Source organism: Battus philenor, unplaced genomic scaffold (genome assembly GCF_028537555.1).
Source record: "Battus philenor isolate CCGP_79_NKW_IND1 unplaced genomic scaffold, ilBatPhil1.0.hap1 SCAF_3, whole genome shotgun sequence".
Classification (NCBI taxonomy): Eukaryota; Metazoa; Arthropoda; class Insecta; order Lepidoptera; family Papilionidae; genus Battus; species Battus philenor.
In genome coordinates, this window is record NW_027181693.1 from 14,047,468 (window position 1) to 14,273,755 (window position 226,288).

Here is a 226,288-nt window from a genome sequence, read left to right on the forward strand (position 1 = left end):
TCGTCACTACGAAATCTAACTAACAACCCGGGAACGAACGAAAGTAAGCGAAATAGCTTATCGGATAGGCAAGTTCAAGTTGCAGTAAGCTGCTTGCTACACAGCGCGCATAACAGATGGCCACTAGCACCTTCATCCACAAAGTATCGTGTATTTTATTATGTATATGACCTTGTTAAAATCGTTGAAAAATATTAGAATCAAGGCGAATCTATCTGGAAATCTACATCAGGAAATCTTTATGTTAATGGAAATCCTGCACCTGAAATAATTATCAGGATGTAACGTTTTATTATTCCATGACATTATTATCTTTGGACATTATTTTTAGACTTTGTGATTTTTATTATTTAATTTAATAATTTATTTTGAATATTAATATTTCAGTCTAAAATATACAAATAAGGTAGAATTTGTCATCAGATATAGTGTCCGATGTTTTCATATGTCATTCGCATACTTTAAATTTAAATATATAATTTTCACTCACTTGCTCTCAAATTGCTTTAATCAATGACTTTACTGTTAACATACTAAATAGTTTTGCTAATTATGCAAAATGACTTAATCACAAATAACTTTCACTGTTTACTTGTACCACAAATCTTTGATTTTGTTCATTTAGTTAAAGGCTTACAAAGTTTTGTCTAAAATTAAATAAAGATGCTGACATAAAAATCTAAAGTTTATTCTAAATATTTGATCCAATTTTTCTAGATGTAAATTGCATATAAAGGAGTTTGAGTTATAAAATCATGCCCAGGAAAATACTTAAATATTAATATGGAAAAGCTTGATGTTAGACCAGTGTCAGTGAATCTTAACTTTGACCATTTCACTCCACAATCGTCATACACAGAATAAATTGAATATACACAATATACATGTAAGGTTCGGCACCTAAGAAACTTATTTTGTTGGAAATATTGTCATTTTATGAACACAGTCAGTTTAAACTATATACATATAAAACTGTCGGAATATAGTGTGATAAAGAGAGCGTACTTCAAGATATTAATTCTTTACCCATTTGTCCGATGTACTAAATCAAATGCCGAGTATTATACATAAATTTGATTGACAAAATCGAGTAATACATATGGCAGATTATTCTATTTTATGAATGAATTTATAACATAGGTGATATCTTTTATACGAAATTGAAAATGTTTTCTTTTTGTCTCGTACCAAAGCCAAAATATTGAACTTGGTATCAGACGGTCGTGTGGCGATCACGCGAGCACTACACCAATGGCATTGAACCTCATTGTTATATCTCCTTCATTAACGCCCCTTGGTTTATTAATTGTGTACCTAATAAATATTCATGCAGGAATCAGTTTATCTTCATTTTCCGACTGCAGAGAAATCGCTAGTATAACGCCCAGGCGTGGGCCCGTGGGCGTGATTCATGGCGAATGTTATCCGTTGCAAGGAATTAATGTATCAGGAAGGGGGAAACTACATTAAGATAAGTTACAAAAAGCAACACTGCGCTCTATTCCTGTGGCTCTCTCATTGGAAATATAAATTACGTAAGTCGTTTCACGTGTCCATGCATCCGTACTGTGCTATTAGTGCTATTACCGTAACGGCTTTATGACTTTGTGGTCACAGCCTGGCGCCACTGCAGAAGCCTCTAAATCAAACGTAAATCGGATATACATACGTTTTTAACTTGAACGCAGTTTAACTTTGATGTTCGGTTTGTTGAGGTAATCATTTTTTTGTTATTATTAACATCTATGTTCCATAGACATAAGCGTCCTTGCCTTTGTTTTTACATTCACGTTAAATATTTACGCTTACGTTTTTGCATGTTACAGTGTTTAAGTAAAAAAAGTACGTAACTTAATCTATTTCATCGACGCCATAACAATTTCCAGTTTTTAAGATTACATTTCGTGCGACCACTTCCTCGTCCCCACTCTTATATATTCTTGTACGATTTTGAATGTATTTCAAATAGGATCTTCTTATATACATGCATTTTATTTAAATAATTAATCCTAATTAGTTATTTAACTAATTGTACAGATATTTAAATTGAAACTTTAATTGATTAAATTAAAATTAATATTTAAAAGTCATTTTAGATTTTAACGCTACATTTTGAAGTTTTATTATTTCAAATCAAATAAATTATTGATACTTTTTTTTCATCGAATGAGAAATAATTGCGAAGTGAAAACTAAAGAATATTTTTTTTAGCAATTGATGAATTATGAATAATAAACCGTTTTTTTTTTCTCTTAAATTATTACACAATTATAGCACATATTTAAATAGAACAAAGGTTTATACACTACCGCTTGGCGATAAAAATAATAAACCAAGATGAAAATGTCCCCAACAATGTTAATACTTACAAAGGGTAAGATTCTACATTGATTTCTTCTTAAGAATAGATTGGCGAGTTATAGTGGCAATAAATAGGCCACATAACGCGTAGAAAAGTTGACCGTTGAAGCCTTAGGGTTCTGGAATGAAGACCTCGGTCCGGCAAAGTGCAGTGTACGACGTCCCCCACAAGTTTAACGAATGACCGTGATCGTCAGAAAATGCTAGATTCAGGCCACTTCGAACGTGTTTATTGTAATTGGCCGCTGGGATGTTGAAGTTCTGGAGTGGCGATATTGGAAGCGCACTGTAGGATGTCCTCGCACAAGCTGGACGACCTCCTCGTGGTTCAGAGGCTTTTCAGCAGCAGATTTTGTGTATAGACGGACCGAAATAGAAAAATTATAATAGTGATTACAATTAAAATATATCTAAAATTGTTTTATATTGTTAAGAACGAAAAACATTTATAATATTTAGTTTATTTGACCTTATGTCATTAAAAGGATTCCACGTATATGTTCTTTATGTTGGTAAGTACAGAGAAAAGGATAATTTAAAAATGTAAAACAAATATAACATGTATAAAAAATCAGTGAATGTCATTTTGTTTAAATAACCAAAATATAAAAAAAACTAAATAAAATCAGAAACTAAATATTAATCAATTTCCTTAACAATCAGAGTGTAAATAGTACTGATTAATATAATCGTAGACTGTTACATTTAGATAAAATACATGTTTATTATATCTATATAATATAAAAATAAAAATTTCCTTCTAAGTCCTGATTCATCACGATATCGTTAAAGCTATAAAGCTTAAGGGATTTGTAATTTAATTAGAATGTTTATTTTGCTAAGGAGAAATCAGCTAAGGACGAATTTTAGGAAATTATATCCACAAGGATCAATAACAGCTCTCATAGGTATACAACTTAGGCCTAAAAATTTACCAGAAATATATTAAATTACAGAAACATGCGGAAACACGGGGCTGCATATGCTTACCTTATCGATAATCAAGTCATTTTATGATCATATTTATTCATTTATTGCTTATTATCCGCACAGAATTTTTATAGCGACCATTTGTGTACTTTATGTGAATAATGCCTGTAAGAACTCAATTTATAAGAAACTAGAAACAGATGGCACTAAATATAGGGGATATTGGCACCCTTTATTTTAAAGCTACGTGGGTTCCAAAAATCTACCCACCACAAAGGAAAACACACAACTAAGTAATAAGGATTTTTTGGTTACTTTCACATACTTTATACAGTCGCAGAACAATTAATTCTCAAGCTTTATTATCACATAAATCTTTAAGTATGTATTGGTGTGATATCAATCCGATTTTGTGTTATAATTCCAATAGAGTTTTGAGCAGAGTACTAGAATGAAAACTAAAAAAATTAGATTCTTATTATACCTCAGACGATCTGCGAATCCTGATTGTATAGACGAATGAGGATTTGGCGAAAGAAGCGCGTATCGTCAACCTGAGAAGGCATCGTTATCACATCGTCAATATTCGTCAAATTAACATTAATGCAAGGCGGCGGGGTCGACGACCCGGTTCGGGCGTGGGAGCGGCTCGCGAGCAGTTTTTGCAACCCGCTCCCGTGGACAGGTAGCCGCCGCCGAATCTTGTACCGCCGGACCCCTCTGCTCATTTCGCTCATGTTTACGCCTTGCCTTCGTGTACGCTTCGACGATGACGGAGCGAATTTAACGATATTCCACAGTCGTTTATCGATTTACACTTTTCATCGTTATTTAAATCGATAACATAATGGAGGTAATAAATTATTGATAATTTTAAATTACTTTATTCGCATCCCTTTAAACGTATTTACGATACAATAATATTATATTTAAGGTTACAATCATATTTTTTTGATTTCCCGTAGTTTTCCCTATAATGTTTATCTGATCAAATTTGAAGACAGAAGCCTGCTGTTTCTTAAGCCACATTTTCCCCCATCGCGAACTCTCTTTGAAATGATAATAAAATTTGATTAAGAAATTCTCCTGAAAATTCGATAAGAGCAATTAATCTAGCCGATATTCTGCTCTTTCTGCTACTATACTCGAATAGCAAAGCTAAATTCGATTCCACTGTCAGCCTATGCCGTGACTCTATCTCTCGTATTGCTTCATGAAGGTCCTTATAAGTAAAGTTAGAACTCGGTTCTAGAAATCTGATGAAATGAACAATGTAACGAAATTGAACTACGGTTTCCGAAGATGCTCTCGATCAAAGTTACTGCAAAGAACAGCTTTAAATCTTTTGATGACTCGTCTTATAGAAAAGGTAAAACTTTAACATACCAGAATAGCTTAGTTTGACTAAGTTAATAGTTTTCCATTTGGTAGTAGTATCGACACTATATAATTTACACAAATAGTACGTCTTCCGGGAATAAAACCCGCAAACTTTAGTCCCTTGCCTTATCTTATTTGCTATAATACTGACGAAATTCTTAATAATTATTAATTGGAACACAGAGTACATAACTTTTGAATCTTCTGGCAATATACATTTAAATTACCGAAAGCTTCTAATGGGTAATGTAAAAATATTCGAACACGTGGCAACACGTTCATTAAAATTTATACCAAGGACACTAAGTCATTACCTATTCATAATTATAAAATTAAAATGACAAATTAGTTTAGAAAAAAAGGTATGTGTGTAATTAAATTCATATCTATTCATTTATCCATATTATACACTTAGGTTTAGTTTTACTTTATTATCGTTATTATAATGATTACTTATGTGCCATATTTGATTGAAACTAAAAACAGATTGAGTACCCATGTAATGAATCAATATATCTTTATTCAAGTAGGCATAAACATGCGCTTTTGAATCGTCGTTTATTTAAACATTATAAGCAGTAAGCTACCACCGTCTTGGAACACTGACCTGTTGAGAAGAGAGGGCCTGAAAATCAACAGATACTCTATTGAAATTTAACAATTTTTAATATTAACATTACAATATCAATCTTGTAAAAGAGTCAACAAATAAGGTTCCACACATTTCGACCAGCTAAAATCACTTGAATGCCATAAATAGATTTATTTTGTAATATATCTTTAATTTTACATTTAAAACAATATATCTTGTGGAACATTATTATATCTGCGTACATCTAGAATAATGAAGGATTTGTTAACTTTTTAGTTCAACTTAAAGGCAGGAAGGTTCCTGACTCGCTGTGTTCTGAGAAGAGCTCACACAAAAATCAAACAGTTTTCTTTTGTGAACACACAATACTTAATACAAGAAGCATAACAAGTTTTATTATCGCTTAAAATCGTCTATACAATAATAGGATTATTATAAATGTTTTTCTTTAATAATATTTCTAGACGTTGGAATATTTTGTAAAATCGTCCACAGCTGGTCACAAAAGAGATTACAAAATTTCTATTCTCTGCAGAAAAGTGTAAGTGTAACATTATTTCTAATGCCTACCTTATATACTTCACTGTTATTCTTATATTTATTAATATTCCTATGCACACAGACGATATTATAATATATATTTCGACGATGAATTATACTAATGAATCATTAAGAGACTTAATAAAATCGCTACCTCTCATATTATAAGTTATATTTCAAGGATGTATTTCATACCACGATTAATTACACGTAATATATTGGTATGAATAATATTTAACAAAATCAAATGATACCCGTCTCATATATGTAATTAAGTTTATCTTCGTGTAGTATCTAAAATGACGTTGTCGCATTAATAATGTAAATGCCGTATGAATGTTATAATGTCTTTGATTTTCAAGGTCAGCAGATAACGAATTTAATTTAATATATATAGCCATTATTACAGAGTGTCTAGTTACAGGTGAATGTATGGCTCAATTGTTATCAAAAAGCCCATGTACGAAGAAATCATTCTGAAATTTGTTATATTAATTTATATTTGCTATAATTATTAATTATATATACATATTTAAATTTGTTATATTAATTTATATTATACGGACAATAACTTCTAATAACACAAAGTCTGCAGGGCAAGATCAGCATCAATAATTAATAGTATGCTAGTAACCTGAATTTCAATCGATGGCCGTTGGAGTTGAAAGGTTCACGAGTGGAGGTGATAAGCCGGTAGACTTGGTGACATAACATCGTGGAAAGTTGCTGCATGCGAGCAGCGCAAGCCCGATCATCGTGGTGATCTCTAGAGGAAGCTGAAAAGAAGAAGAAGAAGAATCCGAATTATTTAAACGATTCCTCTTACTATATTATCAATAACTTACAAAAGTTAGGGTGTACTACACATTAATATAGCAGAGGTAAGTTTAGGATTGAGACTTACAATAATAGATCACGAATTCGATTCCTGTGCGATTCGTTCTTTGTGCAATATATATATAGAATTGCCAATGCTGAGAAGTATGTTTCCAGAGGATGGGCATCCTCTGCGTATCAAAATACAACTCTACGAACGTCAACTCGGCTGCCCAGGGGAGCGATTATATTATAGCCCCCAATATAGATATGTTTGGGGGAGGCCTATGCCATGCAGTGGGCGTCTATAGGCTGATACGACGATACATTACAGGCACTATACATTTTACCCCGTATAATATATATTTTTTTAAATAAACAATTTTCACAGTAATCAAAAGCAACGGTATATAACATGAAACGAATTCTTGTCAATTTATTTTGTCGTTGTATAATTTTTGTTAAGTGTATTTTAACTTTTTTAACGCTTTTCGCATATTGAAGAATTAAAAAAATATATCGTTATGTATGAAAAAATAAAGAATGAATGTTCTCTATAATCTTTGGTATAGCTGTTGTAATATAATTGGTATAGTTATAAAATATTGTCGTCATCATTCTGACTCAGACAAAGGCTTTCCTTAGAGATTTCCAATAGGAATAGGTGGAAGCAATCAGCATCCAGCCTCAACCAACGACCTAAACAATGTCGTCTGTATCCATCTTGTATCTGGACTTACAGGCCATTTGCTCTAGACGCTATGTGGCCTGAACACTGCCAATTCAACTCACCAACTAATTCAATTGCCATTATAATATTACAATTGATTTATTTTGCATGAAAACATAAATCAAAATGGAATTTTTAATTTACGTATACTTCTCTACAATATTTGCATAATCTCCTGCTCGTTACGTTTTACTCAATGCTGTTAAATACGATCTATTGTTATGTTATAATGTTCACTACAATGAACACTATAGTGTTCTTATCTAAGGCATCGAGGAGCAAAATTTAAATGAGAACGTTGAACTTCCCATGAGGAGGTTTCTTTATGTGTGGTATACACGATGCCCACCCGATTTCTTCCACAGCAAAACATTAGAGGGGTATCTAGGCCCTCACGGCTATGGAGCCGGTACATACACTGTGCATAGAGGTATATATACGAAATACTTAACCGTAGATAGATATTCGACGTCGCGGGTTCTTTTTTATAAAGTGTTTATATTATAATCAATTATTTATAAATGTACAAATTCCATAAATTTAGTGAAAAGAAGTTTTACCAAAAATAAAAAGAACACGATTGAATTTTAAGTAAAAGGACGCGCTAAAGAATCTTTTTTTTTTCTTTTTCTTTTTGTACATTGAAAGAACATGGCGGTAAATTTATGCGGAAACTTTATGAAAGCTTTAATTAGTTGTTAATTCAATTTGTCGGTCGGACGAAAACACATTTTTCATTCATCCAACGTTTTCAAAGTTAAGTATCAATCAAATTACGCACTCCTTTCCGGGGACCTCGGGGTATCACGAGTTGATCTTTACATTAAACAGAGAAAGCGTCTGTAAGTAATTGCTGAGATGAAGGCTTCGTTTTAAGACCTCACCAGATGTGTTTAATGGTCGCATTCATAAAATGTTGCAAGTAACGGGTGTTTTATTGCTTCATTTGTAAATGAAATACATGCTGTTAATCAGAAATAGGGTTTCACGTGGGATCGTGGCAAAAAACCCGTAACATCGGTAAAATAGAGCTCGCACGAGCAGGGCTTTTGCCTTATGATATATACTATCTAAAACAACAGTAAGGCTACTGTTTTGTTGCAATTTTTAGGTTTTGAAAACAGCTGTTGCCTGGTATTTAAAGATTAGACAGGTACGTAAGACGAGAACTTCGTCTCGGGCCGTTACGTGACATGCTATATTACCGGATTGGGAGATCTCTTAGATCACATAGAGTGGCGAGATGAATAGTCTCATGAGAGGATACCCCTGCTTGCTGTCACCCGTGATTGCTAAACTCTATCTTGATCGATTACTATTACCTAAGGAACATTAATAACACTTTGGATAGAGTTGGAGCTGGGAGAAGAAGCGGATCAAACTCCAGCAACGCTTCTATCTAGGATGATCAGTTGTTGTCTTCCCCGAACTCACAAAATAACGTTTATGTGATTTTAAATAATATTTATTAATTTGCAATGTAGGACATAATCTTATTTAAACTTTTTAATGTACTTCACCCATAGCTTGGGTATACAAAGATATAATATTATGATTTATGCGTAGTTAACGTAATGCCTCTTTGAAGTTGCTAAAGAAAAATGACAACATTTGTTGTAAAACTTCGTAAACTTCTTGGTTAACTGAATTAATGTGACAGACTGTGCCTTAATACCATCGTTAAAGATAATTTTATGCTCCAGTGATTTACATGCGACATTTTGTTATCCTAATATAAACAGTATATAAGGTGGATAGTTGATATGCATTGATTTGTAACGAAATTGGCCCGTGTTGTCATTTCCCTCTCAATTTCAGAATCAATTTTCAGCGCTCTCTCGCGCTTCCATATTAATCAGGCAGAACGTAATTCGCTTATACGATATACTCGTGTAACATGACTACGATATAGCATCGCGATAGATTAAATGCGCCATTTTACATTAATTTTACTCATAACTACAAATTTTTTAAATAAATAACTAGGATATTGATAAAATATCGTCATAATGATTAATATCAGCAAATAGATGCCCACTGCAGGGTATACACCTCTCCCAAACATCGCCACGATGACCAGTCTTGCGTTGCCTGCATCCAGGCACTTCCCTCAGGTAAAATATAAAATATTACTTCATTTTAATTTAATAATAAAATTTTCTAGGAAAATAAACAGCTTTTTGATATCTTATTATATTATAACCTTTTGATATATATGGCTTATTTTTAGTAACCTATGGAAAAGCATATATTTTTTCATTTTTGATTATAGTGCGCACAAATGCTAGTCACTGCTGGTATGTGAGCGGCAATACAGTGGAGATAGACAAACGTAAAAAGACTCAAGTTCACGCAGAGAGCAATGGAGAGGGCTATGTTCAGAATTTCGCTGCGAGATCGAAACTGTGGAGATCAGCAGAAGAACCAAGATTATCGTCGTTGCTCGAAGAATTACGAAGTAGAAGTGAGTGGGACAGAATTGCTCGGAGTGGGATACATCGCTTGTGTATCTGAAACCCGTCGGGGCTGAAAATTTCATAGTTAAGGTCACGGGAAGTCGCTAGATGCGAATAGCGCAACACCGGTCATCGTGGCGTTATTTGGAGGAGGTCTGTACCTTTCATTGGGCGTCCATTGACTGAAAAGAAGACAAACGTAAAATCGTCTGTTCGTAAATATGTCGTGTGCGTCTTGTCAATTGCGCTCTCATCCGCCTCAGTGCAAGTACTTTCGCATACACTACGATAAAATCATAGCAGTCAAAATGACTTAATTTGATTAAGTGCACGTGTTGAAATTAGTTAACGCGGACCAAGTGTTATATATATAAAAATTTTTCGTTCGATCTCTGAATTAAATCACCAATGATCTTGCTTTAGTAGTGTTTCATATTTTCGCTAAATATACAGTTTTGTATAGATTTTACGTGACTGACTGACTATGATAAGACACTATTTATTTAACGCATATTCATATTCTTTTAATTTAATTAAACATGTAAAATTTATACCCTTTTATATTATTGCCTAAATAAGTATAGTATAAATTATTTATTCCATTTATAAATTAATTACATAATTTTAAAATTATCTTAGTTTATTTTTAAGGCACATCCACAACGTCAATCTACAGCAAATCTTGAAACTAGGGCGTGCACACTTACTTACACTAGTGTTACACAAGTCCAAAATATTTTTATTTAAATTAGTTCCAAGAAAATATTTATTCTAATTGAGTATATATTTAGGTTTTTAATTTTACATGTAAACTTAATAATTAAACTTAAAGGCAGTGTAAAAAAATATTCTCAAAATAAATAATACAAAATCTAGAAGTTATTTTTTTTCTAAATGACGTGGTCTGGCTATGAAAAATATTTAGGTCAAGCATTTAGCAGGAATATATACATCAATTAAACATATACAATCATATATTATGTTATTTTTTCCACTTAAGATCTTATTAAACATAATAACGTTCTTTAATTCCGATTTGAAGTTTAATCCAAAGAAAATCACTTTACACGGTAAATTATTAAAGAAGTCAGATTTGTGTAAATTACTTAGAACCCTATGTTTATTTGAGGATCCAGCCAGGAATATCCCAGGATGTGTTATAATTGCTTTTAAATACCAATAAATTGTTAAAAGTTTTAAATAATCAACAATAATTTTTGGCAAATTGTTAAAGGAAAAATTGTAGTATTTTAAAGTGAATGTAAATACACGAGTACAAAATCGCCATTGTCGGTAGAAATCTAAATCAGCAAGATGGCGACGCGGTTCCCGCCACCGGTCGCGGCGACGTCCACACTTTCGCGCCAAACCAGTTATTTACCGCCAACACTCCCGGCCCGCGGTTTAGATGTGTTAGATCGAGCTTAGCAATTGAGCGTTTACGTCGACGCTTCGAGAATATTAGCTCTTTATTATAATTTCTCCGGCATACACGATCGATATCCCGTCGGGCCCAAACGGTTGCTAACGAGAGGCAATGATGGGTTCAGATATGTTCTTATCTTCAGATAAATCTTATATTTTTTGTATCTTTTTCTTACTGCATTAAATTTTATGATTGATTCACATCTTATGTATCAAATAAATGAAATAAATTTTACATATTAAATAAATGAAACAGACTAGAAACAGATGAAATCGTTCCATTCATTTAATAGTTCCGTTCACCACAAACGGATGTAATAAGTTGTGTAGTGAAACGTTTATATGTTAACATACTTATTATAAATTTTAGTACCTTTTTATGTGTTGAATATTTGTTAAAACAGTAAAGTTTTTTTAATTAAATATAGTCATATTAATCCACCTCCTTCCTCCTTCACTATGTCAATTATTTTTAAAAGCTTTTAAGATATAAATGTATAGCTCATTTGCTGTCAATATGGTATCGTAGACCTTATCCAAAAGTCAATAGTTTCATTAATACTAAATTACGTAATGATAGCATTTTTTATCTCTTATTAGTCCGCCTTTGACCACCAACTCGCCTATTGCAAAGCATCGATGTTGTCAAAGATAAATCGTACAGGCTTACGAAGTACCTGTTAACTCTGAGCTTAAAGAGACCCGGGTTATATTTCTTAGGAAACTAGAGCTGTGCCGATGAAAAACATAGCATCGAAACGCTTAGTACGCCTCCAAAGAAACTCGACAGTGTAAGGGTGGTGTTGGATGGAATAATTATTGTTTACTATCTGACTGTCTGAAACTGACTATAAATCAAATCAAATCAAAATTTACTTTATACGAATAGGCCGTTACAAGCACTTTTGAATCCTCAATCAACCTGAAATGTCGACATTGTTATCTATGAAGGAAATTACCACCGGCTCAGAAGGCAGATCTGCAGAGAAGGTCGGCGATAAAGTCAACAGTAGTTCTTTACGAATGTAGTTTTATAAATAGTGCTTGAAAATAATTAGTATCTTGAGTGAACATCAAAAACATTTATTTCCACGTAACTAAATACACTTTTTTCAGTTATTTTTTATATCTGTTTTAAATACTGTACTACTAAAAGCTATTGGTTTGTCACATTACAATAGAAAAAATATTATATATGTATTTAAAAGTCATTTCTTTTAGCAGAGTAATTAAAAATAAGTGTATAAACTTTAAGGCAAACGAGCTATATACATTCACAATTTTGAAGGTTTTATATCTAAAATCGATCAGCCTGTATAACATAGAAGTAACGCACTGTCACCTATGACGTAAGTTTCTGTTACATATCATATCAATAGTGAAAGATGCCCCAGTTACAATCAGTAATTGTATGAAGTTACCGGGGCACGCGGAACTCAGTTACGATAATTTGATACACTCTGATAGTATTATATAAAGACGCGATTCTTGACAGCTTAGCCCTTATATTACGTTTAGTTTATGTTAGGTTAGATCATTCATATAAAGCATATCCCATTTTTTTACTTAATATTGTACAGTTAGAAATATGTTTCAGTTTTATTTAATTTGTGTGCTTATACTTATCAAAACGTATGTCTTCTTCTCTTCTTTTTAACTGATAGACGCCCACAGCAATGCTAAGGCTATTCGCAAAGGTCGCCACGATGACCAAGTTCTCGCCATCTTCACTGTGTCGCCAGTCCAACTAGAGAGGAAACTACTTACGCTGCATCTACATGATACTTGAGAACTTTTCGGCCTCAACACCCTTCGGCTGTACTAGCGATGTGCCCCGCCCACTCTCACTTGAAACGAGCAATTCTTCGAGTCACGTCCGTGACTTTAACGTATGTCTACTTTATTGTATTACCTGTAATATTTCCATATCTTCTTGAAGATAAGAATCGAGAAATATCTGAATCTGGTAACTGCCTATCTGAATATAATAGGCAATCTATTTGACTTTAGTACAACGTATTAGTGTTCGTGCAATGTATACGTCAACCAGCTGCTGCTTTTCCTTAATCTATGTCTACACACTTATATGTCAGCTTTGGCAATTCTTTATAATTAGTTCACAAAGTACGAATTATAAATATTGTATCTCTGAAATCGAAACCGCGACCTACGATCGCAAATCTTAGTCCTCTATCGCTGGGCTACCACTGTTCATTACTTTCATACAATTGAATATTTAATGAGACAATTTTTCTCCTTTTTTATTTATATACTATTCATATATATACTAAATATACTTATATGCCACTACTATAGTACTATTTTTAAAGTTACATGTACAAAAAAGAGTATTAAATGTAATCAAATTTTAGAGAGGTATTTTACAATTTTCCGGATAGTGTAATTTATCAAGAACAACTTTAAAGTAATTTATGAAATAATCCTGTTTTATTGCCTGGATCTACATAAATAAAAAAATTGTTATAGCCTTACCAAAAAAAAAAAGCGTTTGATTTAAATTACTCTCAAAATTATGACTTTGAGGTTCGATCTGAAAAAATTGAAGATATTTACTATTTATTTTATAGATAAAAAATCATACATTTTATTATTAGCAGTGTTTGTTTGAACATCTTTAACTGTAAACCGACTTTATGTCAAATCTTGTTATTGTCCAACAGTCAACAAGTTTAGAATTAATAAAGTTTTCATTATTGTAAGTCTAAAAATCTTGAATAAATAAATAAATTAGAATAGATACGTTGTTTTCCAAAGCCTCTATTTTAAATTAGCTTCACTCCGTCCGCTTTTTATGTTGTAAAATATTAATAGAAATTATGCGCAATTGTAGATGGAACTTCGTATAATCCGTTTTTGACCGACTATTGTACGAAAGGGGCATAATGTGTCATATTAAAAAAGTAAAATAGCTTAGCGACAACACATTGTCAGGATGACAAATTGTTTTACATTTAATTGCGCTAACCACGCGTCTCTCTCAGCTTTGTGGTTACAGAGATATCATATCAGTACGTATGTAATATGCTGGTGAAAATTTCTTATCACACTATCGACCGGTAGACGACCACTGCAAGAAATAACCACATCTCCAAAGATCACCACAATGATTGGTCTTCCGCCAATCTTGAGCTGCCCGCATCAAGCGACACCTCCACCTTGACTACAAATGTCTTTTATACGAGTATACACGTATAGATATTACCTTCTGGTAACCTAGGTAACCAGAAATTCAAAATAATTTTTTAATCTAAAACATTTAATTTTCAACATATAACGAAATAAAAAAATCTTTAATGAACAATGAATTCTTCACCCGAATTCAAGTGTTAATTACTACAAATTCGTTAATAAATTTTTATATGATTTATATATTTATTTATAATTCTCAACGCAATGTGCAGTGAATCCGTGCGTCCGCAACGCGTAAAGCTCCGTGTCCAATTACGTCAAATAATAACAGAGCTTACACACCACTTTTGTACCGACAACCGGAAGGGAACAAGGCAATTTGGCGGCGGACTTTATGGGCACTAGCCGAGCGTAGGTCCAACCAATTCCATTTTGTAATATCCTCCACTCTGAAATTAATATACCACGAAGGAATTTTAAAGAAATATTATTAAATACAAGAAGATAACCTCGCAGTCGTATAGTATAATCGGAGCAGTTTTGATTATCACAGAGGTACGGTACTTCTTAGTCTTCCCGATCATTCTATAATTGATTGTTCTTTGCAAGAATAAAACAATTTCTAAAGTGGAAGTAATTTTAGTACCTGGCAATAGCAACCGACTAAGTGCAGATTCGGCTTTAATTCGGAAGGTGAAATATGTATTCAATGACAGCCTATGCTAATGTACTCTCTTGCAGAAGCTACGCCAGATCACACGACAAAGCGCCCGCCTAATAGCTGCGCGATCTCCCAATTCGGTACTAATGCATGTAATCTAACGAGGTTTTTGAGTGAGTTCTTTGAGCTTAATTATGTGAGGCATGGAAAGCCTTTTCCGAGCTCTGACTCAAGCCTATAGAATGTAGATCAGTCAACAATGTAGATCAAAATTAAAAAAAACACAGTCTCCCACACTCTATTCGAGACATTTCGCATTTGTAGATTTAAAGGCGAATCCAGACAATCCCTCTATCGCAACGCAGAGCGACCTCTGGATCTTAAGCCATTTACTCTACCATAGATAATAAGACTTTCCATAGCGTCTTTCTTCTGCATAAATTGATCAAAGAATTTTAAAATTGAGAGATAAATATTGAGGGATAAATATTCCCGAGATAAAATGTCTCCAATAAAAAAATTAACGCATATTTTAAAATGATATTGTTTTATATAGGGCGGGCAAGGTACCGCAGGCGTATAAAGCTCATGAAGATCACTTTTCATTAGACGAGCCACGTGCTATTTGTATATACATAAAATCAACTTTACTGAAGATATTCACGATTTATGTAAAATATTATAAAATGTATGAAAACTTATGGGATATTATTTAAAAAAATATTACTTAACTGAATAAACGTAGCTTGAAGGATTGATCGTCTGAAGTAGCAGTGTGCGTGACATAGGGTCTCAAGTGGCGACCACGAGCGTGTAGACGCGGCGTTGATATTCACCCCACTGGGTGGACCAGCATCTTAGTTAAGGTCGCGGAAGTCAGTAAATGCAGGTAGTGCAGTACCGGTCATCGTGGCGATCGTTGGGTGAGGCATATACCTTGCAGCAGACGTCCACATCAAAGTTACATCACCAAGTAACACCGTAAAACATGGACCCCTCCGTTCCGTGAATTCGTTTCCGATGAAGCTGTAAAAGCCGCAAGGCTAACAGCAAAAACTTCACATGAGACAATAAAAAAAAACAATACATCATAAATTAGCAAACTAGCACCATTATAAATTTTAATCAAAATATAGTTTTTGATAATTTCTTGTTAGAATGCTGCTTACTTACCGATATCAACTGCATGTTTACATACCATAGGCTTTTATTACGTTTATATCGATTACAATTGAGTGTTTTTTTTTTTAAATTTCAATATATGAAAAGAAAATTTAAGCTTATTTCCTCAAAAATTTCTAAGTTATTACTATTTAAGTAAATAGTTTATTTAACTAAAGTTATAAATCTATTGTCTCCATTTTATGTATAAAAAATTTCATTTGCGATATATATTTATGATAACGTCTTCAACCCAAATTGGTTACATGCCTGTCTGCCGGCGCAAGCCAATTCCAATGAACAATTAAACTCAATGCAATTCTCCACAATTAGCCCGCCGGACTTTGTATTAGCATTCCATAAATTTTAAATTATGCAAAAGTTTTTACAGCAGTTTCGTAATTTAACTTGTCCGACCAGCGAGGATTATGAAAAAAAAATTACGATGTGACTACATTTTTGAACTTTGCCTTGTGGTCACGTTGAGCAAATATTAATTAAATAAATTTTAATAACTTATTTAAAAAATTTTTAAAGGTTTATACTGTTCCAGTCCAACTAAAAATACTGAGAAAAATAAATATCATTTCAGCCGTCCACACCTGGACTTAGGCCTCTGATTAGAAGTGGCCTGCAATCAGCGTGTTACTTTAAATTTAAAATATTTAACATAAATAATAACATATAAATATGTACGTGTATTGTTAAAAAAATCTCTTTAAAGTATTTTAAATAAATTATTGCTAATTTTATGTTTAATCGAACACTTTATTATTTACGTTACATATTTGTGTTTTTAATTAAGAAAAAAAATTAAATATCATTTCGTAATTTTAATTTCGTAAGATGCAACTTGTGTTGGTTGGCTTATAAAGCTCATTTAAGAATTAAAAACAAATGAGGTTACATATTTTTCTTAAAACAAATAACGATTTATCTTTACGTAAATGTCGTAGGAAATTTTAGCGATATGACGAAAAATTATGAATCGTCATTATAAGCTTTCAATTCCCAAAAAACATCACTAGAAACGGCTTTTATTATTATTAAAATTTAAATATATAAATAAGTAATTCATAACTTTTTACTAGTTTTTATTATGTAAGGATTTCATTTAAATCATTGCTATAAAGGTTTTAAAACGGGGTTCTATGAAAAAAAAAGTTTCATGAAAGAAATTACGTCACAGGTAGACGTCTTGTCATGCAACATTTCCCTGTAATTTCTCTAACGTAAGTCAAAGTAATCAATCATTATGGACTATCGCTTCTTTCCTTTTACCTTGATTACATGGCTACAACATAAAGGACATTGGCTTTTATCATAATCACAGTGATTACGCTTTCACCGATTGACTTAGTTATTTTAAGCAGTTGTGGTATACGAGTATGTGCCAGAGTATTATTTTCTAATTTTAGATAAATGATATTATGATAATTATGTATATACTGAGATGGGCAGCGGGATCAGATTCAGGAATATCAGGAACATTTTCCTGTCCAAAATACAGCAATGTCTGAAAACAAAAGTTTTTGATCAAATTGTTTTGAGTGATGACACAGGGATTCTAATCTAAATGTGGTCGCTTACAGAACCTCCATAAAGCTGTGAGTAAAATTTGGAAATTAAATCCAAAAATAAAAATTATTGAAATATTAACATTGTATCTCCCTATGAGACAACAGCCAAGTTTCATTTGATTACAGGATATCCCCAAGTTTTTTGTTAAAGAAATATTTTTTAAATTATATTTTTTGAAGGTTATTTATATTTTTACAGGCAGTATTTTTTATGCTATCTCTTTCTAAAATTACTTCATCACGTAATGCTAAATGTGTTTTATACAAAGGAAATTTTTCAACGAAAACCATGATAATGGTATGTGTATAAACTTAAATTTAAAATTGTAATGATCTGTTGAAGAAAAGGCTATTTTTCATAATTACAACTTGAATGCATTAGTGAAAATGCAATGTTGAATGCTTACCACATAATTTTTAATTTTTAAGTAACATTAGTATAGCATTTTACTAAATTATCCAGCAAGGATTCAACATAACTTAAAATTTATTTGATTGTTGACTATGTTAACGTTTTTCTGTTTTTATAGCCTCATTTTAATTTAGACTCGTGGATCTAAAATGTCGGAACAAAGGCTAAAACTGTTCGAGTCTAGAATGTTATAATTTTTTGAATAAGCTGTTAATATCATATTATATAACATTGATTGCAAAAAACAGCACGGTAAACGGTCAATAAATAATTTGAAAATAACAGAAGGAATAAATAAAAAAATTGTTGTCAAACATAAGTAAGAAAAGGACCAATATTTAGCCACTTCCGTACATGCAGTGGTAGTCGTGCAATAAAGTGCACCGCCCGCCAGCACAAAGAGTCTATATTAGTCCTTTTCTTACTTATACTCTGTGTTTGGCACTAATTGGTGTAACATAACTCCTGAAGATGCCCCTTGGAGGGGTGAAACACATGTTGAGTAATTTGGCGGTGGCGGTTGTGTGATTCACATTGTTTGCCGCATATGCATTTATCAGCGGGCTGGCGGGCGGTGCACTTTATTGCACGACTACCACTGCATGTGCGGAAGTGGCTAAATATAGGTTCTTATCTTACTTAGGATGGACTTCCGCGAGGTAACGCCTAATTTCATTAAATGTTGTCAAACACATATATTATTATAACTTGTCTTTGCTTTTAGATATTAAATCCTTACTCGTATAAAACAAATAACAACTAAATGAAGTTTAACTTGCGAAACTTTGTTTTCTTCCTGATTTATTTGGTCAACGCTATCGATCGTACGAAGCGTTCCTTCGAAGAATAGGCTCAGCTGTACACCCTTCGTCCAACCGTAAATCAGACAAGGAAAAGGTTACTGATTGCGATTTAGAAAGATTAATGTTTGACTTTGAGCTTGCAGGATGTTTGCTATGTTGAATATTTTATAACATTTTTCGAGCTGCTTAAATTATAAGAAAAAAATTGTGTATGATCAATACAAAGTTCTAATATTCGGAAAATATAAAGAGTTCAATGAGTAGAGATTCGTCTCACATTGAAACAGTAATCGAGAATAGTTTTCGTTGTAAGTAGATGATAAATAAGACAGAAAAAAGTTACTGACTGTAGTCATATAAAGCCCCAAGACCCATATCAAAAGGGATCGAAAAGTATAATATAAACGGGGTCCGACTACTTATGGACTCCCAATTCCCTTGAACCAAACAAAAGATCAATTCTACTTGAAATATAGATGACATATAAGCAAGAAGTTTGACTCGTAATAAAAAGTCCTATATGCAATCTAGAAGTAAAGTTTATTTCATATTTTATTCATATAAATATGTGTTAAAAAATATAGTGTTTTCATATATAATAACGATAGTCGAATAATTTGTGTTAAAAAATATTAGATTCAAAAATTATTTCAAATCCCAGTTCGTTAGTAATAAATTTTTAATGACTTTTTTATGCTTTGCTACAATATTTCATTAGATTAACGAAACTAGGTATTAGAAATAAAAAATGTGAATACAAGTTACAAAAAATCATCGTCTCTCACAAAGTGTGATAAGATGATCTATGTCGTCGTGGTCGCCACACGAGAGCCTTTTGAAAATGGCTAACAGCGCGCATCAACATTCGAATATAGCCTAGAACCTTTTGGCCGCAACAGCCGCCTGTTGCATTAGCGATGTGGTCCACTAACTTAGAACTAAGTTAGTGACCTTAATTTCTAAGTTTCTCCTTATCTATGATTCTCGCAGCGAAGCTCCGAGCATAGTCCTCTCCATTGTTCTCTTGGAAACTTGAGTTTTCTTATATGACCCATTGTAAGCGTCCACGTGTCAGATCCGCACTTCAATACAACACTAGTTAAAAACCTGTGTCTTCCGACAGATTTTAAAGGCGATTTCAAAATTTATTACATTTTTATTATACTTATTAATTTATATTACTACTATAATATTTTTTATTTTTATTATTGGGAAAATTTTGTATATCAATAATGATACTTGATATAAACAACTTATCAAATAATGAATGAATTTTAACGGTCACATAAAAGTCCCTAAAGCGCATACACGCTTATTATCGTTTTATGTATTTATGGAATGACCTGGAAACGGTAGCCGGATTAAGTAATGAAATCTTTATATTATACATAAAACCTGATATGATATTTTAATCGTTTTCTATAAAAATGTTCCACTTCTCACCGCGCGTCGTTTTATAATTAATTGACACTACCTAGTTTTTTATTTCAATCATTATATTTATATGCCGGTGATATCGCGTTGTAATTATTTTAATTGTAATTGAAAACGGATTAGCTAGTTGAGCTGCTGAAGTCTCAAGGTTCTTAAAAGGAAACCTGCAAGTGCAGCTTAAAGTTGCACCCACGAGGTGGACAAACAACCTTATTTAAGTTGCAGTCGGATTTGGGATGTAAACTAGTTCCTACTCGTCTTATGGGAAATCTATACAGAAGGCTTATGTTTAACGGTCGACTCCCTACGACTGAAATGAGGAATGATGATATTTCCATTTTTGGCTACTACCAACTTCATCATAATCATCATATTAACCAACAGTTACCGTCTGCAAGGCATAACCCTACTTATTAACTGCTGAATTATTGATTAAGAGAAATAGATGACCCTGTTTGAAGTCATCCATTTTCCTCACACGAGTGACGTGCGGACCCAAGTTGTGTTGACTTTTAACTACAAATGTATGTTACTCTATCAATTCATGAAACTTAGCAGTTAAGTAAAATAACGAGTCATCGTTGTCAATCAAGTTATCTTCGCACGTTGACCAATTAAATTAGGAAGCAGTATTCAATTTAACAAAACAAATAAACAATAGAGAGTACAGAAGCGTCTCTCATCGGTATAATGCCTGAGATCTAAGATCTAATCTAGTAGACACTATACCGATGATAGAGACGAGAGATTTAATCTTAACTAATTTGCATTAATTATAATGCATACTTCAGTACTTAACAGCGTTATCCTTTGTACTAACAGTGTTTGCCAAAAGTATATATAATATATTAAATGTAAAAACGTAACAATTTACTTACAAAATAATTATGATACCCTAACTAGGTACCAGTGTTCTGAAAAAGAAATACAAAGTGGGCTAATAAAGTTAAGAATCTTTTAGTAATTCGTCTGTAGTCGATCCACATCCCCGCCAGCTACCCGTCATGCACACTTGTTACAATATTAACACACGGAATATTCATATTCTTTCACATATTTTAGTAGATGCGGGAATAATGGACTACGTTAGACAGGGTCGTACTGGGGAAAACGCATATTTAAAATAACGAGAAATATAATCATGAATATTTACAAAAAAAAATGTCTTAGCGGATTTAAATTTATTTAATATTAACTGATAAAAAATAAATTATTTTTAGACTATGACATAATAATTCTTAATCTTAAATACTTTTGAACAAAAATTATATTATTCTAGAACGATTATAGTAAACAAAAATGTGTTTTATAAAGTTTTAATTAATAAACCGAATAACTATATGCGACTATTACGGGCCTAATGCTTGAACTGTCACTCTTTTCAAAATCATATAACTTAAACACGTTCTTACTACTGTTTTTGAATACAAATGTTATCTTTGTGTTAATACACACTTGTGTCTATGTGCTGCATATTTTCAAAGTTAAATGTTTAAATTTAGTTATGCTTAGAATAAAATTATTTGAATTTGAGTATAATCATAATATACAAATAGATAAGACAAAGATGTACAAGCTTTGAAAGTGTATATAGCTAATTTGTTGTTAATTAATGTACAAAATAGCCTATTCAAAAATCAACAGTTTCATAAATAATAGCTGATAGACGACAATTGTAAGTCATAGGTCTTTCTTTAAGATCGCCGAAATGGCCGGTCTTGCACTGCTCGCATTCAGCAAATTCTCGCAACCTTAACTACACCGTCGATCCAGGGGAGGCCTACCCATGCCGCGTCTACTGTGGTCACCACCCCAAAACTTTTAGGCCCCCATGGCCATCGGCTGTACAGCCGATGTGACCCGCTCATTGTCACTTGAAACGATTCTTCGAACCCCTTTTTTTTATTCTGCGAATCTCTTGATTGCTGATAGGATTTCCCAGTGAAACTCCGATAGCCCTCTCCCTCCCATTGTAAGCGACCACGTGCATATAATGCATTTTTAATACTCAACTCACTACATATTAAAATTCATTATTGTTTACTATACCATACAGTCTTAATACTGCCTGTAACTGTACTGATGTAACATATTTTATAATGAAAGTTTTATAGGAGCGTATTTGTGTATGTGCTATACGCATTTGCAGACGAATGTAGAATAGATCCCAGCATTATTGAATATTTAATGTACTATAATTAAAATGGATTATATTATAGCTACATATAGTTATATTCCTATAGGATATACATCACTGAAGTCTCTAAATTAATGACCAAATAAAAAATGTTGCTATGTTTGTAGTACGAAGCATCTCATATCTCCAGGTAATGGTATTGTGTTACATATCTCAGCGTATCAATAACTATCGGGTCAACGCCCTTCTCTCCATTCACTTCATTTATTAAGTACATACTTCGTACACTTCATTACATAAAAGTACACCGAGGTGTAATATATTAAGTTTTTTTCCTTTTAAATTTATACTGTAGTTTTATCGTTTTCTTTTCATTATGATCATTATTTTAGCCATAGTCCACTGGTGAAATTTTTGAAAGTTTTCTATCCATCTTGTGGGTTGACGTCCTGCTCTGCGCTTGCCCATACGTGGTCTCCACTCCAAAAACTTAAGACCTCATCTCCCAACTATTCCGCACGCTATATGACCAGTTTAATACCTTCTTCAACTTGTCAATCCATTGGTCTATATCAGTTACTTTCACTGGTCTTCGAATCTCTTCATTTCTTAGGGCTTTCATCTAAAAATTGATGTAAGGCCTTTCGTTATAAAAGATCTATTGCATATGATTACTGAATATGTGGTTGATCAATAAAATAAAGCAGACAGTATTCCAGTATTTTTACAAATAAACGATCTACAATTAAGGTCATATGGCAGCTCTAGTCTAATGTCATTTCAACTGTCCTCTATTAGCGTTGCCAGGTTCCACTTCAGTTACGTCATGCAGTCTGAATTACGAAGGCTTTGGAAGTAGGTGTCGCGGCTTAAGAATTGTCAGAGCGTAGGCGACAATGGTCGATCACAGAACGTACGTCATATAAATAAGCGTACCCGTTGCTTTGTCCGCTCCCGAAATGTATATTATTTATTTATTAAAATTACATACGTCAAAGTAGATGCATTATTCAAATAATTTATTTGAAACTTATAGCACATAAGCAATATGTGTGTAGAAATAACGGATTTAATGCCACAGAGCGTTCTTCCTATCTATTGTTGTGCAGAAAAACGTATTGTTGGTATGAGATACTTGCCGAAGGATGTTCAGATTCTTTGTGTGATTTCAGTACTGCTTGACACCGGTTAATTCCGCAGGCGAACCAAGTTCTCTTGCGAAAAATTAAAAAAAATTGAGTAAAAGTACAACGGAAATAGTGATGGAAGAAGGCAAAAAGAGGGAGAGAAAATGTGACGATTGGAAGAAGAGGATGAAACAAAAAAAAATTACGGAAAAAATATTAAATTGAAAAACGGGGCATCTTTAGGATTAGAGAGAGTAGAGAGAGTTACAACGATTAATGTCAAGACTCCGTGTTTGGCACTAATCGGTGTAACAGCGGGCTGGTGGGCGGTGCACTTTATTCACGACTACGACTGCATGTGCGGAGGTATCTATATATTGGTCATTTTATTACTTATAACAGAGATCATTAATCAAAAAGTCCTTCTCCAAGGGTACGGAGGACGCAGACCAAAAATTTTAATGGGTAGAAATTTTCCCCAAAGGGACCGGGTATCTTGTGCGTTTCGATACGCTATAGATTTCCCCCAAAATATAAAAATAGTTTCACTAGTAAATTTTGTGCTAATGGGTCATATTAAAATTAATGCTTAAAAAGTTTAAAAAAAATGTGGCCTTTAAAAGAAGGCACGTGGTTACGTATCGAGCAATATAGAGAGCTATGTTAAGAGTTTTCGCTGCGGGATTGAAACGTAAATGAGAGGATCCACAAGAGAACTAAGTTCACTGACGCAGCTTCAAGAATTGCTCGTCTGAAATAGCATCGCTCGTTCCACAGTAGCGACCACAAGCCAATAGACGTTGCGTGAGTAGTACCCCCCACTACCTACGTAACAGTCGTGCGACAGAGATAACACTCTACGAAGCCGAAATTAGCCGATTGTCTCTTTCCAAAGGTCGATGTGCAAAATTTATCGTATCTGTAATTATTGTACCTGATGATATGCAGTACATAATGGCATAACACGAACCTAAATTAACCGACTCTAGTGATCCCTAAATATTATTTTAATTTGAAATTGCACGTCAACATTTTATTACAGTGTACAGTGTTGCATGTAATATACAGGCTGATTGGTTATAAGTGGTAAAGTGTTTAAATCTGTGAATTTATAGCTCATTTGCTGTCATTTTAGCTATACCACAGCTTATCAAAACATTAACAGATACACAAATAATCAATGACGTAAGTAAAAAAAAAGCGTTTGCTAAATATTAATTACAAAATATTAAAATTAATTCGACTTTACAATCTTTCCCTGCAGACTTTGTACTGCTACAAATTATTCGCTTGTCGTACTCCAGTAGAAAAAATAAATTAATGAACCATATTTTAGAGAGATCAATTTATACAGAATGACTGGGAATCGGTGTAAAATCTTTTTGGTGACAAATGAGAAAAACATTCTACCTTTTAATGCTCTTACACATATAACCAAATACCCTGTATTCAAAGAACTCCACAATCCTTACATTGTAGCTGAAACGAGACTCCACCGTTTAATATCGTTTAATGGGTAAAATTAACGTTTACCTGTAAATTTTATGCGACGGCTGCGGTCAAAAGGCGCATTATCGCGTTACTATATGTTTATATTTTTCACAAACTCGTTTGAAACAAAGATGTTGCGATATTTAATAATTTTCCTCCACAATGTTGGCAGCGGTTTCGCGTGCAGTTTGATACTGGATCGGTAATATTAAGCAGTGGTAGCTCAGTGGTATGGGACTTGTATGTCTCGAGTTAGATTCCCGGGATACAATTTTAAACAATTCAAACTTTGTACATAAATTACATGGGATTGCCAATGCTCATAAACATGGGCGGCAGCGTTCTCTGCATACCATAATACTACACTACTATTGCCAACACTCCTGTCAAGTGTGACGATTATAGTATATCTAGATATCTTTGTGAAAGGCCTATGCCTCGCAGTGGGTGTCTATGTACTACAGCTACGACGACGACGACAACACCCTATCCAAAAATGGATAGTTTCCGAAATAATAAATAAAATAATTATATGGTCACTTTATACAGAGGGGATAGGAAAAAGGTTTAAAAGCTATAAAGTTTTTTGTTGACAAATGATCTATCAAGTACCCCTTTACCCATCAAACAGTGTACTATATTATTATAATGTTATTTTAGAAAAAAGGCTTATGTTCTACTTTTACTCGGTTGACTAACATGTACGTTAACTTTGTTATTTTGTAATCACTTAATAAATATTTAATATATTTTTGATATAACCCGGCAAAATATAATTCCAGCGTAGAACTTAACAGACGGTGGTGACTTTACCAAGCTTTTTCTACACTTTTCCATTTGCCGGGAAATAAACTTTCCCTTATCCATTAACGAAGCATTTAATTTGAAGTAATTGATGCTTAAATACGATGTTATATATAATTATAACATATATATATAAGAATACATGTTTTAATTTTTCAACCTTCACTAAGATATGAATAAATGAATATTTATTTAGTTATGCCCATTTACGTTGACATATATATGTATAAATTTCATTTTAGTGCGACAGGCCGATAACTTCTGGCTGTACAAAATCTGCAGGGATAGTTAATATACATACGGACGTTAAAATAAGCCATGAAACCATCGCCGCAATAATGAATGGCGGACACAGTAGGCTAGCATTTCTAAAGTTTTGCGAAACCATTGTCAAACGAGTAACCTAAATGGATAAATCAAATTGATATTGGGCAATTAAATGATAATAAAATTGTATATAAAAACAAAAAATCTGTGATAAATTAGAAAATAAGTATACTGTGTTCGTAAAAACGAATGTAATTTTTTTTGTGACAACTAAGAAATGAAGAAAAAGGATGAGGCGATGAACGAATAGAAATCAGAATGGAATAGACAGATAGATTGAATTGTGGTATGAAAGAATAGAATGATAGACTGTGTAAAGGATGACAGCTGAGTATGAAAATAAAATTGAGTGAAAAATTAGTAAAGATAAAAAACAGCCCTGTCCTAAACCAGATAGGTGTGGAAGCAGAGGTCCCCAATGACGGGGGCCATCAAATGAAAAAAATATGTAATACATAATATACACGCGAGAAGGTTGTGCATGTATGTGCTTCTTAAAATCAACCAAAATGCAATGACGACGTTAACGTTACTGACATCGTCCGAATTCAAATCCTCGTTCGAATTTAAATTCGCGGGGGAGAATTTTTTTAAAAAAGTATTCTTGTTGTAGTGGCCTGCAATATGAAGTGTTCTTATGTTAAAGCTACAAACAGATTAACTAGAAAAAAATTCAATACCTTTTATTGATTTTAATGTTAAGTGTTATTATATTTCTCATCTATATAAATAATTTGTTCCATTCGAAGACAAATGGAAAAAAAATCGGCGCAAATTTTTTTCTTTATTTCGTAAACAAACGTAGACCGGAATTCACAGCACGATATCGACATAAGTGAGGTTCGATTATTCGACGTTCCGATATATGGAGTGTCGGGTTTTTCTGACCTTTATAAGGAACTTTTCCAACGTAGCTTTTTCAGTTTTCCGGTAAGGCGAGCCGGTTTCAATTCTTACTTACGCCATTAAGCCGTCGAGTTTTAAGTATGTACATTAATTATTGACTTGGACTTATTCAGACATATTAACTAAAAAGGTGGATTATGAATTTTTAATGTTATATCTTTTGGCTTGATCGCTTTGAAATGTTTTATTCAACGGCTCAACATGAAGCGGTATAATATATTTTATTAATTATTTATAAGACTCGATCGGAACCAAACTTGTATTGCGAATGCATGTACGATTTTGTAAGACTATCCAGTAAAAGTATAATACAAATAAATTAAAAGTGTAATATTTAAGTAACTATGCAGAATAAGTAAATGTTCTCCTAAATTACTGAAACATTTTTTGGAAATTTGCATTTCTAAAATGTTTAAAAGATCGCAATACGTTTACCTTAGTTTTTGATATTTTATTTGTTAATAAAAATTATTAGTTTAAAAAAATCATATTGAATCATTAAAGTCATTCTCAAATAAAGGCATATATCTCTACACATATATACACAGACACTTACGATACATATATATATATATTTATATATATATATATATATATATATACATAGTATGTGTTTTTCTATGTGTATATTTTTTTACATATATACATACCGGGTTTACCGAATTGATTTGCAGTAAGTTCTTATAGAAAGAAAATAACTTTGCATATGTGACAGTTCGTTTTTTTTAATTCGCCCATATGAACTGTAAAAAATTTGTTCTTTAGAGTTAATTGATAATACATCGTTTACCCAGCCAGCTAGTATAATATAAAACAGTAGTTACATATTTAAATATTTTGTATTCCATGCAGACTGAAGCTGCGTATGTTGATTAATAAGATCATTGTGATAGACGTATTCATTTTTTATTTATTAATAATTTATTATGTCCCTTATTACAAAGCGCAAGGACTGAGTTTTGATTAGCATTTCTAGGCGCAGCCTTATGAGAAATAATTGAGAATAATACGCTCTTTTGTTACGTCGGACAACCGTGAAATGTATTTTCGATTCTCTAAGGTCACGACAAATTCTTTACTAGATTAAGTAGCTTACATGAAAGGTGTTATATGTTCTCGATATGCGAAAAAAGGGCCTTGGGTCTTAACTCAATTTTATTCACAATTCTGAAAAATTGGGCTTTTCTGGCATTCTTGTCATGAGTACAAGTGATAAACATTTATTTGTAAATGGTTCTAAGTGAATAATATTTTGTCTAAATTAATATAAGTCAAAAACATTAATTTTATCCAAAACAAACATTGTTATAAAAACAAAAAAAAAATTATTATATTAACAATCATCATTGCATCATTTATTTTTATGTCCCCAAGATGGGGCAGAGGGCATACACAGTACGTCGCCATCACTTCACTTCTGTGATCGTCCGCCGCCAGGTTCGTTATGGGCGGCTACGTTTTCGCTTTCCTTGAGGATTCTATTCTAGGGCTTGCCTAGGTATGTGATCAGGGTTCCTTCGGAGCGTGTGGCCTATCCAATTCCACTTGCGGCGTTTTATCTGCTGCTCGATCGGCATCTCACCGCAGCGTTTCCAGATATCTACGTTGGAGACTTTCTCAGGCCAGTATATATCGAGAATACGTTGAAGACAGTTGTTAACGAAGACTTAGAGGACTTGGAGGAGGAGGACATATATTAACAATACAAAGAAATTATAGACTACACCTACAAACACACAAACAAAGCTTCAGTTCAATTTCAGTTTTAAGTAAATATCGCCTCTCTGACACAAAAGTCCATGAGATCCTTTGTCAATATTTTCACTAAGTTCGAGGATACTGTTTACCGCTAACAGTGTATATACTATAGCAGCGTTTCTTAAACTGTATTAAGGAGATCACTCCGAGGTTCCGCGAAATTTAGGTGCTTTCTTGTAACATTCGAGGCAGTGACTTAAAAAAAAATTTAACGGCACAGATAAATTCGACCTAATAATCAGGATATTAGGAGCAAATGCGAAGTCGCTAATTGTAACGGCGCTGCCGGAACAATTTTTGGTATTAAAAAACCGCTGCCTTTGGTGTGATCACGGAAAATCGGTTAATCTCTGACTCAATTCTTTATTGATCATTACACTGCGAATATCCGGGCATTAGTCACTTGCCGATGTGTCTTGATACCGAACCTTACACAAGGATTCAACTTTCAAAAAAGCTCAATAATATTTATATATATATATATATGGTAATTTAAATTTATTTAAGATCTTTTGTGTTAATTTTGAATTCCTTTTTTAAATAAATAAAAATATGTTTTTGAAATAATTGCCATTTTTATGGCATATAATCTATTCACAGGATGTTACATTGAAAGCATAGTATTATAACCATAATAACCATATACCATAACCAAAACTGGGGTTTAACAATGAAAGTGATTATTAAAAAGAGTTCCACTAATAAAAAAGATTTAGAAACGCTGTGTAATGGTATCCGTTTAACGAGAAAAAAAACATTTACGTTTATATAAAGCTTTTTTTTTACATGAATAATTGATGATAGAGAATCTACGTGTTCTGCTTTCCTTTTTGATCGTAGATAAAGATAAGTTCGCTCCGACCCACTAAACCTTCATCGTCGCCCTCTACTAGTAGTATGAAGGACCCTGGTACTTATTTGCCTGGCGTTTTTAGCAGGTGTCAGAGTATGCTTTGTTCATGCTACCCCTCAAAATCCACATCACGATGGTTCAAAATCACGTCGATCTATGGTCCGCCCCTGAGTCGCATCCACCCTGTGATCGAATACACCCGTAACTTTAAAGACGGTTTTTAAATAGATTTCCAAAAAGATTGCTTCAAATGGTCAATGTAAACACTGCTTTCTAAATCCAATCCATGGGATATAGATGTAGTAGATATACATCTGTGTATATACAAATAAAATATGTAATTTATGTGAAAAGTCGGCGTGCACAGATACGGCTTAGGAAGTTTTTAGTCTCCGCATCCTCATTACCCGCGCCCTTTAAGTTTTTGAGTTCCGCAATAAGTTCAATGATATATGTATTTCCAACAAAGAAGAAAAGTCATTCGTGGGACGTTAAGAAGTTTGTTTTATCAACTTTACCGGATGTTCGTTTTTGTGATATTGTTTACGCGATCGTGATAAATTAAAATACATTTAAGTATTCATTATTTACTGAAACGTTTGCAGGGTTTACATGGGGTAATTGGTGATAGCTGTAAGTTAGGAGATGATGAGATGATGAAAAGCTTTAAGACATTTACACCTTTAACCACTGTGTTTCTTTTCTCACCTAAATTCACTAAAACCTGTACAAGGCTTATGATAAAACTCATAGGAAAGCTTATGATTAACCAGAGAGCAATGGAGAGGGCTAAGCTTGGAACTTCACGTGGAGATTGGTGACGTAGTCAATGTCGTGGAAAGTCGCTTGATACAGGCAGCATAAGACCGGTCATCTTTGAGGGAGGCCTATGGCTTGCTGTTGGTGTCTATCTACGGACATGATGACGATGATCTACAAGGTGTCAAGACCTTTACGTACAGGTTAATTTTTTTATGAATATTTTAATGTTATATGCCAAGAGTTCATTATAACAATAGCAAAAATTTAAGATAAATCAAGACGAATTATTTAAAATAGATCGAGTATTACCACACATAATGGTGAGAAGTCGGTGAAAACAACAAAAGAATGCAATCAATATTCACATAGTCTTTAAATAAACCATCATTGTTCTAAGTTGAATTAATAAGTTAGCTTAACTGAGCTGTAAAGACTGCGCTATGTGTGATTTTGTCACTTGGGTATCAAAAAAATTAGATAATAGATATTACTGTAAACAAAAGACATAAAATTTTTCTCGGTAAATTTCTTTATTGCTACTAAATTTTAGTTCGGTTTATAAAACCTAGTAAAATTTACCATTAGATGCACATTTATTCGAATGATTTGACCACCAACCAGATGAACATTCACAGAGTTTAGAGAATTTTGATAATGAAATTATTTATCCCGTTGCAACTGAAACTTTAAACAGTTGCAACTGTAAACAAGAATGAACATGTTAAATATAGTCACAATTTTAACGAAGTATCAGAACGTCATGTGCAAGTTTGGCCAAATAAATGCATGCAGTAGCACATAGCATCTACATCGCATTCTACATTGCAGCATATCCTGATTAAATAAGTAACCCGTTTGTGTAAGAATATGAAATTTTTAATAGGAATTAAGTAGTTTTATATGTAAACACAATGTGTTAGACAGTTGGTGGTAGAGGTCGGAGGCGACTGCTTGCAGGACGCCAGCGGCGGAAACAATAACAAACTCGCAAATGTTGCCACGTTATAAATATTACACATGATCTGAGGAGATTTTTAGAGGCAGCAGAAAATAATTGACTAAAGATATTATCCGATAATTTTAATATAAATAACATTAAGCAACACCTTACTTATCTAAGAAATTGCTTCTTACGAAAGTTTACTAAGAGAAACAAAAGGGAATAAAATTAAATAAATAGAATGATAACTATTGACATTTATATATAGTATATTTATATACCGTAAATTTGTTTTCGATTCGTTAGAATAGATAAGTATGTATTTTATGTATATTATCATACGTATTATAGATTGAAAAAATATAGCGATATTTGTGTTAATATGACAAGTTAAAAATTAGTGTTTACTACAAATTAAAATTTATTTTAAGAACCAAATTAGTTGTATTTTTATCATCATCATCTCATCCAAAAACGCCCACAGTTGGGCCTAGGCTGTGTGCATGTATATTCTTTTAAATCAATACATTGTACATTTATAAGAAAAAAATCATATTAATTTACGTTAATGGGTCATTTTAAGGTGTGTGCGGCGAGGCGGTAACTAGCAACACTAAGCGGGTCGCGCGCAGAGTCACGAACAAGTGTTTGCCCAGCACCTGCGCCGGGGTACGCAAACAACGGCGCAACTAAAAGCCGTCTCCGGTTTTTTTTCGCCGCCGCCGTCGCTCCATATCGTCGAGGCGCTCCGCACGTAACACTTTGTGTGTGGTCCGTCTTGCTGTTCAAATTACTAACCTCTCCGCACTCCCTTGTTACTCACCAGTTTTAAATAAAATTAAGTTATTGCCTCTACGCTTCCCGTACAAACTTGACAAAGATATTTTTAAAAGATTTTTGAACTCCGGGTAAATTCCACATAATTCGTAATTTGTATTTTACTGCCTACTTTTCATACAACCAATACTTTATCGAAGTTAACTAGTTGTCTGCGGGCTATTGTGAAGAAGCTGGTCCATGGTGGAGGGTGAACTTAACTTAAGTTGGAAAAAACTCCAAACACCACATTTCAAAAGCCCCAACTTTGTTTCTGATCCGCTTCGCGAATTGATCACGTTCCGGAGTAATATAGGAATATAAATATAACATAACGCCGTTTTGACAGAATTCATTAAAAGCATGATGTCTGAAACTTAGATATAATTAACATTATTTCGGCGTTAAAAAACACACTTAACGAAACTCAGATTCCGAGAATCTTCTTATATTCAACTGACAGTGTAACAATTGTCTCCAGAGATCAACGAGTTAACCTTTGTCGTGTGCCACAGGTGTATTGTCATACATATAATCAACTGGCTTGTACATCCATTCAGTGTAAATATTTATTTTTAAGTATCATGTGTTAACAAAATACAATGTGTCTACACTACATTGTAAATTTGCTACAGTTTTTAAATCTTCATTGGTTTAAGATAATTTCGCAATTTTTTAACATAAATACCTTATTGTATTATAATTAACATTAATTGATGCCAAAAAATTGCTACAATTACAATAGGGTTGAGCTTTCCGGCGCAGAGGTCTGAGACTTGCGATTGTAGGTCGCGGATTCAATTCCCGAGATACAAAGTTATATAATTCACACTTGTGCATTAATTATATTTACTGATTACCATTTTACGGATTACTGCTCACAGACTTGTTTCTAGAGGATGGGCAGCAACGTCCTCTGCGTAATACCACACTGATCGCCAACATTGGCAGGCGCCAAATGTGTCGATTATGGTATATCCCTTCCATCTTTGGAGCAGGCTTATGCCTTATAATGGGCATCTATTGGTGGAAATGACGACAAAAGCATTAATTTGTCAACTAAACTGCTAACTCTTTGGCATGCGTTTTATTACGTGACATATTTTTATGTCTGTTCTGAGTTATAGCACTTGATATAAAAATATGATAGCATATATTTACGTTTATTTTACCTTAAAGTTTTTCATAACATTATCAATGTATGTTTCGATGCATTTCATGCAAACGTAATCGGTCTTTCTTATGACAAATAAAATTTAAACCATCTTAAATATCCGCTTTTGTATAAAAATGTTGAGAGGAATCTAATACACGGAACGCTTGCAGCGTTCATATTGGCAATCCTTAAACTTAGTGAATTAAATGTATCTATGAAAACAAAAAGTATATATATTGATGTCTATATTCTCCATTTAAAAAATAGTAGATAAATAGCCAGAAATTAAATTTCGTAATCAATTAACTTTAAGCTAACATTCCAATTTAAAAAAAAATATATTTAGAGATCGATTAATACTGGCCTATGCAATTTTTACGATAATTAAAAAAAATACTGAAGTATGAATTGCAAAACGCGTGAAGTTCTTAACGAAATTTCGAATAGGAAAAGTTTTTGGTTATATTTTCTGTACAATTTTCTATTTTTTTTTTGTAGGAAGAACTCTCTACGAAATAATAGCAAACTTATAAAGAACCATGAAGAAAATCGGCAATCTTTCTTATGTAAAAGCATGACCTAGGGACATAGGTTCATAAATATTAATATTTTTATACATAAATAAATATAAATTTTGTGTATTTCAGATATAAATATTTTGAAATCACAAAAGAGGTTAAAAAAGTGAGCGCCAGTTTCTTATGTCTCTATTTTCATTAAACTCGGCGAGTGATATTCTGTTTCTCTGTTTTCACGGATCGTGTATCATCTATTAAATTACATTATTAATATTGAACATTGCTAGAAATGCCAATTTTCTTAGGAACATAATTCCAAACAATTATAAGGCTTCATGCAAACTTCAAGAACGTTCAAGTTTCGGAATAGTTCCGAGTAATTGAAGCTTGTGCGGAATTGTCGGAAATAACTGAATACTCCTGCATTCTGTGGCTTTATACACAGGATGATTGATATTAGGTCTTACAGCTTTGAAAGGCTGTATGAGTAGGTTTTATTCTATCAATTAATATATGATATACCCTAACAAAAATGAATGGTTGTAGAAATAATAAATAAGGTCTTGATAATGTAATAAGAAAAAGAGTTTTCAAAATTCGGATGGTTAAATTACAAAATTGATTATCTATCCCTGCATACTTTGTACTCTCAAAAATTGGTTACATTCCAATAGAAGAAATAAATTAATGAAACATTATGGAGATATGGAAAAGCTTTAAAACTTCATCCTATACATTACAAAATCGTAAATCGTAAGTCTTATAAATGTCTTGAATTACCCGTCAAGCACATGTTTAACTTTAATTACAAATTGCGCCAAGTTACTTTTTTTAACTAGGCAAACATCATTCCACATACAGCCCTCGCAGACGTATCAGGCCGTGGCATACGTCAGATTCTACAAACGCTATGCAATAGTAAATACCGCACTCGATCCATTCAGCCTGTTACGTGATTGGACTCGAAATGGAAAAAGGTAAAAAGATTTCCCAACTGTTTATTTATTCTCTATGTATTACACTATGGTATATATGTCATAATAACAATTATTCATACGGACTTTGACAACCGTATGCTTGTGCATAAAATGAATTTATTTAAACTGTCGTCATAGGTCTCTTTCAGAGAAATACAGGTTGATTGGTAATAGGTATAAAAGTTTTAAAGGGATATGAATATGTAGTGTATTTGTCAATGAATGTATTATAATACACACTAGTAAAATAATTAGGGGATGATAATATAGTAAGAAAAAACGTTTGTAAAACTCGAACTAATACGAATTCTAATTATTTATTTATTTTATTGATATTAAGTATAAACATAAGCATTTCGTCGTTCGTAGGATAATTAATTTCTATCGATTTGGTCTATATTTTTTCGGAACTCTTCCTTGTTCCTTATTAGTTCGACTGAACTTTTGCGAGTGCGAGTTGCGTGCACGCATATCGGAGGAAGCTCGCGACGGCAAGGAGAGAAAGAGGGAACGGGGAGGTCGAGGGGGGGTGTCACTGTGCAAATGCACTCGTAAACCCGGCGCGGGGTCAACGCACCCCTCTACCGAGCCACGTCTGCGCACCCTCGTATTACTTGACTATGATATGTTTGTTCATTTTACACTAGATTAGCCCGCGGCGCTGCGTGCGTGCAGTTGGGATTATTGATTTTCATTCATAGCTACGTCTTGCTTTATTGATGATCGCATTTTACTTTCTTTGTTTTATATTCAATCTTTTCACAAAGGCATCTTAAAGAGGTTTCAAATCTTAACACTTACAATCACATTTGACTAGATTCGGTATACGGATTATGCTACATTAAAAGGTCCCGGTGTTCACAGCAAGGCACTGAATTGGAGGAGGATATATTAACTGGTTTCCGGAAGGCTGATGAGCCAAGTTGGATTCGACGAATAAGTTCACTTGCAAAGTTACACCTAGTATGACTGTTTACCCATGGACTTTACATTGGACTAGAAACTGCTATTTGAAGCTTTGCGTAAAGAAGAGTGTTTTATGCTGTATACATTCCACTCTCAACGCCTCTCGTACTCCAGGATTATAACGAGGGACTTCCTAGATATCACACTGAAAACGTTAAAAAAATCTCGATTTAGGAGCATGTCTTCATATTGTTTCATAAACTTAAAAACCAGGTCAAACAAACCATTTCTATCGAGGAAGTACCTGTAACGAACTATAGAATATGAAATGAAAATTGTTTTAAGGGCGTGAAACTTAAATATTCAATTAATAATAATAACCTCCAGAATACTGAATGTCGTAAAGCATACGGGAGAACGAAGTACCAAATACGATAGTACGTTTGGTGTGCCAGAAGAAATTTGTCAATACCAATAATTGATTTTTAAGACTTCTAACAATTTTTAAATGACTGGAAAAGATATTAAAAACTTTGAGACGTTTAAATGCCCCGACGAAACCATTTAAGCCTTTTTAAAACAAGACTAAAGATCACTATATAAAAACAAAAATCATTTAAACTGATTTGTTTACACTAGAAGAAAAATATTGCCTCACTTTCTAGATGCTCGTCGTAAAAAGCCATAAAACCATTTATTAATTTAGTGAGATATAAACCTAATATTGCTTACATAAATGAACAAGTGGCAGAAGTGGCTAAATATTGGTCCTTTTCTTACTTAGGATGGATATATAAATATATATATATATATATATATATATATATATATATATATATATATATATATAATAGTTCAAAGACGACTTTCGTACACATAACGCGATAAAATCTATACATTTATATTTTTTATTAAATCAATTGTTTCATTATTACCATGTCGCCAGACACCTACTGCCAGGTATAGGCCTCTGGCAAAGATCGCTTCATTGACCGATCTTTCGCCGCCCGTATTCAGCGACTTCCCCAAACCTTAAATTGAATTGGGCAGTCTACCTACGCCGCGTCTACCAGCTCACGAACGTCACTCGAGGAACTTTCGGCTCTTATGGTTGTCGGTTATTTATTTATTTTATATATCATTTGTCCCACCTTGTAAAATAATTTTCGAGCAGTAAGGGAAAACTTAAAACTACAAATAACCTGAAAATCAGCAATGCCATTTGAATTACGCTATAAATTCCTGCTTGATGAACTTGGCTGTATTAATTTTAAACAAAGCTTACAATAAAAAAAACCTTTTTTATTCAATCCAGCACAGTATATACGTCAATTTGTTCATTAATTCTTGTCAAAGCACACCTCATTATCCCTGTAATTACACAAGGAACAGGTCTCTGTGTTTATATACCGCTAATGTGGCAAACAAGGGTGCCGCCCGCATTATTAATTAACGGTTTCTCACCTTTTTCACATGATTGTACTTGAAAAAAAATCATCTAAACAAATTCAGTAATATTAATACAAGGTACACGATGTTTATACGAGTTGATTTGTTGTAGATTTAGTAAATTTAAAAGACACATTTAAGGTATAATACTCAAATAATGGTTTTAGAAATACCAAATGACGTAATGATAATTATAGTTAGAAAAAACGTTTCCAAAATTTGTTACTATGTATTTTATATATTTGTTACTATACTATAATACTACAAATTAAGATTAATTGTTGTTTACTCTATGTCCCTGCAAACTTCGTACTGCTAAAAGGTATTGTCTTTTTGCGTTTTTGTAGAAATAACTTAATAAAAGTAATATAATTCAGAGTGATTACTTTATACAAGGTGAAAAACGGTGTATATTTTCGGCCCTTTAAAACCATTTTAAAAAGTGAACCTATAACCAATCAACCTATAGACAAAAACCCTCTCGTAACTAGACTAATTAAAATCTATTTATAGTATGAACTATGTAATTGTACTGAAGACTACCAAGTTGACTTGCTGCGTAGGCAGACTATGATGTATTTCTTAGGTTCGCACTAATATTATTTTATTGAAACTAAATAATTTTATTACGGATAAAATCGTTTTTTTTTTGTTTTTTTTTTTTTCAAGCTCTCGTCGTTTCTAGTGTTTTGCACGGAGAGAATCGGAGAAATAAAACCAAAATAAACTGAGGAGACTATTATTTTCGTACTGTGGTCTGTGAAGTAGTCTCCCTCCGAACGTGCCTAGGTTTCGAAAAGCATCCGTATATCCAGAAGGGATCTGACGGATATAAAAAAGACCCCTTTTGAATAGTCATTAATATTGATTTATTATCTATCTTTTATGATTTTTATACACTACATTTTAGGATTTTTTATATATTTAAGAAAGATTTTAACCTGTGTAGTGACTTATCAGGATGTCTCTGGAACCATAAGGGAAAAATTTGGATTCTACCAGAAAGGGAATTTGAAGAGGTAGTCAATAACTTGAGAAACGGACAGGGGACCTAGTAATATGTTCATTATTAAATTCTTCTTCTAACGGTTATTTGGATCGATAACTATAGTTATATACGCCCTTTCTGTTTTATAATTTTTATTATATCATCGGTGAATTGCTCGTGATTGCAGGGGGCGGAGATCATCACCCGTGTAGTCGACGACTGTTGAGGCTGAAAGGTTCTCAAGTGGAGACTACAAGGCGGTAGATGCGACGTGGGTAGATTCCTCATAAGGTGGGCTGACGAAATAGTGAAGGTCGCGGAAGTTCGCTGAATGCAGCCAGCGCAACAACGGTCATTGTTTCGATTAAAAGGTAACAACTGTAATTAATCTTATATTTCTAAGCTTCTAAGTTTGTACTTTCTTACTGCCTTTTGTTACTGTCTATCTCCAATAAAGTAAATAAGTAAATAAATAAAGATCTATGTGGCAAGCCTATGCCTTGCAAGGAACGTCTATTGCCTGACGTGATGATGATGTTTAATGGAATCAGGCGTTACCTTGCGGAAGTCTATCCTAAGTAAGAAAAGGACCAATATTAAGCCACTTCCGCACATGCAGTGGTAGTCGTGCAATAAAGTGCACCGCCCGCCAGCCCAGTTTCACGTGACACTGTGTTTGGCACTAATCAAGGGGTGAAACACGTGTTGAGTAATTTGGCGGTGGCGGTTGTGTGATTCGCATTGTTTGCCGCATACGCATTTATCAGCGGGCTGGCGGGCGGTGCACTTTGTTGCACGACTACCACTGCATGTGCGGAAGTGGCTAAATATTGGTCCTTTTCTTACTTATGATGATGATGGGTGTACTAGATATATCTTAATTGAACATTAGATAAAATAAAAGGCTATGCTAATGGAGAGAACCACACAAAAATAAAATTCATTGTTTATTTCAGTGTTCGAAGTTGATAATGTCGGGTACCTACGTCGTTTACCACAGACGTGTCGTTTCAGCCTCTCGGGCCGTTTCACAGGTTCGCAGTGCGTTTTGTAACAAAAGTAAATCAAACTAATGCATTCAACAACGAGCCGGGATGAATTGTTCTCGGTCTGAGACGCATTAACGACTGGTAAGTAAAAGTTCAATTTCCCATGAAAGGTATATTGTCGTTTGCCGTTCACTTAGACGCGAGTCTGCTAACCCCAAAGGCTGCTTCACACGTGCGATTGTAATTATATCATAATTATAATTTAACGTGATATAATATGTCCCAGCAAGTTTCTCGATTGATAACTACGATTCGCTAGAAATGGAGTACAAAAAACATAATGAAGCTGAATGCTGGTAACGACAAGATCGTTCGTGATGATCTTTGAAGGTGGGGTTGCTGTATCTTACAGTGGCCGTCTATAGACTGACATGAATGAATGGATAGTGTACACTTTTAGTGATATCGATATTGTGTCTATTACATTCATATTAAAACATCGTAATGTCACTAATCATAAGCGTTGAACTATTGTCTCTAAAAATGTAAAGTAGTAAGCACATGTGTTTGCTATAGATATTGTATGATTGTATAATACTGTATGCCAGTGCTCCGTAACCGGTGTGCCGTGGATTATATACAAGAGTGTTGCGTTTAAAATTAATAAATTTAAATTTGACAATTTTTCATTGTACATATTTCTTATCTGAGACACAGTAGCACGTCACGTTCACTCGTCTCTCGAATTTAGCTTTCGGTGTGCCGCGAAATTCTAGAAAACATTTTAGTGTGCCATAGACGAGAAAAGGTTGTGAAGCACTGCTGTATGCTATATTAATTAATCAATAATATGGCTGTATACACATATTTAATATAATCTAATTACTAAACATATAGTTAAATAGGAGTATATGATATTAAAAGGTCGCGTTCACAACCTTCGTAGACAAGTAACTTAAATTCAAATTCAAAATTTAAAATACCTTTATTCTAGTAGGCATTTACATGCGATTTTAAAACGTAGATTGTTTTAAAATTATAAGCAATAAGCTACTACCGTTTTAGAACGCAGATCTGTTAAGAACAGGCGGCTAGAAATTCAATAGTTTCTCTTCTAAATGAAACTTAACATTTTCGATGTGCACATTATAATATAAACCATGTAAATGAGTCAATAAACAAAGTTCCACGCGTTTCGATCGACTAAAAACTCTTGAATGTTATGATAATATTTACTTAATAATAAACTATTAATTTTAGATTCATAATTATTAAACGGGAAGTCTGTGATATCTTGTGGGACTTTCTTAAAGATAAAGATAAATATAAAACACGTTTATTCATTAACATTGGAACTTTTAATACAACTTGTTATTGATCGTCAACTTATTATTTTTGACTCTGCTTCTCAAGGTGTTATAGTTGAGGAGAAGAAGCAGGAATAAATTTCACTGCTTTATATATGCACACCCATGAAGTGGATGGATGTTTCTTGGATTGAATTTTTTCTCATAAGATATACGAGTGGTCATTATTTATGATTCAAAGTTGATTATAATATGAATCATCGTCGACTTTTCCGTCATTGTTATTCCTAAACTTTAATATTATTAATGTTATATCTAATCATAAGAATTGGATTTGGAATCATTAGTGAAAAGAGTAAAAAACATATCTTACTCTTTCTATTTCTTTTATTTTAATTTTAATTGTTTTACGTTTCTTTTCGAAACATACCTTAGTAGCATTTTTAAGTTAATTATATCAACAAGGTTATTGGTTATTGTTGCAAGAGTTTTAAAGGAGTAAATACATAAATCATTTGCTGTAAATGAATAATCTGAAAACAAAAGGTTTCAGAGATAATAAATATACCCTTATAACCTATCAGCCTATATAAACACGATGAATGTGAAGAGAATTTAACAGACGCAGGTCGCCGAGGAGTCAAATAATAGAACGTGTATTGTTTCCCGTGCGGGCGTTCGCCTCGACATGCGTTGGCGCACGGCGTGTGAGAACCCCTCCCCGCAGTACCCCGCGTCACCCCGTGGACCCCCTCCACTCGACTAACGTCGCAGTCCTTTAATACCTAGGTCTGTAGTTAATTAGTGTTCTCTACGCAAACATTAGTCTACCTAAACAGCATTCACCCACAAATATAAGATTTGCCGTTACGTGGTAAATACATAACATTATTTTTATTTCACAATAATTTAACGCCGAAATTTATTTTTCTAAATATACAGAATGATTGTTAATAGGTGTAAAAGTATTGATTCGACAATTTTTACTAAATAACAACGAAAAAGGAATAATTTGGATTTTGAATAAATAAGTTTTGGTTTTATTTCCTTTTTTCTTTCTAAAAGGTTAATTATTACGTTTCCAATTTAATTAACGTTAATGAAATAAATTGCATTATTCTATTACTATCTTTTATCACTTTTCTGTGGATGTACAACAAGCCTAGCAAAAGATTAATGCCCTTTTATAAATGTATATCGCCTACATACGTTGTAGTGTTCAATAAGTGTAAACAGTTCCAAGTTCGTAGTTTATATAATAAATAAAACTATGTATTATGTAAGTTAACTAAACAATTACATAAGAAATAAACATGGATTCCAGGGAAATGTATAAGAATAAATAAATTTGAAATGTCTTCGGTATATAAACAATTTATTTTTAAATTTTTGTCTATCTATCTGTTTTGTTCTGGCTAATGGCTGGACTAATTTTGACGGGACTTACATTGATCTGATATAATAAGGAATAACTAAGGCTTCTTTTATTTTAGATAAATTCTTAAACGAAAAATAAATATTTTTTTTTTTGCTAAATTCCATTTGGACGAAATCGCGCGCATTGCTAGTACAAAATAAAAAAGATTGACACGTGAATATCTTTTTATTATAAAGCTAATATTATTTTAAATTAAAAAGATTTTACTAACAATATTGTTTTAATTATGTACGAATGACGGCCACCAAAGAGGTCAAAATATTTCATGCATAAGGTTTTTACAATTTGAATGTATACAGATGTAATTGTCAGAAAAACAGACAAAGAATACTAATTAACGAATCGGGTGAAGGAGAAATTGTACTTTTGCATTTCGTCGTGCGCATAGCAACAGTTCCCCTGAAATTGCAATTATTCTAAATGACGGAAGCAATTTTACAGAAATCGTTTTCTATTAGTACGAGGGACTGGTAATTGTTTTAGTATTCCAATATAATCCTGAAACATTTATTGAGGAAAATAATGATAATATAAAATTTGGATTCTAGCGAAAGCTTGTACCAATTTTAAGCGATTGAAATGTCAAGTTGATGACGTCATAATATTTATTATAGTAGGCGGTAGATATACACGGGAGATAAATAACCGTCAAGTCGTCTGCTCTTAAAAATCTCGTGTGCGTCACGTCGCTCGCGCCGACTCTGTCTTACTGCTCGAATACCTCAAGGGGTAACTAGAACATCCGCACACAATTAGTTACCAGTTTTATTTTATTTTTTTATATGAAAAGGTACATTATTAATAAATCGAAGTCAACTTTTTTTAAAATGCAGTTGAGGCTATTGACTGTGTTAAGGTTGGCCATAGCATTGGAAATGAGCCTGCCTAGCAGTGGTAAACCAGCTCTACAGCTGGCAGCACTACGATCGTGGGTACAATTCCCTTTTGTACGTTAATTATATAGAATTGGCACTGCTCAGAGAAAAAGTTTTAAGAACAGCAGCAGCTGCCTTTGCGTACCGTAATATCGCACTGCAATCGACAATCCATCCGACAGCCAGGTGTCTTTGGGGGAGGTTTACTCCTTGCAGTGGGCATATATAAGCTGAAACGATAACTTGCCAAAAATATTGTAATAACCGTCCATAAATCACAGAGTATATATCGAGCGATAACTTAATAGAATATTTAATAATTAAAAACGTTTTAAAACATAATGGCTTGACGTTACTCCATTTTTATTGTATAGTTTACAGCATGGAACTGGAAACCGCGGCCCGCCGGTCGAATACTGGTGGCCCGTCGACAGCAAAAATAATACACTCGTACATTCGAAAAATATTGAATTCTATTCTTTTTCAATTTTAATAAATAATTACACATGTTTTACTGTCTTTAATTACCTATACTTCTAGCGGCCGGCCCGCTATCAGTTCACGATTTGCCCGAGTGGCCCCTAGTCTTAATAAGTCTGTGCAATCATGGTTTACAGTATATGTATCTTTCTCTTCTTTTCAGTCAATAGACGCCTGCTGAAAGCCATAGGTCTCCCAGGCCACCGCCAGCCCACGCCAGCCACGATGACAAGTAGTGATTTCCCGCGACCTTAACTATGTTGTCAGTTCACCTAGGGAGGCCTACCCGCGCCACTTCAACCAGCTCGTGGTTGCCGCTCGCGAAGCTTTCGGCTCCAACAGCCATCTGGTGCACGGGCGATGTGCCGCGCCCACTGTAACTTCAAACGAGCAATTCTTCGACCCACGTCTGTTATCCTGGTTCCTATGTGGATCTCCTCATTTCTGTGTCGTTCTCCTGATAACCTTGAGACTATTTATGAGGGCAGTTAGTATATGAATTTTTATATGTAATTTATGTATTTGTTATATCCTCATATTTATGTGCTTGTTAATAATTAGATAATAAATGTAGTGTCTCACAAATATATTTTCTAACACATATATAGATTCGCCTCCTTTTTACTTCAGCACAAACCAAGGTTTTCTAGAAGAGAACACCTAAAGGGCATATAAGTTTGCTATTGCACGAAGTATAAAAAGAGATAAATATATAAATCTTAGTAGCTATATTATGTTCGAAATGTAAGCGCATTTTTACGTATAAGAATGAAGTGACTCAAATAGCCTTATCGTTCCGGAATGACGAGACTATTTTTTTTCTCTCAACACTTCCGCGCGGTGCGGTGTAAGTGCCCCCGATGGATATGGTCGTGTATATTCTAACTGTCAACAGCGGCACGTACAAAAGGTGGATACTGAAGATACGCGCCATGATCGCGGAGACTTGATGTGTGATATTACCTAGACAAGTGGTTCTCAAACTTGCGAGAAGTTTACATATAACAATTATTTGGAAATATTTAGGAATAGACTCTTTAGCACAATCGCCTCGGCTTATAGCCGATAAACTCCCATTGACTGGCGTTAAAATCAGGGAGGAGACAATAGCCTCCCTGATAGGCGGAGAAGATAAACAGTCATTCGTATCCCTCTGCAAAAAAATTGCAAAAAGTGCCATTGAAATGAACAAAAAGCAAACACAGTAAATAAATAGATAAATAGATAAAAAATGATAAAATAGAACCAAAGTGTTACATAAAATTGTGGTAGAAAATAATTACAGGATATAAGTAATAAAAATGTAAAATAAAAATGTAAAAAGAAAAAGAGAAAGAATGATAGATGAACAGAGCAAAAGGGTAAGAAAGCAGAAATGTAGCATGAAAGATAGATAATAGACCGAAAGAGAAAGTAAAGTATGGAAGAAGAGAGAGAAAATAAAAAATTATGTGAAAAATTAAATTGCCAATAAAGTCCCGCCATAAATAGGGGTACGAGAGGCCCCCAACAGCGGGGGTCATAAAAAAAATACTCCCATTGAAAGGCACAGACTTTTCCCAAAAAATCGCAACAATAACCGATCCTCTGATGCCAGCATCTACTTCCCGCGACCTATACAGTGGGTTCACCTAGCAAGGAACCTACCCAAGAGCGATGTACCCGCCAACTGCCAATTCACACGAAGAATCCTTTAAGCTACGCCAGTGATCTTGGTTCTTCTGCGGATCTCTTTATTTCTTCATATAACTGTCTTCCGAAAGCGGTAGCAGAGTATATATACAATTACTTACTTATATAATTAGCATTTCATAAGTGCCAGTAAACTGAGCGTTCTGGAAATCAAGAAATTTGAATTTAGAATCTTTATTCATATCATCATAAAAACGTTACGCAGTTAACATATCTGCTTACTCCAATGATTAATTCAATATTGAAATATGTCATCTTGTGTACTCGGCGGAAATGTTAGAATCAATATTACATTTGAAAATATTTCCTATATTATTTTATAATGTTTGCTATGTGTATTGTATTCGCTGGGAGGAGTTAATATGAAAATGTAAAATCTATGTCATTGATTGCGAGATATAGATGAACTTACATAAAAATCAAACATCTTTTGAGAACTGTTTTCTCGCATTTACGATGTTTCAGTTTATTTATACCACGCCACGACTTTGTTTTAATTAAAAGCTTACTTAAGTAAGAAAAGGACCAATATTTAGCCACTTCCGCACATGCAGTAGTAGTCATGCAACAAAGTGCACCGCCAGCCCGCTGATAAATGCGTATGCGGCAAACAATGCGAATTACACAACTGCTACCGTCAAATCACTCAACACGTGTTTCACCTCTCAACGGGGCATCTTCAGGAACTATGTTACACCGATTAGTGCCAAACACAGAGTCTGTCTGTCATTCTGTGTTTGGCACTAAAAGCTTACTTGTCACAACCAACTAGCCAGAAGTAAAGCGACGATATGATCGAAGATGAAGCAGTTCAAGTTCACGGACCCTTCCGCTCCGTGAACTCAGCTCCAATGAAGCTGTAAAAGCATCCGGGCTAACAGCAACAACATCAACAGAGAATAAGTAGCAAACTGAGCAGGTAACTAAAGTTTTTGGTCCTTGTTTTTGGTTTGGTTTCAATTTAACTTTTATGTAATTTGATTTAGAGCGTTATTGCATTGATTCCTGTCTTACTAATCTAATAGATTCAGGCGTTACCTCGCGGAAGTCTATCCTAACTAAGAAAGGGACTAATGCTACTGCTGCATAGCGGAAGTAGCTATATATTAGTCCCTTTCTTAGTCCTGTCTTACTCATGTAGCTTTGTGTTCTTTTCAGAAAACAATCGTAATTGCAATGGAAAATCCGGCTTTGAGAACGCATTTTTTGTCTATCGAGCAGACGATAATAAAAATATTAATTTGTCAAAATTGTCCCTTGCAAAACTTTTTATAAAATTCCATTGTAAATGCATATTTACTTTTTTTATAGCTGTTGACGCGTATTAAAATATTTTGTCCTTTTCATTAGATAACGGTTTACGGTTCTTGACCAACAAAAAGAGAACAAGGACCAGAAATAATCGTAAACAAATATAAATTATGTATTATATATTTAATGAATAATTTAGTTTTTTACTGGTGATTAACAAATCAATGTTGATAAATAGTTGTGTATTGCTAATGTTTAAGAACCGCTGACAACGTTTTAAAAGGCGTCCGAAAGTTTGTTAGTTAGGCATCGAAAACATTTTTATTCCGTGTTCGACGCCATTACAACTTTAGTGGTCACCGCACGGCACCATGGTAATTACACCCCTTTCTTACTATTTCCTGCCAGTTATTGCTTACTTGAAACCGGTAAAACCTTTCATTTTCCCCCGTAATACTATAATTCAATAGAATTTATATTTACCACGCTTATAATTAGTACTATTTACATCAGTGAATGTGGGTTATCAGCGCTAATTATTCAGCAAATGTAAAATCAGATTACTAATAAACAAAGATAATCTACCAAAAAATATCCAAAGGTAAATTTTATGTTTATCTTAATAAAGTTTCATTTTTTTTTACTTTTTTCCATATTTAGGTACATCATTAAATCTTGATATAACGTTTTGTATGAAATTTTGTATTGTTATTTATAAAATAAATATTAATAAAAAAGATAGCAACGTTCGGGGTAATAATGATATGATATTTTACGATAACCGAAAAATACGCTTAACATTTTATTAAAGAGTAATACAAAATAATCTCCTTGTTGAAAAGGTTGTTTATGAAAATAAACCGCTGAAAGAACGAAAAAAATACAAAATTTTAGAAGGCAAAAACAAGGGCAAATCGGCACCAACTCTGTCACGTATTGAGTCGATAATTTAGGAGTGTAAAATGGCTATAAGGAAAAAGATTTTCGTGGTTTTCTCGCACCCCCTAGCAACACTTGAATTCTCCATTCTCGCGAAATATTTTTGGCAATACGTGATACGGTTATAAATTAACGAACTTGCTTTTACACGAAGCGTCGAGCTACTTCCTATATTCCTTTAATTTCGCTCTTTTGGGCATTTATTAAAATACTATACTAGTTTTTATTACCTCTTGACTAATAATAATTTCTTAATTAAAAATTTATTCATCATACTTTTTATTAAGTTCATTCACGCAAAATACTAAACTAAATAATATTTATTTTCTACTACAATTCTGCATATCCATAACTTTTTCGATAATATAAACACTAAAAGTTTAAATATTACTATAGATTAATTATTTATAACAACATAATTGGTTCTATTCAGAAAATGACAATTTTTGATTTCAGCGCCATCTGTTCATATATTCTTGAACCACATTGAGCATTTAAAAATTACCAGTATTGCTTGAAGCACTCTGTCAAATACACCCATCTGTCGGGCAATACTAATATTTCATTGAGAAACTTTTGATGCAAGATTTGTATTTATTTCTGAACACTGAAATAGTCGAATAGTAAATAAATTTATTATAGATATTTATCAGACTATATACTACATAACCGTGAACAATCTTAAGTAATAAAAAATATTAATGATATATAAATGTCATAACAGTTGTTTGACAATTTACGAACCTTGATTTTTGATTCGTTCATAATTTCTGTCAGTGTCAATCCGCGCGAGTGTGGGTGAACGCTCGTTTGTATCGCGGCGTTTTGTATTCAAAATCGAATTGTTTATTATCGCGATAGTATAAAATAACGCCGCTCGACAATTATGAATGTTGTTTCAAAAGATATATAAACGCAGTTAAAAATATTCGCACCGTGTCTGGCTAGTAATAACGTCTTCTCTATTTATTTAATTATGTTACAATAGTGAAAGATGGACGGGAATCTTGGTCGTTAAAAAACGTGTCGTTTTGACGAATTGCTGAAAGTTATATACCCAAAATAAAATAATATTAAGGGTATAAATAATTACAGTAAGTAATACATCATATTGTATATTTTTAAAAAGTAGCGAAATATTTTGCAAACTCCCTTTCGATCGAAGATTTGTAAGATATTTATTGCATGTTTTAATATTTATTATCTCATGGCGTTTATAACTTATCATACTTATGACATTTTTAAACATATAATAAAAATAAGTTTCCTTTTATGACAAATTGATATTGCCTTGATTAGAATACCTTCTGGTCATGATAATAAATTATGTCATGTTTGTACTAACAGAATTGATAAATAACTGAAATTGTTTTCAAGTTAATCTCGTATAAATTGTTATTACGCTCATGAAATTCCCTTTGCTTAGAAATAATTTGATTTAAATACTGTGTTTTTTTTTAAAATGATAAAGATATAATGCATGAGATGTATAAAAAGTTTTTATTAAGATTTTTTAACCTCTGACAGTATACACTTTGTGCCATATTGACTAAATTACTCCTACTATATATACTCTATACTAAATAAGTCTACTAAATAATTTTATGCCTATTATTAAATAAAATGGTTGTAAGGTCATTAAACATACAACTTGTTAGGTAATTTTAATGTAACTTTTTGTGAAAGTTATCTTTTTATCTGCATTATATTTATTTTGGAAAAAAGTTGTTAATTGAAAGAGTACATGATGATGTTTTAATTATGAAATAAGATTTATATATACATACACATTAATATTTATTTATGTACATGCTATACATATATATACCTAATAAGCTTAACATAATATTTATGTTAATTTCCAATATTTGATGTATATGGTTTAAGTCAAATACAACCACCTGATTGGTTATGAGTTTAGTTTAAAAGATTTGAAGTATAAATATGTAGCTTATGTTCTGCCAATTAATGTGTTGCACACCCAATCTAGAAGTTGATGATTTCTGTAATTATAAATAAAATAATGATAAATTAGTAAGAAAAAACATTTTCAAAGTATGGATTACTACATATTAAAATTAATTATTGTTTACTTTCTGTCCATGGACAAAAGAAAACATTAATTGATGTTGTACAGGAAGATTGGGAAAATGTTTAAAAGCTTTAAAGGTTTTTGCTTATAAATGAACCAAATTATACATATTACATTTGATATTTTGATTACATTTACTTATTGAAAGTTTTTATATCTATAATTAATTATTTTGTCTATGCTACATAATCTTGTATGTAATTTTTATAAATGTTGTATATTATTTTTATAGGTAGGCAAATGCAGATATGGCTAGTGATGAGTCCAGTGTTCGAGTTGCAGTCAGGTTTGTACATGTTATTTTTTGACTAAGAATTTTTTATTACATATTTTTATACCAATTATAAAATAAATTGATTTCCCACTAAAATGCACATAACTACTTTATTTTGCTAGTGTAACAATAGCTAGTCTTTCGGCTAATAGCCACTTTGTGTGTTTGAGTCAATTGCGAGAGCAATAACTTATTATACTTAATAAATAAGCTGGAATATTTTTTTTATTTAATTTTGATTCATAAGGTGGCAAGTTATTAATATGTATTGTATACCAAATTATACAATTATGTTAGATTTAAAACAACAGTCAATGTGGCTTGTTTTGGCTAGTAATATACTACTGTATTGTTAAGTATGAATAAAATTTATTTGGGTTTTATTGAGACATATCAAACGCTATAGTCATGAATTTCGTATTTTTAGAGTTTCACCAAAATATATTGAAATGTTGATGATGTTTATGATTATATCATGCCCTTGACATAATTTGCTTTCGTAATTTTGTAAAGAAGAAAGCAAAAATTTTTGAGTATTCTAAATGTTTTAAATTTAAACCAGCTCAGTTTTTTTTGTATTTGTTTAAACAAAAAATTACATTTGAACGTCCTTCAAACAATCGCTAGTGATTTAAAGACAAACATGGCGGAATATGATAAGTTAAACTTTCGGTGTTATTCAATATTTAGATATGACAAACGTGGGATGCAATCGATATTAGCACATTTGCCATTTGATAAACAGAAAAGTAAATGCCACCGCCCACGTAGTGTTAGAGATTGGAAAATTTTATTCGCATTCGTTTTCCTCTGAAATCTTACAGCTGTCGCAATCAATGCATGCAATTATGTCGCATTGAGCATTATCAGCCGGCCTTAATGTTTGAGCCAAAACAAAAATATTATTAATAGATTCACAGTTAAAAATAACAATTTAGTATGTTTTCACTGTTATATAGTTTTTTGATTGATTACAGCTGTGTTTTGCAACCTTTTTTGCCCACCTAAGCCTTTTTAAACTTCATATGACCCTCATGTAGAGTCTGTTTTCGAATTGCCCTCCCTTAGCAATTAAATTAGCTACCCTATGGGGCGTAGGCCCCACGCTGGGAAACGTTGGATTAGTGTTTGTATTTTATAAAGGTAAAAGTTAACTCTTATGACGAATTTTTTAACCGAATAGCGTGAACATCTACATCAGTGACTCCCAAAGTGGTCTATATCGACTCCTAGGGGTTTATGACAACCTGCATGGGGTCTACGTCAGATGTCTTTCGCTGTTGCCTTTTGTTAGATATTACTAAACCAAATTATTTACTTTTTTAATTCATCATCGTCATCATTTCATCCATTGCATATCCACTGCAGGACATAAGCGTCTACCATAAAATTCCAATTAGAATTTAAAAAGATCATCCGTCCATCTTGTGAGTGGACCTCCCGCGCTGCACCTAACGGTCCGTGGTCTTCACTTCAGAACCTTAAGGCTCCGGCGGCTAGCTGTTCTGCGTGCTATGTGACCTGCTCATTGCCACTTCCACTTGCAAATATGCTGGGCTATCGGTTACTTTCGTTCATCTACGGATCCCATGATTTCTGATTCAATCTCGTAAAAAAGTTCATAGTAGAACCCCTCTCCATGGGCGACTGTGTGCTTGCGGCTCAGAGTTAAAGACCAAGTTTCTGTGCCGTAAGTCATCAAGGGTTTCACTACTTAGAAATAACCAAGTCTATACATAGATATTGTTCATTCGCATTGTGAGAACTGACTTTGACGTTGTAATTAAAGATTTTACCATATGGATGTGATAAACGAAAGCAGTTCGAATATTTTTTTTAAAAAACGAATTTCCTCACGATTTTTTATTATGGCTTCCGTTTTTGGAGATCTGTCGTTCACGCCTATAACAACAAAAGTTAATAACATTTTCAGGTTTAAAATTTTAATTTTTTGTTTCATGTGATCTCTTTCAAACATCTTTATTTATCTTTGAGCATCAATCCTGAGGTGTTTGTATATATATATATATATATATATATATATATATATATATAATTATATATATATATATATACATATATATATATATATATATATATATATATATATATATTTCATGGTACTCGTACATAGCTCCAAACGCTCTTCGCGCAAGTGAGGCGTTTATTTAATATGCTCCAACAGAATTCTTTTGGCTTACGTTCAACTTCACGATTCGAGTTAATTTTTTTAAATAAGGTATTGTTCCGAACAAATAACAATAGAATAATGTTTCTTCACATGCACGGAACAGATAAACGTAAATAAACAAAAGACAGAAGGTTAAAAAATTGTCTATCCAATTTTTATTTATATTGAAAATTGAATTTGAGATATACAAGGAGTGTATACAATATAATTGATACAAGAATAAAAGCCTTAAATGTCTAATTGTGTAGCTATTTTTTGGTTAATTCATGTATAGTAACAACCTATCCAAAAATCAATGTTTTCAGAAATAATAAATAACGTTAAGATAATAGAGTAAGAAATCTTTTCAAATTTCGTATAACCAAATATTAAAACTAATAATTGGTCACTATCTGTCTGTACAGATTTTATACTACCAGTAGTTATTGGCCTGTCGAATATCAATAGGAAAAAAAATAATTAATATAACATATTTCAGTGTGATAATTTTATATAGGTGTCTGGAAATGTGTGGAAAAAGCTTGATATATTTTTACTGACAAATAATTTGAATATTTATAGCTGTAAAATCAAAATTATCAAAATAACTTCGCCAAACACCTAGCTTAATGGCTACGCATAACGAGAATAGCTGGGGTACCTGACTGGAGTATGACAACTATTAATAAGAGTACACTACTAAGGAGAGATTCATCTCTTTAAAGCCTTTACATCTGCAACCAATTACCCTATGTAATATGTTTGGTGAATATAGTATAGGTGATGAAATGATAATCAAAACTATATAAATATAAACGATTTTATTTAATCTGTAATTCATATGTCTAATGTCTGCGATAGTAAAAGGTTGGTTCGACAACGAAATGACGTACATGTAAACGTGTCTTGACCTGTAAGACGCACTGTTCGTTTATTAAATAACCGTTCATCTCGAGTGTTTGCGCTGTCGTTTCTCAAGTGGCTACTCGCGAATATTGATTTAGGAATCTGTTTGCGAAGGCGTAAGGAAACCGGCCTCTTTGGCGCGCTATTTGTGTAATATGGGACTGTTGACGGTTGTTACGTCACTGGCCATCTTTATTTAATCGGACGAAGAGTCAATAAACGTGAAATAAAAAGTGAACGTATTTTTAAAATACGCGCGGACAAAAATACTCTAGCCATGTAACACAAAGACGTCAATGTGTTATCTATATTTAAAAAAAGTTAAAAAATATTTTTTTAAAGTATTATATCTCAGTTTATTTATATTTATATACCCACGTTTCGGCTGCTATACAACGAATAGCAATATTATTCAACTTAAAGCAATGTACGAGGGTTCTAAATGCGCTTTGATCTAAGAGTCCACAATAAATTCAACCCCTGATTGTTCTAGATAAAAGCGTTGCTGGAGTTTGTTCCGTTACTTCTCACAGCAGTAACGCTTTCAGAAGTGGTAGATAATAACAAGTCGAAGTTCGGCTTTGAGACAGATTGCTAAACAGACCAAGTCGAAGTCCTCTTGCAGGGATCCTTGACCGTAATTACTCCATAGAGCACACAGAAAGCACACCGAAGCTGTCTAAGACGACGGCGGTCTCCAAATCCGGTGCAATTATAGTATATAGCGGCCTGAGCAGAGGCTTCCTATGGAGTTTTGCTACCTTAAAGGTATTAGGCTAAACGCATTCAGCGCCCTGCCCCCGCGAATTTACAAATGCCATTTGGGAAGCGGAACAAGTCAGGTATAACAAAATAAACTCGTGCGCGATTTTTGACACTTTATCAATATCCTTAAAACAGTGGCAGAGTAATTCTTTACCAAGCTTTATAATCACTTGTAAAATCCTTCACACTTCGTAAGATTTTTCATGTGTATTTTTTAATAAAATTTTGCAATTTATTACATGATTTTTAGAGACATTATAAGGGCGTGTAATAATACCGTACACGGTTGCTCGTAAGTGATACTGATTTTTAGAAGCTAAAAGAAAGGAAAAACTTTATCTTTTTTCGAATGTTAACCTTATGTACATCGCTATTTCATCCTATATTAGATAAAGCTAATACATTGCGAGATCGAATCAAAAATAATGAAATCGGAGTAGAAAAACTAACATCACCAACGTAGCTCGAAGAATTTCTCCTCTGAAGTGTAGCCAATGGCTGATGGGGCCAAAAGGTTCTCGAAAGCCGACCACGAGTCGGTAGATGCGGCGACGGTAGCCCCCCCTCCCCCTCCTCCTCCTCCTCCTCCTCCTCAAGGTGGACCGACGACGTAGTTACGGTCGCTGGATCCGGCAGTGCAGGACCGGACATCATGACGATGTTTGGGGAAAGCCCATGCCTTGTGAGCGTTCATCGGCTGAAAAAAAGAATACATTACATTACAATCACGAAAGATATTATCAAAAATAAAACTGCTACAACGATAAAAACAAAAGTATGGGAAAATATTTTAAATTTGGAATTGTCTTGCGAACAATAGCCGACTGGTAACTGTATCTTATTGTGAAACTTATAATGATTAATGTAAAAAATATTCGATGAAACGTTATTTTAAGTCATTAACTCGAAATTAGACTAGACAATATAATAAGGCGTAAATAGATCGTTTGTTTCAATCGGTCCATTCACAGTTTATCGTACAGAACTAATGCTGACATTCATTGCTACATCCTCCTAATATAGAGAAACAAATGGTATAACAGAGTGATATTTTGACAAAGTGTGTTATTCATTGGTATTAAAGAGGATCTATAAAATGTCTATTTTATGACATTGACTAATGCTGCTTGTCCCTTTGCATTAACAGCTTAATTAGCACAGAAAGCTGCAAGTTTTTATTCTGGACCTGCTTTATAGTAACGAAGTTAGGGGATTCCGCCAGGAGTCTCGATTCCAGCTAATTAGATAAAAGCTCTATGAAATGAATGCAAAGAACTCGCGAAGCCTTTAAAATTTTGTTTTTAAGGCAATTTGGGAAGGCCAAACCTTGGCTAAATCGGTTTTTCTATTGTCTGAATCCCACAATAGAGTGAGCGAAAATGAAGCGATCAAGTGAGGTGATAAATAGCTAAAAAGTGGAAGGATTAGGTAACTCGGCACGGCAAGACGAGAGTAAGAGTCTAGTGTACTCTTCGAGTGAGTGTCTAAAGAGTCAACGGATATCAGCAGCTGTGCTCTCGGCGAAAGAAAATCCGTTCAGATATAACCAGCTTTACTTCATTACCTTAAGCACGTAACAATATGTTTATATAGACATTCCATCGATATGACGGATTTTTGAAATGAAATTTAGAAAAGTACTGGCTATATGAAACAGATATTGATCGCTATTTTATTTTCTTATGAATGTGGACTGACACTGTAACATACAAAAAGGTAAGTAAAATTTTTTTTGAAAATATTTAACGTAAATGTAAGAACGAAGGCACGGAAGTTTTAGTCTGTGGAATATAGATCTATATATTTAAAAAAAATATTGACTAGTTAATCTGTGTGAAAAGTCCGCGTCCGGGGCAATTAAATCGTTGGTTTAATTCACGCTTAACCGTCTTAAACTTTCAGATTCTTTAAAAAAAAAGCGATTGGAAAATTGGCATATTTATATCATCGTTTCATAAAGATGAAAGTATAAATGATGTAGGTTGAACAACTGGTTCTATTGGAAATCCGTGGGACAGGTCTATGTTCAACAGTGGAGGTCGTGCGGCTGAAATAATGATGATGACAATGATGGAATATAAAAAATCGCTCTGCCTATACCCATTACCTATCAACTTTGTGATGATCATGTACAATAATCACGTACCACTGTTTGATGTCGTACAGACATAGCGGGAGTTTCCCCTCAAAAAATGTCACAACAAGAAATATTTTAGGAAAGCGCGCATACACCAGTGATTATGTATTTAATATTTGTATTAATCCATATGCAAGTCACACGAATCTATCAAGTCATTGATGTGGTAATAGGTGATAATTTTTACCTTCTATTAACCTTTCACTGGCTTTCAAAGCTTTATGACCCCTCTTATGAATAAATTGACATACATTTGGCGTCTAATTTCGTCAATCTGTTTGTATGAAAATAGTAAGTGTTAAAGCAATATTTGCGCACGTGTCACATTTGTAGGTGCGTCGGTGGTGTGAGTAATGTTGGTACAATCGAGTACATCGATGTTTATTGTATCGTATGTCTTGTTTCATTCATATGTACACTTAGGTAAAATATTGTTGCAGATTACCGTAAATTATTATTAGATTATACAATTTAACAAAAAAAAGGTTAAGCTTATCTATATATCTATAAAAATGAATGGTTATAGTTCGCAGACCATTCTGTTTTCGCCAACTCATTACGACGAAACTTTTACAGCACCAAAAGAATCAATAGAAAGAGAGAGAGAAATGAATGTGTGTATGTCTGTACTCGGTGGATTCAAAAACGGTGCATCCAATCGCCGTAAAAATTTGGTAAATTTTTATGTATTACCTGGGATAGGTAAGGTTATTGAAAAAGTTTTTTTTTTTTTTTCAATTTATATGTGAGGTATCAAAACTATAATTTTGTTCAGTTTTTATTAGATGCCTAACCCAACCAACAAGCGTAAACGGGTACGCCCATCTAATAAAAAACACTGCTATAAATATAAACGAAGTAAATTTAGAAGATGAGTAGTATTTATGTCATAGAAATAAATATTACAGATCTGGCCCAGTCGACTACTAGTTTTCTCTGCTATAAAATGATGTTGCAAATTTATACTGTTCCAACGAATCTAACAAATGTAAAATTTTGATAATAAAATGCTTTATTACTTTAAAATATTTCCTGTGTATGTGCGCCTGTGTAGCTTCGATAGTGATAGTGTATCACCTCATATATGAATTACCAATAATTTCCAAACTAATAGTCACATAAAACTAATCGATTTTTTTTACCGGACTCTCACTGCTGCCTAAATGGTATTTGCAGATTCCATGCGAATCTCGGGCCTCTACATACTATTATTTTATCAGATTGGGAGGCCGTATAGCTCATAGCTGGCTTAGGTAAACGCTCCATGGGGTGACTAAGTTCAAGGGCTCCCACGAAGGGGAGGTCTGGGCTGTCATGCTTCAATAATACCCGCTTTCCAACTCAAGGGCACCCAAAAAGGCCGAACCTGGGCCTGGCCGGTTGCTATTGCCTGACCAACCAATCCATCTAGTAGAAGTTTAGTTTCTTTGTGGCACTCGTTCCTGGTATTTAGTTAAGTTTAAAGGTCCTTACATGTAGTTGAGTGGAAGTGTCTAAGCGAAGGAAGATATTCCTGTTCACCCAATCCAGTGAAATAAGCAATCTTACGGCGTTAGATACCGAGGTTGCTTGAGCTTAGTTTCTATAAAAAAAGTTTAAGATAGACGCCTCCTGTGTTCTCCACATAAAGTCCAATGAAGCTATAAAATGCAAAAGGCAGAACATATATCAATGAAGACTCGTTCAAATAAAAATCTATATTAAATTAAAAAAATGGTACGAATACAAAATCTAGGAAGTTCCCAAAGTAGGCAGTGCCTGTGTTTTGGAAAACCATTACATCAATAGAACATATTTTCGTGTGGGTGCGCATGTGCAATTAAAGCAGTGGAAAAGAGATAAATTAGATTACAAACGTACTTGTGAAAAACCGAAATTACAATCGTTATATAGAAATATATAATAGAATTAGATAAATAATAGATAATGAATATAACTTAAATAAATATAAGAATTATAAAATAAAGAACTAAATAAAATTTTTGAATTGTGTTCTAGAGAGAAGGCGAAAGAAGAGAGTAGGTGTATAACATGTGACAAGGTAGAGAAAGCAAAAGAATGAAAGGACAACGGAGGAATGAATGAAAGAGCTTAAAAAAGAGAAAAGAAAAGAGTGAAAATTTTAAAAGAAAATTGTGTAACAATTATCGTAAATAATTTCTCTCCTTACACATGCTCCCTGCACGAAAAAAATTGGTGAAGCAAAAGGTTAAATTATTATATTCATGACTAGGAATAAATTATTTTAAAAATTATTTTCTTCATTAGTGACTAAAAAAGTACTTTTATACTTTTTTACTCGACTGAAAATCAAACCCGAAACACAAAGTCGTTATACGCAGTAGTACACCTAGCGGTGACGTATTAATAGATATATATCATCCGGTTCTCCGAGAATATACATTTTCTTTGTGTTGAATATTTTTGTGTTCTATAGATAACGTCGAGGTTGTTGACCTCGAACTATGATGTTTAATTTACATTTCTTATCAATCTGTTTTATAGTGCAATCATAATATACCCTCATTTACATTTGCCTAATTAGGTACACATACATTTTCTATTTTAAATAGTTTTTAATTGTGATAAGTTCTAGTATTGCCTATCGATTTTCTTATCAAAATGACGCAATAACTGATAACGGCTCACACCGTTGCAATAATTCAGATCTTAGTATTTTATCCTCCTCCTTGTTCTTGTTTTACTGTATGATATATCTAGTCTTTATTCAACATTTAGTGTAATAACAATCTTCTAGTTACCACTTTGATAAATCGTCTCCTAAAAGTTTATTAAAAATTGACTTATAGTTTTGTAAATACAAAAGAAGATTGCATTGTGATATTATATTATGGTACGCACCGGACGCTGCTGCCCATCCTCTGGAAACTTGTTTATGAGCAGTGGTACTCCTATATAATAATCCATAAAATGTGAATTATACATAAGATTGTGTACCGGGAATCGAACTCGACAAGCTTGCATTATTCTAACCACTAATAACTAAGAATGCATTACATACAAACCAATGTTGAGAGTAACTTCTATTTATTCAGTCGGTTACACAGATGACGATCTTGACTAACTGTCTCTTATTTCCTGTGGATTGTTACCACGTTCCACGGTTTCCTCTTCTTCTGACAGTCTTGAAAAAGGCTTCTCTTTATCTGACCTTTTCCAAAAAGAGATTTATAGGCAATTTCTCGTTTAAATATGACGTTGATGAAAACAGAAGACGTCGTGATAACATTAAGTGCTGCGGTGTAGCAGGAAGCTTATTTTTATAAATAATCATTGTTAATTTTCAAAACATTAATGGATAATATGTTCATTTTAAAACACGCGACAGAGTAATAGCTTTTGACAATACGGAGTCTGTCGGGACAGCTAGTAATACACACATAAATATTTCAAAACATTACGACTTCGTTTTTGACCGCAGGATAATGACCTGTCTTGACAGTGTCCACTATTTATTTATTTTTGTGTTATAATCAATGGTTTTAGAAATAATAAATGACGTAATGATAATGTAGTAAGAAAAGGCGTTGTCAAAATGCAGATTGCTGTATATTAAAATTAGATATTGTTTAATGTCTATCCCTGCAGCTTTGTACTACCAGAAGTTATTAGCACATACACCAAAAGTTATGTAATATTTACTTAGCATTAGAACATATGAAGTTAGTTTTGGATGCGAAACTAAAATGCTTTACTTTGACGAGTGTTAACAGGATTGAGAATATACATATATCAACCATTACCTACGGTAGATGTTATTTGGATATATTTTTCGTAAAAGTTACTTGATTTTATAAATTAACTCAAAAAATACACTCAAGTAGGCGTTTGCAACATAATATTCATGTATATTTTAGAAGGATGCGGTGACCACTAATTTTTGTGGATTTAAGATCGCAGATAGCGGATTCGATTCTTCTGAATTTATGATAATTCTGCACACTTATTGCCATGACATCGTAATTAATCGACGGATTTTTTTAATAAGAATATTGTATCGCATCAGACAGATTTTTTTAAAACTTCTTCCATTATTAATACATTAAAATAGCATGAATTTAAATTTGTTATCTATATTAACATACATATAGATTGCAAACAAATTGGACCAATAGGTTTTAATAACAAAATATGTTAAATTGATAGTTATTTAAAAAGATATTTTTATATCTATAATAAGCCAATATGAAATAATTTCATTCAGAACAGTAATAGTTCTCTTTCAAAAATATTATTGTTTTGCACGTGTTCATTGATGAATGTTAAAAAATTACTAATACATTTTTGGTGAAGATGATATTAAATGTGACATTGACGACTCTATAGTTTTTAAGTTATTTCCAAACAGGAATTGGTGAAGTACAACAACTCGCACAAGTTTGCGTGGAACGTTAGTTTAATGTATGCGAATAAATTTGCAGCCAAGCACGTGTCGCGCCTATTACATCGTTTACGGTAGTTGTCTGTTATTGGCTTTATACAGACGTCACTATGGCGAAACTGGTCTTGTCCTGTACAAGTTCAAGTATTCAATGCATTTTTCTTGCGCAACACGCCCATATTTAGTCCTAGTCTTAAATGGACGCTATAATAGTTACCCTAGTATTCTTATCCGCATAGTTCAGGGGTTCCCAAACTTTCATGTGTTTATTTAATTGTTGAAATACAAATTATTCTATATTACGTTTAAAATGCCTGAAATAATAACCTAAAAATTACAATGAGTAATTTTATTATTCAGGGTTATACAACCATCATATGGAAATAAGAATGTAACGGGTAATCGAAGTCTATTTTATACGGGGCGGTTTAAGTATTAGAAAAGCGAAAAGGCACTATAGTAAGAGAATCACCAGAGGGCCAGAATACTCGTATTAATAGTAGTAATGTAAAATTAATAGTAATATCTATGTTATTGCATTGTCATCGAAAGTATAAATAATTTAGAGACCAAATTTTGGAGTCTTGCGGGCCACTGGTTGACAACTACTGGTATAGTTAAACCTCTCCGTAAAGGTGTGTCGCATTTCTATCTGATAACGGATACCTTGCCGTATAAAGCAATGGTTTGATCTTGAATTGGAATACGGTTTTCACATTTAGTTTGTAACAAAGTATAAAAAAAATTATTAAGTTATGACATAAAGAGGTAAGAACGCTTTTATATTGATAGAAAAAAGATATTGTCTATTTGAAATTGAACAATTGTAAAATAATACAAAAACTTTTGTTAGTTGCGTACAATATATATATATATATATATATATATATATATATATATATATATATATATATATATATATATATATATTACTAACAATTTATCTCAAACGGGAATACAATAATAATCTACCTAACTAACCGTACTTTATAGGAACAACAACAATGGTGGTCATTTGCAAAGGAATACTCAAATGAAAATATGTTACCATATTTCATTGTTCTGTATCTAAAAGGCTATGATCCTGTTATATATGTCCAAAGGAATTATATATCTTGTTTATTAATATAATAATGTGTGCAAAAATGATGAATTTGTTTTTAAAATAAAATTCTTTATTTATGCTTCCAAATCAATTACATCCTCTTCAACGCCAACGCTTTTACAAGTTCTCAAAACAGAGGCAATAGTCTTTACGGTAAAGCCTTCAAAACATTCTTCGATTCGGGTTTTACCTCTTCAGTCGTAACGTCAAAACGGCGTTCCTGCAACTTTTGCAGGCGAATACGGTAGTTGCAGAACGATATAAGTAGTGTTTGGTCAAATTAAAATCGCGAAGACCTAATACGGTATGACATCGATCAATCTAGACTTGACGCATTTGAGTCATAAAACATACTTCAAAATATTTTGGGCTGTGCCAAATGGTATTCCAACACCATCTGAGAAGTCTCTAGTTGTCAATGAACGATTTTCAAGCACCAAATCTTTGATGTTTTAGTGGCCATCATCGGTTTTAAATATCCGATCAAGCAAATAACAAATCAAGCGCTTTTACAAATCTTAGAGTCGTGTTGTCGCCTATGAAGCGTTTCACTGAGAGTTTAGTTCAAGGCCTCTGTATAAAAACACCATGATGAAGTCATCGCTAAGGTCGTACTTAGATTTCCGATAAACTTGAATAAAATGTTTAGATATTCTTATTAACGGAATCGTTGATATGAATAATAGTAAAAGTAATCATTACAATTGATTACTTTTACATTAATTCAGAATTTTTTTCATTTCTGTTTCTTCGTTCTCTCTATGGCAAGTGCAATTTAAGTTACTTTAAACTTTTTATTTATTACTGTATTCATAATTGTGTTATACTGTATTTATTATAAGTATATATTATTTAAAAACCAAAGAAATAAATAAATGTAAATATAGAATCCAGGAGAGCCGATGAAAGCGAAGCGATGTATATCTATATATATATATATATATATATATGGAAAATAATGGGGAGAAAAGATAGGTAATGTGAACGAGTGAAGAAAGACGAATGTAAGATGAGAATGAATATAAAAGATTACATGAAAAAATTATTATATAAAAGATCCTTTCTCATACATGATGGGGACGAGAGACCGTCGCAAAAACTGGGCCATATAGGTAAATAAAGTATATATGAAGAAATTTATGTATATATGAATGTTGATGTAAGTTTGTTTGTCTATATGTATATGAAAATTACCCACTACTTATCCCGCTTATATTTTCATACTATGGTTGTCTGGAAAATATTGGCTAGTGTGTTAAGACCGCCCATTGTACTTTTTTTTTACTATTATGCAACTATGTATATATTTTATAGCTTATACAATAAAGAGTATTATATTTATTTAAATTATTTTTATTATTGTGACTATTAGTTAGAAATCCATTGTTACAAGTATAAAAATATACAGATAGCCTAGGATTGAATATGGCACTGTCCACAAAATTTTCACGGATTACTTTATATCATGGATGCACAGATCGCGGCCCGACAACAAAAATAATACTCGTACATTCGAAAAATATTGAATTCTATTCCAGAATAAAACCAAAAAAATTTAATTACCTATATTTCTGGCGGCCGGCCCGCCATCGGTTCATGATTTGCCCGAGTGGCCCCTAGTCTTAATAAGTCTGTGAAACCATGCTTTATATACAAAGATTTGCATTAAGTATTCTCGCGCGTTATGAAAAAATTATAATTTATTTTTAAATATTGTTCCAAAGCGAATACATAAACATTCTTATTTTTAAGGAGTTTAAGCAATTATGCACATTTAGCCATATTTGCAGCACGTTTAATTATAGCAAGGAGTAGGTCGCCTCCTGTCCAATTTTTGACCCTGTGCACAGCATTTGTTTTTTGAATATATTAATTAATTCTGGACAATTCAACTTTACAGCAAGCGTCTTGACTTCAATGTTCATAACTTGTATTTACTTTAATGCTTCATACGGTGTCATAAAAATATGTCGTACGTATTATGTTACGTATATAGGTCCGACATCAGTTATCTACGACACGAAATCCGACCTTAAATGTGTAAAAACATATTCAAAATCATAGTCTTATTGACCACTTGTTCTGGTTTCAAGTAGAGGTTCGCCGTAAAAAAAAATTGTCTTAATACATTTATTTGGATTGAAATCTATTCAACGTGATACGACGCTGTGACGTAACCGCACGTCGCGTTGCATTATTCACGTGTTTATTGTTTACAATTCACGTGTTCATTGGATGTAAACATTTGTCATCGGGCAGTAATGTTGTGACAGCACTGTAAGAAGAGGAAGCGATGGGAACAGTTGATCGAGCTGCAAACGGTTACGTGCGTTCCTTGGGGGTATTTATGGGCCTGGAAATAAGCCCGTGTGATTATATATAATGATTATCAATATATTTCTAATATAAATCATACGTACACAAACAAGCTTAAACAAATGCAAATCAAGCGTACAGGCCAGTGTGACAGTGCAGTAGACTTATCTGGGATTAGATAAGCAGTTAAATATAATATGGTTCATATAAAAATATAAAGAAAAATATAGACATGATAAGTAAAAAGTAAGAGATAAGTATATGGTATAAGATTATATACGTAATTAGATTATATATTTGTTTATATATTTCGATTATAAAAGAAAACAGATTATTTATTATAAAATGTGAAGGTTTTAAAAATGTACGATAGCAGGAAGGAAAGTCAGTTTGCCCAATGCCTTTAATATCTTAGTAAAGGTGGAATGCATATGCACTAATAATGCACTCTCATATGAGTAGGTTGTGCTAAAAGAAACTCCGCCCACACTATTGAAGTTACAAAGGAAATGGCAGAGAAGAAAATCATTACATTGAACCAAAGGGAGAAAAATAGGAAGGATAAAAAAAATTATGCTCACACTTTATTTTACAATACATTCAGTCTTACAAGTAGTAAAGCGTAAGAAGATCTAATAATACCATAACTAAAAAAATATCTCTTTTTCATAAGTTAGAGAACACAAAATTAAAAGAAAAAATCCAAACATCAACTTAAAACAATTGAATGTTTATGTCTTGTTTTGTCTTCCGATTTACGAAAGAGGTTTTAGGCGCAGCAAAATAATCAAGCGTGCTCGAGTATTGAGTCGCAGAAATGAAATGTAAAAAATTAATTTAAATTTTAATGTCCAGCTGTCGTTCCGGAATGGAGATGTTTCTCATACTAATTACATTTAGCTGATGCTTCTACTCGTCAGACATGAGAACAAATGTAACGTGGCCGTGGAAGAAATAAGTTTTTTCGTCCTTTATAAGAGAAAATTTGCAGTAAAATTTCTATAGTCGTATTTTTTGAACCTAGCTAGTATAGAATATATAATGTATTATATTTTAAACTCGCTATGCCCGCGATTTCGTTCGCGTCGAATTTTATATAAAAAAAAATGGTTTCTGAGGTCAAAGATTTTCGACAAACGACGAGGTCAATGCAGCTGTAGACGCATATTTTGACTCTAAGGAAGAATAATTTTTTTTCAACGGTCTAAATGCTTGGAAGGGGAGGTGGCAAAAGTATATTGAACTTGATGGTAATTATGTAGAAAAATAAAAATATAACTGATTTAGTATGTGTTTATTTTCTTAGTTAGGCCGAGTACTTTTCAATCCACCCTCGTAACTAAAAGCTAATTTATGTTTTATCATCTAAGAACATTGCTTAAGCAAGAGACTGCTGTTACCATTCTTATCCCGTTATTTCATATTAATTTTGTTTGAACAAATAAATATGAGTTATGCTTTTTGAACGTTTATTGGTATTGTTCTAATTTTTTTTAACAAGTTATCAGATAAAATATGTATAGATAAATATCTTATCAGAAATAAATATAGATTCACATTTTATGTAAGTAATCTCGTATTTTGAAATATCTATAGTAATAGCGATATATAATTTAAGCTAGTACTTAGCGGAAGGTTTATTACAACAGCTTTAATCCGGGCTTCAAATGTATAAATTCAGTTCTGTTGATAATTATTGCTTATGTCTTTCTTTATTTGTTATTTGGGTTATATGTTTTTGGGGCTTCTTGTTCAACCACTCATGGGTGGACAGGGTAACGATATAATTTTTCATGTAATTTTAATTACTTCCCATGCTCATCTTTCGTATTTTTCAATGTTGATTCAATGATTCAATATCTTTCATTCCTTTCCATACGTCGCCTTACCAGCACAACTTACACCATTTTTCGTTCATTATTTTTATAATTTATCCAAAAATGCGTTTTTTTTTAAATTATTAATTATCATTTTACTATCGATTTCGCATTTAATAATGTGACTATTTGTGTGTAAAGTGATGAATCCTCATTTATCATCAATATTATTCTTCGATGAGGGAAAGTAACCGATATGTCGCAGCTGATTGGCAAGTTGGAGCATCAGTAAGCAAGCCAATTAGCGCACAGAACAGATAGCCTCAGGGAGTTTAATGTTCTGGAGTGAGAACTACAAACCGGCGAGTGGAATCTAGGACTTCCACTCACAAAGTGGACAGGCGACTTTATTAAAGTCGTCGGAAGTTTCTGGATACAAGTCGTTTTCTACCGGTCCCATTGGAAATCTATAACGGAAGCCTGTGTCCAGCGGTGTACATCATACGGCTGAAACGATGATGGTAATTGATTTATCTTTGAATTTACTATTCGATCGTTTTAAGCGAAAGTTTCGTGTAATTGGAGTAAACATCGCTGGTACATTCCTTTTTATCACGTCGACGTCGTCGTTTCAACCCATAGACGTTTACTGTTTAATCGCCACACGTAGCAGACGGATTGGCGATATGGTATGCAGATGACGCTGCCGATTTGGAAAATGCTTGTGAGCAGTGGCAATCATATATAATTATGCACAGTTGTGAATTATGTGAGATTGCGTACCGGGAATTGAACCCATGACCTACGGTCGCAAGTCTCAGTCCTCTACCGCTGGCCTGTCACTGCTCATACCGACATACTTTGCGTGCATTTGAATCTCTTGGAGTGCCAACGAAAGATCGCCTGCCAAAATTGATTTAATATTTTTCTGCACAAACTTTATATCATCATCTTTAATTTTTCTTTTGCTATTATCAATGTTTTGGGATTAATAATTTAACTAAAAATATATATAAAAAGACTTCGTAAAAACACACAGTATGGATTTTTTATTACAAGGAAACTTCGCTAGTCTATTACACAATGCAAAAAAATTGTTTGCGTAACAAAAAATTATGTTTATTTATCGTATACGATTTTAAATTTGCATTTGTGTAGAATACAATTGTGTTATGTTCGATTAATTTCATATTTACCATGTTTAATTCTTCAAATTTTGATATTTGTAACTTAAATTTTAGCAATTTTATAGAAGTCCGTATACCGAATGGCCTACATAGCTAGCACAGCGTAAAGACCGGTAGAAATGCTCTGTCCGACCGGCTCTGCTGTGACTGAGCTGAGTTTTTGTTTTTATTATTGTTGTGTTGTGTTTTTCTTAATTTCTTATTGTTACAATATTAACAAACTTAGGTTTAATTATAAAAAAATTCTAATTCTCGTATCCAATAATACCGTAAGTACAAGTGCGCTTTGTACTTATAGTAAATTTACATTATGATAATAGTGATCATTGTTATCAGATAGATCATTGCAAATTAGTAAAGCCGTGTTCACATTTACCAGTTGAATTGCTTATCTTCAGATTACGGACGCATCTTTTGTCTATTTTAAAAATGATATCTCTAAAATACTTGTCTCAAGAATTGAGGATCAATCAAGTGATTGGGTATTTTCATGTTGAATTATACAGGGTGTTTGACATAATATCACGTCATTGTCCTTTCATCCTTCACCCGGTGCATGCTAAGTTGATAAATTTAATTTTAGATCAATATATATAGGTATATTATATATGTCTATATATTATATAGGTATATATATTTTGATATATATATATGTATATAGATATAGATCTAGCTAATCCCGCAAACGTAATTTTGCAAAAGAAAATTTAATTAACAAACAAAAAATAAGGGTTGATCGTAAAGTGAAAATTTAGAGTTGTATGTATTTTTGTGTGCTGTATCATAAAAAATTAAAAACAAAAAAAGGTCATGAAAAAATTAAAAAAAATTTTAAGGATGGACAACCCTTATCACTTAGGGGTATGGAAAATAGATAGTAGCCGATTCTCAGACCTACTGAATACGCATATAAAATTTGGTAACAATCGGTCAAGCCGTTTCGGAGGAGTTGTGACAAGGAAATTTTATATATTAGATATAATGTATACATAGATAGGTATATATTTATGTATCTATTTACAACTTTATTGTTGGTTCATAAGGGAAAGGTTATTTAAAATTTATTAGTTATCTCATTAAAGATTTGAAGAGCTGGTTAAAAATTTGAAATTAGTGAACTTTAGTGTACACTAGACTCTGTTGTTTCTAATAGCCGAATAGAAATTTGCACTCGCTTCTCGAGACGGCGTTTCGCGATTAACACTATTTAACAATGACTTTCTTCGCATTAGTACTCTAATCTGGAGCGCCAATTACGTTTTCTTTAATAACATACGCTTTAAAAACGTATCCAGAGATTTACTGGCGTTAAAAGTAATATGAAATTATCCTGTTGTCTCTTAATCGAAAGACAGACGTATAAAGACAAATAAGAAATGAGAAACCACGCTATTTCTTTGTTGAATTATATATGACATTAGCTGTCTCAACAGACTTCATATTAAAAGTTATTGCCCTGTCGCAGACAAATGAAAAAATAAAACAAAACGTAATACAGAGCAATCATTTAATTTTTTTATTTAACATGTTTTTAACAAACTGAGCAGCGGTGGTCCTGTAGTCTCTGTTTGAGATTTGCGATTATAGGTCGCAGGTTCGATTTGCGAGATATATTATACAATTTACACTTTGTGAATTAATTATATAGGATCGCCACTGGTCACAAACAAGTTTCCAGGTGGTCACAGCATCTTCTGCGTATTGTGATACAACACTATGATTGCCAACCCGCCTGCCGAACTTGCCGCTTATGGTACATCCTGTCATCCATATCTTTGGGGGAGATCTATGTCTAGCAGCGGGCGTCTATAAGCTAAAATTAAGAAGAAAGTATTAAAAAAAAAATTACAAAAATATTTTCCATTTCGTACACTACAAAATACGTTTAATTTCGTCGTTTCAAGAAGCCTCTAGAACTCCGTGAAATAGAACTGAAAAAAGCATACGTATGGCATAAATATTAAAAACTTTACCTATACATGTGGTTACAATTCTTCGATTGACCTTCGTATACAGATAAACCTAGGTATTTATTCTCTACTTGTAAAAAAGTGTAAATCTTCCGTGCATCGATTTGATAGTCATGCCTTGTCCAAAGATACACGATTAACCTTCCGCAAGGTGGCTTCTTATTGAATATGATTGATTATAGGCGACGTAGTTTTTAATTTTAAATTGACTCTTCCAGTATAACATTGTTAACTCGATTTTATTCTTGCTTGACACTATCTATTATTTTAAAATAAATGAGCGCAATTTTGTTAATTAATCATTCAATAAATAATTATCTGATTCTGTCTGGATTTTAAATGTAGCGTTGCAGGGTGTAGAAGGCGTTTAACCTTAACCTCGATTAAATAACTAAGTTCAAGGGTTCCTCAGAGAATCTTGGCGTGGGCCGTTAGGATTAGGGTCTTTTGATGCAAAGAACGTTACTACGAGATATTTTATGACTAAAGGACTCTAAAAATATTCTTGCTTAGTAACAGTAATGTAAAAATATAAGGAAACCTAATTCTCTCTACTGTTTAATTGAATAGATTATATCCGTACAACACTGGTCTCGCGAAAAAATATTAAAACGCATCCGGTACAACGTTATTACATTGTTTATGCATCGTTAAAAGCTTAAGTAGTAAATATACAGTTTTTAATATAAATTGAACCGTTGGTATGGAGGAACTGAGTTGTGAAGTCAACGTCCGGCCTTGCGAGCAGAAATGGTCACGTCAATTAACGCTGCGGCAGTTTGATCGCGCGTATTGCCTGTAATATAAAGATTTCACTCTTCTTCCTGTCTCACGGCAATCGTTACGCGGAAAGGGCCCGGGGCGGCGTGGCGTGCGGTGTGACGGCGTCAACGAACCGACTCGTTTCTGATTGCCGTGAACCCCGACAAGCCCTTCAGATGCTCGGCTTCCACTTACACCGATGCTACATAATAAAAGAAAAAACTTTCTGTTTCAGGCTCTAAAATATATGAAATTGATTTTATTTTACACTTCTTCTTAGTTCATTTCCTCGTGGCCAAAACTTTCAGTCTTCGTTTCAATTTTTTTCTACGTTTTTCTATTTTTTTTACAACTATAAAGAACTGTGCACGACACTGTTGCACGCTTCACAAACCGCATATTCCATGTACCAACTTTTTTCTAAAATGTATGCAATTATTTTTGCGATTAGTAACCCAGTTTCTACAAGTCGCCGGCTGGTTCAGACATGCCCGGACAGATCATAAATGTTATATATTAAACCTTCAAATTAGCTAAAAATTAATCCATCTACTAATTAGCTAAATTTCACCGAGTCGAAATACAGATATTGTTCTTGTGCGGCAGAAAACAATAGCCTTGTAGTTTTACAGCGACTTCCATACATACGAACGCCACTTCTTTGAAATACAGTAGGAAAACATCGCGATCAAACCGGCATACGCACGGAAACATTAAGAAGTCAGACATCCGACAACCAAGCCGTACTGTGCCAAGGATGGCTCGTACCATTCCCTCTAAAAAAGTTAACCTACACAAGGATATCACTACCATAAAGACTGTTAAATAAAAAAAACTTTTATAGATAAAAACATCTTAATATCATCCTCATCATCATTGCAGTCGTAGGATTTCCACTGCCGGACATAGGCCTTCCAGGGGCGGGTTAGCCTATAGTGCAAGGCGTGCAATGCACACAGGCGCTGCCGTCTCAGAGACAGCAGTCTTGGAATCTATCGCGGTTCGCCGCTTAGTTTCGCAAAAATGTGCTACAGGCATAAAAACAATGAGTGTTATTCTGCCGTCATGAGAAGAAAGGCTGTAACTAATACCAGTCTGTAAGTTATACCTACTTATAAAATAGCTTGTTGAAATATGAAAAAACTTTCTAAATACGACGGCAAACTTAACAGCTATAGCCGCGTGGGGGGAGGGTCAGGTCTAAGGAGCACCAAGGTTTCATTGCACACGGGCGCTACACGAGTTAGAGCCGCTCCTGAGGCCTTCTCCATAGATTTCCAATAAGAACGATAAGAAGCGGCGTGCATCCAGCGTTTTCCGTCACATATCCACTGCATCAAATTTTTCGAGGCGATATAATGAGTTTTTAGTGCTAGAACATTTTAGTGTGTTCTTAGTGTTAGAGCCAATTACTATACAAGTATATAGAACATACTAAGGAAGGCCCATGACCTAACCAAGTCCGTGTGTCCGCCTTGTCTAATTGTACGATGTTTTAAAATATATGAAAGCTAAGAAAAGTCGTCCACTCCAATATATTTTGTAAAAAAAAAAATATCGAATGTATGAACAAAATATTTAAAAACATCTTATCTTTTAACCTGTTAATTGGATAATAAGCTAGTGAAAGTATAAATTAACTTTAAATATATTACAAACCGACCGTATCTCGTCACGGTCTATTCTTACGTAAAAAATAAGAATAATTATTTACCACCAAAAGTTATTAATAATATTTATCGTTTATTACGCAACTGTGTGATAAGCGGCCACCGATAATTTGGCGGGCAACTTGTCGTTGCTGCACTTTAATAGTGATTTATTTGCGGTAATGTACTGAGGTGTTAATCAAAATCAGGTCCGCGCAGTAGTGACATTGCGTAACGCGTGTGGTCTGATATATTGAGTGTATTCTGTTAAAATGATTCAGTTAAATCGTAAATATTTAATGTATTTATTTATTTAACTTCTTATTGCACATGTGACAGAGGTAAAAAATATAAAAACAGACTAAAAAGAAGTTCAAACGGTGGTCTTACCGCAAACGGTCATTTTCTCAATACTTAATGGATTTCTCGGAATGACATGGATATTAAGGGAAATAAAGTAGGTCATCATAAGATAGAAATCTGATTTAAATAAACATTAATATACAGAATAACTCATAAAAGTAACTAGATGTTTTTTCATAATGGTAATAAATATACATATATGTATATACATACTTACATGTATATTCACATATATTAACATATTAATATATATATATATATATATATATAATATTAATGATAACCAAAGAAAAAGGAGTAAAACGTTCACCGACAAGGTCGTCCAAGACAGACAACTTTTAAGGTAGGCTGAAGACGTAGGATGCAGGCTGCTTTCAACTTGTCCTATTGAAATCTACGAAAGAGACCAACGTTCAGCTGTGGGTATACTACAGCTAAAATAACGATGTTGTTGACGAAGCAGGAGTATATATATTTTGTATGTTCATTCAACATGATAGATTTTTAGATTTACGAAACTACACAACTTTTACCCATAATATATACTAAATTTATCATTGTCGATTATATAACAGTAGTTGTAGTCCAGCGGTAGAGGACTGAGACTTGCAGTCGTAGGTTGCGGTAACACTTCTCGGAATACAATAACATATAATTCACATTATGTGTACAAAATTATATAGGATTGCCGCTGTTCAATTTTCCGGAGAATGGGCGGCAGCATTCTCTGCTTATTATACCGCATTGTGATCGCCAACTCGTGCCAAGCGTGGCGATTACGGTATATATAAATCTTTCTATCTCTGTGGTATCTTATTGGTGGTATCTTATTATCTCCCATAAATATCTTTGGGGGAGGCGTCTGCTTTACAGTGAACGTATAGGGGCTGAAACAATGATTAATTTTTGCACATAATTTTCACATTTTAATTATTTCACATAATATAATTATTATAATTATATTATGTGAAACCTTAATTAAAATTACCTTTGTGTATATATAACGATAAATATTTTATAGTTTTCCGAAGCCAAGACAATACACATAGTAAAGTAATATAAAGATTGAAGCGTGTATGTAAATATTTGTTGCTTTATCGTAGGAGTTGAAACTATCGACACTCGTATTACGATCCACACCCACGTGAACTTCGGCAATATACAAAGGTAAAGGGCTTAAACCATTGCAATAGAGTTTAATCTTTTCAAAACTTACAAATTGTGTATGACTTAACTTTCTACGATATTTAATTTAGCTATAATTTGTCTTGTAATGTACAGTTGTGTTCTGTACGTAATACGAGACATACGTATCCGGCAATTGACCTTCTTTTGAGATCTAAATACGTAATAATTTATTAATGACTGATTATTTCCGGAACATATTTTGTATTGCTTTTGATAATAGATAAATAATTATTTTATTAATGAATTATATTAGTTTACTAAATGATAAATTATTATTGTAGATCTTATATTGTGTATTATTATTATTAACGTATTAAAATTCGATTATTGACATTTTAAATTTTATTACAATGACTATTGTGAAGGTAAATTTAATTTTGAACAAACGTAAAATTTGTACGCCGGTCAAAACACATTTCGACTATTTATTCTCTTTTATTAATAAGATATTTGACATGTGTTTTACGAAGTAAATGATTTAATTTGATTTGATTCGAAGAATTAACTTGGCCAATATTCGCTATAATTTTTATCTAGTTTAACGTTATTTAACTATTCGGTAAAATTTATGTATAATTTTTTTAAAAATCGTCAATAAACATTCTATCAACGGTTGAAATCAAAACGTCTATTGTTAAAAGCGTTAATACATATCTTTTTATTTTCCTAAGTAAACTAATATATCACTAGCTGTCATGACATACTCAATACTTCTTTTTTTAAATTCGTTTCGTTATTGGCCAGTTAAAGTACTATAGATAAAAATATTATAAATTAAAGGTATGTATCATATTTAGTAAAATGCTAGCCATCATTAATAGTATGATTATAATTTATTGCTTTATTGTACACAATAGTTTTTCATTTACTTTGGCTTGTTCTGTGATTCGTTAAGAAAAATGAAAGTATATTTTGCACAATTTTACTCGCTATTTTTACATTTTATCTCTTTACGAGCTTTTTTGAGCCGGTGATGATGTACAGATACGAGACATGATCACATATGACGGGCCTCATAAGAAGACTATGTCACCCTCAGTTTCGCCGCGAGATTGAATCGGAAATGAGATCTTCAGAAGAACCAAGATCACCAATGTAGCTCCAAGAATTGATGCCTGTAGTGGGAGATCCGGAGAAGAACCACGATCACCAATGTAGCTCAAAGAATTGATGCCCGAAGTGGCAGTGGCTGAAGAAGAAGTAAAAGAAGAGCTTTTCTGATAAAGATAATATGAAAGACAAAATTAAACGTATTGGTAGAGGCATTCCCAAGGTTTGCGCTTAGCGAGACATTTAACAATTCATTTTTATTTATATAAACAACGATCATTAGTATATTATTTATTATTATTTTATCTATATGCAGCGAACGTTTGTAAGAACGACTCACTGTGCCCACGTCGTTTTGAAGCCAGGGCTGTGGGCGAATAGAAACGCGACTTAGCGACCCACGTGTGCTCCACATAGTTTAAAGCAGCTGCAATGTGTTGCTATAAATATTTCTTGTTATTAGCTTTGTAATATTCCCACAGTTGGGACACAAATTTACCACAGAGAAGGGATATTAATCAAACACAAGCCGAATATTTGTTTCTCTTCGATTATCATTTAGATTTAGAGTGATCACTTGCGTGTTTCTGTATAGGAATTTTATTAATGAAACCGAGTTTCGTAACTTCGACTTTCGTGGTTTCGAACTTTCGTGGACTACTCATAATTCAACCAACGCATTGATAATGATGAAATTCAGTGTCCACTGGACATTTCACTATATGCACAAAGCAGCATTTTTTAGTTAAATAAAAATAAGTTAAATATAAAATAATTTTTTCAACATTGGAACTTTTCAATGAACTCTTATCGATAGCCAACTTTTTTTATAATCTTTAAAAAAAATTACAAAAGCGGACAGCTCAGAAAAACTTTTGATTACCGAAATAGTGGACGGTGAGGCCGCAGCCCCGTCCACTGGTCTGATCATCTCCGATATTTTCGTTACCATTATGGCGGAAGCAATACTCACTGACGTAGACTAGCACAGATGGTGTAGCATAGTGCGCGATAAACTTTATAGAAAGGGTCACGATCCTCAGCAATGAGTGATATGATGCAAGGGGCAGAATTAAATAAAAATATTGTCTTAGATTCTTAATTAGAAAATAAAAATTTAAGTTCCATATACATAATCACTAATTTTTTTTAAAAAAAATTTATATGTTTTTCTGTCTTCGAAATTTACGGATCAATAAATTTATATTACAGCAACATAATGATGTATTATATCGTTGAAACCACAGAACCGGTTAAGAAATACTTGTCGTATTAGCTAGTATAAATAGGTGTTTTGATTGTAAACATTCAACAATATGTACGACTGGTTTAAGTATATTTTGAAACGTATATAGTTAATGGTTGTAATTGAAAAATCTCGTACTAAACATTTTTTAATGGCTCCCGTTATTGCCTCTGGTATATCCGCTGTCTTGGGTACAGACGAACATTATTTTTCGTAATAACTTTTTAATTTAATAGTTTTATTTACAACCTAACATTTTATCCTTCACGTCTTTGTTTCATTCGTCACATAATCTCTTACTCCTTTCCATTCCCTTTATTTTCCTTCCTAATATCGACTATCGACGACAATACCAGTTTTTTATATTTTTATTTTTACATTTACTTTTTTTTTAGTTTTTTGTTCCAGTTTTTAAGCTTACATTGTTATTTTTTTATTTTGTTTTATATTTCATAGTCTTACAATCCGTACCTCATTCTACTCTTACTCAACTAGGATTTATTTCTTTTTATTACGTCTCTTATAACCTTTTTGCAGTACTCTAAGATATAGCGTCTTTCTTCGTCCCCTATACAAATCAAATGTTTGTAGTAACCGCACAAAAATTGTTCATATATTTTTTTATTATATTTATATAACCAGTGTTTTCCAAAGTAAAACCCACTCCCTACGGGGGGCAATTTGAAAATGGCCTCGACACGAGTTTAGTCCTTTCGCTTCGTGCCATATACATGTGATGCTAGATTTCGGTACCGAAATTGACGTTAAAAGCAAATTCTTAAATATTTACGTTACATGATTATTACGTATTATTTCACTTGACGACATTGCTTTGTGAAGAAACAGAAATTAAATACCCAAAGTCAACAAGTATGCAAGAAAATTATAGCACCCGTTTCCATCCTAATGAGAATATAAAGAAACAGGCACCTAATATAAAATCTAAATTCTGTTCAACAAGCATCAAGCGCAAAAATGTCACAAAATTAACCCTTACGTCACCGGAGTTTGCCGGTATCCACCTTATAATGCAGGCTTATGTGTTGATCCCTGTTTTAAGATTTATCACGGCCAAATAAATTTCTAAAAATTATTCTAACTTCTATATTTAATTAATATACCAGTAAAATCTTTAAATATGTAACACGAATAAATAAAAATCGAAATTCAGCTTACCGCCATGCAATGTGCACACTTCGCGGCGCGCTCTCTGGTTCAGTAGGGTCACTATGGCGAAACGGACTGCTGTGAGTAAGGGTTAATATAGAAAAATCTTTATCTAATAATTTTATTAGGAATTTGATTTACGTTTTTTTATATTTTAAATAATTTAATAATTTCTACCTAAAACCTTATAAATTGATAGTTGCTCAATTGATAGTTTCTAAGTAAAGCCTGTATTATTTTTGCGATAAAACGCGTGATAGCGCTAGCTTCGTTACAATACGGTTCACACGAATACCTTTCGTAATCCGATTGCGATAGACATTGCAAAGTATTTCTCTATGTTTAGACTTTCAAAACTTAAGACATATATTGTATATAAGCTTGGTAGATGTATCACAAAGTTATTCTCAAATGAGGTATAATTCCCGAATCTTCTTATTAAAAATGTTCCTGTTTTATACTGGCTGATTAGTTAGATGCAAATTCTATTTGAATATAGTCAATAACTTTTGACAGCATATAATATACACGGACTGATAGTGAACGATAATTCATTTTAATATCCAATAACAGTTTTGTATTTTTTATTACTGAATTATCAGTAAGGTACTTATTATTTCTAAAACCATTGATTTTTGTCTAGAGTGTACCATTCTCATATTATTTGACAACAAATGAACAAACTAATCATCCTGTATATTTAATGGATTCAGGCGTTACATTGCGGAAGTCCATCCTAAATAAGAAAGGACCAATATCTAGCCACCTCCGCACATGCAGTGGTTGTCGTGCATGAAAGTGCACCGCCCGCCAGCCCGCTCGTAAATGCGCATGCGACAGACAATGCAAACTACACAACCGCCACCGTAAATTCACTCAACACGTGTTTCACCCCTCCACGGGGCATCTTCAGGAGTTGTTACACAGATTAGTGCTCGGTGTTTAGCACTAATCTGTGTGGTTGTGTAGTTTGCATTGTCTGTCGCATGCGCATTTACGAGCGGGCTGGCGGGCGGTGCACTTTCATGCACGACAACCACTGCATGTGCGGAGGTGGCTAGATATTGGTCCTTTCTCATCCTGTATATATTACACCTCAAACATATTTTTGGAGGTAATCTCTCATTAACCAATTTATATCATATTTTGAAATCCTTGGAAAACTTATAAATTAAAAATGTAAATTGTTAACGGTTACGAGTCCACTGTGATGTATGAATCAGTTTGATTTTATATTAAAAATGTTATTATAATATTGAAACTTTACATCAATACGTTATTTCGCACGGGAAATCTAAATAAAGGAACCGGTTGCTTGCAATGACATTTACGTGTACAGTAGTCAATACGATGTTGAACGTAAATTGTTGTAAACATTGCATTGTCTATATAAACGTGTTGGTATGAACAAAAGACTGTTGTCAACTTGTTTGGATAATAGTTACTAGGACTCATGCCTGACCAGTGGTGAGCAACCTTTTAAATGAACGGAACAATTTAATTTTTTTAGCGAGTTTCATATAATGTAACACTTGTTAATCATTTACAAAACTTAATTTTTAATATACATTAGAATAAATAAATATACAATTTTTAATGCAAAATAAAAATAAACAAGATAAGAACTAAAAAATAAATATAATTGAAAATTTTGATAAGAAGTTAGACTCCGTTTTTTTATACAGGCGTACATACAATACGTACGCAGCTTTAAAATCGTGCAGTTTTGATCGATGGTTATTATTAATTAATAGTTTCGGTGTACCACCATTTTATTATAATCAATTTTGCAAAAATATATTGATGAGAGAAAGTCGCTAAAATAAAATAAATTTGAGAAATGCTTGGTGAGCCGCGTTATGCTCATCTCTGGTATAGATTGTTCAACGTCATTCCAATGGCTCTATTTAAATTATTTATTATTACAATATAATAAAATTGTCGAGTAAGACGTTAAAGTTAAAAGTACATCCGGCAGGGAGTCACGTTCATTCAGAGATCAATTCATACGCCCAATAACACTTATATAATTAGTTTAATTAGTAATATTGTTACAAAAAAATTAACAACATTTAAGATATTTATTCTTTCATCCATACCCATTGGGTTTATTTAATACAATCCTTTAAACGTTGAAGCCAATTATCTATACAATGTGTTTCTTAGAGAATTCCGTACTGTCTAAAACTGACCACGAAACTGAATTCAAGTATCTAGTTCCGACCACTAAAAATTAGCAATTTGCACGCACCTAATGTAGTCTCTCATATCGGACGCCATCACCTCACAGTCGCACAACGAGCTATGGAAAGGGCAACACTCGGAATTTTTCTGTGAAGTAGAATTAGGCAGTGGGCAGGCCGCACAGATAGCAGAAAAGATGGCTGCTAGGACCTTAAGGTTCTAGAGATATCACGGATCGGCAAGCGTAAAGTACGACTTCCCACAGACGACCTTATTAAGCTTGAAGCGTTTAAACTCAATTGTTAGCCACTACATCCATAATACCTTTATACTAAATTATTTTCGCGCGTTAGAATCTTAGTTAGAACGCCGATTTGAATTCTAACGCAGTTACTGATATATCCACTCTCATTGCGTTTGAGCCGAAATTAAAAATTATTAATAGTCTCTGCAAATATGGACACAGCATCTCAGTCCCACTTGTGATAGCACATTCACTTAGGGTTCAAAGAAAAGATACGTTCTCGTATGGTAACTGGCCTCCACCCGCTAATAGAGTTGTTGTTTTAACCTGTTGATGCCTATAGCAAAGCAGACCTCATTTAAATATATCTATGAGGGAATATACCATAATCGCCACGTTCGGCAGGCGAGTTGAAGATTGCTGTGTGGTATTATGATACGTTGAGGACGCTGCTGGCCATCCTCTGGAAACTTGACTAATAGCGTGTATTCTATCATAGAGCAGATGTACGTGGTCTGTTAGTAGGGCACCTGTAAGGTTCTATCGAAAATCGATGAGGAAGATCTATGTCCAGCGGTGTTATGGCTGTATGATGATGATGTTATATGTTATGGCTGAAATGATGATGAATATTACGCTAAATGGTCCCCTGCCATTCAGTGGCCGCAAACAGCCGCTTTTGTTACTTGTGATTCAGATGAATGAACTGTTTTTCTTCCTTTCTGTTTTAAATATATAAATCGAGGCATATAGCGGACAAGATACAAGTATACAACAGACACTTAGCGTTCGTGAGAGCCTCGGGCATGGGGCTGGAGCTAGCGGAGGAGCATCATTAGACGTGAGATCCGACTTTAAGGATGTCTTTGTCTAAAGTGCGCCGGTGTTAATAAGTCGTGTTGTGTTCATTATATATTTTTAAATACACAGTTTACTGACATGTATCCAGAAGTTTAATTGAATACAGTAAATGAAGCTTTTGTTTTAGATTAAAAAACCTGTTTAAGATATCGATTTTTTTTACTTTATGGCTTTTTAAGGAATAATGTAGAAGGTGAAGGATAGATTTCAGTTGTTGGTACGTTTATCCGTAGACTCAATAAAATTGTTAAATTGTTATTTGAAAATTTGTACGCTTTTAGCACAAACTCTCACGTGATTCTTCAGTAAATTTAGAAATATTATAGAATAACAACTAGTAATAGAATAGTGATTTAAGTGATATTATAGGAATTGTGTATATAAATATTTGCTCAATATATTGTATGAAAGACGTTGAAAAATTACTTGGTGATAGTAAAATAAAAACTACAAAGTTTGCTAAGGGTTAAGCTCAAATCTAAAAAAAATAATAATAGCCATTTAATGTAATACAAAAAGGTTAAGATTTTCCATCATCTTGTGGTAACAAGTTCAGTGGTGGTTTTGTTTTGCTTATTTTATATACTTTTTTTTATAATGTACGAGGTTATCACCTTTTACATGGTACTCTAAAGTAACATTATACCATGTATAACGTTGGCTCTTTTTCTCGTGTTACAAAAATACGTGTTTAATATTTTTGTTAAAAAGGTTATATTATATAAGTATGTTGTATACATGTATGTCTAATTACATAAATATGTTAATAAAAAACCAAATCCAAAATTGCCTACAAATACTTATTCATTGATTGATCTAACTAGCGCGTAATTCAAAATGAAGGGAGACCATGTGTTTCGACCAAAAGGCCTGGCAGGTTAAGTATAACTAACCTATACTTATTGTTGATTTCATTATGTTTGTATATCAAATAGTTTATGCCAAAGTCCATTGGTATAAAAACGTTGCAATAGCGCTGACTTGCGGTCCAATAAAAAGTAGCGTTTTTTTTTAAGTATACCGGTTCGAAGTCTCAGAAGTGATTGCAAATCAAGTGACGCGGGTATCGCGTGCTGTAGCGAGCCAGGCGCGCCGGCTAGCGTGTCCTATTGTTTTGTGACTAAGGTGTACAGGCGTGCAAATTTTACTGGGATAGTCTCATTAATAAAATAATTCAGAAGCTATGAAATGTACGTCTAATTTATACAATACTAAAGCCCTGTTTCACTATAATAATAAATAGATGCCACAATTTTCATCATGCCCATCTAGTTATAATGAAGTAATATTATAGCGTAAATAATGTACTGACAAAGAGGTTACTTTCTATTATTAAGTATATCTTCTTAATTGACGAATCTAATTATTCTACATATAGTTGTTATTGTAACAAATACATTCATCGTCATCGTTATCCTTTAAGCCGTAAGACGTCTATTACTGGACTTAGTGGCCTGCATCCAGCTTTCCAACAACCTTAACAGCAAATTTTTTGTATATAGAAAAAAAATGTGAGGTTGGTCGGGTTGTCAACTTCCCTCATGGTGCAGGTGTACAAGTTATTGTTGTGTTGACTCTGTGTTTGGCACTAATCGGTGTCACATTACTCCTGAGGATGCCCCGTGGAAGGGTGAAACATGTGTTGAATGATTTAACGGTGGTAGTTGGGTAATTCGCATTGTTTGCCGCATCCGCATTTATCAGCTGAATCCATTAAAAAGTTATTGTATGGCTAGAATGTATTGCTGCTCATTTGCTGGTAATTAATATATGGCATATCCTACTCTCCACAAGCAACTCGCCGTATTCAATATTTTTATATACAGAATGATTGGTTATGCTCGTAGGTGTAAAAGCTTTAAAAGTGTGTAGTTCATTTGCTGTTAAATAATATACGGCACTCCCTATCTAATAATCAATGTTTTCAGACATAATATATGTCGTAAGGATAATATAGTAAAAAAAAGCGTTTTCAAAATTCGAATTATTACATTTTTAAAATTAATTATTGTTTACTCCCTGTCCCTGCGGACTTTGTACTGCCAGAAGTTATTGGTTTGTCGCGTTTTATTATTAAAATAAATTAATGTAGTATATTTCAGAGTGATCACTTTAAAGAGGGTTATTAGAAATGCTGCTTTTTCTGTCTGTCTGACAAATGTACTATTTATTCACACCTTTACAGGTTTTTCACCTAAAATCAATCATTCTCGTGATTTTTATTTTTTTTATATAAACGTCATTTGTAACCAATTCACAATATTAAGTATTTTAGAATATGATTTTAACGTATGACGCGATGTCTTAGTACGCACGAACTTTACATTAAATGCAACCCATGTTGAGGTTAGTACAATGGCCTTTGTGGTTGCTATTTTCGCTTGAACAATGAGCATAAGTACGACAAGCTTTTTGCAGCTCTTATGGGGTCATGTTACCACTGTACTTAAGCTAATGCACGGATGATGAAAAGCATGGTTTATCTAGGACAAGGAATAGTTTTTTTGTTACTTTTGAATAGAGTTTCACTTGTAATCTCATTTGTGATACAAAATACATCAGTCGCGCGTTCGTTCTGTAGAAGGTAAAAAAGCTAAAGCACTGTTACCTTCTCTCTAGATTTATGCAATTACAAAAGCGTGCTACATGACTGTGTACAGCTTCATGAAACGACACTCAATTATGAATTAACGACTAGGAAAGAAATAATCGCAAATATTATTTTCGTGTAAAAGCAAGGCGGTATGTGTGTGTCTGTTATATGCTATTGATGAGCACAATGTATAAACCGAAATCAAGTATTAAGGAATCCATTTTTTTAAATTTATCATTATTTGTCGACCTTGTTATGGTCGTCGGGAGACGACTGATTCAATACAGTTTCCTATTGGAAATCTATGAAGAAGGCGTATGCATGTTCAACAGTCGATATCTTACCAGTGGAATGATGAAAATGATGACTTGGCGACTCTGCTAAGATCGAACCTAGACCCTTTGGATTAATATAACAGCTAAGTAAGACCAAGTTCGAGAACGAAATCACTCGCCAAACCCAACTCCTATCGGCAGCGTTCGGAAAGCTCCGAAACATTTTAACGCCCAAAACAACGCAATGTCCACTGCTGACCAATGTGTGTTGCCAGCGATGACATATAGATGCGAGACGTCTTCGGCCTTATAAGAAGGCTTAAAAAGGTCACCCAGAGATCAACGGAGAGAGAGAGTTGATCGATACATAAATGAGGAGATCTACAGGAGAATCAAAGTTACCGACGTTGCTTAAAAATTACTCGTCTGAAATGGCAGTTAGCGAGGCGCATCGCTTATGAAGCAATCGACCCTTGGGGAGGCAGGTTTTCGAGTGGCGATCACCAGCCGGTAGACGAGGGGCGTAGATCCACCTCTAGATGGACCTACGACATAATTAAGGTCGAGAGAAATCGCTGAATATGGACAGCACGAAACTGGTCATAGTGGTGATATTTAGGAGAGACCTGAACCTTACAGTGGCCTTCTATTAACTGACATTACAGTACAATTATTATAATTACTAAGCTGAAAAACATATTTGCATCGTAAGGTTATGTACAAGTTATTTACCAAATGACTTTCTATTATGTTTTCTCCTACGCTATAAAAATAGTTCTAAAAGCACAGGTGTTTAAAAAAAAACTTTATATGTAATGTTCGCAATTCGTCCTATATTCCGAAGCGAACTTGGCCACTCTGATTGCAACTGAGTACATTGGCCCATGCGAGTGTAAACAAAGGCGCATTACGCCGTCGTGTTACCGGCTGTGCGGTTTGCTAAATCCCTAGCCGCATGCGCGAGCGCGCACTGCGAAATAATTGCGTAACGTAAGAAGATTTAACGAAATTAAACTCAAATGTATTATTGTACGCCGTATATATATTTTTTTTCCGCAAGTCTATTTACAAAATCAAAAAGCAATTGATTAATTAAATACTGTCATTATTGTCATTGGACATAGCCTCCTCCATAGGCTTTAACATCTTCAGACGATGTTAAGAAGGTTGTATGTCTAACTGATCAACGAAAGTTTTGCGTTACGCTTGCCGGCCTGTGGTCCCCACAGAACCATAACGCCATCAGCCATCTGTTCTCCGCGCTTCGTGACCAGCCTAATGCAAATTCGCTAGGCTGTGTCGGTATAAGTACCGATAGTACAGGTTCTAAAAACACTCATGCCAATGTTTTATGTGTAATTAATATTAGTTATTTACAATGAGGCTAACTTCAAATGTCAAATAAAAAAATGTAAAACCTTATTACGGGTAATAACTTGACAGTTTCCAGGTGAAATATTTAATTATTTTACCTAGAAGCCCATCGGCTTACCGGTCAGTTCAGCTAACGGAGAAATTGTGTTTAGAAATCCATTAAAATCAATTATTTGTAAAAAAAAAGTCTAGGATAAGCGACTAGTGTTAAGCCACGACAAACTTTGAAACTAAAGTGTCCAACGGGCTATCAAGAAATAATACCATGATTATTAAACAAAAATATTAAATATTGTAAATCAACATTACACGATGGCAGTAGAACACAAAAAATATTGCGTTGAACTTAATATTATTGTAGGCATGTTTGGTCAGCTCTCAGCAGTTACTATATGTCATTAAATACTAATAGTGTATATTATCATAGTGTATTATATTTTGTATCTAAACTGGATTTAGCCTGTGTTATAAATACTATAAAGTCCCTATGGCATACTATATATGTAAAGGAAGAGAACAGCAATTCTTAATTTAAAAATATGCTTAACGGTGCCAGATGTTTATTTTCGCTAATAGCGTTGACGCACGGGCTTGCACCGGATGCGTCAGCGCAGGCGCATCGACCGCTGCGTCGCAGACTGCACGTCGGCCGGCGGCCACGCCCCCCGAGACGCGATCGCGCTTTTAAACTTACTCAGATGTTCATTTAAAACTACCGCGAAAGTCGAAACAGACTTCACAATAAAGATTACTCTGGACATGGCCCGCCCCATAGATTTCGAATAGGACCTATTGGAAGCAGTTTGCATCCAGCGTCTTCCGACGATCTCAAGCTCACCCACCTAATGTACCTTCTATCAATTAAAATAAACCACCCAATGCATCTCATGCATCGTCTTCTAAGTGGTAAAGTATAAAAGGCAGCCACTTTACGAAAATAAATAACTTCAATATAAATGAAAATAAAACCGCATGTGTTGCTAAGTTTAAGAATAGAAAATGCGGTTATAAAATATATAAATAAAAACGCATAATTTTTTTCTTATATTCGACAAGACGGGAGGGAAAAAGAGAAAAAATGTTATAACTGCAAGAAAAATCTTAAAAATAAAGCTTTACTTTCCCCGAACGAACCACAGGGTAAATAAAAAAAAACTTGCTTTTTATCGTGGAAATATTTGTCATCAATCAAAACCAATAATGGACGTATGGAGATGGAATTTAACAAAAAACATCGTGTGCCGTAAATTGTTAACACACTTTAATCTCGCCGTGTGCTAAATAGGAACTTTTAGTATTGTTAATTTCTTTTTATCTCTCCTGCAGAAGAGTACAAACAAATGAATACTAGATAGTCCCGTGGAATAACTGTCGCTTCAAATGCAATTCCTTTTCAAGCAAACATGAATGAAATATGATCATAATAAAGCCAGATTGTATTACTTAAACTGGATTGCGTCACTTAATACTTGAGACCTACTTAGCTGTAATGCTTCGATGCCGATAAGTGAAGGGACAGACCCTTGATTCTCCGCCTGAAAATCTGTGATATCAGTATCATGCTGTGCTTTATCAGTATCACGTGATCATATATTCAACCCAGTTAGTAGCCGAGGTTCGACCAACCCTAAGACATCTCTAGGCACATCATTGAAGGGAGCCGATTGGTTTAAAATCGCGGCATCTGTTCAAAGTACTAAAGTACATATTTGGAAAGTCTATGAGTCAATAAAGGGATTGAGAGGGTAGGAATCCCTCGTAATCTTGTCTTCCTCAAAAGGTTATATATTTTGTGCATAAAATACCTTGTACACAGAATATTTTATATGAAGTGTACAGAAGATTTTGTATATATTCTATGTACTAAAGTATCCCATATCATGTGCCTAAAATACGAAATGTGTATAGAAAATTTAATGTCTAGTAAACAGAAGATTTCATGTCTCATGTACAAAACATCTCGGATCTTATGTACAGATGATTTTAATATTTGTATAAAGAATATTTCGTATCACGTATATATTCCACGTAAGTGACAAAGAATTGAATATCGTACTGTCAGTTCATCACCCCGGTCTTATAAAAATAGAGTATTTAAAAGATAGCCGTGGACCGGACGGCGCGGCAAACCGCGCGTCGTCAGTAATTGCATCTTCCGCTCTGTCTCCCTATGCTTCGAGCCTGCACACGAGTTTCGCTAAAGTTATCTTCTGCGTCGTTTATTATACGAGACAATGTTGACTGTACGAACATACTACACAATATGACGTAATCACAATGGATGTATAACGTACACAGACTAAAAGTTATATTTTTCTTTAGAACATTTCATTGAGGCAAACCTTACTATTACCAATGTAACTCGAAGAATTGCTCTTTTTAAGTGTTGTGGTAGCGGACATCGCTCGAAGAGCTGTCGATTGTAGACGACATCAGATTTGTGAGAAGGATAAAGCAGTAAAAGGTTGTTTGATGATTGTAAATTTCAAATATTAAGTCACGGATTTGTAAGTACGAAGTTTAGCTGTAACGTAATCTTTGATTTTCTACTTTTTTATATAGTTGTAATGGAATAGGTGTTTGTATTCCATCTCGCCTGATGGAAAGTGTACATGAAGACGAAGGTGGTACACGCTCACCCAAAAAAAACCTGTTCACTCTACTCTTAAAGGCTCCAGAGTTCAACTCATCAGGAAAAATAGACCCAGGCAGGTCGTTTTTTCTATTCGTATAAGGAGATTCTAAGATAATTATGAGATCCGCAAAAGAACCGTGGTCACTAACGTTGCTCGGAAAATAAAAAGTAAAGTCAAAAATATAATGGATTAAAAAAAATAGAAACTTTTGTCGTTCAATAAGAATTCTGTTTAAAGTTCCTACGTTAAATTAATGTATTTTACCTTTAACTTTAATAACTCATCTGGTCAAAGTGGCGGGACACATCGCTCGTGCAATCGAGGGTTTGTTGGGACCAAAAGGTTCTCTAGTGGTAGACGCGGTGTGGGTCCCTTACTGGACCGACAATATAGTCAAGGTCTCGGAAGTGGATATGGGCAACGCACCGGTCATTATGGTGATCTCTAGAGGAGGCCTATACTCTATCGGCTGATATGATGATTTCTATTCGTTATCCTAAATAGGATTATATTTGTGAAAACTATTTCGTTTGCAAGCACTTGGCACAGTGTAGAAAATGCCGCAACATTACTTGCAGTTTATCGAGAATTTCTTCATCGCTTTCATAACAGTTCATTTGTTAATAAAATACGTAACGATAATGTATTAGATTAATTTATTGAATTACCTTTGATATTAGTGACCTTTAAAAGGAAAAATTACGTATTATGCCTTTATTATCCTATTTCCACGATGAAAAAGCTTCAAAAATTGCAATTCATTAAATAAATTATGCAAGCTATTCACCGGTTTTGTATTTGGCGTTAGTTTGCGGTTTCATTTTCCGTTTGTAATAATAGTTAAATACGTTTTATGAAATTTCTGTAAACTAATTTCCTTTTATATATTTTGGGTACACATTAATCATAAATTTCATTACAATTTAAGTTGATAGTTATTCGTATTCTTTTTATGAATGAATTATCAAAATAATTTTGATAGATATATTGTCGTGGTACTATCATATTTTAAAGTACCGTGTATTGCAGCAACTATCTAATTACAAATTTTCAAATAGAAAAAAAGAACGGGAGGTTTAAGGAGAGCACCGAGTAAAATTAGTTTGTTGCTTGTTCTCGAACTTCTGTAGACCGTTACAGTGTAGACATTAGACCGTTGAGCCCATGATATCTCATTCTTCTCCATTACCATACTTTCAGTTCTCTTTCTCTTAACATTAGATGACCTGAAGATCGCAACCTGTATCTAATAGGATTAAATAATGATTTATTGATGGCTCAATAAAATGAAGACATTTGTTTACAATAATTGTATATTTATTTTTATAGATCGTAAAAAGCGTGTTTTATTCAAAGCAAAACTACATAAACAACATTGTGGTATATCTTAAAATTAGTACACACATTAATATTACATGTGCACAGAGTTTTAATTTGAATAAGGTACATAAAAACAGCTTTCCTTATTAAATCTTTTAGCAAACAACTAATAATATATCATAAAAACAATAAGACAATATTACATAAAGACAAAGCGTAATACATAGTAAATAAACAATAGGAAAACGCCAATCGCCTCTCCTGTCAATAAATACAGAGTTTAAGCACATAAATCAGCAGTTAATCTAACATTAGACGCGATGCGTTCCAAATGCGTTTAAACCAAGGTACAGGAACACTGAAGTGTAACGCTGACGCACCGCACGCGTTCGTACGAGCTAATAATACGATCAGAAATTAAATTTGCTAATTGGATGCACGGTGCTGACCGTTAATGTTTGATGAACACTAATTACTCTAACAAAATATAACGGAACCAAAAGCCAGTATTGTACATTTCATTGAAAAGTTGAAAAAAAAAATTTGCTCGGTGTTTTCTTCATTCGTATTATAAAAAAAAAATTCATCAACAAATTGTGAATCTTGTAATGAAAGTCTCGACGTCGATAGAGGTAATTAGGCTACACGTTCACTGCCACTTGGGCAGCAGCTTATAACATATAAAAAGATGTCGTCGTCATAGTATCAGTCCATAGACGCCCACTGTAAGATACAGCCTTCCCCTAAGGATATCTATGAAAGGATATGCCATAATCGCTCGCTTGGCAGGTGGGTTGGCAATCGTAGTATGTGGTATTATGTTACGCCGATGACGCTACTGCCCATCCTCTGAAAACTTCATTGTGACTAGTAGCAAACCCATATAATTAATGCACAACGTGTGAACTGTACATAAGACTGTGTTCAGATAATCATACACTCGACCATCGTAAGTCAAAAATCTTCCCGATGGGCTACCACTGCTAAAAAAATGTAACTGGGAAGAAAAAATGTATAGAAAGATTAAATATCGAGCATTTGTATTCATATTAATAGATATTTTTAAATGTATTGACAATCCAATTAAAACAAAGTTTTAAATGATTTTTCTAGCCTGCAAAGAAATAATATCACAAAGAGAATTGTTTAAAAACAAGGAAGTAAGACAAGGACCAATATTTAGCCACTTCCGCACATGCAGTGGTAGTCAAATTACTCAACACGTGTTTCACACCTCCACGAAGCATCTTCAGGAGTTATGTTACACCGATTAGTGCCAAACACAGAGGTCTCCTGTTTAACGGTGGCAGTTGTGTAATTCGCATTGTTTGCCGCATACGCATTTATCAGCGGGCTGGCGGGCGGTGCACTGTGTTGCACAACTACCACTACATGTGCGGAAGTGGCTAAATATTGGTCCTTTTCTTACTTTGGATGGACTTCCAAAAGGTAACGCCTGATTCCATAAAATATTTAAAAACAAGGAGACCTCGTTGCTGACCTCTGCGCTATGCTACGTAAATTGTATGTAATATTTTTATACACCATCAATAATGATCAATAATGTTATTTCCCGTTCAGAATCCGTCCACAAACACCAGCGGAAGTGGTGGAAGGATGCGGCGTGTGCGCGAGGGCAGGCGGCGCGGCCGGGGAGGGCGGCGTCGCGCTGGGCTCGGAGCGCGCCTTCACCTTCGACTATGCGTTCGAGCCCAGCGCCATGCAGGAAACCGTGTACGAGACCTGCGTCAGGAAACTCGTGGAGGCGGCGCTTGATGGCTACAACGCCACTGTACTGGCGTATGGACAGGTTTGTGGATTTTCTAAATATATTCTGTTTCTTCCCAGCATTTGGCAGAACATTCGTAAGGTTAACTTGCCTTGTGTAACTGCACAGCCCTCCTCATAACTTAATACCGAGGCACTTCACACCTTCGACTTGGTTCCCGACGATCTTAACAAGTCCAGTAACAAGTAACAGTTCCACCTTGCGGGTGAAAGTCCTTCGTTTACATTAATATAAATAAAAATATTGGTATTGGTAAGTTAGTGGTGAAGTATTGGTATGATCGCAGATCGCAGACTCGATTCCACGGACACATGTCTTAAATTTGAATTGTTGTACTAAGAGATGATGTTTTCGTTATCTTCCAACGAATTAAGGTCGACACACGTGACATTTAAAAAAAATAATTACGACAAACGTATTAAAATGGGCATGTTTTAGGACAAAATTCTAAGATCACATCATCATACAAAATATTGGATGCGAATAGTGTTTGAGTTATTAACATGGCAACTCCTCCAAAAGGGTGAATAAAATTCACAGAAAGATATGACCTATGGAACAAAATTTGCTAAAGATGTGTTTTTGTTGAACGATTCGCAGCAAATATATTTTAAGACCAGGATACAACAGAAAGATCACAAAGATTATATAAATATTATATTATTTATTCGTATATGTAATTGTTTTTTTGCACTAATAAATATGTAGAGCATAACTTGATTGTTAATGGAGTAAAGCAGTTAATCCAGTTGAGTCCATTAATACAAGTGGTTGAAGGTCCGGACGTTGCAGCGGCGACGGTAACACAATACGATGCGGGCATGTACCGTGACACGGGCTGTACAGGCAGGATGCTTCTGCGGTTATGAGACAATTATATTAGAATTAAACATTGTATGCATTGAAATAAGTAACCATGCGGGCATTTTAAATGAAAATTAAAAAAAAAAACACTTTTATCTATAACCATATTCCGGTCTTAATATCTCGAAGCTATGTTTGCGTTATAAAGTGAACACAGATACCGTTTTCTCTGCAATCTTTTTCAGCACACGTTTATAGTTAAGTGTATATGGTGGGTGGGTTACCATTACTCTTTTAAAGAAAATTGGATTCGAACCCATAAAGCTTAATCTGTTTTCTTTTTTTAATTGATTATGATTTTTAGTTATTTTACATTATATCCTACGAGTTTGCTGAAATCGATGACATATGAACTAAAGGCTCTCTTAGAGAAAAGTTACGTGAATTAATAGTTACAAATTAGTCGATATAACATATATGATCAACCTGTGGATATGAATAGTAATTAAACTATTGGCGCAAAAAAAAAATAATAAACATTAATTTTTCTTAGCACCGCTCAGCGGTTCACTGGCAGAGAACTTCGGCATAAAGTTCGCTGTTATACATAAAATGTTTTAAATAAATAAACAATAGATAAAAAAATTACACAGAGTAAAAAATAGTAAATTCTTTGCAAGGAACTGCATGCAATATTAAAAGAAACTCAATTATTAAAGAGTTTATTAAATATTACATAAGTGTTAGCTATAAATAATCCTTAGATAAATAAAATATCATAATAAGAATAAAAGAAAGAATGCTTTAAAATAAAGGAACGTTTAAACCGGTATTTCTTACTATATTTTACATTATAAAGAAGAACTTGCTACTCTGCAATCATCGAAATCATTATTAGCGAAAGATAAGATCTTAATTGTGTATTAATTAATTGGTCCAGAGAGCGCGGTCACACAAGGAATCGACCTTTGTTTCACTGCGTGTCCAACGACCTTTGACTCAATTCCGCTAAAAATAATCAGCTGACGTGTTCTCTTTACGTCATGTCGCCGACAGTAATAACCGGAGGTCATCATACCTGAATTAGTTATGTACCTACATAAAGCTAACGGGTTTTTCCTTAAAAATAAACTCGTAAACGAATATCTATTTTTAAGAGAAAGAGAAAAGGGAAGAGGACAGAGGTACTTAAAGACTGTCTGATTCTTCTATACTGGTACTACACGTACGTACATTTACCTAAATAATATTGATTGGATATCAGAATAAAAGCTTTAAAGGAATGAATGTATCCGATAAGTTAACAAGAGGCCTTAAAACTTTTAACTCCTATTCCTGATATAATAAGAAACAATAATACAGTAAGAGAAAGTGTTTTCAAAATTTAGTTGACTACATATTAAAATTAATTTATATTTACTATCTCTCCCTGTAGACTTTGTACTTCCAAAAGTTATTGACCTTTCGCATTCTAATAGGAAAAGTAACATGATTTGACATATTTTATAGGTGACTCCAAACAGGTCGATTGGAAAAAGGTTTTTTTACAACTATAATCAAACGCCTGTATAAAGTTCTAATTTTGCTTTATCGTAAAATTTTAAAGAAATAGTGGTAAACAAATTTGTTATATATATAACGCAAAAAAACAACTTTTTATAATAGATCAATTTAGATTGTATTGCGATGTACGAATAAAATAGTTATTGATTTGTTTTAATTCACTGTTAGTGCTCAACTAATGCTGTTAATAAAAATTTCAAGGGACACTTTCATATAAAATAATAATAAAAATATTGACTATTTTATATTTGACGCTTCAGGTTTTCCGCTCCCTAATTTCCCACATAAGTGTATACCACATAATCAATTCCGTTAGCACTTCTATATTCTTATCGTAAGCAATTAAAAATTAACATTTACAATACCTTTGTGCTACTTTTGTGTGTAGAACTTTGTATTCTATTACAAAAATATATATGAAAATAGTTGACTAAGCCTTATCAAATTCTAGATAAGGGTAAAAACCCGTATGAGTTTGTTGAGGGCTTTCTTTAAAATAGCCGTGTGTTTTGGAATCGTGGTTTTAAGTTGAAAGATGTCATAATACGGTAGCACAACTAGTTTTTATCAAATTGGGTTCATCTTTTACTTGATCTTATTAGTACAATGTTACTAAACTTTACTTTACCATAAGACTGTGATCTAAAAGTATAGTGAATTTGTTAATAAAATTCTTTAATTATTCTTCTAAATCTATTTCATCCTTTTTAATATAATCACCGTCCATTAAAACGCACTTTTGCCAACGTTTTTTCTAATCCCCAAAACAGACAGAAAAGTTTTTTTTTCCTGTTTAGCCTTCACTAGCTTTGATTTGATTTTTATTTTCTCAATCTTATCAAAACGACGTTTCCGCAATAAACTTTTGCATCATTCCTCTCAGTTTGTTTGCTGAATAACCAGAGGTCGTACGGATCCAAATCAGGCAATTACTTTTTTACTAAAAAATTAAGAGATTTTGTCACCAATCGAAACTTCGTCAAGTTGTCAACCTTAAGACATAAACATCCTTCAAAATGATATTACATATTTTGACAAACAGACGCTTGACAAATATTATGGATAGTCCTACCAACCTAGGGAAAAAAAGTTGCCTGCCTTACTATTAACCAAGAGTTTAAATGTCAGCTTACTTTTTATCACAGTAGTTTATAATAACAAACAATTTTAAACAATTACGATATTAACTATGTGCGAGATTAAAATAGCTGAAATAAGATTGAATAATTGACAAACGTGTTTCTCTTTTATAGAGAAGGTAATACACATTTGAAAAGTAATTTAAAATAATTTCTTTTTTATTATATTTAGACGTATACACCAAAGAGGTCGAGTTTATTAATTAGTACAGATGTACCGTTTAAACGAGCACAGATGTGGTGTTTATCTGGTTGTGTTACGATATTCTCGTCAAATATCTCGTATTTAATATTTCTCCTATATACAGGGTGTTTTGTTATATTTGTAGGTGTAAAAGCTTTAAAACAGTATATGTGTAGCTCATTTGCTGTCAAATAATATACGGTACACCGTTTCAAATAATCAAATGTTACAGAAATAATAAATTTCGTAATTATAACACGGTAAATTTTTTTTTAAAATTCGAATTACTGCATCTTTAAATGAATTGTTGTTTACTATTTGTCACTACAGACTTAATACTGGCGGAAGTTATTGCCTGTCTCATTCTAATGTATTAAAAATTAATATGACATATTTCAGAGTGATAACTTTATACAGGTCACTGGAAATATGTGTAAAAGCTTTGAAGGTTTTTGTGGATATTTGAGCTATACATTCACGCATAAAACTTTTACACCTATGATTAATCATCCTGTATGTTTGAAACTTTTGTAGTCGTAAACAGAAATGTGTTCACGGTCGTCGCGTCCCAGGTGTGGCGCTTGCAATTAATTCCAACTTTAATGGCACAATGACGGAAGACATCGTGATCCGCGATTATCTCACGCATCCCATCAGCGAAATGCTAATTCAAATCCAGAATTTAATCAATACATGACACTATTAGCATTACATTATTCCCATAAAAGTCAAGGTTTGTCGCGAGCTCTGTTGACACAATTGAAAACAATTATAACATTCTTTGTTGATGAACAACGCCGTGTCGGTAATTAATTCCTGTTTTATAAGTAATCTTCCTTTATTATAAATAAACATAAGATTCGTTTATTCAAAATTAGAACTTTTAACAGAACTCTTATTGGTCGTCAATTTATTATCTATATATTTGTTCAATCCATTTTATTTTTGTCTACTCTGCTTCGTGAGGTGTTATGGTGATGGAGAAGAAGCGGGAAGAAACTCCGCAAAAATTCTTCTTTCGATAAAATTTAATACAGATTTATACATTTAAAGTTTTACAGATGTATCCTAAATAAAATCAAAATAATCAGGTGACATCACCATCAAGGATTCTTATCATTTATATCATTCGTTTATGATATGCTTTTTTCATCATTTTATTTCTTTATATGCGTTTTGAATTTTGTTAGTGGTAGTCAAACAATGTATTATAATAGATATTTTGCAAGTAATGTGCTTACTAGGAAAAAAGTTTTATTTATTTTATTTTTCTATTGGACACTGGACCGGTAAGCGCCAGTTTCTATTTAAAATCTATGGCGGAGGCCTATGTGCTGCAATGAATGAGTGTCCTGCGGAATAGTTATAATTGGGTCATGAGAAATAAATAATTTTTGACAATGCGAAAATTGTCGGGACAAGTGATAGAATTAGCGCGTAAACCTTTTGGTGATATTTTTACTACGATTTACAGCTTCGTTTGTTTATTTTTTAGATTTATTTCTGTGTGTATGTTTCTATGGTCTAGTTTTCAACTTTTTGCTTACATTTATGGCAAGTGGCTAAATAATTAATTTCATACTTTGCATTGTTATGTGTGAAGTTACCAATATTATATCGAGGAATGATTGAATTAATTAAATTTGGATACGTTCTAACAGATTAACTTAATTTATATAATAGACAGTAAAAGTATCGAGACGGATATTTGTAACAAGCTAATTGGCGCCAGTGTGAAATTATTTCGTATTTAAAGACACATTATTGCCTTACAGTTTAGTACAGTTGTTATTGGCATTGAAATGCTAGTCCGCTATTAAGTTCAAGTATCAGTTTTGCTATCGCATTGCATAGTGACAAAAAGTCGTCTCCCGTACAGCTATGCTGCGCATGCGCCGAGTTCAACGACACCACGTTCTTGACCAACTGCAGCGGTTTGATCTACTTTATCGTGTTGTTTTTATACTGAATAGACAATAAGTAAGCGCGTTATGCAGTTTTTGTTACAACAATCATCATCAAAAGATGCAAGGTGTGTTTTTTTTATAATTTCTACTGATCGTTTTATAATTCGTTAGATAAATAATTTATAGTTTTTCAGAATAGTCGCCTTAGTAATCTCCACATTTAAAGCTTCGGTAATAATATCGCTTGAAATAGCCGTCGGGGCCGAAAGATTCTCGAATACCGATCACGAGGCAGTGTTCTACACATTTCAAATATTATATTTACAGAATATACAGGTTAACTGTGAATGATACATATTGATGATCATTCTTTACATTTACCTTCATTATTTTTCACTTTGGATCATCAAATTTTAAAGGAAAAACGATCGATATATTTGGATAAATGCCAAGAGACTCTATCTGGTCAATGTAAAATTTATTTTTTAAATGTCAACTTCCTTAAACGTTACGAAAGACGTTAATTATTTCAAAATTGGAACGATGTCAGTGTGTGTATCTTTTGTCATTCCCTTATCCAAAGCTGTGCTTATCAAATTGTTGTAATATTTGCCGCATCCAAAGAATCTGGTACAGTGCAGCGGAGCAAACGTACTTGCGTAAACAAGTCAGTTTTTAGTTACTTAATACACGCATGCCCGTAGACTTTGTGAGCAAAAGCGGCGGCTGTGCAAACGCCGGTGTCAGCTGTCAACACGTCACGCTTCACGCAACGTTTACAAAACACAGATAATCTTAAACATTTAAAAATTATATTTAATTGTAACTACACACAGTCTACTTTAGTTTAAACTTGATAAATTAATTAACAGTGTAATGTTTATAGTATTTCTAATATAACGTAATTAACTAGTGGCTTCATTGAGTATTTTTTTAGACGTATATTTTCTTATTTTAAACGGTACTAGTATTAGTAGTATGTTATCCAGGGCATTGTTTATTTGGGTTCTATAGAATTTTTAGTCTCTTTTAAGCGCTGCCTGTATCTTCTCTTTCTTACTGCTTAAATTCATACATTTAAACCTTTTACACCTATAACCAAACATCCTATATATATATATGTATATTATTTATATATATATATATATATATATATTAGTTACAGTGCTGCCATCCCTTCACGCGTAGCCTCGAACTTAACGCGCATACGAACTCATTCACCTTACGTATGTCAATTTGTAATAACTGTTTCATTTGCATAACTATACGACCGCTTTCGTACCGCCAACGGTTCATTGCGCCGATTTTTTAATTATTCATTTATGGTGGTCCTCAATCATATACGTTTCATACGGCCGCTTATATGAGCTATATAAACGGCTTAATGTAAGTATCTTAATTAATTAGTACAGTCGCGTGCAAAAGAGTATCAGATTTAACATTTAAAAAAAAAACATGATAGCAGTAAAACTTACCAGGTGACAAACGTAAAGATATACTTTTAGGGTCCAGAATCTGCGAGCTTTTTATTCGATGTGGCAATTAAACCATATTAGTCTTTGTGGTTCGTCATCATTTCACTTTAGGTAGTCCACTGGTGGACATAGGCTTTCATAGCTTTCCATTAGAATTAATTGGAAGCGCTCTGCATCCAGTATCTTCCGGTGACCGTAACACGGTAGTCCGCTTTGTGAATGGGTGTGCTCTCTCGCGCTCTGTCCATCGAATAAAAATTAAATATTAATAAAGAATATTATTAAATTACAATATAATCGATTTTGTCGATCCTAATTATTGGTATGTGATGTCTACTCAAATTAAATTAAAAAAATAAACTTATATTTGTTGATCATAATAAAAAAAATACCCAAAAAAATTAGTTACTATAAACGTCATTCAGAACGGTATATTTTTTTAATTCGTATCTCCATAATAAAAAAATGTTTTCAAAATATTAAAATTTTCAAATGTGTTATATATATAATGAAATTATCTCGAATATTCATGTACTTTATGTTCAGATTACACTCAAATAGTGTAATAGAGAAGTGGTGTTACATAAGCGTGGGACAACTGAGCCCTCTGGCACCTAGCGTCAGGTTACAACTGGGACCGCGTTCACTGGAGACCACACCTGACGCTAATTACGTTATAACAACTTATCACTGCCTTTCAATCGATGTTCGTTGAATAAAATTATTCTCCTATACTAACCTTAAAATACACTCAAACCAGTTTTTGTGCAGTGGAAAAAAAAAGTTTCACTTACAAAATAAATTATAGCTAAAACATATAAGTAAGAAAAGGTATTTAGCCACTTCCGAACAAACAATCGTAGTCGTGCAACAAAGTGCACCGTCCGTCAGTCCGCTGATAAATGCGCATGCGGCAAACAATGCGAATTACACAACTACCACCGTTAAATCACTCAATACGTGTTTTACCCCTCCACGGGGCATCTTCAGGAGTTATTACACCGATTAGTGCCAAACACAGAGTCCTTGGTTGGCTAGTGGCTTGGGAAGTGGCTAAATATTGGTCCTTTTCTTACTCAGGATGGACTTCTGCAAAATCACGCCTGATCCCATAAAACATATAACCTTATACGTTATATTATCCTTCGTAGTCAGACAATACGCTAACTTTTTTAATGTAAACTGGTTCAAACTCACATTTTCGACGCAAACTGATTGGTAGACAGATGAAGAAAACCCAAAAAAGAAAAGTAGTCGTTGGGAATACTTAGTCATGATCCTTATTTGTGATCGTAAGTAGTCTTAAACCACTGGGCTACCGCTAATTATACCTGTCCGCAATTATTTATAACTTTTACGAATGAGGAAGATGTATTAAGCCGTTATAAGCCATCTTCACTTAATTGTATTCTTGTAATAAAACGTTAATTGAATTTTATTTACAAATTAATTATTACACTCCTTTCAGAGTTAAGCAAAAGTGTATGGTAATGTTAATCTTATATGTACGAGTAGATCGTGGTATCCTCTGCCCATAATTTAATTTGATAAGTGCATATCGCGTTTTGTACTATACTAGCTGTGCCTCGCGACTTCATCGTTGTAGAATTTAACAAAAAAAGTATTAAGTTTTGTTTTCGTTTTTATTTTAACTATGTGAGCCGGACAAAAATTTGACAATTTACATAAATACTTATTTCACCTAAAACTCGAAAGGTTATCATTATTTTGGTGTTTTCGTTTCAATTTGAATCCGCATGAACTGTCATGGCCATAAATTCATTGGAATGAAAGTGGCGCTATCTGAGGAAAATTGGTCATACTAACGTAGAAACCTTCGTGGGCTCATGCACAACAAATTTGCTAAAGATTATGACATCATCACATGCAGATTTTACAATTCCATAAAGGACATACAGACAAACATGCATTATTAAATATATTTATATATAAAGATTACAGAAATACAAAATTAATTCTGTATTAGATTTATTTAGCTTGGAACGAAACATTATGTCTTAATACTAGAATATTACAACACCCTTGGTCAACACCATCGTTATTTTAACCTAACGAAGTCCACTACTGGATATAGGTCTTCTCCATTGATATCAAATAGAACAGGATTTTCTACAATGCCTTGCCCTTATGTTGGAATAACTTTTATATACTGTTTCTAGACATTATTATACGATTTCAAATTTTGCCAAACATTCATTATTTGGTGAAAAAAATATAATATTTATAGCTACAATCTAATCTTTATCTTATATTTAATGTTTATATTGCAACACTACATAACTTTGTTAACATCTTTATCGTAATAATTTCATTAACAAATGACCTAAACAAAAATGTTTAATACAATAAAATATGTAAGATTGCATTTGAGTATTGAAAATCTGACATCAGGTCACGGGCATCGCCGGTTCACGGCTCTGATCTGTGCTCAATACGAAATGATATCATCTACACGAAATATATATTTTTCGTTTGCAAAACTAATTTGTCCATGTGACTTTTTTTGTAATCATTTTAATGTTAAAGTTTTCAAATTTAGCAGTGATTTAACATTGAGATAGAAATATAAGTCGTTGTTTCAGCTCTGTGGGATATACCATAGCCGCCACGCTTGGCAGGTGGGTTGGCGGTCGTCCTGTGGTATATGGCGGAGGACGCTGCTGCCCATCCTCTAGAAACTTGTTTGTGAACAGCGGCAATCCTATATAATTAATGCACAGTGTGAAATATATAGGATTGTATCCCGAAAATCGACCTCACGATCTACGATCGCAAGTCAATCGCTTAGCTACCACTTTTCAAAAAACAATGATCACCATCAAATATTAGTAACACTAGATAGGATAACTGATATAGGATATAACAAATTTGTACATAATTGCATTATTTTGAACACTTCATCATCATAACTGCCATAAGACGTCCGCTGTTGGAAATAGGCCTCCCCCGTAGAATTCCAACAGGAGTTAGGTTGTTAGCGGCATTTAGCGTCTTCCTTATCGAGGTCGTTTACCATCTTGTGCGCGGATGTACTGTCTATGGTTTTCATTTCAAAACTTTAAGGCTTCAGCGGCCATCTGTTGTGTGCGTTATGTGGCCCTCCCAATGCCACTTCAATTAGCTAACCTACTACTAGGCTATATAAGAAAAGGACCAACATTTAGCCACTTCTGCACATGCAGTCGTAATCATGCAACAAAGTGCACCTCCTGCCAGCTGCCGCTGATAAATGCGCATGCGAATTACACAACTAAATCACACCGCTAAATCACTCAAAACGTGTTTCACCCCTCCCCAGAGTCCTGTGTTTGGCACTAATCGGTGTAACATAACGATGCCCCGCACGACTACGACTGCATGTGCGGAAGTCTCTAAATATTGGTCCTTTTTTACTTAGGATGGACTTCGCAAAATAACGCCAGATTCCATTAAATTACTGAGCTATATCTGTTTCTTTCGTTAGCTTACAAATCTTTACATCCCTGATTCGATTTCGTAGAGAAATCCCGATGTTCTTACCTTTCACCCGCACTAAAAGTTATGCTACTGCTTTTATTGTGCGAACAGACAAGTAGTCGGACAACCTACCAGTCTCATTATTTCCAGACAACTATAACTTAGGAGTCTCAGGAGTCAATACAAGTGTGAATAGGTTTCAGGGCAAACATGTACTGTTGTAGGTCTCGTCATTGCTTAAGATCAGGCGAGACTGACACAGCTTCGCCTATAAAGGATAGAAAAGTAAAAAATTCCGAGCATGGCACTCTCCGTGTTTTGTGGACCGATTATGAATTCCCGAATATGACACTAAAGTGAGAAAGCAAGCTTCAACGCTGTAAGTCATTCAGTCGTAGACTTTCGACTTAGAATATTGAATTGTTTAATAATATATTTTGAATTAATTATTTTGAATTTTATAATTAAAGTTATAAAATTAAGTTTTACCAATCGAAGTATAAATGTATTATGTAATATGAATACCGCAAAACCGTGTGCATCGTAAAAAAAACTTCAAACTGCGCCTCGTGGGTGGCTCGCCGGAGCCCAAAATGTCCGTTATGCAACGCGCCGCAAGGATAACACGCGTTTTAGTACCCTTTAAATTAATGTACATCGTTATTTATACCGCCAAGGTGATGCCTTTACTTTTGTATCGAACATTATTTGATGTCTGTAATGTATAATATAAGTATGAATATATATATATCCGAATATATAAGATCCATGTTACAAAATTTAAAATTTACTCTGTACGTAATTATATAAAAGTAATAAACCACAAAATAATTGTTGTACAACAGTAGTGTCCTTATTAACAATATATCCTGTATAGATGGTAGGGTATAATCGTTTTTAGCTCGGCTATTTAAAAAAAACAGCGAAACATTGGTCGGATACGAATTAAGATAATGAGATAATCCGCCCAGCAACCTCACTGCCAATTTGCCGGCACTCCGACCTTATTACAGTTAAGCTTGCCAATTGCAATTATTTGAGAGGACAATTCAAATATTATTTTTCGACCGACACTAAAATCTAAAATAATTTTCATCGTTTACAAGTAACATAACATTGTGTTATTTGTTTAAAGTAGCGTCAGCTGTTTATGTTCCCACTTCATAAATCATTCATCTTTCAAGAATCAATACCAAGTAATGTGTAAGAAAGTGAACGTATCAAATGTCGCATTGCCAATGGGACGCCCTCGAGGACAGATGACCTTGATAAGGTTGTCGGAAAACTGTGAGATAGTAACAAAAGGCAGTAAACAAGTAAAAGTACAAACTTAGAAGCTTAGAAATAACTATTCAATCTTTTTTTGAGCAAAGGTTACAAAGACTATGTTGAGACATCATGAATACTAAGTTTATACTCATTGTTTCCTGTAAAACTATGGAATCGAAATATATTTACTATACATTTCCGCAAATAAACATGGGCGGAAACAAGGCTTGTTTAAAAGCGTTTGATGTACGTTCACAGACGCAGATATCGAGCTGTTGACATTCCTTTATAGCGTTGTTGGGATGGCTTCAAGGAAACGCACCTGATCGATACACGCTTCAGTCTAATATCACATCTTATCCGTTCCATTGTTTTATTGTTACGTAATTAGTTTTTTTAGTATTATCATAGGTGAAAAAGAGTTAAATGGGTGAATGTATTTCATCCTATTATAAAAACTTATGGTTTTAGAAGCTATAAATAACGAATTGTTAATATAGTAAACGCGTTTTTTTTATTATGATTACTATATTTAAATAGTTTGTCTGTTCCTGCAGGCTTTGTACTGTTAGAAATTATTACCCTGTCGCATTCCAACAAAGAAAATGTATATTTCAATTTGAGCACACATTCACCAGTCTTTATTTAAGAAGCGACCATAGAAAACACGGTCGGTTTTTTCCGATAAATTTCATAAATTTCGTACTTTACTTGCAGCAATATATTTCCAAGCTGTATTATCACTATTAAAAAAACTAATTCATAACGTAACAGAAATTTTTATATTTTTGTGTTAAAATTACAAGGAAGTATCGTAAAGGCGTTCCAGAGCTTTCAAAAATAGTAACAATTTTTGAGATTTGATGATTTTATTTCGCACGTGAAGTTTCCCTACCGTACCTAGTTTTGCTGGTTTTCCCTGATGTTTTTCTCTATCGTTAAAGAAACTCAACTTTAGATAATTTTGAACATACAACTTAAAGATTACATCGCTCATTTCTAATATTTTTTAAAACTTAATTAAAATTATAATTATATGTGATATTGTGACGTTATTCGAATTGCTTTGAAACCAGAATCTTTATAGTGTACGTGTATCTAATAATGATGGCTTAAATAATAGAACAGTGCAGTACATCATGCCATTGACATAACACGTTAGTCGGATGTAGAAGCGAATTCCAGAGCAGCCCACGCCGTGGCGGCTAGCAGCGCCCCACGAGAACCTCTCAATGGCAGGCCGACTATTAGCATACGGTGTCGCAACACGCCCGAGGCTTGGACGCCGCGCGGGCGGTCGCCCACGTGCCCGACCTGTGTCTTAATTACTTGTTAATATTTCATTAACATTCATTACTTCTCGAATTATTACGCTCAATATCCCAAGGAGAGGACTTTGCTAAGAACTTCTCTACGAGATCCAATCAGGAATGAGGTGATACAAGGACTAACGAAAGTATCGGTTAATTTTGCAGAAGAGTTGGCCGCTTGAGAGTTACTTTTCTCGCAAAACCTCATGGCCCCAGTGGTCGTTAAGACGTCGGATCGGCAAGCGCACCATAGGACGTTCACTCACAAGGTGGGCAGATGACCTTCTAATGGTCAATAAGAAAAGGACCAATATTTTGCCACTTTCGCACATGCAGTGGTAGTCGTGCAATGAAATGCACCGCCCGCCAGCCCGCTGATAAATGCGCATGCGGCAAACAATGCGAATCACACAACCGCCACCACCAAATCACTCAACACGTGTTTCACCCCTCCACGGGCATCTTCAGGAGCTCATTCAACCGCTTACATTGTTGGTTAAACCAAACGTTTTGAGCTGCCATCCGATGTAGTTTGGTTAATTTGATGTATAAACGCGCCTGTTCAGCTTGGCATGCTGATCTTAAGTAATAACGCCTGATTCCATTAAATACTTCTAATGGTCAAAAGATCCTGGATGTAGTTCGCTTCCAACAAGTCCTAGTTGAAAGCCTATGTCCAACTGTGGACATGTTTCAGCTGTAATAATGATTGATACCAATGACAATTTTTACTCGCAGTAATTTTTTGATATTTTTGTCTTGTGGTTAAAATATGTTCCACAACCTTTAAACCTTGAGTATTTAGTTATTTTTCCTATGTTAATAAAATATCGACTAATTATTGCCAGAGTTGTGTCTTGACGAAACTTCTCAAAATAAATGAATGCATAAATAATTGTAGGAAAGGAATTCATTCGATACCTGTAATTCTACCCAAACAGCGGAATGTAGGTCGAAACAATCATGTCTAACGTCGATGTATCGAGTAATTGCAGCAATTGTCTTCCTCGAGTACAGCCGTGAAGGCCTTAGCGAGTCGCCTCGTCTTGTCCGTAGATATTATGACGGTGTAAAGATAGACACGGTTCTTTAATAATTCAGCATAATCGATACAATAATGTGCTTTATGTCCTCACTTATGGCTTTTTATTCATTTTCATTATTTTCTACTTGTCTACTTAAAGAGAAGAATTTTAAAAGAGTTCATTTATAACTTAATTAAGTTCTATAATCAATTCATTATTCATTAAAATAAAATTTCGTGCTTATCTTGGTTTGAGAAGAGCCTATAAAAAGTATTTTTTGAGTATAAGTTGAAGAATGTCTTTAGAGCTTAACTTGATTTTTATTCCTATCAAAAGGGACTCTTCTAGTATGATTCTAATCTATCTGATTTTCTAATCAAATAGATAAATAAATATAGTTAAAATCTAAATAATTCTTAGAGTAACTCAAGGAACAAGACGTCACCTTGTATGTAGTCTTTAGTATTACATATCAATAATTTTTTTTATATGTCTTTTTGATAAATTAACATTTATCGCGGCCCCAACCGAGTAAAATGATTTGTCCGAATTTGCAACTTTTCAGGAGAGACGAAAAACTACTACTAACTAACAACTACTCTAACATCTTAAAAATTAACCTAATTAACATTTATAATTATGCTGATTATATATACATTTATAAAGATTATCTTTGTGTAGTTTGAAAGCTAATATTATGCCGAACAATCTTTGAATATATTTGAAAGAACGCTTGGTGTATAATCTTTTTATTGTTGTTTCTTCTTCACTTTCTTTAATTAGAGAGAAAAAAGTTAACTTGGCCTTTCTACGTCATTTTTAGCCAGAAAATTATAGAAGAAATGTGTATCGGGACTTGTAGATTGCATATATTAAAACGTTGATATTGACATTTTTATTACGGCGATGAAAATAGTATTTTTGTTTTCGTCTGTATCAACTAACATCAGGGTCATCTGGATTAAAGTCACGTGGCGTCGCTTGTTTTCGTAATCATTTCGCATGGACGTCATAAATCCGTAACAATGTGATCTGTACCTAACTTACGTGACCACACTATGATCAATCTTAAATGGATCTCATGTGATTAAAAACCGACCGCATGAATACATAAGCTGTAGACGATTCCGTGTTCGAAGGTCGGCGTGCATTGCTCGCGTACTGACGCCACTTGTCGCCGATATGGTCTATTGTCCATGGCGAGCCGATAGAAAACAATGGCGCCATATTACTATCTTATCTACATGTACTTGTCTACATATCCGTTAGTTCTGATTTAATGGTTTTTGCTTCATCCATATTTTAGACTTGCACCGACTAAAATCACCGCGATTTTTCACAGGAGCGCTCTTCATGAGATTAAAATCGCTGCACTTCGCAATCCACAGGATTTTCCCGTGAGACATTCAATAGGCACCCGAATTTAAAGTAAGATTAGAGTGAATACTACAAGATCAAGTCGTTCATAGCCTTCAGCGAGCGGTTTTTGATTCCACATTCAATCGTAAACCGGCAGTGAAGAATAATAATCCCTAGCAATCACACTGCCGATATTTTCGTTGTTCGTTGCGGAGGGTAGAGAGAGAAGGGTACGAAAATTTTTATGTCTCTTTTTCTTTATGACTCTACCTGCTTTGTAGCCCAACTCCTAGCTTCATCTACAGTGGCCAATTTACTGAACCTTCCTGCCACATCACGTTGGGAATCAGTTCGAGGGAGTTGTCCATCTTTTTCAAGTGACCTATAATTTAAACCTTCTCGGCAACTATTTAAAATTACGTTTACATATGAAGGCTCGCAAATTAATAATCATGTCAGCGATTGTTCCAAAGCATTTTGTCGAATTAACATACCATTTATGTTTTTGTAATTGTTTCTAATGAGAACGCATACATTTTGCTTAAAATCGAATCCTATACTCGTAGATACTTGTAGTTGTCCTGATATATATACAATAACTATTACTGAACTGTATTTGGTTACAGAAAATTACATAATATAATTATATATTATGAATATTATGTAACATTACTACATATGTTACGGCTTACATTAAATTATTTATTTGTCTTCATTACTTAGATGGCTATTTTATATAATAAATTAAAAAGTAATGCATACTACAAACAGTATGTTAATAATAATTGTAATAATATTCATGCCAGGGTTTAAGATATTTTAATAAAAAATATAAATTATAAACCATTTTTTCATTTAAAGAAAATTTTCTTAGGCTTAAGATTTTAAGAACATTGAATACGCAGTTTCATTAGTATGATGATCAAAGCATTTGAGCAGCGTCAAAGAAACGCTGGACGTAAAGAACAACAGAAGGCGAAGTGCTTCCTTTGTGTATGTCAGACGCAAATCCATGTTAATGTTTGTAAAATATCCCTTTCTTCTTTGTTTTGTTGATTACATTACGAGGTATACTCGGATCTTTTATCTAGTTGGGTACATACATTAATATTTAAGTACAGTGGAACACATAAATAATACAAGAATTTACAATTTTATATACGGATATAACAAATATGTTTTTTTTTAAATCATGATATGACTTTACAGGATGTCACAGTTTCGAAAAATAAATTAGACGAGCGATATGTTGCTATAAAGAATTTTTTTATTTTAACAACAAATAAATAACAAAAGCTATACTATTAAAATAAATAATTAACCAAAAAGTTTTGATACTACGCTACGTGACTCTCCCAAACTATACCTGCTCATGTTTGCTTGGTGTTCGGCCTCTCAACTTCCATAAAGTGGAGGTTGTCGGTTGTCGGAGATTTCGGTTCTATCGATGATGAATTCTGAAAGTAAATTTATAATAATAATAAGAATTTGAATGAATTCCAAAATTCAAATAAACGCGAAATTAAAAGACGAGAATTAAATTGCGACCTATTATCATCTCACCGCACGTACAGTAGCGTTGTAATAAAATAAAAAAACACTCCCCAGCTCTAATTTAATACACGTGATATTACGTAAATGCAAAAACACGTAATGTTTATTGACCTCGTCGCTCCCAAAGGCCGTTGTTTGGCCTACAAAAATAAGAAGTTTTGTCGAATACACGCCTTAGTTTTCTCAATGAGCTTTTTGGCTAACAACGGTTTCTGTAGTGCGCAAATATTTTTAAGGAAACTTGAAATTGCTATGAATGAATTTTGGCTAAAAATGTAGATATAAAACCTATTTTAATTTTAATGACTTTATACATAAATAAAACATTTACGAGATAAAAGCGATCATAATAAAATGTGAAAATTGCATGTCCCAGTTTTGCTGTTATAGCTAACGTCATTCCAAATTTAAAAGATTTTTTGTAATTTTTTTTAAATTATGGTTAAAAAAAACCACGCCAAAGATATCAAAAACATTTCCTCCAAATATGATGACGAAATTAATATCGTAACCGAAAAAAAAAACTGTTTTTGGTTAATTTGATATCATCATGAATCGAAAACATAATTTAAATCACTGTACTTATTAATATTTTTCTTAAGATGCAGCCCGGATATAGTACTATACCGGTTAAGCTATTACGTTGAGTAGATTTTAAAATATTTAATGGAATCAAGCGTTACCTTGCGAAAGTTCATCCTAAGTAAGAAAAGGACCAATATTTAGCCACTTCTGCACATGCAGTGGTAGTCGTACACGACTGAATATGGCTAAATATTGGTCCTTTTCTTACTTAGATTTTAAAAATCGTAGAAAGAAATCTACAAAGCTTATGAAAACAATTTTATAGTATAGCGGTCTATTCTATTTCTTCGGAAAGGTTGTTTTTGAACAGGACAATCGTTGTCGGTTCATTGACTTAAATGTGGCTCCTAGAGTACTCCTAGAGAAAAAAATCCAGTGGCGACTGATCTAAGCCCCGGTAAGGCGACGAAATGTCCCCTCAAAGCGATATATAATTTCGATTAAACATTTTGTTTAAGACTGCTGAATACTCGTTGAATTTATGAGATAACACGCCATGCTGTTAGAACCAGATCTGTTGTAGGGTACAAAATCATACTGTCGTGCAAAGAAAATGTTACGTCTCGTTCATTCACACGCCGTATTATACATATGATACTAGAATTTGTTATTACTATGTTTTATCAGTTTAATCATCATTTAAGCATCTAAGTGTAATACGTAATGCACTAATACACGACCAACCTATATTTGGTAAATACGCAGCAGTTTGTTGGTGTAAAGACCTTATTAGCATAACAAGGAATTTAAATTCAGTTCTATATACAGGGTGTCGCATGCCATAAGCGCCTAAACCTTATATGGCTGGGCGGTTTAACTCTGTTGTTTGCCAGTTGCTGCGCCGTTTCCTACATACAAATGCAGCCTGCTTCGCTTGACTCAGCGCTTTGTGTGGGCGAATTTGCCTTGTATCTTTATATCACTTTCATTTGATGATCACATAAATTTTCCACATTTAGCCCATTAACCCAAATAATATGACGTAGTAAATGTGACGTTTTATTTTTTTATATTTTTTCTTTTTAACTTGGTCATTGTTCTCAAAAAATCGGACAATGTATCTACTTTAATAATTATTTTATATTGAATTAATTTTTAATTTAATTATTATGATTATGTTTACTCTTGTAATATCATTTATATATTATATATTGATATAATTACAAATACATTTTATGTAGTGGAAATATAAATGTAATGTCCAACAATAATCGCCAACAAATATTAAGATAAATACGATAAGTATAAATAGTTTACTAAGTTAAAGTTTATATGAAAACATTATATGAAAATTATCCATTTCCGTGGCGTATCCTTAAAAATGTTCCTGATGTCGTCTTCGTTTTAGCCCACCGACACTCACTGCAAGGTTTATTCCTCCCCTAAAGATGTATATATCCTATTATAATACATATGGGAAATATCCTAATCGCCACGTTTGGCAGGCGGGTGTGCGATCGCAATGTGATAATATGGTACGCAGAGGTTGCTGCTAACCATTCTCTAAAAAGTTATTTATGAACAGTGGCAATCCTAAATAATTAACTATTTAGGATTGCCACTGTTTATTATACAATTATAGTTACAATTACAATTATAGTATTATTATTAGTTTGAATTATACAAGATTATATCTGAGGTCCGACCGCGATCACGAGCTATAATCGTAAGTCTCAGCTGCTTACCACTGAGCTACCCTGCTGTGGCACTGCCTGCCTCATCACACCTGATTCATATATATATATATATATATATATATATATATATATATATATATATTTAAAATAACTATATTAATAACTATAAAAATATATTTATATATATGTATGTATGTATGTCACGTTTTATCTTTACTCGACGCGGGATCATTGTGCCTATAATGATATAAAAAACATTTTTTGCTTGCTTGTTACAAATTAAAGAGACTCGGCGTTATTTTTACCATTATATATGTATCTATTTATGTAAATAAATGAAGATGTTAATGAATTTGGTTGAAGTCAAATTATTCACTTTCCAAGTCCATAAGGTTTCACTATCTAAAAAACGTAAGAATCGAATTGATACATTTTTATTTAGTCGATATCATTATACCAGCTGTCCCATAAATCGACAGCAAGCCGAAATCTGCAATAAAAAAAAAACATTATTTGCCATCTTTTGACCTCATATCAACATAGAATTTTTTTATTCCAACACTGTGGGTTAAAGGTGCAGATAAAATAACTTTAAGTACAAGGTTTAACATAAATTACACCATACGATTTACAAACGCATATGTAGATTATATTTTCTTATAAATGTAAAATCTGTCAACGACAAGCAAGCATGATGGGGTACTTCCCATCATTACTAACGAAACAGGGGTGACCGAACCCCTTCGAATATCGCCCGCCCGTACAAATATTGAACGAATTCACCCCAGGCTAATTATTTATATTGTATTGATTTTCTCGGGTTTAAAGATTCGACGGTTTATGGGTTTCATTGGGTTTATAATATTATTAAATTATGTAAATAAAGCAAGATTTTTGGGTAGTTCTATAGGTGTTTCTCTACGTACAACATAAAGGTTTAGTCCATTATTACTAGATTTCGTATGCCTCAAAGTGCCTGAGCCTTATTCGCACCGGTTCAAGAAACATTGCATCGAGTTTACCGGAACGAATCCGAATTGGCGAATCGACGCTCACTTCGATTAGTTACGATATCGCAATAGCGGATCCGTTTTCTTTTTTTTTAATAATTTACTTTTTTTTTCCTCTTTGAAAGTAATTAATATCACTTAAAGTCTTAAGCGGTGATAGCGTAACGTCTGGTGTTTTATTTATGGTTCAAGTAATAGATAATACTAGAAACATCAGACATATCTTCAGTATTTAAACTATTTACATTCTCACTGTTAGTATAATAGTTTCTCGTTAGCTTTTATTTTAATTTTTTTTCTCTTTATATTTTCATCGCTTAAATAATACTGTAAAAATAATTACTGGAACTGTTTTTCCTATACTAGTAATGTCTGAAATTTTTATTTCGTCATATATTATCTTTTACCGTTTTTTCTGGGCAAATAAATATACTAAATACATAGATATAGATAGAAAACCTTTAATTAGCCTTCATCGCTTCCGCCCATAGACATCCACTGCAAGGCAATAGGCCTCCTCCGATAATATTTATAAGGGATATGCCATAATCGCCACACTTGACAGGCTGCCTACCCTCTGGAAACTCGATTTTGAGCTGTGGCAATCATATATAGCTAATGTACAAATTGTGAATTATATAGAGTTGTATCTCGGGAATCGAACCTACGATCGCAAGTCTCAATCCTCACCCTTTAGGCTATTCGATTTATTAACCTTACAATTTGATAAAATATTTGTAGAATTACCATCTTTATTTTAAACCGCAAGACTGTTAAACGTCGGCCTCCCCTATAAATTTGTAATAATACGGAAGTAGTGCATTCAGCGTTACCCCAAGTACTTTACAAATTTCATCTGTTTACCATGTAGGTTGACGACCTACGCTGCACTTGCCAATCCATGGTTTGTCAAGCTCTGGGCCCCAGCGACCATCTGTTATAAACGCTATGTCGACTGCCCACTGCCAGTATCTATATAGAATGAACTGTCAAATATAAATGCCGGTGGATTTTTAATACAATAAAAATATCTTTGTCGCTTTTTCCGCTACTAAAATTCGCGGTAATATTGGTTGAAACTTATGCTCTTTTTTACAATGGTAAGCGATATAATATTACGAGAAAATCATTCTCGCATTTTTCTCATTTTTGAGAGTAAACACGCACATTAAATGTAATCTCCTAGTCCATCCTAAGTAAGAAAAGGACTAATAAAATATATTGCTACTTCGGCCAATGCGTGCCAATGCCAATACAAAAAAAATTGGTGGAAGTAGCTATACATTGGTCCTTTTTTTACTTAGGATGGACTGGAAGATTACATAGCGCCTGAATTCATTAGATACTGTATAGAGCGTCCTAAGCGATCTAAGCTAACTTGACTGCATTCCCCTTCTGGTGGAGTATCTAAGTAGCCCGGAGCTTGTCTAAAAGCCTCAAATCTTCGTTACTCTAAGAAGTCTTTCATACGTACATTCGCTATGCCAATTCTAGCTGGGGAAACTGTAAATGTTATATAACACATAGCATACGTCAATAGCAAACAAATAAATGCAAACACGTGAATTTGTGGTAGATGGATTAAGTATATGTTTTTTTTTTCGAATTCTTAGTTTAGAAACAATGTGATGCTATAATATATAATTTACAAATAATATGCCGCATGCCGAGAACTGAACTTGTAATCCATACTTATAGGTGTCGCTACTTATTTGCTAAACTATCATTGCTAACCAGTTACCCAGTCACCCTATAATTTCACTCACGAAGTTTTATTATTGTGATATTGAACGTACAAAACATAAAACCTTAACAAGGAATCAAGGCCACGGCCGTAATCCTTTACGTTAATTCATTACGTGTATATTTTAAAATACCTCAATTACGTAATAGCAGCGGTCCAAGTAATTGACGACAAGCGTTTTTCTTACATTATTTTATTGATTTTGTTTTTAAAGTTACAAGTAGGAAAACATAAATGGAAATAATTATTATTTTTTAATCTGTTATATGTAAATGATGCTGTAAATTGGACAATACAGAAAATGTATTAATGGAACAACATGTTTCTGAATTTCTATAATACACAAATAATGTAACAGTATATTTTTCTATACCAGATCAGTGTGGTTATAGAATGTATTTTACCATCGTAAGTCGTAAGTTCTATGGCCGCAGGTGGAAATTGTGTACAGCCTTTCCCAAAGTCAACCGTTAAGGCAGTTATCACTTACCGATTATGTAAAGATAAGTGAGGATTTCCCTTGATACGTCCATCCCTAGCCTAAACAGCCTTTGGAGCTATTCATTTTATCTTGCACTGTCTCTACATAGTCGTTTTTATTTCATCGCAAAAGTATTTCCATATTTAAAAATGAAGGATTGCCGAGAAATCCTGGAAAATAGGGAAATCGATTCGGCGCTTAGTTCTATGATACAAATACTCTGTTTGTCGTCGCCTCGCGTCGTTTAACTCCTAGAAGAAACGAAATTCCTCTCGAAAAGTAGACATTTTATTATACTCGGCGGGAAGGATATAATAAGAAAGACGAAAACACAATTAACCTATGATTAACTTGCGTCGATAAAATTCCTTATTACACGGCGAAAAAAAAAATTCGATAGTTTAAAGAAAAAAAAAACGTGTTTTTTATTCATGTACACCTGTCGAACAGTAATTAAACTTGACATTGAATAAATCGCTTATCGCTTCCAAGTCGGTGCCAAAAAAGGCGAGAAAGATTCACACCTCGGTGACGCCATACGCCATACTTATGCGTATACGCGTGCATTTCGTACGCGGAAGTGCCAGAAGCCACACTGAACGTTTTGGAAACAGGTGGTGCTGATATTTCCCGTTTATATATACATATATATATATATTCTTTATATATATATATATATTGTTATACATGCCCGCCTGTCATTTGTTTCACAATACACCGATTCTTTTTTTCCTTAAAACGAATTAAAGTTCTATCCCTATAAAACAACATCGTCGTTTCAACCCATAGACACCCACTGCAAAGTATATAGGGCTCTTTCGAAGATATCTATGAGAGGACATACCATAATCGCCACGCTCACATGCGAGTTGGCGATGACAGTCTAGTCACAGTATGCAGAGGACGCTGATGTCCATCCTCTGGAAACTTGCTTGTGAGCAGTAGCAATCATATATAATTAATTAACAAAGTGTAAATTATATAAGAGTATCACGAGCATCAACTCTACCACTACATATAAAGCATCAGTATATCAAAGCCTTATTTAACTTTTACTTACAAACTTAATCTTAAAAATTAATCACAACGAAGACCTTTATTGACTTACTAATCAATGTCACGATCTTGACGATTGTAAAAAGAAATCTAAAAATATTTTTAATATATCTAAAACAAAACATTCAAAGAAATATCTCTGATTCTGATCAATTATATATTAGGGGACTGGAGAGTAATATCGCTTTCTTAAGTTAAATTCACACGACAACATTTTTACCAAGTTTAACAAATTTTTATTTCTTGTTAACAATATATTCACCTTCGTTCAACAATCAACAACCTTTTCCTATCGAGTATACAAATGCTTAATGCTGGAGCGGTAAAAATCAATCAGTTTTTCTGTATATGTCGACAGAAACGACATTACTTTCCGGTCCCCCTAATATATTAGTAATCAAGGTCACTGTCAATTTACGCATTTGCATTTGCATTCGATATTGTGTTATTAGTTCGCGAAACGAACTAAAACAAATGGTAATAAAATTACGTATTCCGCGTCGGTTTATCTTTGAAACGTTGTCATTGAATTCCAATGTCGCGCACACTGCACGCCTTGCATCTTAACTTTGATATAATCGCGAATTTCATAATCTATGTGACTCATATATCACCTTAAAGCCTTTATAAATAAATGATAATTTAAATAATATTTATGGCGCCATCCGCTTAATACAACGTGTTGAAGTTGATAAAACGAACACACTAATTTCGACCGTATGTGATTCCATAATAAGCGTTATAGCCGTGTTATTATTAAACATTTATTGTTGAAAGTACATTATCAAGTATAGCATTATCTATTGCAATCTTAGCAAAGATAGCGTGTGGGCAGACAGGCTTATAAATGATAACAATGATAACGCTGACCAAAAGCAAATTTTAGAGGACATGTTTACTTTCATGTTCATTTTCGTGTCGGCATTCGTTTTTTAATAGAACAGTAATGAGGTTATCAATTTGTTAAACATCTGTTTAATATATATGTGTTAAAAACGGCGGTGTTTTAATTGACTATTTATTTATTTAGAAATATCGCACCAGAAATGCATTCAATTAATTACAGTTAAGCATAATTAACAATTAAAAATTCTTATGCACCTACTCATTAATTGTAAAACATTCACAATTCAATATTGTAATAAGAGACTAAACAATTTGTGATACACAGAGAAATAAGATAAAGTATAAGATAAAATATTATATCTTGACTTTTTGGAACGAGAAGATTTACTAAAAGTTAAAGTTAAAACCAGATGGCTTGTATGTGCTTATAAAAATAATTCCCGTATAATAAATTTATTCGTTGCCTTTGTTATTTTGATTAAGGTGTACAATTAAATCGTTTCAAATTCAAAATTGTTTTGTTTTGAACAAGGTTGGTTGGGTTAGGTGACCCCTCGCAAATTTTTTGACATAAATAAAATTTATTTATTTTTCTACAATCCTATGATCATGTTATATAAATTAAAATACAATTTTTATAGCAAACATTTAAACGCTAACCTAACAAAAAGTTGGAGACAGTGAAAGTACATCCTAATTGTTGTTTTTTTTCGAAACCATTGCATTTATTTACGTCTATTAACAGCTTTCCCTTTTAACAGTAAAGTACTGTTTCCAGATTGAAGAATGTCAGAACCAATTAAATGTAACATTTTGTCTCTAAATAATGAACATAAAAATTATGTTATTCGTGATTTTGCATTTCAAAAGTAAACTTTTAAAAATAAACAGGGATTGTTTCAGATATGATAGTTGCTTTACATGTTTTAAAGTTGTAAGAGAGAATGTAAATCCGTATAATTAGAATAGAATCTGTGAAGTGTGTAACTTTTCAGAATCGAGCATTGATAACTATCTAATCGTAACATATCGCTGCAGTATTTATGATAGGTAACAAATATCCATGTCTTTTGATAGGAATTATGAATAAAGTTTTGCATGCAATGACAATAATAGTAATGGATATCGAAAGAACCGTTATGCAACAATAAATAGTATACGTAATTAACACGTTTTTCATAATGTAATTAAAATATCTATTTTTAAAAATCTTTTTGCGCCTTTTGCATATTGTGTGACGACTCGGCAATATTCTATTTAGAAATGCTTTTTCTTGCTCTCATCTCTGTGTAAATCCACTTCAGACCTGCCACTCGTGATATCGCCTTACCTTTGCAATTTTATACGCTTTTTAAGTAACCATTCTTTCTTACTTTATATAGGAAAATATAAAATTTTGAAAAAGTTTCTCTTTGCATAAAAATTTACAAGTGATACAAAGTGGCCAGTAATAGTTACAATAAGTTATGGCCTTGGAAGCTTAGCATAATAATATACTTCGTATAGTGACAGTTATGTCATGAATTCATTGAATTCTTGTTTTTTATTTAGACATAGACATATTATTATCTATTAAGAATCATTATTTATGGTCAATTTAGTTCATGATTACAAGGATGCGCAAGGAACCCAATTTGAACAAAACTACAATCTAAAAGAGCTCATCTACAATGTCATCTTTTAACTAAAAGCTACATGCAGATGTTAATTAGCGTCTATACTATAAGTATTTAAGTAAAAAGATTGTAACTACGTGAAGGAGTATACCAAAAATAAATTAGATGAAAAGTGCAAATTGTAAACAAAAAATTGAAAATGAGGAAAAGAATGAAAAAGTGCAGTAGAAATTATGATGGAAGACAGACAAAAAGAATGAAATAAATTGTAATTGATTGAATTAGAGAATTAGACATAGAAAGTAACTGAAAAACTTAATAAATTAGTTAATAAAGCCTCTAACGCACCCAACAGAGGAGTGAACGAGAAGCCCCCATTAACATGGACCTTTAAAAAACTATAAACATTTTAAATATTACATAATACCTGAAAATAAACAGTTGGATGACTTGCAAATAAATAAATAAGGTATAAATGGTAGTACATCATTAGTTATAATTACAACAGAAGCGTTCAAAGCATTCAAAGTAATAAATACACAATTGAATTTAATGCTCTTTTGGCTATAAAAGGAACGCTATTGCAAATTATAGTGTTATTTAGTATTAGTAAATAGCTTCTTTATTTTCTGTGTTTGAAAAGACGTGTCACTACAGTATTATCGAGTGCTAATATGTGCATGGTAAATTAGAAATCTCTGTTTACAATGACCATTTGCATTAAGCCTTTAGGAAGAATTTTCTTTTGTCCACTTAAAAAAATAATACCCGGTCTTTACTCTATCTATAAGGCTTATATAAGTCTTATAATATTAAGATAACAGGTTATGGGTATATACCCAGTTATCTTGTTCATTAATGGATTCATCGTTTCAGCTCATGGACTGGAAGGTAAAGGCTTCTCCCGAAGCTATCTAGAGCGAATATACCATAATCGCCACTTTTAATAGGCAGGTTAGAACGCAGTGTAGTATTATGGTACGTAGAGAATGCTGCTGCCCATTCTCTGAAAACTTGATTATGACCAGTGTGGTTATCCTATATAATTAATGCGCGAAGTGGGAATTATTTAAGATTGTATCCCAGGAATCGAACCCGCGACTTACGATCGCAAGTGTCTGTCCTGTACCGCTACTACTACTCTCTTTACTATTTTATTTACGGGAAATCACTGTACTCGATATGAGTCAAAATAACTTATTGACTTTTAAATAAATATGCATTGTTGCATGTTTGCTATATTGCGTAATCGCCTTCGTACCTAATGTAAGGTGTATATTGATGGCTGCTATGTATTCGCGTTAAAATCAAACACTGGCTTATGAAGCGAAACGGTTTGTGTGTGTTGTGGCGAACGTCCTTGCTTCAGTTTACTTTGTGTGTCGGCAAATCGTGTCTTCAGACATTAATGAACAAACATTACAACTGTTAATGCGCATTCGATATTTATTACGAAAGCTATTTGTAACGATTCCTTTGTTTCTGTGTGAAATATATTTACAGTCCATATCTCTCAAACCGATAGATTTCGACTAATTCCGTGATGGTCCTTCATTTGATCCGTCTATTTCATTTCTACTACATGACATTAAATATCTCTCCGTATCAAGCTCTTTCGTGCGCATAACATGGCCAAAGTATTTGTTTATTCTTTATATTTTATATAGTTTATTATTTATATTTTATTGTTTATTCCGTAATTATAATCTAAATTATAATCCTATATTACTCTATATTAGTGCATTGCAGAGTCTATAATATGGGCAAAATTCTTGTTTTCATTCCGGTCTTTTTGTGAAAAAAACTGTGTAAATATAAATATTTAATATATAATAAAATAATACAGAGTAAGGCTTGTATGGGAACGAAACTGTCTTTTTCGACAAAGTTAATCAAGTCAAATGTCTTTCTCGTATAGTATTTGTAAGCGATCTGCATTGTTTACTTTTATATACATATATATATGTTCATGTATATAGTTATCCTCTTCCTGAGTCCTTAACGAATTAAAATGGTTTTCAATAATATTACATACATGAAGCCTATAGAATCAAAAGCAGCTAAATCTACTTTGGTAGAGTTTTCACAAAACAAAACGTTTACTAGCGTGGATATAGATTGATTTCGATTCTAAGATGAATTTTTGAATAGAATCTGTAACTGATCTAGCTGGTTTAATGACGCTGAGGTTGCAATTTTCAAGCGAAATTTGACTTTTGATTCTATAGTCCTCATATAAGTTATTTTATTTATAGGCAGTTTTATTTTGTAAGCTAAAATAGTAAGAGAAGGACCAATATTTAGCCACTTCCGCACATACAGTAGTAGTCGTGCAACAAAGTGCACCGCCCGCCAGCCCGCTGATTAATGCGTATGCGGCAAACAATGCGAAATACACAACTGCCACCGTAAAATTACTCAACACGTGTTTCACCCCTCCACGGGGCATCTTCAGGAGTAATTTTATACTGATTAGTGCCAAACACAGAGTCAGTGTACGTTTCCATTTTGTCATCACTTTCACAAATATATATTGCATATGTATAACCACAAAGTTCTATGTTGTTCTTTCGTCCGCAGTCATCATGAATACTGCTCACTGGTATGAAATCTCAACTACAATGTTTATGTCGATAGGCTTAAAAATATTAAGAAGTTCCGGAGATTCATTCAATGTCGATTAAAAACTGACTTATAATTATTTAAGTCGCTGCAAGAAACATTACTTACCTACCCTGAACGCTGTAACGCCTGATTCCATTAAATATTTAAGATCATAAAATTGTATTTTAATTTTTTTCCTGCCTATTAATAATAGTTTATATTGAGCTTATAAGTATATATGACATAATAGTGGCAAACAGAAAACCCAGTTTCCTATTTACTTATTTTTTTATTTATTCCTTATGTAAGCTGTGAAATACTTAAACTACAAGAATATTAATATATGTTACATGTACAGATTTTATATTGCGATGTAAGACGCCATGTATTTGTGAAGAGTTTTGGTCTACATCTCGTGTCACAAAAAGTAAGCTGATAATATCATGTGTAAATGTGTTTAACGATGAATCACTATGAATGCTAATTCCGTCTTTTATGATGGACACTAACAAAGAAACCGCTCGCTGTACGACGTTTGATATTAGGGGTCCGTTCGAGAATCGAAACCTATTGAAATTTAAACTAAGTATTATTTTTTTCTCTGTTTTAAAAGCATTATTTGCAAGCAAGACTTTATCATTTTGCTATTGAAAGTAAAATTCTACCGCGACACATTATACATATATTTTCCGCCAAACAATATTGGATTTTATGCGAATATTACTTATAAAATGCAACTTTTTTTTACAAAATTTCTGAAATCGTAAACTAAAAAATAAAATAAACCGCGATGTAAACCCAAGAAATTGTCACGAAATTGAAACGATGAAAATGTAAAAAAAACCCAATTTCTAATGAAAATTAAGCTTGATCCCAAATGCGTCATGATCTGCTAAGAACCCATAACATAATCAGAACGTTTCCATTTTTTAATGGAATCAGGCGTTACCTTGCGGAAGTCCATCCTAAGTAAGAAAAGGACCAATATTTAGCCACTTCTGCACATGCATTTCTTATAAAAGCGAGCAACCAGTTCAACAATATAATGCATCACATGGACTTAAACTATTTTTTGCAGGAGTGTTGCGAGACTCGAAAAGATTATGAGTGACGCTTTCTTCCTTAGAAATGGATACGGTATAATTTTTTCCATTATGCACCTATTATTAAAACTCTTTTATGTTATTATAAATCTTATACATAATATTATATTTGTAAAATATTACATACTATTATTAACGTGTAAATTAGTAAGTTGTAAGTTTTCAATAATAAATATATAAAACAAGAATGTAAAATTATTAAATAGATTTAATGTAACATTTAACCTACGGACCCGTTAGTTTATGAATCGTTTTTTACTGTCATTCAACCATTTCCTACCTAATGCTGACTAGTAAAGGCGATGTGCAAAAACTTGTCGTAGTGGTTCAATCAACATGCCTTTTACTGTAAACAACTAAAAGCAACGTAGTTGGACAAGATCGTTATATTTGTTAGAAATTCAATGATTGAGCAAAACAATTATTTTGATATTAAATTTCAATTTACAATTATATTTTAATGGTCGTAATTGCAAACACAATTTTTATAAAAATTCAATTTTAATAATTTCTTGGTTTTTGATCCTCCAATAAAATTTTATACAATAACCGTAGAGATTCATTTAAATAATTTGATACAAAGGGTGATTGGAGATACATGTATGAGCTTTAAAGGATGTTGTATTGAAGAAACTAGTGTCGCATTCTTAAGTTAGATTCGCACGACTACATTTTTAACAAGTTTTTATTTCTTATTAACAATATATTCTCCTTCGTTATCAACAACCTTTTGCTATCTAGTATACAAATTTTGAATGCCGGAACGTTAAAAATCAATCGGTTTTTCGTCGACAGAAACGACATTACTTTCCGGTCCCCCTAATACACGTACAGGTCCTATTCAAACATTACTAGTTTCAGGAATAATAAACAACGTTGTGATATTATAATAAGAAAAAGTCTTTACAAAATTCAAATTACTGCATATTAAAACAAATTATTGTTTACTATCTGTCACTGCAGCCTTTATACAGCCAGAACTTACTGGACTGTCACATTCTAATAGATAGATAAATAAAAAAATATCTTAGAGTGATCACTTTTAACATGCTGATGGAGAATATATGTAACAACTTTAAATGTTTTAACTGACAAATGAACTATACATTCACCATTATAAAGTGTCTACATTCATAACGAATTACCCTGTATATTAAAGGATTCGTCATTTCAGCCCATAGACGCCCACTGCAGGGCAAAGGCTTTCCCTAAAGATATAGGGGGATATACCATAATCGTCACGCATGGCAGGCAGATTAGAGATCGCAGTGTGGTATTACGGTACGCAGAGATTGTTACAGCCCATTTGGAAACTTTGTTGTGAGCAGTGGCAATCCTATATAATTAATGCACAGAGTGAATAATTATTAGGATTGCATCCCGGTAATCGAACCTACTGCAACCTACGATCGCATTATAAAACTTCACTAATGTAGATCATACACCTTTAACGTAAATGTAGGTAAAAAATTTGTACTTAAATATCGATTATGCTTAATAAAAATTGTGATATTATAATGCTTTACTGTAGTGTATTAAATAATTCAGAAAAAAGTTTTTGTAATTATTATTGAAAAACATCTAACAATGGATGCGTTTTAAATTAAATAAAACTTATTTAATTTTTTACATTTACAAACTCTTTTGATCGTACGTACATATTCTGTTGGGACAGTTCGAATAAAAAAAAATCGATTCGTTTTCAATATAATATATAAACTTTTCTGACTGCTTTTTCCGCAGTCATGTAATCTTTTAGTTAATAAAAAAAATATATCCTTCTCCCAACAACATGAAACAATGGCGTAGCGTTCCAGTCCGTGGCTCGTAATTGAACGGCGCGCTGCCGATCAATAAGCCTCCCCGGCGAGCCCGGTGACGTGCAGGGAAATCCGCATTGTGAGCCACGACACCAGAAAACGGATAAGTAAAAACGCCGCCAATTTGTGGCTGCATTTATGAATATTTTAACAGGGGGTAGATTGCGATTTGCGTCGTGTATATTCGCACTTTGCCTTCACGACTTAATTTAGTTTTAGAGTAATAAAATGCAGTACAAACCAATTTATTAGATATGGTATGTGCTCTCTACGGAGTTGCCAATATAGCTGTGAAGAGAGAATGAATAATAAATGTTTTGTTTATTAATTGTGGGACGAAACTGTTTCCTTCCTTTAGTCACCATTAGTATAAACCTCGTTTAGGCATGAAACACGAGAGCTTTTCAAGTAGCCTCGGCTTAGGTTGATACTCAACCATCATCAGCCGAAGGTACTGCTCAATATAGGCCTCCTACATAGATGTCCTATAAGAATACTGGTTGGAAGCGGCTTACATCCAGCGGCTTCCGATGACATTGTCATCTGTCCACATTGATGATGGACGTCGTACGCTGCGTTCGCCAGTCCGTGGTCTTCACCCCAAAACCTTAAGGCCCAAACGACTATTTGTTCTACGAAAGTAGTTTTTCATATTAAGTAATCTCAATATTTTTATTAAATTAAAGGATTTTTAATTTCGTGCGCACTGTTTCTTACTTCTACATTTACATTCTATATTTTTACTACTATTTTCTATTCTACTACAACCCTTAATCACTTTAAAGGAGTTGGAACTGGCAAAGAGATAGGTCGTTTAGATTAAATCTCATATTTATAATACTAGCTAAACTTAAATATCTTAACTAGAACATTTACTAGTTGAGTTTAAATGCTCTGATCTATTTATGAATATTTTTAAAGAACATATTAATATTTTCAATAGATTCTGAACACGACGGATACTTTCCTCGACCAACCGCACGTTTCTAATTTCTAAATAGGTTACTTTTGAGTTTGGCATATCTGTCCTGTTTTATTTTTCTATAAATTAATACTGGTCTAACTGATCATAGCATAATTGTATGTCCTTTATTAATATGTCTTATTTTATCTTATATATGTAAACTTTAAGTGTTAATGACACTTATTAATGTAGAAAAAATGTTAATGAATTTCAAATCCCGCAAGCGGTGATTATAAGCGTTACAGCGGTTTCCGTAACTTCCTCCGTTGCATGAATCATCATCATCACTGCTTGCACGGTGCGCCGGGCATCAGATAACATTCCTGCCTTTGTTTAGATCGCATCTAGTCTCGCATCACTATGCCGGACTTTCACTTCGCTTATTGTATCGCTATCTGATTGAAAGTAAGGCTTTCGTGAATACTTTGTTTACGTTTTGTATATCGTATCTATACTATATTGTATAGATGGTAATTAAGCGCTTTCACAAAGAAGACTTGGTAAATCTGTATGTTATTCTCGTGTGCTATCGTACTTAAGTGTGCCGGGTCCATACTATTAAACGTATAACAATATATATGAGAAGATTAAGTTCGTTGTCAATGCATTAATTTCTCTTCGGTTTTCGATTTAATACACTTGCAACTGCAATGGTTCATATAAAACTTGATTTTTTTAGCTTTATTAAAATTTATTCGTTAACAATAATGAGATAATATGAATATAGTCCGTGCAGCTGACAGCCGTTGGGGCCATAAAGTTCTCGAGTGGCGATCACGAGCCAGTATATGCGGCGGAGGTGGACCTCATGGCCTCCACTAGGAAGATCGACATCGTGGCGATCTTTGGAAGAGGCCTATGCATTGCAGTGGTCCCGTTACAGCGTGTTTCAGAAGGAGAAATGGATATAAATGTTAACAGAGTGGTATTTACGTGACGGCTAAAGAAGTAGAGATGGACAGAATAAGAAAGCTGAAACGATTTAACGACCGTTTGCCGATATTTTGTTTATGTTATTATTTTTAAGGAATTATTTGTTATTTAGGTTTTTATATAAAAAAAATCAATAAACGCTATTCTAATCTATTTATTTTGTTATTTTAGATTATTGTATTTTCTTTTCTCACCTGTGCGCATATCGACTTACTATCATTCTTACTACATACGAACGGAAACGTTTCATTAACTAAACAATACGTTTAAGTTTTTGTTTAAAATAAAGACAAAGGTTCAAACTCTTTTAGAATCCGGTTCTTTAATTTATTTTATGCCAATTCAAATGAATTCCAGTAGGTGATATTCTTATCGTGATATATTCGCGTGAACGTGCAAACGGCACGAGGAAATTGCGCTGTCAGCAAAGTGCCCACCGTTTAATCCTAAAGCCGTAAGCTATGAAGCATTAATCGTTGAAGTATGATAGATAATTTTTAATGAGGGTTTTTTTCACCTATATTTAACATAACTATGGCTATGTATAATAAAATATATATTATGGAATGTGCCAGGACTACGGATTTTCGACAGAAATAATTTTTAAACAAATATGATATTGGTGTGTTTAATTGTATCCTGAAGCACTCGTGTATTTATATATATATATATATGTATATATACATACACATAAGTGTGTGTATGTATGTTTATGATTAGAAATAGATAATATTTTTTGCTGTAAATAGTATACGTAAATGAACACATATTATGAGAGTGAGACATTTACGAACAAAACCCCTAAAAATTGGTTTACATAGAATATTTTACTTATAAGAGGCTCCAGTTAACAGTGTAATCCTTAGTCAGATAGATAGAAGAGTTTTAATACAAAGATGTGGTTAGCAAACTGTGAATTTGTAAATGTCTTACAACCATAATCAATCACCCTGTATACTTTCAGATTAATTTGTCGAGATAAATTGGTCTAGCTGCCTAGACGATCCCTCGAGATGTGTCTAGGCAGTAGTCCGTACGTTCTGTGGGCGATTCCGGATCCCCTTCCATATTTCTAAGGCGACTGCCCTGTCTCCCTCCCAGAAGGCAGGATGTCTGTATAAAAGATGGGGGGAAATCTTTTACCAAATAAAACTCTGCCTAGACGATGAAAATGCAATCATTCATATGTAAGCCCGATACTCTAAAAATTTGTATTGCGAACACGCGCGCGTCGTTACAGACGGTCAGACGCCCGCTCAATACACGCAGAACCACGTGCCGGTTATTTATTGCTTACACAATGACTATAGAATATAGATCAGCCTAAACACATCCACTACTGGACATTGATCAGCTACAGACATTTCTAATAAAAACGTTTGACAGTGGCCCGCATCCAGCGGTTTCCTATGACCTCAACAAGGTACGCTTGCTAATCCGTGGTCTTCACTCTAGAACCTTAAGGCTTCAGCAGCTATATGTTCTGCGCACTATGTGGTCTGCTTAATGCAACTTCAAGTTTAATTTGACAATCCGCTAGATTTTCTAATTCCTAATTCGATCTCGTAAAGAAAAAATATACACAGACCAAACCTGTTCTGAATGTATTCGCGGATAATGGATTTGTCGTTTTATATTATAACTGCAATGCAAGTTTTTCTTTCTGTTAATAGACGGGATCCGGGAAGACGTACACAATGGGCAGCGGATGGGAGGGCGAAGGCGACGGTGAGGAGAGTAGGCGCGGTATCATCCCGCGTGCCATCCGTGACCTGTTTGCGGGCGCCGAACAACGAGCAGAAGACGCACGCGCGCAGGGCCACCTGCCTCCTGAGTTCTCCGTTCAGGCGCAGTTCATTGAACTCTACAATGAAGATATCGTTGACTTGCTCGACCCAGCCAAGGATCCCTACGCCAAGGTAATAAATTTCCAACTTCCTCTTCTTATTCTTATTCTCTTAGCATGCAACATTCGCCTTTTTATACGTTATATAATATAACATTGATGAATAAGTCAATAAATAAGATAGTTATGAAGTGGCCTGCGAGGTTATCTCTTCACCTTGTGGTTGGACTTCCCACACTGCGTTGGCTAGTCCTCGATCACCTATACAATTAATTTATTGTAAACAGAATTTTCTGCTGAAATTCAGTAGCTTATTGGCCGCTCTGATCATGCAATTTAAGATTGTAAGTAAGTATATTCTAGCACGTCGAATCGATTGCATCCTTAAAACTTGAAATTCATGACGTCATTAGCGATTAAGACCGACAGTTTATTTACAATGTAGTTGATTTTCGTGCGAGAAATTTTTATAAGCCAAGTTCAACTTACTTTTTTCGATCTTTGTTCTATTTAAATACTACGTTTGAAATGAAAGCCGACAGACAGGGTAACTTGTACGGTGTACCAATCCTCTTAGTGTAAACCGTGGTTACACAAGTACTGCTTCAGGGTTAATATCGATTTCAACCACTTTTTAAAGCTATTTAAATTATACTCATCTTTACAGCCGTAGAAAAAAAAAACAAATTTTAACTAATATAGATAAGGCGAAGTATGTTTTAACGTAAAAGTGAAACTATTAACAAATTAAATTTATCCATAGTGCAAAAAGATTTTTTTGTCTTTATTTAACACACGTTACATATTCGTCCCTTTTTTGAAATATTGAAAACGCTATGTTGTTCTTATATAAATATGTATAGATAATAGAACGTCTGCCGTACAATCTGGTAAGACCGATTGGAAGCGGCCTGCATTCACGTTATCATATCATCATATCATCTGTTCACCCTGTGGGAGGATGTTCTACGGTCCGAACTCCTGAAAGTGCACGCTGCGAAATAATACTGAAAATGATTGTGTTTTTGTTTCATCACTGTATTTAAAATAACTCTAATGGACCGCTTTAATTTTTTAATTGTTACTTAGTTATTTAATATCTGCTTTCACTACTCTATGGCCTCGAACACTTTTTTATTGGGTTACAACGCGGTTTACTTTGTTTTTGTGTCTCCGACATTTCCTCACGGGTAGAGCTGTGGTGTTAGAGGACGATATGTCGTAGCAATTCTGAGGTACCTTTTTATTTAGTAAATGACTTCCGCTATTGGGGACCTTTCGCTCTCCCCTATCATGTTTAAGGAACAGAGCATTACAATGCAATTGTAATATATGACATCCTTTATTAAAATACTCAGATACTTTCACAAAGTTTCGGTTTTATTTATTTTAGCTTTATTTATTTCACATTAGTATTTTTTTTAGTATTCCTCTAATTTCATACCCGACCTGTACTATTTTCACCTTTATTACTATTAATTACGTCCGCAATTATCGTTGTGCATCATCTGAGGAAAGTAGGCCTGTCTTCGTCACTGTATCAGGAGCTCGGAATCGAGATACCTTCAAACTTTATGTCAAACAATACTTTTAATACTAATTATATTTACGTGACACCATACAGCAGAGGTTAGAAAGTAAGAACATTTTTAGATGTAGACCGCAATGCCTTTGTGTATTTTTTTTTAATTTCAAATACCTACTCACTGCACAGGCACTGGTAGGCTACACAGGCTATTGAGTTATACGACTTATAGACGTAAAAAGAAAATTGTTTTTTCAATCCATAATCACTTCATTAATATTTTTTATGTGTTCATACTTTTAAAATTTTTGAAACGCGAGTGGCAATTTTGAGTGGAAGTAAAATGTCATTGACTGCATATAGTGATGCCATTTCGTATGCCATACACGAACAGACATTACTGTCTTTGTATATTTAATGCATTTCCTCTCGTCTGATTTAATTATTGTGCCATGACACGTACTAAAATTATTCCAATTGAAATAACAATAACAGAGATTATAACTTTTTTTGTTAAAAATGTTTTAGGTCTCCACAAGATACCTACTCCCATGAGTGGGAACAAACTTTTGTAAGATTAATATACGTCAATCACCCTCAGTGCTCGTTTTCAGTGATTTGGATAAACATCAGTGTTTCCAAAGTGCACTGGTTATTTCCAGGACTATGCCGACTCTTTCTACGGCACTCAAATTGATTGTATGTATCATTATTTCAACATAAGGACATCCACTGTTGGACGCAGACGTTCATAAATTTCCCATTCAATCTGTTGGAAGGGGCCAACATCTAGCACCTTACAATGATCATAACCACCTTGTGGATGAACATCCTTAGCTGCGCTTGCCGGTCCGTGGTCAACACTCCAGAACCCTAAGGTCCCAGCGGTCGCTTTTTCTCTGTATAGTTTTTATCAAAATTAGTCCGCAATTGTTCATGATCTAAAAAGCAGAAACTCGTTAAAAGAGAGAATTTTATATTTGTTGTTATTATTCGAGATTTCTGATTTTTCTTATATTTCAATGAAGCTATACGAGGTCATATTTTATTCAATTCCAGGGAACGCTCAGGATAACAGAAGATGGATGCGGCGGTGTGAAAGTGGTCGGAGCATCAATGCGCGCAGTCAGAGGCGTGAGGGATGCGCTCGGTGCACTGCACGCGGGTGCGCTCGCGAGAACCACTGCCGCCACCAACATGAACTCCTCATCCTCGAGATCCCATGCCGTGTTCACACTCCTCCTGCGACAGAGGAGGCTCGCCACGGACCAGGACGCTGTGGACCGCGACGCGGAGGCCGACGCACCAGAACAGTACGAGACACTCACAGCGAAGTTTCATTTCGTTGATCTAGCAGGATCTGAGCGGTTGAAACGGACAGGTATTAATATATTTATATAAACTAACTTGCTTATTTAATGGAATCAGGCGTTACCTCGCGGAAGTCCATCCTAAGCAAGAAAAGGACCAATATTTAGCCACTTCCGCCATGCAGTGGTAGTCGTGCAATGAAATGCACCGCCCGCCAGCTCGTTGATAAATGCACATGCGGCAAACATAAGTTATTTGGTGGTGGCGGTTGTGTGATTCGCATTGTTTACACTGCATGTGCGGAAGTGGCTAAATATTGGTCCTTTTCTTGCTTAACTAACTTGCTATCCCCATTTGGATCTGTCTAAAGTTATTTACCTGTCGTATTGCGTGACTTCAGCAATTGGACGTCCACTGTTGGACAAAGGGTCTCCACATATATTTCTAATAGAACAGGTTCGAAGCAGCCTGCACTGGTCCCCCTAATATGTGCAATGTACTTAAGTTTTTTTTTAATTTATTTATCATGGTTAGGTATTAATAAGAGACTTATTATAAACTAGCTGTGCTCGCGACTTCGTCGGCGAGGAATTAAAAAAAAAATTAGTTTGTTTAGTTTTTTCGTTTTTATTTTACTTATAATTTATTTACAAAATTTCAAAGTAGCTTTATAGAAAATTTCTTTACGTGCAATATTTGATGTACGTTTTTCTTGAATTATTTTTTTTTAAATAAAAGTAGCCGTAAATAGTAGTAAGTTATTCCTTGTTACAACAGCTATCTGCCCGTAAGTCTCGTCAAAATGAGTTCGGCCATTTCAGAGACTAGCCTGAACAAAGAGACAGACAATCAAAAATAAAAAAAATGTGTCTTTTTATACATGTACCGTATATATATTCACATGCATATAGTAGAAAGCAGTTATTTTAATATTACAAACAGATACTTCAGTTTTAATTATTCCTAGATAATAAGGAACTAATTATCATGGTTACAAAATCATCAAATTACAATTTTACATAATAAGCATTACAAAAACAGCGGTTTTGTCAATCTTTTTTTTTTCTTAAAAAAGGTGTGTAATATCAATTATATTCCTTTTTAACTTTTGCGAGTTCCGTAAATAGATAACACTATTTAATTTCAAACATGCCAAAGCATTCTATCAAGTTAAATGCTATATTTAATCGGAGAGTCGAATCATACACAATTTCAGGTTATCAGAGACAAAAAAGAAGAAATTTGAATTTATATATAGAATCCGTCCCTAAAAAAATAAATATTTAATAAACGAATACTGGCCATAAATAATGTTCCCATTATGATTTGACACACGCGACGATTTCAACACAAAAGGCGGGTTTGACGAGTGATATACCGCTTCCTGATCACGTTTTCATGGAATCTTAAAAGAATAATGTTCCAAATTCAAATTTAGTATCGTAACCACGTATTATAAATCAAGGCATAATGGCATTGTAAAAATATTTTCATTTTAATTTCTTTTTAAATAAACATGAAAAGAAAGCAGGGAAACGGAAGACGCGTCAATAAAAAGCATCATTTATTTTTAATATAAAAGATATTTTTGAATTGATATTACAATTCTATAATTTCATCATCATTGTCAGAAAGCAATGAAACAATTACATTATATAACTGATGAATGATATCTCTAAATCAAACCAACCAAAAAGAAAAGACATTTTAAGACAATTTAAAACAAACAGTTGCAGAAGGCAAGCTTTAATAACGTAAGGTAATTAAAAGAGGGGAGATTGGAAAAAGAATAGCGGGAAAATATTGAGACTATATCAAAAAATTAAATCAGTCAAGCCAATTTGGTCCAGGAACAAAAATTTATTTAATTTTATTTATTTATTTAATATTCTTTATTGTACACGATAACATACATTTAATAAGTTTTACAATAATATACAGAAAAGTACAATGGGCGGTCTTATCACACAAGGCAATCTCTTACAGACAACCATAGTTAGGAATAGATAAAAGTACTTATAAAGGGTAGTTCTTATAAAACTGTGAGAATCTAAAAAAAAGATAATAATTATTACATAAATGAGCCATGGATTGTGGTTAATAAACATCAAAATCATAGAACCGCTAGTCTAGTTTCGACATTAGGAACAAGAAATACATAGAGATGACTTCACCACATTAAACGTTTTAACGCAGGAGCAACCGGTGAACGTGCACGTGAGGGCATCTCGATCAACTGCGGCCTGTTGGCACTGGGTAACGTCATATCGGCTTTGGGAGACAGATCTAGAAAAGTGCTGCATGTACCGTACAGAGACTCGAAGCTCACCAGACTGCTGCAAGATTCTCTAGGAGGTAAGCATGATACGATATACTAGGCCATTCAGAAAGTTTCGCTTAAAAAAATAAAACAGAACGCCGCCATGTTTTTTATTTGTTAGAAATCAGAAAAAATAGCCATAATATTCATTACAAAGGGGGAGTCTATGTTTAAACAGTTTACTTCCAAAATCAAACAATTTATTTAAAAAATGATTATTTAATAGTAAAAAATATTGTTATAATTTAAAATTTTCACAACATTTTTAGGCGACATTACGAAAAATGTATCTGAATTCACGCAATAAGCTTTACGCTTCGATATATCGTGAAAGTATAAAGATACTCATCTAAAAAAATTGTTTAATTTGTACATCTAGATCCACATTGATTTTAAGTATTTTTAGTAAAAACTGTACATTACAATTAATCGCTAAAAATACATAAAATTGTATGTATGTAGATAGATATACATAGATTTTATGTATACGCCTTCTATAAACTTTGGTGTAAACTTCATTGAAATGAGTGTAAAGAAGAAATGGGACTTGAAGAAGGTTTGCTCTTTTCTTAAAACTTTCTTTCTGTCTAGTATACTAAAGTGCCTGTTAATTTTGTGAATTAAAAAAATATCGTTTATGTATAGGCAATAGCAATACGGTGATGATCGCGTGCGTGTCACCCAGCGACCGCGACTTCATGGAGACGCTGAACACGCTAAAGTACGCCAACCGGGCACGCAACATCAAGAACCGCTGCGTGGTCAACCAGGACCTCACCTCCCGGACCATAAACCAGCTCAAACTTGAAGTCTCCCGCCTACAGCTGGAACTAGCCGAATACAAACAGGTATCGATAATATATATATCAGAGTGTTCAAAATCGATTGATTATTAAAAAAATATTAAGCCAAGAATATATTTGTAAGTCTCCGGGATTTATATGACGAATCACTAGCAATACAAAGAGTTATCGCTTGAACCAATGCTCCTTGAAACATGAACCAGTCCCAATGCTCTGGATTTGGATTTCAGAGTACATTAATACACTGGTAATCATATATAAGAAGATTGTTTTCGTTTTGAACCGGACTATCACTGCTGCCCAGGTGGCATTTGCAGATTCCCCGGGTTTCTGGCAAAAGGCGCCTAGCCCGACACCGCTTTTAAAGTAGCAAAACTTGAAGGCTTCTAGGGAAGCCTCGGCTCGGACAGCTGCACTACTATTTGTCCTAATTGAGAGGCCGCCGAGCTCTTAAATCGCTTCAGCTTTGGCTATCACTTGTTGATAATATCCGCTTAGCATTCCGATAGAAGTTCGCTCGAAGGGGCGGACCTCTGCTTGGCTGGTTGCCTGGCTAATATCACAGCTACCACTTGGGATAGCGTTAGCGCTGGGAGAAGAATTGATGGAAAAATTCCAGCAACGCTTCTATATACAATAGTCGGTAAATAGAGGATTCTTTGAATCTGATTTGCAAGTTCGCTGTTATAACTTAAAGTTGTGACGGGTAATATCGGCAAAGCTGACCTCACTGTTTTAAAAAACCTTGCTGAGACTGCAGCAGTACCGCACAAAATATATATTTATACCGCACAAAATATATTTGGATGACCAAAATACTCCAATAAGAATTTTTATTCTTAGCCTATGAATTTTTCGTAAATATCCGCTGTTTAATGCCATTTCAGAGGACCAATTCTTCGAGCAATATCACTTTAGTTCGACTTTAGTTCTTTCTGTGGATTTCTTTTTTTTGATCTCGAAGCGAAGCTCCGGCCTTAGCCCTCTCCACTGTTCTCTGCGTGAACTTGAGCTTTCTTTTAAGGCCCATCGTAAACGACGATTATTGCAAATATAAAGGATTATTCTGATATAAAATATTTTTTCAAGGGTAAACGCGTAGTATCAGAAAACGGCGAGGAAGGTTGGAGCGACGTGGTACAAGAGAACGCAATATTAACAAGCGAAGTGGAATCCCTGCGGCGTAGGGTGAAGGCCATGCAGGGTACCATAGAGCAGCTTTCCGCGAGAAACAGCGAGCTTATGACAGAGAAAGCGCTCGGTACATGGGCACCAAGGGATGGCAGTCCAGATGCTACAGATTGCTCCCTCACTACGCTCGTTCAGGTAATTCCTATTTTTACGTAATGTTCACCACAAATGTCTGTAACAGTATAACAAGCATCACTAAATATATAGTGATGCTAATTATACCTGTATGAATAATAAAATTAGTAATTATATATAATTGGTATTAAAAAAAGTTACCATGTTATAATCAAAAGGGTTCTTAAGTTATAATAAAGCTAGGAATGAACACCTCTACTGTATTAAGTACAATATTGTAAAAATGACCACAAAACTAGCCGTCAGAGTTTGCTGTGGGCTCTTCACACATTAGGGAAAGCTGGAACCCCTAAAGTTAAAATGCTTTTAAAGAATAACTCAGTCTGATCGAAATTTCAATCGAATGGATTCTTCTGGAATTTCTATGACGTACGTGGATAATAATCTAAATCAATTAAAAAATATGACTGCAGGGTTACGTGAGCGAGATAGAAGATCTGCGCGCGCAACTAATGGAAGCGAACGCGTTGTACGAAGCCAGCCGCAAGCGCGAGGCGCGAACGCGACACGACTCCGTGCACGACCCAAGTTCAATCCTCGACGACGCCAAGCGAGAGCTTTACAAAGTTTGTGGCACTGTTTATAGCTCAATACACACTAAATAATAATAAGCTAACGAGTCCAAGAGATAATTTTTGTAAAGAAAAAATTATGTCAGAACATAGCTAGTATGTATAGGTTCAAGGTCACTTGTAGAGCAATGCTGTGCTCGATGCTTCGTAGAAGTGGCAATGACCACGTAGTTCTTGCAACCGATGGGCGTTGGGCCCAAAGGTCTTCGAATAGCGAACACAAGCCAGTGTACGCGACATGGGTATGCCTCCTACTAAGTGGATCGACGACATAATAAATGTCGCGGGAAGTTGCCGTATGCGGGCAGCACAAGACTGGTCAACGTGACGATCTTTGGACCAAGCGAAATAGGCACCTACGGTCTGTTGTAATGATGATGATAGGAAATCCTTGTGTTTATGTATAATAATAGTAAAAGTTAACCTAAAAATGGCAATATCCATACGATTACTAAAGAAACACATGTTATACTTTTCTTTAGGCTCCATAAAATTTAAATCCTTGTGTAGGAAACTGTACAAAGTTTTGCAATACACATGTAGTGAGTTATCATGCAAAAAATTTAATGTTTGTCAACTTTTGAAAGTTTAAAAATATTAAAACCGTGTAAATGAGTCAAAAGTAATTACTCTGCTTGCTGTAGCTATTCCACTAAGGATAGTTGTAAAATTTATCACAAAAAAAAACCGAATAAATTTATTGTGGACTCTTATAGCGTCTGAGAAGACCTTGTAGAATATTACAATACTACAATTCTCGTTTAGGAGAAAGAGCTTCTAGCTCGCAGTATGGGAGAACTGGAGTTCCAGCGGAAGTTAGCAACTCAAGTCAGTGACAATGGAGAGACTAGGGAGGTGCCCGGTGAGTGTGACGAAGAGGGACGTCCCATCGGGGAACGGGAGCGTGCCGAAGGAGAGAGTGCCGGGGACTCTGAGCCCTCCGATCGTGACGATGACGAGAGGTCTGACGATGAGAGAGAAGAAGAGATTGAAGCGGAGACTGCAGGTTTATAATTTTTTTTCCTTGTAAGACTTAGAATAATAATGCTCTCAAATCTTAAATAAATATTTTATTTTAATAAAATAATGGTGTGCCAGACAATCATTTTATTTTAATTGTTAATGGTTGTCTTTAAAAACAACCATTAACAATTAAAATACACAAAAACACATGCAATCAAAACATGTGTTTAAAAAATTGTTAAGAGATATCAGCAATCTAGGTATCATTTAACGTTCTAAAGCTTATTAATATTATTTATAATACGGAATACAGTAATAATAATACAGGGTACCTTTGGGATATCGTTGGCTGAATATATTAAGAAACTCTATTGTAGATGACGGGAAATCATATACCTTTTTTGTCTTTTAGTCGCGATGTTTTAATATATCTTCTCATTTACCGTATTGGTGTGCTGACTTTAAATAATTTAAACAATTAGGTTTTAATTTTGAACTTATAATGTTACAATAATTAATTTATTTTGTTAAAATGCAACAACCAGCTTTTAGTAGTACATGGCTTGCAGTAGTAATAATCCGAATTTTGAAAACACTTTTTCTTATTATGTTATAATTACATTGTTTATTATTTCTATAACTATTAATTTTTGTAAAGGGTTTTGTATACATGAATTGATAGAAAATAAGTTTTACATTCATCTATTTAAAACAATCAATCGTGTTACATATTCCAGGGCAACGCATACTTACGGCACAGCTGGCGGCGTTGAGTGAAGACATTGACACGAAGGCGCGCCTCATTGAACAACTGGAGGCTTCGCAGCGACGCCTGGCCGCCCTGCGCACGCATTATGAGCAGCGACTCGACACGCTCCACCACCAGATCAAGGCCACTGGCGAAGAACGCGACAAAGTCCTGGCCACCCTTGGTAAGGGTTCACTCACACGCACACATATATACACACATATATGTATACATACATGTGTGTATATGTATGCGTATATACATCTCACAAGACCATTCTTTATACATTTAATTCAATAAAAAGTGATTAGTAGTAGTAGTAATTTATTTTCTATTATAAATTTATTCTAAATATATATTTAAAATAAATAATGTTTTACTCCTATTGGCTTATGTTGCATCCCAAGTAGCATTTGCAAATTCCTCAGATTTGAAATTGCAGGGTGTAGAGGGCGCTACATACTATAGTTTCACCAAATTGGAAACCTGTATTACACTCGGTAAATCAGTTCCTTGATGAGGCAACATAAGCGCAATGTGGTTTAGTTCCTGAAACCTACTCGTTGTGGCAACGATAATGACATACACTGGCTGAAAAACACTGATTTTTGAGTCTTGCTAGTGATGTTTTGAGAGGTGGAATGTTTATTATTATTTTCATCAATAACACGAGTTTGATTCCAATATTTCAAATATGGCCCAGTTAAAATATTTTTAACTATTTAATCAGAAATTAATTTATGAAATCTCATTTTTTCAATGTTAATACATAATAAATTTTACAAAAAAAATTCAAAGCTAATGGTTCTCATTAGCTTTGAATTTTTTTTAAATACTATATACGAGATCATTTATGCATGTCCGTTAAGTGAGATAGTGTATATGTATGTGTATATAGTAATGTATGTATTTGGATGTATGCACATCCCGTACTGTCCTCATTTCCATCCAAAGGTTCTCTGTTAGAAATAGTCCCTTGCGATAAGACTACCTATTGTACGTCTATATGAATTGTTTCTTTTTTTTTTATGATGTAAAATAAAGTGTTAATAAATAAATAAGTTTAACTATTTATTATTATACGTATGTAAGTTTATCCGAGGTCACGAGAATGTAAGACTGGTTATTGTGGCGATCTTCGAGGATGGTCGTGGGCGTCTTTAGGCTACGTACAACATTAGCATTGATAAATAAATTTGATTGCGCAAAGTAATTAAAGTTTTATGTAACGAATGAAACTTAATAATGTATTTGTGGGTTTGGTTTGCAGCTGCGCAGGCGTCACCGCCTAGTGAGAAGTTGAAGCGCGTAAAGGAAGAGTACGAGCGGCGCGTGGCGGGCATGTCCCGCGAGCTGCGGCGGCTGCAGGCAGCGCAGCGCGAGCACGCGAGGCTGCAGCGCGCGCAGGGGCAAACTGCGCACCAGATACACACGCTGCGCTCCGAGCTGCAGAACCTCAAGCGCGACAAGGTGCGCACTACCAACAAATACGCCCTTAAAGTCTCTACCACTCAACCGCACGTACGCTTTATAGAACTACCGAAAGGACTAAGCCGCGACTTAGGAAAGCGCAGAGAGGTGAGGAGAAAATAGTATAAACGCTGCTCCTGCGAACTTTGACGTTGGCCTTATAGACCGGAGCCAACGATACTTGTCGATGTCTTTTGCTAAACGCTTTTTATGACCTTTTAAATGTTAGTTAATGTCGATTTAATTTAACTTAAACTTAACTACTAACTAGGTAAATAAATCGAAAACACTCATCCTTTTTGTTACAGCACATTTTAAAAACCATAAATGAAAAAAGGGGATTCTCAGGGTTTTCAATACCAAAACCCTGAACATCAGTTTTTTTGTTTCGGACACAATGTTGAAAACTCTAATAAAACTATAAACAAAACACGTTAAAAGTCTTAATGGAATGTTAACTAATTACATGTCGCAGGTTAAATTGGTGCAGCGAATGCGAACTGAAGCGAAACGACACGCGCAAGCAGAAGCAGCCAGGGCTAAAGAGGTAATAAACAACACTACTGACAAATAAACATCTCTTATCCTTCTATCCTTCTCTTAAATACCTCTTGTCTCTGTCACACAGGTAGCGCAGCTACGTAAAGAATCTCGTAAGAACGCAAATCTGATTCGTTCTTTGGAAGCGGAGACTAAACTTAAAGAACAGGTATGTTTGTGTTTAATCTTTGGATTTTACTACTGTCGAACAAAGACAGATAACTTAGATAGAAGGAGATGAGTGAAAAGAAGGTGGATATAGAAGTATTGAGTATATTTCATTCACAAATTATACCCCTAATGATATTCCTACCAACTTTTACAGTACACTTGGTATTAACCAAGAAGTGCTTATCTCATTGGTTAGTAATAACATGCATTGTATTTTTAATTGCATGCGTTTACACGATGCACTATTTTAGATGTAGGTTATATGACATTGGCTAATTTTCTAGGGTGAACCATATGTCGTGGCGATTTATATTTAAATATAGGTTATAAAGGTAAAACATGGGAATTATGCGATAGAAATGGTCTCTATTTTTTTATCTTTTCCCTTCCTTCTTAATTCCCTTTAATCAGAAAGGGACAGTGAATGAAAAAGACTAGATAGAATTATATCACAAAAATGTTATATTGACCATTTAAAAAAATTGCTTCGTGTAAACACTTCTTTAAATTTATTCTCAGTGTAATTAGCTGTCTCGTTCACGAGTTTACAAAAGTGCGATAATATAGTTATTGTAAATATATATTACCGAGGGCTAATATTTTTTGATAAATACATGTTTTTTTTTCTTTTAGGTACTGAAGCGTAAACAAGAAGAGGTGTCACTACTGAGGCGAGGACATCGGGACAAACTTAGTAGTAAAGCGGCGGGTCGGCTTTACGGTAACCATTTCTTCAATGAATAACTATATAAAAGTGTTTTTTTTATTCTAGGTTTTTATCGACAAATTATAAACGTTTATTACTGACCAAATAGTTATTTTTTTATAGATGACGAACTGTACACACAAAGTAAAGAAAATAATTAAGACGTAATGAATGAGGTCGTTGCACAGCTCTTCACATAATCCAACGCTGCGTTTCAAACCCTAAAGAATTTCGCACGCACAGATTGCCTAAATGCCCCCTTGATCCATTCGTTACAAGCCCCTGGGCAATAAGTCTCTTCAAAGCTGGACGCGGGCAGCGAAGACCGGTCATCGTGGCGAACTTTAGATAGGCCTTTGCCTTGCAGTGAACGTATGTCAGCTGACTTGGTGATGATGACATACCTATAGTTACCAACAAGCTCCTTCAATCATTATATGTGTGCACAGACGGCACACGCGGACGGTCCCGCGTGTCATCGCGAGAGGCGTGGTCGCGCATCGAGTGCTGGGTGTCACGTGCATGCGCGGCGAGAGGCACTCTGGCCGAGCTGGAGGCCACGCTGGAACACCAGCTGCGCCAGCGGGATCGCGCTGCTGCGGCACCCACCGAGCCCGACTCCGCCGCCCTGCTCGCCTACTTGCGCGAAGCCATCGCCGACACGCAGCACCAAATCATGCAGATTGAGGTGACCAAACATCAAAACTCCACTCTCACTCCCATTCACTCCTACTCCATCTTAATTCGGAATTTAAAAAAATAATTTAGTTTATAAGAGTCTTCGTAAACATGCAGTTTTTAACTAAGCATTCGGTCTGTCAACATCTGATTAGTCGTGTGTAGTCTTCATAAACAGTCTTTGTTATAACTTAAGGTGATCATTACAGGAGGAGAACGAAGAGAGTGAGCTCCCGCGGCTGCTGGAGCAGGTGCGCAGTGCGGAAGCGGGGCGATATGCGCTGGAGAGGTTGGCTGCACTCGCTCTGCAGTTCGCGCACGATGCGGCGAGGAACCTGCGCATGCTGCGAGACACGCGCGCGCAATTAGCTGACGTAAGACGTCATCACATATCATCCAATGTAAGGCAGCGGTCTTCCACAAGAATCTCGCTATGGTGACTAGTCTCGGACTGCATCTAGCGACTTTTAGTGACTTTAACTATGTCGTCGATTCACCTAGTACACGGAAATAAGTTACTACTCTCTAGTGCGCTCTCCGGGCATCCGTAGTCCTTCTCCGTATCCGCTCTTAAGGAGGGTAGTCAGAGAAACAGCCGAATCTCCCTTCGTACAGTCAGTCAACGGTTCACGGTTTATTCTCTTTTTTTTTTCTCGGCCCCTACTTCGCTACATTTTCCTAAAGTGCAGTACAGTTGTTTCAGTAGTACTATAGTATATAATAGACTTTATTTTTTTCATTGTGTAATTATAAGAAATTGTATTTATTTACAAGATGGAAGATAAAAACGACCGATTGGCGAACGCTCTGCGATCGTCGGGACCAGGCGGGGATCAGAACCTGAACCCATGGGGCGTACCGCCGCCAGCACTCGCAGCGCTGCTGGCACACGTCTCCTCCGGTACCTCCACGCGCTCCGTCTCACCCTCGGACAGGTGATCCTTACCTTGCAAACACGATATCGTTAAATAGGCCTGTCATAGATACCAGAGACCTATCATTACATGCAACATTGTATATGTTCATATATACGCATGTACATAGAGCATGCAAATTACAAGTTTCTGTTCCTAGTAAATAGTTGTAAGTTGCTAAGATAGTACAAGATTTATTCTTTATCCAAAACATTACTCGATCTTTATGTTCAGTTTTGGATTTAAATGATTATGAAGTGGTTTTGAAGAAAGTTCTTCAGTTTTTATTTAAATAAGGTTTCTTTTATATTTTTGTTTTGGTCTGTTATTGATTTTGTATCTGTACTCAATTGGTGTGGAACTATACTGTAAGAACTCGTTGCGTTTGCATTATATCTCTTACTAACGTTATAGATTATCCAATAAGTGTAAATAGTTGCAGGTTGGTTATTTAAAAAAATAGTTAATTAGCAACCTAAGGTTCAATATAAATAGAAAATCTAATACTGTGTTTTGAACAAATAACTATATTTATGTAATTAACCATGTTACAGTGCGCTGTTAGAGCGACCGCCTGTGAGTGGTGCGAGAGAATCTAGCACAGCTCCTGCTTCACCACCCGACGACAACAGCAATTCACCATTTCATCGGAACACGTAAGTTATAATCGTCGATACTATAATATATACATTGAGTATTGTTAAATTCATTTACAAACAACTACTGGTGGGTTTCCGTGTGGCTCTTCTTAGTAGATAAGCATTCCGGAGGTTGTTAAAAATGCCTATTTGATTAAATTTATTATAATTTGATAATGTGACTGTTTCCAGGGCTAGGCGCGGTTCAGTTCGTCTGCGTGACTTGGGAGTGTTTGGCAGGGATGATGACCCCATGTCGCAGTCTATGGTGGAAAGGACGCCGCCGCGCCCAGCACCCCTCAGTCGCGTGCCCAGCGCACCTGGCAGTCTGCGGTCAGTTTATGCGCATATACTTTGACAACTGACAGCCCAAACCGAGAGCCTCAACCCTTAGTCACTCTATAAGAAGTCCAAAGCGATCTGAGAGTGCTGAAGCTTTCTGTCCTGTTCATAAATCTAACATCAGAAAGAGATAGATCTTTGTTTAAAGCGTTATCCTTCAAGATTCCTTTTTCAAAAATCCGATAAAATATTAGTACGTAGAAGCCCGAGTCGAAACTCTCCTAGGTGTCCTCTAGTGTCGCTATCTTAAAAGAAATCGTCGAACTATTTGAGTGTATACAATATCCACTCCCTTATATAAAGATTCCCTATTTGTTTGGTATTGTGTTTTAAAGATTAATCTCTAAGAAATTTCTATACTTAAAGAAATTTGTATTTCATATTATTTATATATTATCTCTACCATTAGACTTTGTAAGTTTTTATTGCTAGAAGTTATCGACTCGTTGCATTCAATAGCAAAATTCAATTAATGTAAAATATTTCGAGAAAATCACGTTATGTAATTAAATATGAAATAAATAAGTTAAATTTATAGCCTATAAATACTAGACAATATCAATTTGCATCGCGTGAACTGTCAAATGCGCAAAGTTCAGAACGAACCATCAAGTTCACAAAGTTTCTATAGTAATATTATTTTGTGTTATTTTTTCAAAAGAACCTTTAAAAAAAATAACGAAACTTAAAACAAGATGATGACGTTTTAACTATTTCGAAGTCTTATCATATTTTCGGCCTCCCTCATAGATCACTAATAAGACGAGTTCAAAGCAATTTTTAAAACTAACGATGAATTTTATTACTCACACAGAGGATTGACGCCCATCAACACCGCCCCTCTGTCCTCCCCGCTGACGAATCGCCGCCCTCCGCCTCCCGAAAGTCCACGCCCTCTTCGCCGACAGCACAGTCTCGCCAAACCTGCATCCTTGTACGTATATAGACTTCCAATTAATAATTATGCATATTAATAGCTTTCTCTAGAATATACCTCACTACCAATTTTTTCTGTTAATTCTTAAGCAAGCTCTATTCTCATGTACTTAAAGTTTATTTTTCTACAAACACCTTTACAGCCTAAGTAGTTAGAAGTAAATTGCTATATCTTACCGGCGATCTACCCCGCAACCTCGCTACCGCTCTCTGCATGACACAAAGCTTGGGTTTATATTACGTAGTGTTTAATTAAAATAAAGAGGTAGATTATTGCCTCGTGCTTATAGATACCTAAAACTTTAAAAACGTAAGTAAATTTAATATTTTGTTGATGATTTTAATTCCATAAATTTTAAATGCTCTTGGGATCCGGTTTTTTACACATGTTACGTTGTATGCATGTTCTGCATGTATAAATGTAAATAGTAAAATGAATAGAATAATTTAAGTCCAGCTGGCCTATTGGCAATACCTGTATCCAGCTGTGGGCGCCCTACAGCTAAAGTGATGTTATAAGATAACTTTTATACTAAGAAAAGAGGAACATGAAGTAACAAACGACAAAAAATCCTCGCGTTCTTAGATATGTGTGTGTACGCGTGTAACTTAACTGTGTTTGAAGAGTACAAAGCTAAAAATGCGCTTGATGTGAACTTATATAACAATTTTTTTGAGAAACTGCGTATGAATAAAAAGAAATGTATTAATTCACACAGCGTCACGTTCACCGGTATGCCGGTACCAACATCGTGCTTCAAAACGAAACACAGTGATATTTGCGCATTACTGGTTGGCGGTAGAAATAGAGGGCGTAGTGGTACACCTAAATGTCCTATTAGAAAAGATCAATGGTAAATAAATGAGAAGGTTTGTGTCCTAACAGAGAGAGAGAGAGAGAGACATATTAAATGGCCCGCAGTCAATGCGATCCACTCGTGTTATCCGGTTTTAACCGGCTAGAACATATACACGTGATTGTAGTATAGAGGGCGTTAGCGGGGTGCATGGTGAGTCGGTATCTCACTCGCTCCCATTGCTTGCAGCCTCCTCACCGATCTCAACATTGTGGAGGACTGACGGCGCCAACTGCACGACTTGCACCGAATGCGATTTGTACATAACACTTAAATATAGACCTTATTGCTCTAGTGCTAAAAACTAGATTTAATATGGTGTTGGTGTGACTATAAATAATATATAGTGATTATAGTTTGTTGCTATAAGCGTTTAGCGTTTAGTTTAGTATTTGCATGCTATATTATTTTATTAAGCAATAAAAGTGCATTGTACTTTTAAATTATCAATGCTTGTGATATTATAATCTCACTAGTCGGTTTGGTTGTCATTTATAAACCCTTTTTTTTTAAATATGTTGTAAATTTAAATTTTATTTTATCCGCGATTTTAAAGCTGCAGTTCGGAGCCAACTTTTATACCAAAGCTATAGCAGATTCAAAACGTAACATAAAATGTTTGTAAAAATTGTATTGGCAATATAACTGACAATTGATTTTTAATTATTTAAGTATACATTAAAAAGTTAATATAGATATAAAATTAATTATACGTAAATGAAAATTTAATTCCAATATCCCTCAGCGTCTTAAAACGTGTCTACGATCAATGTGTGTTATTGGTGATTTTTTACGGCTGAAAGGTGGTATCTAACTTTAACCCTAATTGACAAGCTCGGGGTTGCTTAACGGGCCACGAAAAGAGCTATGCTCAGGATACTTCTTCCAAATCTGATCAGAAATGAGATGATTCGTGGAAGAATTAAAATAACAGACAGCCCAGCAGATTAGCATGATGAAGTGGGAGTAGGTCAACCATATGGACATATGGTTCCTTAAGGTTCTATAGCAAAGCCTACGGAACGACAAGCCCAGCGATGCACGTCCGACTACAAGATGGACAGACTTCCCCTCTTAAAGCCGTTTGAAGACACTGTATAAAAGCCATTTACAGCTGGTCCTATTGAAAATATATGGGATACGCCTATGTCCAGCCGTGGGACGTCCAATGATGATGATGAAATTTAAATTTATGTATAGAATTTTAAAATGTGGGCACAAATATTTTATCTTATCATATATAACTAAACATAATAATTATGTTTTAAATATTTTGAATAGGTGTAAAATATATAAAATGTACTAAACTTGTACTAAATATGATCTTAATTATTATATGTTAATTGTTAAATTAATTTAAGTAGTATATCACAAGACGAATAATGTCACAATATATTTTAATAGTAAGTATTAACAAGATTAAATTGTTGTGTAAATAACTTTTGTATACACTGTACCTCAATTGTTCTGGAGCCTACAATAAAACGTTGATAATTAGTGGTTTTGTTTGCTGTCCTGCATGCCATACACTTACATTAAGTAAGTTAAAGTTAAGTGTAAGTTTTTACTTGTATTTGTGTTTTTTAAATAAATCATTTCTATACCGAGCTAATTAATAGAATATCAAGTCATTAGACAACAGGAACAGTGGTAGCTCAGTGATAGAAGACTGAGAATTGCGATTGTACTTCGCGGGTTCGATCCCTGGCTTACGATCTCGTGTATATTTTACACTTTGTGCATTGATTATATGGGATTGCTACAGTTTACAGAGGAATTTCCAGAGGATGCACAAAAGTGTCCTCTGCGTACCATAATACCTACCCAATAATTATGGTATATGCGCCCATAGATATCTTAAAGGGAGGCATATGCCTTGTACTGGGCATCTACACGAAAGAAACAACGAGACTAGTAATAAAGCAAGGTTTTTGAATATCAATTTTTAGTGTCAACAGATACTATAAAATGTTATTAAATAAAGTTATCCCCCCCCCCCCCTGTAACAAAGGGGGACATTCATATTACGCTATTTTATGTTCCTCCTTTACAAATGGTTACCTTTAATGTCGGGTTTTGTCTCTTTATATTTATGTATTGTGAGGTTTATATAATAAAAAACATGTAGACTTGAAAATACGATAAGCGTCAAGTTTACAACTTGTTTTTTATTTAAAAATTTGTGGAAAATAAGCATGTGATTATTTAAGAAAGAACAAGTAAATTATTTTCGTATTTAAAATATAGTAGACCGTCGTGATTTTTTCGCTTATTTTAACTCCTTGGAAACCGATTTAGAACCCGAGGAGTAAATATACACAGCTTTGTGCCGATAACTTCGGTAAATTGAAATTGAATTAAAAAAATACTGATATCACTACAATTAGTGTTTGAAAGTCGCCTTTTAATTTTTGAAATACCCAATTTTTTTAAGTCGATAAAATTGGCCACTTAGTTATTATGTATTGCCACAACTATAAACTATCCAAATTTTATGGAAAAAGTATGTATGTTTGACAAGGGTAAGTTGTATAGTACAAAAGTTTTTTTTTTATGTCATGTCCTGTTTGCTATCTCGTGTAACTGTCTTGGCGCAATCGTTCGACTAATGTACATAATTCGATTTAATTAAACCTTATGTTGAAATTAACGGATTGAAATCATTACGAATAAACACATATATGAATGTAAATAATTTTCTTCATCACTAACTAGGTGTATTCGAAATAAATCATTGTCCATTTTTATAAACCTGTACTTAAATTAATAATGAAGTTATACTTTATACTGAATTTTTAAATTATAAAACAAAAAGTTATTATGTAATTTTAGTTAGATTACTAATTATCAGAATACTGAAGTCATAATATGGGTATACCCTTTTATTTTATGTTCATCAGTATAAGAAAATCGTTTTGGTTGTCATTTACATAATAATGTTGCCTAATTTAGTAGCTTTTTTGAGGCATGTCCGTATTCATCTATACGTTTGATATTTTTTCATCATCGATTCATTTGTTTAAACCCTTTTCAAAACACCCACCGCTCATTTTTTTAATATGTAATATTTTAAAATCAATCAGTAAAAAAATAAACTTATTTTTACCAATCAAAGTACATTGGATGTGTAAAAAGACATCGCATGCAATTAAATAACTATATAATTTAATAACCGTGAACGAATGCAGTCATAGTCGTTTAAAATTTATCTTGATTCATTGTCTAACATCGTCGTGCTTAATCTAACGCCTGCGCCTGTGGTGCTACTAACGCAGAGAGACGAGCGCAAGTGGGGGCTCCATTCTGGGGGGCACGCCCCCCGCCTCCCCCGGCGCTGCGCGGCGCGCGCGCGACGACGATGTGTTCCTCCGCCTCGCGGGAGCCCCCCTCGACAACTCTCCGCAGGGCATCGTCAAGGAATTACCTTTAAAGGTACGTGCTACAAACTTATGTTTTCTTCTTACCTAATCGAAAATAAATCTACAAGGAGATTTATTATTATTATTACCTAGTACTATTTCATTAAATTGATACGATCGCGCTCTGTCCCGGATCTATAGAAGTCCGTTTTCCACTCAAACCCTCTCATAGGGAGTGCTTCTCGCTGCTCGCGTCGTACCTCAGTAAAAGCCAAGAAAAGTTTCAAAGATGTACTCCTCACGCCCATCACAAGGTTCCCACAGAACACGTACCACACCACAGCCGCTGTAGACACTCATAACACTGCAAGCGCTAACCTCAAAGCACCAGCAACCACTTCACTTGCGACACTATGCGCAGACACCGGTTTATACACAACAGAACCAAACGTTACTCATCACATCACAACACCCGTTTTTATGGAGCGACCGCCCTTTCCCCAACCGCGGATAGCGTGGGTGAACCAAGGTTGGATCCGAATCCCTTCTTGACTCGCCTATGGTCCATGCTGTCCCAAGCCGCATAAACACTACAAAAGCATTATTCAGCTCTACTCGGGTAGAGCGGCTTTACTACGTGCGAACGTCCTTATGCAACTGATACGCGCTCGACCAGCATTGTTTATTTTTAAGTTTTTTAATTCACGGACCCTTCCGCTCCGTGAATTCAGCTCCGAAAAAGCTTTAAAAGCCCTCGGGATAACAGCAACAACATCAACAGAGAATAAGTAAGACGTCCGTTTGCATACACACACACGCGTGAACACACGCTATACTATTCGAGAAAACTAATGTTTGCTTTAATTCGTCTATTTTTAAATAGAGATTTTATCCTGCTGCGATTATTTTGATTATTATAATTGTACACAATTTGTCAATTACGAGTATATTTACTTATTGAGTACTTTAGTTCTTTTTGTTCTATTTTTACTTGTAATTCTTACGTAATTTTATGTTTTTAGTGCAATAAACATGTTATTATTATAAACAACTTTTATTAATCGACTATGAATATAAAATCACTCTTCAAACTATTCCTTGGAATCTGTTGGAGTGTTTTACGATATATTTTATAATATCTAATGTGTACAGCAACGCGTGAGCATGGGCGGTGGCGGCGTGCCTACGGGCGGCGCGTGGCTGCAGTGCACGCACGTGGCGGAGGGTCACGTGGGCGCCGCACTGTCGCTCGCCTCCACGCACAACCTTCTTTACAGCGGTGGCGTAGGTAATGACCACAGAATAATAGTTTGTGTAGTATAAACTATAGGATGTTTGTTTAGCAAATCTAATGACTCGATGATCTCGCAATCCGGCAGTGCATACAATGTAAAGGCTCAAACATAGTTAGGCAGATATGGTTAAATAGGAAATAAAGAATGAAAAAAAACTGTAAATGAGTTAGTATATAGTCTCATTCGGTTTAGGGTAGAGGTGTATGGCGACTGTAAAAAATAAAAGAAAAGAAAAAAACAAGTAGGTGGGGTTGCCATAGCTCCTAAAAATACGAAAACCGACCATTCAAAAAATAAGGTACAGTCAAAATTTGCACAGGACATTAAATACGACTTCATTTACAATCATTGTATAAAAAGCGACTCAATTTTATTTACAAATCAAAACATTGTGCATGTGTATTACCGTGGATACATAATATTTATGTAAAATATAAATGAGTGATTGAAATGTGCACAGACCGCAGTGTGCGCGGTTGGGATCTGACCGCGGGCCGGGAGGCGTGGCGCGGGTGGTGCGGCGGCGCTGTGGTGGCGCTGGCAGCGCCGGGGCTCCTGCTGGCAGCTGCCGGACCTTCCGTGCGCGCGTTCGACACACGTCTCGGGCAGCCCGTCGCTACTCTCTGGTAAAATACATATCACTATCTTAGACACTAACGAATGGTGAGTGAGGGCTATGCTTAGGATTTATTTACTAAGTCGAATCAGGAATGAGAAGATACGTAGACTAAAGAAAGTATTCCATCATACTACAGCGGATTGGTAAGTTGAAATAGCAGTAAACAGATCAAATACGCAGATAGTATGGCTGCTAGGGTAAAGCGTCCAACCATAAAGTAAACAGACGACCTTGTTAAGGTCATTTACAAACCCTGGACACAGGCCGTTACAACCGGTCCATGATCATAATGAGCGAGTGTTTTCCGAGTAATGGAAGAAGATTATTAGCGTAACTGAAATATAAAGGTTGCATCACGACCGGTGTATTAAACATAGCCCTTATCTGCAGAACATCAATGCCTATTAATTTCAAACCTGAGTTTTTAAGATTTTTTTTAAATGCACGATTTCTTTAGGAAACTTTTAACTTAACTTTTACTTTTATGGTTCAAATATAGTGGCCATAATTTTTTGGATCTGTAAAATAAATAATAAAAAAACACTTCACATTTTATTCTCCAACCCATTGTAAAAACTACTAGAGATCATGTTAAATAACCTCTGAAGATGTCATTTACCTAGCAATACAAAAATATGTTAAAAAATTTAATTGAGCGAAGTAACGGCGCAGTTTCAATATTTTTATCGTTAAATAAGTCTTTAACAACTACACTTCTAAAATTTTAACTTAACTTTTAATATTCTTTCGTTAAATAGCGAAGCATACATGATTTCACATGTTGTAGCTCATGTGTGCCGAACGATTTTTGTTTCTCTATATTTCTCTACGACATTTGTCGTGTTCTTTTTTATATTGTTTTCTATTTAAATTTATCGAATAGGTTTTATTTTACATTAGTATTTTTCTTCAATTTATATGTTATGAGCCACTTAAGCCATTCTAAAATTATTACGCATTATGTAGCATATGTTTTTTATATTAAAGCAAAAGGCTTTGACCTCTCAAGTCGGGCCTACTGTCTGCCGCCCTTAACAATCAAACTGCTCTATTGAGATACGCTGTTGTAGACTATATATCTACATCATTTTATATGAACAGGTCATCGGGTATATCAGGCACAACGGGAGTGGCGACGTCTTCGCGCGGCGAGACGGCTGTCACTGCGCTGGCGGCCGCTGACCCCAACCGCCTTTACACCGCAGCTGGGGACCGCCTGCGTCTTTGGGACTTGCGCACGTAAGTACCTACCATCGAATATTTATTTTTGGAAGACTGCTGGATTCTTAAAACCAATGCTGATATCAGCCTGGGCTGACAAATTTGATTGCGGTCTACTAAAACACTACCTAGTTGCGGTACAGCGCCTAAGAGACAAGACGACGAAAGCTAGCAGCGGCGGCGGGTTTTTTTTCTTAGTTCCCATTTTGTTGTTCTTTCCTAAAACACGGTACAGTGGTTTCGGTAGCATTTAAGTAATGACAGTCAATTCCTGTGGTATTTTTTAATAATTTACTTCAGAAATATAGTTTTAATAATGAATGTAAGTACCAAAATGAACAAAATTACAGGCGTTTTAGTATTGCTTTTCACCTGTCCATGACCAAATGAATAAAATTGAAGTACTCGGCAATACTGCATTATTTTGTTATGAATTTAAACAACAGAACTAGTATAGTTATTAATCTACATACATTGTAATACTATTTGATTCGATGCTGTTTGAAGACGAGCGTGTAATGGTGAATCGTTGCGCAGGATGGAGTGCGTGAGCAAGTGGTGGTCGGGGCACGCGGCGGCCGTGATGTGCGCGGCGGCGGCGCGCGCGGGCCGCGGCGACCGGCTGGCCACCGGCTCACGCGACCACTGCGTGCGCCTGCTCGACCTGCAGCCCGCCGACACCGGTACGCACCCTCCGCTCTGCTAAACGCTGCTCTACTGCACACTACTCTACTACACTAAGCTCTGCCTTCTTTCTCTATATCCTACCTTACTTTACTGTACTGTACTCTACTTCACTGTACCCTAGTGTACTATATCCTACCCTAACTTACTGTATCCTACTCTACTGTATTCTGAACGTCATTTTAGAAACTGGAAATTTTTAGGGCGTCATTAAAATAAATTTAGAAACTTAGTAAACACTGTAATTTGCAAAATGGTGACCCAACAAAAACGGAAATATTAAACGCAAAGGTAAAAACAATGAGACGGATGCAATTTTCTATGGAATATACTAGATACTGAAAAGACCCTACTGTATTTTTCCCTTATCTTACTGTACTATACTCTACCGTACTGTACTGTACTCTATCCTACCCTACCCTAGTATACTATATTCCTATTCTATTGTACTATAGCCTACATTACGATATTGTCTCTACGCCGCTTTACTGAACACCTATTTACTTTATTAAACCCTGTAATTTTACTGTAACCTACCCTTCTTTCTTGTACCCTACCTTTTGTACTGTACCCTACCCCACTACATTGTCTCTACGCTACTTTATTAAACCCTGATCTACTTTACTTTAACACTCATACTAAACTTAACCATATTTGTTTTAGGATCATGTATATACACGAAGTTTATCTTGTTTGCAAGCATATGAACGTGGTTATACATGCGTGTATTAATTCTTGTGCAGGTTCTTGGGAGATGAGTAACCGGCGGCTGCTGGAGCCTCCGCACTACGACGGCGTGCAGGCGCTGCTGCTGTCCGGCGACCAGCTGTACAGCGCCTCGAGGGACTCCAGCCTCAAGTGCTGGAGTCTCGCCGATGGCAGCCTCACTCATGTACGTCTCTTACTTAGTACCTAAAGACGTACTAAATAATTATCTGTGACTGTCCAAATTGGACAGGCGACTTTGTTTTTAAAGAAGAAAAACATTCAGATAAGGGACTAATTATTTATTACTTATTAAACTTCTTTTTATTTTTTCTATTTGCCAGCAATATATCTAAGCAAGAAAAAGACCAATATTTAGCCACTTCCGCACATGCAGTGGTAGTCGTGCAACAGCTCAGCGACGACTCGACTCAGCAATATATCTATTTCAATTTACTCTCACTGTGTACCATCATGCAACCCTTTTGATTTTTATTTCTATGATATATGGGTTCATTTTTTTCGTTATTTACTACACGTACTAAAACTACAAAAACGTCTTAAACAGTATACGATAAAATTATTTTATTATTAATAAGAATATTAAGATTTAATTGACCTGTTTTTTTTTGTGAACTAGGTCATGGGTAATACTTGAAGTCCCTTAAGTCATTTTGGAATCATGATCATTTCGGCCCTAGGACGTCCACTGCAAAACAAAGACCTTCCATTGATTTCCTTTGGAAGCAGCATCCCGCGTCTTCTGATGATTTAAACAGGGATAGCTGTTCACCTTGTGAGTTGGTTTCTTATGCTGCGCTTGTCAGTTGATGGTCATCAATGTAGAACCTTAAAGTCCCACCGGCATTCTGTTCAGCGCTCTATGTCTTCTGTTCACTGCCACTTCAACTTTCTCATTCGCTGGACTTTATTGGTAACCTTAGTTCGTCTATGGATTTTTTTAATCCTAATTCAATCTCAAAGTGAAATTCCGAGCACGTACCGTTCGTACAAATACTCACACTTAGAGGTTTACACTGTCCACTTTATGAGTGTATGTTATTTTGGATTTTATTTAATTCAGTAAAAAATGTTTTTTTTCCAGAGCGTGATGAATGCGCACAAGGGTTGGGTGACGGGCGTGTGTGCTGCGGGCGGAGGGCGCGTGGCGAGCGTGGGCCGCGACCAGGCGCTGCGGCTGTGGAGCGCAGCGCTGCGGCCCGTCGCACACCCCGCGCCGCAGCCCGACGCCCCGCACGCGCTCGTCTCATATCGTGCTGCGCTCTGCACCGCCGCCAGGTACACACACACACACACACACACGCAAGCCACAAACCCTCGAGCTTCCCTATCATAAAAGAGGATTTAGGCTAGGTATAGATCCCACTATTATACGACGCCATCAGCACAGCGACGCGCCTCGTGATAGCTCACCGAAGTTGCGATTGTTAAGAGTGAAGGCCCTAAACAACCACTAGTTTCAGACTCTAAGTTACGAAGCGACAAAACCTCGAATTACAGTTTGACATTAGCGTAAGAGATTGCAGATTTGTAGATCATCCCTATCTTGAAGATGCCGGAGTCCCTCAAAAATCACAGAGTTGGTTTTAATTAGTAGGAATCCCACATAACCCTGTATTTCCTCCCAGAGGCAGGGTATCTTGACCATCTGAAAGATTTAGGTTTAGGCTTTAGTTATAGGCCCTTTGTAACACCAACAATACTCAGTCCAAGACGAATTTTTAGTTGACCAGATCCCTTAAACTGGTAATGTGTCCTACTAGTTTACCGCTAAGTGTTGGGTCACTTCCATCAATCGACTTTCATATCAAAATGTATATCATTATATACTGTCGTTTACGCGCTACAAAAATGATTTATATTTTTATGTTCAACACATATTAATACGATTTAATTAAAAGACTTATTACTACAGCTGCTATTTACTTGGCAGTTTAAATTACGTTTTAGTCTGTTCTCATATCTCTTTGAAAATAGAGCCGATAAACAAAAACGTATTAACTTTCTTGTACTTCGGATTTCGCGTAATTAACGTGCGAGTGTGTTGCAGCGGCGGCGAAGTGCGTGCGTGGCGGATCGTCGACGACCAGTGAGCAGGTGCTGACGTAACACGCAGTTACCCCCCCACAACCCACAATCCGCACACCACACCCCTACACCTCAATATCCGCATCCCACACTCCACACACGAGTGAACATACACGTACGCACTTAAAACTAACTTATACTATTCGCTTTGCTTATAACAAATAGCTTAATGTTTCTTCGGCCAGAGCGAATAGCGATCAATTGCTATAAAAAAATACAAATGGGATCGCAGCTAAATGCTACTCGTATCGTGTATAACAAAAATAATTTAAATATAAAGTAAGCTTTACTCTGAACTAATAAGGTTCATACTTCAATGTAGCACTTGTAAGACCCTGCCTATTGAGCAAGCTTTTTAAGAATTCACTTTTAAACTACCGTTATCGATACGAAATTCTTGTTTATAGATCGATAATAGACATTATCGCTAATTATGCGTTTTAATAATAATTTTTTAAAACAGCACATTCCGTTACTACACGACATATTAATTTTAATATTTTTTTCATATATTTAATAAATTTAAAACGTTAAGATAAAACATTAAGAAATTTTTCAGTAAATAAGTTTAATAAAAGAATAAACCTCGCTGGTTTATTGTAACACTGATCAGATTAGAAAGTAAAAGTAAATAAAGTCAAAGAAATGACCCAACTTTAAATTCGGTGATGGAAAAGAAAGCAACGAACTGCTTGGTTTGAATCTTTGATGATAAAAAATTGTTCTTAATATAAATAATACACTTGATTTCCATTTTTCTGTTTTACATTTTGTAATAAAAACTATATTTTCATCTAAACATTATTGTATACTATATTTAATACATTTGCACTTCTGCAAGTTCTATATCTAACTTATAGTAATAACGTAACATCAAACGGTGCTCAACAAGCTTGTGGAGATTAAAGCTAATGACGTATATCCATCCCTTTTCTTTTAATAATAAAAGAATGAAACAAATATATATTCTTACGAATAGGCTTTGCTAATCACTTTAAAGATACCACATAGACGTAAATATGTATTATAAAGTAATATTAGTATCCATAAGTTACTGACAGGTTCCAATGATGATTCTACCGAGAAAAAACTAACAAGAAACTTTATTCTTCTCTTTTTTTACTCTTCTCTACTTTATCTATTTATTAGTTACATGTTACAAATCTTCTATCTTTTACGTTAAAATCACCTTGATACATCCCAAACATCAGTTAGTCTTATAAATAATCTTTAATACAATAATATACATTATTTATCGATGTTTCTTAAAAATGTTTGTAAAAGGACGACATATGAAATCATAGACAAACACACATATGCACAAACTAAATATACAGACGTAAGTATCTTACCGGCGAAGGCTTGCGCACGCCGTCGCCGCATCACCAGCCGTTAACTCCGCAGGCAACGCTTTCCTCGGCTGTACTTCAATCGACTCATTGTGTGCCTTCACTGTCTCTCTTTTTTTTTTACTTCACTAAACCGATTTTACACTGACCATCGCTTGCTAGATTTACCCTTCTTCCACCTTTTTCTTTTCTTCCTCGTAATTATTATCTCTTAAATCGTGCTTAGATAAACAGAGTATTTGGTTATAGGTGTAAGCTTTAAATGAGTGAATGTATTTCAAAAATAATAAATAATATAATAATATTATAGTAAAAAAAGTGTTTTTAAAATTGGTATTACTACTGCAGACTGTACGTCCAGAAGTTATTGGTCTGTTGCTTTCCTATAGAGTTTCAGTGTGACCACTTTGTACGGAATAATCGGAAATAGATTTAAAAGCATTAAATATTTTTGGTGACAAAATGAGCATTCATCCCTTTAAAGTTTTAAACCTATAACCAATCATCTTGTATAACATTATTTTTTTTCCGAAAGGTTGATCTGTGGCCAAATGCCATGTATCATAATTTAAAAACGCGAATAAGAGACAAACTATTCATTAGTTGTCTCTGCAAGTCTTCGTCTTTAAGCTTTTCTTCTCTTCAAATACTTCTCTAGATGTTGTTAACTGTGTGTCTAACTCACTTTGCATTATAGAGATTTCTAGTTTTACTAAAACCAGAATGCTTTTGATGTTGTACTGAATATTAGATGGAATGTAGTTACCTATATAAACCTACCAACTACCAAACTACCAAAACCATTTAATGTAGTTCTCTCTAGTTGTCATTGTAGCTCTATATCACACCATTGTTTAATAAATGTTTGCATTATTAGTTGTTTATTACTTATAATTTTATTATATGATATTAAAGGTTAAATTAATCTTTTTCTTCGAGTACTTATTGGTTGTGAAATTATGTTTTATACATCGGTTATAAGTAATATTTGGTTATGGTACTAAATATTTACAATTTCTTCAGAAGTTTTTGTAATAAAGGAGTCGTATTCATACAGATAAATGTTTTTAATGTTCGCAGTGACGGGAGAGTGCGAATATGGCAGTTGAGAACGTGCAGGTGACAGGCCGGCGTCGCGAGCAGTCCTCGCCGTGCTTGGCGGTGACCCTTCGCACTTCCGGCCCGCGACCACACGTGACCCGTCGGCTCAGGCACCCGTGAGCTCATGGCAAACACGAGCCCTTGACCCAGACACGCTCATTAGCAACTCATTGGTAAGCCCAGCACTACCGAGGAAACCCGTGGCTAAATAAGCCCGATGACCACAAGCACGTGTACGACTCGGAGTTTTATTCTTTTTAATTTTCTTATGTATTGGAAATACATTGTGGGTAGCAGAAATTTTGAGGGTTGTCGGTAAAGCTTTTAGCTGTAAGAAATAATCTCTAATTACTAATAATATTAAACGATTCAATTATATTTTAATATCTAATCACATTTAAAGTACCGTGACTTAGAAACAAAATTAAACTATATGTTGATTTTTATTCCAAATTGTGTGTGTTGTCAATGTGTTCGAAAACAAAATTCGAAGATCGTTAGTTTATGATCGATTTTTAAAATTGTAAACACACGAAAATGTATTTAAAAAGTTATGATTAAACAAAATTTATATTCTCTACGTGTCTTACACTAGAAGTGTTCAAAAATATTAATTCGTCAATTTCCGCATCAAATGCTCAGCTGTAACGTTATAAGCAATAGCATAGACAACACTGTAACGGTATCACTACACCGTACGTGTGACATTAGACAAGTATATAAATATATATATGTATAATTGCTTGGCTTTATGAAACCAAACTATATGTCGTTATTAGTTATTTTAGCTTTAGGTTCAAATAATAATAGAACAATGTATTAATGTCAAAATTCTTTATCTAGGTACACAAATCAATTGCTAATAAATGAAATCTATTAAGGCTCTTATTAGTTGAAACTTAATTTTCAAAATATAATCTATTATGAGTAAATAAGCATAGGTTTCCAAAGTGGCGGTACCGCCCCGTATATAATTGAAGATACCTTAATAATATATATAATAACAAAATCTTAAGGTGTAATATTGAAATGTGTTTGAATTTTTATTTTTGTTCTTACAAGATATAAAAGAAACATAGAAAACAATTAAAAATATTTCTTTGAACTCTAGATGTACACAAATAAAATATTTTATTTTAAAAAAATCTTATATTGTATTGGTACATGGCTGGAATGCTGTAATTAATTTTATCATGTTTTATTTTGTTTATTAATTTTAATTTTAGTAAAACGTCGACTTCCCTGCATACGAAAAGTATAAAAGATATTTAAAATAAAATAAATGTAGCTGGAGGGGATGAAAATATAATTTAATGGTATCATAGCGCGTCACCGGCGTGGCCTTCGTACTGATAATAAGTTGTTATAGTAAAGAATCAAAAGATAACAGTTAATAAATATGAAGTAACTAAATTAATAAAAGAATTGCTGAAAATTAATTCTTTATAACTTGGTTGGGTGTTGCTAAAATATATAATAACTGAACAAAGTATACAAAGAACTTTAAGTGTTTAAGTTTAACTTAACATATAAACAAAACTAGATTAGAAATTCAACACGATAGTCACAAGCTGAAAATTTTAATGTATATAAAAATTTAAAAATCCATACTTATAGTAAATGTTAAATATAATTCACTAGTTTACCTGCGACTAGTATTACTGCTTAAGTAAATAATTTACACACCCTAGCATTGATTAAGCTATAGCCATAGCTGGTAAGGTAAGGTAGGCCATATTGAATGCAGTAACCTCTAGCCAAAAAACGACGCACAAATTATGGAATAAAAACCTTTTTTTATTTTGGGTACCGGCAAATTAAATGAATAAAGATATGGATTTATTCAAAATTTAAGTTGTCAAAATTATATAATAAACATTAATCGAAGAGTAATTTAATTATAGATATTGAAACATGAATGTGGATATTAATTATAATAAAAAACTAGAATATTTTATGAATGAGGGTATTAAAGATTTTTTTCTCGTATTTTTTTATTTTCTATATTCAATAGAGTAACGAAACACGATGATGTCATACTTGTGATAACGCGACGTTGACTTTATCGTCTTGAAACAAAATGAAACGTCTTTATGGAATCGTATCATCACACAGACGGGTGTTAACATCATTAATAACATTCAGGTTCAGACACCCGGGTTTTCTTATTTTAAAAAATCTTTACCCTCCTTCATTAAATATCAAATAATCTGCGACAATACACCAACACACATAAAGTTCCAATACAAAACTGATGTAGACATAAGGCATTATTAATTTGTATTGAAGTATACAAATTACATATACACTTGCACGCGCTGTACGGAGCGGACGTTTAGTATTAAGTAGATCTGACATCAATTGAAACAATAGTCTGTGATGGATTAATCAATTATATTTTTTATACATTCCTGCGCTACGGGTAGTTGTATCTTTGTAATCGCTTTTTTGATAGGAGCCACAGTGTTGCCAGTAATGCGAAAACATTTTAACAGGTTAAAGTTCCACTAAAAAAATTACCAGCTTAACCAAATATTTGTTTGAAAATATAAACCCTTAATAGCCTAGAGTTTTAATTTTAATACCAATATTTTAAACCGAATGTTCACATTACTATTAGTTTTTTTTATAGGTTGGCTGTACGTATTTTACTGTTGTATAATATTCTTTCCAACGAAAATGAAAAAAAAAATCTATTTTTCCCTTCATCTAGACCCTCAAGCAAACACAGTAATATAAAAAAAATCAATTTCGTAAATCAGGCTACTAAGGGTTAATTATATATTAATAAAATTGTATACATTACTAAGTATTTATAATGTAACATATATATACACATATACATGTAAAATTTGTTCTTTAAACTTGTTTGTTCATTTTGCTGCTACGCTGTGGTAAAATTACCAGCCTGTTAGCCCTAAGAGTGACAGTTTCTAGTGGATTTTCCATATAATTAAATCTGATTTTATTTTAGTTTTAATTAAATCCACGGGGCACCTGTCACTTTACGGTATAAGTATAAGGTGGTGTGGGTGATAAGACTTTTCCAAATAAATCAATTTAAATTACGGCTATGAATTATGTAACAATTTTTTTTTTACTTTTTTTTTTAGTTTGTTGGATTCCTTTCAGTATTATTGTTTTGATTTTTTTTATATATTTTAAATGTGTTCAGTTTAGTAGTGTTTATAGATATTTAGTTTTGATATTTCAGTTATTATGAAATTTATGTAATTCTGTATAATATTTATACTTTATTCACTGCATGAATGAATTGAATATTTTTTATGGATTAATTGAATTGGTAAAAGATAATTTGGTTATTTGATAAATCTATTATATGAATGATATAATTTTAAAATACATTAATATAATAATTACTGCTATGAATTTAATTTTTTGTAATAATGAATTTGTTTGCATATGATTTTAGTAGCATAACTCTCCAGATGAATCTAAAACGAGGCTTATTGTTTTTACCGCCAAAAATAACTACCATTACTAACTACAGTTGTGTGCTGTAGGTAGTTAGTGGTTTAGTTTTATTTATATAAGTACACAAATGTTACTCGAATTGTTTACTATATCCATATTATTACGGCATCCATTGTAGAGACCAACTCGTCTATGATCAAACCTCGTTTGGTGATACAACAATCGAAGTAATCTCATTAAATTTGTTTGCAACCATAAGCGTATTTCCTTCATCAGTATAATCTCAGTATTTAGTTATGTGATGCAGACTGTTTGTTACATTTTTAATTCAATTGCAACTACAAACGAGGCAAAATTTTATTAGAATTGTATCGTCTTATATGCAATTAGTTTTACAAATACTCAGTGTCCAATATATAATCTTGATAAATTTTTGTTTTATTACATGCCACTATAATGTCTCGTTCAATAAAAAAAAATCATGTCTTCATAATATACGTGCAATTCCCGTGCATTAGTCATAAAAATAAAACATGTAATAAATATTATTGATATATTTTACATTTTATAAAAAATCTTAAATATTTTATTAATATTTGTATTTGGCGTGTTTGCTGTGTTTCCTATAGTGGTGGCCAGGTGGCGTGGCAGGTGATCGACGCCGTCTGTCTCTTTCGCGTTCCCTTTCTCTCTCCCTCTCCCTTTCTCTTTCCCTCTCTCGCTCGCGCTCACGGGAACGGTCGCGTTCTCTCTCCCTTTCGCGTGACCGAGATCTTGAACGTGATTTTTTATCACTGGATAAATACAATAAAAATATAATTTAATAAAGGAATTTCATAATACAATAATTATCCTTCAAGTAACGAAACACAAAGAAATAAACACTTACCTGTAGCGATTGCGCTTCGGAGGCGGTGATAGAGAGGGCTCTCTAGATTTCTTTGATTTTTTGGAGGATGTGCTGCAATTTAAAAAGCAATTTGATTAATAATACATCTACATATACACAAGCAGAAACATAACAATTGAGATTGCAATATTTCATTACAGTTTCCATTTCAGCATGCTAGTTGTTAGTGCTACCTCTCTATTATCGAGACGCATTTATCTAGTTGTGCAAGTTAATAATACTGAACTGAAAAATACTTCATATGGTGTTTGAATGGATCCACCGTTGCCAGTTTCCTTTCCATGTTTAACTTCACGATTACAAACAGGTGTGATGTTATAAATGTAACCTTTTGCACTCGACAGGCGAGTCCCACTCAACGTGGTTCGCTTCGTAACTTTTTATATTTTGTTACGTAATACTGAAATATTCTCCGGTGAAGATTGAAGATATTAAATTCACCAAGAACGTAACGAGCTGGCAAGTCTGCGTGGAAACGGTCTCGAGTACAAAGGATTAAATTATAATCGCCCAAAAAACTGTTATAACTCGATTTTAATATTCCTTCCGATTATCCACGCCGCGTCTGCCAGTACGTGATCGCCACAGAAGATCCTTTCGGACCCAACGACAATCAGTCGGTAGTCTTTCCATTAGGACATTCTTTTGGGGGAGGCCTATGAAGCAGTGGACTTTAATGGGTTGATATGATGATGATTCGACAGCGAATTGATCACGTGGCCAGCGGTAAAGTTGACGGGCACTAACGAATAGGCGTCTTCGTCGGGGGGCGAGCGTCGGCGCGGCTCGGGCGACTCGCGAACCTCCTCCTGCGCCTCTTTCGCCTCCTTAGCTGCCTGCAAACGAATGTTTTATTAATAAACCCAAAATAGTACAATATTTAGTTAACAAAATATATATAAAAAAAATAGAAATTCTTCTTTTTCCTTGTTTTTATATCAGCAAAAATATATCGTTTTATTTTTTTATAATTCGTTTAGTGAAAGAAACGTGTACAGAAGCACACGTTGTACTATTTACTAAAGTGATAATATATACTAGGTGATTAGTTACATGTGTCCAAACTTTAAGGGGTTAATGTACTTGCAGTCAATAAAAACAGATTCAGGAATTATGTTAGGATAATAGAGCAAGGAAAAGTGTTTTTAAAATTTACATTACTACGTGTTAAAAGTAATTGGTGTTTATTATCTGTCACAGCACTTAGTACTGCCAAAAGTTATTACCCTGTCCATATTTTATTAGAAAAAACAATATTAGGGGTACCGGAAAATAACGCCGTTTTCTTATGTTAAATTTACACGACTACATTTTTAATGAGTTTTTTTTTATTTCTGATCTATATAGTATACAAATTTTTAATACCGGAGCGGTAAAAATCAATCGGTTTTTCTTTAAAATATGTCGACGGAAATGTCATCGCTTTCCGGTCCGGCATGACTATGTAAAGTGATCATTCTGAAATCAGAATGATCACTTTACACAGGGTGATTAGAAGAAATATGTGTATGGCTTGTGATGTGAGATGAGGGTTACCTTCTTGATGAGCTTGCGGCGGTAGTGCTGCACCTGCTGTTGCGCAGAGAGCGCCGGCTTGCGCGCGCGCGCTCCGCTCTCCAGCTCGTCGCCGTATCGCAGCACACGCACTTCAATGTCACGCAGCACGCTGCGCGGCAGCGACAGTTCCTCGCAGCGCGGCGACTGCTCGCCCACGCTGCGCCGCCACCACACGCACAACAAAAACACATTCCATAGATCAGACCTTCGTTGTAACGATGTTCTACCCACAAATACAACACAAGTTACTTGTCGCTAATGTAACTGACATTGTGCAACCACTGCACGGGCCAAGCTAGTGCTTGTGCTGCCTTCAGTAGGTAATTTTTATCATGGCAAAAGTATTTTGGCCATGTTTTGTACCTATAATCCAAAAATGTGTATTAATAAGCTCCCCTCAACTTCCCTTGCGTGTTCCCTTTCGTAAATTTGATTCTTAGCTGACCTCTACAAGTTTATAGAAATATTCCTATCAAAGTTTCCAAGCCGTAAGGCTCCAGAGTTTTTGATGAATCGGTGAATAGGTGGAAATACATGATACATACATAAACATAGAATATTAAGTAAATAGCGAGTCTCTCAACGTGACATGAATGTTACTTTCGTAATTTCTCTACAAAATTAAATCTGTAATGAGAAAATTGGTAAACAAATGAAAGTAATAACATAATCAATATTAAAATATTCTTTATTTGAATTGGCTATTATAGGTACTTCAGAATCGTCAATCAACATAAATATAATGTCGGCATTGTTCACCCTACATAAAGCTACCACCGGCTCGGAAGGCAGTTCTGCTGATAAGAGCCCACGAGAAACTGAACAGTTGATATATGTAGTAAGCCACTACATATATCAACTACCACCGGATCGAAATACTGATCAACTGAGAGCCGGTCAGAAACTCAACAGTTCATCTTCTTAATTAAATTTAATAATGTTTGATTTAAACGTTATATATAATATCAACTAAGTAAATTAGTCAACGAATATAAGTTGCGACACAATGCCTTTGCGGGATTAACAATATACAGTAGTCTAATCACCGATTGCCATAAATGTAACAATGATCACTGAGTGAAAGGATCATGGGATGGTCACCTGTCGTTGTGTGTGGGCGTGAGCGTGTCGACGGGCGGTGGCGGCTCGCTGTCGACCTCTGCAGGCGGCTCCACGCTCTCCCAGCGCGAGGGAACGAACCCGGCCAGCCTTTCGCCCGCGCCCGCCAGGCCCTCGGCCTCCGACTCCGCGCCGTCACCGCCCTCTCCTGCAACCTCCGCCTCCCCGTCCAGCGGGATGCCGTCGATGTCGTCTTCAACTGGGTACCAAAAACAACTGAGTTTGTAACCTCTTTCTCAGCTCGCGTGTAGAGCCTGTTCTGAATGGTGTACTACATTTTTATTAAATATTTAGCTTCTAAGATATGTCATTTAACTCAAAATGTTCTTCACTGTTTGTCAACATTTATGGCTTTATGGCTTTAATACGCACAAAGTATGTGGGTTGCTGGCCGGTTCCTATTTGAAATTTATGGGTAAGACCTATGTTCAGCCGTTGATACTCTACAGCTGAAATGACAACGACAACGCTTACAGCGTTATGCTAATTTTGTTTTAATTTATTAACGCCTAAGGAAGTCTTTTCAGAAAAATAATACAAATATAATTCTCGCCATACTATACACTAAATTAACACATACCCGTTAATCTACCATAAAACATTTCAATGAAAAAATATATACCCATTATTGGCAGTTCTACAGCGTAAGCAATTAACTGAAAAAATAAAGTGATCACTTTAAAATAAGTCCCATTTATTTATTGGATATCTATTAGACTGTCAGTAACTTTTGGCAGTTGTCGGAGCAGCTAGTATTTAATAATGATGTAGCGTCGTTTTACTGGCCACTACAATCATAATTATTTTTAGTCTTAAATTATAATTTCGGGTTTGAATTAAAATTGGAAAGCCGATTTGAATTCAGACGCCATCTTGTAGTCGCTGCCATCGTGTTCTGGTTGTAATTGTAAATAGTACATGATTGTAGTCTTTGTAAAGCACCACCTCAATCACTTCTGGCTCTCATTTTACTTGTCGTTGAAGAAGGTGCAATACCGTGCACTGTGGTGATATCTCGCCTCCATTCGCTAAACGCGTAAAATAAAAACTTCACTGCACTAATACTTATATATTTTAATTAAGATGAAGCCAGATATAGTATATCTGTAGTCATGAAGAGATGTCATGGAGAGGAGTGAAGGCCACTAGGCCAGTACTAACCTGGCACTCCGTCTATGTCGTCGTCTGGGCGGTGTGCAGCGGCCAAACGTCGCAACGCAGCGCCGTCCAGAGCGCCCTCCCACGACCCGGAGGAGGCGGGTGACCGCGCCCCGGATTCGCCTCCGGAGGCTTCGCCGCTCTCCACCACAGTCTCGCTGACTGGTGCTGCTGGGGGCGCTGCTACCGCTACTCCCTCCTCCTTTAATATATACAAATATAAAGTTTATCCTGTACTAGAATACTCCTATTAGACAAAGAATACATCAAATCAGTTCTCTAATACTCTCCGAACGCCGCAACTATATGCATTAGAAGTCCTGCAAATAATCGTAACAAGATTTTACAAAACTTATTCTAGACTAGTATATCACCCTAGATTTCGACGCCGATCTAAATGCCGGGTACTATTTGTATTATATAACATTTTTAATTTATTTACTTAAAAGTAAAAGTATTTAATACACAATATTTCATTTAAGTTTTTTTTTCTTTTTGTGACAGTAAGCTAGTATTGGAGAGCGCTTAATTTAAATTTCGTTAAAAGTAAGTTTGGCTATCGTAGTAAGCAAGTGCCGGCCTCCGGCCATTAATTTGTTATCAGATGAGGCCCCTGAGCTTTGGTCGCTTTTGCGACTTTTGTTCGGAATTCGGAGTGTTCAAAGAGTCTCGAGCGGGCAAAACCTCAACTTTTTTATTTCCTACTGCTTAGCTACATCAGTAGTGAGTAAGTATTTCTGGCTGCGTTTTGTATTGGTTTTCATTCCGGGTGATGATAGTTGCGTCTTTCGGGAATTCGATATCGTGTCTCAGGATAATAAAACATTTAAATCCTTAGTTCCCAAAGAGTTCGAAGTAGACCTTCAGGGATACACGGGAAACTTGAGTTGAAGTGACAAAAAAAACTATTTATTCATAGTAGGAAAACAATTTGGCATAGTTAGATCTTGTCTTCAGATTATTATCGAGGTCCAATGGAAACAACTACATTTTGAAAGTGGTCTATTTAAAAAATCTGAGAAACTTTGACTCGAAACGCGTTTTGCGCCCACAGCGGCGAATTTTGGCAAATGCATAGGTTTAAACGCTCCTGGAGGGATCATTTGCAGGTGGCGACAGCTGCTTTTGACGAATTTAGAAACAATTTATACTGTATATATTATATACAATGGCACCTTGTCCTGTCCCAGGAAGATATCGTTTATCTGTAGCAAAAAGTCCGTAGGGTAAACGGCCCAGTCGGCCCAGGCCTGCAAAATGCGCGTGACGCGTGCGCGGAAACCCTCCTGCTGCAGGCGTGACGTCATGCGCGCCCACGCCGCGCGCGAATTACGCATTATGTCCGCCAGCCGCTGCTGGAACCTGCAGAACACCAACAACATAATTAACAATTATTCATCATCATACCATCAGATAGGTATCCACTGCAAGGTATAGGCCAACCATAATTTAAAATTCATTGTATTATTAAGGGGCCGTTAATAAAATACGTTAGCTATGAGTGGGCCCACCACTTGGTCTAAGTGACATGGGAGGACGGCTATATTCAAGAAAACGTGACAGTGATCATTGAAATAATATTTAAGATACCCTTAAACATCGGAGTTGTACAGAAAAAAAAAATTATTTTTTATTGAAATTTTCATATCGTCCATCATTCTTAGGAAGAATCTATTTTTGGTGATGTCATTGTCTCAGTGTCATGTAACGACGTGGAAGGAGTTTAGAAAAGTTAAATTTCAGGTGACTATCAGGGGAAAAGTCTTTTCGCTATTAAAAAAATGAGAATGACTAAAAAACTTTTTTGGATAAGCGGTGATAACTTCAAAAAACTCTTGATAATTAGTAGTGTTGCAGGTTGCAGTCCATGTGCTGATCTAATCAGGTCTAAACTTCGCTCGACGCCACAGTGCATGCCGCCGAAGACCGGCATACGAAACTTTCCAAGAAGAAGTTACTCGATGGCAGACGAGTGGGTCTAGATTTGGGGGTTAGGGGGTAGGTAGAAGGCGCAGTGTACTGACGCGCTGCGGAAGGCACTCGCGTTGGTCAGCTTGGCGCCCGCGTTATGCAGGATGTCGGAGACCAGGTATAGGCGCGCGATACGGCGGGCCGGGGAGGTGCGCTCGCCGGCCAGCGCCTCCGCCACGCACTGCGCCACCTCGCCCGCCGCCTCCGCGTGCTCCAGGCACCACGCCATCGCCTCGCCCACGCTGCCGCGCGCCGGCGTCAGCCCGCGGATGATCTCCTCCAACCGGTCGCGCTGGCTGCACGCACGAATATATAACATACACACGCATCTCACAAGTGCAACAATTAAACAAAGTAGTTTTAAGAATAACTACATAATTTATTAATCTATATCTGTACTAACGCAAATTTTGACTGAATTTGTTCATGTACTATTACTAGATAGCGTTAATTGTCGATTGAATCACGATTATAAAACGTTCTGTTTTATAGTAATTAAAGTGAGGGATTTTCATAAATAATAAATTCTTCTCGATCGACACCTGGTTTTCATTACAAAATACATCAGCCAAACAGTTTTCTAAGACAAACTTTTACCAACCAATACACGGGTTAAAATAATTCTTAATTAAAATACATTTCGACTGTGTCACAATATCTAATTCAATTTCTTCTACATTAACCATTGCATTTATGGACTAGTTACTATTTAATACTTGTTACTAATAATTATTTATATATGAAAATTATTTTTTTCAAGAGATATGATATAAAGAGCATTGTTCAAGAGGCACCTGTTGGAGAGTGTGCCGCGGATGTTCTCCTTGGCGTCGTCTTCTTCCACCAGCTCGTCGGGCATGCCCGCAGTGTACAAGTTCAACACCGGCGGCCGCCACACAGATCCGCCTGAAAATCGGAGCACTCACACATTCTATTGAAAATTTTCACATGACGCCATCTGGCGGAGCATAATATTAACATATTAATATTCTTATCATCAATGTTTAGTGGCACACGACAATGTTTGACTAGCAAATTCCAGCACAACAACGATCCTTAACTTGGAGACATTGGGCACGAATCCCAAGTAAGTTGCTTCCCCCCCCCCCCTTCCCCCTCTGTCGAAACGTCCGGAAGACATTCCACCCCAACCCAAAAAATCATTAGAACTTATTCTCTCGTAAACTTCCAAAATATTGCAGCTTCTGTTTCTTTAGTGTCTATTACTACCAGACATTTGCAGGCCCACTTCCAACCAGTTCTATTCTATATGTGATGAATGTGGGAGACTTGTCCAGCAGTGAAAATGATGATGATAATTTTCTTGTGTTCTATAACTATAAAATTCGTGATCTGTGGCTATACAAATTGTATATAATTAAGCAATTGAGGAAGGTTAAAGGTGTTAAAGTTTTCGAGAGAATCTATTGCTCATTTAGCAACTAAACTCTTTAAAACTTTTATACATATTTCCAACTATCATATAGAATGATCACCTTCAAACATCCGAAAATCATGCAGAGACCACTGCTTAGGCGTGTCACCCTGCAGCATGGAAAACAGCTTCCATCGGTAGTAGACGTGGGCTGGCGACTGGTTCTCGAAGAGGAACCGAAAGAACGGGTTGTTTATCTCCTTGTTCATGATAATGGCTTCGAACATCGGACCCTCGCGGATCACGAACTCGACCATGCGGTGGATCAACATCAAAATGTTTCTGTGAACAAAAAAAATCTTTGTAGTTAATTTCTTAAGTTTAATTATTTATTTTACTGAATAAAATATTTACCTTTCCGTTGGCACCACAACTCTGACAATCGATTGTGACAATATCTGGAAAAACGAATGAAACATATTTTTTTTATTTAAACCATGTTGGTGTTTTTATATAGAAAAGATTTCAAGTCTCTAAGTAAAAGTTGTGCATTGAAATATACTTATATTATATCACAGGGCATCACGGGGTGAAACACGTGTTGAGTGGTTTAACGGTGGCAGTTATATAATTCGCATTGTTTGCCGCATACGCATTTATCACCGGGCTGGCGGGCGGTGCACTTTGTTTTGCACGACTACCACTGCATGTTCGGAAGTGGCTAAATATTGGTCCTTTTCTTACTTAGGACTTCTTACTTAACGCCTGATTCCATTAAATATTCTTTTTTAAAAACTATAAAACACTAATTTTATTTAACAATATATATGTTAAACTTATTTAGAGCCGATTTTGGGACTCTATTTCTAATGGAGAGTCATTGATTTTGGGACTGAGAGTTTAAGCTAGAACTCTGGTGAGTAGTGATTCCCCGGATTACCCGGAGCCTAAGACAGAACTGCCTCTATCATCATCCGGTGTCCCCTGAATAGTTAAGTTTAGACAATACTTTGGATGTTAAAGAAGTCTAAGAAATGCATGTTATCTCTCACTTAGCTTGCACATTAATCTGTAATATGCAATCTGCTGTGTTTATAACTACATTGTAAATACAAATATTTACCTGTTCATAGGTCTTCCTATCTTCAGGATCACTTGGATAATATTCACCAGGGCGGATCCGTGGTATCTGAGAGGTATTCAATAAAAACCACATTATTTTACAATAAAACCTATACATTTTTAAAACAATGAGCATTAAAAATCATGACATCTCAATATGTATTGTTGTCATACTTTTAGCTTAGCTTTTTTTCAATAATTTTTTTTTATATATTTTTTACTTAGTGGTTACCTTGTTGACGAGGTGCTTAGGCGGCTGCGCATTGAAGGGCAGTCCGGAAGGCGGCGGCGGTTTGGATGGCTGTTGCAGAGCGGGCGGAATGTAGATGGGCACCGGCGGGATCACCACCGCCTTGCCCCACCCCAGTTTCATTTCGTAGTTCATTATCTCCTTCCCTGTACAATTAACAGAATACTAAAAGTACAGTTTCTTTTTCTTATTGATACAAAATACTTATCAATTTAAAGATTTTACAGATGATTAAGTTTTTATGTTAACTTGATATCATTTTCACATTAAATTAACAACACCAAGAGACTTAAATTAAAAAGTAAATATTAATTTACGTTAATATTTCCCGCAGTAAATAAAAAAATATGTTTTATTAATTATTTACTTAATATCGCCAATTAAAAATATGAAACAAAGAATATAATTTGTAATAAAATATCGTTTACTTTAATACCAACTTAGTACAAATAACAACAAAGAGTATATAAAACAATTAATGCGCTGATTTTAGCCTTGAGAACAAAAATAAGTCTTCAGTTGGGTTGAACACTGAGGAAGTAATTTCAACTTCAAGAAAACTTATATTTTTGATAACATTTTTGTACTAAAATACTAAAGTTGTCGTCAGTTCTTGCCGAGGTATCATTTTCCTAACTTTATTATCTTTTTGTGATTTAATTTGCTACATAAGCCTTAGACTGCAACAAAAACAAAATTTGCCGTTTGGTGAATCTCAAAAGTTTTTTTTTTTTTTTATTTAAAGTTTGTCACATTATATTTCAAACTACCGCCAAGATTTTTTTTCTGCTCTGTCAATATCAATAGACAGCACAAAATTCCAGTTTGACATATCAGCTTTCACGCGAATGTTGCCCGTCATGAATAAATATGTGAAACAGTCAAAAACTAAATTATATATGCTCTAAGTGTAAAAGCATTTATCATTACCAATGTTGACGCATATTCGACGAGAACTTTGCTAAGGAATGAAAGGCCTATGAAGTTACATTAAAATTTTCTCATTGCCAAGCTTTGGAGAAACAGGGTAACGGTTCCATACATGAACATTTTAAATTTATATATTTTTTTTATTCTAAGATTAAGTTTCAATTTGAAAACAATGATAGAACTCCATATTCATTAACATAAGGCATAGTGTGGTCATATCAAGCATGTTGCTCACTTTGGGTGTAAATATGTTGAACCGAATAATATGACTTTTAAGTACTGCAGCGAGCATGTGAATATGGACTTTTAAAATTAGTACAAGAATAAAAATACTTCAGAATTATTTTTTTAATAGATTTTTGACCCAGATTTTTATCTAAACAGGGCTCAAGTGAACAAGGCATATTTTGAGGCTTTCAACAAATACGCTTTCTGAGGTTCATCACCTAACCAGATAACATATAATAAAGTAAATCAGTAAGGGATACCGTTTATGCAGCGTAGGGCTCTTTCGCCATCCTTGCGTGACATGAAGGCAACGAAGCCGCAGTTCCTTCCACGCGCTTTCTCTTCATCCGAACGCGGCCACATGATCTTGATGCTGGCCAACGGACCGTAGCGCCCGAATATCTCCATCAGCTGCTGCTCTGTGATCTATTAATAAAGCACGCATACAACACTCATACTTGTTTTTTATTTTGCATGAAGAGATGGTTTGAGGTAACATTACACTGAAGACATCCTAAATCTCTTTAAAGTTATAAAGCTTCTTTAGTATTGCATTGTTTATTGCGCCGGATTATAAGGACCAAGTAGAGAGAGAGAATGTGGCACCAGGTGTTCCTCAAAATTCAAATCTTGAGCCACATTTTTTTTTAATATTTAAATGAAGCATTCAGAAGCTTTAGATAAATAACGACTGGGAACTCAGCTTGAGTCATTACTAGAAACTCGTTTAACATTCTCATTCGAGAGTGCATAATCTGAGATAGCACAACATTAACATTACTTTCAATGTTAGAACTGGACAAATTAACCAAAGAAACTCCAGCAACGGTTTTACCAACACTTTAAAGATATTTTGTTATAACCTTTTGCTAGACCTGAATGGCATATAGTTATATGAAGAATACTCTTTGATATTTTATAACCTAACCCGTATGACAGAAACAATAGCTTCTGTAGGATAAAAGAAGGAAGAGAGAAATTGTGAAGGATGAGAGAGAGAGAAAGGGTGAAAATACCTAAGTTTATGAAAAAATTATTGTAAAACATATCGCTGTCTCAAAAATAAGATAGGGGGCGGGCGGCCCCAATAACGGTCCATATAAAAATATCTTGTATAATATAACTGTCTCTTGTTCAGTTTGAAAAAGATATGTTGACCATAATTTTGGTTTAAACACCAGCCATAATGCTTCATTTTTGTGGACAAAATTCTGTTCATTATAAAAAAAAATTCCAATTAATTTAAAACTATGAACTTACCTTAGGATTTAAATTGCCTAGGTATAAATTGGTAGTGTTCGGATCACCCGTGTCATAAGAGCCCACATCGGGCATCACGTCAGCAGTGGGCTCTGTGCCCACAACACCTCGCTCACGTAAGACATTTTTGTATTTATGTCGCTCTGATCGCTCTTCTTGAATTCTAGAATTTATGTAATATTAAGTATGTATATTCTAAATACAAGTGTCATGTTGTTTAAAAAGAAAGAGAACTATTTAAGACATATATATATATATATATATAACAGTCATGAAGATGTTTATTAAATTAATATGAGACCAATATATAATGAAACCTGTACAACCAACTCGAGTCAGTGAGTAAGAGAGAAGTGATGAGACACCACTGTCTTTGAATACACAGAGATTTCTTAATTTTAAATTGCTATAATATTCAGGCTATTGATTTGGCTCATTGGATAACCAAGTAACAAGCAACTGGGTTTGTATATGTAAAGCCTTGTCTTTTTTGCACAGTACTTTGACAGCTTGATATGAATGCAGAGAACTTATCGGATAGCATTATGACTATAACATACTTAAAAAATATTTAAAAAACTAGTCTTTTATCAAATTAAGTAAATTTATAAAAATATCACATAAAAAAGTTACAGTAACACTGATTAAAAGCTTTACCACTTATTTCCAATCACTGTCTAAAGAGATCACTCTTAAATACTTTAAATTAATTTATTTATTTTATATAAAAATACAACATGCCAATAATTACTGGTAGTATTTTAATTCTTAAAAATGCTTTTTTACTGTATTATCTTTATGTTATTTATTTCTGTAACCATTAATATTTGCTTATCCCCCTTGACACATTTTATAACTGTACATTTCACCAACCAATCTATTTGTATATTTCAGGAAACTGATTTTAAAAAAATTCTGGAACTTACTGCCTCAACTCCTCCTTGAAGAGTTCTAGATTGCTCTTCTTTTTGTCCTTGCTTAGTTTGGCGCGGGGGCGCGAAGATACGTCCGCGCGTGTAGTGATCTGAGCCAGGTTACGCAGCGCCTCCACTTCGGGGCCACCGCGCTTGTCATCCAGTCGTGATACTGGCTTATATAGCTTGCCACGCTCAGACGTGTCTTCCTCTGAAAATTATATTATTGAAATTAATATTATTAGTATTGAAAGGTGTTAAACCCTAATAGATATAATAGATATTTAAAGTTTGTCTTTTCTTTCATTAGAACTTTTTCCCAAAAAAGGGGATATGAACTAAATAAATAACTATTGATCTATCTACCTATTGTCAAACATTAACAAAGTCTTCCGTAAAATATAACTTGGCTGACTTACTAAATATGACAATTGTACAATAGAATATGCAGCATTTACAAGCATATACTTCACTGTAGACTACATACATGTTATCAAACAACAATTGAAAAAAATAAGAAGCTCAATTTCACTTTTTAATTACTGCTTTGAAGACTGCAGTAAGGCTTTTGACACTAATGAAAACGAAAAAATCTGGAAAGGGCTTAAAAACCAAAAAATCAAACACAAACATTTCATGATTAATAAAAATATTTACAAAAATAGCGAAGTCAAAATTGAATTAGAAAAAGTGGGAATAGATTTTAAATAAAAAGAGGTGGCCAAGTGGCCAGGGTGAACCCCTATCACCTAGATATTTTTTCTTTGATCTCAGGATAATCTTCAAAATGTTTTCCAATATAACATTTTTTGGTATGTAATAACAATATTATATAGTAGTTTATTACAATATTCACAAAAACTATCAAGCAGGAATAAACCCCTCCAACCACAATTTAGATCATTAGACTTTCACAGGTCCTGATATGCACAAAGGATTAACATATCTTTTTATAATTGAACTTTTGTAATGAGCAAGAACTAACAATGTATCAGTAATTTGTCAAAAATAACATATTATAAAACATGGCCTTAGAAGAGGCAGCAAGCCATGATGGGAAAGCCTGGCTGTCCTCGTTCCACCTGCAGAAGATAAGTCAAGAAAGAGAGTGGCTTGGAAGAATGCCACACTAGACCATGCTTAAAAATATTCCATATGTCCTCACTGCTGGATTTCATTAACATCATGATTAAAAACAACAATATGACACTATATCTATTATACAATACATAAATAATAAATGTAATACTTTGGTATTTAACAACATAAAAATGACTGCTTACTTCTTGCTCCGGCATCGTAAGTACCAGCTTTGACCCAAACCTTAGATGTGGTGCTTGGTACTTCTTGAAATGTCTCTACAAATTCTTTGAATACCTAAAAATTTTATGACACAATTTAAAGAAACAAAATGGGAAAAATTGTTTTGTTTATAAATAAGTAAACTAAAAGAACATTTTTTAATAATTAAAAATTAATATTCTTTCATTATACATCTTTTGCCACTAGAGATGTGATAATCTACATTAGCATTTTGAATTTTTAATTTGTTGTCCTTACTGGCATATACAGCTTAAGCATATTGGTGGTCACAAATCTTTGAGTGTTTTTAACATAAAATAAATTTTTATGACAATTCTCTAGTTTCATCAGCTTTGGTTCTAGCCTTTAGTTTAAATAGTTCGCTTTTAATTGACATACCAATGAATTAAAAATTATCATAGTATGCTGGTCACTAATGTTAAGCAAAATTAGTGAACAACTAAAAACAATTTGTAACCATATTACAATTAAATTGGCACCAAATGAAACAATTGATGTAGAAATAATTTTGCTCTCTTGAGTAATATTTGTCATTGTTGTTCTTTAAAAAAAATCATATCAGTAACATATAAGGATACATGGATAAAATATCTGTCATTGTTACAACTAATTTAGAGAATAATTATTGTGTTCTGACAGTAATAATATACATTTTTAAAAATTTATTTTGTTTATGCCAAGGATAAGAACTGCAGTTTGTTTAAAGTTATTTATTTGTAAAGTAAAAATGTATTCTTTATAACAGAACACAGGAAATTTAAGAGTACAAAAATTACTGTATGTTCTTTATGCGGCCATAACTTACATGGGCAGCTGCTTCCTCCTCTTCCTTCTTGCGTAGCTCCTCGAGCTCTCTTTTAGATAAACCTCTCGTACTCATTGTAGCTTAAAAACTAAGTTAATTAAACGAACATTGTCAGTTAATGTTAAAAGTCGGCAAACAACTATGTTCACCGTAGTTTTAAAATTTTGAAACAGACTGTTACAAATTCGAAAAATCTAAAGAATCAGCTTTTACTTGCTTTACATCATTACATAAATAATAGTAAGATTGTATACAATTGCAGTTCTAACCTGCGAAACACAAAACTATTTCACTAAACAGATGTAGGGTTGTTTAGTTAAGCGTAGTTACGTCAATCGAGTTTGCTTATGTCCGATTTTGAAAATAATCGATTATATGACGTTCGTAATTTTATAATACTACAGCATAAGTATAACAAAATAAATTCATAGAAATTTATATTCCATGTGTTAATGTGTTAATTATTAATTTAGTCATTTTAAAGTTCTTATCGGGAAAAAAAGTAATTATTGTAGATATTTCAATTTGTTATAATTTTTTGCCAACATAAATTAGAATTAAAAGATTACACATTTTTTTATCATGTACGTACGAAAAATATGCTTATTTCTAAAAACTCATTTTATGGTTTTCGTCGCTAGGCTATATCTTTCATCATGATATCTTTCATTGAATACAACCGGCTATAACTCCTCTATTTTGTTCTTTAAATTGATGCTTTTATTATAATTTCGATACTTTGATATTTTCCGTATTTTAATTGTAATCTAGTTTTCATATTGTAATTTTACTATGACTCGCATGTAATCTTTTTAACAACAAGCAATTTTATTCGGATTCTAACCGTTGTTGCATCTCACCACTAGTAAAAATATACAGCGATTTTTTTTAATAGATCCGTCACAAACATGTTAGTCACGGTGACGTCGATATTGAAACAAAATAAATAAAAACATTTAATCATTTTTAAGGTTCTCGCAATTATTGCAGATTGAATATAACATCTACCATGTACATTTTAATAATTTTTAGTGCCAAGGGCTGCAAGCAGTTGTTTCATTTGACTAAAAGTTATTGAACAAATTACCGTTTAACCGGCGATAGTGTTATATAGAATATATTTACTAAATCATTATGGTGTTACTATAGAATGAAGTAACCAGATTTTAAGTTTACCATAATCAGCATACGATCCGTTAAAATAAATTACGCATGCTGAAAATAGAAATTGACCCCGAGTTAATGCAGGAGTTCGCTTTCCTCTTTTTTCTCAGGATCAACACTGGTACTCACATATAATTTAAAGTTAGCCTATTTTATGGGTAGCAAAGCTCGTGGGCTCTCTCGGGAGCGTCGACTTTTGACGCTACATTTTAACATATAATGAATTGTGTGCGACGTGGTGCATACATTTATTTTTACTAGATGCTATTTAAGCGTGTATGCTAAATAGTTGTATATTAATGGAATATTATGTATATTATGGAAATGTTGGAGTTTTCGTTTGGCAAGGCGAGGTGAGCAGCATTTAATAGCAATATTCAATATTATTGACAATCTGGAATTCGAGAACGGATCCATCAATACAGAGATTTTAAACTACGAAAAAGGTTCTGGTGAGAAGAAAAATTTTCCAACGTGAATCAAATATTTTTGGTCGTACTGTGGAAATTTTAACAGTAAGAAGTATGATAGGGCGCCTTAAAAATAAATTAAACAACTCAGCAATATTGATTACATATTTATTGAAAAAGTATACATCAAAAAGTTTTTCGATGTAAAATTAAAAAAAAAGTTTTGTTGCGTAAGTTTCGTTCCATATTTTTTGCATTATTTTTTAAAAAATTCCAATTATTCACTTTAGATTTTTACAGCTTTACAAAAAAAGAGAAACAAAAAATAACCTCAATTTGTTAAGAAGGCAATGATCGTCATTAATACCAATTTACTTGTTAATATTTTCATCAGTGTAGTAAAAAAACTTAATCCATAGTGATCGGAGTGTATAAAGTATAGCCTCTGATTATAAAATATTAATCCATTAACAATTGCGGCTGAATGTACTCGGCTTGTAAGATTAAGAGATATCCATTTTGTCTCGTCTTTTCTCCTGTTTCTACACAATTACTTACTTTTACAAATATACCATTCAACACTTAGCATTAAAATATATAAATAATAATACAATTATATAGCAACAAAATAATTATTTAATATCTAATAATATAATGCATTGTATCGCGGGCACAATTGTAAATTGAGGAAAATTTTGTTAACAATGAAAGCTTCCATTTTACTTTTTCAAATTTTCTTAATTTAAATGCATCACGCATGATTTGTTTACTTAAATTTTTAAATTTGTGAACTTTATTAAGAATACGTTAACAAAAAATTGCGAATTATAACCTAACTTGATTGTTATTCTCAAAATAAATTCTCTCTCAAAAATTGCTAAAAATAAGATATGAACATTTAAATGGTACATATGGCGATGCTATAAAATTTACATTTGCGCGTTAATCTGTCAGGCATTCTGATGTCGTTTAGCTGCACTCACATATAATTATCAAGTATAAGCAATATTGTGCAGTACATTAGCTTAGTCTACATATCATGCCACAAAATTTACAAAACCTTCTTCTGTACAGTAAATTAAATGTACAAAGTCACAGTATAGACATCATAAGACATTTAGTGTGGTGGGCCTTAGCGGTCGAGTGGTTGGTGGGACCACGCAATCCATTGCGACGGAATCTGTGGTACATTAAAATAATTCATTACATAGATAGAAACTAAATTTTAATTCACTAAGGTAACAAAAATCTAATTCTGAATTAGGCTAATAAATATATTGCCTTGTCAATTTGTGCCTATATGAACATGTAAGTTATTCAGAACATTTGTTATTTTATTATAAATTAAAGGAATTTGTAACACGGTCAACAAACATTAAAACTTTAATGATGCATCATAAATATAATTCATTTAAAATAATCGATTAAATTCTGTCTCGAAGGCCACAGAGAGTTGCCATACCCATATGCAACCACTCGTCCAATACACTGACAACATTAGCTTGACGAAGGGATCTTTATTTACTGTTAGCAACACTAGAAAATTTTACATTTTTATCGAATGACATTCAGAACAACGGCTTGAGTTTTTACACTGATATATGCTATTTAGCTATTTTAGCATACTAAAATTAGTTTATCATTTGTTTATTATATACATATATTTAAATATGTACTTCGTCAAGTTAGTGAAATCGCATTTAGTTAGTTACATTTAAAAATTTTAATACAAAATATCAACAATCACGAGTAATATTATTGTTATGTAATAATGTTAGACGCTTACTTTTGAAACTAAAACAAATTATATAGAAATAAAAGAGATAAGTTTTTACACTACTAAATGCATATTACCAAATAACATTGTACTATACTTCGTTAACGAAACTCATGGCCCTACGTCTCATATTAAAAACTAATATTACGTTTTAATAATTAATAGAAACAAACTTATAATTGTACTTGCATATTTGATCAATAGTTTACTATTCAATATAATTTTTCACATACAATATACATCGAATAATATATAAAATTCTTCACTATAATACTCAAATGATACATGCACACGTTGCAATCAAAATTCCATTAAAAAAAATCTTGACAAAAAATATCTAATTCCAAAAGACAGACATTTAATGTGCATGTAACATGACATCGTCGCCTAGCCGAAGAACAAGAAACATCAGGCGTCCATACCGCAGGAATTTGAACTGTGTTCAAATAGGCATAAAGTTCAAATTTCTCTGTTTTATAAGTTTTGCACGCGGGTTAGGCGAATCAATACATTATACACTGTACAGGGTGGTGGATGGTCGTGGCTTGTCCACTTGTGTTCTTGCGATGCCCGGCGCGTCTACGGTGCACGCGAAGCTCAGGCTTCCGAGTCCGCGCCCTTTAGCCGCAGCCGCGCGAAGTCCTCGAAGATTATATCGTCGTCCTGCTCTTGGCCGTTTTCGTCTCTGACAGCAGAAAAAGATAAAAAATAATTTAGGTAAGTTCATATTCAGTACAAATTACGCGATAGCGTTTGATAAAAGGTCGTTTGGAATGAAGAGGAGACCCGTTAGATAGATGATGGATAGAATTATTGATGTTCTAGGTATATTTTTGCGAAGGCACCAGATGATCAGAAAACTATGATACTTGAACACAGTACACTTCATAAAACAAATGGCTATTGAACTTTGAGAGGCACGTATTTCGAGTGTATCAAATAATAGTTCTATTCAGGCTGATTGGTTATTTGCTGTCAATTAATAAATAATGTATCGTACAACCAAACCAAAAATTAAGTTTCGAGAATAAAATATAACTTATTAAGAATATAGTAAGAAAAAGCGTTTTTAATCCGGCTACTACAAATTAAAATATACCATTATTTACTACCAGCGCCTGCAGAGTTTATTCTGCCAGAAGTTATTGGCCTATCGCATCAGAAGAAAAAAAAATCAGGATAAACTCTATAGAGCAGTGTACACCCCTCTGGAGGGCATTTTGATTGCTAAGGGAGAATTTTAAAGTGAATTCCACACCGAGTTTAACCCTTTTGCTTTAATATAAAAAATATATATGCTACATAGAGGGGCGTAAGAATTTTAGAAAGTCTAAGGTGGTGGGGAATGGCACATAAAAGATTGGAAAATACTGCTATAGAGGGTGATTAGAAACACTTGAAGCAGCTACATGGACGCTAAAGAACTACACATTCACTCCTTTAAATCTTTTATACCTATTACCAATCATCCTGTATATCACACTTACTGTATACTATACTGCACTGTATATTTGTGTACTATAGTGTATCCTGTATATCACTAGTGTATACTATACTATGCTGTATACCTGTATACTACTACTTTCAGGACTATCGTGTTCAACAATAGGTTGAAGATTTAATTTCGACAACGCTTATTTGGAATTCCATTCTCAACGTTCACTTTTTAATTCAAAACTTCGTCTATTTTTTCGGTGTCTTTATTATATCCTAAATAATAATGAATACATACGGGTGGGGGTCGAGTTGTATTAGGTCGTGGTCCTGGTGAGGCGCAGGCTCCGGGGCGGAACGCGGGGCTTCTTCCTCGGGCTTCGGGTGCATCAGAATGAACGGCAGCTCTGCGCTAAGATCCCTGAACGACAGAATCGATTTTTACAATTTAATTTATATGATCACGATAAACCTTTCTGTTACGGCACATCCCTAGCGTTGCATCCCCACACTACTGTTGAAGGGTGTCGGTCATCTTAACTTCAACTTTTGGCGCGAAGTGTACAGAAAATTTTATTACATTAAATGAAATATAAAACTTTAAATAAATTAGTTTGTAGACTATAGCGATCAGTCCTCAACACGTTACTATTTTTAACAACGTTATATAGTCCAAATATAGCAGCGACCCGTGAACTATAGCATTTTTGAATGAATCTTATAAATGATATATTGAATTTCATTACTTTTGTTTCTGATCTTAACGAAAAAACTTTTAAAAGTAGCATAGTTGTAAATATATTTTATGTTAAATACCAGGAACTACTTTGATAAGTTACAATAAACATGGCATCAGAACGCCGTAAATTACCTTTTGAAAGGATAACTTCAACTGTTCAATGTGACCACGGCTTTCTAATTTAATTTAATTAGTAAAGAGGATCATTAGTATAAATAATAAGACTCACCCGCCAAGTGGACCGAGGCACAATTTGACTTTAACCTTGTATTGTACTATGATGCCCAAGTTCTCACGTTGCGACGGGTCCGCGATCCTGTAAAAAGAAATACAATATGAACTTCAGTAAAACTGTTGTTTCATATACAAAAGATGTTAAATTCGACCTATAAACAGACATCCTTGTTTTAACCCGATATCAACCAGGAAACTCAATACACGAGCAGCGACACAGAACGAAAGCGTCATATTGTACATGATTTATTGTTTGTCAAAAAGAATAAGGTGTAAAAAAACTATGCAACGGATTTTTTCACGTATTAAATCCACAATGATTTTTAAATTCTATTTCTTAAATAATATAATGATGTACAATGTCAAGGTGAAGGTGTATGTACAAAATAAAGTGTTTTATTTTCAAAATGTACAATTTGTTTTTAGCGACCTCTTGTTCAACTTGCTATGTGCGGGGCAAATTTCTTTATTTGCCATTCTCCTTCTATTCTTCTCAAATTCTTTCGTCCTTCACAAAATCTATCATTCCATCGATTAAATATTATGTACCTTTCATTGCCTTCCTTGTCTCTACTCTTAGATAGTAAATAGTTTGAATCACAGATAAATTTTGATATCAAAGTATTTAATCATTTTTATCTAATTTACTTACTTTTATTTCAAGTATTTTTTGCTTTTGGCAATTTACGAGTTGTCAAAAGTTACGAGATGTCAAAAATTGAATAAAATTCCCAAGATCGCTGGCAACATAAAGGGTCTTCTGGGAATCCCAGAGAGGTTATGTTGGCTAGAGTAAGGCCAACCCTGATGCAAAATGAGAGTAATGTTGCTTGCTCGCTGAACCAGACCGTTGAGACAAGTGAATAAAATTAATATTTTGGCTAGTTTTTCACGTCATGTTTAATCAAAAACAATGTTTTTTTTTATTAATTACCATCAATGTTTATGAAGTGTCAAGTTATATTTTTTTGTGAGGTACTCACAGCGTGCTGGAAGCGAGGTTCGTGTCTTCGTGTTTGAGCTGGCCATCGAGCGCGAGCCCCCACTTGTCCTTGTTGTTTGCCAGCAGCGGCGTCAGCGTGAACACCTTGCTCAGCGTGAACCCGGGCCCCACGGGACACCCCTCCCTGTGAACACAGCCAATCACTCAACCATTCACGATTTGAAGACTAATGTAAAAATATTCATTTTCTCTACTACCTAGCTAATCAATCCGTATAACATCTGGTGTCAGCTATCCTGGTGGAATAAATAAATCGTCTCAAAAACGTCTGCCGTGCGAAGTCATGGTCACCTACAACACGCGTGCCTGGTAAACTTATAATGAAATATGCATAATTACTTTCGATTTTTACAAGACAATTTTAATTACAATGCGATCCTTTCTTTAGTATCACATAATGATATTTCATACCACTGGATATCTCTGTACTACTCTAGATTGACTGGGAGACAATGTCTATAAGACATGGGACAAAGTTACATTCTGCAATCAATTTTTAGCCAAAATCTTTTGCTCCTAAAATTAATAAACGTAGATAAGTTAAAATATTTTTCCGGAAATACCCTATTGAAATGTTATCAACTTTCCAAAAAAGGGATCTTCAGTAGTTAGGGATGCAATCAATATTCAGCCGATTCGGTCGCCTTCATTGAATATTCTCGTTTTCAGACGTTTCTTTCTACTGTCAAATTTTGGATGTACATAAATAATTATTTGTCTGATTTTTGCAAGTACAAATTCTGAATTACTTTTTTATTTGCGAGATAATAATTCGAGTGTTATGTTCGAGATTTAGGGACCTCCTCTGCCATGATTGGACCTCGTTGGTACCAGTACCAGATATAATTTGTGAGCATCCGTAGTTGAACGAAACTAACCTATATGGCCCAGCGGGTTGGTTACAATGGATGAATGGGTAAAGGACGTTCCCCCACAAGGTACCAAGATCACCTGGTTAAAGTCATCAGAAAAAGATCACTGTAGATCACTTACAAAAGGTGTTACCGAAAATCTATGCGGGAGGCTTATATCTAGCAGTGGACATCTTACTGCTAAAATGATGATGATCATATTAATTCTAGTAATATCTTAAATTTTTAATATCGCTGAAAAATTTCAAGATAAATATAATGTAATTGAAAAAGGATGCCGTAAACGAAATTAGGTTTCGTACATAAAAGATCCTTTGTAGATTAAATTAAATTATTAATTAAGAAATATTTTTATCATGATGCTCCCGTTAAATTGGATTTTTATTACGGTATTATTTCTTTGGGGACGGCTAAATTTTGCATTGTTTCATTTTGTTTAAAAAAGAATAACGGGACATGAGAATTGGAAATCAGATTACAGATAACATTATATTTTTACATATAGAATTGACAATCTATCCATTAGATAATATCAAGTGCCACTTTAGTTTCAAAAACAAAAGCATAGTATAAAAAAATACTAAGGAAATGTCTGACTCAAATGTCTCACAAATAATAATTATTTTCCGAATCTCAACGAAGATTGGTCTGATGGACAACCTAAGTGCAGAAAGGCAATAGTTACATCCAGCGTATGGTGGTTCGTGAATGTCTTTGATCAAAGTGACAATAATGTATCTTATAATATTAATATAAGCCTATAGTACATTAATAGAGAATGTGTTGCTAAACTCGTAACTTGTAAACGGCTCCACCAATTCATCTAAAAAAAATAGAGAAAAAAATGGATATGTCGCGAGGAATATACACTTTTGTTTTCTCACACAGCGATTAGACAACGAAGCGAAATGCGCAGCCTTGAACGTCTACCTAAAAGGTGGACAGAAGACTTTATTAACATCGTCTCGTAAGGCCTTATAAATGTCGTTCGATGCAAGTCGCTTCAAACCGATTGTCGGAAATCTAATGTCGGAAGGAGGACTATATCCAGCATCCTACACGGCTGTTATGACGATGTACTGTATATATTTCAACCGTGATATAATTGGAAAGATAGTTATAATAGAAATACTTACTCAGATTCTGCCTCGGCGACGGTGCACTTGTACTGGGCGGTTGAAAAGAGACAGATGTCAGCGAACTGACGCACGGACACCTTGATGCGCTTCACGGAGCGATTCGAGTTATTCGCGATGTGAACATTCACCGCGATGTTCTCGCCGTGGTGGTATAACTCCTGCTTACACAATTAAGTTAATATTAAACAAAGAATTTACGTCAAAATCATATCTTCTTATTCTAGTAGAAGGAGAAAGATTTGGCTATCATAAATGAACATCTACCAAGATACTCCAATTGTTTATAAACTATTTTTCCAAATGCCTTAAAAAGATAAAACGCAATTTTGCCAAAGCTTTTTCCAGTCCCCAAAACAATCGGAATAGTCTTTTTCCGGTATTGCCTTCGTGATCTTCTTCGGTTTTGTTTTGATCTTCTTCCTCAATCTTGTCAAAACGGCGTCCCCGCATTTGCCATTCAGGTTTGCAAAATAGCCAAAAGTAACACGGAGCCTAATCAGGCTAATACGGTGGTTACGGAAGGATTTGTGGCAAGTTTTTGACAGTAAAAGTAGGAAAGAATGAATACAGTGTGACGTGGTGCATTGGTTCTTAGCGACTTTGTATCAAGAATTTTCAAACCTTGTTTTAAGTTCAAGCATATTTAATAAAAACGAGGATTAAGTTCTGTGTCATCAGCACTCTGCACCTCTAATCTAGCAAACGGAAAAAGCTACCTTCCGTTAAAAAAACGCCAGAAGTTTAAACAATTTCTTTTTCTACTGCGCGCATACTATCTACCTATTTAATGCCTAGTAATAGTTGTTTTATTTATATTACATTTATTAACTTGTAAACAAACAGAAACAAATAGCTCCAATAATGGTTTTGGCGTCTCGTTTTGGTGTAAAGTCAACTCTACCACCTGTACGGATGATAAATTCATCTGACCCGTATATACATATAAAAAATAATATAAAATTACAATAACCACAGAAATAGCGTAGATAGTATCCTAGCACACATCATTTCAAAGTGCGACATCTCCTACGAAGAAATTTGCAGTTAAGTAACACTTGGGACATAAACCTTCTTTGACAATATTTTTAAGGTGAATTTCTAATATTACCTTATCAAGTGATGCCTCTAGGTACAGCTTGTTCGGGCTCATCATAAACTCCTTGGAGACCTCGACCGACGGCTGCTCACCCTGTTTGCTGGGCGCGTACATTATCTTCCTGATCGCCAGTCGCACCGAATTCCTGTCATTTATTTATTATTATATTTGTTTGTTAAGTACTGCAGGGTTCGAAGTCACTCTTTGTGTAAGACAAGGACCAATATTTAGCCACTTCCGCACATGCAGTGGTAGTCGTGCAACAAAGTGCACCGCCCGCCAGCCCGCTGATAAATGCGCATGCGACAAACAATGCGAATGCAACTGCCACCGTTAAATACGTGTTTCACCCTTCCACGGGGCATCTTCAGGAGTTATGTTACACCGATTAGTGCCAAACACTCTGTTGAATTAACGGTGGTAGTTATGTAATTAGCATTGTTTACCGCACTTTGTTACACGACTGCCACTGCATGCGGAAGTGGCTAAATATTGGACCTTTTCTTACTTAGGATGGACTTCCGCAAAATAACGCCTGATTCCATTAAATCACTCTTTGTGCATTAATTATATAGGATTGCCTCTGCTCACAAAGTTGCAAGAGTATGCACAGCAGAGTCCTCTACGTACTATGATACTAAATTGCAAACACCCACTCGCCTGTTACGTTTGGCGGTCTTTGGGGGAGACCTACTGTTAGTGATGGGTCGTCTATGGGCTGAAACGACAACCGCAGTGTAACTTAATTATTAATCACGAACGGTGAAGAAATACATCGTGGAGACAACAGTTTCCTCTAGTTCCACTTGTGAAGCGACTCTCGTACGAATTTGTCGCTTCAATATATTAGAATTGCATTGGCAGTGTGCAGGTGACATAACTCTAAAACAGATGGCCGCTGGGATTTTAACGTTCTGGAGTGGTGACCACGAACGACACATCGTACGAAGCGAATCGGACGACGTGTATATGATAGGCAACCGACCTTGTAAAGACGGAAGACGCTAGAAGAAGGCCGCTTCTATCCGGTGCTATTGCAAATCTATAGGGAAACCTATATCAAGCAGAGTCACGTCTACGACAGCAATGATGATCATCACGGTGACGCGTCTACGGTCTAAAGGACTATTTCACGTGTTTATGTGAACACGCTTTTGTAATTATGTCAAGGAGCGTGGCTAGATTTTATAAAAATGATTCACAATTTTCTTAAGACTATAGTATTGGTCACAAGGTGTTAATAACCTTATAAAAAATGCGAAATAAAACCCACTTTATGACGTATTTCGCTAACAGGTATACGCAACACTGACTCACGTCTGATCAGTACCCTCATTAGAGCCAATTACACACATGTTTTTTCGCCGAGTGATTTTGTACGCTTATTGCGTAATCGTATGATATCCTTATTGTGAAGTCATCTTTCTGCTATATTTTACTGATGCACCAGATATTATACGAGATAGTTAATAATATATTTATATTTGGTGCTCAAAAAGACATTTGTAATTACATTTAATAATAGATACTTATAATAAATTTGAAAAAAAAACATAATATCAACTTGGATGAAGTTCGTCACTTTATTTTGATTAATGAATTGTGAAGAAAATACTTTACTGCATTACCGTGCATTCAAGAGATAAACTTTGAAAGTCAAGGCAATATGTGATTTATAAAAATATAAATTCTCTTTGGTAATCCTTTATACGCTATACATAATAACACCAGTATATCTGCGCTATCGATATGATTAGAAACCACGTTGATTTTGACTTCAGCTACGAAAACTTAATGTTTTTTTACTTAAATACTATGAATTAAACAGTCCATACCATCAAAATAGGCATCTTATTTACGTAATATATTGCTCTGAATGTCAATATTATGTATATAGTGCACATTAGTACTAGATAAAAATATAGCCAAACAATACAGCTATTTTCAATTGTATTATAAAGTCTAATTAGCACCACACATTGGACAGGCCGTCTCATACATCAAATATAACATCGTTATTAAATATATGATTATATTTATTACATCAATCGGGACGACATAATGTTTAGTCTACCTCCTCCATTTAGTATGTTTAAGCGGCTGCGTTGAGTTTTGCGGCCAAAACAATTACCTCGTAGAAGTCTATGTTGAAGATATTGCGCGAGAGCTTTAAGCTTAAGGAGATAAGACCCAAGAGGCTTGGATTTTGGGGTGTTCATAAAGAACGGCCGAGGTGTGAATTGAAGGGGTAGTTTACCTTCTGTTGATTTGATAAATGTCTTGCCTGAGAAGAAAATGCGAAAGAAACTCAGCCGATGTATATTTTCTTTGATCTTTTTTTTTACGAGTTTTTCGAACATTACTTGGAATTCTAATACAAAAGCGTATACATACATATGCGTATATATATACCTATAGAAAGGTTTCTCAATGAAGTCTTAGGTATACAATATTTATTTTTTATTCTGGTAACAATACATTACAGTTCCTGGTAAAATCGATAAGATTTTTGGGGACGCACAATACATTTTTATACTTGTATCGAGAAGCACATACCGACGATATAATAAAGGTTGCGGGTAGTCGTTGAATGCTGGCAATGCAGGGCCGGTCATCGTGGCGATTTTTGGTGAAGACCTATGCCTTGCCGTATGCATTTATCAGCCGTGATTATGATGATGATGTATATATTTAACTTGTATATAAAATAAAACTACCCAGCTCACTTCACAATAGATATATGGATATCATTTACAAATTCATCTAGAAAATTTTAATTTATAATTTGCTACTTAATGCAGTTAAAATCTTTTATATCTATACAAGTCTCTGGTAAGCGGTGGTAAGAGTTACGCTACCTTTTGTGCGGTTTGTCATCCTGGGAGTCCGCGACGAAGGCTTTGAGTTCGTAGTCGACGCCGCAGGGCTTGCCCGTGTCGCCGGGCGCGGGCTGCAGCGTCACGGAAGCGGGGCAGTGCGGCGGCAGCTCGAAATAGAACGGATGCGCTGCCGGGCCCAGCTTGCGCACCAACCGCTCCTGCAGACGCGTCAACGGCCGCTTCGCGCTCGACGTCGCCGGGTAGATCTACTCACACGATGAAACAGACCGATTTGTTACAGGTGTAAAAGCTAATATTTTAAGTAAGAAAAGGACCAATATTTAGCCACATCCGCACATGCAGTGGTAGTCGTGCAATAAAGTGCACCGCCCGCCGGCCCGCTGATAAGTGCGAATGCGGCAAACAATGCGAATCACACAACCGCCACCGCCAAATTACTCAACACGTGTTTCACCCCTCCACGGGGCATCTTCAGGAGTTATGTTACACCGATTAGTGCTAAACACAGAGTCTCTAGAGCTAATATTTTGCTTATTTGCTATTAATTAATGTATGGTACACCCTATCCAAAAATCAATGGTTTGATTAAAAACAAATAACGTAATGATAATAAAGTAAGAAAAAACTTTTTAAATGTTCTCATTGCTACGTATTAAAATTAATTATTTTTTAAAGTCTGCTCTGTAGACTGTACTGCCGGAAGTTATTGACTTGTCGCATTCTAATATTAAATTAATTAACACATCAATCAAATCAGGATTCATGTAATAAAGTATCGATAACGAAACATGGGTTTTCGAAAGGATCTAGAACGACTAGAATCAGTGTTGAGCCTATGATTAAACATTTTTGTATCATATTAATACAAAGAATATTTATATATACACATAGCTATGACACCTTTTTATTAAGGAAAAATAAAATTACTGAAATGCTAGAATCGTCTAGAAAATCATTATAAGAATTAAAATTGTTTAATACAAAATGACGAGAGGAATCTTCACAACGAGAGGGATTTCAGGTATTAACACAAAACCTAAAAAGATTATTTTTCTTAATAAAAATGAGATTTTAGCTAAAAGAAAAGTACATTCAAAAATTAATCCGTCAAAATTACCGATTATCTAATAAAACAGTTCGAAAATCTCCATTTTCTTGTTGATCTTTCGTTAATTGGTGATCAATCTTGCAATCAAAAACGTAGTAAACAACGTTTAACAAGAGATTAAACGGAAATTAAAATTAATTGGCCTTTCGGGAAGAGGGCCTTTTGTTTCGCTATTACGCAATAAGTTAAGAGTATTTAACAACGGTTCATACCAACAGTTGAAGAGACTTGTGTCATGGCAGTGAAGAGAAATTTTTTTAAAGTGCTACCGATATCGCTGTACCTCGCCTTTGGAAAGCGCGGTGAGGTGGGGGCAGAGGAAATAATAGCATGAATGCCGGCGCTGTGAACGTTGATAGCGAACTGACGGAACGGAACAGCGCGCACTAAAGGCGCGGTATAGCAGTTTCAGTAACACTTTTGTAGATTTTTTCCCAAAGAAATAAACTCTTACTGTATTTGAGTGAAGTAAAATTTAATAAAAGGCATTTTATTTCAATGTCTATTATTAAATATATGCCTGTGGAGTGCTAAATTAACCAAGTCGATCAATGCTTATTATAATGTCGACAAATTTCGCTTTGACGTTTTTGTGCCATTGCGTAGTATGATATATTCAGATGACTTAAGTGGGATTGCTCACAACGCTCGCCTCTCTAAACTGTTTCACTTTGCGACCTGACCCGATCAGCCTTAGTTTTTTTGTTTTCTCTTTCTTTTACTCTACCTTATTTCCTTTTTTCTTAGACTGTAGATCTTCTTTTTCAGAACTTCTATTCTGACTGGTAGGATTTTCGATCTCTTGTAATATTTGTGCCGGTTTCAGGCGATCTATGGATTGGTTATATTCAGTTGACATATGTGGAATTGCCCACAATGCCCATCAGAAAAACATACCAGTTTTTGGTCTATTTATATGGAGTCTATTTATATAAGACTACCACATGGATCCGCCAAAGACATGGTATTCTCTACGCTGACAAACGTCACACGTAATCATTGCGAATAAACAGTTCGTCTCGCACTTCTGTTTGAGTTCGCGGTTAATAATCCGGGCACGTGGCTCACAGAACATTGCAATTAACTGTTCATTTAATACGGCAACGTGTGGACGCTTTTATGTCAACGAACAAAGTCACTTTATATAATTAATATGTGGGAGTATATATTGTATCTTATAAGGTTAATTATAACTTTTATTTATTTTTTGACATTTACATATTCCTCCGCAATGCCTTCATGCACGTTTGCAGGGCAAGAAGACGCTTTGCCTAAACCTCTTTTAGTCGCATAATGCTTGAGGGGTCTCTTGCGAATCACGACTGGAGTCGTTACAGTACGAGGCCACCGAACTCTTGGTTTACTTAGAACGATGCTGCATGAAGTGACCAGGCACACAGGATCGAAAGGAGCACGGCTTGGACTTACACTCACTACCCGCTTATCATTCTAACCAAACCAAGGGCATTCCAGACACGTAATCTCGACTTGGTCGGATTAGTGTAAAAAAAACTCTAGCAACATTTCTAACCACGACTAGAGAAGGCCTGTATGTATCTACTGTCAAACATTATTATTTATTATTATAGGCTGATAATAAAAACCTACTATGATAAGTGGTATTTTTTATATCTGTCATTGTTCTCAGCGATTTTTCTTGTTAATTCAGAATCATAATGATAAAAGATATTTCAGATTCATTGATAGACAAGTGTAGTCGTTATAAGGTGACATAAAGTGATATAAGGAGATATAAGGTAATATAAGGTGAACTCCTCCGCTACTCTCCTTTTAATTGTCTAGAAAAGAATAAGAGACCCACCTGTTCCGCAGCGAGGTAGAGGTCCTTGCGGAAGGTAAGGCCTAGAACGTCGAGATCCTCGCGTCCATAGCGGAAGGCAGCCAGCACGTGCCCAAACACCTTCCTCTCCTTCACATATTCGGGGTCGATGAGCACCACTCCGTCTGTACACACAGAATGCACGATAGAGGAACAGAGAAGTTTAATAGCTGTAACATGCACATGTATATTTAAAATACAAAAGAAATATCTTTTTTCACATTTATATACAACAAATTATTTACAAAGCGAACCAAGACATTTTTTTATCATCACATCACTCAAAAATCGCCAAGATGATCGGTCTCGCTCTGCCCGCATCTAGCAGTTTCCCGTGATCTTGCTATGTCGTCAGTCCAACTATTGAATCGTTTACTCACGCTGATTCTACTGGTCGCCGCTTAAGAATTTCTGATTTGATTTGGCAACATTTTTAATATTTTACAATTCAAATTCGAGTTAATAATAATGATTAAACTACAGACCTTTTGTAGCTAACCAAGTAAATGTTTTTTTTTATTTATTGTCCTGTAGACAATAAATAAAAGACACTCTTGAATAAGAAATTTTCCTTTTATTTATTTATTGTAGCTTTTGATTTGATTATCGTTTGTTTCAATGTTTTCTCCCTCTTACTTAGTTTATAGATTTAAAGGGAAAGAACTATTTTTGCACTTTTATTTTTAATGAAAGCACTAGGTTTAAGATTTACTCTATTTTTATATCTTTACGTTAACCTATTAAAATTAAAATCAAATATATATTAGAAATAAATATTCTATTTACAGATTTTTACGAGTATATTACCAAATAATTGAAGGATAAATTAAAAATATGACGACCGCTCAAATATCCAACATAAAGGCAACCGCCGGAAACAAAGGACGAATTCTGTAAACGAGCCATTCGGGGCTGACGGCCCGACACTAAAAAGGTGCAGGTGAGGTAATTAAGGCAATACAGTTATGCGGTCTCTTTTATGTGTATCTAGTTGTATTGTACCACAATTGGCAGGCGGTGATGTGAAATAAAGGACTACAAGAGACTAAAATAGAGGCTCATACTTCAAGTGACACAAACCTAAACTATAGCTACGGAAAACAAACCTCATATAGAAGATATATTTGCAGTTTGAGCCAAAAAAATACATGAACTGTTTTGTCTCAAAAACAACTTATGAATAATAAACTTCTTGAATTCGAATATATTTTTTTGGTTCTTTCACAACGACGTTCGTATTTCCCTATAAGAGAAACACATTTTTCTCTATATAGGTCATCAGCTATACAAGCCTGCTTTAACTGCCCCTATTGACAGTTTGATTCAAATTTTTCTTCCTATCACGAATTTCAGTACTTTTACTAGTGGTAAATAAACATAAGAAATGTAATAATATTTGACATAACTGCTAATTTCAGGGATTTGTCAAATGTTAGAACTAAAACTACAAATGACATAGACCTATCTTCTACAGCAGCTATTACTTGTTGATGAAGGGGTATGTTTTACTATGGAAGGTCACCGTTCACCAGTTTGTTTCCAATTAAACTAAAAGAGTTATTGCTTTGAAACGGTGAAGGAAATCATCGGAAATCTATATGTTACTTCTCGGCATTCCATGGATTCAGCGTACGGTTGCAAGGTAAATGATATGATGATAATAATGACACTCGGAACCTTCTTGCCATAGATTGGCGTTCATTTTTACAACAAGACTCCTGTCCCTATCCTATCAAATTTTAAATGGCCCAAAAAACACTGCTTTGGAACCCCGTTCCAGAAATGAACTTATGTTCGATTTTGACAGACGTTAATCTTTCAGAAAGTGTTAGTTGTGTCTGTTATACCTTTAGTTCTTATCGCTTTTAGAAACATGACAAAATCATAGAGACATATGTGATATCTAGCAATTCTTTCACTTACGTGGTGACTAATGGACCCGTACTATTTCTAGAGAGAACATTTCTGTCCCTACAATTGAGACCATTATGTGATTAAAACATATCGTTACTTGATTATGTAATTTTCTAAATATTGCAAATAACTGTATACTAGTTTGAGTTTGATAGAAGGTTTCAGCTATCGTGAAAAATAATAATATCCTTTATAAATCCCTGGATCGTTTACGATCGTATCGGCTTTTGTAAAATTTTATATAACAATCGTTTTTAATTTCAGAAGAATTTGAGCAATTGTTTCATTATTTTCTACGTGATATTAAAAACGTTTCTCCTATAGTTTATTTTTTGTAATATAAAGATATATTTTTATGAATAGAAAAGTGTTATGGAAACCGTTTTAAATTTTCATTGTATTTTTTTGCAATACTAACGAAAATCCATTGTTACTTTATATATATATTTTTTTTGATTTATATGTATATGTTAATAAGCCCCTTGAGCTAGGGTCCTAAATAATCCTAATATTGAAATTAAATAGAAAAAAAAATCGTTGTCAAATTTAGAGTACTTACCAATCGGGTCTACATGTGTGATGTGGTCTACAAAATCCCTCTTTCCCAGGTATACTGTGATCTATAAAAACATTAAAAAAATTAATATAAATGTCAGTCTAGCAGGGGGAAGGAGGAGGAGGAAGGTGAAATTCGTTGCCGACATTATTGCGTTGAGGTTATACATAAGAATAACAATATCAATAAAATAATGTACTTTATTGGAGTGTAAAAGAAACCTACATTATGTTAAGTGATATTGATAAAGCTGTCATCGCCCTTTAAAAACTTTATTGAGGCTATTATCACGACATAACCAGCTGCTATGTCGCATGTGCAAAAATAATCAACATTATTTTATTTTAAAATTAGCACGAATTATGCCAGCTCTGTTATGCTCTGCGGTTTCCTAGGTCATATACTAATAAACAAAAAAAAACTGAAAACTTATTTAACACAATAAATAAAGAGATAAAAAAGGAAGTCATGTTTCAACACAAGTTTAATCAACACCGGAAACATTGTTATATTGGATAACTTTATAGTTGATTAGGATAGTAATTTCTATTATATTTTTTGGCTAAAACTTATTAAACTAGAAAAGAAAATTCATAAAAGAAATGAATTGGGAATTTATTGGCAAAGTTCTTAAGTAATATAATCGACTTAAGCAATTCAATGAAATCAATAGAAGTTCAAGCGAAAGCAAAAACTATTGACTTTGCAAATAATATGAATAACTTTCTCGCGGCTGGAAATTCTGAGACGAAGCTTCGAGGATAAGGAGTTTATTAGAAAAAGTTATTCTTTCATTTGGAAATACGTTCGAAGGAAATCTCGTCATAGCTATGTCGAATATAATCTTCCTTAGGGACAGCGTTTATTTCAAAAATACACAGTTACTAACAATATTAAGTAAGAAAAGGACCAATATTTAGCCACTTCTGCACATGCAGTGGTAGTCGTGCAACAAAGTGCACTGCCCACCAGCCCGCTGATAAATGCGTATGCGGCAAACAATGCGAATCACACAACTGGCACCGTCAAATCACTCAACATGTGTTTCACCCCTCTACGGGGCATCCTCTCAGGAGTTATGTTACACCGATTAGTGCCAAACACAGAGTCACGTTACCTTGCAGAAGTACATCCTAAGTAAGAAAAGGACCAATATTTAGCCACTTCCGCACATGCAGTGGTAGTCGGGCAACAAAGTGCACCGCCCACTAGCTCGCTGACAAATGCGTATGTGGCAAACAATGCTAATCACACAACTGCCACCGTCAAATCACTCAACATGTGTTTCACCCCTCCACGGGGCATCCTCAGGAGTTATGTTACACCGATTAGTACCAAACACTAACAATATTGTTTTTATGTATTGTCAACGTTTAATTACTGGTATTTACAGATTACAGTTTGATGAGAAAGACTGCAGAGGACGCACAGCTACGATGCCAGTTTAGGTGGTAAAGCTTTGGGGATACCCTCGAGGACCTCGGCGTGGACTGTCACTAAATATGTCTTTAAAATTCCGACTCAACAGCACCTGATAATACCGTCATCAATTTAATAATACCTTTTAACAGTTAATACTACAAAATACAGAATTATATATATATATATATATATATATATATATATATATATATATGTGTGTGTTGATAATTACACTTATGTTTTTTTGCAAGTATAAAAATAAGTAATTAAAATAAAATATAATTTTACTGTTATGTTTTTGCTTGACAAATCGATCGTTAAAATAATATGTTTAATATTTAGTATCGTAGTAGCACCTCGTAATAAACAATAATAGCGCTGGGCTTTATAAATTTACATTCTATATTGCAACACCGCAGATTGATGGCTCCGTAGCGAGCATACATCGATGCAGGACAAGTAACAAATTGGTTTCCGATCAGAAACTGAATGCACTAATCCAAGACTTCCAGATGAATTTATTCGAACAATCTCATCGTCCATCTTCCCAACGACTAAACATGTGCATCCAAGTTACATAACAGCATTACTTCAAAAATGTCTAATGATCGATACAAACAATTTAGTTAAACTAAAATCTACAAGTTTCAAAATAAAAAAAAATTTCAAAATATCTTTATTCAAGTCGGCATTAACATCGCTTTTAAATCGCCGATTATTTTAACATTACCAGCAGTAAGCTACCACCGGCTCAGAACGCTGATTTGTTGAGAAGTGCCGGCTAGAAGCTCAGCTGCATTTTCACCTTTTGCTTTTAAGTGAAATTTAACAATTTTTTTTCATTTACACCTTACAACATTAATTGTGTAAATGAGTAAACATACCAAATTCCACACATTTCGATTACCTAAAAATTCTAGAATGCTATAATAAGATTTATTTAAAAATATACTTTTAAGTTTAGATACACAACTAAGAAACGGTCAAAAAGTTTCAATAAACGATACATACTAAGTTAAGACATTTTAATTTATAAAGAATCACCTAACTTAACATGAGAATTTGATTGAAATTAGAACAATAGAAATGAACAACACTGCTGGCGCAATACCGATACCGATATGGATTTTAGACAAGATATATTCGAATATTTATCGAATTTTATTCTTCTATGTAACACTATATTATTCTGTTTCTATGTAGTAAACATTTAGTGTGTGGAACTGCATACTCTCTTCGCCGTTGAGCGTATTTGGGATGCAGGCTTCTAGCTGTATTTTAGGGTACCTATGGCTATCCCATTCTATAAATGTTACAGTCCGATTCGAGTTCAAAGGGCCACGATTGTAGATGATAGAAAAACATTTAAATTTCTAATTTGAACCTTTTATGCATTGGCACATTAAGGTATACGTACGTCTTCTCAACCTGATGACAAGGCATCTATTAGGTTCACCGACCAGGGAAGTCGGCACGCGACGCCTTCTCCTGGATTCCGACTACAAAGCTTAGGCACTGGGCATGGCTTCCAGGATTTAACAACGCTAATTTTATTACGCTTAATATCATTAGCGGTTTATTGCGAAAAGGTAACTATATGTATACTATAACAAAACAATATAGTTCAATAAAAGGTAGCCAGTAATAAATACAAAGATAAGCTAACCTTTTTCCAAGTCCCATAAAATTAGTAGCTCTTTTGTGAACAGTTATACAATACTATGTAAGGTCATTGAATTATTAAGTAATAAATTTTAAAAGTATAAACAAGTTTCAGTTGAAGCGGTTCAATCTTAGTTTATAAGATTTCTTCTTCGTTTCAGCCGATGGACGCCCACTGCAAGGCACAGGCCTTCCTTAAAGATCGCCTCGACGATTAGTCCTGCTCTGCCCGCATCCAGCGACTTTAACTATGTCAGAAAAGGACTAATATATAGCTACTTCCGCTATGTAGCAGTAGTCGTGCAACAAAGTACACCGCCCGCCAGCCCGCTGATAAATGCGCGTGCGGCAAAGAATACGAGTTACACAACTACCACCGTTAAATCACTCAACACGTGTTTCACCCCTCCACGGTTGACTTATATTATTGACTCGGTGTTTGGCACTAATCAGCGTAACGATACTCCAGAGGATGCTCCGTAGAGCGTATTTATCAGCGGGCTGGCGGGCGGTGCACTTTATTGCACGACTACTGCTACATAGCGGAAGTAGCTATATATTAGTCCTTTTCTTACTTAGGATCGACTTCGGCAAAGTAACGCCTGAATTCATTAGATATTTAACTGTGTCGTCGCTCTACCTAGCAGGGGGCTTACACACGCCGCGTCTACGACTCGTGGTTGCCACTCGAGAGCTTTTCGGCCTCAACGGTCATCGATTGCACGAGCTATGTCGGTGATCTTGGTTCTTCGGCGGACTTCCTCATGTCTGATTCAATCTTATAAAGTTTTGTAAGACTACCTATTAATTATATAGAACCTTACCTTGCCATTGGGGGAGCTCTTTTTGAAGACCCTGGTGGCCTGGCGCTGCTTGTTGCTGCCTCCGTCGTCCATGCTGCCGCCACGCCCTCCGCACTGCACACAGAGACGCGCGCGTCACATATAACTTCTCTCGTATTTACTCATAATTACATGTTACAGTGACAAACGTCGCGCAACGCGGGTAGTTCGATACTGACAATTACGGACATATCGACAACTATTATATACGAGTTCGAATAAAATACAACACTACTAAGTATATAATTTATACAGGATGTTAGGATTCAATGATGTATGAATATAAAAAAAGGAATGCCGTTATGGTAAATATTTCGGAAAAACCCCACATGTATTAGTAAATGACGCGAATTAAAAATAAATTTATTCCAACACCCTGTAAATTATTAAGGCAATATTTGCCATTGTGCCACGTTTGATATATTATTAACTAGTGTTAATGTCGTTAACACTTTATTTATAGCTAAGACGGTATATCTATCGGATCAGTTACTTATTTATATTAGGGAGACCGGAGAGTAATGCCGTTTCCGCGCATGTCGATATTTAATTGTCATTTGGTAGCTCATTACGTATGCGCAAGACGTTGTATACAAGATGGCAAAAGGTTGTTGATAACGAAGGTGAATATATTGTTGATTAGAAATAAGAACTTGTTAAAAATGTAGTCGTGTGAATTTAACTTAAGAAAGCGACATTTCCAGTCCCCCTTATACATTAAAAAGGAAAGTAATGAAATTTTGAACAGGGAGGTGAATTTAAAACACAACATTTAATATTTATTCTGAATTAAAAAAAAAAAAAAAATGTAAACCTGTATATAAAACTATTAACTCATGTTTATACAGAACGAATCGTAAGATGGTAATCGTCATAGCGGTGTGACTCAACAAATAATCACGCGGTATCTCATCTTAGTACTTAGCTGTCTACGTTTCTATGTATTTCCCTTGATGACGTGTAGGGACCACGATCAAAGCGAGCCCGTCTCTAATACATTTTTTACGAAAATTCACACAATTTTTAAACGGTAACGAAAGACATCGGGAAAGTATATACACAGGCCGCTTACAACCCTTCTTATTGGAAATTTATTGGAAAGGTCTTATTTAGATATACCAACAGTAAAAAGTTAACGTATTAATAACGGTTCTATTTTATATTTCTACAAAGGTTTAGGCATTAAAAAATTACTTTATTCAACATTGCATAAAGATCAGACCAAAATGAACTGATTAAAAAATATTGAAGAAAAAATTCTTCGCACGTAAGAGGCAACATCTGGCTTACGACTTTAAGATACCAAAAGAGTTCTTAATTTGAAAATGTTACCTTCTCCGGCGCCCAATCTATAAGCCTGTCGCAAGGCCTTCGTCCATCCGAGGGCGTCCTAATGATAAGACGATAATTATGATGATAGTATCTATATAACTAATAATGTTAAATATCTTTTAAAAACATTTTTAAAGTTACTACATACTTTGCAAGATTTCTTTTTACAATATCATAGATTTTTTTCGGATGTAATATCAAATGACATTTGGTCGACAGATATTTGATGAACGGAGTCCTTACCTATATAAGATATTACGATCTACAATACTAATAAGATTACCTTTGTCTCTACCAAAAAAAATATAATTCTTTTTGCAATCAAAACCTAATAATATTAATGTTAAAAAAAAAAACTAATGATATTCAATAACGTCAGTAGTGTAACATCGATCTTTTGTCTGTCGGTCAAATAACTGTTGGTATAAGATTATTGCTACAAAAATTATTGCGACGGCAATAATTAATGAAATACATTTTTATTCTGGTCCCTACGTTTTTTTAATTCTTTATAGGCAAAGCATTTGACCTCTATCTTGCCTTATCTTAAGCGATAACGAGGTCTGCGATGGGTATATTCCTGCCTAAAAGAAACCTGTTCACTCGTGTCTTGAAGACTCCTAAGTTATAATTATTTGGAAATATGACAGCGGTAGGCTCCACTTCTTGCCTGTTCGCATTATAAAAAAATAATAGCAAAACGCTTAGTGCGGGTGAAAGGAATATCAACCGTGTATTGATTTCGTGGATCCATACATCTAGTTGTCCGATAGAATAAAGGAGATGGGCGAATTATTTAGTATAATTCCTCTGCATACTCTCCAAATTACATTCAGTAGAATACCGATAAACTGGCAACTTTTCGCCGATGCGCAAGCTTTGAAGTTTATTGCTTAATAAAATATTGTTATCAATCAGCGTCTTGGCTCGGTTATGGATGGAGTCCAGTCAAGTGTCGTGTTGGTATTTCGCCATCTATCCCACAGATGGCTATCTATTACGAGATACCGCTTGGAAGTCGTTATGCTTTAGAATAATAATTTTTGGTATTACTACATCATCGTTAATTCAGTCATACATCCACAGTTGAACATGGGCCTCTCCGTAGATCTATAATAAGATCGGTTGGAAGCGGTCTGCATCCCTCATTTTACCCCACCTTTTATAAAGTCTATCTATTCACCTCATGGGTCGACGGTCTTTCGCTTTGCATTTCAGTCCATGGCATCTACTTCAGAACTTTCAGGCCGCACCAGCTATGTATTTTGCGCACATGTGGATGCCCACAACCATTTCAACTAGCGAATATACGCTTGCTTACATCGATTAATTTTGTTTGTCTACGAATCTCCTTCTAGATCTCGTAGAAAAATCTCAAAAGCATACATCCTTTTTATGGTTCATTGACCGACTATGGGCCGATAGGGCATTGATTGAGCGACGACGTTTTAATGTTTTACACACTATATACAGATTAATAGTGAACTAAATTAATCTACTCAACCTGTGTTTACATACATTTCATAAAATGTAGGTAGTCCTCGAAAGAAAATGAGTTATTAATTGATAGAGAGACAAGAGAAGCGGTGCTTACATAGACCCCTGTGCGACGCCAGGGTGCGCTTTACCACCGCTGACCACCGCTGCGCTGCCGCACCGCCCTGTAACAATGGAAACGATGAAGTTAATTACGACAATCAGTTTCAACACTGTACTCATTTTAACAATTATTACAAGCTTTTATGAAATTTACAGGTTGATTGGTTGAGTCAGTCAGCTGATTAGTCAGTAGAGAGTAAGAAATTTTTTCATTTCTTAGGATCTAAAATTCAAAAGACGTGTGACATCGACTAAACTTCACTGAAATAGCCCGAAAACAGCCTAAACCGTCTGCGAGCCAGTTTGTCCCGACCAACCACGAAAATATAGTTATATACACATTTTCGCATCATTTTCACTTAAATAATCATAGTTACACCTACATATATAGTATATATTCATGTATTAAACATCGATCTTTAAAATTATTTTATATTTTTGTTATTCGATTACTCATTGAAATCATTTAGAACTATTTGTTAACAAAATCGATATTACAAACATAAACATCAATAACTTCAGAAGCGTTTATACAATTTTAAAATAACTTTTTAGTTGTTCACCATTAATGAAAAAATTCTAACATATATTTCCTAAATAATATATCTAAAAACTTTTCGTTTAAAGAAATAAACGTATGTTACGGATAAAGTTATAAAACGGTTAAAGATGACAATAGCTGTACATTAAAAGGAACTATTTCAGTTTTAACTTTAACCTTCAATGCTACAAACCCGTGCCACTTGTGTTCTATCCAAACTAGAATACAATACGATTGTCGTAAACGCTGACATATCGGATTGCGGAGACTACAGTGCGATGCAGTCGTAACGCGTCGACCTTGCCCGTCCGGTAACGTTACAGTCGGTAACCCTCGCATGATCAGCTCGATTGCTCCGGTGTCCGATTGCTACGGGAATTGTCACGTTTTATGCCCTGACAGATGACGGCCAATTTATTATTGTATTCACCCGATGCCGTTCGCACGTCACAAGCGGGTCGTTTCATAAAACCGTATATCGTCTACTATTCATGACTCCCGACGAAAGCACCGGAACTTAATTAACTTTTAAGTAAGGTTTTGAATTTTTTATCTATAGAAATAAACACTTGAACACAGCTCTACAAATTCGTTAACATCTATTTGTTTTGATATTTTTACGTTACAAACGAGGAAAGTTCCCGGGGAATTCCCGTGAACAAACCTACCATAGGTTTTTGTTACTCGTCTATAATTTTCGTCATTATTTACCGTTGGACGCCCATTATTGGACCTGAGCCTCTGCTATAGATTTCTAATAGAACTGATATGGTTATTAAATCCTAATAGGCAAGTCTTTCCAGTAATATAACAACACCTATTGTACACTATTGTCAACTGTTTAGGCCAAATCTGTTCCGTGATGATGCTTAAAGTTTACAAATGAAATGAGGTAGTACATTTCCCTTTCTTTGTTCTTAGGTCGCTACCTTCTTTCACGTTCTTCCGTATGACCTTATGCCATCGATCTCAATTTTTGTCCACCTGTATGGCGTCAAATCAGAGCGCCGTATTAGGCTGTATCCAGGTGATCATCTCTCGTCTACCTTGCCAATAATCATCACTTTATTCAGATTGTTATTAGTGCTCCTGGCAACATGTCTAGAACACTCAAGCACTCGTTAGAGGCAGAGAGGTCTGTAGTGATTATGAGTCGATAAATTAGAAGATAAATATTTTATTGGAATGCAAATCTTCCTTCTGAGGGACGACGTTTCAAACAAAATATTAGTACGAACAATTGAGAGCGATGTTATGAATATTTTCTTCAGTAAAATAAATAGTTACATAGCTGCCTCTTACAGATTTACATAGTACAGTATAAAAATTAAATTACGCATTTAAGATTGATCACGTTATCTATTGATTTAATCTATTATTAATAAATAACTAATAACCAATAATAACTTTAATATTTCGTACACCATAATACTTTGATAATAAAGCTTAAAGCGTTACAATGAAAGAGATGTATACAGGATGATTGGTTATTGATATAAAAGGTTTAAGCCGAAAGCTATTGGCCTGTCGTAATTCAATATATCATTTTATACAGGGTCATTGAAAATCGGTGGAAAAGATATAAACCTGAGCCTGATAACCAATGAGCTTTTCAAATAACCCTTTAAATTTTTTACGCCTGTAAACAATCACTTTGTACATTATTATAATGATCTTATCCCTTAATTAGAATACGTAACATAAGTGTTATCGATTGTTTAATGACAGAAACAGATTCTAGAACATTCGAGTGTCACGCAGAGTCACAATTTAATTACACGTCACACGGCTGTAGGCGTTACGTCCAAATACGTAGAACTTAGCCGTCCACGGGAGAGGGAATTTGACGTGTCATGATTGCTGGAAGCCTGGGCCGTACCGCCGCGCCCTCTGCCACACGATGGGATAATCACATTGCCAAGTTTGTTAGTAACAACATAAATTCTTACAATTTGAGACAGGAAGAAAAAAAAACAAAATATTAATGTATTTGGCTATGTACAAAGTTATTAGTTACAAGTGTAAAAGCCTTAAAGGTTCTAATGTATAGCTAATTTGTTGTGAATTAATGTACGGTAAACCTTATTTAAAAATCAACGGTTTCAAGTATAATAAATAACATAATGATAATAATGTGATAAAGGGCATTTATAAAATTCAGATTACTGCATATTAAAATTAATTATTATTTACCATCATCGCTTCTGTAAATAAATTAATATTCATATTTCAGTGACAACACTTTATAAAGAATGATTGGAAATAGGTGTAAAAGCTTTAAAGTGTTTTGCTAAAAGATTAAAAAAAAAGTACAAACATTGCTTATATATATAAGACACTTTTTCTGATTTACAATCAGACAACTTTTTGCTTCTTTGCTTCTGAAAACAAACTAACGACAATTAAATTTTATCGTAGAGATCCTTTTGGTTATAGTTTCATATACCTTTGAGAAAATTTTATTATAATTGAATAAAAAAACATATGAGAGTCCTGTCAAAAACCACCAGATAGATATGTAGTTTCTTTAGTGTGGTTGGTTTTGCTTTACAAATTTAGAATTAAAAAGCGATGTAAAATTTTATAAAAGAATTGATATCGGTTGAAATCTAGTTCAGAGTTCATACAGAATGCGTTATTGATTGCCGATAGTTCGACACGCGAGACCGTGGGACTGTCCGCAGCCGAGCCGCTCTGCTGGCCCTCCTACAGCAGGCAAGGGTAACGACATCGAGTTGAATTTACTTTTCCATTTGTACCGTGCTCCCTCCGATCGATGTTACCTGCCTTCTCTTCCCCTATCGAAACGTCCGCACACCCTGTCAAAATTGCTATTACCTCAGAATCCAGCTGGGTTACAAAATTTAATTTCACTATTTGTATTAAGATTTTAATCGATCCTACCTTTCACAGATAAAAATAATGTTATAAAATGAACGCCATGAAATTTAATTATAGATAATAAACTTTTACAATTGGTGCACAGGCGACCTGGAGACGAACGAAAATAATCAACATGCCCAGTAGATTGGGAAGTTGAAATGGCAATGGCCCAGTCACATGGCAAGCAGAACAGATTGCCTCTGGTTTCTTAAAGTTCTGGAGTGGGGATTACAGGCCGGCAAGTGAAGGATGTAGGATGTCCACCTCAAAAGTGGAAAACGACTGTAAAAGGTTGTCAGAAAACTGAGGATACAGGACGCTTTCAACAGGTCTTGGGTATTAGACAGGTATTAAAAATCCGGAATACCTATGTTTAGCAATGGACCTGAATGGATTAATATATATATATATATATATATATATATATTAATCTCAATAACATATTCATTTCGCTATAATAAAAACAGCGAAATTTAATTTAAACTCTATTTGAAAGTGGTTTAAGTTGAAATTAGAAAATTAACGTTTTAATTCATTATTTTGTGAAAGCTCCGGTCGAAACCATATCGTTCTTCCAAATAAACCCGATTAATGCCGTATAATCCGCTCACTCGTGAATAATGAGTACAGAAGCCAGATTATTGATAAAATGTTATAACCAGTGTAGCTCAGCCATATCATTAGTTCGTCTATCTTATCAGCTTGTTACTTTGTAAAGTATTTGTTTTATCATTTGTAATAACTTCGACATTTATAATATACATATTTATTACAAGAAAAAAAGATCATTTCGACATGGAAGATAGTTTATACTGAGGAAACTATGCAAAGATTGTTGTGTACGAACGAGTGTTCTCTTAAAATGACCGTTCGGTTGGAAATTTTCTTTGCATGACGATGTTTTCTTTAACCATTTATGAGTAATGACAATTTTATATATTTCTCTTTGCACACAATATTTTTCGTAAAGCCCCTCCGGATAACTTAAACGACGAGGTTATGGAAGATGAAAGTAAAAAGTAAAAATATTAAACCTAAGTAGTAATAGTCCTTACCCCATTAGGGGGAACGAGAAGCTCCAAAAATAAATCCATAAAAAAATTTTTAAACGTCGTGTCTTTCTGAGATCGTGACACGTTCTCCTGTATGCGGACTAAAAGTCGGCAATAAGACGAGCCACATATAAAACAATTAGCAACCAATCAAACATAAGCAGACCGACTCATAAAGTGCAGAGGACGACAACTCCCTGTTATTACAGATAAGAGCATTGCTGGAGGTACTTTCGTCACCTTCTGTCCAAACACTTCCGCATTTCGAACTGTAGTAATATTAGCCAGGCAATATCAATCGATTAATTCGAAGTTCAGCACTCTCGGGCGCCCTTTAGTCGGAATTGTAAAGGCGTAGTAACCGAATCCAGTAACATAACATGTTATGTAACAGCCCTTGCTGATATTTCTAAGGATACCCTAGACCAGAGAGTAAAACGCGGCCCGCGAATAGCTTGCGGCCCTATTAACACGTTCATACAGCTCGCCAAGAACTTCGAAAATTGCGTTAATTTTATCAAGTTTATCCCATCAATATATCATTATAAAATTTATTATAACAAAATGGTAGTACAAACTAAACCAGACAATTTGTTTGTTACAAGTTACTCGCACAGCGACTTGTTCAACCATGCAACGAGAACGCGACGCGTTTGCGCGATTTTTTGTTTTGGAGAAAACTTTATTTTCTTAAGAATTTAACCTTTTTTATTCTAATGTTTGTTATAGATATAGTTTTGTATATTATTATGTACTTCATGTGCGGCCTGCTAAACAATTTTAAAATATAGATTGACCCGTTGAGTAAAAAGGTTGCCCACCCCTGCCATACACCAAAGTTACATTAACGAGGTTTAAGCCTTCCGCGCTCTGCGGCTTCACCGTTATATTTATGTTGAATCTGAATTTAATAATATTTTCGATTTAAAACTAAATCTAATCACATTTGGTCATAAATATTAAAAAAAGATATTTGTATGGATACTGTAGAGTATGTGTAAATAGTGCACGTACATCACTTTAAAATCAAGTAAACTGTGGTCTCTTCTGTTAGTTTTCCTATTTATTGTGATATGAAAAGAGTTCATTTGATATGTAATCAGGTTACTATAGCGTACATGTCAGTAATAAAAAAAACAAGATAAATTATAGAGTACTTTGTCAACCTTCAGACGGTGTTTTACATTCATAACGAACGTAATATGAAAATTGTCGTGAGTTATGCAATTTATTTTCTTTTACCATTTGCTTGCAGTCAGGCGTTCTTACCACCTTTTTAAATCTGTTTCATTTAGTTCGACCCGTACGGAATTTATTTGTTTATTTATTTGGGTCAAAATTAGAAATTGAAATTTAAACACCTTCCCGTTGTCAGATTGATCTGAAATTTGGTACACACATTTAATTTAGATGACAATACAATGTAATAAAATCAATAACATTATAAATCTAAGATGGCCGCCGTTACAAAATGGCGGATTACATATTTTTCCTTAACCCCTTCAATATGGGTGTCAAATGAAAGGGCTACACTAGTAAAACACGATGATTATGTCAAAATTTAAAATTCAAGATGGACGCCGTTCCAATATGGCGGACTAGGTACATATTTTTCCACAACCACCACAATATGTGTATCAAAAAACCGTTTAACTTAAAAGTTTTTTAAAAGTATTTATTTCAATATATAACATATTGATTTGATAGATTATTCTAAAAATAAGACAAAATAGTGGTGAAAGACGTTTACTCTGTGCTGTATATTTTGACGGAATAAAAGCATCACCCTCATCCCATCCCTAGTGCCTCCAATGTTGGACAAAGGCTCTTAACCCACAGATTTCCAATTCGACGGTTAAAAGCTGTTCGCGTCCTCATGGGTATACTTCCTTAGTTGCGTTTGCTGGTTCGTAGTCTCCACTAAATAAGCTTAACGCCCCAGAGAAGGTAAACCACGTCGAAAAGATAAGTGACATAGGAATATATTGAAAAGGATGAAACTAACCTTTCATTATATCTCCCTGTATTTTAAAGGTGGATATACTAGAAAAAGATAAACGAGTGATGGTGAACAGGAGTGAATATAATGTTAACACTTGGCCTGAACTTATTTCGCCGCCATCATACGCGTGCAGAGGGAGTTTCGTGAATCGCGCCATTGTTTGATTTTTCAGAAAGATCGCAATAAATAGAAAATTATTAATAACGAAACCTATGTTATACTTAAATATATCCTGAACGATTTTTTAAAAAAAAAAGACGCCCCAGCTACAGACTAACACGTAAAAATACGATGCCCGCAAGCCATATTTTAAGAGACTATTATTATTACTACTACCAGATAGTTATAAAAATATTAAATATAGTTCATTGCACTATTTTTATTTACCAATACGATAAAAAGTCTACGTAGCGGCCCGAATCGAGGCTACCATGTGACCCTTGAGCTAAGTTACTCTTAACAAGATTTAGAATGGGTGCCATTAGCGGCCTGATATCTTTAACCCGACAAAAAGTAATCTTTGCTAAAAGATAAATAAATAATCTTCAAGAAACGTATCGTAGAATTGATCGGGAATAAGAAGTTCCGGTCTTCCAGTCACTCGAATACAGAAGACGTAGGAGAAACTTATATACTTGCATGGTGACAAGGAAGTCAACGTATTAAGCGAGAGAACTATATGTCGTAAACATTTAAAATATCATTAAATACATCTATACAGAACCTTCTTTCAAATCGATCCATTTTTATCTGTCCTTCCTTTTGAAGCGGATTCACACTGATCCGAACTTGGCGGCAAAATGGCTATTTCATTCGGTCATTTTCTCCGTGGCGGACTTTCATTATTCTGGATTTAAAAAGCCGAGCTTAAGTGCGGGACGGCCGTTAAAGCTGACGTAAAAATTTTATGCACCGCCGTCGTACACGAAGCGTGTGAACAGTGAATGAATAACATACAGCGAATGCAACGTTATCATGATCCCGGTCTTTTATTTATGTTCTGTATTGAATGATTTATTACGAGAAATGATTGCACAAAAATACAAAAATATGTTTACTTATATTATTTTTCATTTTAAATCACTTTTGACAATGTCAGACGAAGTCAATTTGTTACAAACTAGAATTAAACTATACTACCTCCATTACGGCTTCCTACGAACTCCATGAGACGTCCTGAACTAAGTGTCCAAACTAGTTTGGGATTATTTTCATAAATATCCCTCATACAGTTAGAGCAATTAACTACAAAGCTGGATTATAACTTACAAACCCTATACAGGATAGAACGTTTTTTTTTTTGTTTTGTATCATATTGTTTTTTGTTGTACTGTGTTTCTTTAATATTAGAAGAAGATGATAGTTCTGGGTTTTTGTAAAAAAAATATAAATAAAAAAGAAATATATGATCATCGTTATGATCACAGCTGTAAAATGTCCACTGCTGGAGATAGTTTTTCAGATAGATTTTCAACAGGACCAATTGTCCACCATCTTCCGACATCATCATCTGTCGGTCAATAGCCTCCACTCAAGAACTTTAAGGCCATCAGCTCTGCGCGCTTTATGGTGCAACTTAATATTTAATATACTTAATAAACTTCTTTATAGTTATAATAACTTCCGCGCGATGAAAACGAAACAATATATCGCTATGCTGGTTTGTTTGATGGCAACAGTTCCTGCATGAGTACCAACCATCGCGTGAAACAGACTTATCACCTTTACTAGTAAATATATAAAATTGAATTAAAGTATAAGCACTTAAAAGTGCACTCATAAGATAAAAAAATGCCGCATTTACACTTAAACATTGCCTAAAATTAAAAGTTGCCAGGAAAGAGAAAGGTAGGCAGACTAAATAGGCGGAGAGCTGATGACTTATCCAATATAGCAGAGAAAGACTGGCTGGTCAAAGTCGAAGACAGGGAGACATGGAAGCTAACGAGGGAGGCTAGCAACCAAATATAGTTTTTAACTTACAAATTTCAATTCAAAATTCCAAAAAAATCAAATGTAAAAACAGAGAAAAGTAATTAGGAAAAGGACCAATATTTAGCCACTTCCGCACGTGCAGTGGTAGTCGTGCAACAAAGTGCACCGCCCGCCAGCCCGCTGATAAATGCGCATGCGGCAAACAATTCGAATTACACAACTACCACCGTTAAATCACTCAACACGTGTTTCACCCCTCCACGGGGCATCTTCAGGAGTGATGTTATACCGATTAGTGCCAAACACAGTGAAAGAGTTCACTGCACTTTGTTATCAAAGGTTCACTTTGTTGCACGTCTACCACTGCATGTGCGGAAGTGGCTAAATATTGGTCCTTTTCTTACTTAGTATGTACTTCCGTAAAATAACACCTAATTCCATTAATTAGAGAAAAGTAATAATAAAATATTTTTTGTTTTTTATTTATTAATGATAGATGCAGGTTAGTTAGTTAGTTCAGAGAAGTTTAGACTCTTCCTAGATATTGTCAACTGAGCTTCGGAAATATGCCATTAATAGCCGGCGCAGTTAAAACTAACGTCGATATAAAGTCACCGTTAAAACCAAAAATTGACGCTGTTCTAGTCTCATCATAAAACAACGCACCCATCGTCACATATTTTTACAGGGTAATAATTCTTCAGACTTATAAAATATGACTTTTATTTCCGGATATTTCGAAGATGGACATGTTATGATCACTTAAGATAATAAAAAAACAGTTTTTATAGTGAATCGCGACATTCTACGTAACAAAAGTGATGAAATTCTTTTGATATATCTGGCTTGTAGACAATAGAAGCTCGTAAATAATAATGCTTTATTAGAACATGTCGAACCCTCGCACTTACCTCATACAGAGTGAATTCGACTCAGTAGTAGCGATACCTATATATCGCCATGTACTAAGATGAAGCGCTACGACTGAACCGTGCAAGAGTTTATTTTCCTCCTTTTTCTCCGAGAACTTCCAGAAGTGGTACCAAAATTAGATTTAGTTCTAATGGCGATCATGCTCAGGCTCAAATGTCACAGTCATACTTGAACCTGATTGCGTTACGCAACGCAAAGCGACTGCACAAACCAGGACTCATGGCACCTTTTTTTTTGGTCCCTGCTATTGTAGACCTCTCGTTCCCATATCTCGTGTGGGACAAGGACTTTTTATTTCTAATAATTTATTCATATAATTTTTTATTATTATCATTCTCCTTTTTCATGTATCATATTATCTGTCGTACTGTTTCTTTCGTTCTACAATTTTCCCAGTCTTTCTCTTTCATTCCATTAGCAATACATCCATCCTCAACTACTACATTCTAGGTTTCCTTACAATTTTATGTTTTATGGCACCCTTGCGCATGTACAGATTAGGTAGCACGCAAGTTATTTACGTGATCAACGACCTCCTAATTCAGTAAAAAATCTATGTTACGTAAAGAGTTTCCCAGGAATCTTACCTCAACTCAAGTTAAATAATCGAGATAAGAAACACATAATATTTTTATACTAATCCTTTGTAAAGAAATATCTCGTCTTTACTTTAAAGTTTTTTTTATTGGGCGTGACTCCATAAAGCATCTTAAGAGCTTGGCTCCTTCCAAATCTGGAGAAAAATGTAACGGTCTAACCCGTCGTCTCCGAGATAGCTGTCGGTTTTAATTATTGTAAATAAATCTATATATTTATATATTTTAATCCGGTGAATGATCGGTTCTATTACCTCATTGAGTGTATTCGGTAGCCTATCTGGAGTTTACAGCTTTATTGGACTCAGAGCCTACGGATCAAGAATCGGCGAGCTAATAAATAAAATTAGCTAAAATCCAATTACTCATGATAAATTAAATTAAAAAAAAACTTATGTCAGACGTGACGTTTGAAGTCTTTGTATAGACAGTTATACTAATTTATATTTACCAGGTTGCCGAAGAAAGTACTGAAACTTTTCGCCGACAACCTTAAGAAATATTATCAGAGTTGAGAGAGGATTTCCTTTGGTCACAAGTTACATTTATTCAAAACCTTAGATTGTATATATATAAGCTCAGGAATTTAAACCTTACATTTGAACAGAATACTTTACGACAAAGTTGAACCCATCAAACGATCAATTCTAAAAGAGAATCACCTTTGGTAAACAATCCAAAGTGTTTTTGTACAAATAAAAAGCAATATCTCGAAAAACATCGCCAAAAAGCACTTACATATATTAAAAATACAAACTATATAAAGTTCGCAATCTAATGATGGCCTGTCCGACCCCATTTGAATTTCACCTGACACACGACGTATTTCAGCGAATAGATTAGTGTCGACGGGCGTGTTTAAATTTTAAGCTGGGCCGACCGGTGTGTGATGGAATAAGGTCAAGTTGATTATAGTACCAAATTTATTTAACTAAATATGGGTTCATACGTCATGTTCATTTTCAACGATACTCCGATAACGTCAAAACAGAATAAAGATAGGTAGTCTTTGATCATTATTATGTCTATTACAAATTTCATATTACATATACAACTAATTATTTGGTAAACAGTATTATAGGATCTATTTATTCGTTGACACGACGCACTATATGTATTAACATATATTGCTATGTTATGAATTTAATTTTATTTTGATCTGATTTGGGATCTACGCAGTAGTTGTAAAAATTATTTACCACGTACCATAGGATCAGAAGCAAAGAGCTCCCGAGTTTTCACAGTTATAAAGAAATATATTAAATTTACTATAAATACATACATATGTGTATATATACATACATATATAAGTGTGTATGTATTATATATATATTTATATATAAATATATATATATATATATATATAAATATATATATATATGCCATTCAAGTCAAAAAATATGCCATTCATTCCTTGAAAGCTTTTAACCAACGTATAACGACAAAAAACTAATAATTAATTATTTATTGTAACCATTACATTTCGGATAAGGTGTACCATATATTATGACAGCTAAGGAGTTATATTCTCGCCCCCTTTACACTTAATCTATAAACTATTACCATGTATATGTAATAATATCTAGAAGACAACTTTAAAAGGTCACCTATTGGTTTGTTTAAATTGAACGGTGTACTAGGGATGTTTGAAATGTGAACATAAATAAATAAAACGTCATTACTACTGGACGAATAAAAACTAATGTAAAGAGATATTTTTCGATATTACTGTTAACACATTCGCTTTGATATTACTGGCCGCGTAATACTGTTTATGCCGTTCATTACATTCGCTGTACAGTTTCATAACTCACGGGTTATGGCTGTCCTGCAATGTACAAAACGCTCGTAAATTTTGGCGGGTAAATGATTTTTTGCGCGGGAAACCCAGTTACGTTTTGCTTTAAAATTATAATAACAGATTTAAATTTTCAAGCAAAAATTTCAACATGTAATTAAATCTTTAATCTAAAAGGTATTATTGAATTATTAGTGGTAATGGGCTGTTTCATTTCTTCGAGTCACATATACAAAGTGTCTGCCACGGGCTTCCAAATATGCTACGACTATTTAATGGAATGGATTAAATGGACTCTGTGTTTGACACTAATCGGTTTAACATAACTCCTGAAGATGCCCCGTGGAGGGGTGAAACACGTGTTGAGTAATTTGGCGGTGGCGGTTGTGTGATTCGCATTGTTTGCCGCATACGCATTTATCAGCGGGCTGGCGGGCGGTACATTTTATTGCACGACTACCACTGCATGTGCGGAAGTGGCTAAATATTGGTCCTTTTCTTACTTATGCTACGACTATGTTATTTAAGAATTAAGCGATTTTATTTTAGGTTTTTTTTTTTCGTCCGGTCCCCCATTTCTTTTCAAACAAGATTGACAAAGCGTAGTCGTCTAGATTTGTAAACTTGTATACTAGAACTGTAGACATTATTCCTCAATAAATATGAAGTTATAATTAAAAGCAAATATTTAGTAATACACGCTAGGATACATTTAAATAGTTTCGTTATAATAAACAAAAAAGTACTAAAGGCGGTCTCATCACACAACGCAATATCTTACAAACAAACCATAGTATGGAAGGCAGAAGTAAAAATAATGGTTAGTTAACGTGTACAAAACATACACATATACAAAATACATACATAAACATATATAGACATACATACATAACATATATACTTATACTAAGTTATAATACATATTACAGTATAATACATATTATAAATATAATATAATAATAAATAAAAACATCAATTTGATTTGGATCGCACTTTTACGAGTAATTCGAAAAGTTATTTTGCTTACTAAAATAACTTTTCCCATGTCGAAATTTATTTCATTTTAACAAGATCTGAAGAAGTGAATTCATGCGAATATTATTAAAAGCAGTGTACCCGAAATTATGTAAAAAAATTATTCAGAAAGTATTAGCCTGTCGCTTTTAAAAAGAAGAAATAAATATTAGTAATCTCTTTATAAAGAGTAATTGTATGTATTATTAAAAAATAGTAAACATTTACACCTATAACTTAGCATACTATATACAATTGTAGCGTTGTTAATGTAAACAAAATATCATAAACAATAATAAGACGAAGTTAATAAATGAAGAGATAAATAAATAAATTTAAAATGAGTGGGAGTGATGGAGTCACATCCGAGAAACAGTCGAAGGGGTATTTTCAATAAACAACACTCGTTGGCGCAAACAAATCCCGATAATCACGTCGACGTTATACCGTGTGACGGATTGAAGATATTGTGTCGACACGCCTAAGGTATTTACTTTACGCCCTATAAACTGAGACATTTTACGACATCTTTGAAACCTTAGCCGACGCTGCCTTTCGGAATTGTATAAAGATAAAACATATATGTATATCGGTATACAGGTATCCTATATTTATAACATAACTATCTCTTTTAAGAGTACCCTTAATTACGTAATTTTAATGATTACTAACATTACAACAAAATAACAGCCGATAGAACTTGCTTAACATGTTTACGGATGGTATAAGCTCATAGATCAGGAGGCTTGAAGGTCTTATTCCTTTCGGCGGGGGAATATATGTTCACGCGTCACTATTTCCGTGATAGTAAAACCTTGATTATTGCTCCATAAGATATTTTTTAAGAACTTTTATTTGGTTTTATAAAACTTCTTTTACCTTTGTACACTCGTTTAAATTAAAAAAACTCCATTGTTGTGCGTAACCAAACCGTGTTTATATAAAAGGCTGGCTAGGTTACATTTACAGAATTTATTTGCAAAGTGAAGTTTGTGAAACGACTTTAATCTATTGTGGGAGTGAAGTGAGGTCTCATTGGTAGTTGCCGGAGACAGGCGAGTGCTCGCTGGAGGGCGTCGAGAGGTCTCGAGGGCACGGGGCGAGTGGGGCGGTAACGAGCACGTTTAGTGCAGACCGTATCGCGGAACAGGGTTGCTGAGAGCGTGCATCTAAAGGCCGTATCTTTTACTTACGCTTTGTGCTTATGCTCTCTGCAAAAGGAACATCCAAGAGTTAAAATACTAAAAGGTCGCCTATGCTACAACAACTTGTACTAGTAATTTCAACTATTCGTATAATATATTAATGTCATACATGAATGTGCAGAAGTACACTTTATACTGCCAGATGGTACAGTAAACAATAATTAAATTTATTATGAAATAATCAAAATTTTAAAAATTCACCTTAAAAATTTTAAATGTATAAACCTTTAACATAAGGATAATGTTGATGAACGGCCAGATATATAAAATCAGTAACACAAATCAAATGGACGCGTTTTCCATCAGCAAAAACATTGTTATTGGATAACCCGCGCATGCATTAACACATTACTCCGCAACCTTTTCTCGTCTACGGCACACTAAAATCTTTCTTAGAATTTCGCGGCACACCGAAAGCTAAATTCGAGAGACCAATGAACATGACATGCCACTGTGTATCAAATACGAAATATGTACAATGAAAAATTGAATAATTTCAATTTATCAATTATTACCGCGGCACAATTGTATCTAATCCACGGCACACCGGTTACGGAACACTGCATTAAGCATTACTCGAGTACTTCCGTTGAATCTTTAAAAAGGCCACTGCAACAGACTCCGTGATTATGGACGTCGTTGCAACGTCGCACTGAATTAATGAGGGCCGGGTAAATGATGCGCAAACAGGGTGTCTTAAGTTACTACCGTTCAATGAACGAGACGGTAATCTTCTGAACGAATTCAAAATGGCCGACCCCATACTAATTGGGTCAAAGAGGCAGAGAGTTGAATCAAAAAATACTATATCCTATACTATATAACAACAACGATTATATTAGATTTAATTTTACTATTGCCCAAATACACAAAGTCCCATAAATCAACGCAAAAAGAATTTTTGTTCATGTTTTTACGATAATTGTCTTTTAAATAAATAAATTAGTCCTTTTATTATTACTTTCTTATGTAAAATTCCTATATGCATTTACTGTATTTTTTGTTATATTTTATTTTCTTTAGTTAATACGTTAAAAAACAAAAAAGTGTTTGCGTTGTAGCAACGTTGTGGTAACAAAAATTTTGTGCGTATGTATTATTGTTACAAAAAACATTTACTCTTTGTTACCGGTGTTAATAATAATTAAACAGAACATAAAGACAGACAAACAATAATTAACTTTGAACATGATATTTTACATACGTCAAATTATTTTGATTGTTTTTGGAGTTACCTACGCCTTTACTTCAATTACCCGGTTCTCGCTTAACGTTGATTTATGGGACAGTTTATTAGTATAAAATTAATTTCATTCCTCCGTCAATCACTGCATTATTCCACAAAGTAACGCCAATTAACGTAATTCTAGTACCTAATTAAAGGGTAGTTCAAATATTTTCATTCATCAAAGACTACCTGCTACTTACTAATTAGAAGCAAACGTAATAGCTGCTAAAAGACGCCATTATCTCGTATCTTTTTTCTCTTTTTCCTAACCGCAATCCGATCCGTACGGTCAACATCAAAGAAATATAAAGTCCGGCCAATTGCTACGAAATCGGACACTTGTTATGTAAACATAAAATGTTCGAAATCTTTTCTCTTATAAAATATTCGTGTCGACAATTTGTCTTTCGTATTGATTTACAATTTTAATGTCTATTATTCTTAATTTATAATCGTAAATATTGTACACGTTTGACGTAGGTGCTGATAGGTCTGAACATTTTAGATTTGATCTTACAAAGATCTGTTGAACTATCTCAAGTACGAACTTGTATTTAACCAGTAAAATTTCCTTTGCCGAACACTATATATCATAATTTAATATTAAATAATTTTTTAATAAGCTCAAATGGTTGCCAATTCGACTTCGCCGGAATGCCCGCATCTTTTACCTTCTCTATAGTATTTTGTTTAACCCGCCTACTCCCTCTTACCTTAAAACTATATTTCATTTTCAGATTTACATGATAAGTTACTTAGATCATCGGAGAACTTGAAATTGACGATGCCTGTTCATTTTACTACATTTATGGAGAAATATTAACCGCTATCGCTGTCAGGTTATGGAATGTATGGCCGCAGAAGCAATAAGACGCTTTTTTTATTAATATGTACACTCTGAGCTGCCTTCTCTTTCATGTTTCATATCTGGTGGAGAGCGACAAGACCACCTCTTATATTTATATAAAATTGTTTTTAGTTATTATCCATGTTATTTTGTTAATTTTTTTCTTATTTATTTTATTATATAGGGTTTTGGTGTATTATAAGGTGTATTTATAGATTAATACTTAACATTACAATAAATGCACTTAGTGCTTATTCTTTCGCCTTGCTTATGATATTGCTCTTTCTTAATGCACTATAAGTACAAAACAATTAAAAAGTATATGAAAGTAGAGTAACGGTTTAGTTAACTATTGAATCTCACACTAGCAGGTACCTTGATAAGTTACTTGCGTATATGATCATATGTGTATATCAACATACCTGCTTATTCTTAATTTTAAACTACAATTGTAGTATGCCATATAATAAACAGGTTTTTCTATTATCTATAAGACAGGATTGAGGTAGTGATTCGATACGAGATACAATTTTATAATTCACACTGTGCATTAATTATATAGGATTGCCACTGCTGACAAACACACTTTGATCGTCAACCCGCCTACCAATCGTGGGCAATATGGTATATCCCCCTATAAATACTTTCGTCGGTCGAGGCCTATGCCTTGCAGTGGGCGTCTATGGGCTTAAACGACGAAGATATGGGGTGAGTTCTTGTATCTAAACTAAATCTTGAGTTTAGACTTAAGAGGTCATCACCATTACTATTTCAGCCGTAAGACACAAAGGCTTTACCTAGTGATTTTCATAATTAGATAAAATAATAACCTGTACTATATATGCCTCGCAATATATTATAGCATGTAGAAATATTAGATATAATGAACGAGGATCGATATATTCAAATTAAAATTAACTGTTACTATATTATGAGACGATATAAAGATTTTTAAATTAAATCAGTCCTAAAGTTAAAAAAATATATTTAACATATGCATACTCCTTATTCGGAACGCTTCTTGTACTTGAGAGTGAATGAACCCATGAAAGAACCGTTTTAATCCTTTTTCGGAACCTTCGACGTCAATACGTGTGTATCCATAAATTTTACACTCGACTGAATGTTAAAACAAAATATAATAAAACGTGGCAATACAACATGGTAAGCTCGAATATTTAACGTTTCACCAAATGGTATAATATGTAATAAAATAAAAAAAATATCAATGTAACAAGATTAAATGTAATTTAGTATTTAGGCAAATGATACAGAATGATTGGTTATAGGTGTAAAACCTAAAATAGGAGTGAATGTATAGCTCATACGTCAAGAAAATAAAATTCATAATTTGTTTTGAAATGCGACAAGCCAATAATTTCTTGCATTACAGTCTTTAGGAACAGACGGATAGTAAAAAATAGTTATTTTTATTACAAGCTATAACTCCGAATTTACAAGGAACGTTGTAATAATATTTTCCTAACGTTATTAAAATAATAAAAAAAACTTCAGCGATACAAATTAATATTAAAAAAAATCTGAAATCATTGATTTTTGGATGAGAAGTACCAAACATTAATTGACAGCAAGTGAACTAGACATTCACCCCTTTAAAACTTTCACACATATAACCGATCAATCTGTATATCTAATGTAAAATTTTATTTACTTTTCAAATAAGTCATTTTAAAAACTTAAACAGTTAATAAATCATCTTGGACTAGTTTATTTTGTAGTTCTTTATATTTTTTTTTATTTAAAGTCGTTATTTAGCCAAAAATTTTTGAAGCATGTTCGATTTGGATAACTAAATAAATAGGTGTGAAAATAACATTTAATTGTAAACATATATTTTACAACTCGGAGACTCTGAAGAGGCAATAAATTCAGAATTTATAGGACAAACGTATAAACATTACGTAAACATAATCTTTTATCAAATTACCCGCAAAGTGCATTCGAGAACGCCGCTCGGCCGACTGTGAATGACACCAAAGTGTGTGCGCTCGCCGCACTCGAGTGCGGACTGAGCAAGCTACCGGACGTGTGGCTCAGTTCAACGCGCTATTTACGTCACTACGTTGATTTCCAAATAATTCTCGCACATTTAAAATAAAAGAATTTATCGCTAAATACCTGAGTACCGCTTATAATATCACTGTATATTAATTATCCTTTGCTGCTTAGCTGTTTGTACCGGCAGATTCGGCCAAAAAAAAAATTAACTATTGTAACGTATTTCTGAACAATTTCTTCAATTGTGATATAAATAGAAATATGATGGCATTATTTTTTTTGGTCATTACATTATCGGAAATTTCTAAGCAATTTTCCAATTTAATTTCTATAACAATTTCTACAAAAGCAAGTTAAAAAAACTAATAAGTAAGTTGTTTCCAAGTTATGGTGTGAACAAGATATCATTTTTATATAAATTGATTATATTATTGTCTGTTTATACTTGAAGTTCCTTTGAAAACTTGTCTAAAAAACGATGAATACGTATTTTTTTAAATTAAAGACCAATATAATTTCTAACCATTTCTTATAAAACTATAACTGAAAAGTTTTTTCTTTATCTATATATCAAAACCAGTCACATAAAAATTAAAAAAAGCCAAACAGATTTTATCACAAGATAAACTATACTATTTCGCAAATAGACTTCTACCCTCGATCTTCAAGTGAATTGTATTCTTGTGTGCCTTATTGAACTTCCTCCGTAATGGTATGATTAAAAAAACGTAACCTAATCATTGCTAATCGTATCAAGACCCTCAGTCGGAATAATTACGGCAATAATAGGTCGTATTAAAGCATATTTCACGGGCCGGCTCCCCGCGGAGCGGCCGCGCCTAGCCGCTGTTTATATCCACTATTAAGCCTATCCCGGGAATTAGCGCCGTAAACGCAAGTGCACATTAACACGTAACGTTAATAGCGGATTATTACCGGATACTTTACACTGAATTCTTTACCGATCTCCGGGGGTAAATGTGAATTCATGGAAAGACGTGATAACCTTCAACAAAGATAACACACAAAAATCATAACTTCTCTGCTAAAATCTTCTATACTTTTTGGTTATTCGTCAAGTAGTGTTTTGTATATTACAGTGGCATGTATACATACATATGTATGTTAATATCGACGTCACTGCAATGCGAAATTGCACAATTAAAAAAAAGTGTAAAGTAAAAAGTGATTTTTGAACACCGTTTGAATCGTCATCTATCATAGACAGGAACAAAATATAGGTGAATAAAACATTGTAAAGTTATTAAAGTAGATTGTAAAATAAATCCGTGATGAAATTGATGTACACGAGAAAATAATTAAACTAATTAAAACTGTAATACTGTAATAGAAATGGATAACTGAAGTGTTTGAGGATGTACGAAAGGAATGGAATGATTGAGAAAGGAAGGTGGAATTGTAGAATGATAGAAAGAGAAGAGAAGCGGGAGCCATAAAAAAATCGTCATCTATCTATATCTATACAATCTACTGCGTTCAATGATGTTATGTTGGCCTGTATAGACAAGTATTTTTAATTTATATAGACATAGATTTTATACTCGTTCCACCTGCTTTATTTGGCGCAAGGGACGTACAATGTGGGTGTAAATATTTTTTTCATTGTTTAATTTCTATCGCTTACTCCCCTTTCTTTCTTCACAAATGCCTTCCCCCTATTCCTCACATCCTTTACAAAATCATTTCATCAAGTGCTCTGCAGCACCTCAAAAATGTAGGACGTCATAAGTCGTCGCCCATGAGAGAGACAACACTTTTCTCTTCCACTTTCTTACCGACCTCAACTTCGAGATCAAGGCGGAGTCCTCCAAACACAGCCGGCGATGGTGTCTACTGCCTGATATTTACAAACATAACAATCTTCTACATAATTATTACGGTTGAAATTTTAAACTTTATAGTTTAATAAACGATAATGAGCAATAAGGATTACTTTTATGGATATAGACTCGACCTTGATTACGATACCGGTTTAAGTGTAAAAGTTTTACTAATCATACATAAAATGTTATAAATACGTAGTAAAATGAGTAACATAAAATTTCTCATCGCATTGAAGACTATACATAGTGTATTTTTCTATTGTTTATTCTTAAAGAATCATCACTCGTTTATATATAACTAACTGTACTGTACCCGATAGTAACCTATACTATAGAAAGTTAATGGTATTTAGCATTCCAATAAAAATTTTACCAAATAAAAAATTTAAAATTTCAAAGGCATCACTTTATTTATTGATAAATGTGAAATAAAATAATTATTATACAGACACACACACACACAAACATATATATATATATAATATATATATATATATATATATGTATATATATGTATATATATATTTAATTACTGACCGATACGGTTGTTAAACGACCATATAAATTTACAGCGTACGAAATTTCAAACGCACGAAGTTCGAAACGAACTGTAGACTGCTATCGTCCGTCATAGGTGAAGATCATAGCAAACTGTAAAATGTGTACTTTTAACAATAACTATATTTTTTCATTATTACGGACCTTTTTAATTTTTTGGCATACGAGCCTTTTGCAAAAAATTGGAAAATAAATGAATGAAATTGACAAAGTCTTTCCCATAGCACTTATGGCGCCACTGTGTAAAATAGGGATTTATTTTTATATACAAAAGATCGTAAAAAATAATCGAAATGTTTACTTAACAAAACTATAGGTAAAATAATAAACGTTTTTAACGCAGTGGAGCCCGAGAGCGGACGCTGAAGCTTTTCATACGGGCGGTAGCGAGTCCAAAGGCGAATGGAATACTTGTGTTTTCATGAAAAACCTTTTATCTTTATCTGGCCGTCTAAAGTTAACTATTCTGTAAAGATGGGGATGGGGGGGTGAGTAACTTTAAACTCGGTTCATAATTTCGCAGCCGGGTATAACACAACTTTAATTTTAATTATCTTCTTTTTATTTAAAAAAGTATATTACGGTTACTGTGCATATCTGCAGACTCATCTGTAAGTTTAATACAGAAATTTTTTTAACCGTTATATATATGCATAATGAAAAAAAAACTTTGGTAATTCATTTCGTCGTTAAATAACACGTTTAACTCTAATTGGAAAACTCCTGGAGAGTTGCGGTCAACGAGAATGGAAAAAAATGCAACACAAACCGTTATTAACTACTCACGTAAAGCGGGCACGCTTTCATAGCCCAAACACGACTCCATTATGTTTGGACACATTTTATAAAGACCGCAACAATTCTGTGTCATTATAAAGATATTTGACATAAAATTTAACACCTGTCAACGCTTTTTTATTGATTTGTTGTTACGAGGTTAGTTGTGAGTGACTTTTAACATGTAGAATATATTACAGAAATAGTTCCCTAGACCTCCTAATGTAAAAAGTACGAAGATATCTCTTTAATTACCGTAGTGTTAGCCATATCCACTATCCATAAAAAGGTTATGAACAATTTGGTATTCGAGAAGCTTACAATTCATCCATAGGTCTGAGTGTACGCTAAGTAAGAAAAAGACTAATATTTAGCCACTTCCGCACATGCAGTGGTAGTCGTGCAACAACAGAGTCTTTGTGTTTGGCACTAATTGGTGTAACATAACTCCTGAAGATGCCCCGTGAAGGGATGAAACACGTGTTGAATGATTTGACGGTGGCAGTTGTGTAATTCACATTGTTTGCCGCATACGCATTTATCAGCGGGCTAGTGGGCGGTGCACTTTGTTGCACGACTACCACTGCATGTGCGGAAGTGGCTAAATATTGGTCTTTTTCTTACTTAGGACGGACTTCCGCAAGGTAACGCCTGATTCCATTAAATATTTGAGTGTACGCTTACACGAAGTTCTACAAAATATTTTAAGAACTTTGATTTTAGTTTTAAATATAAAATTAAGCGTATATTATTCAATAATACTTATTAGAGTATTCAAGAGTTTTTATTTGATCGAATTTTATATAACTTAGTTTGTTGACACGCTCGGAGTTTTAATAATATAGTTTATACATATAACATTGTAAAATTTTATTTAAAAAGACTAACTGTTGTGTTTCTGGCCGACTCTTCTCTGCAGATCAGCATTCTTGTTGTGGCGAGTGGTAGCCTACAGCCCATAGGCGCCCGCTTAAAGACATAGGCCTTCCCCAAAGATATCTATGGGAGATATACCATAATCGCCACGCTTGGCAAGCGGGTTGGCGGTCGCAGTGTAGTATTATGGTACACAGAGAACATTGCTGCCCATTCTCTGGAAACTTGTTTGCAAGCTATGGAAATCCTATACAATTAATACACAAAATCAAACCCGCGACCTACGATCGCAAATCTCAGTCCTCTACCACTGCTCGTAGCTTACTCACGAACGGACTATATTAAATTTTTATAATAAAAAAAATAAATTACGTTTCAAAATTCCGTGTAAATGTCTATTTAAATAAATACATTCTCAATTTGAATTATATCTAGGTGATGTATGGATATCTAAGAACAATAAATTCGTGCTTTGTTCTACTTATGGTAAGGAAAAAATACAGAAAATATTTATCAAATTACAGCAGTTTTCAATGTTACGTACCGCAATATGTTCTATTTATGACAGTGTGCAGCGAAAACTGATATTAAAAATAAAAGTTCCCGTATACTATCCAATATACAAAAGAGAAAACCGCAATTTTTTCATATAAAATACCTAAACCTACATTTCGTAAAGGTGATTTAAACACATAATGGTGCATGAAATCTGCTAGAACACGAATATGTCTCCAGGCATATTACATAGGCATTACGCGCATAAACCACCATTAGTAATACAACATAACAATCTTCGATTCTTAGTACTTGGCAATCATCTCGAAGCTAAATTTAATGCCATTTTGATTGCAATCATTTAATGCCATCTGTCCGTGTGACGACGAATGTGAATAGAACTATACTAATGTTACATATAATTTGACAGCGTAAGTTTTGAAGCATTGGTATGCAGTGTGACATTTTTAATAAATATTTTCAAAATACCTCATCTGTAATCTATAGCTAAATAAATACTTTGTCAATAGCAGCACGTATCATTGATTCTTAGAGATATGGTGCAAAATAAGCCACCATGCGGGCTTAGTGAGGTCTGATGGATGTCACATATTTAATTTTTGGTGTAGTAATATAATGGTTTTCATGATGTCTTTTATAAGAAGACGAAATCTTTAAGAATGAGCAGTAGAAACCTTCATTACAAACCTTAACTTGTTAACGTGGTTCTCTTTTGAATGACGCGCAAACTTTTACATTAGGATGTGTCAGTACATCACGCCCATTATCATCATCACACATTATCTTTTACGTCAAACTTCATTAATTTCCACACCATTTTCACTCACATTGTTGTTCAATTACTTGTTTATTCAAAATACTATCAAAGGATCCAAGTGACTCCGATCATTTAACAATACATCACTTTTTGGTACTTGTCGATACAGGAATTTCGTCTTCGCTTTCATTCATTTTTAATGGATACTTATAAAAATGTATTGTGAAATAGAAATGTTGAAATTATGAAAAACACGGTACTCTCTGCTCAACAAAAATACGTAAACTACTATCAATAACGAAATAATATTAACCTTGCCCTATGTCTTAAACTTATGTCGAGACATGCATCGATATCGCATAACTTTGTTGCAAGCATTTATGCGACCCACTTATTCCAGGAAGCGACATACATATATCCTCGTACGCGCTACTGTTTACTTTGAACATATATATATATATATATATATATATATATATATATATATATGTATAGCCTGATTAACAGGTTAATATAGCTAATCGTGGTAAATACCACATAATTATTTGTCATTGAGCAGTATTATATCAGCGGTAGAGGATTTAGACTTGCGATCGTAAGTTACAGGTTCGATTCCTAGTATACAATCTGATAATATTCACTCCTAATGCACTAATTATATACGATTGCTATTGCTCACAAAAAAAATTTAAGATGAGGAGCAGCGTCCCCTGTGTACCATAATATCGATAGCCAACACGCCTGTCAAGCGTGGCGGTAATAGTATGAGGCTTATGTTTTTTTTTTGGCCCCCGCTATTGGGGTCCTCTCCTTCCACCCCCTATTTTATTGGGAACATGGTTTTGTATTTCTTAATAAATTTTCCATCACTAGAATTTTTATTTTCGTTCTCGTCTTCCAAAGAACAATTCCATCTTCCGAGGCTTATGTTTGCAATGCTCAAATGTCGACACATTTATGTCAACATAACCTATATACAAACACACAAAATATAACTTTGCAATGGGAGTAGGGTTATTACGCCTATTGCCGCGCCGTACAGTGAAGAAGTAAGAACACATTGATCATGTCACTCAGTGTCCTCGTTAGTGAAATTATACGAAAATTTCCCCCTCGTAATATAAAACATGAAAACACGACCTGTTAGCCTACTAATTCAACGAGCAACGGCGCCATTTGAACCGGATCACGCCATTGTTCTATAACAAAAACAGTTGGTCATTTACAAACACATGAATGTCGGTGTGACCGTGTTGTAAAATCGCGTAAAAATTTAATATAATCGTAAAAAGTAATTATTTTTATTTAAGCTAAGCTTTGTGTGGTGCGTATCTAAGTTGTCTCTTGAATAACCAGAAGTTTCGGATCTCCTAAGTTGTTCCGCTGTTGGTTAAATATAAGAAAGATTCCATTTTACTTTGGTGTATTTGGAATATGTTGCAAACATCAAAATTAAATGTCGTATGATATTAAAAATATTATTGAAGCTATTTCTCCAACATATAGATTAAAGATGCGCCGACGGCAAAGAACAAGCTCTTAGTTGTGATTTGTTTATGATGTTTTTACATTGTTAGTGGAATGTAAGAAGATTGTTTATAATTGTATTGCAAAAAAAACTATGTTGCATTGAAAATGTGTTATCTATAGATATAAATAAAATTGGAGTGTCTGTTAGTATTATTACAATAAACGCTAATATATACAGTAAACTTTATATTCCACACAGATTTGCTACATTGAAGGCGGCAGTCGCTTCTGGATATATTAAACAAAACAAAAACAACTGTATTGATTGATCAGACTTCAAGAATTGGCCTTGGAAGTGCAATTGAAACGCTGCAGATTAAAATCATATTGGAAAACACGATGGACTTCCCACGAACATTAATCTTGGTTTTTACAAGACGCAAATGTGACTTGTAAAAATAAACCTATTCGAGGTGTTGTCGTTTGCTCGCGTAGATACTAAGAAAGAACGATTTCAATGAGCCATTGTTAAATTACCAGTAGTCGGATGTTGCCAATTGACAGCTTAGGCAACCAATTATACCGCTGATAGCATATTTAATCCCTTCTTTGATTGACTTTCTGATACAGCAAAGCGTAATATTTTTTCAACTTTATTTAATTGCAACAGAGAATCATCGTTTTATATGTCCGAAAAATTGCTTCAAAGATGTTTAAAAAGCGTGTGATATCAACTAGCCAACGATTACATATTTTTTTTGTGATTTCAACACACTTTTAAAACAAATCATAGAATCTCCTGATATTCGACTAAGAGCATAACAACGTCTGAGATATTTCAAAGCTCTTCTATATGCCTTTGGTGCGCAGTTACCAACCAGGACTTACAAATGCTCGTACCACATTCAATAATTAGTTTCTAACAACCGTGCTTACAAAACATTGTAGTTTTAGCCTTGCTTTGGCCTCCCTCAAAGATATCTATGGGTTTGCGATTGCAGTGTGGTATTATGGAACGCAGTGGACGCTGCTGCCAGATTCTTTGGAAACTTATTTATGAGCAATGGTAATCCTATATAATTAATGGACAAAGTATGAATTATATAAGGTTATATCTCAGGAATCGAACCACGTGACTATTACTGCGTACTTTTTCAAAACATGTGTCAGAATTTTCTAACAATTACGATGTTTTACAATGCGGTCACGTCAACATGTATATAAGAAAATATTTTTTTATTAGTTATAACGTCCCCTGCATGGAATGGGTTAATTAAATATGAGAGAACGGGTAAAGTAGAAAATTAAAAAAATAATAAAAATTATAAACGAGATACACAATTCATGACTTGTTTTTAAGAAATTTTTTAGCTAAAATATTTTTATGAATTGGAGGTCATATTTAAAATAAGCAATTCTTATTCATAAGTACATTGCAATATGTTAATGAAAATGTGCAATTAAATATATGTAGATAATTAATTTATATAATTAATTCCGATATATTAAATTAATTTATTTTAATATGTAAGAAACATTAAACAGATTGTTTGCGCAATATGTTAAAATAAATACAAATATGTTAAAATCAGCTTGTAGACTGCTTTAAATATTGTATTAATATTTAATAGATTACATTACGATTTTGTAATATAAAATCTGCATTAGCAATTTGTGTTAGACGTATGATAATACTTTTCAATAACTTAGTAAATTGACTTGTTAATGCTCCTTCCAAATTTAAAAACGTCATTTTGGTAGAGCGGGCGCCAAATCGCATTAAAAACTCTCAAAGATATTTCCCAAGAAATTTTACATTAAGATGTAAAGCTGTTGCTTTAGTAAACAATTTAATAAAGCCTTGGGAAACTTGAGTAGAATTTGAAAATTGCAAATGACAGCCGAGGTTTGAACGGTTCAAACTCGAAGCGCTCAAGTTGATTTTGATGGGATATAGTCTACCAAACTAATCCTTTATTTAAACACTGTATATCCAGTCAAAATCAACTTTGTGCCTTTGTATTTTTCAATTACAATATTTCAATTAATATAACAATAAGTATGACAAAATCTGATACGTGTACAACTCAAACCATAGATAACAACATAATTTTTAACAAAAATTTCAGAAAGTAAACTGACGATATGAAATACAATACGAAATCCATTAAGACCCTACTAAATAACAATAACTTAATTGATTATAAGTTAATAAATAACTAAGCAAATAATTTGGTAAAGTTAACTAAATTTATTCATGTCATAACTCGAGAAATTGATCTCCAATTTCATTTATTTTCTTTGGAATCATCATGATACAAAAATCCTTTTATAAAAAGTTCTCATAAACAAAGAAGGAAATTAAAGCTTTAAAAATATTATAACTGTTGAATTTGCGCATTTGACAATTCTCTGTGAACTTCGCGCGTTTGACAGTTCTCTGTGAACTTCGCGCGTTTGACAGTTCTCTTTGAACTTCGCGCGTTTAACACAGTTTTCTTAGTTAATTAATAAAGTAACCAATATGATTTATGTAATGTAACATTAACTTAATATTTTGTTGGAATGCGGCAGTCCTATAAATTCTGGCGTTCCTTACGGCCATGACAGCTATAGTATCTTATAAAAGGCAAATGGAAAGTCTATACAGAAAAAATCGAGTTCTTAACTAGTTGAACTAGTCAAAAGCATTAAAGGTAGCCTAAGCACGTGGCATGAAAATAGATTCGAACTATTTTCTCCCCCACGTCGATGAATATTTCGAAAATTTCTAGTCACGGCACCGCTGAATCACCGTCACAGAGTCGAGGTTAGGTTTTGAAATATGGAAACGTTGAGTTTGAATGAGGAATAAACATGAGCCTGCACCGCTCAAATATCGAAAGGAATGGCAAAACACTATTCCCTTTGTTCGAAATGAAATTCAGTAAAGATCTTTCAAAAGTAAACAGGGAGAAATATACTTGTTATCAAAAGATCTAGAAATGTAATGTAACGTGAATATACTAAATATTAAGTATTCATGGCGGTTGTTACAGATGTAAGAATTTTAAAAGTGTGAATGTATGCCTCTTTTTTTCAGAAAAAAAAATCTTCAAAGCTTTCACACCTATTCCCAATCAATCTGTGATAACTCTGAAGTATTTTTCTTCTATAAGAATGCGACACGTCAATAACTCTGCGGTACAAGGTCTGCAAGTACAAATGATAAATAATAATTAATTTAATGTACTGTAATTCGAATTTCGAAAACGCATTTGCTTACGATATTATCATTACGTTATTTATTATTTTTGAAATTATTAATTAATTATATTTAATATTTTTTGGTGAGAGTGTTCTATTCATATATTGACATAATTGATTTATAAATCGTTAAAGCTTTTACTACTATGTGTATGTAAGAAAAGGACCAATATTTAGCCACTTCCGCACATGCAGTGGTAGTCGTGCAACAAAGTGCACCGCCCACCAGCCCGCTGATAAATGCGTTTGCGGTATACAATGCGAATTACACAACTGCCACCGTCAAATCACTCTACACGTGTTTCATCCCTCCACGGGGCATCTTCAGAAGTAATGTTACATCGATTAGTGCCACTGGACTCTGTGTTTGGCACGGTTGGTTAGGTATTAAAAGAATAAAGTGTAAGAAAAAAATGAGCAAAAAGTTAAAGTAAATACTACGACCGCAATTAGGTTAAGACTCAAAAGCACTATAAAGGAAGGAGAAAGTATAAAAAAAAAACAAATTGTCCTCAATTCGATTAAAAGGATCAATAAAACATTTGAAACACAATTAGAAACGGAGGCGAAAGAGAAATAAAAACTCCGTTTTCGCTATTTACAAACGCAGAAAATTTAAGGCATCATCCCCCCACCCCACCCCTTCGTCCGCTTAATCATCTCAGTTTGACGTCCCCGGGTCGGGCAGGCCCTTTACAGACGTAATGAATTAATTGACTAATACCCGCTTTTTACGAATAACTTGCACAAACGAAAATTCACGAAAGCGTTTCTTTCGTACATATAATTTTAAATTTTGTGTTTGTACCACTAAAGTATAAGTTAAGGAGACAGGACTGTAAATATACTAACCAATATTGTCGAATAAAAATAATTATAATTAAAAAAGTGAAAAAATTGATAACGTAAAAAAAAAATATTATGAAAGGAAACTCAATGAAGTAAGTGTATATATACATAGTAGGTGTCTCTTTTTTGTGGCCAGACTGTCACTGCTATCCGACCGAATAGCATTTGCAGATTCCGTGAATTTGAGTTGTCAGGGCGAAGTGGGCGTTTATCCAAAGACTTCTTTTTAAGTTGTGATGGTCGAAGGCTTCCAAGGAAGCTCGGCCGAGC

General features: G+C 34.3%; 3 protein-coding genes across 4 annotated transcripts; 1 reads left to right on the plus strand and 2 right to left on the minus strand.

Moving 5' to 3' along the window:
• The first annotated feature begins 48,115 nt into the window (after window positions 1–48,115).
• On the plus strand, window positions 48,116–154,132 carry Klp31E (kinesin-like protein 31E). Its single transcript, XM_068770067.1, has 29 exons — window positions 48,116–48,411; window positions 49,642–49,695; window positions 88,952–89,180; window positions 124,298–124,543; window positions 127,055–127,376; window positions 129,503–129,661; window positions 130,272–130,474; window positions 131,519–131,755; window positions 132,169–132,321; window positions 133,093–133,333; window positions 134,028–134,222; window positions 135,309–135,508; window positions 135,984–136,055; window positions 136,137–136,217; window positions 136,853–136,940; window positions 137,375–137,613; window positions 137,813–137,977; window positions 138,378–138,538; window positions 139,072–139,173; window positions 139,348–139,488; window positions 140,312–140,431; window positions 144,566–144,722; window positions 145,802–145,937; window positions 146,405–146,570; window positions 147,665–147,802; window positions 148,322–148,467; window positions 149,212–149,360; window positions 150,279–150,472; window positions 153,712–154,132. The coding sequence occupies exons 2-29, from the start codon at window positions 49,658–49,660 to the stop codon at window positions 153,752–153,754; spliced, it is 4,521 nt and encodes a 1,506-aa protein (XP_068626168.1). The 5' UTR covers window positions 48,116–48,411; window positions 49,642–49,657; the 3' UTR covers window positions 153,755–154,132.
• Window positions 154,133–157,706: 3,574 nt separating this feature from the next.
• On the minus strand, window positions 157,707–172,364 carry LOC137926495 (U2 snRNP-associated SURP motif-containing protein). Of its 2 annotated transcripts, XM_068770105.1 has the most exons (18): window positions 172,090–172,364; window positions 171,245–171,338; window positions 169,974–170,172; window positions 169,048–169,210; window positions 168,048–168,213; window positions 166,612–166,775; window positions 166,381–166,446; window positions 165,672–165,715; window positions 165,379–165,599; window positions 164,677–164,788; window positions 163,936–164,178; window positions 163,087–163,273; window positions 161,915–162,113; window positions 160,736–160,952; window positions 159,614–159,791; window positions 158,825–158,913; window positions 158,057–158,128; window positions 157,707–157,961 (listed from the first exon to the last, which is right to left on the minus strand). In XM_068770105.1, the coding sequence occupies exons 1-18, from the start codon at window positions 172,162–172,164 to the stop codon at window positions 157,757–157,759; spliced, it is 2,694 nt and encodes an 897-aa protein (XP_068626206.1). In that variant the 5' UTR covers window positions 172,165–172,364; the 3' UTR covers window positions 157,707–157,756. The 2 variants fall into 2 exon arrangements, with proteins under 2 accessions (XP_068626206.1, XP_068626205.1); XM_068770104.1 differs by lacking the exons at window positions 169,974–170,172; window positions 171,245–171,338; window positions 172,090–172,364 and having other exon boundaries at window positions 157,707–157,940; window positions 169,048–169,204.
• Window positions 172,365–173,817: 1,453 nt separating this feature from the next.
• On the minus strand, window positions 173,818–197,134 carry krz (beta-arrestin protein kurtz). The gene is made up of 11 exons (XM_068770957.1): window positions 197,068–197,134; window positions 194,124–194,216; window positions 190,219–190,279; window positions 187,728–187,870; window positions 184,816–185,042; window positions 181,970–182,102; window positions 180,859–181,019; window positions 178,831–178,974; window positions 177,843–177,929; window positions 177,173–177,295; window positions 173,818–176,125 (listed from the first exon to the last, which is right to left on the minus strand). The coding sequence occupies exons 2-11, from the start codon at window positions 194,193–194,195 to the stop codon at window positions 176,038–176,040; spliced, it is 1,239 nt and encodes a 412-aa protein (XP_068627058.1). The 5' UTR covers window positions 194,196–194,216; window positions 197,068–197,134; the 3' UTR covers window positions 173,818–176,037.
• Between the last annotated feature and the right edge of the window lie 29,154 nt (window positions 197,135–226,288).

Excerpts from the sequence above, each read along its gene's own strand:
- Klp31E (XM_068770067.1), top strand. The coding sequence starts at position 49,658 with ATGGCTAGTGATGAGTCCAGTGTTCGAGTTGCAGTCAG. Across the intron at positions 89,181-124,297 it reads CTGTACTGGCGTATGGACAG|ACGGGATCCGGGAAGACGTA; the intron begins GTTTGTGGATTT and ends TTCTGTTAATAG. Across the intron at positions 148,468-149,211 it reads CCTGCAGCCCGCCGACACCG|GTTCTTGGGAGATGAGTAAC; the intron begins GTACGCACCCTC and ends ATTCTTGTGCAG.
- LOC137926495 (XM_068770105.1), bottom strand. The coding sequence starts at position 172,164 with ATGAGTACGAGAGGTTTATCTAAAAGAGAGCTCGAGGAGCTACGCAAG. Across the intron at positions 160,953-161,914 it reads CGACATAGACGGAGTGCCAG|TTGAAGACGACATCGACGGC; the intron begins GTTAGTACTGGC and ends TTTGGTACCCAG. Across the intron at positions 159,792-160,735 it reads ACGCCCACACACAACGACAG|CGTGGGCGAGCAGTCGCCGC; the intron begins GTGACCATCCCA and ends GTGGCGGCGCAG.
- krz (XM_068770957.1), bottom strand. The coding sequence starts at position 194,195 with ATGGACGACGGAGGCAGCAACAAGCAGCGCCAGGCCACCAGGGTCTTC. Across the intron at positions 185,043-187,727 it reads TCTACCTCGCTGCGGAACAG|ATCTACCCGGCGACGTCGAG; the intron begins GTGGGTCTCTTA and ends TCGTGTGAGTAG. Across the intron at positions 178,975-180,858 it reads GTCGCCGAGGCAGAATCTGA|GGAGGGGTGTCCCGTGGGGC; the intron begins GTAAGTATTTCT and ends CTGTGTTCACAG.